This window comes from Scatophagus argus, chromosome 2 (assembly GCF_020382885.2).
Source record: "Scatophagus argus isolate fScaArg1 chromosome 2, fScaArg1.pri, whole genome shotgun sequence".
Lineage (NCBI taxonomy): Eukaryota > Metazoa > Chordata > Actinopteri > Scatophagidae > Scatophagus > Scatophagus argus.
This window is the reverse complement of record NC_058494.1, coordinates 2,997,448-3,259,210: the sequence shown is the minus strand read 5'-3', so window position 1 is coordinate 3,259,210 and position 261,763 is coordinate 2,997,448. Positions and strand designations below refer to the sequence as shown.

The 261,763-nt window shown below is 39.5% G+C and overlaps 1 protein-coding gene, 1 long non-coding RNA gene and 1 other non-coding gene across 8 annotated transcripts; 1 reads left to right on the top strand and 2 right to left on the bottom strand.

Annotated features, from left to right (window-relative positions):
* Positions 1-37,436: 37,436 nt before the first annotated feature.
* On the bottom strand, positions 37,437-189,060 carry LOC124065741 (VPS10 domain-containing receptor SorCS1). Of its 6 annotated transcripts, XM_046401449.1 has the most exons (28): positions 187,983-189,059; positions 124,257-124,324; positions 115,691-115,790; positions 99,332-99,490; positions 90,217-90,290; positions 78,784-78,848; positions 77,613-77,731; positions 77,314-77,403; positions 75,624-75,803; positions 74,424-74,570; positions 73,462-73,564; positions 70,107-70,183; positions 68,631-68,722; positions 68,143-68,250; positions 66,430-66,547; positions 63,922-64,055; positions 62,244-62,357; positions 59,629-59,800; positions 57,675-57,861; positions 56,867-57,000; positions 55,055-55,181; positions 52,724-52,836; positions 50,324-50,458; positions 45,474-45,573; positions 44,901-45,006; positions 43,445-43,602; positions 43,272-43,319; positions 37,437-41,387 (listed from the first exon to the last, which is right to left on the bottom strand). In XM_046401449.1, exons 1-27 carry the CDS (start codon positions 188,694-188,696, stop codon positions 43,282-43,284), a joined length of 3,732 nt encoding a protein of 1,243 aa, XP_046257405.1. In that variant the 5' UTR covers positions 188,697-189,059; the 3' UTR covers positions 37,437-41,387; positions 43,272-43,281. The 6 variants fall into 6 exon arrangements, 4 of the variants coding, with proteins under 4 accessions (XP_046257405.1, XP_046257396.1, XP_046257388.1 ...); XR_006844490.1 differs by lacking the exon at positions 43,272-43,319 and having other exon boundaries at positions 43,445-43,598; positions 187,983-189,058; XM_046401440.1 differs by lacking the exon at positions 43,272-43,319 and having other exon boundaries at positions 55,055-55,178; positions 187,983-189,060.
* trnay-gua lies at positions 176,697-176,784 on the top strand. Its single transcript is given in 2 exon segments — positions 176,697-176,733; positions 176,749-176,784. It is a non-coding gene; the product is annotated as a tRNA-Tyr (tRNA).
* A 715-nt stretch (positions 189,061-189,775) lies between the features above and the next one.
* Positions 189,776-191,659, bottom strand: LOC124065762. Its single transcript, XR_006844492.1, has 2 exons — positions 191,388-191,659; positions 189,776-190,377 (listed from the first exon to the last, which is right to left on the bottom strand). It is a non-coding gene; the product is annotated as an uncharacterized LOC124065762 (long non-coding RNA).
* Between the last annotated feature and the right edge of the window lie 70,104 nt (positions 191,660-261,763).

The window sequence follows — 261,763 nt, the reverse complement described above, 5'->3', positions numbered from 1 at the left end:
GAGTATTGGAGTGACAATGACAGTATTCACAATGATAATTTTAATAGTAGTAGTAGTAAGAGTAATAATAATAATGCATAACATGTGGTAATAACAACTGTTGATGTCAAGCAGGACCACAGCACGAGGTCCAGACATGATCCATAGGAAAATGATAGATGAGAAAACACAAAGACTCTGGGGAAGAAGTCAAGTTAGTGACATGCATGATGGAACATGAATATGTGTGTGAGAGTTAAAGGAGGAGGAAGATACTCAGTACATCATGGGAGATCCTCAGCAGTCTAAGCCCAAAGCAGCACAACTAGGGGTCAGCCTAAGCCAGCCCTAACTATAAACTTTATCAAAAAGGAAGGTTTTAAGTCTACTCTCGAACATAGAGAGGGTGTCTGCCTTCTGGACCGAAGACAGAAGATGATTCCTAGATTACTCTAGGAAGTAACCCTGCATCATGGGAGTGTAGAGTTCTGGTTGGATAATAAGGTACTATGAGCTCTTTGACCATTTAGGACTTTGTATGTGTATTTTAAAGTCTATTCTGAATTTTACAGGCAGTCAATGTAGAGAAGCCAATGCTGGAGAAATATGATCTCTAATATGAGTTTTTGTCAGTACAGGTGCTGCAGCATTCTGGATTAGTTGAAGAGTCTTTATGGACTTATTGGGGCAGTTGTAATAGTCCAACCTGGAGGTAATAAAAGGGTGGACTATTTCTTCTGCATTTTTTTTGTGACAGAAAAGCTGAAGACAGCTGAAAAAAGGCAGTCCTTCAAATTTGAGCTATGTGTGAGTTAAAGGACATTTCCTGATCAAAAATAACTGGACGCCAAAGTTAATGCCATCGAAGGTAGCTATATCACTGAATAATTTGTTAAAGGGCCAGCACAATAACTTCAGTTTTATCTATGCAATTGTCTGCATAAACAAAGGAAGTAAAGAATGGAGGAAGAAAAAATAAAAATACATTTTTGTCACTAATGGCACTTTTATAATTTACAGTTTAGGAAAATGATCATTAATTTTTCCTTTCAAAAGCACTTAGGGCATAAGACTGTTTGACATATGACTTTTTTGCAGCAGCAGCAGGAGGATCATATTGATATTCTTGCTAATACCTGAACATAATGTAGACGTACACTACACCTGTTATTGAGCAGAAATTATAACAGAAAAAAATAAACAAACCATATAAATCTTTTACCTTCTGTGATAATCACAGTTTATCACAGTTTATGGGTGTCCACAAGTGCACTTGGCACCCGGACACCCTAGGATGCAGGTCAACAATCGACTTTGTACTCGTATCAACGGATCTGTGGCCATATGTTCTGGACACTCAGGCAAAAAGGGGAACAGAGCCGTCAACTGATCACCATCTGGGGGTGAGTTGGATCAGGGAGCAAGGGAGGAAGCTGGATAGACCTGGCAGACCTAAATGAACAGTGAGGGTCTGCTGGAAACGTCTGGCTGAGCACCCAGTCAGAATAGTCTTCAACTTCTGCCTAAGGCAGAGCTTCAACTGCATCCCGGGAGTGGTGGGGGACGTGGTGTTCCACCCTGCCATAGCAGAGGTGGCTGTTCGCAGCTGTGGTCGGACAGTCTCTGGTGCTAGTCACGGCAGCAATCCTCAGTTCTGCTGGTGGACACCAGGGGTGAAAGGTGCCATCAAGATGAATTAGTCCTATAGGGAATAGCTGGCTTGAGGGACTCCTAAGGCAGCTGACAGCTACCGGCAGGCCAAATGATGAGTGTTTACAGGCCATCCAGTCTCTCTATTGACGGAGTGAGGGCTTGGTTTGCATTACCGGCAACAAGTCAAAGTCGTTTCCATTCAGGGTTGGACTCATAATCTGTATGGACAGAATTTCTAGGCGCAGCCAAGTGGTGGAGGGTGTCGGGTTTGGTGACCTTAGGATTCCATCTTTGCTTTTTACGGATGATGTGTTCTATTGGCGTCATCGACCAGTGACCTCTCGTTCGCACTGGGAAAAGGATGGATTGCCCACTCCGGGTCAGAGGAGAGTTGCTGTGTAGGAGTTTAAGTGTCTCGGGGTCTTGTTCACAGGAGCGGGAGATTGACAGAGGAGCGTCTGCTGTGATGCAGACACTGTATCGGTCTGTCGTGGCGAAGAGAGAGTAGAGCCGAAAGGAGAACCTCTCAATTTACTGTTCAATCTATGTTCCAACCCACACCTATGGTCACGAGCTGTGGGTAGTGAACAAAAGAACAAGATCGTTGATGCAAGCAGCTGAAATTTAGTTTCCTCTGCAGGGTGGCCAGGCTCAGCCTTAGAAATGGAGTGAGAGGAGCTGGGAAATCTGGGAGGGGCTCAGAGCAGAGCGGCTGCTCCTTCACATCGAGAGTCAGTTGAGGTGGTTCAGGCACCTGGTTAGGACCCCTCATGGACCTCTCCCTGGGGAGTTGTTTTGGGCATGTCCATCTGGGAGGAGACCCCGGGCAAACCCAGAACATGATAGAGGGATTATATCTCCTGTCTGTCCTGGGAACACATTGGTATCCCCCCAGACAAGCTGGTGGAAGTGGCTGGGGAGAGGACAGTCTGGGCATCCCTGCTGAGACTGGTGCCCCTGCGACCCAGACTTGGATAAGCGGAGGAAGACAAGACGAGACGAGATGAGATGAGACAAGTATGCTAAAATGGTTAGACAGTACATACAGTATGGAAACATAACACCTGCTGAACATTAACCTGGTAACACTGTATTGAGAGCTTGTTGGCTTGCTGACTTTAGCATGCACCTTATGAGTACAGCCTCACAGAGCTGCTGGCATGGCTGTAGCTTCCTGTCTTGTTTAACCATCATTAACTCTTTTCCTGATATAGTAATTTTAGTAGTGTAGTTGTGGCAGTTATTTGGGTCATTTTGGAAAGCGCTGTCAAACAATGTTATCCAGCTAACAGGAATGTCATGTTGGAAGCTAATGAAAATCAACTTATTTAGCTTTTTAGTTACGAGGGCCTGTTTCCACGAAGGCTGGATGGATGCTTTTATCTTAAGCAGTGAGTATTCTCATTGCCTTAGTCACCTTATTGTTAAAAAACAAAAACAAACAAACAAAAAACAAACAAAGTTTACCTTGTTCTGCAGCTGGTAACTGGTAAAGCCTATCTAGACTATGATATGTGTTTCTATAGTAAATACACTACAACCTGCTTGCAAAATGTGTAATTCATTTCTTTACTGCAAAGCACCACAACATGTAACAAACACTGTAAAGATAGTATGTGAGAAATGAAATCCATGATGACACAACATCTCTGTCTAGTGAAAACTAACTTTGAGCTCCCATCCATCTCCCCAATCATGCATACGTTTAACTGCAAGCAAGATGGAATACAACTGTGCTGTAAATGTGATGGGTAATTGGTGCACCATTTTGTAACTGTATGAATTATTCATTTCTGGTTCTTGCTTCTCCAAGTTGTAGTTACCTCGTCTAAAATGGTACAAGGAGAGATTTATCACTTTGCCTACTGTCAAAAGAGAATATATTAAAGTGAGGCTTGTGGATCGCCTCTGTGATAAATGCCATATTTATAATGCCCTAGGAGAGATGATGGCAGCTGATAATTTGCCTTCTTGATATCTGCCCATATGCTGCCTTTGAGTCTGGTTTGCTCAGAGAAGAAATGTCTAAGAAAAAGGGAAAAGTCTACCAGCAGAACACGGGTGATTGTAAATGAATAATGGAGGTGAAATTCCACAAAGACAGGAGGATATATTGTTTAGGATCAGAACAGAGGAGGCAAGATGAATTTAGTGACTCAACAAAAAATCCAAAGAGAGGCACCAGACATTTATTAAGTCATTTGTACTTTCATTTGTCATTGCTGTCACACAGACATAGTCTTCTTGTTCACATAAAGGGCATGCAAGTTGAATTTGTGGTGGCTAATGAAGTTGAAGTTTGGTAGGAAATCAGAACTTGTGTTTTTTGTTGGGCTAAATTTAGTTTATTAAATTGGGAGGTGCATCTTTTTTTTCAGATGAGTGTTGCTTTTGTTTAAGCAGAGCCCTGCTGCAGTGTCTTGTAACTTCATAACCTTTAGATAGAGTTTAATAGCCGAAGTCTTTCAGATATGTCAAAGTGAATGTCACTGACCTGTTTATTTTTGACAGTGCTCTGGCCAGATGCCCTTTTATGTCCACTTATGGATAATCACAGTTCCGACTTTAAGACACACTTTTATTTTTCTGTTCATACTCTGACATTTAACCTATCACACTGACAAGCTCTCTATCTTTTTTTTCTTCACAGCAGAAAACATCCACTTTGTCAACTGAATAAAATTATTTCAAATTCAAAACTGCATTTAGCCATTTCTCCAGGTGAAACCAAGGGCAAATACATGGCTCTTGTATCTGCTAGTGCCCTTAGTGCACTGAGAGTGGTTAGGTTGCTGGGGTTTTAATTTTATATCTGGGTTCCGTTGTGCTTTCCCCTTTTTGTGTCCCCGTGTTTGGTTTTGTCTCTGTGTTTGCTGTGTGTGTGTGTGTGAGCAGAGCTGGACAGGCCTAACCAGATAAATTCATCTTCTCAATCAACTTCTCCCCATCTCTGCAGTATGTAGACTGGCTCATTCACTTCATCTCTGTAAAATCGTTGTAGTCAACTGTAAGGGACATTCTGTGCTGTTAAGAAAAGTTTCTTTCATACAAATAAGGACAATCTAGTCATAATATAAAAGCAACAGCAGAGACAGTAATAGAGGGACATGAGGAGGGGGAAAGACTGTTTAGGGACATAAGTCAGAGAAATTCTAATAGGACAAGAACTCACACTCTCAGAACCCCTGGTTATGTAAGGGATGCTCATAAAGTAATCTGAATGAATGGGGGCTTATGGAGCTGTTGCCCCAAAATGTAACTTTTATTGGGTAAAAAAATAATAATAATGACTCTACCAATTTTCATTATGTTTTTGGTATAAGTGGTAGAGACAATAGATAGGCCTTTATTTCCATTAAATTAACCCTAACCTCGCTAAAATCTACAATCTTAACTAGACTACCATTATTGGGAAGATAGTGTTGTCATGTTAAAGCTGTGACTGCTGTGACATCTTTATTTGTATGAAGTATCAAAAAAACTAAAGCTTACCAGAGCATGAGTAGTACTGCTGCATTCATCATCCACAGGAAGTGGGAAAGGGGTCCTCAAAGATATTGCTGACCATACTGTTTCCTGATTTATTTAGGATTACGAAAAAATCTGACGGTGTTGATGGAAACTGAGGACACAACTTTAATAAGCAAATTTTTATAGAAAATATTGTTTGAAGGGACAGTTACAGGCGCATGCACTTTCTAACTACAGAACATAAATTTTGTTGATTTGAAACTGTAAATATATTTGGAAATAATAACATGGGTATACTCAGTTCCTTCAGATTTTAGTTTGTATGTATATTATTGATTATAAACTTCTTGATAAAGATGATTTTTCTAAGTAGGACATGTTTTGTCCCAACTCTCAAGAATCAGTGATATATTTTCAAACAAAACATAAATTAATAAATTCAAACTCACTTCCCCATTTACCCATACTTGTTGTTTTTGGTTTTTTTTTTTTAAAAAAAAAAACCCTGATGATCTATATTGCTATTGTATGTACTATACCAGTTTCCCTTGCTTAGCACATTATTATTGACACTGCCATACAACTGCGAAGCAACTACTGGTAAAGGTAAAATATTAATGTACAATTATAGTGTACATGCATATTTGTTGAACTGGAAAGATTTTAATTTTCTGAATAATTTTGAACATGTATTCTGTTAACAGAACAGTAGTTGTCAGCAGTAGTAGATGGAAAAATATATTCAGATTGTAATCTACATACAATATATCATAGTTGTACCCACAGGCCTGTACACACATTGAACTGATTTGATGCTGAGAGGTTTGCAAACAGATAAACTTGTGGTAAGTGGGATGTGAGGATTAACATCTGTGCAGATGTGAAGAAAAAGGAAAGTACAAGACAACAGTTTTTTAAATTACAGATTAATTGTCAAATATGTAGAGAGTGTATAAATATTTATGTAATTTTGAAATAGGGTCTGCTCATCTGAATTACATGCAGGAATAATCTGATATTGTTCTAATTTACATAAATTTGTGTAAAATGTAGTTTAGAAAGTGATTAAAGTGATTCAATAATGTTTTAGTTAGTATGAGATCATGGTTCCATTTAAAAACGTACTTCTGTCGCGTTGTGTTACTATACCTTAAAACTGCACTCAGTTTGGCATGCCGACATGTGGGCAGCTGGATGTGCATTACAGTTCACCTGCTGCTGCACACGCACACTGACATGCACAGCATAGACACACAGAAACCACAATGTACGCATGCTTCTGTTGGGCTATGTTGCAACACTTTGGACTTGAAAAACATAAACTTTTTCACAATATTATTAATCTGAATAAATGCACAGCCATTTTTTGGTTGAAAACTGAAAATGAGATTTGACTGGGGCACAGCACATAAGTACTGGGGGCACAAAAGGGGTTTAGCGTTGCATATGCCTGGAACAATTGCCATCCCTTAGAGGTCTTATACAATGGAATCATTGTCCACTCTTAACTTTCCTGCTCAGCTGTGACTTATGCTAGCAAAATTCCAAGTCAGTAGTGGCAGTAGTAGTAATATAATTTGACACTATGTTTGACAACAAGACTATCTAACTATCCAGCAATGTCTTTGCCTCTAAATCAATCGCAAGGTTTTCAGCAACAAATGACAGTCCATGTGTACTGTTGTCACATCCTGAAGTAGTGAATTAAATAGTGAATGGGATGTGAGATGATCTCTTATGTGATCTGCAGAGTAAGCTCAGAGAGGCAGTGTAGTTAAAGCTTCATTTATAACACTGACATTCAAAATTTGAATCAACATTCAAATGTGGGCAACTTGTTTTTTTTCTTCTTTTTGCATGTGTATTCATTCTGTTTAAAACCTGGTATACCTGCATACCAATATTATTAGTCTTAAACAATTTGTAGAATTAAATTCGATAATTATATTCAATTCAATATCAAAACAATATGTTACGCCAAGAACTGAGTAGGATTTCAGCCTTCATATGAGTGTACACCTGACAAAAATGCAACACAACCTTGTATGACCCCACTTTCAGTCTTCTCTGCAAGTCGGTTAGCTTTGCACTTAGAATTTCATTTGCCAAGCCTGCCCTCGAAACTTTACACTCATGGAACTTTTCTTCTTCCATCTGTCATGAGCTGTTTTTTTATTGGTTGGCATTTTGAGAAGCAGACTTGTTCCTGAAGACTGCTTGTAATGCATCACTTTATGCTGGCAATCATGACATGCTTGTTTATTTGCAGGGTTTTCCTTTGGGATGATTTACAATGGCAGAGTTCAAAATGACCACTCACATAAATCATATTTTAGTGTAATGAAAACTCATTATGAAAGCCAATCACATTTAAGGCTGATAAGAGTGAAGTTTGTGGGTGAGGCTATCACATGGCAGGGGATACCTTTGCTTTGAGACACAGTATCAAATAGAGCACAGGAAGGTGTTCACTGTGTGAGAAAGAGAGCAGTGCTATGCTGGTCTGCTGGCTGTGTGTGTGATCAAGTGTTTTTGTTCATATCAGTCTGTTTCTCCATTGTTTCTCGTGTATCCTGATCTGAGTGATTCCCATTGCAAAGAGCTACATTTTTAATTCCGCAGTCCTTCTGAGGGGGATGAAGGAAAAGCAACATTGTTTCATTTTGCTGATGTGGAAGAGGCCTCGTTGGCTCACCTCCTACAACATTAATTAACACTATAGCTTCTGATGGATGACCTCAGCTTTAGCTACCTAGCTCCCATTTATCACAACACGTAGGAGGATGGAACTCCCGGTCTTTTATTTTACTTCCTTCTTTTGTACCAACAACACAAGCAAAATCATGTGTCTTTTTTGTTGTAATCGCCACACAGATGATTCACTGTCAAAATTTCAACAAAAACATTGTTGTTTAACATTTATGTGGCTTATCAGGAGACCTTTTATCCATTACTAACTATAAATCATTGTTCTTCTAAGTTAGAAATCCTGTCAAGCTAATGCATGTTCACTGTGTTCATATGTCACAGATGCATAGAAATATATGACAAGACATTACACAGAAAGGTGAGATTCATCATGACAGCACCCAACCACTGACAGTAATGGCAGAAAGTCAACTTTTGGATTTCATTTGGATACTTTTTTCTGTTGAATAACACATCAGTCCATATCTTCACATAATAATCAAACTGCAATGTTCACTTACTGGAGCAATTAACAGACTTGGAAGCATACTTTGATTATTACAGCCAGTGCAGAATGGATACAACCCCCAATACTCCACAGCGAGGCCCATCCCACCCAAACAAGCTAATAGGGTCAGTATCCTTACTTTCACCGATAATGGACTTGATTTACTGGTCACACTTTATGCTGAAATAATAGAGCTCCACTCAAGTCTGAAATTCATCCATAACTGCATAAAATTAGGAAAATGAAAATTCAGAAGAGTACAGCACCTTCAAAACTTACAACAAAACAATGTTAGGAGCCATGTTGGACATTCCTGTTGCATACAGTCTAGAACCTTGTGTGACAACTAGGCTGATAAACCCAAGACACTGGTCATACTATATAAACAAAAGTATTAGGACACCTTAACATTACACCAACAGGGATGAGTGGATGTGCCCATTCATGCAGTAGAGCAATTGTGAGGTCAGGCACTGAAGCCTAAAGTCAACTATCATTCATCTGAAAGCCTTAATTCTTTCACACCAAACCTGGAAAACAGTACAACCAGTTTTTACTGTTGCAGTGTATTGCACTCCAAGCCCATACTCTGAATTTCTTCTGGAATTTTCAGAGTTTCTATCGAGTCTAGTCCTTAAAACAAATAAAGTAATTATTATGGGTGATTTCAATATTCATGTGGACAATGATAATGATAGCCTTTGCGCAGCATTTATCTCTCTATTAGATACAATTGGTTTCTGTCAGTGTGTACATAAACCCACTCACTGTTTTAATCACACTCAGTATCTTGTGTCACTATTTTGACATATTACATTGAAACTGAACATTTAATAGTCTTTGAACAAAATCCTCTTTTATCTGACCATTGTTTAGTAACTTTTGAATTTGTATTACTTGACTACATACCACCAAGAAAAAACTATAACCTATACTACTTACTTGTCTGATAGTGCTGTGACTAAATTTAAAGAAGCGATTTTATTGTCATTTACTTCAGTATCATGTCCCGGTACCACAGAACATTACAATACTGAAGAAAAGTCTTATGTCAGTTGTAGTCCCTCTCAAATCGACCATTTTGTGGTCAGCTCAATAACGACAACAATCAACTCTATTGCCCCGCTTAAAAAGAAACACATAAAGCAAAAGAGACTACCGCCATGGTGTGATAATGAGGTTCACATATTAAAGCAAAATGCGCAAAAACTTGAAAGGAAATGGTATTCCTCCAAACTCACAGAATCTTGCTCAATCTGGTTTCTGTTCAGCACTGTAGCCAGGCTTACAGTGAGCCATAGTGCTATTGAGCCTTGTATCCCTGTAACCCTCAACAGCAATGACTTTATAACCTTTTTTAATGACAAGATTTTAATCATTAGAGGCAAAATTCAACACATACTGACCTCAGCTGCTACTGATCTACCTTCAAACACAGGAGTGTTAAAAACAGCAGTAGAAGCAAATAATTATCTTTACTACTTTCTCCATTGACCTCCATCAGCTAAATTCATTCATATTTTCATTGAAACCAACATGCATCTTAGACCTCATCCCAACTAAGTTGCTCAAAGAAGATCTGCCCTTACTTAGCAGCTGTCTATTAGACATAAGCAAGCTGTCTCTAATAACAGGCTGTGTGCCCCAGTCCTTTAAAGTAGCTGTAGTCAAACCTCTCCTTAAATAGCACACACCTGACACAGAGGTTATAAGCAACTATAGACCAATATCTAATCTTCCCATTCTCTCCAAGATCCTTGAGAGGACAGTCGCCAATCAGCTACGTGACTTTCTACATAGTAAGAGTTTATTTGAGGATTTTCAGTCTGGCTTTACAGTTCATTATAGCACAGGGACACATTGGTCAAAGTCACAAATGACCTTCTACTTACAAATGACACTATTGACCATTCTGTCTTATTACACAGATTTCAAGAGGAATTGGCATTAAAGGAACTGCATTTGTTTCAGTCCTATTTATCAGACCGATCTCAGTTTATTCATGTTAATGATGCATCGTCCATACTCACAAAAGTTAGTCATGGAGTTCCCCAAGGTTTTGGGCTGGGGCCAATACTATTCACCCTATATATGCTCTCCATCGTGATATTATTAGGAAACACTTCATACATTTTCACTGTTGGCAGATGACACACAATTGTACTTGTCAGTGAAACCAGATGAAACAAATCAGATTGCCAATGTTCAGGCACGTCTTAAAGACATAAAAACCTGGATGACAAAACTGAAGTTATTGTTCTGGATCTTAAACCCCTTAGAAACATATTATCCAATGATATAGCAACTTCAGGTGGCTTAACCTTAGCCTCAAGTTCCACTGTAATAAATCTAGGAGTTATTTTTTACCAAGACATGTCCTTTAACTCACACAAAACACATTTCAAAGACTGCATTCCTTCATCTCTGCATTATTACAAAAATTTGACACATTCAGAAAGATGCAGAAAAATTAGTCCATGCATTTATTGCTGCCAGGCTGGATTATTGTAACTCCCTTTTATCAGGTTGTCCCAATAAGTCTCTAAAGACTCTCCAGCTAATCCAGAACACTGCTGCATGGTTACTCACAAGAACCAACATTAGACATCATATTTCTCGCATACTGGCTTCCCTAAATTGGCTGCCTGTAAAATCCAGGATAGAGTTTAAAATTCTCCTCACATATAAAGCCCTGAACGGCCAGGCACCATCATACCTTAAAGAGTTGATAGTTCCCTATTATCCCACCAGAGCTTTACGTTCCCAAGATGCAGGGTTACTTGTGGTTCCTACAGTCTTCAAAAGTAGATCGGGAACCAGAGCCATTAGTTATCAAGCTCTTCTACTCTGGAACCCTGGATCTTTTTGGTCCGGAAAGCGGACACCCTCTCTACACTTAAGAGTAGACTTAAAACTTTCCTTTTTGATAAAACTTATAGTTAGTAATGCTGCTATAAGTTTAGACTTCCAGGGGATCTCCCACGATGCACTGAGCTCTCTCTTCCTCTCCCTCTCCATCTGCACACATTTATGTCCCATTAATGCATGTCACTAACTCATCTTCTTCCCTGAAGTCCTTGTGCTTTCTTGTCTCGCAGGTTCTCATGGATCGTGGTTGGACCTCCTGCTGCAGTCCTGCTTGAAACCTACTGCGATTACCACATAATTTATTTGAATTCTTTTACTACTATGTACAGCTACTACCATTTTTATTATTACTACTATTGTTTTCATAATCACCATAATAACTTCTGTATACTTCATCATTAATGTATAATGATGTATATATTATCTGTAGGGGGGCAGCCGTGGCCTAGAGGTTGGAGAAGCAACTTGTGATCGGAGGGTCACCGGTTCGATTCCCCCACCAGACGGGCAGGAAAAATTTGGGTGTGGTGGAGTGATTAATGCGAAAAATGCCCCCCCCCCTCCATTAGCCAGCTGATGTGCCCTTGAGCAAGGCACTTAAGCTCTCAATATGATCCCTGAGCGCTTGATGCAGCCCACTGCTCCTGTGTGTGTTTCACTGCATGTAATTTGCCGGGTGTTGCATGTGTGTGTTCAACTAAGGATGGGTCAAATGCAAATTATATAATATATATATAAATATAAATAAAAAAAATTGTAAAAATTATATATAAATATTGGAAGCATAGCATTGTCCAAAATGTCTTGGTATGCTGAAGCATTAAGACTTTCCTTCACTGGAAATAAGAGGCCTAGTCCAACCCCTGAAAAACAGACCCAGCCCAATACTTCTGTCTTGATGGTGTCTATGAATTGATTGATCCATTTGACATCCTGTTCAGTAAAGGTCCAAAGCTACAATTTTAATTAGCATTGTTCCAAATGCTAATGAGTTTCCATTTCAGTGATTTTTGAATAAGGTTTTCTTTCTACAGGAAGAGAACCATCCCAGCTCTCTTTAGCCACCTCCTCCTGTGCCAACTTCCCTTAACTCCCAGTTCAGATTATAAAGACTCTCACTGTGCAGTTTTTTCATAGAACAAGGAAAGCTACTCAGTGGGACATTCGTCATCATGAATAATGTGGAATAGACATTAGCTTTTAAAATATTATACCACATGAAAGCGAGGCCACTCATTTATGGAGTCTACGTGTAAGTTGTTCTCATCAAGAGAAACACACTTCCTGCAGAGCCTTGCTCTAACTAAGTGCCAGGATGTCAATCAAGAACTGAATTAACTGACATTTTGCTCAGCATGGTGTCTGTGCAAAATGTGTCTGAATTCATCACTTCGAGCTTATTTTCAGAGAATTCTGCAGATGGTGTTCAGAACTTTACAGTTAAAAATGACACAGTTGGAATGTTATGGAGTGTTCAAGTCTGCTTACCCCACATGGATCTGGAACTTGTACACAGTCTGTCCCCGCTGAAGTGTGAACGATGTAGGCTGGAGAGTGATGTGCAGGCTATATAGTTTTTTCCATCTTCTTTTTACTTCATGAGAAAATGCATAACAAGCGGGAGAATACAGTGGGTTCATACAAATAGTAAAAAATAACAGTAATAGTGCCTTAGATACATGACAGGGTGTAAGAGAAAAGTTTGTATGAACTGTCCCCTTAGTTGGAAATACTGCTTTTTCTACCTCAAAAATTCATTGTTTTCAGATTTCGTTACAGGAAAATCTATAAAAGCAATAAGAAATTAATTCAACTTTCAAATGCGTAGTGAACAGATATTATTTGAATAAACATGTCTATTACAGAACATATCAGAGATGACTGCAAATCACACATACTGTATGTTCAATAAACGGCATATTTTTAACTCTCTGAACCTGAACCTAAGACCTTTTTGTTTTTGCATGACTTTGTGTTTTGCCTTATAAAGTTGTCAGTTGTAATTTTGAATGACAATACAAGTCTATTCTATTCTGTTGTTCTATTTTTTTTAAATATCATCACATCCCAGAATCATCCCAACCGTAGTTAATTGTATATGTCACTCAGCAAAGACTTATCTATTACAAAAGGCAATATTAGCCCATAAAACAAACTAAAACTTGAATTTTTGCTTTTTTCATACAAAGCTTCTTTCTTCTTCTGTTGCTGAGAAATACAGATTCTTCTGGGCAATACCTGTGGAATTACTGTCAATGCATATCCCCAGACATTGCATTAATTCATGGTAGTTCATGTCACACACAAGTGCAACTGGCATGCCTTGCACCAAAATGGAGCATTTTACTTACAGAATATGTTCTATCTGTGTCCTACAGTCCCCTTTTTGGACTGGTTCTCTGTTTTAGTAGATGTGCAACCATACCTGTCCTCTGGTACTCTGGTTGAGCTAAAGCTTGTGATGACCCAAGTAAGGAAAGGAAGCCATCTCCCCATTGGTGTATTTATGATGATGAACATGTCTGGGTCAGTCATGGTGGAGATGTTAGTTAATGGGATTTTACTGTAAATCGATATGGATATACCCCTTTTTCTTTCATTATAGGTAGAAGAGCAAACTTGACTGAATTGTGGTGACTTACTACTGGTATATGTCTGGATTCAATTTATTTATGTGATTAAATATTTTATACCTTCTAGCTTGGGAGCCAGTCCCACATATATTACAGTTTAGGAATTTAAGTGAAGCACTGAATGAGGGTTATTGGTAATGTGCATCCTGATGTGTGTTTGACTTAAGTTGAGTTTGTGTGTGTGTGGTTTGTGAGCATGGAAGCAAGGACAAGTAATAATTACCCATGCTGTTGCTAGTTCTCACACAGCCAGTGTGTTGAGGGGGGGAATAACAAAAGCAACAACAACAATACAATAAACATGTAAATGAGCATGATGCAATAATATAATATAACAGTAACTGAATGTTAGATGTAAAGTTGTGGATGTGAGTGGTTTTCAAATTATAGTAGTTAGTTAATAGTTAAAGGAAATTGACACTGGAGGAAATGGCAACAGAGAGCTGGCATTGTTCTCTTCCTGTAGTAAGAAAACCTTATTCAAAAACTCACTGAAATGCAAACTCATTGACATGAACTTCAACAAAGGCCTTTTAGTCCAACATCAGTGCCTGACCTTACTCTATCTCTCTCTGAGAGAGAGAGCGATACTGCAAAGCCATTCTGAGTGAAAGTAGTAGTTTAGTAATCTGTGGTGTTTGGAGTGCACTGGGGATGTGTGCTTATTAAATGCATTCTGTGTTGAGCTCTGGGTGTCTTTTGAAACCAGTAAAATGAGTTTGATCCAGGTGAATTAAGATATGCATTACTTACTCAGTTTTTAATAATTTTGGTGTCTGTGTGGTTGAGTGCTGAATGGCGGTAGCTGGAGCAGAATGGGTCCCCTGTAATCTCTGAGGAGAAATGAGATGAGTGTTGATGAGGCATTTGGAGGATTTGTAGATAGGTCTTACTGAGGCAGCTCCAATGTCTGATTAAGTCAAAGGGGGCAGCTCCAAACAGATTGTTCACCTGTGATTCAAAAATAGCCACACACACTGCTGTTACTGTTGATGCAGGCTACCTTGCAAGTTTATTGATAAGTTTTTCTCAACTAGAAAGCCTCATAACACAGATTAAAATGGCCCACCCAAAACAAACAAATATTGTCCGGCTAAGAAGACTTGAGAAATGGAACATACTTTACAACTTAAAGGTATGAACTGCAACTTAAAATGAATAAAGTTATGGAGGAAAATAAAACAATAAGTGAAACTGGACTCATCTTTAAGGTGCATGCACAGTTGGACCTTGTCTATATAAAAGAAACAAATTCAGACAAGAGCTCTTTGCAACTCCTTACAATTTCCTTCTGAGTCACTCAATAATCATCAATCAAGTTTCCCCAGATGCATCACGTGGGCAGTAAAAACAATAAAGCACAGAGGCCACTAATTGCTATATTTGAATATTTCCAGCGGGAAAAACTTGTCTAAAGCAGAAGCAGGGAGCTTGTGAAGTTCACTGATGAGCAATTCTGCAGACATTTCCGTTATACCTGTTTTTCAACAAATTCTAATTAATTTGCTTTATCTTTGTCATATTATTGATGCATTTTATTTTCATATATTGACATGATTTCATTTGTGCTATTAAAATGAAAAGAGTGGTTTGATTATATTTAAGCATTAAATCCATCTATTGCAGGTTTGCTGATGTAGTAGAATTTTATCAGTTTAAGAGAGCTGGGCTGCTGCCATGGTTCGATGGTAGCTGACCCTCAGGAAAATGAAGTTCGGTCTTTTAATCAGAGCATTTGGATGACACCTTTAATGATTACCTGTTACTTCTGCCAATCTGAGATAGACTGAGCTGGCCCCAGAGATGCTGGAGGTGTGTCATTCTGATATTTGCATTTCAAGTCACAGAGTCTCGTTTATTGTCAAGAAGTTGAGACCATTCCAAAATCTTGACTGTATGCACGTAGCAGGAAGTGGTTAAGAGCCCACTGCTGCCTTCAGAATACCGACGCATTTAATGTGCTGATGCGAGAAGGCATTCTTCAGGAGTCTTACTTCTGTATGTATAAACTGTGTTGACCAATAAACTGCAGTTAATGAAGTCATAGCCATCCTGAGCACGTGATTCTTTGAATTTGAAAACCTGACTCTTAACTTCCAGCTGCTGACCAGCAAAGCTCACATTAGGAAGTGTAAATCCATTATGTTTATGTCAAATTCTGACCCAAATATTTGCATACATATTTGCACTATGGATGTCTGTTCTTCTAAAGAACTTATTTTATCCCTCCACATTGTCCACAGTGCTTATCCGAGCATTTAGCAATCCGGTGATGGGAGGTTTGTTTGTTTCTTTTCAAGTGGGGAATAGACTTGTTGTTGTACCTAGTGGTCACTGGTGAAAAAAAAAAATCCACTATGGCTGCAGCTCTCACTGACCCTGAAGTACCATTGAGCATTTTCTTCCCTCAGAGAGAACTTAATGAGTAGTGATGAGCAATTAATCAGATTTCCTTTCTGATGAGATACAGCACCTTTCTGCTCTTCTTCGGTCTGCTGCATAACCTCATCATATTCTGTTTTGTGATCAAGTCTCAAATTATCAAGTTTAAATATTGATCCTCAAAAAGAAAACAGTTAATTTCTCAACATTCTGTGGAGTAGTTTCACCAGACAAGAATGATGGAGCCAGATGATTCTGCAAATCCTAAGATTACATTCAGTGAATACTCTTTTCTACAGTATCCATAGGTAGATACACAGCCACTGTTATCCACATAAAGTGTAACAGAATGACCAACGCAAATAGAATAGAACTACTGCTAAAATCCCAGCACTTTCTTTGTTAACATTCTGCTTGTACTCATTAGGTTCTCATTACGGCTTTATGGTCCCTGTCACAAATGAAGCAGATATCTAATCATCATCAGTATTACTTCTACAGATACCACCTGCTGGGGGAAAATACAGATGATGTGTTTGCTCCAAACCAAAACTAGCCTGCTCAGTGATGTATGGTTACAGTACAAGATTCTGAATACCTACTGATTTATGCCACATATTAATCGTCAGTAATTACAAACCCACTGTACTGTAGAGTCTAGTTTCTGGTAATTTGGTGTGCTGCAGAGATAATTGGAATGTTCCATGAATGGGGGAAAAAAGTTGCTGTTGATTAGTTCAGTCAGGAACACTTGTCATGAAATTAAAATTATTACCATACAAACTATTATACAAGCCATTATTAAACAGAAGCGCACCAGAACCTACAGTTCCACAATGTTTTATCTGACTCATTGGTGAGCAGACTTAAAAGCACCCACGCACAAATATATGTACAGCATGCTGTTTCTTGATTTTTCAAGAAATACTCCACGCCAATATGTATAGTAACAACATGTACTCGTACCCTGTGTGTATAAAATTGTACCGACATGATGTGCTTTGAACTCAACAACTGGTATTAGCATCATTTTCCACAATACACACTCATTTTAACTGAAAATCAATGCCATCAAAAGTGCTATTGATCATTTTATGAGGCTGATATTTATGAGTTTAAATTCTCATGTTTAGTGGCAGTCACACCAACAGTGGCTGTTAACATGTGACAGAGCCTCTTTCTCAGCTGATGAAAGCATTTTTAACAGACAGTAGCTTGCATAACAGTTTTATACCATGAGCATTCAAAAAGATACCTGTTCTAAGATAAAGGTATCTCAAAGTTTGCCCATGAGACAGTCCATCAGACATCAGGCGAGAAATGTGTCTGTACTCTGCACAAGTAAAAACATTGCAAGCTCTGTTATTTAAGCATGGGCAGAGCCCTCAGAGCAGCTTTTTTTAAAAAAAAGAATTTAAGCAAAATGATTGTAGGCTCTCCTGATTAAGCAACTGTCCCACATACAGTTTGTTTAGCATATAGCAATAATGAGAAGCTCAAAAATTCTATACAATAATGAAAAATCAAAAAATATGATTACTGTTTCGTTGATTCAGCTGACAATCAATAAGCCTTTCTTAGTTTACAGTTTTTGTTGGCTGATTATCTGATTAATGAAAAATATTTTATGATGACGGGCGGCACGGTGGTGCAGTGGTTAGCACTGTCGCCTCATAGCAAGAGGGTTCCAGGTTCGAATCCCGGTCTGGGCCCTTCTGTGTGGAGTTTGCATGTTCTCCCTGTGTCTGCGTGGGTTTTCTCCAGGTACTCCGGCTTCCTCCCACAATACCAAAAACATGCACATTAGGTTAATTGGCTACTCTAAATTGCCCCTAGGTGTGAGTGTGAGTGTGTGTGGTTGTCTGTCTTTGTGTGTTGGCCCTGCGATTGACTGGCGACCAGTCCAGGGTGAACCCCGCCTCTCGCCCGTAGTCAGCTGGGATAGGCTCCAGCTCCCCCGCGACCCTGACGGATAAGCGGTATAGAAAATGGATGGATGGATGGATTTTATAATGACTGCAGTAATTTTAAAGATTATAACTGTATGGAATGGCCAAAGTTGTTAAAAGGAAGTTAGAAAAAAATAATAATAAAATCAGTGAAATTATTGTGAAATGTAAGTAAGTTTTATCATCCACAACTTCTTACTTTTTCTTTTTCTTTTTTAAACTATATTTGACTGAACATACATATGTTAATATACTATTTTAGTTAAGATCATTAAAAAATATATTCATAAATGGGATGCAATGTGCTACATACAATATTATTTTGTATTTAACATTTAGTATATTTATGAGTAAGCGACAATAAATATGCAAGAGACACATTTTCAAAATAAAGCTTGCTGACGAACATTTCACATACTAGAACATGTTGTGATTCTTGGACTGTTAACACCACCACCTGTTTTCAGTCCTTTGAAATGTATACTGTTTCTACAGGCGTGAGATGGGAAAGCTCATGTGTATGTGTTTGAGTGTATGCCTGTAACAGGTATAATGTTTACCATGTTCACTGTGCTGTGTTAGCATGCCAACATTTGGTAATCGGCACTAAACACGAAGCACAGGGGTGCGGTTAGTTCTGCTGATATTTGATCCTAAACAAAGTATTGAACAAATGACTTATATATATATATATAAACATATATAAACTTGTATATCTTCATTTTATATAAATTTTGATTCCTGGCACCAGTGGAAAAGTCAGAGAGTAACCAAATTTGTCAGAATTTATCCTGAGTAAAAGATAAATGTCTGAACCAGATGTCAAATCAATCTATTAATAATTAACTAATTCCTAGTATTTTTGATTTTAATTTAGGTGAGCAGTAATTAAAAGTTAGCAGTGACATCTGTGTACATTTCTAATGGTGTTACACTCACCTGGCAGTTTGAATCAAACTAAAGGAGTTAAAACTATAAATTCTAAATCTACTCTTCACTAACTGGTCTGAACATACCCAAAGGATGATGCAAATGCTGTTTGACACACATCTGATGGACTTAGTTACAGTTGTTCAAATAATACAAAACACTGTCATGTTGTAGTAATGGAGGAAGCAGAGACAGAGGCAAAGAGATCTCAGCATCTCTAGACTTGCTGGCTTCTGAATTAAATCACACATTCCCATCTCTCTCCTCACCTGTGGCTGCTTACTGTATAGCAGGAAATGGAAAACATGCCCTCCATGACTAACATTTCAACACGGTTGCAGCTCCAATCTGGAGCTCCTCATCAGACTGCTGAACAAGGATGATGAACTGGATATACATAATTTACTGACTTGTATCTTCTATCTTACAGTGTCACAGGAAACGTGGCAGACACAAGCCTGCACTTAAGATGCAGCACAAGTAGTGTCCAGTGCTCAATACCATATATCTGTCACTCTTCATTATCTTTAATTATGCTCATACTGTAGATGTAGACTGTAGATGTCATGTGACACAGATTAAAAGCGCAGTGCCATGACATCACTCCCCAAGAAATGCAAATGCTGAAAAAAAATAACAAAACCAAAGTCTGTCACCTTAATGAATGACACCTTGCTTTCTGTGGCCACCATTCCACCTTATATCTAACAGAGAATGGGAATTTTCCAGTTCTGGTGAAGCTGCTTGCTGACTGCCAGACAAGTAGAGAAAAAAACACATTGCTGTTACACAGGGAAAACCTTACAAAATGAGGTAATCACACTTATTGGACACAAGACACTGAAAGTAATAATAAAGAGAGTAAAACAATCAAATTAGTACTAATAATGGACTGCACCACTGAGGAAATAGCACAGCTGTCTGTGACACTGTGCTTTGTCAAATGGTAAATGGCAGTAGGTCTGGACATCTCGAAATGCAAGGTACGGGCATATGATTACAGGAGCAATAAGCAGGTGAAATACAACAGGGAGTTTAAGATGGTCCTGGATATTAACAAGAAAAGCGCTGGTAATTCTATGTGCCAGCTATGATCTAAACCTAGTCATTGTAGATACTGGAAAATCACTGAAGTCTGAGAACATATTATAATATTCAGCTCATCAACAGAGAATGGGAAGTTTTCAGGGAGTAACCCACAGATGATCATTAAGGCCTTTTTGTGCTACAGTGTAAGATGGAATATGGTCATGAAATTCCTCACGGAATACATACAGCATGGCCTTTCATCCCCTCAAACAGATGCCAGACATATAGCTGAAGAGACAGGGATGCCAGTGGTATTTCCCACCACACAAATCTAGAAACCAAAATGCCATTTGCAGTCCCAAAATGTAAATCCTTCCCTGGTAGATAATTACTTTCGGTTGCACAGTGGAGTAAATGTGCAGTATACTGTTAGCTCAAGTCACCGTGGCAGCTTTTTATTATGCTCACTGTCAAAGCAGCCAGGCTTCCTCGCTTTAAACGGCAAAATAGATACAGAAGATGTGCACTATTACCCACTTCTTTCCAAATTACAAGCAAAATGTCCTGCTTGTGTACTTGCAATACTTTGATGAGAAAAAAGAAACGAATGTGTTGTTTATGTTCACAAGCGTATTACAAAATTTAATTCAAGAGTGGTCACAGTGTTGGTCTAGACCTGCTCTAATCGGAAAGTGTCATGAGATAGCTTTTGTTGTGAATTATGAATGAACTGAATTGAATCAAAAATTGTTTTCCCCTCACTTTGCAGCACGAGTATAAATTGAATTCCACGTGTAAATACACCTGTATGTACATCGGTATGCATGTGTAGATTGTGAAAAAGGTTACAAACAGAGCGAGCCATGTTCCTGCCATGTCTGTGCATTTACAGGCGAAATATACAGGCGACTTGACATGCATGTCAAGTGATCTTCATAACTCTTTGGACACATTTTATGAGAAACTGATATAAACGCAACAAAACACATGCTGCATAAGAGCATATGGAAGAGCTCACATGCAAATTCCATCTTCAGAGTGGAGTTGGAAACTGCTGACAGCAACACGGAGCTAAACCCACATTTGTGTTTTTGTAAATGAATTTTAAATGAGTGTCTGAACTTCAGAATAGGCTCTGTTTGTGATGACTTAATTTAACTGCTGCTCTCCGTTGGTACTATTACATTTTTAACAACTGAAAGATAAATAAGAGAAACCAGTCAAACAAAGACATTGCATTTTCAGTATGATAGAAAGAACTTTTATATGATTTGTGATGAAGCAATCCTGATTATATTAAGACTTCCGTACTATATCTTCACCACAAAAGATGGAAAACCTCAAGTGAATATAAAGTAAATTATGTGTTTCTGAAGCATGGACACATGCGTTTACTCCGTACTTTCATTTAATATGGCTTGAAAAGAATTACAGAAAAAGGGAAAAAGAATTTTGATATGGTTCACAAAGTTGTTTGGATAGGCTTTGTTAAGCCGCCCACTCTACACACTGCGTGCACATGTGTGTGTGTGTGTGTGTGTGTGTGTGCGCGCGCGTGTGTGCTCGTGTAGAGCGGCTGCACAGACAGATGGAGCTGCTGATATGTGGATGAACCTTTATTTCCAGCATATGAAGTCTGGGGCAATACCACAGATGTATTGAACAGGAAGCCGCTACTTTATTATCCTCAGGACAAGTATTCAATGGCATCAATGAACTCACACCACCTGTTTTTCAGTCCTTTCAAATGTATACTTTTTCGACAACGTGAGATGGGAAAGCTCACTGAATGCTGAAAACGGTGTTTCCATTCTCTATCTTTATTCATGAGGGTCCTGCCGCAGGCATTGGCAGAACACAACTCAGTATATAAACGTCAGTGTCATTTTCCTGAGATCACTTCAACATCACTGTCGGACCTTGCATATTTGATTGATGATATCTCCTTCTGTGAAGTAAACTTTATTCGGTAAAACGCAACCATCAGTCACGTGCGTATCAGCTCACAACTAAGGAATGCAGATTTAAGGAATTTAAAGGGTCAGTTCACACAAATTACATAGCAACTTGTTTCACCATTTACCCTCTAGCCACTTAAGTCTGATAAGATTTTGAGATATTTGAGATTTCTGTCGGAAACCCCAAATTGGGGGAATGGAATTTTATTTGTGGCATTTCAAAAGGTGAAAATGACATTTAAAGGGGAAATCTATTGATTTTACACATTAAACTGAGATTACTTATTTTGAGAACAAAGAGAGTTTTCTTCTTATTTGTTATGTGACCCTGCATGGGTCAGTGAAGTCATCAGGGTTATTTTGGCTTTGGCTTTTATTTTCAGCAAAAAGCCTACATTACAACCTTAGAGAATGGCCTCTTGGCCTGTATCAGGCAGGGAAGGTCTAAAGGGGCAAAGTTGGATGTCTCTGGCCAGGGTCTGAACATTTCAGCCTCTGCTACTTTGTTTTGTCCCATCCTTTTTTATTATTTTTTTTTAAAACAACATCATGGAAATACAATATTTAATAGTTGGAGCACTCCAAGATTCAACAGCAGCGAGTCTTTACAGAAATAATGTTTATGTTTAATAATGATAATGTTTCAGAGTAACAACAACATTATTCCTGGTGACATTATCAACATTTTTTCTAGAATCTAGTTCTTTGACAAAAAGTACATCTGATCAAAACTGTTCATGTACTTTTTCCAGTCACCACAACTGTGAACATGTGGCAGCAGAAACATAAGGGAAAAGCTAATGAGCGACATCACAAGCACTTTCAGCACATGAGGCTTAACTTAATGTGCATTTGACTTTTGTCTACATCTGAACTTCCTATTGACTACCACTACTTCAGGGTGAACGCAGCATAAGTCTATGACTAAAACCATAACCAATCCAAAACAGATTTAAGTAACAACCTTTCTTGTCACTAAGGTGCTTACTGCACTAAGGCACGCTGGACTGCCGTTCAGGCCCACTCTTAGGGGGCAGCTCTGACTCAGGTGGTAATCAGAAGGTCAATAGTTTGATCCCCAGCTGTTGTTGGATGTTGAAGTAGTAATGTGTTATCTAAGATGAAAGGGTTTTTTTGGAGGGGGGGGGGGGGGTATGTAATTTGGTGAAACTGACCGTTGAAGGTCATGAAAGGGGTGACTGTTCAGTCTGAATGGACATGTGAGCTGCAGGCCCAGAACAAATCAGCCCTTCAGTCCTTACAGGTGTGCTGACCACATTCATCCAGCTGACATTTTATTCAACTGCTGGATTACCTGGCTAGCACAGTGTTCGAATAAGACTTGGCTTTTACAGGACATAAGTTTCCAAGTCTTGACTTTTATTGCCCGGCTGTGAGCGAACAAGGGCTAACGGCTCGGCACCTGGCCCTGGTAGGGACCCCTTGCTAATTCACTGTCAGAGTGTAGTGTCATCGTCAGTGACCTTTGCTGACTCAGCTCAGCTGCTGTGTGCATTACAGTGACTTGTCTTAAGAGACACGGGATAGGGAGTAAATTACACTGTGCAAATTTGTGCAGCCTGTTTCAGGCCTGTTGTCAGAGCAACAGAACCAGTCCAATGAGATGAAGTATAAATACAAAACACAGTGTCAATAACTGATCATAAATGATGTTTGTGCACTTTGATCCAGGCACAGTATTCAGAGTTTTCTTACTGCCATGTACACAGTGCCATCTAGTGCAAAAAAACAATAACACCATGTAGGGGAAGAAATCTGAAAAAGAGTTTATGTATGGGTGAAATACACGTTCAAGCATGCAAAAAATGCTGAAAAAGAAATAGATGGTACATACAGACACAGATACAAGCATTTCTGTTCCACGTGAATGAGAAGCAGCTCATATTGCACCTTGTAGGCGTAGATTTGGAACTGACTACGACGAAAAGAGAGATAAGATGAGAGAGTGAGACATAATAATGGGACAGAAAGACGGCATGGCATGACTGGCATATTCCCAGTCTGAACCTCTGATTGGTTGCTCTTCTGACTCACTGTTCAGAACAGACGTAAACCATGAACACATCTGAAGGGATAATCTTTTCTTTATTTCTTCTCTGTACCTTTTCCATAAAACAGTTTCATCCTAAACCACACACACACAAATATCAGAATTATATATATATATATCATACAACTGTGTAAACTGTACACAGGGAGCACAATTCTGTGCTTCTGTGTCGGGTAATGCATCTATGCCAGTGTTCCATACCTCTAATGTGGTTACCATGTTTGTCAGGCTGCTTGTGTAGATGCACAGCCAGACAATAACTTCTGGCTGAATATAGATTTTCGTGAAGAGTGTGAAGGCTGGCTTGATTTCATAATGTACAACACAGCCAAAGGCATGATGTGGAGTATAGAAATGGAATGGAGAATGCTCATGTACTTTATATATAAACTGTTATATCATAGCAACCAAAAATTCTCAATTCTGATTGGTTGGAAGTTGTGCATTAACTTTCAGTCACTTGACAGTTCAGAATGAATGTTCCACCATTAAAGTGCTGGTAAAAACAGCAAAGATGAGGTTTAGTTAAAGAGTTGGGAGCTACTGTCATTTGTGTAACCACCAGCAGCAACAACAACACTAAAAGAGTAAGTTGCAACTCACTTACACAGAGTTCTGTTAAAACATTAGTCACTATGAAGCCAGTGAAGCCAAGGACCATGGAGACCAGGCAAAGGAAATGTGACCAAAAAACTGAAAATGTGGATAATTACGTCTCAGTCATGATACACCATATTTATGATAGCAACAAACAAAAGTGTCAGTTATTTTGGCAGAAATATGAATGGTGTAAACATAATGATGGGCAGGCTCAGTTTTTGCTGCACAGCAATGCTGTCTGGCAAGTGACTCATGACTCACTACTGACCTTACACAAAGTAAACTTCTGACCACACCGATCATACTTTTAACCCGAGAAGGTAATGAGTGCAACACCTTTCACTTCTTTCAGTTACTGTTCAAGACATTTTTTGCTACCACTGCTGTTGTTCACTGGAAAGTGAAAAGCTACAAACTTTTCAGAGCTATCTTTCAAGCCAGCAGGGGATAAGATGAGGGGGTCTGATGCTTAAAGAGCTTCTAAAAAGCAGAAATGTATGCACCAATCTGGGTTGCTATAGACTGACTGCTACACTGCTACAAACTGCTACACATTCAAAGAGCATTTTTACCTCACAAAATAAATAAATGAATAAAACTGCACAGACAGCAATTCATATCAGGCCTGTATATATTTTTATTATGGGTGGGTTATTAATTTATTTATTTATTTATTTTTGCTAGCATCTGGTGTGCCAAATTGAACCTTATAGTAGGTTCTTTTTTGCTGTTTGTGCCCACTGATCAGCTAAAATGACAAAAAGACTAACAGTGACTAATAGTGTAGCCGTCAGTGTAGGTAATACATACATGAATACAAATGCATACAACTTAAGAGGTTACTTCAGGGAACACAGCAGTTTCAGTCTGAAAGGGGCAGGAGGGAAGGAGGAACAGTCCTACTGGGGCACACACTAGTAAGTCTGCGATGCAAAAATTACATTTTGATGAGATGGTGATAAAGCACTTTATGAAACAAGTTACTTAGCTGGATTTTATTAGAAATGGTAGGAGCTAAAATACTCACTGATGACCATGTGCATTCCTCTGGACGCTGTGGCTCTTCATTAAGGAGGCTAAGTATCCCTCTGTGATTTTGAAGTAGATTTGAGTTTTGTCAGGTTATCGTCCTTTTGATTAAAATGAAGACCTTTGATTATTCCTCTATGTTGGTCTCACTGAAATGTGCACTCTGTGTGAGCATTACAAACATATTTAGCTCAAGTTAATACTTGCTAACAGCTATAGTAAACAACTGCTGAACTTTGACTTGTGACCCAGCATGCCATGAAGTGTATCTTTAATAAACTGCTGACTGATGCTGGGTACCATAAACATCTCTGATATATATTAGTACAGATGTTTAGTCCTTCATGCTGCTTCACGGCAACATAAGCTTTGAAAATCCACACACATTCAGGTTTGTCCCTGTTTGGACAGCCATGATGAACTCCCTGCCAGCCCCCAGCACACCGACTGCAGGGAGTGACACATTGCTATGAAATCCTATTAAATAATATAAAAACAGCAAGTTCAAACCAGATCAGCAGCCTGCAGGCTGTGTGGCAGGACGGCAGAACTCATCATAGTCTCTATGGGAGCAGGGGCACTTCGGTAAATTGTACCTCACTGACACAGGACTGAGCTGATCGTGACAGAGTTACATCTCCCCCTGTTGAGTGAAAAGTATACTGCTTCTCAAATCTCTGCAAGTGAAGCCTCAAGCTTTGGGTGACACAAGTGAAACTGCACAACTGGTGTTTTTTTGTGTTCATAGAGACTCAAGACTGAACTATAAGTCACGTTGAAAGCATGTTTACATGGTTATTTGATGTGATGTGACATGACAGAACTCACAAAAATGACAGAGTGCTTTTGGTACGGATCCTTTCGCCCAGCGAAATCCTATTGAGTTATAAAAGGTGACAATATTCAAATCTGACTGCATAAACTCAACAATCACAGAGAAAATTTGTTGAGCTGTTAAAGTAACATTTACCTTTAAGAAAACAACTAACCAAAATGTATGATTAATGGTTGTTATTTCCAGCGAGATGACAAGTTTTTTTAATTATTTTTTTATTTTAGCATTATTTTTGAATGAATTGCTCCACAATATGAATTCTGACTGTTCAACTATGGCAATATTATACTCAATGTCAGCTTCCTGACCGCATCACTGACTTAAAGCACAGTATCTCATGCAATATTGCTTAAATAATACATAGTGAAATCATACAAATACACAAAGGAATATACATTCGTTGGTATATACTGTATGAACAGAACATATTATGAACAGTTGCAATATTAGATCAGCATCAAAATAATCTAATTCTGCAAATGCTATTAGACATCCATAACTGTGGAATCAGACCTTCGTCCTCCCAAGCTCATTCACAAAGACAGATTAGAGTCTTAGGACCTCTGATGGGGATGTTAATGAAACACTGTCTGTCTCACTAAGTATTGTTTGCATCTGCAGTCAACATCCACATGAACAACGCAAGCAGACTAAAGAGTTGGAAGACATCACGATTTCATGCATGTACATGGATGTTCATGTGTTATGACAGAATTAATGGTGGAAGCCTCAGGGGACTTAGAAGTTCATCAGCTGGTGTTCTGTGCAGCCCAGTAATCTGCCAAGTAAGTCCAGCAAGCTCAAGATTCAGCTCACTGGCCATGAGTTTTATTTGAAGAAGGCCATTAAGATAAGCCTGCTGGAATCCTGAGTACTGTATGCTAATGTTCTTGAGTGGAGGTCACAACCTAAAAGAGACGGAGGAGAGTAAGTTTGCATAATGCATGCTTGCATGCTATTGGATATAAATGTAATTTTCTTTGTTCTTGCACAGTTCAAACGTAAATTGAGTCTGTTTAATTGCATGTTACAATTACACATGCGTCACCTCATCTGTATCATAACAAACCAGGGTCACACTGTACACACACACACGTTTCTGCACAGACGCACAGATATGCAAATCAGCCTGTGGAAATACAATAGTAGTGTGTCTTCTCATTCTCAGTCAATGGTAAATTTTCCTGTAGGCTATATTTTATTGTCAGCTCCTATTTATGCTAAAGCCAAGGGACAAATACGCCCTTTGCAGTCAAAACAAAAGATCCTTTTGAGCTGCCTGATGCATACCAAAAAGAAAATATGTACAGAAAACTTCCCCTATGAATAATGGAGTGATCAGCAGAATGCAAATGCACAGCTGATACAGTGCACTGATGCTGCATTTCCATATCAAACACTGTGATCAATTCTTAGGCCTCGTGTGAATACGAAACTTGTGTGCATGCAAGCATATCTTCATAAAAAATATTCTAATGGAGGATTCAGAGGATCCAAATAATTTATTAACTATGTGTATGCTTGAGTGTTTGTGCATCTGAGTGTTATCCACATAAGTGTTGAAAGGCTCTTCCATAAATTTTTTATAGGCAGCAACTATTGTGTCACTGCTCTATGACAAAACACGTGAAAATGTGTAAACACACTCAAGAGACTGGACTGGTTTGTGTTGTTTGCATTATTGACTCAGTACCAGTTGCCTTTCTACATAACAAGGTTAGGAACAAAGGCACCACTGCCTTCTCTTCAGCTGCAGAGAGCTCCCCCGCTGGGACCCTCGTCCCCCCTTTAATCAAATCAAACATTTCCAATAGCAATTAATATTAGAGCATGCGAATTGCCCAGGAGAGCAAAATGACATTCCCTCGATGGAAACCCAGGCTCCAGCTCTATCTCTCCTACCAGTGCCCCCTTTTCCTCAGGGGACAGTGAGAGTGGAGGGCTGGCTTGTCAGTTGTGGCCATTCTCTCCAACTCTACTTCTTCCACAAATAAAGGCTGGATGGGCCCTGTTCGCCCTCGCTGCCCTGCACAGATAAAAGGACTTTACGGATTTAGATGTAACTTATTTTATTTGTAATGTATATTACCATATTATAAAGTCACAACATGCAGCTTCTGCATCTTGGAGTTTCTCAATAGTTTTCTCAATAACAAAACAAAGGATTAGAAGTGTGTGATCATGGGAATAACCATTACTGATGAAATGTTTGCTTTGCTGATCTGGCAATGTTTGCTTCTTTAACGGAAACAAACATGTTTGGTAAGGATGCCCTAAATTTCATTATCGAAAGATTTTCAGTACTACACTTCCTTTTTGGTGGACTTAGATGAGGCAGATCCACAATGTAATTGTCAGTATTAACACAAAAAAGGCTGAGACTTTCTGACTTTTGTTAACAAAGGCCACCAACACTTCCCATAATGCAGACATTTGTGCCTGCCATGTTAAATAGTGATATGACTATATTCATATAGCATCTCTGTCCAAAACAGTCAGCCTCATATTCAGCTACCCACCCATTCGCACACACACACACACACACACACATACACCAATAGAAGCTAGCTAAAATGAAAGCTACCGTGCCCATCGGGAGCAATTTGAGTTTCAGTCTCTTGCCCATGGACAGTCTCTGACATGTGGACAGGAGGACTATGGGACTGGTAATCAAACTGCCAGAGTTGCAATTAGTGGATGACCAGCTCTACCTCCTGAGCCATAGCCGCACCAGTCCATGACTTGACTGGTAAAAGCCAAACATGTGCTCTCTCCGTGGTGCAGCACTGGCAACTCTACTTTCTGCTGCTCACTAAGCTCATTGGTCTGAGCCAACACGTTCTGACTCCGAGCTTGTCAAATGCAACAGCTTGGTAAGTGGCCCAAAGCTTCAAAGTATGATGCTCTCTTCGCCCCTCTAGCATCACTCTATTAAATTAATAAATATGCAACTTCAAAATTATGCTTAAACATTTCACACATTATGGGATATTTTGAGTTTTGGACAGTTATATATGTTGTGAAATGGTCACTGTTAATCAACTTTAGAGACAAAAACTACTTGGTTAGATTCAGGGGGGGAAAAGTCATGCTTTTGACTACAATAAGGACATTAGTTTATGAACGCACATGATACATTACATCCACTATATAGACAAAAGTATTGGGACACCTGACCATTATACCATCTGGGATTTTAATGACATTGCAATCTAAATACATAGATGGCTTTGCAGACATAACAGCTGCCACTCTTCTGGGAAGGCTTTCCACAAGATTTCGAAGTGTTTCCATGGGAATTTTTGTCCATTCATGAGTGGATGTGCTCATTTATGCAATCAAGCAGTAGTTAGGTCAGGTACTGATGTTGGACAAAAATGCAGGGCTCACACTCTCAATTCCAGTTCATCCCAAAGATCCATCCATTTTCTATACCGCTTATCCGTCAGGGTCGCGGGGGAGCTGGAGCCTATCCCAGCTGACTACGGGCGAGAGGCGGGGTTCACCCTGGACTGGTCGCCAGTCAATCGCAGGGCCAACACACAAAGACAAACAACCACACACTCTCACACTCACACCTAGGGGCAATTTAGAGTAGCCAATTAACCTAATGTGCATGTTTTTGGTATTGTGGGAGGAAGCCGGAGTACCCGGAGAAAACCCACGCAGGCACAGGGAGAACATGCAAACTCCACATAGAAGGGCCCAGACCGGGATTCGAACCTGGAACCCTCTTGCTATGAGGTGACAGTGCTAACCACTGCACCACCGTGCCGCCCCATCCCAAAGATGTTCGAAGTAATTGAGGTCAAGACTCTGCGCAGACCAGTCAGTCAACCATGTCTTTATGGACTTTGCTTTGTGCATATATATATATGTATATATATATATATATATATAAGGGTAATACCATCTGTTGGGGAAAACAGTACAGTTTTATCCTAATTTATTCAAACTTCGAAAAAGGTATCTAAATGTATAGAAGAACTTATACAAATTGAATGTGGCATGACTGTAATACATTAATTTCACCTTGTAATATTACTATGGTAAACATGGTGGCAAAATTTGGCTCATTTCAACTTCCATCCAGCAAATATACACCAACCTTAGTTAGGATACAAGGAGTTTTCATTTGTCATTACAACCATGTATGTGTTGTACAGCAATGAAACAGCTTTCCTCCAGGATGCTACATGGTGCTACATATAAATAAATAAAATAACAAGCATACAGGAGTAAACATATTGAATAGAAAAGATAAAAATAAAATATAAAAAAAGCAAAAATACACCCATGAGATACAGTGCAAATGCAAAATACAACAGTGCAGTACCAGTATAGACAAGACAATAAACACAGTATGATACAATATGTACAGAATATGGACTACAGACAGTGCAGAGTGAACCGTATGACGTTAAAGTGACATGATGGTTGGTAAAGTGATGGTATTAATAATAAAGTGACAGTATAGATATTAAAGTGACAGTATGGGAGTTAAAGTGAGTGGTGTGCTTTTTTTTACTGTGTGCGTGTGAGTGTGCAGAATGTATGTGTGTATTTGTGTCAGTCGTGTTCCTGGGAGTTGAGGAGTCTGATGGCTTAGGGAAAGAAATTGTTGCACAGTCTGGGTGTGAGGGTCTGAATGCTCCAGTACATCGTACCAGACGGCAGGAGGTTAAAGAGTGTGTGTGCTGGGTGTGTGGTGTCATCCACAATTCTGCTGGCTTTGCAGATGCACCGCGTGGTGTATCTGTGGGTTCATGTGGAATTGAATTTTTATTCACCTGATAAATATATGTCCACTGTTCACTCTGTTTTAGCTCTGCTTTGCTTTCCACAAACTCCTTGGTTGCTTGGTTCATTTTGTAAAGACACTGATGAGAGCAGCGGGAGTGAACCGAAACCAAATAGCTGTAAGCTAAAAATAAAAACAGTGAAATGAAAGATGCTAAAATGCCACTTACAAGCAGAACTACATAATTAGCTGGTATTCTCTATGCATTTGCCACTACCAGCAACTGCCCTCATGTCCTTCCCTCTCAGAGTTTTCAGTCTTTGAGCAATTAGATCTGCTTTGACACTGCTCAGGTCCTTGTCATTAAGCTCGGCTTTAAAACATCACAACAAAACAGCAAGCTGAAATGTCAGAGATACAGTGCTTAGGTCATAGATGGTTTATGCAGTTGTTTGGAAATGAAACAAACTCAGTCTTCATTATAAGCTGAAGCCAACTAACATATCCAACATCCAGGTTAAAGCTTGCAGCTGGTCAGTTGAGCAGCTCTCGTTGTGGCTTAAGAGCAAGGCTTTTGATTTGTGCATTCGGTAATGTTCTGTTATTTCATAGCAGTCAGTTTACTTTATCCTGGCGTTTCATCTAATATCATTAGAACTGAAAGGAGAAATACATAACAACTTCGCAGTGCATTTTAAAACAAATGAAAAGATTTGCATGACCCTGGTGGGACGCTAAATTACATAAAAGCTGGCACACGTCCTGGAAAGACGAAGTGCTCAGACAGACTGAATATTTTCCACTTTTAACCATTAAATAACTTTTTACACAATTTTGAACTCAAACACTTCTGTGAGACCGGCGGCTCAGGTGCACAGACACATGCAGGAGGGAACAGTTATATAATGTACAGTAGTTTGAGGTCAAAAGGATAGTTTTCATTTTTGGCAGTTGTACTATTTTTTATCCCTGTTATCCAGACTGAAATAAATTCACAGATGCCTTTTGTTACTCTGTCCCTCTGCAGGGTCATCTGTGTTGAGCTTTTCAGGTCAGGTGCTAGTGAAAGCAATCATCTTTATTTTCTTTATATATATATATATATATATATATAACAAAGAGAGTAAAACAATAGTCCAAAACTGCAAAATTATAGCATTTTACAATAAAGGGTAAATATGTACAGTTTACTAAAGCATGGGCTCTTTTTAATGTAACTTTTATTTGTTAATTATGAGACTGTTTTTTTGTAATTATGAAACACAAATTACATATATATACATATAAATTACTATACGTAACTTTTAAAACATATTTAAGGCAGCAATTTCACTTATATTTTTAAGTTAAACAAGCCCAAAATGATTTGCAGTCCAGAACCTGCATTTATCGTCTGCTGGGTGTCAAGACAATTCATCATAAGTTAACATTTTCATTGTTCTTTCTATCATTCATGTTGCAGGTACTCAGCACCACCCAGCTCCACCTGCAAACAGAGACTCCCAGCTGCTTCAGGTTCAGACGTTCAGAAGACTTGCACCATACATGCAGAGCAGTCTGAGTCTGCGCCAGACCTTTTCTCAGTGCATTATGTGGCGTCCACCCATGGGTGGAAAAGTCACTTCTAATTAAAGCTAGAATCCCTGAATTTCTTCCCATCTTGCTGTTTATGCTTTAAAAATCTGCTGTAATGACCTACAAGCACCAAAAGATAAATCTTTTAATTAATTATTTATTTATTTTTATTTCAGTTATAATTCATTTACTCGTTAGTGATGGTTTCATCAGGATGAACGTTTAAGGAGTAAATGAAGGGACAATGAGATGAATCAGAATTCTGAGATATTTGTAATGGACTGACTAATGAGTTCAAACTTATTAAAAATAAGAATAAAGTAAGATGTAAACTGTCCTTTTAATCTACATCTTTATTTATTTATTTATTTATTGTGGAACAAATTCAACCATCAATGTTTTTTTGGTATTTATTTTTTTCATCTTCTTTAAAAATCTCTTCAACTGTGCAGAATATTCATTTAAAGCCCCTTAATATGCCATATTCACTCATTCATCCAGTTCTTTAGCCCAAATTTGTAGTGAACAAGTTGAGACTTGTAGTATTATTACATGTTAAAAGGGAAGTTAAGTTTAGTCACCAGACAGTCATCAGTGAGAGTGTACAGGCTTTTCACGGGTGGGCACTCGTCTTACATGAACAAGATTGTTAATTATTTTATTTTATTTATTTATGTTTTTACACTAATATATCACATTACCAGTGAACAAAATTATGCACAGCTTGCTGACTGCAATCAAATGGACTATCAAGCTGTGCTGACAGTCTAAAGTGGATTGAAGAGTGAGCTGTTCTGGTAAGAGTTTGACTTCTGAGCTGCTTCTTGTTCATGACCTTTTTTTTTCCTGCACTGCAGTGTCTTTTTGAAGGCTTTGTAATATAAATACATAATGATCCAACACTGGGTGTCTTCTGTGATTACATCATGACTAGCTGCTAACAAAGGAACAATTTTTTCCCATTACGAAGCTTGGATACTTCCCTCTTCACCTGATGTGGTTTTTCACTACCCCCATCCTCCACCTTCTCTGTGTGTGAAGGCTTATGTCTTATTGCAGATGGGGATTTGAGTCATTTCCTTATGTCTATTTTGTTAAACTTCATAAGCTATTTTTTAAAAGTGGAAGCACGCATCATAGTCCACAGTCAGTGAGGATAATGCTGCGTTTTGCACAGCCAGTCAGGCAGCAGCACCTCCAAAAGGACGGCATTAGATGCCAGACTGGCCGTAATTCACTGATGAATGTTGTACATATTTTTGACTTCATTTTCAGTTTATTCAAGTGGGTGCTAATTATTTATTCATAGAGGTTTATAATAATATAATGAATGTATCATGAACTTTTTTGGAGGGATGGCACAAAATCTAATTTGGACAAATTATCTGTCACATGATAAATATGTGTGATACAGTTTCAGAAGCAAATTCATTTTCTTTTACATTTTCTGTCAGTATGAATTGACAGTTCAGCCTTGATGAGGTTGCAGACTGCTTTCTTGTTCATTTTATCTCTTATTCAGTTTGACCTCCTTGCTTCTTGAGCCCTAAGAAGATTTAATGCAACGTGACCATACCTGATATCTCAATTGTTCTCGTTTCTTTTCCACTATGGCTCTTACTGGTGCAATTATAACCACAGAAGGAGTCCCGCCCTTGTTAACACTGGAGCGTTTTATGTAATCCTCCTGCTATTTACTTTCACCAAAAGCTTCCTCTCCGCGCCTCTCTCAGAGTCTCCTTCACACTAAATTCTCAGTAATACCAGCCTGTATTGGCAGTCGCTCCCATGGGGCCACTGCAGTTCACTACCTTGAGATGTCAGCAGAGCCAGCCCTGTTTTGGAATTGATCTCTTGGTAATCTTCTCTCTCCCCAAGGCGCCCGAGCATCTTCTGGCTAAAAACGATTAAAGAGTCCGTCAAACACCACCACCACCTCCCCTCGCTGCGATCCATTTCCGACCACTCTGTCTGAGCCCCTTCAACTCTCGTCAGTAGCAACATCATCAGTACACATCAGTAATGACACTGCCCCGTGGCCTGTCTCTCCTGTCTTTAGTTAAGGACAATGGATGCCTTTGGATATGAGCATCATGTGAACTAAGATGACTCGTTCCCTTGAGTAACATTCGCCATCACTGTTGGTCAGATCATATATGTTCTCTGAAGGCCTCAGCTGAGATTTGCACAGTACACTGGCAGCATTCATATGAATCAGTCAAAACGTCTGCATCAGTTTTGCCGTCGCTGTGGCCATCAACATCATTACCACCACTGCTGCGTCATCCACAGCTATTTTAGGAACCACATAAATAAGTGTAAAAGAGCCAGCTGTAATTACTTCTATCTTTTATGCACAATCACTCACTTCAGCATCATTATATTCTGCACTGAAATTGTTAAGGTTATATCCATGCCGAAATGAACATCTTCATCTTTAATGACTCCATCTCAGTTACTCATCCCTATTTATGAGAGTGTCCTTTCTGCTCGACAAACTGGTCTAAACTGCCCTCAGCAGAGGAGGGAAAGAAAGCGCAGTCAGACTACTGTTAGGTTGCTGAAGTTTCTCCCAAGTAAGTTGTCCATGAATAATTTAGGAGGAAATGCAAAAGTAGCTAATTTAAAGTGCTACTTTGAGAAAATTGAAACTTCCTAAGTTCCAGTCCTGTGACCTGAAAGTTATTAGGTCTAATTGCAACGATACAATTCAATGAATAAATTTGTTTGTGTGAGTGGGAGATAAACATTTAAGCACACAAAGGCCGTGGGGTTGTTGAAACATATGATGATGAAATCTTAAGTAAGTAAATCTTTATTTATATGACACTTTTTAAAACACAGAGTTACAAAGTGCCTCACACAAGAAAAACACAGAGAAAAGAACAAAGCACAAAAGAGTTAGGACGCTGTGTCAAATGGAAATAAAAATAGAACGCAGTGATTTTCAAATCTCATAATCTCATCCTTTATTCACAGTAGAAGGTAAAAGAAAAACATATCAAATGTTGAGAGTGAGACATTTTAATATTTCATGAAAAAAGAAAATCTGATTGCAGCAATGCGTCTCTAAAAAGTTGGGACATGGCCATGTCTGCCATGGTGTAGCATCCCCTTTTCTTTTACCAACAGTCCATAAACTTCTGGGAACTTCTGAGGAGGCCAGCTGATGGAGTTTTGGGAGATGAGCTTTTCATCTGGTGAAATATCTGTACTGCAGACAGGCCAGCTCAGCACTCAGACTCTTCTACTACGAAGTCATGCCGCTGATGTGGATGCAGTGTGCAGTTTAGCATTGTCCTGCTGAGATATGCAAGGCCTTCTCTGAAAAAGACATTATTTGGACGGGAGCATATGCTCCTCTAAAACCTGTACATATCTTTGAGCATTGAAATAGTTACATGGTTGTCATTAATTCTTAGGAGCATATTTAAAAGCTGACATTTTTCTGTCATATGTGGGTTGGTGGGTTGTTGTAGCTTGCATGTCAAAAAAGGTTGGCAAGATTTCAAATGCTCAGTCGAAACAGCAAGAGAAAACTGAGAGAGCAGAATCTGAGCATGTGCATCATATCTTCAAATCTGATTCAGCTCTTGTCTGTGCACTCAAAATGCTGACTTGCAGATGGGATGGCAAATCAGGGGGGCATATGTGCTCAGCAACATAAATATGCAATCTAATCATGGGACATGGACGTTCTTTCAGCAAATCTGATCTCCTGAAAGCACATCTCAGTCTTTTCATTAGATTTTGCTTTGTGTGTGTGTGCAAGTGGAAAGTTTGGACTGATGATGGTGTAAGAGGAAAGGTCATATGGTCAACAATAACACAAATATTCATTCCTGAATATCCACCATGAATGCCATGATCCTGTCATTAGTACCTATTTGTGCAGTACGGTGACAAATTAAAGACAAAAGATCGACATAATGTGTTTTAGGATTTTCACCTGTTTGTTGTTTTGATGATGGTTTTAGCGTGCACTGTCTAAGCAGTCTCCACAAGTACGTGGAATGAGAACCGTGACAGCCTCTTTCATGCACAGTGATCTTAAATGACCTGTATGTCTATACAAGGTTTCAGGGAAATCTTTGCAAAGTTACCTCTCCACAAAAGGGGTAGTTCTAACCCCTGAAAATGTTAACCTGAATCTAACCTGCCTTTCAAGTTACTTCCAGGCAGGTTGGGTACAAACTAAAAAGGTAACATGGTACAGTACTGACAGTTTGGAAGAACTGCAGAAATGTTGAACTTCATTGGCCAATGTAAGCCTTTACTTTAACATCATCTAATGGATTAGCCAGCTGAGGAGGATATTAATATATGATTAAAACACAAAAAAGGAGTGTAAATTTAGGATTATATTATTTTGTTACACATGTAACAAAATATGCAAAATACATATAAATTGATATATACTGTATGTGTGTTGAAGAAAATGCCAACACATGCTTGTTTTGTTTTCTTTATAGGTTGAATATTACTTCAGCAAATACATAGTATTTCTTTACAAATATTATAAGAAAAAGAGAACACAGTTAACAGACTTCTTTCCATTTAATAAATATGATTAGAAATGCATAAAACAATTACACACAGCACAGTTGAGGTCAAACAAAAACACTGTAACACCTTACCATCTGTTCTTATACAAAAGCTGTACAGTAATAAAACTCTTTTTTTGTTATTATTCATTTTTCTCTACAAAAATAATAATTTTGCTAATTCTGCGAGGAGGTGAAGAGAGAGAGGGAGAGAGAGGGAGAAAGTGTAGCTCTAGGCTTATGTACAACTTGATGCTGTTTCCCACTCTCTTGGGTGCTGTCACATCATAGTTTGACCCAGCTGGGAGGCCGGAGATCCCTCGTGTTAGGAGGACTTCCTATCTGTTGGAGCAGTCCTCCTCCGAGTGAAACTCAAAGGCAGAAGGTGCTTCTATAATGACAGATCTCCACCAGTCATTTCCTGATACCTAGTGTTAAAGTTAGGTCACTGTATTTAACCATATACTGTATGTATCCCTTGAGGTGTTAAAATCAGAGCCTGAACACCCTTTCTGAATCTGAAGTTGTGAGCTAATCTTCCAAGTATGCAAATTTAAATCCTTACTTTGCAAAACCTGAAAAAAAATCCTTAAATTTTTATAAGCATAGAAAATCCAATTATTATTGTATTGCTACATTCCTAGACACTTCATTGATGTTGCTGATTTACAAAAATCCAACCACCACTGTGTAAAATTACCCTCATACCATGCAATTAAACAAGGTAAATCACCTCCTAGCTGAGTACACATCCTGTCCTGCCGCCTCAGATGGAACACACACAGCTAGAACAGAAGTGAAGATGGACCCAGGATTGTTACCAAAATCATCTTCGCATGCAGCTTTGAAATATAAACAATTTATTCTAAACATATTTATCACACCTCATCTAAAAGAATGTTAACCACTGTAATTAAAGGCAATGCACACCGGTGGCATCTTGACACATCACACATATAGTCTAAAACACTGGAAACTCAACATGATGCCGGTCATTGTGAACTCATTCTCAAAAAGAAGGTGGCGTTCATAGGGGTGATCAGGGTATGGAAAACAGTGAGGTTGTCCACCACTACTTGAAGACTGTGGTTGAGAAAGGTTCAAATTAGGGGTGGGGACTTTAACGATTTGCGATTAATTAATTACAAAAATCAAAAAAATTAACGCATTTAATCGCAGTTTGCATTCCAAACAATGCAGAACACGATTTCCTGGTACAGTGATTACACTGATGCACACATCACGGCACGGCCAACGCCTACTAAAATGGAGAAATCAGATGAAAGCATGTTGCTGGGACTGATGGAAGGCAAATTTCATTTAAAAAAACTACCTGATGGAAGCCTCCATAAAAGCGTGGTTTCGTGCAAATTGTGCAAAAAAGAGTTTGCATACCACCGAAGCACCTCAACTCTATGGTACCATCTAAATGCAAAGCATGTTGCAGCGAGCACAGAAACCGCTGGAGCTGTTAGTGATAGCAGTCTCGGTCCGAGAACGAACAAGAGGTGTAAGAGGTAAAAAGAAAAATGTTGCTTTTGGGGCAAATATTGTTATGGGATTAAGAGGCGATTAATTGAGATTAACAAATTACAAAGCTTCTAGTTAATTAGATTATTTTTTTTAATCAAGCCCCACCCCTGGTTCAAATTAATGCAAGTACCCTTGGGACCGACAACCGAATATGCTTGTTTAGATCTCCTTGTTTCACAGAAGAACAAAGTTGGTTTTCACTCCACTTAACATAAAAAGACCAAAACGGAAGAAAGGCCTTGGATTTACCCACGTCACCTTCTAACACTGCTCTTTCTGTCTGTACAGCATGTGCCATGTGTGTTACAGTGGAAAGCCAAAACAAAACAAAACAAAAAAAAAAAACAATGCCTGTGCAACTGTTTGCTAGTCACTGTGAGAACTTGCTGTCCTAAACAGCTTGTTTGTTAAATAAATAAGAAACCAAAGATGGAATGCACTCCATCTTTGGGAGCCCTCAGATGCACTCGAGGGCTCATGGGAAAAAAAAAAGTTGTAGGCCCCTTTTGACGCACCCATTTCCCCAAAACTCTGTGCATTGTGCATGTATTTGTAACTAATTATTTGGTGGTAACTTGAAAATGTATCATGTAGTATATGTTCTGAAATCAAGGCGGACCAGATGTTACATTAGGCCTCCTCTAAAAGATGGGGCCTTACAGTTACGTAAAGACACAAATAGGTCCCATCATTTTGATTTATAATGCATTTAAAGCCCCCCCCCCCCCCAACACACACACAAATGCACACACACACTGTTGGATCCCATTTGCAATAAGAACATAGCCTTCAGTGGGTCTTCACTGTTAGGGTGGTCAAATGAGCTGGTGTTTGTCATAAGTATGTATCTAATCGTCAGTCTTCTATATGGTTCACGGTTATATTTTCCACTGATTGTGTTGCAGGTGCATCTACTGTGGCGATTTCTGTACAGCTATGGCTGAACAATTGTAGAAAAAAAAAAACCCATCCATATCTGACAAAACCAAACTTCCTCTGCATTTCTACATCTCCTCAAATCCAGAAGAGTTTCCTCCAAAGATTTGAAAGGCATCAATCAACCATTTATATCTGTCAGATTTCACACACAAATTACCACAGGGCTTGACAGTCCTCTGAACAAGCAGACTGTGTAGCCTGGTAGCATGCGTGCTCCGGTTCCCTCGCTCCTACAGCAGAATATAATGAGCTGGGATGAAGACGGGTGCTATTCAAGAGTGGGTCAGGATATTAGCCTAAATGTGTCACCAACCTTAGCCAGCCTTGAGCTTGACTGCCTACATTAAGTATTCAACAAGTCAGCCTCCTCTTATTCTATCCAACAGACTCTAAATGCACCGCAACCCCAAAAAGCACTCTTCCGTCTCTCTCTTTCTCACTGCCATGCTCTTTGGATTCACCCACAAAGTAGTTCCATTCCAGCTGCCACCTTAAATCTGAGCCTTGATAAATCGTTCTTGAGTAGGGATGTTGGCCGTGATCAGGGTATGACTGAGGGGAACTTTGGAACACTTTTCTCTGTGGGATTGTTCTCCCATTTTTTCGTCAACTCCAAAACGGTGTAGAGGTGATATTTGAGTATCACTTACAGTCAGAGGTACACTGTAGCACCTTAGCCATCGAGTGGTCTTATTATGAAGCATAAAACATCTTACAAACTGGTATGTATCATAAATAGGACCAGAAGCGTTAGATTAAGAGCGTTAGATTTAATCCATAAATCCAAACCCTGTATTTCTGTTAATAAATAAAAATCAGGGAAAAAAAGGAATATTTCAGTACAAAATGTGTATTGTGCCATAAATCAGCTTTCCAAGAGACAATGGACCAAAAGCTTTGAAGTACCCTATTCATATTTTATGACAGCCTTCCTGTTTAGTATGACATTTGTTATTAAAATACACAAATTTAGAACATAGACATTCATGATTTACAAAGTAAATGTGTAATTCACTTCAATAACATACTTCATAAAAGTATATTCTTATGAATAAATAACACTGTACTGCTGTTAGCATCATAGAACAGCAAATCCTTCTCAGATATGTAAGCAAAACCAAAACATTGTTGCTTATTTCATTTTTTTTTACACTGTTCTACTTCATGCTGGCGTTCCCTCTGAATAATGTATCTGACTTGTATAAATAAATCGAATTTTTAAAATGTGTAATTCATCAGACATATGTTGAAAGAAAATCGAAAACCTGTACACAGTTTCTTCTGGTTTGAACAGAGCACAGTATGTGTCAGCAGGGTCCAACATGCACAGGTATAAAGCTCAAAACCATTGTGTCCCAAATGGTAAAAAAATATCCATGACAGAGCTGGAGTGGGAATCCAGTCAAGAGATTAGACGATGTACGTGGGGAGTTCTGTGGAGAATTTCACATGTACATGAGGTTTCATACATCCTGCAAGTAAACAGTACAGGGAAAGTGTCAGTGGACATTTTGTACTAGAAGGTGAGAACATTTTCAACATTTAGCTGGTGGCATTATAGCAGGTGATACTTTAAGACGGCATTCATATTTTGTATTTGCATTTTATTTACTTATTTATGGCTGTATAACCTGAAAACACAACATCTGACGTCTTGCATGTTAGTAAACAGCTACCTATAGACACATCTAGTTAGAGCCAACCAATAAATAATCAATACTCAATACTCAGCTCTATTTTGGTTTTAATCGATTCCTAAGAGCATTATCTGGCTCCTCAGCTGCTTTAAGGAACTATTTTCTTTCCATATCACAGCAAAGAAGGACCACGCTTCTACTCATGGACAAGAGGCTAGCTATCTAAGCTATTTAAACTAGCTAGTGTTACAACTCAGCAGAGGCGGACGACATTGATGTTTACTTCCCACGCTGCCACAAGCCTCTGGCCCAAGAGGACCAGAAAAGGAATAATAATATGGATCAGATTTTAAAACTAGATGAGAACAGGAAAGCAGCTCTTAAAGTGAAACCATGTAAGTTTAAACAGTGAGCACTGGTGCCATAAAGGACAAGTAAGAACTGAAGTAAAAGTATCACAAGAAGAAGAAGGAGATCATCAAGTTAGTGAACTCACTGAGTAATGTCTCTCATACAGCAGCATTTATTACCACGACTTCAAGCTTGAACTGAGGAAGTTTTACTTGTAAGAGGAAGAATGTGTTATTTCTGCTACCAAAACTTGCATAGTCTCACTTTAAAGGAAACTGAAACACAACACGAAATGTGAATAACTGCTAATAAAAACTGCAGTGTTAATCATTAAAACTTCACAGTCATAGAGCCACAGAAATCTGGCAGAAATTCTACCCATGAAAAAAACATCTTCATTAAAGAGCTGGGTAAACAACAGACATTATGTTAGCACATCACAATTCAGTATCATAGTAGAGTCTACAGATGGGTGACAAATTACCCAAAAAACCTAAAAGGAAAAGTTGAGACACAAAGGAAAATGCAGATGCTTCCACACAGGGCATGAAGGTTTATTAAATGGTTTGATTAAATTAAAAATGATATGAATGAAATATCCTTCACAGCACAATATCTCAACCAAACAGAACACGAGTGGGAGATTTTTTAGGATTTTTTAGGTTCCACAGACTTGGATAATCTAAGGGCCCTGACAGACCAGGCTGATGGTTGGTGAGTGTCTGTCAGGGCCCTGGTGGTGTGTCCCACACCATTGGCACTATTCAGCCACTGTCAGCAGCTTTTCCTCTGACTGAACATGTTCAATCAGTGATTGGCTGTTCAACTAAATGGGTCAGAGCATGACACAGAAGGTTCTTCTCATTTTTCATCAGTCATTCAGATAAAAGAATATTTTTAGAATGACACGTTGATGAAGCAACTGAGGATCACCTGAAAGCATCTAAGTGGTGGGCGAGAGTGCTGTGAAGGGGAACATAACAGCAGTTTGCTTTCTTTTTGAGAGACAAATACAGACTACCGTCCATGGAGATGGTATGGAGAGTCATTTAATCTCACACAGATGCAGAATGTACATGCTAGTTTGTTGGCGACTGCAGCCTTTGCAGTGTGTTCAAGACACAGGAAACGTGAGGCAACACAGAAGTTGTTTTTTTTGTTTTTTTGATGCCAGTTTGGTGTGTCTGAGGCTTAAGACAAGGAACACTGAAGCTGTATCCAGAGGCTTGTGGCAGGACAACACCTTGCTAAGAGTTTTCTGTCATTTGTCACCCATCTGTGTTCTCAGGTGATTACAGGGCGGCAATACTGAGGAGAACGATGTGTTACTGCATTAGTGAGAAGCAGTTGCATTTTTTTTTTCCATACTCATTTTTGTTTAGCCCTCGTTCAACCCATGACTGGACCATCTCACTTCTGAGAAACAAACAACAAAAAGCACAGGATGAGTCTCATGAAGCAACACAAAATGGTATGAAAAATGCAATGGAGAAAACACATTTTCAGCCACACGTAAGACTCGAGCAAGAGGGGATATTCACCGATGGGCCGTGAGTTAAACTCTGTGTCCAGAGTCTCCAAAGAATGCACCAAGTCCTGCTGTGAGCTGGGCGTGGCCTCTGTTGGATTAGCTGGACTCATCATTTCTTGTTCTTTTTCATTCTGCATCTGCGCATAGACGTTGAGGCCTGGGATCTTCCTTGAGAAAAGATTTACAGTGAGATAACAGTCCAACGGAAACAAAAGGAGCAAGGGCACAGCCAGGGGACGAGCAGGTGATTTGCTGATGAAGAATATTGGACTATACATAGTCCAATATAAGTCCAGAATATATCGGATTCATCAGAGAAAAAAATTAAAATTCAAACAGGACCAAATTGATAACATTGTGATATCTACCTTGTGTTATGATTCAGTGCCAGCCAAAATGGTTTTTCAGTGCCCTCATTTTGGATTTGAGTGGGTACGTTTGCTCTAAAGATGCTCTGTGCTTTGTCTACTAGCACTGCTTCGTATTGCTGCTTTCAATAATTGCCACGGTATGAGACATCCTGCTTTTGAACTGCCTGTGGCAAGAACGAGCCAAGAATGATCATACTTGATTAAAAGCTTTGTTTTTGCTGTCTACTTTTCTCTTTTTAGAACACGACTTATGGAATTACTTTTCTCTGACTCAATTATTTTCCCAATTGTTGCGTTCTTATCTCATTTCTTCCTTGAGTGTGTGGGTATCTATTTCACTCACTCATTCAAGACACAGAATACACAAATTTGATGGGCTCAGCAGCACCACATTAGAAGACGACCAATGCATGCAATTGGTATGAGAGTTTCCTGGATGGGCAGCTAGTGCTGTGAGCTCTCGAAAACTGATGATTAAACTAGACTTGCTCCACCAAATTTAAGTAGCGGAGACAGATGACAGGTTAGCAAGGTGGATGCACTTTGGTCATGTCGTCATCCCCTCCTCTCAAATCCCCTGCTGTGTATAACCATATGCAGCTAGACAACATCACTTGTTCACTCAACTTCTGAAGATAAAGCACATGCATTTACACAAACACTAGAAGCGCTAGGGTCTGTAAAACTCAAGTTTTATTCCATCTCTGCCTGTCTGCAATCTTCACGACCCTTCATTCCTTTTTCCCTTGAAACTGCACCTTGGTGAGGAGACACAATTTAACATTTCAGAAAGGTCAACTGCCTACATTTAAAGGGCTTAATATTGATAGTGACTGACGTCTGACTGGCATTTCTTTTGCAAAGAATGACCTGACAAAAGAATTTCCACAGGTTCCCTTCAGATGTGTGAGGGAAAAGCCAATTCTCCACGAGGACCACTGGGAAGACGTTTGACAGGCAGCTATCCGCCTTCTCTGTAGCCTCGCAGGCAGCTTTTGTTTTCCGAGCCGTCAGAATTCCAGGACACCTTTCAGCACCTCTCTGTCATGTACAGTGTGACGACTATATAGACATGACATTTCATGAACACTTTACCTCTTGAATTTGTAGATAACAAATACAGCTAATCCCACAACCACCACTGATAGCAGCATTAGCATGGCAGAGCCACTGTGGTTCTCGCTGGTGTCCACTAGGGGCGCTGCAGAGACAGGGAAAAAAGAGCCAAAAGTATAAGAAGCTAACAGCTAAGAAAATTTGTATTTCCATCCAGCTCAATCATGCAATGAGCACTCGACAGGAACACTGACACCTATAAATCATGGATGAATCATTTTAATGTACAGTAGTATGGACTTCTCTTACTCTTTATCTTATAAGCCCCTTTAGGACAGTAGCAGCATCCCCAATAGGAAGAGGCACACACACTTGTAACGATGCTCACTCTCTGAATGTCTCTGTGTAGCTACATTGTGGGAGCCAATCAGACACAGAGTTTTGGTTATTAGTTGATGGGGCCGGGAAAAATGACGAAAATATACCTCACTGCTCACTGTATGTAGGTCTCCTGATACTCTAACATGCCCTATGTTCTGTCCCACTTTCTAAAGAAGTACAAATGCCCCCCTGGGCAGCTCTAAACACACACAGGAAGCTGTGTTTGATTACCTGCTGATAGGTGTGCTGCGTACACAGTGACTTGGACCCCTGGCCGCAACGTGAACTGGACAAGGTTTTGATTTAATGCGTTGAGCAAAACCTCTGAGAGCTGTTGGGAAACAAAGAGACAAATAGTTTGAATATCAGTTTTATTTTGTACACAAAGACAAAACGTAACTATTGAGAAAGGTCACTGCCAAGATCATCAAACCTCATCCATCATTTCACACATCACTTATGAACCCTCTTCTGACATTTCAGAGCAAATTTGTTTGTTGTCCTGATCAATCTTTTCACTGACTCATCCAATTTTTTAATGTCAGACTGAAAAATAATTGAGTTCAAATATCACTTGCCCTTGACAATACTTCCAAAGGTGTTCTGGTTTAAATGTCTGCCCAGTCAGTTTTTGAATGATTGCCAAATACAGACGGTGAACAAAATAACAGAAGCATGAAAAAAGCTGAACTTAAGATAGCAGAATAAGATATCTCCACCAAGGAACTGAAAAATAAATCTGAGGGATTTATTTGTTTATTTATTCATTTTTTTTTGACTTTGATATTGGTTTAGTTAAATAAGGAATTAAAAATTGCAAGTAAAGGTTGGGAACCAGTGAGATGCAGTCGATCCAGATTAAGGCTTTTTTGCCACTTGGAGGCAGAAAAACATTTAAGCACGAAACTGATATGCAGTAGTTTGATCAGTAATTGCATGATTCATTATTTACTACAAAATTATTCACAGAACATCCTCAGAACTGAGCTATAGACAAATGTCTTTGATCACAACAGTAACAGAACTACAGTATATAGACAAAAGTATTGGGGCACCTGATAATTACCGTATTTTCTGGACTATAGAACGAGTATAAGCCGAACCTACCAAATTTAAAATTATATATATATATATTTGTATATATATATAGGCTGCACTTGACTATAAGCCGCAGGTGTCCATGTTGTAACATGACATACGTTTTCAAGTCTGGGCCATCTGTTTTCATTACCTCTGAAAGCTTTTGTCGTCTTTTTGCATTGCGTCAGTTCTTCACGCTGCCGTCTCCAACGTCTCACCATTGATTCATTTACGCCAAGCTTACGTGCAGCAGCTCTATTTCCTTCTTGAACAGACAGTTCGATTGCTTTTAACCTAAAAGCTGCCTCATATGCATTTCTTCGAGTGTTTTCCATGATGACCGTATGTGCATGACATGCAAAATGACTGTTAAAAGTTACACTTTAAACTAGCGTCTTCCTCTTCGCATCACCGGGCAGGTAGCCCGTTAAAATCTATAGATTAGCCGCATATTTGTTTAGGCCGCAGAGTTGAAGGCGTGGGAAAAAAGTAGCAGCTTATAGTCCGGAAAATACGGTACAACAACAGAGACTTTAATGGCATCTCATTCTAAATACACAGACAGCTTTGCAGCTATAACAGCCTCCACTCTTCTAGGAAGGCTTTTCACTAGATCTCGAAGTGTTTCTGTGGGAATTGTTGTCCATTCATGCAGCACAGCATTTGTGAGGTCAGCCACTGATGTTGGAAGAAAAAGTCTGGCTCGCAACCTCTGTTCCAGTTCATCCCAAAGGCGTTCAGTGGAGTTAAAGTTAAGGTTCTGTGTGGGCCAGTCAAGTTCTTCCACACCAAACTCCATCCAACCAAGTCAGGAAACGAATGTAAGTCCATGTGATATCCCTAACGTGACGGGAACAAGATCGTGTTTGTGTGTGCGTGTGTGTGTGATAGATAAAGATAGCATACAGAATAAAACAGTCCAATGGTGTGCAAACAATTACTTTGTGATAAAGTGATAAAGTGACAATTATTGAGTGATAAAATGATAAGTGACTGAGGAAATGTGCAATGCGAAATCCTTCAATGACACAGTCTAATTGTGTCCTCTCAGGGAGGAGCTGAGGAGCTGTATGGCCTGAGGGACAAATGACCTCCTCAACCTGTCTGTGGAGCAGGACAGAGACAGCAGCCTGTTGTTGAATGTGCTCCTCTGCCTATTTATGGTACTATGCAGAGGGTGCTGGACATTGTTCATTTTGGATCAGAGTTTGTTAAGTGTCCTCTCCTCTGCTGCAGTTGTTAGGGACTGCAGCTCTGCCCCCACCACAGAGCCAGCCTTCCTCACCAGCTTATCCAGCTGCGAGGCGTCCTTCCTCTTAGTGCTGCATCCCCAGTACATCACAGCATAGAAAGGATGCTGGCTACGACAGTCTGGTACATCATCTGCAGCAGCTTCCGGCAGGAAGCCAGAGAAGGCTGAGGTCCTGCCTGTAGCAGAAATAGAGCTGGCTCTGTCCTTTCTTATAGAGTGCATGAGTGTTAGCTCACCAGTCCAGTTTGTTATCTAATTGTATTCCCACGTATTTGTAGGCTTGGACAAACTCCCTGTCTATGGCTATTGGCTGAAGTTCACCAAAATCTCCTTGGTTTCAGTGGTGTTGATGTGTAGGTGGTTAGACCTGCACCACACCCCAAAGTCCTTCACCAAGGTCCTGCACTCCTCCTCCTACTCCTCCTGCCCATCCCTGATTCACCCCACAATTGCAATGTCATCTGAAAACCTCTGCATGTGACATGACTCCATATTTGAAGTCCAAAGTGGACAGGGCGAACAGGACAGGAGAGAACACGGTCCCCTGTGGAGCTCCATGACAGGAGGTGTGAGTCCACTCCCATCTCTGTCAGCTTGTCTCTCAGCAGCAGGGGCTGAATGGGGTTGAAGGCACTGGAGAAATCCAAAAACACGATCCTCACTGTGGTGCTCCTCCTGACCAAGTGAGAAAGAGACTGGGAGAGCAGCTCGAGGATGGCATCCATCCCACTTTCTCCTGGTATGCAAACTACAGCGGGTCGAGTACATGGGGGACCTGGTGTCTGAGTTGGTGTAGCAGCAGCCCCTCCATGGTCTTCATGACTTTAGATGTCAGGGCGACTGGCCTGAGGTTGTTCAGCTCCTTGAGAAAAGTAGGAACTGAAGTGCATCTGAGCTGATGTAGAGCTTATTTTAAAATGATTTTTGTTTATTAGTTTACTTTGTTATTTCCTTCATTGTGCTTTTGACTCGTATTTGATAACATTCACTCATTCATGAATTAATTCAGTCTGTCAGCAATAACTTGTTAACTAATTTAACTAATCAGTCATGCATTTTTTTACCAGTTCGTTTTAGTTATATAGCTATAGCTATCTGTCTATCTATGTGTATATATATATATATATATATATATATATATATATATATATACATTTGAAAACTACTAACATTACTGCCACACACAGACAGAATGAAGTGAAAGGAGGTCAGAGGGTTGCACAGTACATGTACAGAAGACACAAGACCACATTAACCAGTGGACAAGTAAATCACGCTATAAAAAAGACGACAGAATTAGACTGACTCCACTCTGATGCACTTTCAACACTGAACATTATTTGTAAGCACCTGTGACCCAAAGAAACCTCACTGTCTCCACCAACAACCCCATCTGAGCTTTCCTGTTTATGTAAGAGTTTTTGTCTGCGGGACCCCTCCACTGTGATGCATAATGCATAGGATGCAGCTTCACTTGATCTCTGCTTTCCAGACTGGCAAGTAACCTTCTGCACTGAGAACATCTAACTTTGATATAAATCAGGCAGAATACCCTGACCTGAAGGTAAGCTATAGAAAGAGTCCAATCTCATTCGCTCCCAATCTATTTCTCCACATAGATCCTTTCATTCATGCAATTATAAATTTCTATCCCCAGGCTCTAATCCTTATACACAATCTGAAAATGAAATGTGGCTTTTTTAAAACGATATCCCAATACCACAAAACATTTTTTCCCTCTATATAATCTGCACTTGTGAAACAAGCATATATGGAGATACAGAAAGGAAGCACAAAGCTAAACAAAATCCTCAGCTTTTTCTCTGCTGATCCCATTTTTTCCTTTGCAGAGCCCTAATTTTTCTTATCTGCCTCATTTGCCAAATTAATTGTGATATGAGTAATTTCTGTAGTGCTTCATCCTGCCCTTTATATTTCTTAGCGGTTTAAATTTAGACTACGCTGTGACTAATTCCTTTTTCCCACTATATACCAGGGTCAGTAAATCTATTATACATCCTAATAAGCAGAGCACGCTCTACACTTTTAAGATGCCAACCTTGAATGAAGATTTATTGCCGGCTTGTCGGGGGGAGGATCTTTCCAGGTGTGGGCGAAGATGGAAGAGGAAAATCAAATTGATTTCCTTCCCAGTTTCCCTCTCAGTGGGGGCCTGTGCATTTCTTCCCACGGCTCTAACATTATTATCAGTCATTATCTATTATGTGAGGCTCAGAGTTAATTTGGTCCATCTTGATATGTTGGTGATTTAGTGAACTGATCAACCATGACAATTTCTGTGTCTGGCTTTTTTGGCTCTTTCGACACTCCAAACTCAACATGCCACAGGATGTGACTTGAGGGAGTTTAAAAGTCATTCCCCTGATAACTTGTTAATACTTGTCAGGCTTATTGATGAGTCTACTGCAGAGATTCCTCAGGCGTGCTCTGGAATTAGACTCCTGGAAAGAGCTGGCCATGCTTTAGTAGATCAATAGTGACATCTGCTGGAAGAAGCAGGAACTTAAATTTGAGATGATTTTTCAGGGAGCAATTACAGGATAAGCTGCTGCTAGAAGAAAGATCAACCATGACTCACAAACAGAAAGAACTGTTTCAAAGTAGCACATGGGGTTATGGGAGAATTAAAATGTGGATAACAAGGTGATATTCATCCACCTACACAAACTCTGAGCTGGAAAATGGAATGACTCAGTTGTAGACATGGGGGCAGGTAGACTTGTCTCACCTGATCTAAATGAGCAGAGCTCTTCTCTGGTTTCCCTTCAGTTAGCTGTTTGTCAGGGAGGAGGAAAAACTCTGCTGTGGTGGGTAAACCTGGGAGGACGGTGACTAGAAGCTGCTCCTCTCTCACACCTGTGGCCTGATGGGAAGCAAGAAGGAAAAGAGTAAAAATGTTAGACAAGAAGTCAGGTACTTTGGAGCAGATTGATATCAAACCTGCCTGTAATGTGCTTATAGCACTGATTACTGGCTAAGTAACTAAAGCTGTCATCAAATGCTTGTTAAATTCATCCTTGCCCATACCTATTCTATGATCAGACAGTTGAACATTTTGCAAGTTCCTTTATACTGTTTTTGTTCAGACAACTTTAAAATTTGGGGTATCAAAATGAATGTTTCTGAGTGTTTATTAAGCATCATTATGTAATTTTTAATGCCGAGATGTCTTTGTAGACAACTTGACATTAACCAGGACAACATCCATCCACCCATTTTCTATACCGCTTATTCGTCAGGGTCGCGGGGGAGCTGGATCACAGGGCTGAGACACAAAGACAAACAACCACACACTCTCACACTCACACCTAGGGGCAATGTAGAGTAGCCAATTAACCTAATGTGCATGTTTTTGGTATTGTGGGAGGAAGCCGGAGAACCCGGAGAAAACCAGAACATGCAAACTCCACATAGAAGGGCCCAGACCGGGATTCGAACCTGGAACCCTCTTGTTATGAGGCGACAGTGCTAACCACTGCACCACCAGGACAACATCACCTACCAAAACATGTCATAGCAAGGTTTTTGGTAAGGTTTTAACATTGGCTGTCATGAAAACATTATAAGTGTGTCATCAATTTTGTGTGACCCCAACCAAAGTGGCACAGTTTTATTTCCGTTGGAGATGGCAGGCCCACCATATTTATAGTTTCAGTTTTGATTTTAACAGTAAAATACTTGACTACCAATGAAACCACCAGAGGAGAGAAGGTCTGAGTTGATCAAAATGTTGATTTTCTCATTTGAGTCGCCTTCAGTTAAACTCAAAAAAGCTTTTTGTGCCCCAGGTTTCACCCCTCTGGCATCATACAGACTGCCCTGTTTTAGGTTCATGAGGCTGTATGCAGCCTGAGAGGAGGACCTCAAAAAGGTACGCAGTATGAGTGCTTTTTGTGAAAAGATGCTAGAAATGAATATGAATCAGAGTTAAGAGCTCTCTTCATAAGAGACATGGAAACACTGTATCATAAAGTGTGAGGTCTCTATGGCAGAAATGAAAGATGATTACAGGGCATTAGTGCATCATCAATGCAGGAATTAACTGCTGCACACTGCTCTGCAACTACATAGCATTTGTAATTTGATTGCATGACAAATTCTATCATAATTTGTAATCTGCTAAATTAATATATCGATATAAATGTGTATAAATGCAGGCATGTAAATGCATAGCTTTCACGCATGGATTATCATGGAATAAATAAAAACCATGCACTAAGAAGACACCATTACATTTTAAACCTTACCCAGGTCTATTCAGACACATCATTAGGAGTATCGTGTAGCTGAATTTGGATTCATATATGTTTCTGTTCTACCGCTAGGAAGGTACAACAAACAGAGCGCATGTAATTCACTGAATGTTTTCACTGAGTCCTGCACAAGCCTCTGTTCTGGTTCCAGCTCTTGCATGGATTTGCTGCAGTGAATCTTGTGAATGTGAATGTTTTAAGCTATCGTGTCATATTTTCATCTGAAAGTTGTTTTTTTTTTTTTTTTCGTGTTCTGCCTTCCAGGCTGGGGTTGTCATGAAAGAATGATGTCAGTAACAAATAACAAAACAGACATGTTCACTGAAGACTGAAAAGCCGAGGATATTTTTGGCATCAATTTTGATTCCGCAGGATCAAAAAGTGTGAAAATATGATGCAAGGCCCAGATTGCTTCTTCCTAGGAATCAAAAAAGTATCTACTTTCCGAGGATGCTGTTTAAAAAACAAAGTTAATGAGGAGCGATCCGTACCTGACATGTCATGTGTGGGTTTGAATCATGTCTTATTGTTGACAGGTCGCAAAGCATTGACACTAAGCATCATTTCAGGTCAGTGCAGAACACATATTAGGCACATACTGACATTTATTCCTCTGCACGTTTCATTCCAAACCTTGTTACTGTATGGCCCTGAACTCCCAGCATGTGCACTGCAATCAGCATGCTCTTGAACTGTATTTCTACCCCTCTCCTCCCTCTTGCCTTGTCATTTATCATCATAAAAGTCAGATTCATGTCTGAAAGCCTCCGGGAGGTCACGCCGCACTTACAGACCGTCTGAGGTCCAGTCAAAAGCTGACAGTATTTACCAGAGTAAAGCAATGGTTTCCATGAAAAGACCCGAGAGAGCTTCACCTGGATCAGAGAGTTCTTGATAACTCGGCTCACATCCAGCCTCCATTCTGCAACATCAGGGTTGTGGTCGTCCAGGTTTGATGAAAAGGCAAGCAGATGAGATCGGAAATATTCTGCAGGGAAAATAAAAAGGGAGAATGTGTGATGCATGTGCAATGCTTTTACTTTTCATCTGTGATTAGATGCAGAGTTCGGTGTTTAAATTCAGCTCATGTGGACCAAAATCTATCACCTTCTTTAGAGGATAATTCCAGTTTATTACAACCTACATCTTATTGTCATAGTTCATCATTTCAAATATCATTAAAGAACAAGATGCAAGCTACCAGTTTCATACTATGCTAATCTACAGCTGACGGTGGAAGCATTAAAAGAAACAAAGCAATGTACAAAAGGAGGCATGGAGGAGGAAGACTGTTACATTGCTACGTTGTTTCCTTTTGATAATACATGATCAATCAATCAATCAAATTTACAATCGTCTTTGGAAATGTTCTGTGAAAAAGAAAATGCATTTGAGACCTTTGTTAGGCCACAAGGACATACGCACCATGTATTTTGGTTCTTAAGAGAGTCCCAATCAAACGCCTGGTATATAATGATAAATTAGGCAACATTATGTACCAGGACTCCTGTGGCACTAAAAATGGAGTTGGGTCACCAGACACTGCATTGGTTATATCTGTTTGACAGTCACCCTGCTTACTACAGTGAGTACTTGTGCCACTGCCAATCCAATCCATATGTAAATAATAGAAACAAAATACAAAATGAATAAACACTAAGGTCGAGGCCAGACAGGTGGTTACTGAGCTGCTTCATTTATGTAGCAGTTCTTGTAGACATTTAGTAGACCTTTTCACTTCTCATCCAAAAGGCTTCTCCTCCATCAGTTTTTAGAACTGAAGAGGTCTTTCAGACGAGAGGTTAAACATCTTCAGCTACCTCAAAGAAATCCAGTTGCCTCACTTCTAGCACTTTAACAAACAATCTCAATGTTCTATTGAAGCTTTACGCATCGTCTAAGTGGGATGACAGCCTAGGACAGGAGGAATGTTTTCAACAATATCTAAAATCTCAAATTATTGAATGCGCCATTAAGACGAACCTGGGGAACTTTGTAATTGTTGCTGTACAATGCAGAGAAGATAGTCAGAATAGTCAGCCCAATGTGGACGTGTCCGGAGGTTGTGTAACCTGTTGCTGCAGCAGGCACACTTCAGCAGCACTGGATTCAGTGACACAGGACTGCTTCCTCTTGGGAAATGTTGCCAGAGTTGCTGAGGGAGCTTGTTTTAGAGTCTCTTCAGGTACAGTCAGGGAGAGAAGATAATTCCCTGTCCAACAGATATACCAGCAGCGAAAAGGAATCTGACAGCGAAAGGGAATCCTTGTGGCCCATTGGGTCCAAGATGGTAGCCCAACAGGGCTCACTAACAGTACGTCTACTTTCATCCAGGAAAGGACCAGCAGGAAACAGATGAAAATGCTGCCAGGCACGAATGCAGCAAGCTGAAAGCTGAGTTGAGCTCGCCAAGTTCATTGACCAGACATGGTGAATAGTTCTTAGCTCTGATTTAACACCACACAAAACATCAGAGGTAACCATCCTGGCCAGTCGTAGTGACTAGTGAAGTCCGGGTTTGGCTTTCTGTTTAATAAAGCTGGCTATAGTATTTTGCCAAAACATCAACAGATGCAGGCATAACTGCAATCAAAGAGCTGGCAGACAAGGGCATAAAGCAAGGAACAATAGGATAAAAATCAGCTAATGGAATTAATTTAATAAATGTAGACTTGCAGATTCTGTCAGTCGTTTGGCAGCATGTAAACTAGTGGGTATTGATGTCTGCAGGAGCCACAGATCTTAAGCCCAAAAAAGAGTGATTTCCAAAGTTCCAAAGGAACAACCAACAAACACTGATCGGAGGACCTGCTGGTGACATTGATGCCTCTCTAATGTAAGCAGGTGCTATGCAGCGTAGACCTCTAACATGGATGTCAATAAGTGTCTTGAATAATGTTTTATTGCAGTAATTTTCAAACTTTTTCATGTCAAGGACTAACCTGACAACACTTCCTTTAAGTAGTTTACCAATGGAAGCATCACTTCCATTAGTTTAGAAGTTGTAACTAATCACAGCGTCTGTCTATGAGGATGACAACCAAAACAATTACAATAAGACCCAAGCTGTAATTAGCGGAATTATCCTTTAAATGACTGTAATCACATCTATCTGTATCTTATTACATAGGCTGTAGTGGGACACCTTAGGCGTGTTTACACAGTTACAGAATCCCTTTGGAGATGGAGTCACAGAGTGGGCTCACCATGGACAGCAATGGTTTTTCTGTCCTGTAGAATAGTATTCCCTGCAGACACCTGCACAGTGACTGTACTGATGCCTTCCTGGGAGAATGTGCATGCCACACTTCCCTCAAGGGTGATTACTGGCTGCTGGGGGGAAAAAAGAGAGCAAGACAGAGAAGGTAGGGGGGAGAGAGACAGAAAGAGTGAGAGTCTGGGGGATCCAGTGAGAGACCCTCAACAGTGGCTGTTATTTACACTACAGAGTGCCTGTATTTTTGAATACAGAATGTACCTGTTGGCACATTCGAAATTCACACATGCAAGAGCATGCACCGAGAGCTGCAACAACCTGTGCTGTGCTGCATACAGTGTCGGGGCCCACAGAGAGTTCTCTGTGACACCAGCAGCTCCTTCCTGTTATTGCTCACATCTCCATTTGTTCTTCAAATAGCTATAAGACGCTAATACTGCTGTGCTTCATCACCAACTGACATAACTGGCTGCCCTTGTCGAAAGCCCCTGTTGGAACCAAATAAACATGTTTACACAACTACAGTTATGAAGACAGATAGTGAGCATGGAGCATTATTACATATGAGGCTTCCAGCATTCATTGCATCTGGTCACCCAAAGAGATGGAGGCTGATCATTTTAGTATCTCAAAATCATCTTGGAGACTCTTCTGGTTATAAAACAACATCTTACTAAGATTCAGCTAACATTTTGGAAACAAGCTTGCTTTTAGTAGGTAACCACTTTAAGGGTTTGTTCACACAAATTCAAAAAGAAAATTCTTACATATGCTGAGCGGTGTTCCGAAGTAGTACATTTGTCATTATTGTAATGTTATTTTCAGTCACATTACAACCTGTGGTTCACTATTTATATTACTTATTCTAGTAAGGCACAGACACCAGGAATTGGATAAGGTTATGGATAAAGGATATAGAGCTACAGGTGGAAAGAGAAGACTCTGCCCTTTGAGAGAGCTCTCAAAGAAACAGAGCAGACACAATGATGGAGAACTCATTAACACACATGCATTAACATTACATATAAGTTTAAAGTTTAAACGCAAAGTATGTAATTTGTGTCACTTGGGGTCTCTCAGTCAAAACAATGAAAAGGTGTGTACAGACAGAAAGGGAAGAGGATTTCAGATGTTGCACAACAGCAGACAAAGTCAAAGGCGAGAGTAGGCAAGAACAGATGTGCAAGCTGACCACACGAGTTAAGAACATTTCAACTAAACTCGATTAGAACATTGAAAAATTTGCAAATTCACATCTCCGTAAATGAACAGAGGCGAGAGGAAGAAATAGAGACTTAAGGGAAATAACATAAGCTGACTGGAGCTCTGAGATCAGTCAGAAGTTGACAGACAGAGGAACCTTCCACAGACACCAATCACTGCATTAGTTCCTAGTGAGCTTACAGCACAAGCTGAAAATTTGCTGCACTTTCTGTCTGACCGAGACAACACACTATATACACTATATAATTGTGTGGAGTAGCGTATTACTTCTACTGTTGTGTAATCAGTGAGGTAACGTAATTATTTTTTCATTGAGTGAGAATGACTAATTGATAACCTAACACTGATAACCATAATAACACTGACTCTAAGTAACTGGTAGTTTTTTAAAGTATATAAGCTGATTAACAAGGCCACAATTTTTGAAACCTAGATGCACAAAAAGAGCTTAACAAAATAATGATTCTCACATTTTCGAGAAGAGTAGAAGAGTCAGCAACCTACTTAAATGAAAATGGGCAAAGGCATAACAGGAATAAAAGCTGAGAGGGAAGCAGAAAAGTCTTGAGTGCAGTACCTCAGTGTTATTTCCGATCCACCAGATATAGGTGACCGTTCCCACTTGGCTGGGCCACAGAACAGCAGTCAAGTTGACTTCCTTATTCCTCACGGCCACAAAGGGAGCTGAGAGATGGATATACTCCAGCTGACCTACTCAGGCACACATATACATCACAGAGTGAACTCCATGTACTGTACAGCAATGTGCAAAAACAGGAGCAAATAACAACTTCACAGTTTCAAATGAAGAAAAAAGAGGTGCACTGGATTTATAGGTGGGTGGGGGGTGTGAGCTTGTTCAAAATTCTCTCCTGTGCAGGGACCGATGGATACCATCTGTGTGTTATTTTTCATCCGTGGCACTCCTGAGCCTGCGGTGGCTCTATTTGTTCGGTTGGCACATAGGATTGACAGATTGGTGGGGGCATCGGCGCTCCCTGATCAATAAGTCAGCTCCGTTACATCTGTCACCCCTCGAATACACCAGGGGTGGTCAGCCCTGTTACATATGAGGCTGCAGTGCTGCTTCTGTGGGTTGAGCGTCTGTGAAGCGTAAGCTGACTTGAGTGGAAGTGTAGTGGGATTTGCACTATCTCACTTGTTTTTTTTTGGTTATAGAAGGAGAGCATGTTCTGTGAAGAGATAAAGCACACAACGTTCTATACTGTGTCCAAGCTGACAGCTGCAATTCCACTGAATACGCTAAAAAGTAGAAAGCCGTAAGAGCCAAAAGTGTGAGCGTAAAAGTGGTACGATCCCTGACCTAAATAAATACACGTGCATGCTCATATACACAAATCTTACAAAACTCCTCAGTAGCTCACATGTCACGTGCAGGTAGAGCATGGCAGTCTCTGAGCCGAGGCTGTTCTCCCCTGTGGCAGTCACCCGGTAGATCCCCACAGCCTTGTAGATGTGCTTGATCCCGTCCTCAATGGAGCTCACGTTGGAGTATGTCAGAGCGTGGCCGTCTCCGAAGTCCAGCGTGATGCTTGTCCTCGCCCCATCGCCCTGCGCAGGACAAACAGCCATCACTTTTGGGGAATCTGCAGGTCCTTTAATCAGCCACAGATTGACTCAGGTTTCAAGTAACTTGCTTCTTTGAGAGTTTAATGAAGCTGTACTAATCAAAGTGTATGCGGCTTTTGATAGATGGGTCCACCAACTGGAGTATAGTCTTAAAGGCAAAATTCTTGCTGTAGGTTGGATTTTTACCAGCCATTTGTGAATTAATTTGTGTGTAAAGTACCTCGACTTCTTAGTAATGTTAGCAACTTTGAAACCAGTGGTTTACTACATTTTTTGCAAGAAATAAAAAAAATGTCTTGGCTAATAATACCTTTAGCAATATGAAAGTCAATTGCTCAGACTAGGATACTACAGGGACATCACAAGTTAACACAACCTTTTCATTCTTCCTTTTTTAAATGGTTTTATGGTTTAGTTAATTCATCTGTGCTCTTTACCCGTTGTCACCAGTCTCATTGTTTGTTTCGGAGAGTTCCACATAGAAAGCCAATGTGCAACTCCTTTCAGTGCCGACAAGTGGAGGTCTGGAGTTATATGTGAGGATGTGTTATGGAAACTGGAATCTAAAATGACATCCACTTAAATGAAGACTGCTCACCCAGCGCAAAAGCCAAAACAATTACCTAGCTTCCAGGTTGTCCTGCACACTGCGCATGCATGGCCCATAGACTTTAGAGTGAGAGGATGTCACACATTTTAAAATGCTTTTTGGTCCAGAAGGGATGTTTTTCATTGCAATATTGTGAGTGGAGTGGTTCCACGGTTCTGTGACAGCATTGCTGTGTCTTTATAAGCACTTTAGGTTGGGAAGAGAAGCAAAGATAAGTGAAGAGCTGAAAGTGAAGATTTTACACTCTTAAACTGTGTCCTAAATCTCTGTAAGAACAGTGTTACGAAGCCACTGTTACTAGCTATCCAATTTTTTAAAGTAATAAATACCTATATTAATTACTTCATTCAAATAATACAGCTTATTACATTTGACTACCTTTTACTGGTCAATAGAGCATAATAAAACACAAAAATCTAGCCCACTGAATGAGAAGCCACAAAACGTAGAGCTAAACTACATCTTAAACATTCATAAATTCAATCAAATCCATTGATTGGTGATTGATTGGTAGATTTAATTAAGACTACCAATCACAAACAAGGTTCAAGGTTGAATGGTGGAGGTAGGCAATCCTGTGCGGGGAAAAGATGAATGCAAGAACATGAATGTTGTAGTTTAATTTTAATTAACTTCTGTAATTTAATAACATGTGTCTAGTTAGTCCATAACACTGTATATTAGATACTAACATAAAACATTTTAGTTAGTTTTTGTTAGTTTGCAAATAAAGTGAGTGAATGCTATGATTAGAAACATGGTTTGAACTGAATGTTTTAGGCCTCCATAGAAACAATCCAGCCAGGGGACATTTTTTTTAAAATGTGATGGAGCAGGAGGCACAGCACACAACATCAGTTCCATGCTCCATGTTTTTAACAACTGAACTAGAACTCAGTTTTTAACTGAGCCGGAGAGCCAAACAGGAACGTGACAGAGTGCTTCTGTTGTCAGAGTGTGTGATTTGACACACGTGACAGCCTGAGCAGAGGGAATACTCTGCATTCAGTATGTAATGTGGAGTTATGTAGAAAATAGTCATAATTCAGACTTCATGCTTGTCTACCTTCTGAATATAATGACATGTGCTTGGGACGACAGTTCATGAGGCTTTTTGAGAAGTACTGAAAACAGCTTACCTCCTCCAGAAAAACAAGGAAGGTGACATTGGTGCCCAGCGTGGCTGTCAGAGTGCCCTCGCTTGTGACCAGGTGGAGACCTTTAGGTGCTTGGATGGGACAGTGCTGCCTCTTGGCTGTGTACTCTGTGCTGACTCCAGCTGTACAGTTATTAGAGACCACTTTTCTATAGCTGGGGTGGAAAAAACACAAAAAGCATCTGTGACTGATTGCAACATTTCTGAATGTTATTTATAAAAGCTGTGTGTATCTTTTCTAGCTGGGCATTAGAAATGGGATCAGATTGGAGGCGGATTGCTCAAAAGCTGGACACCTAAAACCAAAACAATCTGCATGGCTAGAAAACACTGGAGGTTAATGAGAAAATGAACAGGTGAAGCAACTCTTTCACAAAAGTCACACTTGTGATGATAAGTACATGTTTACTGTCTGCCATGCTCTATATTGTATTTTCATCAAATAAAAGCCAGGTCTCTTGAACCAATAAAGGACTCCCCCAAATACAGGCTGGGTGAATAACCAAGGACGTATAAAGTTCTGTTAATATAAGTGTTAATAAAGCAGTAATGTCCCAGCCTAAGTGGGGGTAATTCTCATTAATAACTGCCTTATTAATACCATGTTCAATCTCCTGACACACGGGCAGGATCTAACGTAAATTAATTATCTGCGCTCTTCTATACACCTAAAAGGTCACACACTAGTAATGATGCTTGCACTGTGCTGTGCATCGCTTTAGTCCAGGTGGAAGCACAATGCAGTAACAAAACTTTAACAGGGAAAATGGAGAACAGGAAATATATAAATAAAATAATAATAAATAAAATACGAACAACTATACTATACAGAGAGAATGTCTCTAATATAAGCCTGCTTCCTCTGCAGTTGAGGTAAATATAAGCATTGGGGGTGCATTTCTAAAACCACAAAATGCTACCAAAAGCTCTACAAAAAAAACCTGTTAGATTTATAAAACTGCGTATGCACAACGGCAGCCAGTTTTCCCTTTATATCTCTCATCCATGTGCACACATGGATGAGCCTCATACCCCACATTTGTCTGAGGAATTAAGGAATTTTTCTGACCCAGAAATGGAGGTGTTTGTTGGTGGGGTGGTGGTTAGCTTCTAGCAGTGGAGAACGGTGCAAGCCCACCCACAGATTTGCTTGTTTGCAACAATCAGACTGAACGCCACAGAAAATAAAGCAACACTGAGGTATCCCTGATCCTGGAATATCATTTGAAAATGGAAGTTTGGTAAGAAAACACAATTTATCTATTTATTTCAATTTTGTTTGTGAGCTTTGCCCGCATTAAGATTAGGACTCATAATGAACATGTGGAGAGCTGTCATTGGCTTTATTTCCACACATTACTTAATGCCATATGTGCAGGTGGAGCATTTGTGCCAGGTGAGGTGACTGTAGAGGGCAGAGTGTGGAGGTCTCGTGTCTCCAGTGTTCTCTGTGTGCTTCACAATGCATTCACCTTTACTGCAGTGACTTACAAAACAAAAACTAAATGAAATCTAAATAGTACTTGGTGATATATGCACTGTTGATATATATATAAAGATATTAGTCACTGCTGATGCTCTGTTCTCCAATTCTTGAATGCTATTTGATCTTCCTATAACAGCTGATGATAATTTCATCAGTTACCGTACAGTTAGGCCCTCTACTCTGTACTCCGGGGGATGGAGAATGTAGTGGTGAGGCATGGCTGATGAAATGTTGAGCGGACTTTGATTTAAGATTGGAGTTGTCGTATATCTTATCGAATTGAAAGTTGCTTATGGAATAGTTGTGGCTCATTTCAAGCACAACCGCTGACTTGAATGTTTATGATAACGTGCATCTCTGATTAATGTTTACGCAATGGTTATAAATGAGATCCTTGGTCATAATTAGAGGAAATGTAGTATGTGTGACAGTCTGTATAGTTTCTTCATGTAGTTTACAGGAAACACTTGAAGACATTTACTGCTTTTACTTGCGATACCTGAGGTGTTGTTTATAGGGCAAATGGGTTTAAACAGCAGTATGAACAGGGTGCAGAAATCTAACCTTGGAGAGAGAATGCACCATGTTTTCGACATTTTATTTGAATATCCAGATCTGAGTGTGTACTTTTTACACTAAAATTCCCTCAAAAATTCCACAACTCCAAGAAAAAAAAGCAGTGTCCATTGTTAGCAGAGAGAAGTCATATGATATTGTTTTCTGTATTCATGAACACTTCAAGGACTTTTTGCCCATGTTGACTTAAAAGTTGATATGATGGAGAGCTCAAGAATACCCACTGCATGGACCTTGAGATGAGGTTTCTCTGTCAATATATGCTGGAAATGTCATAGTGCCTTAAGCACTCTTGAAATGAAAAGGATATTGAGTCTTTCATTCAAATTTTTGACATTGCTGCAAACACTATTTCTTCTACAGTAGATAACATCATTTCAAGTGGTTTATACTTGCAAGTTTATTATTGTTGTAACTGAAAATTCAATTATTCACTTTGTCCTTGTTGACACTCAGAATCTAATTAATGCACCCTGAACTAATCAACTCAATCGCACTGGTGCACCATTTCCACTCTGCTCTTGGCCTGTGCTTACCCAGTGCTGTTAAGGAAAGTCATCCCCGTGGTGCAACTCCTGGACACGGATGATGGATGGAACCAAAAGGCAGGGGTACACTTGCCGTTGGTCCGTCTCTCAAAGCCGTAATCACTGTAATGAGCCGACACAACAGACAAACAGTTCAGGAGCCACAAAGAAAACAGTGGAGAGACAAATAAACCTGAGGCCCTGAAAATTCAATTCTAAAATGAAACACAGACTAATTCAAGTGTAGCACACATTCATAAAACAATCGAGATTGCTCACAGACAAATAAATGGAAAAAAAAAAATAAAAAATTCCAAGATGAAAACAATCAACTGCTCTGCGTTTCAAACATACTGAATATTGAAAATCCTGAAACAGAATAGTGGTAAACTGCATGTAAACTTAATGTCATTTTAGTATCGACTTCACAATAACAACTGTTCTGTGCCTCTTCGCTGCTTTTCAAACACAGCTCACGAGTTGTTTGTCCTACAAATTAAAAGGCAGAGCAGAGCTATGTCCCCAAAATGATAGGGACAAATTGCCCCAATTAGTGCGACATGCACACAGATGCAAAAGTGTTGTGATTGTTAATGAAAGCTATTAGGCTTTGTGATTTATGGTTTTGATGGTGCTTAAGAGCTGCCTCACTCAGGAGACCTGCAGATATGGGACCAAAGCGAGAAAGAAAATAGCTACATTAATACTGCTGATAATTCAAAGAAAGTCAGTTTTGAGGATATGGAAACATATTCTCTGTTACTGCAGCTGTAATATGAAGTCACACATACACACACACACACACACATGCTTAAGCAGTTGACTGGTTTCCATTTAGCAGTGGCAGCCTCCATGAGAATCTGCCAGAGCTGCTCTACAATTATAATGTGGAAGTTATCCACGACGGTGATCTCTTATCTTTTAATCCGTCACTTCAACCCGGTTTCCTTAAATCCGGGGACGTATGGAAAATATATTTCCACTATTCATAAGGCTCAGTGCCATGTACATTTGTGTTTGTGATTGGCTGTTCTCACTTTTGTTATGTCCTCCAAATGATGGTTTACAACTTGTTATACAAGTATTCTGCAATTTGCAAATACAAAGATTAAACTATTATACCTCTTCGCCAGGTCTTTCTTATTTTGTGCGCTTTTTGTTTTTTTGAAATAACGTTTTTTCAGGCAAACTTGGGATTTACACCCACAGTCTTTTCATGCAGTGTTAATGCATGTTGATCATTTAAAGGGCACTTTAATATTGCTTTCTAAAGTTAAAAATTCCCTCACCACATGTATTTAGGCATACAAAAAATTCAGCCTCATAGTGTCACACTCTACACCTACATAATTCTACACAGTGAGGCTCAAACGTTCAACTGTATGAACAAGAAGAAAAACACAGTTTTGACTGGTGGAGGACATGAAAGTCACTTAGGTTTGGATTACAAATTCCAAGATAATACTAATCTAAAACTGATAAACTCATTAAGTTTACATTCTCAAACTTTAAACACAGCTTGCTTGAGCAACAGAATACATTATGTTTTTACAGGTTAAGCCTTCATGACAAGTGACCTGACTTTGTAAAATGTGCTGAAATTCCCCTTTAAAAACTATGCAGAGGGAATAACATGGAACTGAATGTGGGATGGTTAAGAAAAAGTAAAGAAGAAACATACACTCACCATTCAAAGTCAGCCTCCGTACAGTCACAGGGGCCTGACGTCATGGATACCGAATATGTCTTTCCCATAACGCACCTGGATGTGGGCTTCAGCTTCCGGTAGATTCTTTTCACTCCCATGAGGCAAGGCTCGCCCTGTGGGCCCCATTCCAAGTCACAACCAAGAGTCACACAGAGAGACTTAAAAAAAAATGAGCAGCTCTTGTTACTTGCCACCATAAATAATTTACAGGATGCAACCAACCATGTGTGCATCACACTGTGTGTGAAACGCACTGCTGCCTTACTTAAGCTTGTTGTGCATTTCTGTTCAGTGAATATTTACAGGCTTGTGCTGTGTGGTGTGCTAAACTCAACAACTGTTTCACCATTGCAAGTGTCACACTGGCGAATGTGCTGCTTGACTTCTTTTTAGAGATTTGTGTGTGTGTGTGTGTGTGTGATATTGAGGTGAACGAATAAGAAGGAGCTTAAAAGCCGCCAGCACCCAATCCATTTTTAGCCACATATCTACATGTGGGAAGAGAATATAAAATCAGTTGGAACCCAAAAAAGATGAGAAGATCACACCAGCCTGTTTCCCTGCATCGTTCACTACACTGCTGCTCTGTTTCTATTACCAGACCGTTCTGTCGTTGTGCATTAGGTGTCAGTAGTGAGATGCTTAAAAAATCTGGCTGTATTCACAAACAGACTCCTGAACATGTCCTTAACTTTCCCAAGCACAAACACTGTCCTCTGTTTTGGGGCAGTGTTCAGTTTATTTTAGCAGCACACTAGGACCTACTGTATCTTATTTAAGCATGTTAGGCCTGTAATTGGCTCGGACTCTTGTCGTCCTCCGTGCTGTATGTTTTGATCATCAGCCTGCTCTGAGCATATGGATATCTAAACCAATTACAGAACTGGGAAATGAATAAAGGCCCCGCTCTGAGTCTCTGGCTCAGCTTCAGGCCTGGCCAGGTTGAGGGGCTTACAGGCAGGTTTAATTTATGCAGCGAGGTAGGGTTGTTCACTCAGAAGCATCAGCAGGAATCTGTATAAGTGCTCTGGGACCTGAATGATGTCCAGCTTTAGTCTGCTCAGAGATGGTCAGCCAGTGATCACACATTACTTTGAGTATTGACGTCTGGCGTTTGATCAAGGCGCCTGCTTAAACCAAGCAAACTTTAACAGGCACTGCTACAAAAAAACAGACAGACTTTACATGATTTCATTGATGTCTTATTTAGGAATATTAGCTCATTAAGCCAAAACATTTATCCTCTTCAGGAATTTTGTTGATGCTGCAGCAATGCAGTTGCATCCATAAGCCAAGAGTGCTGACATTAGATACGTAGGCTGTTTCTGAAATCACTGCTGCAGTGGTATTCGAGGGTCTGAATTCTCTGTGCATGATATCATAACCTCAAACATCTACGCAATGGAAAGAAAAATTAGCTTTTTGCAATAGTTTGATGATTACAGATGTGTATATTAAGGTCTATCTGAAATCTGAGACGGTAAGTCATAAGCGTTCATTATTGCTTACTATAGAGTAAACTACTGAGTATCTGTTCTGTTGGGAGAAGTGAATGAGTGAACAAGGAAGTGATTCCAGCTCTAAGTGCAAACCCAGGGGCCCAAAGCGTGACGGGGCCTCTAAGCCAGAGCCTCTGTTTGGATGGTTATTGGCATTTCATGTTGGAATGTCAAAAAAGTCAAAATTAGACCCAATTTGGTCACATTTTTTTACTTCCTCTGACCTCATACTCTGAATTTTTTGATACCAAATTTAAAGTTTGATCTGACTATTTACTTTCATTATACTCTTATTTATTTTAAGGAAATTTAAGCGCATAGTGACCTATGGTATGTCGTGTGATATTTAAAGGAAGATGAGTCAGTGTGGCTCTGCTGTGGACAAAAGTCAGAGAGCCTCCCTTCATCTGCAGTATGAACAAAATACTTTAGATCAAGGGCAGTTTTCAAGCAACAGCAGCACTTATTTTCTTTTTACTAGTTTGAATTTGACTTATTATATTGTCTGAAGTATTTCACGATTACAATTACAAGCATTTCTCTGCACACTTCTCTTCTCAATCCGTCAAGCATCAGAGAAATGCTTGTAACTGAAATATCATGACTCAAAGCAGCTGTGTTCTGCATATAAGAAAACAGGATAACCTGTCGATGATGCTGCAAACTGATAATGATTTCTAAGTATGCTATTACTACTCATGACTGTACTCAGTTTTCATCACGTAGGAAATGATCGGTCCAATGATTTTGGACAAATTTTCAGCAATTTTTTAATAACACATCATTATAATAATGATGATTCAGGTAGCTGCAATGAAAATTTGCTCAAAATCATATTACATCAAAAGGCATATTGACTGTTTTGACAGTAAAATAAAGCAAGCGACTCTAGTTTAAGATTTTCTTGCATGTGAGTTTTATATTTCCCACTGTTAGGATGTGTGATAAACAAGTCCAGTATTTATTTCTGTGCTGGCATGGATCATACCTGGTTGTGTAGGTGCCACGTCTGATAATCCGCCTCTGTACACCTCCTGTTGAAGATGGACCTGAAGTCTATTTTAACCAGCTGCCACTCCGAGCGATGACTGACGTGTCCAAATATCCTGGAAAATAGCAATGCATGCTGCTGGTCATTGCACACAAACAAGCTGCTTATATGAGCGTGGATCTGGTGTTAGGGAAGCATTAGGCTGGTGGTATTCTGTGTTTTCCTTATTGTCAACAAATTCCATGAGAAGAGCAAAACAACCTTGATCAAAGCCAGTGATCCCACTTTTAAAATACATCTTATTCCTCTGTGCCATACACCTTAATTGTTGTTAAACTATGATGACAGTTCCCACATAGTTGATCCCACACCGTTTACATAACACCACACCAAATGTGTATCGATCTGCAGCTGAAAATACTCCCCAACAAGCACATTATTGGAGGTATGTCTGTTGTAGATACTTGAAATTGCGTGACGCAGCCCTTCAAATTCTAGCTTCACAAATGTCTGTGTGTGTGTGTGTGTGTGTGTGTGTGTGTGTGTGTGTGTGTGAGAGAGGGAGAGAGTTCAAAGCAGTTGCAACAAAACATTAAGGTCTTCTGAAAGCTTAATCATAATGGATATCCATATATTTTCAATGGTCAAAAACAAAACAGAATTCAAGGTTATGAGACTAACCAGATAAATATTCCATCTCCAGCTAAATTGAGTGGGTGTGTTTCTCTGCAGTGCCCTCCCCCCTCAACATTCATACCACAACATATTTATCACAATCAATCTGTCAATTAGCTTTCGGTGCACCCGACCATGACAGGCACTTACTGTAAAAATGAGTACAAATTGATAAGAAAACAGCGCATGATGGTCTTATGAAAACTAATGGTGTGTCTGCCAGCCTGAGAGGCTCCTCAAGAACTTATTCTCAGTGAAAACCTGCCAGCATTGTCTTTACGCTGCCCGCCCACCCCACGACTCTCTTTTCTTCCTGTTGAGACTATTGCTGTGCATTTTCCTCTCCTCTCTCTCCCTCTCTGTCTCTCCAGCTGGGCCTTATCACTCTCCTGTAGAGCTGACTACAGAGCCTACTGTCAGTCTGTCATTTATGGTAGGTGTCATGAAACATTGATGTAATGGCTGTGGGAACCCTTTGGTAACACATCCCAAAGTCCTAAATCTCTGCTGCAATGAGAGAGTAGTGCTGTGTCATACCATATGCACGCATTCCAGCTCTGGTCTATTCTAATAATAAATGTGAAAGAACACAAAAGAAATCTTCATAAATCTGCTTTCTGAGGACCCGCCAAATCACACTCACTGCTCTTCCCAATTTTTAATGCTGTTAAAACTTTTTTAAGCCAAAGTTTCTTTTCTGTTTTCTCAGGAATTTTTTTTTTCTTCATTTTGATCATTTTCCTTCATGTTCTTCAAATGGGCAGTCACGCTGTCGCCGGCTGCTAAAGCATTGATCTCCTGTGATCATAATCTGGAGACAGCCAGTTTGATGTTGGGTAGACCTTGAGAGAAATCTTTCTTATTCATAAAAAGGAAAACAGGCAGTCAGGAAGGCTGAATTGAGCAGGCTTGGATATAGATACAAGCAGCACTGGTTGGGGTTACAGCATTAGACAGCACGCACACACCATGTCTACACACACATTTTTCAGTGTGATTGATAGATTTCCACATTGACCAATCTTTGTCACTCACGTCATGATGAGGGTCTCCTCCCCAGGCTCTCCCAGCACCCCGTCCACAAACAGAGGCGTGTTGGTGAAGCTGTACTTGTTCCACTGCCGTCCTTCATCAAAGCTCAACCTGTGGACACAAACAGCCGTCGCACAAGGCACCGATACCTTCCGCCCCTCCACCGCCCGACTGTGTGCACATGCTAATGACCCTGAGAGTTGTCTAACAACTTTATTTCATATTCTGAGCAGGGCTGAGGCGCTCTGCTCTGTGAACACTGATCAGCAGAAGCTAGACTCATTACAGCTTCAAACACAGAAATGTGAATGTGAATGACAAATGTAAAAGAACAATTCTCCATGGCTGATGGCTTTACTACTCAGAATAATATCTTTACCTGGTTCAAAGGCAAACTCATTTGCTTTTGTTAGACTAACTTAAGGCTTGGGGCTTCCTCCGAGGGAATTAGTCATACTGTGACAAATGGCATCTTTGTCATGATGGCTCACCACAGGTGTCGGATGGGAAGCGGAGTGTGCCTTATTGCGACTAAGGCTCCTCCTTGGTCGAGATACAGCACGGCATACTCCTCGTCAAAGATCTACAGGGACAAAAAAAAAGAGAAAGTGTCTGCTATACAGTGGCTTGCTACCGTGTGCATGTCCAACACGTCTGCTCACACCCACGCTGTATACTTCAAGTAAGCGAAGTAACAATACACCATGCACAAACAGCATGAAACTTGCTAAATCAGGTTCCAAGCAATCATTTTTCTTTGCAATGTTTAATTAAAAACAAGCCCCATAATTTGAAGATGCCAGGATCGAGTGCAGTAAGAGCCACCCACTGGCACAAAGATTACATTTGATTATGGAAAACACTATTGGATGCGGATTAAAAACCCGTATAATAAAATCAGGGGGAGGGAGTGAGGTAGGATATTTTCAGTGAGAGGATAACAGGTCAGTCAGTTTATAGTGCTCCATATGGCAAGTGGCTGTGATTCAATTGGGTATATCACTGGAAAAATTAATTTCCAGGTGCGAGTCTGTAAGATTAGTAACATATTTGGTGGAGTGTACATGTTTGAATATTTACAAGGAGCCAACACAGAACGTTAGTCAGACTGTAACTGACAGTAGGAGTGAAAGCCAAACTGAAACAGGACTAAATGAACAAGTTAACATCTAAACCATGCAGGGGGGTTTCAATAATTATGATGTCGCCTGTCTTGCTGTTGGACCTTCATATATTTGCCATAACCATATGTGGAGTCACCTCCAATATTCCCATGTTTTAACCAGTGTGTTAATTACATGTGTCATTGCCATCAATGAGACGTGATTAACACACTAACTAACACATTAAATGTATTTATTATTTAAAGGCAAAATGGGAACAAACAAAACAATGTACAGTATATCAGTGATTCCCAAACGCTGTGCCGGCACGGGGGAGGGGGGGTCAATCCGGCTCCACCCGATTGGCACTCTCGGTGGGCGGATTCATACATTTTTGCCTGGCAGCACGCCGCACAATCTTTCTAATATAAAATATGTGCCACGGCTCAAAGATGTTTGGGAAACACTGCACTATATAGACAAAAGTACTGGCACACCTGACCATTTCAACAGTGGAGACTTTGGTTGGCATTGTAGAACTCTTTCTCTAGAATCACTTAATTGTGTGTTTACAATAGTGACCAATAATTGCTGCTTATTATGCCTTTAAAGTACAGCATAAATCATTATTCAAATTATTACAGCCTACAGTTCAACGACGCATTTTAAAATGTATTGCTGATGCTGTGGCAGGGTGTAAAACTGACCCCTGTGGGGTAGTGGAATGTTGGTGATTCTCGTGTAATGCAGACTGTATCATCATCAAAACATAACATTAAAGTTTATACTTTTACAAAAAAAGCGAACTCAAATTTAAGTTTAACTTTATCAGTAGGACATTATTACAATGAAAAGTCCCCTTACCTGTCTCCACGTGTTTCCTGCATCAGAGGTGATAAACACACTGACGTTGCTGGTGGTCAGCTCTGAGCCAATGGAGCCTTTTGCAGAACAGACAACAGAAGACAAAAATACAGTAAGTGTTTGAGGTCTGAACCTGCATAATTTAGACACAGGAAATGAAGTCTATTTGAGATTAAACAAATTCCAAATTTTACAAAGAGCCTTTAGAGCGGCAGTGGTTATGCAGCGGGGGGGCTGGAGCCTGCAGCTGCAGACTGGGGCTGTAATTACAATGCTCCAGAAGATCTGTTGTTACTGTGCAGAGCAGCATTTGCCCATACTCCTAAATTAACCAATAAATCCAGATTACTGTATTCATCTTTCAGCAGTTCTGATGATATTAAGACAAGCTTTGCTAATGCTGTGCAGACTGCTGTAATTGCTTTAATTTAGTCTGTAATTGGTGCCAGGCAGATAAACATTAGGCTGGAAAGAACTGTAAGTGTTGCAGAGGCATGGTTGCTCCCTTGTCTGAGGATTCGTTGAGAAACGACTTGCTTTACAAAACCTGTTTTAGGAGTGTAACAGAACAACAGCTTGAAATCTTCTTAAAACCTTTGCTGGCCTCCAATGGTTGATATGCTCTCCTTGCTACAGTGATGTAGAGGTGTGGTATGTGTGTGTGTGTGTGTGTGTGTGTGTGCAACACAGCACACACACAGTTAGCAGTTACGCTCAGTGTGGTGACAGCCCAACAAATATTTAAGCAGATGAGGACAGTAAAACAATGTCTTCCAGGTGGGTGTTAGGTCTTATATAGAGAAACCTCCAAATAATGACCTTCACAAAATTATAATGTAGTATCTCAAAATAATGACTAAGTTTTCCATTATGATTTATATGATCTTCTTCATTACTACACCGGCAGTAATGGGCTTCCATAGTCAAGCTACTGAATAAAAAAAGACTTAGTGTCTTAGCCTGAATGCAGCCCTTTCATATTTAAAAAAGACACACAGCTCTGTCTGACTGTTGCTCCAGCATCCTTGTCCCCAAACCTTTGTCCCTTACTGGTTATAGTAGGCAAAGAGAACATGTCTTGTTGCCTACCACATTTTGTTGAGTAATACTTTCATATGAAGACTTATACTAGTTTGCACTTTATGGTTCTGTGTAGTTTTTTACCAACTGACACAGAAAACACTGAGTGTCTCTAGGGAATTTGTCAAAGACAAAAAAGCTGTGGTTTTGCTTTTGTATTGGCTGAGATGGTGTTATTTTGATTATTCAAGTAAATGACTTTTCTGGAAAAAAAAATAAAATAAAATAAAAAAAATAAAAAAATGCTGGCCATCATTCCTGGTTATCATAACATCTTTCCAAGTTAAAAGTTGCTAAGTCCATCTCATTCTTCCATTATGCATACCTGCTTATTCTGTGCAGAGCTGTGGGTTGGTTGCAACTGTCAGCTGCAATCACTGAGTACATAGAAAAATTGGAATGTATCCCAGATCACACTAGGCAAGAAGTGTAGTCTATCACAGGGCTGACACACATAGACACACATTAACACCCAAAACGACAGCGAGCCTTCAATTCACCAAACTTGCTTATGTTAGGAGTGGAGAAAGAAAACTAGAAACCATGCAAGCAACAGGAAGCTGACCTTCAGAACTGAACCCATTTTATAATTATTTTTTTTGTAGTGTGTGTGTGGTTGAAACAAAAGTGAATACAATCAAAACATTAGTTACAGTCACTCATTTCATAGAGAAGTGTGTGTGCAACTACAGCAAACCTGAACCCAGAAGTACATCTTCATAACTATTAGAAATTTAAAATGAATAGACTGCATTAGATCTGTCTTTGATGGTGGTCCTTGCAGCTGTGTAATGTTACTGTATCCCCCACATGTCACCATCAAAGTTGGAGAATAAAATCTTCTGATGTGATGAGAACAATGGCTTGAATGCCCAGAAAGGACTGCATTTTCCCTTGAGGGCAGACATTCATTTTAAAGTGAGGTAAAGCCACTATTAGACAGAGAAATGTTGGTTATTTTACAAACTAAAGACAAAACAATGCCAGATTCCCCAGTCCATTCATTCTTGCCATCTTGCTATTGAATAATGACAGATCTCAAACATCAGTTGATTGTTCTATTCCCACATCCCTGAAACCTGTTTAATTCACAGTGTTTCACAGAGGTCCAGACACCAATACTTTTATCGCGAACTTGGCCTTCTCCAGACACCTGAGGCGTGTGCCGATGTGTTATTGACAGTGCCGGTCCATGCGGGAGTAAATATCACTGAGGTGTGAATTCACCTGGGGGGCTGCTGATCTCATATTCCTCCATTTCTTTTGTTTTCTCCCCACTGAGTCAATGAGAGTCTCTGCTTTCTCTCCTGCGGGAACAACGGTGCTCTAAAGGCTAAACCATGAGGATTATTCTCTCTTGTCATTTGGCCCCATTCAAAGGTGAGATGACTCATGCGTGTTGTGCTTATGTTGAACAGGTACAAACAAATGAAAACAGATGTAAAGAGCAAAAACCTGCGAATAACGAATTACATACAAAAGCACAGTGCTGAGAGCTGGATTTCCATATTGGAAACATCACTGAACTGAAAAGCAGAATGCCAAGATTTTCAACTAACTGAAAGAGGCAGATTTCCTTTGGCTTTGTCTGTCTAAGTGACTTTCTAGGTCTTTGTCTCTTCGAGTTAGCATAACACTCTCCACGGATGGAGAAAAGAAAGGCCAAAAAAGGAGACGCGCTGCTCAATTGTGAATGGCAATATAACTCTGAGAAAACCAGATGAGTCTTTTCGTTTCTGCATTGTCGTCTCGTTGCTGAATGAAATCTAAGCAAACCGTACAATACAGAATTCATTTCGCCATCTCAATCGGATTAACATTCTTTTTGAGTTTGACCAGCTTTCTGCGTTCTGCAATTTTCTGCATTTTTAAATCATACAGTGTAACTTTGGTTTGAATCCAGTGGCTTTAAAAAGTGTAAAAAAACAACAACTGTGAGGAGCAGGTGGAGGTGTCATTCTTCTTGTCAAGAACTACAAAGAATTGTTTTTTTTAATTACTGTGTTATAAATAAAACACAAAAGATATCAAGAGTATCAACGGGCGCTCTGTTTTTAAAGCAAACAGCTCACATCTCCAAGGAGAAAAAAGGAATAAAAAAACATCTGAGTGCAGGTAGAGGTTTCACTCTGTCAGCCAAAAAATACAAAAAGTTTATTTATTAATTGCCACAAAAAGGTCAGAGAGTTTCAACAGGGGCTTTTAAAGAAAACCCCTCAGAGTCCCACAAAGAAAGACCCAACATGTCACTCAGAACAGATTCCCTCTCACCCACCTGATGCGACGATGATCCCCGGCGCTGACTCCCTGCTGGCTATGTTTCCAGATGTGTAAGGATTTGCAGACACGTGAAGATGGAGATGTAACGAACAGTATGGCTGCGGAAAAAAGAAATCACAAAGTCAATTACCTTAACTATCAAGCCGAGCCAACGATATCGCCACAAAACCTTCAAAAGAGGCTCCCGAATGCCGTCTCACACACTCAGATGATGAGCGTCCAAAGTCAGAACTTTTATTACTAACGCCATTTCCTCATTGGCTGGTCTCACCATTAATTTTGATTGGGTTAACCTTTACCGACACAATTCTCATTATGACCCAGCAAAATGCCAGTGGTGGAGGCCATGTTGTGACAGGCTGTTTAGAGGTTTATTAAAACTCTGACATTTCCTGACAAATGACTGTATAATATGGGTAGAAGGCGAGCCATGCCACAGAATTGCTAATTGGTTTATCAAAAAAGGGTGATTATTTTTTATTTTTCCCTCACCCTATGCAGCATTGACACAAACCATCAAATCTACACTGTCATCTTACTCTGGCGACTTGTAAGAGTGTGGCTGAAGTGGGTGTGCTCCATCGGGGAACACCACAATGCTAGATTCTTTACTTCAAGTTTCCAAACTTGGATTCTGAGCAAAAAATCTCGACTGGACTACGAGAAGCAGCCAACTATCAGAGGCTCTGAGTAAGAAAGACAGATAAAGAAGAAGCGTCTGCTTTTCTGTCTGACACCTCTTTCTTTCTGTGTTGCTTAAATGGGAGGTCAGCTTATTGGACTGAATCAAAATGGCTGACCTTTCAGCTCAGCAGCCTCAGAGCTCTCAGCTTTGACGGGCGCCGCTCTTTCTGAGCTCGGTCTCTCATTGCTGCAAGGATCAGTCAACTCCTGTCAAGGCCTCTCTTTGATGGAAGCGCACACATATAAAAACATGTATGATATGAAGACACTGACCAGCACGCAGTGAATGCCGTTGCCCCTCAGGTCTTTGCTTGGGGCTTGCAGTAACCTCCAGTCTCTTCCTCTGTTGTAAGTGATGTGCGTCTTTACTTGGTTATCCGTCTTTTTGTTGGCCAGGAACATCCCCTTTATTCCTGCTACCTGGGAAATTAGAAAGAGAGAATCTCCCAGCTCCAATTGAAAACAGTGGCACACTTCATATGTCCTGAAGAGTCACGTTACAGCAAATGAATGCAATGCGCTGCAAATCACATGCAGCCACGCACACTCACCTCTTCTGTATTCCAAACAAAAGGAAATACAGCCACAAACATTGAGTGGGAAATGATCGACTGTCTGGGGACTTTTGAGCAATCAATGGGCACCTTAAATGATTCAGACTCCTCGCTGGAGGGCCTTAGGAATAGCTCAGGGATACTGAATTGAGTCAGTGACAGTCGCATCAAGCAATGAAACTCCACTTTGGTAATTGACAGATACTTCAATCTCCCTTGGAGGAGAGATTTAGCATATCCTGCGTTTCGGGTGGCGACCCCAATCAAGACAGTGGATTTGATTCTATCACCGAAGCCACAGCAAGACATGAGCAGCATCATCAACAGCCTAATTATTAGATTCGGAGATATGGTTTTATCCTACGTTTGGCGCCTATGTTTTCCAGAGCCTCAACATTAGCCTTTAATTCACTTTTTTCCTCTTTGGATTAGGTGAATTTTGTGAAGTAATATCTGCAGTTATTCGTCAAAGAAAGAAATAATCTCAGCCTCCTAAAAATCTATATCCCTGGCACAATCCCCTCCATGCCTTTGTTGATGTCAGCACTTTGAAGCTGCTTCGTATTCACACAATGTACTCTGAAGGCTGTAGGCCTACAGCAGCAGGGTTTCTTTCCAAAATGACAAAGTGAGTACATTTCATCATCTCTGCTTCATAACTCTAAAATATCGATCAGTGTTCACAATAAACTTGTGGCCTGGGTGCTCATCTAGGAGGCCTTGATTTGATACTGTTAGTTTAAAAGAAGAAACCGGTCAAAATGAATACTGCAGATTTGAGGGACTGGAGACCTTGGGGTTGAGGGGGTGTAGGCTCCTAGCGTAGCATACAAATCCAAAAATAAAGCGGGGTTATTCCAGCACTAGAAAAAGAAGCAGAGATTTGATATAATTTGTGACCAGATCATTGTTTGCTTACCTCATAGAGGTCGACCATGACGTTGCCCTCAGGGCCCATGCTGCTGACCACATTCTCCAAAGCCAGGGTGTAGTAGACCCCCGACGTGTCTGACACATACAGGTTGTAAGTTTCATTCTGGTTCCACTCCTGCACGGCTGCTACCACACGGTTTTCGTCCGTACTGATCACATGCAAGTCCTGGCAGAACACAATATTAACACTTATTAACACTATAGTATAATTTAAGTCTGTAACAAAATTTTTTCTTAATATTTTCTTTTGGGGCGGCACGGTGGTGCAGTGGTTAGCACTGTCGCCTCATAGCAAGAGGGTTCCTGGTTCGAATCCCGGTCTGGGCCCTTCTGTGTGGAGTTTGCATGTTATCCCTGTGTCTGCGTGGGTTTTCTCCGGGTACTCCGGCTTCCTCCCACAATACCAAAAACATGCACATTAAGTTAACTGGCTACTCTAAATTGCCCCTAGGTGTGAGTGTGAGAGTGTGTGGTTGTCTGTCTTTGTGTGTTTGGCCCTGCGATTGACTGGCGACCAGTCCAGGGTGTACCCCGCCACTCGCCTGTAGTCAGCTGGGATAGGCTCCAGCTCCCCCGTGACCCTGATGGATGGATGAATATTTTCTTTTATCCTCTTGCTGTTTTTAGGTGCACACTGTGTAACTATGTACCATACCTTTGTACCGTAATGCAGTAAGAAGTGTTTCTCGTTTCTTTGTTTGTATATGACCAGTAATATAAAGCTACTGAGTGAATGAATTCATGAAATTGCAAATGTGGCAGCAATACATTGACATAGATGAGGTGTTTAATGCTCTTGTGATTTGTATTATTCCCTATAGTATTCATTGTTATTCTGAATAAAATAAAATAAAAAAACAACTAGTTTTTCTTTGAATACACATTAACAGTCACACTGATTTATTACAAAATTAATGGAATAAATAAGCACCAAACCTGAATGAATGCACTCCAATCTGTATTTGACATTTGTGAAAGATTTAATTGACAGCCAAAAATATACCTCGTGTCTCCATGAGAATAACAGAAACTTTGAGATTGTATACTGCTCTCACACTCCTACTGGGTTTAATCATATTCAATAATCAGAGTTGTTTCAATCATTTGTATTCACATATTTGAACTAAGAGGATACTAAAATCATTAACACTTTGTCAAGCTTATTGGGCAGAGATTATGCAGCTGAGGCCATGCTGTTTGGTTGTGTGCTTCATCTACCTCTGACTGTGCCAATAACACCTTGCAGTGAGCCGACAGCAACCGGGGCGCCTAGGGCTTGATTGAATAAAACATGTTTAATTGTCAATGGGGACGTGACAAGCGAGGCCATGCGCACACACAGCAGCATAGAATAACAATTCAGGAAACACTGTGAGAGTTACTTTTGGCCTTGATTTGCCCATAAATAACAAAGAGAGTGTCATGCAGAGCCAGCCATGAACTGGCACTTTACTGCGACTTCAGCTTACATACCAAACAGCGCTGGAAGCAAATTATGTACCTCGGAATGCAAAACAATTTGACGAACTTCAGTACTAACAACTAAGCTGAAATCTTCCTCATATATTGTTGTTGACCCATAAGACATGGACTCCGGCTGAGGATGAATTAATTATTCATTAATCACCAAGTTCTCATGAGTATAGTGTATTATACTCAGACAGTGTACTTGATACCTTGGGCAGGGTGTACTTGGGTAACTTCATGGGAGTGAAGACATCTCTTTTAGCAGACACATAGTAGATTGGCCTCCCTGCGGTCGACACCTTGAGGTGATGAAACCGATAAGTGAAAACATTTTGGAAACACATAAAAAAACAGATAAAGCATTTTTCATCTCCACAGGGACACACAAAACTGCACTTATAGCACCCTTCTAACAATGACCTTGAAAAATGTCTTACAAAATCTGTGCACTTTCTGCCTCATACACTACTCCAATGCTTTTCACTGAGCAAACTGGACAATTACCTACCTGGACAAACACATACTCATCTTGCACCACCAGAGAATTGGGGTCAATGTAGCCGGGGAATGGTTTGCCCTTGTTGGCATCTGTGCAGTTCTGCAGCTTGCAGGTGACATACAGCGCCTCTGCTCTCACACACACACACACAAACGCACGTCAAGCCATGGCATCAGCGATGGTATTAACCAATGAAGAAAGGCAGCCTTCACCCAGAGACAACTGGCCTCTTTTGGCTTCATACATTACTCGTGTCAATAAAGTGGTCCCAGTAAAGGGGGAGCTGGGCGGAAGGGAAGACAGATGACCAGAGAGGCCAATTGCTTTCTTTGCCTTTAATCGCAGTGCAGGGAGAGAGCCTGTCCCCACATGTTAGCCTCTGCTAACTATGTGTCCACTTCCTCCATGCACACATGATCAACAGTGATAGTCCCTGGGCATACGGCTGTAACATCTGACACAACTGATGTTTTTCTGTGTGTTTGTATGATTGCCTTTTCCCTGTTGTATTGGCCTTGTGTTCTGACAGAAAGGTGGCACTTTGAAAGCTTTCTGAAAACTGAGAAGAGAGGAATACAGTATTTAGTTAACTATTAAAGAGGTATTCCCAGCAATGTTTTGTTGCACTATATTTAGTAGGTTGACAACATTAAAACATGAAATTCCATTCTGAAAATGCATATGAAATATCCTGATTTTTAGTTCCTTTTATGGTTCAAAATGCAACTCAAGCTGCATTTCCCATAATGCACAATAGAATATTTTTTTAAAAACTCTCAGATAAGTTTACAATATCAATTGTACATTATTTGTTATAATAAATTGAAGAAAATTAGTGTTTTTAAAGATTCTGACATCAGACTCAGTAAATAAATTTTGTCCACCCACAATATCCCAGTGTCCATTGTCATTCAGGAGGATGAGTGATATTTTTCCAAACCTACAAGAGCACCACTGAGCTAAATCACTTGCTTTTAAAAGCATTCTAATATATGCATTACTTTTCTCTCCATTGTCATTGTGTGTGTCCCCAGACTCGGCCATTTCCACTGTCTCTATGCATTACCCTTCAGCAGAATTGTCCACACAACTCCCAATTCCTCTCTACTTTAACACAATGCTCATGATACAGTACAAAGACCTGAGAAAATGGGGCTGAACTCAGAATTCAATTACTCACGTCCTTCAGAGATGCTGGTTTCCAGGTGAATTAAGCCTGGCTCTTTGTCCAAACCCATTTTCGACCTGAAAGGCAGACAAATGTGTTTCAGGTACATCACCAGTGGTCTTTCGCCTCCGGGCAGATGCCACCTACTATAGCTGCTGTCTGACCAGGGAGATTGCACTCTGCAAATTTATAACTACAGAGATGTTAAGTCAAGTGCTACGACAGTTGTGGTAAAGATCAGCAGGAACAGGCAACAGGAATTACTGCGTCTTTGTTTCTCTTCACTGTGGATGGCAGCTTAAAGTGTTAGGAAAAAGGACTTCAGGTTTACTGTGTGATCTAAACGTTTAGCGCGTCCAGAAGGTCTTTTCCCCCCAAAGGGGGGATGGAGAAAGACGTTTCCTGACATCATTAGGAGAGGAAAAGCCATTGATTTTCTCACTACAGTAGGGATGTCCACACATGGAATAGCATATAATCATTACAGCATTAAATATGTATTAAAAAGACTGGGGAATCAGATGAGAGGCAAAGGCAGTACACACATGGAGGGAGAGAGAACAGAGAGGTGAAAAGAGATGGGGAAGAGAAAGAGAAAGAGAACGTGTTACCCACACATAAATAGATAAGGATATAAAGGGGTCTGTGTGGAGGAAATGAGAAGCAGACACAGTGAGCGACAGTCACAGACCACCATAGCTTCTAATCATTGTACGTATTAGTGGTATTGCTGATTTTCCACATGAAACACAACGGTGAAAAGCATGGCCTACTTATCCAAACCGTATTTCCATTTTCACTGAATAATCCATTCAGGTGCCCAAGAACAGCGTAAGACAGACGAAGAATAGCTCTTAGTTATATGGTTTATTTAAACTTAGAAATTTTCACCGCTTGGTGATGGGAAAAGCTCAGCTTCTATGTTGCCGGTATATAGTCACGTGTATGATTTTGGTGTGGACAGCTGTGTGATCTGTGACGACTCAGAATCAGGTGGACAACTTCAGAGCTCTTCAATTTTTTTGCAAAAAATGACACAGAATAAACAAAGTTACAGATGACTTTGACTGATGTTCTATTTTTCAAATTTTCTATAGACTTTACAATAATATTGTTGTGGATTCTTTTGGCCACACTGATTGTGCAGTAAAATCTGATATCTTCACAGCTGTAGGTGGAACAGGTGGAAAAAAGGAACTTACACCCTGTTTACACCTGCACAGCTCATTTTCCAGTGTTAAGCAAAAGTGTTAAAATAAAATGCTGAAATGACACTGTTAAAAGTTGATTTAACTGTAAAGGAGTCAATTGTGCAAGAGTGTTGGTGTCGTAGGATGGTGTCTGGGGCTCATCTCCTATAGAGTTATGAAACACGCCTCTCCTAATGCATCCTCATGGGGTCCTAGCCCTAGTGTTTATTTTAAAGTCTGGATAGAGTTATTTTAACACTGGATCTGAGTTGCATTATTAGCACTTTCAGAAATGTTACATTTAATTCTGCAAAGAATGGGACAAAATAAACACCAGCACAGTATTAGAACTGACTCTCTCAGAGTTGATTCATCACTATAAAATTTGCTGTGTGGCATGAACATAATGACATGATCTGGTCCCAAGTGGACAGCACTAAGGGAAGGTGCGAGCAAACATTGAGATCTATTAATTTGGTAACCACAGACTCAATTGTAAATCAGGCAGTTTTGACAGCTCATTTGCAAGCATTGCAAGCACACTGTTGAAAATGATTTTACTATTTACAATAAATTCACAAAAAAGACAGCAAACACATCACATTTTACAAACACCAACTAAGGCTTAAACTAACTAACTCTACTTTGTGTCCTGCAGTCCACAGTTGTCCTCAAAAACTGTGCAATGTGGTGATTTATTTAGTCCAGAGAAACTTTATAAACTTTCTGAAATGTTTTCTATGACAAATTCACATCATAGAAAACATCAAACATTCAAACATTTGCCAAAGGATTACAAAGAGGCAGTTCCAGATATTTTTGTAGAGATGTGTAATGACCTATGCAACATATTTCATGGCTCCACAGAAATTGATTATAGCTAAATGCAGAGAATTTTAGAATGCTGTGTGCTCAAGTTAGAGCCTTACACAACTTACACAACCGGCCTGTGCACATGCTCAGGTTGACCAAATCACAAATGAGCTTACGATTCATCTTTTCTTCTTTACATGTTTGGTGGCCACATGTACGGCAGACATAAGCTCCCTCTGCAGCCTCATTACCAGGGCTACCACTACAGCTACTGCACAGTGCGTGTCCCAAAATAGAACTCTGACAGCTTCCGCAGCCTCAGCCCTCCGGCTTCCCTTCACTCCTGACTGCCCAGCTTGTTACTTCCCTGACAGTTCCGCCGCAGTTTGTTGAGGTGAAAGCTTTTTGTTTCGTGTTAGTTACTGTATAGAGGCCAGACATGGTAGATACCCCTGAATTGGATAGCACTTCTGTCATGGTGGTGAGATAGTTGAGTAGAGAAAAAGATGGGACCATCGGGGTCAGGGATGAACAATGTTATATATATAACAATTAAAGTCTGGCTAAATCTTCATCTGACAGAAGTGAAACAGCACTTTTCCGATAGATGCCTAATAGCAAAATTTGGCTTTAAAAACCTTGCTGGGGGAACTATTAAATTATTTCAGTCTATTATTTCAGTTTATTTCACCTAATAATGAAACAATTGCTCATAAATAATGAGTAATAATGCTCAGATTGCAGGCAAAAATGATCTGAAGTCTCTCTCCACAGCTGAACACTGTCAGTCACATAATGTAACTGCCACAGAGGAAGATCAGGCATGTCAGACACATGAATAATGAAAATCTTAAAAACCTCTCTGGCTCATCTGCTCCGCACTTTGTGGAGAAACAATGACTCAGACTGTCCAGGACACTTACAATGTCAAAACCAGCTTTAGTTTTAACAGTAGTTTCACTGAAATGAAATTACTGTTTTGTGCAACAGCATGGCTAGAAGTGCACAAAATATATATGAAAAATAGGCTGACAATTGTTTACATTTTAGATATTTTGTACATTACATTTTTTTTAGCTTGTGGTCAGGAAGAACATTTCTGAAGTTTTCCACAGTATTTGAACTAACAGATCCTATACATATGACAATGTCTAAACCTGAAAACATGAAAGAATCAGAAACCGGGTTGAATTATTAACCAATTTAATATGAAAATTTTCATTTTAAAAAGTAATTTTCATTATTCATTTTCATTAACAAGTTGTGAGAGATAAAATGTCTATGAAACTTGACTTTGCCAGTTGATGTGATAATGTTGCCTGCATGTTTAGTCAGCTACAGATAAGCAGCATTGCTGTGGGGTGGAAAATTTAAAATTCAGTTCAGTCACAGATGGGTTCTTTAAAAAGAAACATTACTATATCATTTTCACATTTGGAAAGGTAGAGAATCACAATCAGAAAAACTTAACTTTAGACTGTTTTCAATTAAGTATGGCCTATATTTAAAAGGATCTGTTTTACAGACCATCAAATAAATCTGTGTGTAAAATATAAGAAATATTATTTCACATGTACAGTATAAATGCAGTATTAGTGAGAGTGTAACATAGCATTGTACACTTGAATTACTGAACAAAATGATTGTATTGTTAAGTCAGTATTACACAGCTGAAAATAGAAGTGAAAAATAAATTGTGGGGCTGGTAGAGGCAATTTAAGTACTGGTCTATTGACTCAGAGTGTATTGACGGAGGGGTTGAAAAACTTCGATGGCCACAAGAAGGAATGACTTCCTGTGGTGCATCTTTGTGGAGTAAGTCTTGCACTGAATGCCCTCTGTGCTTGACCAGCACATCATAGATCTGGTGGGAGACATGTCCAAGAACACATGTAATTTGTGTCTCTTTAATACCACCCCTTTCTACAATGTTATTCGCCTTAAAGATGAATCTGTTGCCGATGCCCTCTACAGCCCAGAGACCCTTTGCAGGCTCATTTTGAAGACACAGTGAAGCACGCCACGCAACTCGTAACTGCGGGGCACTGGCTTTGAGCACAGTGGGGCTGGCACCATCAGCCTTGCTTGAGTGGAGACTCGTGAGCTTTCTTCTTACATGGTCAGCTTCAAGCACTCTGTAGTGGCTATACAACTATAGGTAGGGGAAAGGGATGAGTGGGTGGGGAGGGCAGTCACTTTACATTCCATTTACTTCAGGAGTCAGAAGTCGGAGCTGGAAATGAAGTCATACTCATATACATATACATATACATATACATATACATATACATATACATATGAAGCCATGTCCCAGTAAAGCACATACTGCACTCCTGGAACTCTCTCTAACTCTTGGCTACCATTGCTAGTAAACGTATTTTGCTTTGTTCTCAGCAACACAGTAAGCGTCCTACCTCACTTCCTGTTGTTCTCTGTGTGGTACTGGTAGCATAGTTTGATCTTTCCACAATTAAATGTCGCACATTCTTATTCTGCACTGTAACAAACACTTCACCTTGTACTTTTGAATCTACATCTGCTCACCTCATGCACTTATAGTTGCCATTTTTCTCACTTATCTTTTAGTGTTGGTTAATTCTGCTAGCTGATCTGCTTTTTGATCAGCAATGGCTTCTCTGTCTCCCTCTCCGGCACTCTCTTGTTCGGTGTGTCACATGTTTAGCTATTTCTGCCTCATTTAGTGAGACTGATACATGTAATAAATGTGCTTATTTGCAGCACTGGAGGCAAGGCTCTGTAACATGGAAACTAAATCATTAACTACAGTAATTAGCCAACCCTCAGTTGCCAGGGCGGACCAACCCAGTGTAGCTCCTGCTAGCTGACTGGGTAACTGTGTGAAGGAAGCATAGTCCTAAGCAGAAGCCCACAGTTCACCCCCAACCTCTTCACGTTTCAAACAGATTTTCCCCACTCAGCGACACCCCCGCTGAGAAACCAACTCTTGTAATTGGCAGCTCTGGTGAGAAACGTGAAGTTAGCAACACCAGCGACCATAATCAAATGCATTCCTGAGGCCGGAGTGGGCAACATGGAATCCTATTTAAAGAATAAGGATAAGCGTAAATACAGTAAGATAGTAATACATGTCGACGGCAATTACACCTGATTGAGCCAGTTGGAGGTCACTAAAATTAATGTTAAAATTTACTAATTTTCTCTGGACCCTTACCCAGTCTGACCAGTGATGACATGTATAGCCACATGTCATTATTCAACCACTGGCTGTTGAGGTGGTGTCCAGCAAATGATGTGGGTTTTGCAGACAACTGGCAGAGTTTCTGGGGAAAACCTGGTCTGATTAGGAGAGACAGCATTCATCCTATTTGGATGGAGCAGCTCTCATTTCTAGGAATCTGACTGAGTTTCTTAACAAACTACAACCATGACAACCCAGAGCTGAGACCAGGAGGCAGAGTCGCAGTCCTACACGCCTCTCTGCGCTTCCACTGCAACAGTTATCCACGCTAAAAACCACCTAAATTAATTACATCAAATACAAAAAGAGGAATTCTACATAAAAAACAAATTAAAATTAACACCAACAACACCACAGTTCAAACAAACAGGAGAATTAAATGTCTGTGATCTAAAGCTGTTTTAGTAAATGACTGAATATCAGCTCATGATTTAGATTTATTTAGTCTAACTAAAACCTGGCTCCATTCTAAAGAATAGTTTAAATGAATCCACTCCACTCAGTCATACATATACTGACATTCCTCAAGACACTAGCTGAGGAGGTGGAGTTGCAGTCATTTTTGACTCAAGCCTAGCAATTGGTCCAAAGCCTGAACTCAGTCATAAATTTTCATTTGAATTCTCAGAGTTTCTATCAAGTTTAGTCCTTAAAACAAATAAAGTAATTTTTGTGGGTAATTTTAATACCCACGTGGACAATTATAACAATAGCCTTTTGCTTCTGTCAGTGTGTGCATAAACTGACTCATTGTTTTAATCACGCTCTCAACCCTGTTCCAACATATGGCATTGAAATTGAAAATTCCTACACTAGATGTCTATCAGATAGTGCTGTGGCAAAATTTAAGGAAGGGATACCATCTGTATTTACAGTGCATCTGGAAAGTATTCACACCGCTTTGCTTTTTGCACATTTTGTTTTGTTACAATCTCATTCCAAAATGGATTAAATTCATTTTTCCCTCAAAATTATACATAAAATACCCCATAATGACAAAGTGAAACAAGTTTGCTTAAATTTATTTGCAAATTTACTAAAAATAAAAAAACAAAAATATAACATGTACTGTACATAAGTATTAACACCCTGTGATCAACACTTTGTTCAAGCCTCTTTGGCAGCAATTACAGCCTCAAGTCTTTTTGAGTATGATGCTATAAGCTTGGCACACTTATTTTTGGGCAGTTTCTCCCACTCTTCAATGCAGAACCTCTCAAGCTCCATCAGGTTGGATGGGAGCGTTGGTGCATAGCCATTTTCAGATCTCTCCAGAGATGCTCAATAGGGTTCAAGTCTGGGCTCTGACTGGGCCACTCAAGGACATTCACAGAGTTGACCCGAAGCCACTCCTTTGTGATGTTGGCTGTATGCTTAGGGTCGTTGTCCTGTTGGAAGATAAACCTTCGCCCCAGCCTGAGGTCCAGTGCACTCTGGAGCAGGTTGTCAGCAGGGATGTCTCTGTACATTGCTGCAGTCATCTTTCCCTTGACCCTTACTAGTCTCCCAGTTCCTGCTGCCGCAAAACATCCCCACAGCATGATGCTACCACCACCATGCTTCACAGTAGGAATGGTATTGGCCAGGTGATGAGCAGTGTCTGGTTTCCTCCAGACATGACGCTTGTCATTCATGCCATAGAGTTCAATCTGTATTTCATCAGACCAGAGAATTTTGCTTCTTGTGGGCTGAGAGTCCTTCAGGTGCCTTTTGGCAAACTCCAAACGGGCATTCATAGGCATTTTACTGAGGAATAGCCTCCATCTGGCCACTCTACCATACTGATTGGTGGAGTGCTGCAGAAATGGTTGTCCTTCTTGAAGGTTCTCCTCTCTCCACAGAGCAACGCTGAGAGCCTTATTCTTAGCCTTTCACACCCCACCTGGAAAATAGTGCAGCCAATTGTAATTGTCACAGTATACCATATATACTGTATATATACTGAATTTTCATCTGAATTCTCATAGTTTCTATCAAGTCTAGTCTGAGTGACCATTGGGTTCTTGATCACCTCCTTGACTAATGCCCTTCCACCCCGATCACTCAGTTTAGTTGGGCGGCCAGCTCTAGGAAGAGTCCTGGTGATTCTAAACTTCTTCCACTTATGGATTATGGACGCCACTGTGCTCTTTGGGACCTTTAATGCAGCAGAAATCTGAAGATCCCAGATCAACACAATCCTGTCTTGGAGGTCTACAGATAATTTCCTTTGACTTCATGGCCTGGTTCGTGCTCTGACATGCACTGTCAACTGTGAGGGCTTACATAGACAGGTGTGTGCCTTTCCAAATCATGCTCAATCAATGAATTTACCACAGGTGGACTCAACTCAACTCAAGTTGTAGAAACCTCAGTGATGATCAAGATGATCAGTGGAAACAGGATGCACCTGAGCTCAATATTGAGTGTCACGGCAATGGGTGTGAATACTTATGTACATGTTACGTTTTTTGTTTTTTCATTTTGAATAAATTAGCAAAAAATTCAAGCAAACTTGTTTCACTTTGTCATTATGTGGTATTTTGTGTAGAATTTCGAGGAAGAACTTTAATTTAATCCATTTTGGAATGAGACTGTAACATAACAAAATATGGAAAAAGCAAAACGGTGTGGATACTTTCCAGATGCAGTGTACTTCAGTACCACATGTCAGTATAACTGAAAACTCTAATGCTAACTATAGCCCCTCTAATTGATCTTTTTGACACTACACAAACTCACTGAGAAAAACACTCAACTCCCCCCAAAAAAGAAAACAATTAATCAATCACAATGCATCAGATGAGGTCTTATCTTCGTACTCATATTGTTAGATCTCATTTCTGCATTTGATACTGTTGACCATTATATATTATTAGACAGATTGGAACACTTAATTTGCATTAAATGGACTGCATTAAGCTGGTTTCAGTGTTACTTATCAGATCAGAATCAGTTTGTCCATGTCAATGAAGAATCCTCCTTATACACAAAAGTTAGTCACGGAGCCCCCCAGGGTTCTGTGCTCAGACCAGTATTATTCACCCTATATATGCTCCCCATTGCTGACATTATTAGAAAACACTCAATACATTTTCACTGCTATGCAGATGACGCACAATTACATTTATCAATGAAACCAAATGAAGCAATCAACTAACCAAACTACAGGCATGCCTGAAAAACATATATACCTGTATGATTTTCAGTTTTCTACTTCTAAACTCAGACAAAATGGAAGTTATTGTAATGGGCCCTAAACATCTTAGAAATACATTATTTGGTGGCATAGCTGCCTTGGATTGCATTACCTTACCATCCAGCCCCACTGTATTTTATTTATTTTTGATCAGGATATGTCCTTTAACTTATGCTCAACTTTCAAGGACTGCCTTTTTTCACCTTCGCAACACTGCAAAAAATTAGGCACAATCTGTCACAAAAAGATGCAGAAAAACTAGTCCATGCATTTATTACCTCCAGGCTGGACTACTGAAGCTCCTTGTTATCAGGCTGCCCCAGTAAGTCCATAAAAACTCTCTAACTATCCCAGAATGCTGCAGCACGTGTACTGACAAAAACTGATTTTAGAGAGCATATTTTGCCTCTATTGGCCTCTCTACAAAAATTCAGAACAGACTTAAAATACTCCTCCTCACATACAAAATCCTAAATGGTCAAGCACCATCTTATCTCAAAGAGCTCATAGAACGTTATTATCCAACCACAACTCTACGCTCCCAGGATGCAGGGTTACTTGTGGTTCCTGGAGTCGGCAAAGGTAGAACAGGAACCGGAGCCTTTAGTAAAAGTAGAACAGGAACCGGAGCCTTTAGTTATCAAGCTACCTTCCTGTGGAATCATCTTCCAGCTTTGGTCCGGGAGGCAGACACCCTCTCTAGGTTCAAGAGAAAACTTAAAACCTTCCTATTTGATAATGCTTATAGTTAGGACTTGATTAGGCTGACCCCTAGTTATGCTACTATGTGCTTAGAGTGCTGGGGATCTCCCATGATGTACTGAGCTTCTCCCTCCTCTAATTCTAACATACATATTAATGTCCCATCAATGCATGTCACTAACTTGACTTCTTCCCCGAAGTCTTTGTGCTTTCTTGTCTCTCAGGCTCCTATGGATTGTGTGCAGACCTCCTGCTGTGGTCCTGCTTGACACATACGACTGTTATTACAATGTGTTATATTTTTGCATTGTTATTTTTATTACAACTATTATTACTACTACTACTTTCAAAATCATTATTGTTAATATTGTCATTGTCATTCCAATACTCTGTTGTTATGCATCTCTGTCTATGTACCCCTCTACTCTCACAACCCAACCGATCAAGGCAGATGACCGGCCACACCGAGCCAGGGTCTGCTCCGAGGTTTCTGCTTTCTAAAAGGAAATTTTTCCTTGGCACTGTCGCAAAGTGCTTGCTCATGGGGGTTTTGTTGGGTTTTGCTAAAAATCAAGTTAAAGAGTTCGGTCTAGACCTGCTCTAATTGGAAAACGTTATGAGACAACTGCAGTGGTTAGCATCGTCACCCCAGAGCAAGAGGGTTCCAGGTTCGAATCCCAGTCTGGGCCCTTCTGTGTAGAGTTTGCATGTTCTCCCTGTGACTGTGTGGGTTTTCTCCGGGTACCACAATCCCAAAAAACGTGCATATTGGGTCAATTGGCAACTCTACATTGCCCTTAAGTGTGAGTGCGGGCATATGTGGTTGTCTGTCTCTGTGTGTCAGCCCTATGACTCACTGGTGACCGGTCCAGGGTGTACCCCGCCTCTCACCTGTAGTCAGCTGGGATAGGTACCAAGACCCCCATGACCCTGATGGATAGGCAGTATTGAAAATGGATGGATGGATGGATGGAGTCAATTGTGTAGGAGAGTTGGTGTCATAGGGTGGTGTTTGGGCTTCACCTCCTACAGAGCTATGAAACCACGCCTCTCCTAATACATCATGATGGGTTTCTATCTTTAGTGTTACGCAGAGTTTATTTTAAACTCTGGATAAAATTATTTTAACACTGGATCTGAGTTGTATTACTAACATTTTTGAAAGTGTTAAATTAACGCTGCACGTATTGGGACAAAATAAACATCACAGTATCAGCATTGATTTAACACTATAAAATTTGCTGTGCAGTTAGCTCATAGGTGGTTAAGGGTGAACTGAAAGCTGCTTATCTGTTTTTGTAATTTCCCTGATTATCGTTTTAGCTCATCATATAACTGTTTACAGCTTATCACCTTCATTGCTTTGAAAGCAGATCTGTTCTATCTGAACCGGTGAAACACCTCATGATGTTCGTCTGTCATTTAATGTTAAGCAGCAGATTCATCACTAACATATATGGGCATCTGTGTAGCTTAGGGGAGAACAAGGTAAGTTGTGTCAGTGGGTAAAATGAGCCACCCCCTGTACCTATGTAACCATAGAAAACGGTTTAAAGTTTAAATACGCTACATATGCACAGAGAAACCTGTTTTTTTAATTTTTTTTATGATATTCTACAGATAAGATCAAGATGGCAAGGCAGTACAACAGAATGATAAAAAGAGGCTCTAAAGAGAACAGCAAGAAAAGACTCAGAGTCCATTCAGTATTGTGAGCTGCATCAAGAACTGGCAGAACAGTTTCACGGATGGACAGGATGATTCCATTGGGCACGGCTGTGTTCTTCTTTTTTCAGCCCCCACCCGGCTTCATACCTAAGCCGAAGTGTTCCCTGTCCATTTTTGCTGACTTGCTCGGACAGTCGATTTGCTTTTACAATGGATATGAAGGCTATGTAATTAAAGGGTTTCTTTTTTGCCTGTTTTGACATGATATATAATCAGTCTACAGTGGGTATTTTATTTTGAAGTCAGACCAGATTCTTTATACCAATTCTCTATACCAATTCCTACCCTGTTCAATCTGTGTAGCTTGGGCAGTGTCCATCAAATACAGACTAGGCACATATTTTAAGTGGTGCAGCTTCTGAAATGTTGCAAACCACATAGAAACAGCATTATGTTTGGGCTTCACCATGTTTACAATACAGGTCACAAACATAGGGTTAGAGTTGAATGCATTCAAAGGAATGTAGAAAATTGTATTTACATTTTATTTTTTTTATTCAGGCACGACCTGAAAGGAAGAAAAAACAATCCTATATCATGGATGATTTTACAGCTGGTTAATAAATTCTTATTACCTACAACAAATAGAAAAATGGCCATATGTATTTACTTACCAGTAGAAACGATTGGGAGCCACTCTCTCATGCACCAGTTGCCACCTCCGCCCAAACTCCACTGAGCTGTATAGCTGTACCAAGACAAACAGTCACCAATTAAGTATTTATTCATGGCAGATAAATTCACCATCTTGTGCGATACTAGCCGTCCCTCTATCAAATGCTGTCTGCCCTCCAAATAATGAGCATTTGCAAAGAATTGTTCTCTGGGTTTGTTTTCACACATTGATTTACTTAGTACCTCACTGATCCCTTTAACAGCAGCAGTGTAATGACAAACAGGAGAGGGGGACGCTCACACTCAATTAGATTAGAAATTACTTACTGTAAGATTTCAACATTGCAGAAGAATAACATGGCTTGAGGACATTTGGGGATGGAAGTACTGTCTGCATTGCCACATAACTAGTCATTATTGCAGAAACCACAAACACACACACACACACAGCCACACACACAGCCACACACACACACACACAGTGAACACCAAGTCAAGAATGGAACCATAAAGGAATGTATGCAGGGCATGGGTTTTCCTGTACTATCAAAATGCACCTTGCTGTAACAAACGTGTGAAGGGGATGGGGAGATGAAGAGGGGAGCCCAAGCATGACGGGTGGTGTCAGTACAGACACTGTCCACTTGTCAGCAAATCACTGGATTGCTGAGATTTTCCCAAGCTACACAGAAAGGGTGGACGATGCATTGTGAAATCTCTCTGTAATGGAAGTAACTGTATATTTATTAATTTGTTCCCATGATTGTTCCACTGAAATTTCAGAAGTTCCTAGTTCAGCTGATTTATTCAGATTTATGCTTTAATTCTTTAACTAAATTAAATAATGAATTTGATCTTAGAGGTTTGATCATCCAAATGACGATAATCTCTCACCAGAGGTTTCTAGATATACGTCTAGCCTTGGATTTATTTCTCCAGCTGAGGTATTTGTAATTTCTACCACACCTGAAATGTATTTCAGGTGAATGGAGTTTCATTTGTGGTGCTAACTGCACTGAAAATTATATTTAAAAAATTTAACAGCAAAGAGTCTTTTCAATTTTGCAGTTTTTTATCATACCTACTTTCTACTAAAGAAATTGCCCCCATGAACACCTATCTGGGGTGTGTTTCTGAAAAGATTTTACTGCTGAGATTTTTTTTAACAATGCACTCATCATTGTTTTCATAAAAAGAATGGATTCCATGACTATGGGCAATATGAAAAGGGTCAAAGAATTATCACAATTTCCCCTCTGTAATGCAGAGCTTTTGAGCCACTTTTAGCTTTGGTTTTCTGACCAGACAGTTTTCTGTTTCTGTTCACTTTCACCTCATCATTTCCTCAATTGTGTTTGCAGATGCAGCAGACAATTATTTTTTGGAATAAAGCTTTCATAAATTTAGTATATGCTACCTGCTCAACAAAATTGTGAAGCATTTAGTTAATGACTTTTTTTTAGCTTGTTAGTAAGTTGTCCAAAAACCAACAAACCAAACAAACAAAAACCAATGCCCCTTTAAATGTAATTTTACAGTGTTATTCGTCATATTCTCATGGCAGCCTTTTTCCTCTCACGTCATACTCTTGGTCGGAGGCTCAAATGCTATTGTCTTGCTGTGTTCAAGGTTCCAAATCATATAAACATAGGTAATCTGACAAACAGTTATTTCAGGGATTCCTCAGCTACTGAAAAGACAATGAATAGTGAAAAGCTGAAGGGGCATTGGGCCATATTTCAAAGTAAAACAAAAAACAAAAAAAAATGTTTGATAACCCATTAGCTATCTGCTATCAGTTATATTGAACACATCTAAGCTTGGAAGTAATTATGCAATGCAACATAAAAATTTAGCAGGCATGTGTTGCCAGCCTCTTCATAGTACACGAAACACTCATTGCTTACATGCTTGGAGCACATTTTAATGTTGGATATAATCTGTCCGAACATTACACAGAGATGTTTTCCAGTGAGCATAACGGCACATAATGCTGAATTAACAGGAACACTTTCAAGATTAGACTAAGAGACTGGAAGATAGTTAACTTTAAAGTGTCTACCTACACATGGGAAAATAAAACAAAAACTATATGGATGGATTCTATATACCACTTGTGACTGCAGATAATTTGGTAGTTTAAATGAAGGCGGCTCTTATAACCCCCTGACACACACACACAGACACACAAACAGTTATGTGTGTTCCATCACTTTTGGGAACATAGACATACATTAATATCCTGGTGGCTTCATCACCACCTAACCATAGCAATAAACATTACCTGAGTAATCCTAACCCTTACAGTAATCTAACCCTGACCCTAGCCTAAGTTTAAAGCAAGTCTTCACCCTCATATTTAATCACTGACATTGTGGGGACTTACATTTTGTCCCCATATGTACAGGAGGAGTAAGGCGGGTCCTCACAATGTGACTGTGTAAACAGATTTTTGTCCCCACAACTATATATATATGCGTACACACACACACACACTCACAAACGCACACATGTGCACACAATATGGACATTTTAAAAAGTGCTCTTATTTATGCAATCATTATCATAATTAAACTGAACAAAATGCCAGTATTATTACTAGTGGTTACTAAAGTTCTGTGTGTGGTTTGTACAAGTGGTGTTGTCATTCTCTAACAAAAACTGCTATTCAACTGTTGTGGGTCAATCAATGTCAAACACTGTACAGTCTTTCCGTTTCATTACTTTTAAATATATTAAACAGTGAAGAACTAGAACGTAATAGGAGTGTTGTGCAGGCTGTATCACTGTCAGCTGCAATAGCATTTGTCAAGAAAGTAAATGAAAATGAAAAGTCTTGGCTGAAAGAAGAGAAATGAAAAGGAATGAGCTAAGCCAGAGAGACATGACATGCGACAAAGGTCCCTGATCAGACAGCAGCTGGGGTCGTTGTGGTCGTGACTGGTGTCTTAACCCCCAGTGCCTCAAAGAAATAATTCACAATAAATAAGTTTTCATTCTGCCTTCATATTCTGTTGGTTGCTCTGTAAATCAACAGTCTCACTGTCATAAACTCGCTAAAGTCCTTTTGTCCCTAAACTCCCCTGCATTCTCTGACAAAGCACAATGACAAATCCGTTTACTCTATAGCTTACAGCTGGAATTTAATGAGGCATAGAACTTATTTCAGTGTTTGAAGCTGGACTTTTTCCATTTTAAGCATGAGCAACCACGCATAATGTGTAAACAATCATTTATTAGCGGATAACAAAAATGTGACTCTGTTTGTTTATATTAATTTATTTTCTAATTATATTTATTTACTCTATCCCGAAGGGTGAAGTGTAGGCCTGCATTTAAAATGCATCCATGGGGAAAGGGTGTCTCCAAATGTTATCCCATATAGATCATCACTGCTCTAATAATTCTCTTATATTTTATATTCTGCATTTCATTACATTTACCGCTGCAAGAGTTACTGCTAACTTTACTCTAACACACTCCTGACATTATGCAAAGGGTATACAGTATATTTGCTACCACTGTGTCCGCTTCATTGTATGGCTCCACAAAGGGCAAATGCAAACTCTATATTTACTGTGCGTGTATGAGATGTGATGAGATTTCCAAGACTTCCATGCCAAGCTGTGCTAAGCAGATGCAAGGGGATGAGGCTATGGGAGGTTGGGGGGTGGGGATGTGGGAAATCACTTTGACTAATTATCCTCCCACAGCAAGTTAGTATGTAGCCAAGCAAGTGACAGCGAAGAGGCAGAGCACATTAGACGGGGGGAAGTGAGGGAGGGAGGGATTGATGCAGCCTTTACAACCTCCAAAGGTCTCTCAATCAACAAATGCAGCAGCACTGCCAAAAGGAGGTGAGGAAATTGAAAGAGAAGCAGTATTGGGGTGGAGATGATGTGTGTGAGTTAGGGCATGGGTGAGAAAGCAGGTGGGTGAGCAAGTCGACATCTGACACACAGGGAGAGATGATACACAGCATGTTTCAGTAAAACTTTAACAATAGCCCCAAAATATCTCTGGAAATATGTCAAATTCTCTCCTATAGCTAGACTCAGCTAGGTTTACAAAATAAACACAGTACTATTGATAGATTTAATTTATGGACAAAACTTTATCTTAAGAGTTAACCTCTTCCTGTAAGGCTATGGGGCTCGGCGTTGCAACTTATATTTGAAGTCATGACATGATTAACTGGATGGGAATTATTATCCAGATTAACTGGATCACAACCCCCCTCCTGGACCCCCTGCAGTTTGCCTACAGAGCCAACAGGTCTGTAGACGATGCAGTCAACCTGACTCTACACTTCATCCTGCGGCATCTGGACTCCCCGGGAACCTATGTTAGGATCTTGTTTGTGGACTTCAGCTCTGCCTTCAATACGATCCGCCCAGCTCTCCTCCAAGACAAGCTGTCCCTGCTGAACTTGCCTGATCCCATCTGCCGGTGGATCACTGACTTCCTGACAGACAGGAAACAGCATGTGAGGCTGGGGAAGAATGTCTCGGACACCCGGACCATCAGCACCGGTACCCCCCAGGGCTGTGTACTTTCCCCTTTGCTCTTCTCCATCTACACCAACTGCTGCACCTCCGGCCACCAGTCTGTCAAGCTGATTTAGTTTGCAGATGACACCACCCTCATCGGTCTCATCTCGGACGGGGATGAGTCCGCCTACAGGAGGGAGGTGGACCGTCTGGTGTCCTGGTGTGGTAACAACAACCACCTGGAGCTGAACACCCAGAAGACAGTGGAGATGATCATTGACTTTCGGAAAGTGCCAGCTCCATCGCTCCCCCTCACCCTGACAGACACCCCCATCTCCATGGTGGACTCCTTCTGCTTCCTGGGTACCACCATCACCCGGGACCTCAAGTGGGAGCTGACCATCAGCTCCCTCATCAAAAGGTCCCAGCAGAGGATGTTCTTCCTGCGGCAGCTGAGGAAACTCAAGGTGCCAGTCAAGATGATGGTTCAGTTCTACACGGCCATCATTGAGTCCATCCTCACCTCCTCCATCACCGTGTGGTACACTGGGGCCACTGCCAGGGACAAGCACAGACTGCAGCGTGCTGTGCGCTCTGCTGAGAAGGTGATCGGCTGCAGCCTTCCATCTCTACAAGACCTGTACATCTCCAGGACTCTGAGGCGTGCAGGTCGGATCACAGCTGACCCTTCTCACCCTGGACATGGACTCTTTGTGAAACTCCCTTCAGGCAGGAGGTTACAGTCCATTCGGACCAAAACCTCACGCCACAAGAACAGTTTCTTCCCCTGTGCTGTTAGACTGTTGAACACAACTGACTAACATGCTGCCCTGCACCTTAGTAATTGATTTTGCTCATTCACTGTCCACCTGCAGTTCATTTGCACTGTCTACCTCACCCACTTGCACTATACTCCACCCTGCACTACCTCACTTTTGGACTACCTCCAGAAAAATATTTATTTCACTTATTTTATTTTGTGTTACCTTATTCTATTTTAATTTTATTTTTATTTTATTCTTCAAATTATATGTTACTTGTTACGTTCTATGTATGCACCAATCACCAAGACAAATTCCTAGTAATGTGAAACCTCTTCACTTACATGGCAATAAAGTCTTTTCTGATTCTGATTCTGAAAAGCAGACCTATTTCTGCTAATCAAAATTATATTTATTTTTCAGACTTGCTCTTTTTGTTGGTGAATTACTATTCTACCTCTTCAACTCTTTGACATTATTATTACAGAGAAGGACAAAAAATAGTTTTTGTTGGGCCGAGTTATAACAGGTAACTATACGCAGCTACCTACAACAGAAATATTCTTTTTAAGGCGTCACTGAGAGAAAAAAGCTCAGGAACCAGTGAAGTGGAGTTTAGTTATTGCACAATAATACTTGAACTGCAGGTAGTAAATGTAAATATGTTATTGCATTATACACACTGATAACTAAACTATATATGCTAATGACAGTACATTCTATACAACATTAATATGTGTGGAATATGTGAATATACTAGTATAATTATTCATACAATAAAAAGTAATACAAGTCTGGAATTTTTGGGAATTCTGGAAAAGGGCCACCATGAATTTAGCCTACCCACAAGCTATGTAAGCCTGTGAATATTCTCATTCATCCAGGTCATGGTTATCTCAAGGAAATTCAATCGAAAGCAACTGGACTTAGATATTTGTCAAGCAGGAACTGATGAAGCCTCTTGGATGAGAGGTGAAACGTCTTCAAAGACAAATATCTAAGTCCAGTTGCTTCCGATTGAATTTCCTTGAGATACACAAGCTATGTACAAACTCCAGAAGTGTAAGGCTGATGTGTAGGTGGTTAAGGTCATCATAAGGCTCTCGTTGCTGGTTAGAGTCAAAATCCTTGCCAGATCCTTGAATGTAGTCTGTAAGGAACAGCCTGAGATACTGAACCCAAGGCATTATCTACCTTGATGAGGAAACAACTGCAACAACTCACATCTCGCAATATTTCAGAGTGAGACCTCTCCCTGAGCGAGGCTTGTGTTTCTGGGATTTCTGTGTGGATCCTTTCTGCAATATTATGAGACGCTTAGAGTAACAATCTCAACATGAGCGAGGCAAAAACAGCTCTTTTGATGGCAGTAACTTTGACAGTCAGAGCTGTCCCAAATGATTAGGTTCCAGCCATTGCAGCTGTTTGGTGGAAGCCAGCTGAGGTGATCTACTGGACCAATTCCAACACTTTTGGTAAGTCTGAATCATTTACACACCAAGATATGTTAATAAAGGGCAAAAGTTTAAAAAGACCAGACTTTCTCTTTAGTACACTCACATATAATAAACATTGCACAAAGCATTCCAACGTGTGAACAGGAAAAGATCATAGCACTATTTTTTTAATTAGCAAAAAATAAAATAAAAAAAAAAAAAAATACAAAATTGGACAAATCAAACTCGATTTGGTCAAAAAGCATATATCCTTCACACTGACCCCCAAAAAGGCTTTTGAACAAGGACACTTTAACTGTTAGGTTTACATAATACTATTCATATGTGAGACATCAAATGGTTCAGCATCAGCTTCTTCCATCTCTGTCTGCAGCTTATTCAATACTGAATACATTTTTATGTGAATAATATTGAAATGTTCATAGTAATCAAACATTATTATTTTACAACGCTCCCTTACAAGGTCTGTGAAGAGTTTTCTACTTGATTTACAATAACGCTGGTCAAGGAGCTGAACTGTGTACCAAATAGAAAGTCCTTTAAAGCAACACACGAAAAGTGTTTCACTTTACCAACTGTGATAATTGGGTTGATGCTGCATATAGTTTAGTAAATAAACAAAAATCAAAAATGCAAAATAGAGATTAACATTAGCAGGCCCTATTAGTTGACTATCTAACTATCAGCCAAGCAGCAGCAAGCCAACGTTTGCAGGTTCAACTTGAACTCCCATGAATTATACATCACTTTAATGAGTGAAAATGCTGTAGAAAATATGTGATATCTTCTGATGCCTTAAACTCATAAACACCATTAGATCAGTAGTTTATGATTATCATTTAAGAGTGGTTTGAGAGTTCAGACCCTTATTTACATTTTTTTAATGCACTGCATTCAGTCAGAGTTATTTATAGCCATTAAGTTAGAGTTTCACAGCTGAAACCATCTAAAACAGGTAAACAGAAATGAAAAATGTATGAAAGCACTGCTTGAAAATTAATTTAAAATGCGCTGGTGTTCCTGGAATTTTAGAAATCTGAGCATCATCACGCAGCAAATTGCAGGACTATGTGTTAAAGGGTGTTTGTGTGTGCACGAGGGATTACATACTCTGATACATACATACATACAATGAAAGAGTGATGTTCTTTCCAGGGGCAACTTGGAGACAGAGGCACACACACACACACACACACACACACACACACACACGCTCTGTACATTAACACATCCAAAAGTCTCCTCAGCAAAGAAAAATGCCTTCATTATTCATCACAACGGAAACATTAAACCCAAATGGGCTAAGCTAAGCTGCAAGAAAAGCATTTTATTAATGCAAACGGTTATTTTAGAATGTCTATAAATGACCTCTCTCCTCCCTCGCTTTATCTCTCGCTCCATCTGTCTCTCTCTTTCTGTCTGTTTGTCTCCCACAAGTTCAAACATGTGTTTATTACATTATTACAGATCATTACAGTAGCAGATTAAGGCTGCCTGAAGGACGCAGGCCAAAAAAGAAAAAAAAAAAGGTGCCAGCAGTATGACAGCGCACAGAAAGTCATGATGCATTTATGGTGAAACAGTTAAATACTTTGGGGAAGATTAAAATAGTTTGGTTATGTGACTCTGATTTAAAGTTTTAACTGATGTATCTAATAAAAACACACAGAGAACATGGAGGCAGACTAATTTTCCAGCATGTTGGGAAGCCTTGATGGGCAACATGGAGGGCACTTCATTCCACATCACACCCCACATTTTTTTGAGCTACACTAATTTAGCTTTTTTTCATGTTTAGATTTTTTAACATTTTGACTTGAAAAGTTATGAGACATCAAGTCAAAAATCATTTTAAAATCACGGTATGTTCTGTTTTAATGTTTATGTTAATATTCTATACAAAGATCATCCCAAGTCAAATTAGAAAATAGCATTTTGAATTCATCATTTTGACTTGCTTGAAATTAGAATTGGAATAACTTTATATTAAGGATCTCCACTTTAACTTAATAAGTCGTTTTGACGTGAGAAGTGTCTTAGAATTTGTAGATGTAGAAAGTCAAACTTTGGATTTAGAAAGTACAGTGTTTACTGAGAAACTCCAAACTTCTCATCCTTTTCTTTAGCTCATGGAAATGGGCACCTGTATCAGTGAATTTGGAACTACCTGAACCTATGCTTATCCTCTCTCCCAGTTGAACCTGATGAATTGCTTTGTGTGTGTGTGTGTGTGTGTCTGCCTTGAGGACTGCCTGCTTTGAGCCAAACTCTTGTGTAACAGGATCTCACATTCATACTCTGAGGCACAGCAACTCTAGACTGTTGTTCCTTATCTGGCTTAACACTCAGCTTCTTTTGATACCTTTGAACAAGCGACTGCTAAACTAGCCTTGCCCGTTCTCTGACCTTTTGGTCGTGGCTGTATGCCAGAATCCAGTCCTCCTGCTCGGGGTGGAAGAGAAGGCTGAGGATGTAGAAGTTCAGCCGATACTTCTGGTAGGTAGCTCCTTCATCAGAGCTGATGAGTAGACTGCTCTCCACTTCTGGATCTGTTAGCAGCATGATCTGGAGGTGACAGACGTGTGAGAGATTAGGGACAGTGTTGGCAGGTCGGCAATTTTAAATACTTAACAGAACAGTAAAAAACCACATTCTTTACAAATCATTTGAGAAAAAGTGGTTAATGTACTTAATAAAAGTATGCAGCAGTGTGTGACATTTGACTGTGCTGAATTTTTCTTCATTTGTCTGCCTTTCACCCACTAGTTTGAATGTCTGCAGTACTGAAAAGACAGACCACAGAGAGACAGTCAATTAAGACTGATTACCATATCTGAGATATAAAGTATATTATTACAAGCGTACATGCAGATTAGCATGTTAAGAATTTGTCATCCAGTTTTCCATTGATGATGCCGTATCTCAAACAATAATCTGCATCTGTTAGACTTGATGATATAATCAGTATGATACATCTTGCAGCAAATGTGTGTGTTTTTTTCTCTGTTTAAGTGGAGGGTCTGCTGTCTGCTTTCTTTATTCTCATCGCGGATGCTCAGTCAGGTCTTGAAATCATTAATTTCCCATGAGCTTCTTTCTTTTCTTAGAGGTCCAACATTTTTTTTTTGCTAAATTCTGGCACAGTCCCCAGAAAAATCACAAAAAAATCCCCCAGATAATATCAGATGCAAATATAATCAGAATCAGTGGACCTCAAGACACACAAGCGCTCTCATCATTAGGAGTATGTACAGTAGCAGAGAGTCTGGAGAGGCGCACTTGTGGTTGTGTGCATGGAAATCGATGTATTTTTGCAAGTCTGTGGATGATACTGTAGTACTGGCACTGGCAGATACTCGCATGTGGTGTAACCCTTGTTGAATATGATGCATGTACAACATCTTCAGGTTTAGCAGTCAGCTAATAGCAGACATAATTTTGAGATTTAGAGCAGGTTCATGAAAGATTTCAGAAACAAATGGAAGTTGAAATAACGTAATATAAAACATGTAGTTCATATTGCTATGTAGCTCAGTTGTTTTTGGCAAGACAATACACGTATAATGTTTAGTCTACCACTTACATTGCATATATGTCCCTCGTTTGCCACATTATGGTGTGGAATATCAAATTAGATTAAATGGGTGCGTTTGTATAGGCTACTATGGACCCAACACTATGAGTAAAAGTGGCCATATTCTCACATCAAGTTCATGTCATTTTGCTTGATGGAGTTCCAGTTACAGACCACTACATGTGCCAGAGCCCTGTTGAAGTTCTTGCTATGCGTCTGTCGCTGACAGGTCAATAAAAGTCGTTATGTAAGTGCAGTTAAAGTACTGTCCCTGTGTCACACACAGTAGCTTACAATATATTTAGAGGTGGCCTGTGCCAGTGATGTCATCAGACAGCCGTGATAAAGAAAACACACACTGCTCTCACAGTCAATATCATTCACAGTATGGAACTGTATAGCAAAGTGTTTCTGGTCTCTCTCTCCAGCGAGTCATTTGTCAGCACTCGCTTGGGTAACAGCAGCTATGGTGGGCAGACCCACTAACACCAGTTCATCAATCACAGAAGGCAGATATAATGCCACATACGTGAGCCTCATGCTGACCAATCCAATCAAATGCACTCAAACACTGTCTGAACCACAAATCCCAATTAACTTTTTGCTTACTCCCTGGAACTGAAAGTCAGCTGGAATAATAGACAACTTTACTATTGGCTCATGTATTCCTGGTAAATGGTTTACAGGAACATTACATGATCCAGTATGCTTAAAGAATTGTGTATTGCATCAGAATATGGAGATCAATACACCCTGATGAGATACAATAGACTATAAAAATGACTACAGATCTGAGTCAAGGTTTGTTTTGGGTTTATTAATCTTTTTCAATCTTTCAACCATAGAAGAGAAAATGCTGGGGTACAATTGTCACAATACAGAAAGGATTCCTGTACTATTCAGTTGCAGGAAACAATGGTGCACATAATGGTGTAATAACAATACAGAAGCTTTTGTTTGTCCTTTTCTACCTTCACTTGCTCTGCATGTAGCTTTCCTGCAAAACAACACTTTTGCATGTTGATGTTTCCTTGAGATTCCATAAGTTAATTGTGTGTGGCCTTTTCGCAGTCCACACAGCACACTAATACAGCAACTTTACTAATGCGCTTCACTCACTGCTTACCTGTTGTAACCCCTGTTATTTCTGTTGGTTGCGACAACAGGACTATTAGAAGAAGTGAATTTTGCACTTTCAAAGCTGAGGTGGCCAGACATGACATGAAATAAATGTTAATGTTGCTCTCTGTCTGCTTTTTTTAAGGCTTGCTGGACTTTCTCTTGTTTTCTCTCTGCCCCTAAACAGCAAAGATTACTCAGCTTTTACAGCTTTTTAAAGCTTTTTAAAGAAAACAACAATTATCTTAGTATTGGGCTTTAAGGTAGATTTCCGAACTTGTAAACAGTAATTTGACAAAACAATGTCAATTTAGGGTCCAGTTTACTATCAGCAGCATCTCCTAGTTTGATAAAGATCTCTTAGCTGAACACAGTGAGATGACATTAAAATGTCTAGCACAAAGCTAGTAAGTGGAACCTGATTTTTTGACATCTGAGATGTTTTCAAGTGGCATTAAATTGCTTCTTTCAGGGCTTCACATCAAGATTTTTTGTGAAATTTTAAATGAGACAGTCAGAGGTACCCCTCCATATAGTGTCACAGCTTTAAAAATCCCAATGAAACTCATATACAACTATAGTTTATTAATTGTAAATTCAACTTGAAATGATCTATTTTCAATTTTCACTTTCATATATATTTCAGGGGTGGTACGGTGGTGCAGTGGTTAGCACTGTCACCCCACAGCAAGAGGGTTCCAAGTTAGAATCCCGGTCTGGGCCCTTCTATGTGGAGTTTGCATGTTCTCCCTGTGCCTGCGTGGGTTTTCCCCGGGTACTCCGGCTTCCTCCCACAATACCAAAAACATGCACATTAGGTTAATTAGCTACTCTAAATTGCCCCTAGGTGTGAGTGTGAGAGTGTGTGGTTGTCTGTCTTTGTGTGTTGGCCCTGCGACTGACTGGCGACCAGTCCAGGTTGAACCCCGCCTCTCACCTTTAGTCAGCTGGGATAGGCTCCAGCTCCCCCGCGACCCTGACGGATAAGCGGTATAGAAAATGGATGGATGGATAGATATATATTTCAATATTTTAGGTCTATTTTATTTGAAGTTATTTTTTTCAGTTGCAGATTTCATGTTTTCAGATTCACCTTCTTTTTTTACAGTTTCAAATACTGTTTTTTCGTATTTCTGGGCTGCTATAGAAACATGAAACATGATGGACTCTGCAGAAGAGGACGTGCTCCTTCTATATACAGAAAGCTTGTTTTAAGGTGATGATAACACAGCAATTCTTAGTTTTAAGTGATTTACATAAACAAAAACAGAAATATGAATAAAATATGAATACCCTAAATAGATCTTTAAGTGCTCCATAGAGATGTGGTGGTCATAGCAACATATGCACACACACACACACACACAAAGGTCAAAAAGTACGAGTTAACTTTTCTTATCATTATTGGATAAGTAAAGAATACACATTTGACACACATATAAACCGTAACATTTCACTTTGTGGAGCAGACTGTGGGTATGTGTGTGCGAGTGCATGCACGTCTGTGCAAGAGAGACTGTAAATTACGAGGCCAAAAAGGTTGAAAATGACAAAGGTTAATGAAGCGTGTGCCGGCTGTAAGACATTTAAGATATGTGTAAGGAATACTTGAGTTAATTCCACCACCGCAGTACCGTAAATACTAGATAGAATATTAATGAAATTAGCTTCATATTTTCCAGTTCACACAGTCACCCAGTAATTGGATTGTGACTCCTCTCTATAAATCTATGCCTAATTCCTCACAATGCCCTGCAATAAAAAGAGTTTTTTGTTGCTGTCAGAGTTAAGTGGGTTTGGATTGGAAAAGCATTCAAAAAGGGGAGCAAAAAAAAGTGCATGAGATTTACTCTCTCTGTGGCAAGTGAATTTACAGTGACAGCAAGTTGGTTGGAAGTGATTTAATACAAGTTAATGAACTTTCACTCAGTTTCACCCACTTTCTGTTTCTCTGGATTTAAAAGCAAACAACTTGAAAACAAAGAATGATTCACTTGTAGACCGATGAGGGATCAAGTTCATATTATATAAGAAGTGCTTTCGTTATATTCGTCAGCTTTTGAGCTACTGTTTTTCTGCAAAGTCCAGTTGAAGCACACTGTGCCCTGACAACACCTTTTACCAACTAAGAGTGCTTTCACCTGTCTTTTTCTAGCCATTCAAAATGTAGATGTTTCTCAAAGAAAAAGAAACACAGAAAGAGAAGCTAAATTAAAGTCGGATCACTTCACAAAAGCACTTCTTATTAATGAATTCTTTTGGATGTGTTTGAATCATTGTGTATCTTCCATAAAAGGGATAGGATTTTCTGGTTGTATTGATGGCCCTCCAAGCAAAAGAAGCAACAGTGGATTATTTCACATCCACATCAGTGCAGTCTGAGAGATAACGAAACGTTAGCCGTGGCTTGTGCTTAGGCAAGAGGTACTGAGTCTCATAATTGAAGCTAAAGGGCAGCGAAAGGGGAGCAGGTCTAGCCAGGAGAGAGTAAAGCATTCACAAGAGGTTGAGAAATGTCAGCTGTAAAGATGTGCTGCAGCGGCTAAAGGTCTCAGCATCTCCTTTCGTCCCCGCCAACCCTTCCAGCCAAAAACCCAGAGAAAATTTAAGGGATTGGTTCTTTTACCAAATTTTTTTTTTTTCCACTTACACTTTATGGTTTTTAGCCATGCAAATAGTTTCATTTTTATGTGCTGAGATTTTGGTAATCTTTTTTTTTTTTTCATTCACCACAAGGAGGATTCACCTTATGGTAATACTATCCTCATAAACTTCACATTTTTATTCTTTAATTGACTGCAGGAGGAAGCATCAGTTGCAATGAACACGTTTGCTGTGGCTTTAGTTGCTACAGTCAAGAAGAAAAGTTGTTTAAAGTTTTCATTATCCTCAGTTTCAAGTGACATCTAAAACTTGTAGGAGGAAACAAGAACAGCCCATGCTGACCAGTCAGTCCTTGCAGCCTTCGTTTGGTATCTCCATGACCACAGTAACGTGGATGCATGTATTTGCATTTGTATTTGCGGGCATGTCAGCCATGTGTGTAGGCTCTCAAACTACAATGAAACCCCTTCACACAAAGCTGTAACTCAGAAAGTACTATAATGAATCTCTTTGTTACTGCGATTTGTAACAGTTTTTGGTACACTATGTCCTTCAACTGACGGGAGCATGAGATCAGAAGATGCTTATATGGGTCAGATGACTTAACGTCTGTAGACTTATTTATCACATCTAATGCTTCATGTCACACAATATTGTTAACATGGATTGCAAATCTTTTATTTGTGTGCTTTTACATTCTGTGCTACATCAATGCTATATTCAAATACCTACATCTTCTATTTTACATTGAATACCCTATTGACATCTTAATGACATCGTTGCCTCTCTTACATTCTCTTAAAGGGGTTAATTGCAGTATTTATTGATTCAAACCCTTATAATGAATGTCAGTGGAGGTTCATGGCAGGTCATACTGGACATTCTCTTAGAAATGCAATGTGTGCAGCCTGGCTAACTAAGGCATCAACAACTTTATTTGAACTTTAGAAAAATAAAGCTGCACTTTCCGGTAATACTCGGTGGAAGTCAGTAAGAGTAAATGGCTGAGTGAAGCATGCAGTACAGTATTTGTACTAATTGGCTTTTAGTGCTTCTATCATGTACCTGTTTTTTATTATGTGAAACCAATGAGAAAATTATTTGGATGTTAACCTCTTAATAGACTCTACACAGTATGTGTAACGGTTACTGCACCATTGTGAACGATGTATACTCTCGTCTCTGCGTTGTGTAATTTTTATGAAAAGACGACTTGTGCTTCCTTGGCTCAACTCACCATTTATTGTCAATGTCGTGGGAAAACAGGAGTACAACGTCTCACAGGCAGGAATGCAATAAGCTCCGCAACGAACACACACTAAAATACGCAAACCAAGATTAGCCGCTATCGTAGCTTATAGGCTAGTGACTTTCCCACAATGAGCCGCATTCGAACACATGAAAGTAAAATGAAACTTTTACAGGCTAATCGACGTTGCCTTTAAAAACATCAAGCCACCACATGTGAATATTAAGATTTAAAGTGTAAAACAATAAAATTGCGTTGTTATAGCAGAGCTTATTTTAGTGGACAGCATGGCAACAGGAGTGGGGTGCCCCTTGTCAAGTCTGCAGGGGCTCCAAGATGGCGCCAGTTCACATTGTCCATGGGGAACGAAACAACTGGTACAAATAGTCACAATAACACTAAGGGAAGTTATCACTTCATCACATATGTGCTACATGGTGTTCATCAGTGCTCACATGTACATACACCTGAACATAACTATGCACTTGAACAGCTGCCTCTAAATAAAATTATTCACAATCACAAAGCTGATGCCAGTAGACTTACAGCAAGGAAAGACTGGCAGCACTAATGTGTTAAGTGTACCCTTCAAGTACAAGACAGGCCTCTGTGTATCCCTGTGGAACCATGTTAACTTTGCAAACTGTCTGTATTGACAGCACGTTGCGACTCAGAACACTCTTGCTACATTTTTTTCATGAATATTCGCAACAGACAGCAGATGTCAAACTGCATCAAGCTACGTGGCGGCAAGTGCCGGACATGAAATTCATAATTATTACTTCTCTTTTCCCCACTTCCTCATCCACAGCATCGACCAGGTGCTTTCAACGGTTTGATCCGTCTTATTAAGTGCAACTCCTGTCTCTTGATCTGAGGCATTTAAGCCCGGTCTAATTGAACACTGCCTGACATTTTAGCTCACCCAGACCCCTGCCAGATCTGACAAACAGTAACATGTCAGCTTCCGCCTTTCAGTATAATTGGATTTCCATTTCTGCTAGCGAGCTAGCTGCCCCTTATGGTTGAACATAAGTTGTAGGCTGTGTGCGAAAACACAGAGCTACAGATTCATTATGTATAAATGAACAAAGACAAGACAAACAAGATAAGTTTAGATAATTAACCAGTAGCATCTCCACTGTAGACATCTTGATCTGTCTTGAGCTACTGACATGATGAATTCTTCACAGTGATCATTAATAAATAACACAATAGCATATGCCATTTGGTGCACATTTACCAAGATTTAATTTGTTTGTAGGGGAATTCAGGTCCCTTAATCTGGCAGCGTCAGCTGCATTAAAATGTAAAGGTTTCACTCCCCTGCTGTGGAAATGGCCAATGTCCCTTAAAAGCAAGTAAAACAATATTGATGGAATACCAGAGCTCACCTAGATTTACCCATCCCATCTTTACAACTCCACTTCTCTCTCCTTCTTCTATCTCTGTGTCTCACACTCTGTCAACCTGTCTCCATCTTGCTCCATCTCTCCATCCATCTGTGTTTGTTTTCAGCCTGTCTCCCCTCCTCTGCCACTGTGTCTTCTCACAGGCTCAGGGGCACTCGCCTCTCCACTCGTCGCAGCCATTTGGAGATTGTGCCTTAGGGCTGACAGATGTTGTGTCCCCCTCCCAGCACCACCAATCCCCCCACCACCTCAAACGAAACCATCATCCGTTAGCTTGCCCTCGATTGCGTTGCCACTACTGTGTGCACCACGTTCCAGCTGACAAAGCATGGCTGATTTGCAGTAATTCAATTGGCAAGCATTGTGTCCTTAAAAAGCCAGTGGCCAAAAAAAAAAGAAGAAAGAAAGAAAAAAATGCTCACCTTCTTCTTTCCTGCTTCATCCCAATGTGCACTTAAAGGATGTGTTGATATAAGAGTGCTGTTCTTGTACCAGGTGGTATAGCTCCGGGTTTCTCTGGTGTGTCTTAATGACATTTGACCTGTTTCATCAGGAACAGCTCCATAATTTCACTGTAGCATTAATTTTAGTGCTAAGTTTATTTCATATTTAATGTAGAAAGTAAGTATTTTCTATTGCTTTCCATCCTTTTAAATATTTATTCTCTATAAACAAGCTGCAACTCTTACTTTGTTGTCTTCAGTAGGAGAAATCTTCTAAGTTATTTTTCTCATGGTTTAGAAATGCTGTTGTGAAGCCTGAAATGTGACATTCATTTTCCTTTCATTGCCATATAATTATTCTTCAGAACAAAGAATCTGGACTGGACTAAACTGATTATAAAATCTAAGAAATTTGAAAATTCTCTGCTGCAACAAAGAAGGTCTCTCTGTTCCCCTTCAGCACTCACAGAAAGTCAAATCTACGGGTGTTGCCAAATCAACCAGGAGGGAAATTTTAAAGATTACTACTCAAAGTACAACAAAAGTCTCTTCTGCACACCCGGTTCAATACAGGAATGTTACCCAATTGTTCTTGCGAAAAACAAAAAACATACAAACACAGAATGCAGGGGCATTCTTGTTTAATCCGGCACTGTAACAAGTAACAGAGCTTAATCGATGTCTTTGTAAAGACAGTGTTTCAGTTAGACATCAGTGTGAAAAAGCAAAGCGGGAGTAATGACCGATTCTCTTCATAGCAGTATTGCACATAGACTTCAACTCTTAACTAGAAAATGCTCACAGAGCTTCACCAAGGAGACAGTCAACGCTCAATCTAAAACTGAATGAATAATCTAATGAATGAGTACTTATCTCAACAAAAAACTCCACCTCAGAATCTCAGGAAGCTAACAAAAGCACTAGTTTGAGATTCAATACAACAGTAAGCACACAAAAATAAACCCAAGTGACGTCTCTTGTATCTAGTAGACAAGCTAAGTGATTCTTCAACAACTTTGCAGTTGTAGTCCGGACAGTGTTCTGCTGTCAGCTCCATGAAATGGTCAGACTGGGAGCTAAGTGGGTTGCTGATGGGTCCATGGAGTAGAGAAGAGGGAGTTTGAAAATAATCTCATTCCGTAGAGCTGTTGAACTATGAATTATACAATTACTGGCTCACTGCCAGGGGGTTGGCAAGCTAACTGATGATTACTGATGAGGAGGAACTGGGCTTCTTAGTAACATCAAAAGTGCACATTTTCTGGATTTGTTAATATTCTGAGGGCCGAAGTGGCAGGCCAGATGTAGCTGAACTAAACATCACTAAATGAAACTATTTCCAGCTTGTCTATGACTAAGGTGGCTAATTGCCATCTTGTCCTAAACTGTTAGACTTTTTGGCCCTGAGTATCTGTAATTTAATTATCAAGTTGACATTATTTTGTGCATTTGTATAAATGCTGTAATAAAAGAATATGTCAAAGCAAAGGGAAATGTTTTAAATCTGACAGAATTTCAATTAAAGAAGCATGAAGTGAGAAGAGAGTTGTTTTGGTGATACCATCATCAGGTTGTGCGGCTGCACTCTCACTTCATGAATATATAGGGAGCCTAACATTCCCTTAAGGTGACACTCATAACTACTTCAGAAAAAGGCATCAATATTACATAATGTTGAGTATTTATGTATGACATTCCAAGTCTTTGCATCATACTGTTAGTCTGTGGACAATTTCCATTTTCTCTGATAGCTTGTGGATTCTGTTTGTCTTTCTGCTTTTTTGTCATTGCCATTTTGAGGACAGTTTCAGGATATGAAATATTAAAGTTTGCTTTTAAGTCTGAGCTTGTATCCAAAAGTGAGACAATAAACAAAAGTCTTTGAGGCTCCACAGTGGGAGAGGTCTCATCTGAGGTGAATTCATATTCCACCCATCTGCCTGTCTGAACCACACAAGGCTGTAATTGTTTTTGAACGCTATGCATGCAAACGCATGCATCCACACACATCAACAAGCAGGCAGGCTGACACACACACACACACACACAAATACACACAAACACAACTGAGGCCTTTACCATAAAAACAGTTGAGCCTAGCGATTGTTGTTTTAGTCAATACATGCATTCATGAGAAAAAAGCAGTTATGTATTCTTTAAAGACAGCTCAGGTAAAGTGGCAGAGACTGAACCCAACTGTCACTCATATGCTTCCTCTGAGAAAATTCCTCTTTGTTTTGAAACCATTAGAGGCATTACCCATTTGTATGAGACTGCAATCTGTGAGGGTTCTTTTATTTTTTTTAACCAGCACTCACCATCCCGAGCCATTTACTGTAATAATGTGCTCTCACACAAAATCTCAGGCTAAAACCCAAAATCATTTCCCCTAATGTGTGCCTGAGATGTGCTCTCTCATGTATGGGCTCAGTATGAAGCCACAATATGAAAATTGATGTAATTGCTGTGTTGTCAGTCTGAATTCTCCATGGGTGACCCCTGGGCCATCCTATTTTTTTACTTAGTCATTCGTTTTTTTTCTTTTCCTCCCCTCTCCACTCTTCCACACTCACATGTTCTCTGCCAGTATATTTGCTGTCACTCCCCCTCATGTCTCTTGCTCACTTTCTCTCTTTTTCTTTCTGAGCAGTTGTCCCCCCCCCACCTCTGCATCCTCCAGTGCTTTACTCTATCCCCTGCAGCCACAGAGGCCTGATTTACTTCCACTACTGGGTGAAGAGAGGAGCTTTTGTCTGCCACCAGCAGCGGTCACATGGCACCATGCCAGGGGTGACAGCCAGACTGAAGACAAACCTGCGCTCTCTGCTACCCTCCCTCACTGGCATGCATGTGTATGTGCTTGGATTTAAATAATAGTGGGTGTGGGTATTTGAGAGTGAGAAAGTTCCTCCATCCATGTTTACACCCTAGACAATTTTAGCCACAGTAGCACCGCGGGTGACAATATTATAATATCCATCTATCTGTCTGTCAGTCTAAAGCTACGATTCAGGGCCCACATTGCTGTCCACGTGAGCTAAATGCTTTTGTCAGTTCCACTGGCAGTGCCCTGCCACTACTGGGCAGGTCAGACCACAACCTAGTCCTGCTCTCACCATTATACAAGCCTGTGGTTCAGCAGCAACTAGTCACAGTGAGGACAGTAAGGAAACATTGATGGTCTGACTGACAGTGTCTTTGAGTACACTGGGTTCTGCATTGACAACACCATCCCCACTAAAGAGGTCCGCTGCTACCCAAACAACAAACCATGGGTAACAAGCGACCTGAAGGCCCTCCTCAAGGAGAAGAAGAAGGACTTTAGATCAGGGGACCGAACAGAACTCAAGAGGGTACAAAGGGAACACCATTCAGCCCAGACTGCCGAAGGCCAAACTGGAGAACATGCAGGTCAGTGCTCCCCTCATCACTTGGGTCGATGACTATCTGGCGGGCAGACCTCAGTTTGTGAGATTACAGAACTGTGTGTCCGATCATTGGACAAGCTAAAGAGCAGCTTCAGCAACAGACTCATTCAACCACGCTGCTCTAAGGAACGATACAGGAAATCATTCCTGCCTACTGCAATCAGACTTTACAACTCATCTACCTCTGTCAGAGCCACGACTACACACCTGGACTAAATCTACCTGTCACCTTTTGCACTCTGAATCCCATCACACATGCATCCCATGCATTTGTCACACATGTTTAGTCTTAATTTATTATGGATATATTATACCTATACTATACTATATATTCTTATATATATATATATATTATATACATATATATATATAATATCATATCTTGTGTGTACATATACATGTATCTATTCATGTGTACATATTACATATTGCAGTTATGTATGTTTGCACACCTTGCACAGACTAAATATATATATATATATATATATATATATATACATATATGTAATATTTCTATGTGTACATATATTATTAGTATTATTATTATCTATCTATCTATGTATCTTTAGTCGACAGGGCTGTGTTTTGGCAAGAATCAGACAACTCAATTTGTATCATAATACACAGGTTACAATTCAGTATATTGTGATATATTGCAATACTGTGCCACATATTGTTTCTTAGAGATGTCTTCTTTGTATTTATACTAGATATATGTGTTTACTTCTTCCTGCCCTGGTGACATTGTTGAGTTAGGGTGGAAAAGTCGAAAGGCTGAAGGCTATCGGTAATTCAAACACCGCACAAAATGAACCAATCTTTGCAAGTAAATTATTAATTAAAACTTTTGTCAATACAATATTAAAAATATAATACTCAAGTACCTCTATATTTTCTTACAGTCCTACCTGTCAGCCTTATCTCTTTTTCTCTACTCTTTGCCACTCAATACAATACATTAACAGTATGCTAATATACAGAATGTCACAGTAACATAGGCCTGCTGTTTTAGGGGGTACCTTAATATATTGTCTAAATTAGAAGGTAGCTCCAAAAATATAGGGTTCTGCATATCACCAGAGTAACTGCTGCTCACTACAACTGTTTGCCTGGAGCACCACCTTGGATCACAGTTCACCACAGTCAGGAGGCTCATCTTAATTGGTCTCTGCAGCCTGTTCACAACTGGACACCTGACAAAGACTGGAAACAGACTCTGGGACCAGTGGCAGCCAGCTGGACAACAGGGATAAAGAGTATGCAGTCTTGGTAAAAATTACATTCCTGTCATCAGCAAGCATTTTAGTTGTTAAAACTGTGCTGATGTCATATTGGATACATTCAGAGGTGGTGAAAGATTCTCTTCTTTAGGACTTGTGAGCATTCATGAGTGACTGCAGAGGTGGTTATGTGAGGGTTTAAAAAAATATTTTCCATTGACATTTAACGCAGTTTGGGTTCACTCAACTTCAACAATGAAGTCTGACTTACTGGAGGAATCTTCGAGTACTTCTGCATGATGTGTTATATTGAGCTTTCAGATACACTTTCAAAGTCATAGTTACAAACTGTTGATGAAACATCTTTTTACAAGCTGGAAACTGGTGATTAAGATCATGTTCTCATGTTCTCTCATTGCACTACTGTCTTTTGCACTACCCTGTCAGTCATTTGCACTACTTATACTGTTTACACTGATGTTTACATCACCTACTGTATTTTTTTATATTCTACTGTTTTTATATTACATAGCATTGTTTATATTTATATTTATTTGTTAGGCAATTAGGGCTTATACTGGGACCGGGGAAACTAATTTCGTTCCACTCATGTTCTACGTGTGTGAAATGACAATAAAGCTCCTTGAATCCTTGAAGATGAATTTGACTTTAACTGAAGACTATGTAAGGTGGTTATATTCAGTCAAAATCCAATAAAGCAATGCCAGAAACTTTAAACCTTTCCTTTTCTGGCACTCTGATGCCACTGATTTTTCACCAGATCTGTGATAAGGACCTGAGAAAAGTAAAGCTGTGTCTCTATTTTATCCATCCAATAAATCTTTCACTGACATGGAATTATTATACCTCATGGGATAGTGTAGCTATAGACTTTTAGTCTTGTTTATATTTTCTAGGGCATTACAAAGGTCATGCTTCGGCAACATGGGGATACTGTGAGAGAAATAAGACTCGGAGATGTTATGTGAACATGTGTGAGATAATTAGAATACGTCCCTGTGTGTGAATGTAAGTGAGGGTGACAGGATAGCAGACAAACAGACACTGCATGTATGCGTGTCATATCTGAGAGTCTGATGGTGTGCATTTGTGCATGTGAGAAAGTGTGTCTCTGCATCCCTGTGTGTGTGAAAAGATATTAACAACCTGTCAAGTCATTTGCAGTTCTATGTCTGCTCACTGTTCTTTGTGTTCAAACTGAGGCCCAGTTTTGTTGAGCTAGCTGCTTTCCTGCACTCAAACACTATTGTGCTTTTCCATTGTCTCCTCTGCAGTGCTGCCTCATTAGAAAAGTCTCAAAATCTTTTCAGTGGCTTTGCCATGGTCCAACAGAACATGCACTGTTAATCCAAGTGGCAACAAAAGGTAGTGAAAAAGGAAATTTTTACCTTAGTCTGCTTCTCTCTGACTTCAGTTCAGTGCGTGCTATTCGATGGCATGTTAGATGTTAGATCATAAAGAACCCTCCAGAGGTTTAGTGAGTTTAACTAATGGACGGATACAAGAACAAGGAAAGCTGTAAACAATGCACACTGAACCTTCATAAATGTCAAATAATATCAATGTAAAAGCTACAAAGGAGTTAAAATAAGTGAGGTTTTGGTGCAGCCCCTGATGATCAAGAGGCAAGGGCTTCTTACTAGATCTTTCTGGACTGGACTTTTTACTGAAACATTAAAGAATAACTACTGTCACTACCCTCTGCAGCTGCAATAAAACCCAGATGAATGCAACAAAGCAAAAAAGAGGTTCTTTTGGGTCTTGAAAAGATTGTGACCATTTTACATGAGCCCAAAGTGGACAGGGACAAAAGACTATTAAAAAAAGTACAAATGTCCAAATCCCTAATGGGCTACAGCTGTAATGGGACCAAAATGTATGTTTATCCAAATGGGCCTGAGCACAGAAAAGTCAGTTGACACCATTTGATGATATGCTACCTCTAATTTCTTTAAGCCTGCATGGAGACCTTGCATTTGTATCCTCATCCAACTCCAAAAATGGACTCTTAAACACTATATTTAAACCATCACTTCCCAGGTTCATTTGAATTTTGACAAGGAGATCTATTTATAGTTGATTCTTAGGACACTAATATTTTTTCTTCTTTGACAATAACATGTAGGACATGCAGATTTGTATGTTTAAAAATCTCATAGTGAAACACACAAGTATTGGTTAAGACTGTAAAAGTATTATATATTATGATACATCTACAAGCCAATTGATCTTAACTGAAATTGGACCTTCTGGATAAAATTTCATTGTCCTATTTCTAGTCTCATTGTCTCAGTCTCATTGTTTCAATCACTATGAGAAATGAGAAGTGATGAGTATATTATGGTCTATGATGATGACATTCTACCTCAACTTGCAGTGTAAAGGGCAACAAACAGACTGTGTGGACTGCATCATGCCATTTGACTCCTGCTGTCTGATGCCTGTTGCACACGCCAGACACATGGAAGAAAGTAATCTATCCATCCATCTATTTTCTATACCGCTTATCTGTCAGGGTCGCGGGGGGTGGAGCCTATCCCAGCTGACTACAGGCGAGAGGCGGTGTTCACCCTGGACTGGTCGCCAGTCAGTTGCAGGGCTGACACACAAAGACAGACAACCACTTATGCACAAACTCACACCTGGGGGCAATCTAGAATAGCCAATTAACCTAATGTGCATGTTTTTGGTATTGTGGGAGGAAGCCGGAGAACCCGGAGAAAACCCACGCAGGCACAGGGAGAACATGCAAACTCCACATAGAAGGGCCCAGACCGGACTGAACCTGGAACCCTCTTGCTATGAGGTGACAGTGCTAACCACTGCACCACTGTGCCACCCAAGAAAGTGATGAAGATCCTATAACATACTACTGGGGGTTTGACATATTACATTGAGAAATAGGACAGCAGTAAAGCCTTGTAGGTGTGTTTTTCTCTCTAGCCATTTATAGGTGGCTGTGTCATATTGTAAAATACATATTTATCTGTACAGTCCTGCCCTCTCTCTGTTTATGTGCTGTCTATCTTATTGGCTGACTCAATGCCTTCAGCTGACCTCAGGGACGTCCCATTCACTGACACACCATCTAACTGGATCAGGGGTAGCTGAGTTTCTGAACTGAGGTGTGGCTGAATTTCATCTTTATTATTAGACATCAATTATCTTAGCAAAAAACAGTCCTTCCTGATTAGAGCTGTGTAAAGGGAGAAAGGTGAAACTGTGAAGCGAACAGAGACAGATGGGTCTAATTATAAATTGACCTAAATCCAGTAAAATGAAGGGGCACCACCTGAAGGAACGGCTACAAATATGAGCCGATCCTTTTCTTTTACCCCTTTCATCTAGCTTATAATTGATTTAGTTCTGGAAAGACAAAAAGGAAAAACTAAACTATAGTCAAGAACTTCATCTTAAAAATTTAAGAGAATTTTTCGTTGCTGCCGGCTAACTGCCTATATGGATTCCACATGTTGATAAATTAACTATCTTACTGACATCTTACTGATGTTGTAGAAAGTGACAGAGAGAGAGAGAGACATCAAACAGTGAGTGATGAGTCAGACTTCAGTATGTCTGCTTGTATTTGACTTTGCACAGTGTGTATCAGACCGACAACGGAGAAGAAACACAAGCATTTCACACAATCAAGACAATCATCGAGTTCAAAGGAAGTAACAGAAGAATAACAATACCTTTCTCTTGTTGTTAGGGCTCACGTACAAATAACTCAGTATTGTCTTTGCTCCTACTTTGTCATTCAGCTTCTGGTACGTTGCTCCGTAGTCAGTTGACCTGAAATTTAATCAGAAAGGTTTGATGAACACTTGATGAATTACTTGTTGCAATTAAAAGCCCCCTCGTTAATTCAGTGTGAGAGGGGAAAGCGCGCTGACATAATTAAGTCCCTTTTGCATCATGAACCCCAGAGGGAGAACAAGGGCCACTTCATTATGGTCACTGTGTGCTGACCTGAGCTGTTGTATTTATAATGGGCCCAAACAACAAATCCTGAAACCTGAGCTATCACAGAACATTAAATATTTACCTGTTAGTACCAAGTGAAAAAGATTAAAAATGAGAACAGGTTAAAGAAAGTTGCTTTCTGTCAAATGTCTATTATCAGTGGGGTACAATACAAACAGAAGCTTTAAATTCTTTAATTTACTTGCAACATCGCAAACCTTTACCCTATCACATAAATAACACTAAAATCTAAATACTTTCATATAAGTCTAACAAAATGCTTTCAGAATATGAACGTGCTTCAATTTTCAATTTTTGTTGTGAAGTTATTCAGCAACACTGTACAAAATATATACCACCAGAATTAAATTCCAATCCCTGCCAGATACAATAAATAGGCTGTACAGGCAGTTCTGTGCCATTCATACAGATATGTAAACAATTTAAAAACAACAGTGCATCCTACAGGGATCTGCAATTCTAAAGCTTTAAGTACATTGGAGAACTACATGAACAAGAAGGCAATAAGGGCAGAAAAATTAAAATATCATTAAACTGACCAGTTTCATCAGCCTAGAGTTGATGGTCCAATGGGTATAGTTTAATGCAGTACAAAAGTATTTGAATCTAATGTAAAAAATGTGTTTCTACATTTAGGTTACATGAAATAGCATACTTTTGTTCCAAAGCACTATGAAATGATTTGATAACAGTCTACTCAATAATCTCATTAATATCTCTCTCTCTCTCTCTCTCTCTCTCTATATATATATATATATATATATATATATATATATATATATATATACATATATAAACACATAAGAATTTCATGTTTGAAATATATGATAACATTTGAGACTCTTTCTTTTTTTGAACATAAGTACAAACTTTCCAGCTTTCATCTATGTTAACACAACTACTGCCCACAATTCTATATTCTTTTGTGTTATACAAGAAGCAGCAGTCACCTTGGGGCAGGAATATTCAGTTCTGTCCAACATATTTTGTCCAGTTTCTCAGTAGTTTTTTCTTATCCCCCTTTATTACTTTTGTTTTCCCCTTGAAGGAATAGCAAATCATAGATGGATAAAAGTAAATGAATGACGTAATATAAAAATAAATTTAAAATGTTCGGAACTGAATGTACTGAAAAAATAAAAGTAATTTATATGCAAAAATAAAATTCTTATGGTCTTTTTATTACACTCTTCTGATTCCATAAATTCATAATTTCTTAAACTTCATTTTCATAGAAAAGAGTGATAGGCTAGCTTTAAACAGGTAAATAAAGAGAAACTTTGAATGAGGGTCGAAATATTTTAAGTGTTCGTCAAAACACGAATGCAAAATTTGAGTTAAAATTTTGCATCTCAGACTGTCTCAAAAAGTTTGAATGACTTATCTGAGCTGTCGGCTCTAATAAATTTTGACCAGTCTGAGGCTCAGTCAAGGAGCTGCTCTAATTTCACACGAAAAGAGAGAAAAAGCATGCTAATCTGAAAAATGCAGCAAAGACACCGCAGAATACCTTGTCTGACTTCAAATTAGGCAATCACTCAAATCGACTGATGTTCTTTTTCGGCACCTTCTTTGTGTGCAGCTTTTGAACTCAGATTGAAGTTGTTGCTTAAAGTGGTCTAAATTTTCTGAGAGATTCACACTTTATATTTACAAACAGCCATGAAAATACAGAAATATTCATGGAATATTGGCAATTTTCTCTCATTTGTTAGCCTTTAGAGACTTAATATGGGGTGGGCAAATCCATTGCCAGCAGGCAAACTCTCCTGGCTGAGTCCGGCATCATTCATCAGAAACCATCAACACCCAGGTCCATGGGACAATGACATCATCAGGCTATTGATCGGCTCCTCAGAAGTCCCTGTCACAGAACCCCTTGATTTAGGGGCCAATGACTTACTTTAATGTCACTGCAACTTTCAACATGAATCAATAAAACGGCCCAACCCCAGCAGATCCCAGGAAGATGAAAAGTTATGGTAAATGAAAAATGATTTGCTCAAGGACGATGACTCTGAGTGAAACTTCTTCGCTTTGTTAGTAGCTTTTGAAAGGCTCTTCAGCAGTTATGTGTGGGTGGAAAACACAGGTCTGTGTGATCCATTGTGAGAATGTTGTGGCTCCACAGGGGTGGCAGGTGAGCAGTGCTTCAGACTGTCCACAAGTTGAATTTAACAAGGAGGGGAGTGAGTGAAACATTGTACGAGGACACAAGAATGACCATTCTCATTACAGTCATATGGCTCACTGAGGAAAATGGATTCTGGATATGTTAGGAGGATGACTGAGCTATTCCCTATTACATCTTCAAACAGTTTTTCACGCACATACACACATTCAAAAGCCTAAAACCTCCTTGATTCAACTCCACTTTTTATTTTCTCTGAAACAGATTAGAATTACGTCTATGAACACTTACCAAAAAGAGACTTTCCGTGATAATTTCCAGAGTCTGCTGTACATTGATATTCAGCTAATACACGGCTTTTACATTTTCCGTAGGGGGTTCGATTAATCATGGTTTGGAGGATGAGAGCGGCATGCATCTCGGGATAGTTAACATGAGGTCACTCACTGCATTAGAGCGCTAAAAACACCAACGGCTTGACACACTGGACAAACGGCAGCTGTTCCAGGATGAATTTATGAAACCCTCAGAACACTCAGACAGTATATCTTCTGAGTAACAAACTAAATCATAGCCTTCCCTCTCCCTCTCTCCATATCCGCACTTGCTTTCCATCATATTCCTGCCCTTCAGCTTTGGTGGCAAACTTCCCACTCTTAAAGCTACACTGCACTTGAGTGTACTTAAAAACACAGGAGTGAAGACTGCGGCAGAAAAGTGCGTCCCAATGTCCACGACAAGCTACACACTAATTCTGCTCACTGTCACGAATCCATTCAGTCGGAAGAGACATTTGTTAAACACATCAGCCTCTCCATTCAGGATAAGCATCCATAAATCATTTATTCTTTTAGGATAACCATCAAATTAACCCACAAGTTTCTTTATTATCAAAAGTTATTTAGTGCATTGTTTGGTGGTTACAGAATGATTTCGTGCTAACTCTTCACCAAATTGTAATTATTAAATTGATAGTGCTTGCAGTGCTTTGGTAGCCAGCATGTCACATCAAATTAGATGTGAGAGACAGATTTTTCTCAGGATTGCACATTTTTAACTTGGGTGACAGTTTATTAATAAAGCGGCATTAGACAGATTAATAAAGCATTAGGTAATGCCCTGTAATTACTAAAATATCAACCAGGTAATATTCTGTTTTTTAACAATACCAACAAAAGAGAGATGGATAATATTAGACTGAAATTTATGTAGCAATGCAATATAAAAATAAAAAAAAAGTGTAATAATAAGGAAACACAGACACAATGACTTCAATCGTATAGCAGTGCTAGTAATAACAATGGGGTGATGAAGTATAGGCTACTGTCAGTGTGATACCTTCAAGTCCTGACAGCTCAAAGTCAACATTGGTACATACCATATTATAATGCTGACAGCTGTCCTCAAATATGTTCCAAATGTTGCCTTTTGGTTCAAAGTAATACTGTGCAAATTATTAGTTTAATTAAGTGACCTGTTACCTGGAAACATTCAGATCATACAGTGTAAATCTGACACAGAAGTTCAAACTGGCCTGCATAAAAAGCAATTAGTTTAACACTTCACAAGGAACATTTCTGAACAGATTAATTACTGAAATTACAGCTGTGCAATAGATATGCTTGACATTAGTCTAGAGTTGATTGTTGACTTTATGAAAGATCTGACAAAGACCCTGCATCAGTGGAGCTGAGGTGAAGCAGGTGAACAGGTTTAGGTTTCTGGGAATCAGCATCACGGAGAACCTGTCATGTCAACATCTCCACCCTGGTAAAGAAAGCTAAGAAATGACTGTACTTCTTAAAATAATCGGAAGGATAGATTTGTTCATAGCCCAGGACAGGAAGGCTCTATGTGGGTGATTAAAACCAACCAGAACTTTATCAGTACCTATTGGAGCTACAAATAATAAATGTTTTTATTACTGATTCATCTACTTGCACTATGAATCAATTAAAATGTTGAAATGTGGAAAAAATTTGTGAAAAATTCTCATCAGTTTCCCATTGTCCAGTGACTTCTTCAGATTGATTCCTTTCTCCTACCAATGGTTCAAAACCCAAAGACTCTTAATTTACTCTCATAAATGACAAAGAAAAGGAACAAATCCTTACATTTTCAAAGCTTGAAACAGCAATATATATACAATTAATAATAAATGTAAATTACATTGTGGACTGTAATCCTGTAAATAAAACGAGTTGTACCAAAGTGTGTGATGCTTTGCTGTGGCACAAAGCAATGACAGGCAGGTTGACAGACTTGTGCGTGCACACATTATGCCACGTGGTTTCTAGGTATAAAAGTGTCAAACTATTACCTCATGCTGCTATTTGGGGCCACAACAGGCACTGATGCCTCGTTTAGCTTGGAAATTCTCCCTGAGGAGTGCTGGATTTCTGGCAGACCATTTGGCTATCTTAAATGCAGTTATCTGTTGCTTTGCTGCTCTGTCTTCCTGGCTGTAAATTGCCCACTAATGTTCTGCACTGTCATTATCCTCTTCACTCTCTCTGATTGTATATCTTCTGTTCATTCATCTGTATTTCTGCCAATCTGTCTACTTTTTCCACATGCACCTTTAATTATCCTTTCATTACAAGAATCTCTGATTTTGTAAGTATGGATACACTATTACAAGGTTAATGTGGTACCATCATCAGAGACACAGAGCAACAGCCTCACATAGGCATCTATGAGGAAAGAGCAGACATATAACGGTACATTTACCATATCTCTGGGTGAGAGCTTAAGCCTTTAGGCAGCCTCTGAGGAAAACTGCATTTTTTGCTCTGAGAATCAGATGCCTTTTTTCTTCAAGACAGAAGAATATGGAATCTGCAAACAATAAATATTCAAGTTAATCTGTCAGGACCATATGAAAATACACAACAGAAGTTCCCTAAAAGGTTCTTCAAGTCTGGTTTAAGACAGAGTGACTAAGATTATATGAATGTGTTCCAAAATCTAAGAGTGGATAGACTGAGTGTTATAATACAGTCTTGACAAACATTTTAATGATGCTGATGATGAAGTCCAGGTTTTGCTAAAGGTTCTGTTTTTATAGTAACCAAGATGAATGAAGTTGGTATATTGGATATGACGGGTAAGGCAGCTGGTAGCAGCAAGTCCAAATACATTTTTACTACTCTCCCTTATTTTGTCCCAGTACCAAAACCCTGTCCCAGAGAGACGTCAAATAAACCAGTATCCCCAAAATTTACCATTTATATTTTAAAAACTCATATATGAACTTTGTCAAGCTTCAAAACAGCTACAGTGAAAATATTTGGTCAGTTGAGAAAGGCAAAGAAACGTTTTCTTCTACACCTCATAGGACTGATATTTTAATTCAGTGTTAGATTTTATTTAATTTGCACTTTTAAATTTCTCTCGCTACGTTTTTTTTTTTTTTATTCTATTTCAATAAATTCTATTTTGAACTAAGTTCCAATCATATTAGCCTAATTAGTCTAAAGGATTTCAAAGGTGTCAAAAAAAAGGTTTCTTCTTAAAGAAATAGTTTGACATACACTGAAATACACTGAGTTTGATATCACCCTCACATGTTTGGTACAGATGTGAAGGTGTGCGATCTAGCTTAAACACAGGAAGGTACCCACGCAGGCACAGGGAGAACTTGCAAACTCCACATAGAAGGGCCCAGACCGGGATTCAAACCTGGAACCCTCTTGCTATGAGGCGACAGTGCTAACCACTGCACCACCGTGCCGCCCATATTAAAGCACACTAATTAATAAGTTTTATCTTGCTGGCTTTGAGGGTGTGGGTTTGAAGGGAGTTTCATACTATAACACTGAGAATTCTGTCCCTCATCTTACAGCAAGATGGGGCTACAGTTAGTTGTACGAGCTATACAAGATGACAGGACAACCAAAATAATGAAATAACACAAAGCAACTCATCAACTGTCAGCTCTGAGAACTTTTCTTGGGCCCTTAGGTAATTGTTTTGCTGTCAAGGAACAAAAATATACTGTTTGATTTGCTCTCATCATTGTCATCTCTGTCACTATGAGGAACACACTTACTGCTAACTGTTCAGTACTAAAGGTTAAAGCAAATGGTGGCACATTTAGCAGCTAAACAGAAAAAAGATCAAGGAAGAGCTAAAGAAGGGTGAGTATTATGCTTGTATCCATCAGTTGATCGCAAAGACAACTCCAGTAAATTCTAATGTTGTCATGTTGTTGTCAATGTTGCAAAATCTCTATTTTGCTAACCCTCATTTTACTCTTTTCCTTTCAGCATTAGGTGCAAAATATAAAATATGTCAAAACCTGTCAGGGTAAAGCACATACACCTGATTTTCATTCTTTTTCTGTCTTACAGCTTAAACAGTAACCTTGGAAGCAGGGAATTAAATGTTCAAACTAGCAAAGTAATCCACAGGCCCAAATTTTCATGTAGAAAATTAAGCTGACAAGTATTAAAGTATAAACCTCAGTGCACAGGTGCAACTATTTGACAGTTTTTACATTTTATATTCCTATAACTATTTTATCCATCTATACAACAGTAACAATAAAGAGGTTGGTGAAAGCCAGATTCACTAGAAAGTAGTGAGTGGAAAGTAAAGTGAGCGCCCCATGTTTCTTTGGCTCTACTGTCAATGAGACATGTATTGAACTGGGTATTCAGACTGTTTGTTTCCACATTTAGACAAAATATGATTAGCCAGGGTAACCCACGGTGTCCACTGGTATTATCCTCTACCAGTCTTGAGTTTATCTCTGTATTATTCTATTTAAAAGAAATTAAGAAAAAAAAATGAAAAAGTCTTCCACACTCAGGACCACATATGCAGCACAACTATTAGCTTCTTTCAAACACTTCAATGAAGCTACACGATGCTTATACTAATTGAAACACCCAAAGCCAAGACTCCATGTGTTCGTGACTGTGCCATTACATAAACTTGAAATCATCTAGAGGTCCTGTGCATTGTTTTGCAGTGTGTCCCCCCTTCCCCCATAGTTCTGTATGACTTGCTGGTATTATTTCCAACTTTGGGCTCTCCACAAGAATTTAAAACCAATTCTGCTGGTTTGACTAATACTTGCAAAACTGATCAGCATTGAATACAACACAACAAAAATGAGGCCATCATGGGTCTTGAAATGTTTGAGCTATAAATGAGGATGAAATTGTGTTTCAAGGGATGATTGTTTGTACAACACAGGGTTGCTTGATTATTTTTGCATGTATTTACTTCTGCTTTTAGACATATTTTTATTGATTGTGTTTTCATTGGTTGCATTTTCTGTAACACATTCAGCACATTTGTGCTTTTTCAATGTACATCCTAGATGCTGTGCACATGTTGTCAAATTGATGTTTTCTTGAATTCCTTGTGTTTATTGCATTTGCATGTGTTTTCTTCACTTGCAGTGTTCTGAGCTCTGAGGGCCACAATGCATTTAAGTATTGTTTCAGTTTAAAATATAGAAATATAATGAGATTAAACACCATAAGGATGATCAGTCTTTTTTTTTGTTCGTGTAATAAGCATTCATTGATCCTTGTTCCTCTCAGAGTCAAGTTTATTTTCCTTGTAAGAGAATATGTATACGGCATTTTGCAGGCAGTAATAATGATGTAAATGTAAATGATGATTACTTTTGCAGATCTTCTTGGTTATGATTTTCTTTCTTTAAGAAACTACTGCAACCACACACTTTCCTAAATGGTATCTACCAAAGTAACATCAAAATTAATTCAGATATAAGGCTGACCCTCCGAGCTAGGCTACGCTGTGTTCAAGGCTGGGCAACGTAATTTGTTGGATAAAGCTGCCGGTTTCTGTGGCACTGATTAGTGACTTTCATGTGAGGGTTTTCTAGTGCTGCTATTCAGGCTTGTCATTTGAGAGATTTTATATATATATGTACTTTTTTTCAAGCTTTGAATGTTTCATTAATTCACATTATAAGATCCTTGTGAATATTGGTATTCTTTATTTCTAAGAGCAGTGCTGGGAGCGATTCAAGCCACAAGATTAAAAAGATCTGAAATATATAGAACTAAGCTCAACAGTCCCTTCTGGCCAATTTATTGTGTCAGACTGATTGCTCGAGGCTTTGCTAGAAATGTCATGAGCTCGTGTAGTGTGTTAAAGCTTACCTCCATAATGAACTCTCAGTCACACTGTTGAGATTGAAGTCAAATAGTTTGGTCAGCATCAAAATCACCTGCAGAACAAGACAAGCATTGTAATCAATACACAGACCCATTGATCAAATATCTGTTCAACAATTTAAGCCATATCCCAGAGTCAAGTACAACAAATAGAAATTCTTGAATGGCCCTTGTATCCATTACGGCTGAAGCAATGTTTGGTCTTTGAAAAAAAAAAAATCCTCCATGTTGTCTATATCACTGTTAGACAAAATGGGAAATTGCTTTATACATTTTTACATTTATGTTTGCAGGATGTAACTGGAACCTGATCTGGCAGTGGGAGCCAGAACCGAATATAGTGTGTTAGTTTGAAGAAAGTTGCAAAACTGAAAATATTTAATTAATTAAAAAAAAATGTAATACTTGGTTGGAAAGGCAGACGATGTGTGTATTAATCCAAGTGGACTCACTATTATCTTTGATCTTACGCTATGTAACCACCCACCATGCATTTGTGTGACACAGAGAGAGTCAACTGTTAATTATAAGCAAAATGGCATGCATTTTTTTACTTGGTGCCAGTGTTAGTGTTCCTCTTCTATTTGCCCTCTTTAGGGTGGGTGCATTTTGGAGCATGCTTAATTATCCTCAGGTTTATGTGGACCTGGTCATTTTGACTTTTAAACTTGAAAAAAAAAAATCAGTACCTGTAATGTCCCTGTAAAACATTAAATGCATTTACAAAAATGTAGACAACCTATACTGTAATTTAGTATGGCCAGCTTACCCCTCCCATCATATAAAATTGCACCTGACTTTGTTACAATGCAATAGCAAACTATATCACATTTATCTGTCACTACACTGTGTATTAGGTACGTGATTAGTTTTAATTTTGTCACATGAATTGCTGTATAATGTGAGGCATTAGTGTTTTGAAATATCATGCCAGCAACAGAGATCTACATCCACGCATACTACAAATCACTTAACATGATCCCCTCTAATTGTTTCAAACTCGTTACTTAATCATATCAGATTGATCCTTAACTCCCCACTGTAAATATTCCTAATTCTGTTACCACCCCCAAGGTGCATTGGATGAGGGAAAGTGGGTCAGCCAAAGTCTTCAGGGAAAAACAGAGGCAGAAACATCACATTTCGCTCTAAGCACAAAAGACGTAAAGCAGCACGGAAACTCACAATCTATTTACTTTGTGACTGGAGGTGTATTTGCAATGGATAAAGAAGAAAAAGAAGCAGAAGAGGCAAAAAAATCTTCACAGAAATGCTGCAGTTCCAGTTTGATATAGTCCTATTTAACAGTTGTGCAGTGTTCTTGTTTCTCTTGCGCATGAGTTATGTTTCATGTTGATAACACTGAAAGTCCTCAGGGATATTTTGTGGTGATTTTGACAGTTTTGTGATGACACTTAAACTTTGTGGGTAAACCGCAGCACAGTGGTCAGGTGATATGTCGTGGGTGAAGAAAAGATGCTGCAAATGGAGAAACATCTATTCACACAATGTATTGCTTGTTATGGTACAAGCAATACATTATCTCCAACTTTGCTATCATGGGAAATGGCTGTATGTACATGGCAGGCGATGAAGAAATGTCCTGTTGCATAGAGTAAAATAACTCTGTACAATTCATATTTGTTGCCTGTAAGTCATGTGCCACACTGTGCAAGGCCAATATCCAACGGTTTCCCCTTGGCCTTTTGATACCTCCACTGCCTGGTATTGAGGCAGCAGCCGAGTCACTGTATGACTTGTGTGACTTTGTGAAACAGTTCCACCAGCATGGGGTTCCTGTGAGTACAAGCAGAACAGATGCACCTTGGGTAGTGGAATTACATTGCGAGGTTGGGGCTCCTGTGATCAAGCTCATTAAGTATGCACCAACATCTGCAGCCCCCAAAACACTCAAAACGTGTGGTGCACTCCGGCTGGCAGGGTTTTGGAGTGCTGTTGTGGAAAATAACCACCAGGACAATAACAAGTAGTAAAAAGGCATTGATTAAAAGCCATTCAGGAAGTAGGTGGGTGTTTTCAGCATGGGGAGGATTAGCCTGGGGAATGAATAACCTTAAATGTCCGGACTAGACCTTTGCATGCTAATGACTGACCAAGTCCATTTAGCAACCCAGCTGGAGGCTGAATTCACACTCGCACCACGAAGCTTCTCTCTTTCTCTGTATTCCCTCGCTTTCTTTTTGACCCACTCCCCCTCCCTATTTCTCTTTCCTCTCACATCTCAACACCATTTTCTGCTGTGAGTTTGTGTGTGTGTGTGTGTGTGTGTGTTTGTGTGTGTGTGAGAGAGAGAAAGAGGGGTGAAGGTGAGGGTAATGGTACAATTATGTTTTTAGCATCTCTGAGTCACTCTGCTCTGTTTGTGTGTCTGTGTGTGTGGGTCAGTGTACCCATCTAGATGTAGGTGAAGGTGAGGGAGTAGTTATGTTTTCACAATTCCAAGTTGCTCCTTACAGTTTTTGTATATGTTTGCGTGTGTTTATTTGTGTGTGTGCAAGCTGCGAGAGATGGTGCTCCAGCTCCAGATTCGGGATTATGTCCTCTAAAAGGCTGAGGTGTAGCCTGAGGAGTGACTTGGCTTCATTAGTTGAAGGGCAGCGTGCGTACAGGCCCTTCTGTCTGCCACATATGGAGACTATGTAGGCAGTCTTCAGTGAGTAGTCCCGTCAGATGGGCTCCCACTGGAAAGCGCATATGCTCCATCACTGACCATGCCAATTAGGCCTATGGACTTCTCCTTCTGTAAATACTATGATGAGGGAAGGCTAGCAGAGATGGTCTCTGGACACACGCACACACACTACTGACAGTTTAGAGATGTGCTGAAAAGCATGAAGGGATCAGATTGAGATGGAGCATAGCTGGTATAATAGTGTCAGAACAGAGATGCAGCAATTAACAGACGTTTTACAAGCACCATGCGATCAGAACGCAGTCTGTCTTTTGCAGAAGAATTTATTGCTACCTGTGAGTTAGCGTGAGTCAATATGGGGACTGCACTGACTGAAGGAGAGAAGTTGATATTATCGATGTATATGCCCCAAACAACAACCAGAGTGAAATCCACTAATGAAACAGCAGCTGCCATTGTGTCAAAGACATCTAACTTGGCGCGGTAGCTTCAGGATCACCAGTCACCCCTGTCTGTTGCAGTCAAGATAACAAAGGAGACAAACAAGAAGAACATTGCTGTCTTAGTGGCAAGTTGCTTCATAAAAAGTTAAAACACAATCCGTGACTTTGCACATTCAGACTACAGTAAAAATGACAGAGTAGCTAGTGGTGCAATTGTCCAGGCCTATTAAAATATAGGGGCTCTCACTGGGGTCTTGTGTCTTGAAATTCTGGGGGGTCCTAAAGTAATTACAGGTACTGATTTTTTCTGCACTGTAAAATTAATTTAAAAGTTTAAATGAAAGGTCAGGTGACAAATCAACCTATACTCAGCACCAAATAGCAGACAGCCAAAGTTATCAACTCATTGGTGAACATAGTGAAGCAGATGAATATCGAGATACTGGACTTTATTCATCTGCCAGAAACACATCTTCACATCAATGCTGTTCTGTGCCTGCTAAATATGTAAATAGCCAATTTCTTGCCAACCGATCACAGTACAATAAAGATGGGCAATATGACAACTCCTTAAAAGTGAAGCCTAAACAACCTGGTTGACCCCTATGTCACACTTCAGTAAAGATCATAAACCCCTCCCCCTCCATGTTAACAGAGGGAACTTTGACCAAATTAAAAAGTAAAAATACACATCAAATAATTTTTTCCCAAACATGGTTTCTGTCATTATCGGTAGCTGTTATCGTGCTGATGTATGTACAAGTGTTTCAAGTTTGGTTTTAATGAGTTAAGTGATGCTACACAAAGGGGGTGAAACTATGGCTCCAAATGACGTCACCAGCACAAGATGGTAGTGCTTGTGTCCGGGATATTTCGGCTTCACTTTTGTACAGTGGAAGGAAGTGGCGACTGTTCATGTTGCCATCACGTGCTACAATGAGGATTATCAATACAAAGGAGGTGACTTTAGCAATAACATGAGAATGGATCCACCCAGGGCTGAGACTGAACAGTACTAGGTGAACATATGGGAGAAGGAAGCATCACATAACATCAGTGCTCAATGGCTCAGTGGATCTAAGAGCAGACCATGACAATCTCTCAGAATGAGACTCAGTAACCATCAGAATAACAGACATCCAACAAAGAGCATCAGGCATGAAGAGCTGGAAAGCACCAGGCCCTGACATGATCCACGTCTACTCACTAAAGAAGCTAACTGCACTCCATGAGTTCCTAGCAGCACAAATGAACCAGCTGCTGATGAATGGGACTCATGTAGAGTGGCTAACCCAAGAAGGAACAGTCCTCATCGTGAGGGAGCTTCAAAATGATGTCATTCGCAATGTCATTCGGACTCGATAAGTGTGGTCAGATGGTAACAAAGAGAGGGAAGATAATCAGAATGGAGGGGGTTGAACTACGAGAAGGCAATGTTACAGATGTTCAGGACAGTTACAAATACACTGGGATCCCGCAGGCAAATGGAAACAAAGAAGTGAGCTGCAGTCAAATACCTACACGGAGTGAGGCAGGTCCTGAGAAGTTGAATGGTAAGAACATGGTCCAGGCCATTAACACATACGCCCTGCCAGTCATCAGATACCCCACTGACATAATAAGTTGGCCAAAGGAGGAGACATATTGATATCAATACAAAGAAGCTCTTCACAATGCACGGAAGGTTTCACCCCAATCCCAGCACCCTGAGATTGTATACCAAGCGGAATGAGGGAGGCCAAGGACTAGTGAGTGTCCGAGCCACTGTCCAGGATGAAACAACAAAGATCAAGGAATACATCAGGAAGATGGCCCCAGAGATGAACTGCTAAGTGAATACCTCATGCAGCAGAAACCTGGCAATGATGAGGAAGAAGACGATCACTCATCATGGAGGAAAAGCCCTTGCACAGCTTCTACCACTGACAGACAGAAGAAGTGATGATATCAAGAAATCCCACCAGCGGCTGCAGAACAGAAGCACTAATCATGGCAGCACAAGAACAGACACCCAGCACAAGATCAATAGAGGCTGGGGTCTACCACACCAGACAGGACCCCAGGTGCAGACTGTGCAAAGATGCCCCTGAGACAATTCAGCACATAACAGCAGGGTATTAAGATGCAGGCAGGAACAGCATACATGGAACAGCATAACCAAGTGGCTGGCATAGTATACTGGAACATCTGTGCTGAGTATGGGCTGAAGTCCTGAGGTCAGAATGGAAGACGACTCCCGTGGTGATTGAGAATGACCAAGCTAAGAGGGGAGTTTTAGCACACTCGTGCTAAAACTCTCTCTGTCTTCATTTATCATGGCTGCATTCATCAAAAACACAAAAAAAGAAACAAATACCAACTCAGTCTGACAAGTCACCATGATTATTATATCAGTAACATGACCAAGTGATCCCAGAGCTGTGTGGAAGAACTGATCTAGTTAAAGCCTGTATGTAAGTGGATCTTTGCTCCAGAAGAAAATCACAAACTTTGATCAAGCTCTGCCACATTGTACATTTATTATAAAATATTGAGATGTTTACACCACGCGACCTCCTGTGCACCATTTCCATGTTCCCCTGCCCTTTGGGTTCCACAGCAAGTGATTAAGGTTGTTTTAAAGTCAGTCCAATGACGAATACAAAAAAGTCCTGACCTTATTTATTGCATATAAATCTCCTCCAAAACAGTGCACAGATTGTTGTAGTTGTTGTGTTGTTGTAATATGTTCTAACTATTAAATGAGCGATAATTGTTTTGTATGTATTTAATAACATTTTTTTATTTTTTTTCAGGGCATATGATATTTTTTTTCATGACATATGATATTTGTTTGTGTGGTGTTTTTCACAACTAACTGAATGGCTAAAATGCTTTTTGTTGGTATGGGAGCTTACAACTGTCATAAGGTATTTAGCACCATGTAGACAACTGATGCACTGCCTCATTGTCAACCTACATGTGCAACCTGACAAACCATATCAATGTGTCTCATATAGCAAACCCCTTTTCCCCAGACACTGTCACACGGATGAATATAGCAACAACAAACTGATTTAGAAATGTAGTTTCTGCTTAAAGAGAAAAAAGAGGATCAAGACAGTTACAATTAGCAATTTATCCTAAATGTTACAGCAAGAACCTATATTTCTTTTTCAGATCATAATCATATCATCAAAATCTAATTCCTCTCTTGCTGAAAACTCCCAATATTGATCAGGTGAGGAGCTTCTATTCCGGATGTGATGTTGAAGGAGACAGAGCACAGTTCAAAGGGCAAAATAACTTGGATCTCAGAAGGTTGTTTTAGAATGTTTCCAAATGTGTAAAGAAAAAGTGCAGTGAAATTAGTCATGCAGAGGGAATCCTCAGCTCTGGGTGGGGATCAGTAACAACTGTGTCTCTGCAAAGCTTTAGGTGTTTAAAATATCTCCCCATTATTTCTTTTTAATCAAAAGTATGCCTTTGCTGCTAGCAAACACTGTTATCTCCTATACTGTTTGGTAATTGTCCTTGGATGGAGGAGAGAAAATATCATCATGGATCAAAATACCCAAACATGCGTATACAAACAACAATTACCATTTCCTGGGGCACAAGAAAGGCAGAATAAACAAATATGAAATGCAGAGTATTAGCACACATTTCAAAGCTCCCAAAACAGTGAAATGTGCTGGCTTCATGTTCTGCAGGGCATTATGAACTATTTGTTTTTCCTCACATCTCATTTTTGTAATCACGTGAGACCAGATTTCTCTAAGGGACAGATCTTTTTGCACAGTTTCATTACACAGAAAAAAAGAGAGAAGAAAATGATGTGAGGACAGAAGTTGATGCATATTGAGAGGAACAAAAATAAAGTTTCATGCCTCACAGATAATTAAACTGAAAACTGTTTTGCAGTTTCTTTCATAAATTCATTCGGTTGTGAATAGTCAGAGAGGGAAACATTGCAATACACACACAATGATGTAAACAAGTTTTACCTGCCAACATTTCCAAATACCTCAAACTGTCAGGCTCATGGGGGATCATTGAGCCAGGAACGCTTCTCTCTGTGGATTAGCCTGTCACATCTTCCTTTGGAAGATTCACCACTTGTGCCTATTGCTAATCTAAAAGTGAAATATACCTGGGAAACAGGGTTTCAGGTGCTTGTCACATATCTAAAAATAATATGTCTTCATTGGCATCAAAACTGATCAAGAACTGTCAGAGATGCGTGTCCCAGAGAGGTTAGAGCACATGCCGTAGCACACTAATGTTCTGCAGTCTGCACTGTTTACTAATCAACAATGATCAGCCTTCTGTGGCCTCATTTAGCCTGATTTCTTTAGGCTGTAGGAAAGCATATTTTAAACATGCACCATAATGTGGCGTATGTTATGGCATCAAATGATTAAACACTTCAATTTTTTTTTCAAGATAACAAAAAACACATGCATTTTCTATTTTCAATTCCATTAGAGTAGATTATTTTTGTGATGTTTGAAGAGACGCTGAGGAAGACTTGAGCTTTTGTCACAACGTGCAGCTTTGTGTGCTGCTTGTTTGATCCACACAGACATGTCACCTTTGTATTGTTTTTTCTTTGTTGTTTGTTTGTTTGTTTGTTTTGTGTGGTTCTTGATGACAATGTGGTTTTAAGGTTCCAAGCAAACTTAGTGTCCTTGATCTTAAGCTATTTGCTGCTCTTAACTGGTTGTTAACCCACTTTGAAAATAGCAGTTTTCGTCTGATGTATCTTGGAGGGATTCGCTGAATGGAAATTATTGCAATTAAGTCTCAGATCGTTCATATGTGGAGCTGTGAATCCTTTTCCAGACATGAAAGAAGACATTAAAGCATTTAAATAAATAAGCATCAGACTTGTGCAGAGAAATGACTCGGTGTACATGATATCATTAATTTTTGTGATGTGACACATTATGAAAGAGTTACAATTCCTCCTCTTCATTTCAAATGTTGTTATTAATTATGTAGCTTTGAAAAAAAAAACATTTTGTAAACATACATGGAAATATAGTATATGCAGCATCAGTCCATGTGAACTGTATATGTGTTAAAGGAACCACACAAGTCATTGTGTGTCTCCCACATTAATACGTTCTACTCTCACATGCACAGACACATATTTTCACTCTCACATCCCCATATTTTCACATCTACATGTATATTTTCTTTTCATATACACATGTACTATTTTTCACATTACTGTGTGTGTGTGTTAAAAGCTTCACCCACATATTTCTACAAATATTTTTGCCACTTACATAACTACTTAATCTGCAATCCTGTTAAATATATTAAGATTTACTGAAGACTAAAGAGATAAGGAACTATAGGATTTAGGTCCTTCTATAGATGTCTTCATTTTTTGCTGACTCCTTATGAAAGCAAACAGTAATGCCTGAGAGCAGTTAGATCCTGTTGTCTCCATTTGTCAGTAACTGACACAGTATTTCATAATCCTATAAAAAAAAAAATTCAGTTCTTCACTTGCTTGCTGTAGTACTTTCTTCCATACTAAGCAGTAACTGGATGAGATGCTGGTCCAGTTTCTTAGCCATTTTGTGTTTCCATCACCCTCTCATATATAGTTACACTTCCATATGTATTTATACATGCATAATTGGGTACTTATATATTATATATTCTTTATGTTGTTATTATTGTGTCATCATTATTGTATTTGACAGTAAGGCCATAGCCATGGAGATACATATATCTATCTATATATATATTTATAATGTGTGAAAAATGTGAAAACTAAAATATGTGCCAGCATAGCCTCTCATATTTATATTTAAACTTTTTGGTGAAAACTTTCAGAGCTTCTGAGAGTGATGTGCATGGAAAGAATGTCTGTTTAGGTTATAAATCATTGTTTAGCCCTTTGTCATGAGGGGGAGATAACACTTGACTCAATCATTGAAAAGAAATTCATGGACACGTCCCGCTGATAGCAGACATATCATCACTCCCAGTGTGTTATGTGCTTCTGCACTGAGTAAAAAGCTAAACAACAAACTTCAAAACTGGGTTACTCACCAAGTGTAAGCAAATCATGTCTGAGAAATATCCCTCTCCCTATTCTGATCATTTCAACAAGAAGACTGAATATATGAATTTTAATCGTATGTATCAATTTTGCTGGTACCCAAGAATGATTTTCATATGCTGTGATAAATAGAAAGCATGTATCCAGTGCCACTTGCTAGACAATCCACTTCTGTGAAGTTTGTGAGAACTGCTGAGGGCAATGCCTCGCCCCAGAGATAAATGTATTTGTCTCCAAGCGGTGTTATAAAGTAGAAACAGGAGTTTCAATGTAATGAAGAGAGAGCACATGCTGTGAAGAGGCTGTTGGGAGCAGGAAAATAAATTTTTAAAAAATCAGGTAGATCTTTCTCACTTTGACATCTGTTATCATATAGGTACAGTAGGTGGACTGTGATGAATCAAACTAGAGGAATCTCACTGCCAGTGTAGATTAATTATTCAAATTGGCATTGTCAGATGTGCCGCTGCTTGGTTAATTGTTAAATAGGCCTATAAAGGAATTTACATCATCCCCTGCCAAAGCACTGTGGTAACAGAGGAAAAGTAGAATTTGTCAACTTTCTCAAAGAGAATTAAGCCTCATTGATTTTCTTTAATTTCATCCAGTTCGGACGCTTTAGGGCTGGGTAGTTGTTGCCCAAGGCAATGCTAGATTAAAAAAAGTCCCCTTAGGATCTGCCTGGAGAGCAAACCGATGGTGGTAACTAACAAGCTCTTATGTTTCCTTCCATCTCTCCCTTTGTTCCCATTTTTCTGAATTAAAGATTCCCTGTTCTCATCATTTGCATTTGATTAAAGGCGATTAGACGGGCTCAAAAAGAAGCACGTCTTCAGAGCATCTCTCCTTACCTCTGCTACAGCTTAATCAACACAGACAGCAATGCACAGCTGACATTGACCCTCTTTTCTTATTTGCCGACTTCTCCCTCTATACAATCAAAACAGTGTGTAAATTACTCTGTCAAATGCCAGAATTAATGTGTACATGTAATTCATTCAAGTTGGATATGGAGTTAAGAATACTTACAGTGTTTGAAATGAAGATAGAAAATTAAACTGATTACACAAAAGTCGAATACAACAGGGAGGAACGTTGATGCATCTGTGAAGACGAAGGCATTGTACAAGAAGCTAAGCTGTGATCGCAGTGGTTGTGACCTTGTCTCAACGCCACAGTAATGAGATAATCAAGGACCGTTTGTAGGGAGCCTGGAAACTGCCTTTTCTCCACATGTACCTAGACAGCTGCACTAAGGCAAAAGCCGTTGTTAGAGTGAATCGAATCGGATGACATGTGCTGCACATGAAGAAATACAGCTAAGATACATCTTTCAGTAAGGAAGGTCAAAACCAAAGTGTCAGACTTCAGTTACCACTGGTTTTTGATCCATCTCCTCATGATGCCAGTCCTGACCAAGACTTCAACCCAGCCCACACAGGAAGTCATTCAAGGCCAGGCTGTCGAGCCAGCCATGGCCTTGGCTGCAGTGTGCATGTACAAGCTGAGACAGAAGGCATGCTGGCTCCCCTATTAAAGGAGTAAATCCAAGGACAAATGAGCAAGCTTGGCAGGACTGAAAGTGGAAGGAAAACAGGCAAATTAGAAGAATTGAGCCATTTCTCTCTTTAAGTATCATCTGAACAAGCTCAGTGGCTTCTAACCACAGAATCCATTCACAGACGGAATCGGAAACACTAAACTCAATGGGTGTCATTACCTGCAGGTTAATGCACATGACATGAGTAAACATGATCAGTGTAAATGGCATAAATGACCAGGGGCATTCAACATGAACCTTGGTTCAATACAACTGCTGGCTTTCTAGCACTGCTGTGATTATATGGAATGATATTCTCCCAAGGTGGCCTTCAAAGTTATCATGCTTATTATATAGATAGATAGATGGATACTTTATTGAGCCCGAGGAAATTCAAGATATATGAAATATATCATCATATCAAAATTAAGTCCTTATCACATTACCAGCTAATAAATTAATAATCAAATCTTTACATTTTTTAGACTTTTTATGGACAGCAATTTTTAGCAATAGTAGTTCACCATGCACTATTTCTTTATGTATCTGAATCTGAACCTCTCTTTACAGTATGGTGCATAAGAAATGATGTATACACATGCTGGGCATGATATGAAAGACAGAAGCCAGCACATATTTCAAGTAAAGTAGAAGATCCAGCCATCCATCCATTTTCTATACCGCTTATCCGTCAGGGTCGCGGGGGAGCTGGAGCCTATCCCAGCTGACTACGGGCGAGAGGCGGGGTTCACCCTGGACTGGTCGCCAGTCAATCGAAGGGCCGACACGCAAAGACAGACAACCACACACTCTCACACTCATACCTAGGGGCAATGTAGAGTAGCCAATTAACCTAATGTGCATGTTTTTGGTATTGTGGGAGGAAGCCTGGAGTACCTGGAGAAAACCCACGCAGGCACAGGGAGAACATGCAAACTCCACATAGAAGGGCCCAGACCGGGATTTGAACCTGGAACCCTCTTGCTATGAGGCGACAGTGCTAACCACTGCACCACCGTGCCGCCCAAAGTAGAAGATAATTTTCAAAATATGAATGACATGATGTGATGAAGACATTAAAAAAACATGACAAACATGTGACAAAGACCCAACAGAGACATGACATATAAGTTGAATGGGTAAAGACGTCACGACTGAGGACAGATGGTGATTGATTGTTGACCTGTTTCTGCCAGACACTTCGTGGTTTTTAATGGTATTCCGAACACCACCCAATTACTTACTGTGGTATCATTTGAGCTTGCAGGGACGAAGGCATGCCATTGGAAATTTCAAACTGGACCTGTTCCAAGTTAATGCATAAATTAATAAGAGCCTGACTGGGCTGGAATTGTGAAGTCTATTGCAGAGCGTAGGGCGCAGGTGCAAACTCTAAATACAGCTTGGCCATAGAAAGCAATAAACCACAGAGTTACTGGGGGACCATAACTTTCCACTCTGTTATCTGCAAGTATATTTATTACTTACTGCTGCTTCCTATAGCGACACAACAAAGGCACAGCTTGCCTCTGCTCACTAGGAAAGAGAGGGGTGACCCAGGAGGATTGTGGTTAGCTGAAACCAGTAGAAAGGAAGAGTCCTTTGAGAGGCTTCATGCAGATTTTGGTGTTGTTTGTTTGTTTGTTTTAACCCAATGATGCCTTACTGACCAAGAGTAAGATCCATAATAAACCTTGAAAGCTGACCTAACAAAGTGGAGAGATGAAAAGGTGAGTGTACACAATAATCTGCTGGAGACTCATTAATAGAAAGAGTAGTAGCTCTGAATAAGACCGTGTGCCTTTGTCTGAGTAATGTACTGGATTTGTAGCAGTAGAGTTGTCAGTTTCAATACAGACTTGATGAAATGAAACTTATCCATGGTATGATCGAATCAGAAAGTGAATGTATGAAAGGTCAGTGCCTAATTTGTCAAATAGCTATGAGCAGATTGATTTGTGAGCTTTGACAATCCCCAGTAAATCTGCCCATTTCTGAAATGTAAATGACATTTTCAAATGTTCTCTGTGGTTGGACAAAAATTAATGGAAGGGCTTTATTGTACTTCAGCTTCAGTGTACTCAGTGAAATGTAATTACTGTTGTGTATCCAGGAGATATTATGATTAGCAAAGGACATATGAGTGCCTAAAGGAGCAGGAGCCCGGCTCAGCGTTACGATTCTTTTCCTTCTCTCACCAGATTTGCTTATCAGCACTCACGTGTAATTTTCCTGATCAATTTCACTGTGTTCTTTAATTAAAAATCACCTTAAAACTGAAGGAAGTAATTGTTACTCAGACTACACAGCAAACAAGGACTTCGTTGTAAGTTTTCAAATTTCAGAATTCATTATCTGATGCCTTCAGAACATCATTGAGAATGTCTGCAGGAATGTCCTAAGAAATGACACTTAAGTGCAAAATTGTCAGAAACCTGACAAGATACACATACAATGTCCCACAGCAAACATAATGTCCTACACAGAAATGTCAGAGAGGAGCCTGGAATTATTTCACCTCAAAGTACACTGTTCCTGGACAACATATCAATTCTACAGTAAATCCTGCACTTGCCTCATCTCTCAGGCATGGTTTGAGACATTTGTCTTGCCAACATCTCACAGTTTTTTCAGTGATGTGCTCATAGTTGTTCTCACTGATGGCTGAAAAAACGGCAAAGCAAATAAAGCATTTGTTGGCAGGATTAAAAGAAAAGTTCACTTAAAAATTAAAAATTGAGTCATTATCTACTCATCCCCATGTTAATCTGCTAAGCTATAAACAGTCATGTGAAATCAACAACAATTCATGATCTCTGTATGCATCAGTCTTTTCCCGCTACCCTGAAATTTTCATCACACACAACAGAAAAGACAAGCTGTTCTGCAAAGAGCTATGCCTATATTCATAGAATGTTGGGTTACAATAGTAACCGGTGTTTTGCTCTAGTGGATTATGTAGCACATTTGAACTTGTGCAACCACTTCAAATGTGATGCAGCTACAGTGAAGATATTGACTAAAAAAGAGAGTAAATAATGTCTTTTCAAATCAGTTTGGGATCTTGGGGCCTTCAGACACTGGACAAGCGATGTAAAGCCATTTCATATATATAATTTCAGTTGTTTTGTACATTTTTAAAACAAGTCCCATGCAGCTTTCATCTGTTGCTAATGAGAATGCTGTAATACTGTGCGTTTGCTGTGAAGCTCCAGAAACGTTGTGTGGACTAAGAAACTTTCCTTGGCTTTTCTTCGGCATGGAGTAGAGTATAGATAATATTTAGGTTTTCATTTTTTGGTGAACTGTTTCTTTGAGAATGGGTACATCCTCACTCTCATCCTGCGCCAAATTCCAAGAGATGCACACAAAAACGAATGAACAAGTGCTAGCCTACTACTCCCAGCAACCACTATTACATTTTCAGTGTAGATTTAAACTGAAGCTAACACTATTCCTACATATGTGGCTCTTGATTGTTTAAAACAACAACACTGAGAGAAACTGACTACCAAGAGCACAATGTCAGACGGACTGACCAGTTCAAAGTAATTCATGCTCAGTTTGGCTATTATGCTTTCAAATAATATTTACAGTGGAATTCACTCTTTCAAATATACAACCTAAAATGTCCATACATAGATAGATAGATAGATAGATACTTTATTGATCCCGAGGGAAATTCAAGATAGCTAAATATACTGAGGTAATATGTGATGTTGACTCACTTAGCATAGATGGAGAGTTTAGTCTGTTTGAACGCCATGAAATAAATGCAATAAAGTATTAAGAGTTGCTAGATAGTGCAGACCCAGATATTGTGTCTGGCCACCTCATAAATGCAATTCTAATATTCACTCTTTTTCTAGCTCTGTGTGGTCTTTGCCAAATAATAGAAATTAGATGCTAAATTCTTCACTATATTCACCAGCTAGTTGCTAACTTGGTGCTGGGCAGTTTGCACATAGTGTTTTTATGATTTATTGTGATCAGTTTTTTGTATAAACATATTTATTAATGCAGTTTTAAATTAACATTTATGTCAAATTTACTGTGACAGTGCGCCAAAAAACATCTGGGCATTGGAGATTGTCTTTTCAGAATAAAGTTGGTCAAACACAGCAGAAGTGATGGCTGGATTGATTAGTATCAATACAACAACAGCTATGCGGGAGGATCAATACTGTACTAGATTAACATGCATGACAGCCTCCAACTGTCAAAAAGTGAATTTGTTCTCTCCTGGTTATAGATAGTGTTATTCTCTTTTAACAAGTGTCCTTCTAATTATGATCATGTATTTTAAGGTTTGCTCGTTGAGTAGATTAGCTTCATTTAGTCTGAGGGTTGAACGTGTCAATGCTTCCTGCATAGTGAGCCGTAGCTTGGGAGCTTGTGGCGTATAGGTAGTGAAAGATGGAGAAATCTGTCGTTTTTCTTTTCTTTCTTTGTGCTCTCTATCTGCCATGTCTGTTGTATGCTCTGCAATCTACAGTCAATGTGTTGCGTTCTCCCTCCAACCAGTTTCATTTAAGGCAGTACCTCTCCGAGTTGTTTGAGCAGGTTTCTTTCCACTGTCTCCTGCCTTTCCATCCAATCATACCCATCTCTTTGAGCAGGGATTCAGCAGCAGGACAGGCCCTTTTTTTTTTTTTTACACTGATGCTTGGAATTAGGCAGACTTCTGTGGTGAGCTGGAGGCAAGAGCTAACTGGAGCAAGCAGAGCATGGACCATCAACACAGAGCAGTATGATTGTTCTAAGGACCTCTAGCACTAGTCTCTATGGTGGCTACATGTGACGAGGCCAAATGAGACGCCTCAAGATATCCATGTGTCTTGTAATGCTTGTTCTTTCAAACAGTGGCTTGGGGTTATTTAGACATTGTTTTGTCTTTTAGTTAAGTCTGTCCTTTCTTTAGTATGTAAGGCTTTACTCCCACATGTATTCTCTTTGATATGTTACTTTGAATAAAAATCTCTGTCTTTAAAGCTGCAATAATCAATATTTTATATAAAAATTATTCAAGTCAGCCTGCCCTCTAACGCTTGGATTTTTAGTTGCTTGCCTTGGTGGCTAAGGATAGCAAACTTGGCTGCGTGTTTGGCATTAAATTGACACCATAAATTGCTTTCCTTTAGCGCTGTTACCGCTTTACAAACAAGACATACAAGCTTGTCTCAAACATGTATTCGCTCTCCCATCTTTCATTAAACTGCTTTTGCTCTGTCACCTTTCCTTCTTTTGGACACTTTGCTAGGCTGCTAGTATTTTTGCTATGAGATACAACCAGTTGTCAGGACTGCCACTTCTGAAAACAGCTATATGATACTGAGATGCTATCAAGGCTATACCGACATCCATCAGCTAGAAAACTTCAGTGCACAGCAAAATAGTTAATGACAAATACATATACACACATTGTATTTCTGACCAAAACACAATGTCCATATCATTGAGATGTAACTGAATGGATTTCATTTCTTAGAAATCATTTGCAAAGCCCACAATTCTAAGATTGCTAAATAGCTAATAGCTTGAGCATCTAGATAAGAAGTACAAGGGTACAATGTTGAAATGTGATAAGCTGGAATGAAAACATGCTGCTTGCACTTTGGCTTACACTTACTGCCACAAAATATAATAACAGAATAGTGTTATGTTGAACGCTGGAGTATGATTGCATGCATTTGCTACCTGTGGCTAGAACCTACACAGGGGACCTTTAACTTGTGAAATAATGGCTATTGATGAGAAGAGAGACTAACCATGCTAAAATAAAATAAATAAATAAATGAGGTCAAAATAAGAGGAATTTATTGACCTCAGAGTCTCTATCTGAAAAAATATATAAATTAGTATCTACAAAAATTAAACTTCTAACGTAATATTAACACTAACACAACATAATAAAGGCTTTCTAGTCTCTGGCTGTACTAAATTAGTATCATGTGATCATGTCTTCGGTGTCCTTACTGAAGACACAAACTTTATTTATTTCTCATTTATTTATGACTTAAGTTCAACACTTATTTTGAACTTATATGCTTAGATGTTACATTATTGTGGGAAAACTGAACGATAAATACTCTCATTTTATTGCAGTTACTTTGCAACTGCCTAAGAGTTATAAAAACCTTTCAGAAATTAGAAACTGAATGGAAAACATGTGCCGTCCAGCCACAAACAATCTGTGAAAAGATGATAATGAACAAAATTAGTCCAATTAGCCTAATTATTCATACTAATTATCCAAATTAAATGAAGTCACTCAAAAGGTTTCTCTCAACTGCAGTAAATGAGTAATTCTACATCTCAAGCTGTTGGACCCTCTTGCAACTTTTTCTGAACACAATCTAATCATTCCAGTGATAGAAGCAGAATTAATGAGAGGATTTTCAGCGCTGTCTGGCTGACAAAGACTCTTTTTAATTTGGGATAATTTCCAGCCAAAATAATACATAAGGAGCACTTAAGCAAGTGATTACAAGAGGAAGGACTGATGTTCCACTGGAGGTTTATCGTCCATTGCGTCTCCATTACTGCTAAGCTGCTCTCAGTGTCCGTGAAAAGAGACAGATAATATTAGAAAGTGGAGGAAAGAGGAGTTTTACCTTCACAGGAAACCTTCAGTTAGCTTATTTATTGCAAACAACACAACCTGCAGTGAATAAATATTTCAGCCTTGCAGGTGTTTGAAATGATTACTAAGAATACAATGATACTTCCTTCTGTGAAAAAAAGATGACAGCATACACAGAGATTCAGAAGCAATGTCCAGCACTCAGCTCATCTTAAACAGAAGCAAAAAAAAAGAAACCTCATTTCAGAGTTTCTTTCTTTTTTTTCAGGCAGCTGTTTCCTGTACCACAAGGTCAGCGGATAACATATTCAACATAAAACACCATGAAAGCCCTTCAGCACATTATACCTTCATGCAAGCTCTATTTATTGCAACACAATGCCATTCCTCTTCCCATTCTTCCTCCTTAACCCCTGATGTTTTTCACTGCTGCTACAGCACATTTCTAAATATGTGTTAAATCCATTGGCTGTGCTCCGTGTAGTGGCAGACGCTTTCCTCCCAGTACGTTGAAGTCTGGCCGTCTGAGTAGAATTGTTTCACTGCATAGATCTCATTACTTAAAATCCTCAGCTTTGAAACAGAAGGTCAGGGATCAGCAAATCCTCACTTCTGGCCAGGCTTATGATTCCATTCTGATGCAATTTTCCGACTCCAATTCCCTGATTATCACACTCCTGCCCGCCAATTTGATATCTCATCTGTCTAACTTCAGACACATTCACTCTACTCCAATTTTCACCAAGCTCTGGCACTGACAAAGCATCCCACGAGCTGCTTCTCCAAAACAATTTATAGCTTGCTTCTCTCTTGTCACTGGCATGCTCTCACAGACAGAATCTGAACAAGGATTGTACATTTGGAAAGCTGACCCATTAAGCTTTTCTTTCTTTGTTTCATGAACAAAAAGCTGTTACCACCAACATCTTGGCCAAAAACATTTCCAAAGCTTAACTTTGCAAGATTACTGTATTCTCTGTTCCCGACTGTTATGTGGTTAACTGTTCACCATTCAAAATATATTTCAATCTTCCAAAAAAATGACCTTTGATAAAAGCAATAAAAATAAACAGATAAATGCAATATACACTTGAGCTTGTGGTTACAGTTTAACTTGATGTTTGTAGTGTTGTGTCAGCAGTCATACTTTAAATAAATACAATATTTTCATAGTGAAGTTTCTAGTAATTTTTGGGGAAACTTTATAAAAGAAATATTGAATTAGTGGTGCACTTTAATGGTCCCACCTAGTAAAACATCCACATAACTTTGTTCAGTAAGCCCTCTGAAGCTTAACTAAATCCATCAACACCAAGAGTCTACAGCCACACTATAGGCTCTGTGAGACTGTACTTAACATTATAGGTATAATGTTTACCCTGTTACAAGGCAGTATTATGATATATTGGGGGAACACATCCATTCCAATATTCAAATATCCTTAAAATACCCCCCCGAATCTATTGTCCAAAAAGTGCTGTTGCTGTACCACAACAGAAACTATTGCTCAACTGCTGGGGGAGCAATGGATGATCAATGACAAACATTGCATTTGTATTTCAAAGCTTCTGTTATCCAATGCATTAAAATGTGGAAACCTTGACAGTATCTGTCAATTGTAGCAGTTTTGTAAAGTGTTATGATAATGATAATTTTATGAATGGTTAGAAGAAGGGCTGACTCGGTGGTCCGGTGGTTAGCAGTCGTGGATCAGCGGTTAGGGTGTCGGACCCGTTACCGGTGGATCGCTGGTTCGATTCCCCTTACCGGTGTCCATGGCTGAGGTACCCTTGAGCAAGGTACCTAACCCCCACTGCTCCCCGGACGCTGCACGCAGTTGCCCACTGCCCCGGGTTTGCTGTGTGTGTGTGCACGTCACTTGGGTGGGTTAAATGCAGAGCACAAATTTTGTTGGAGTGAGTTCCTTCCAATGACAAAATATGTCACTTTCATCTTTCATCTTTCACTGCCACCTCACAGCAACAGGGATCCAGGTTTGAAGGGGGGCCCTTCTGTGTGGAGTTTGCATGTTTGCATGGGTTTTCTCCAGGTACTCCGGCTTCCTCCCACAATACCAAAAAAAATGCACATTAGGTTCACTACTCTAGATTGCCCCAAGGTATGAGTGTGTAATTGTCTGTCTTTGTGTGTCAGCCTTGCAACTGACTGGTGACCAATCCAGGGTGTACCCCGCCTCCCACTGTCAGCTGGGATGGCAATAGAGAGGAGAAGACAGGAGAGGAGAAAATAGGTCCAACAATTTGCTAAACCTTGACCATAATATCTAGACTTTTTTTAATATTCATATAATTATACATAGTTCTGTTCATAGTTATGGTTGTACTCAATTCATCTATAATGTCTGCCATTACATACAATGAAACAAGAAAGGGTGAAAAATTAATAAATACACACCTTATACTATTATTATACTAAACTATACTATTAGACAATATTTAAAAATATAAATAATAACTATTCCATGTGTTAGTGAAATTTTCAATATTTTTAAAATGGCTGGAAATGAGTTCAAATTTGGTAAGCCACCCAGTAGTTGAGGTATTTCAGTCTGGACTGAAGTGGTGGACCAACTGACAAATGTTGTCACGGACAGCAGCACGCTGCTAGTATGATCAAAATTATGACTACCTGTGAGAACTCCATCAAACCTTTAACACAGTGCTAAAGATGACCTAATCGGGTCATTGAGGACAAATCATGTGTCATGTTTCAACATCAAATATACTCTGTCAGACATGGGGAAGATAATTACAGGGTTAAAAAGGTCCAGTGGAAGTTTCCACCTACACAAAGCAATATAGCTATCAATTTTATCCACGTGAATTAGTCTCTGTACACACAGGGAAACGATTAACAAGCACACATGGTATCACCATCGAAATCTAATGTAAATCCTGGAAGCATTTCCAACAATTCCATAATGTTGTCACAAAAATAACATGAGATGATGCATAATGAGGTATTGGGGAGGTGAAAAATGCCCCAGCAGCCAGACAAACAGGTGGCAAATCTGATCACAGCGGTGTCAAGGTGGAGGGAATCAGCATCAGCTTTGAGCCATTCTCAAGGCACTGCAGATGTGATTTATAGTAGACAACATAAGGAGTGTTCACATGATACAAATGAATCCATGCCTCCAGGGAAGTACCAGGACAGAATGTAATTTTGGGGGTAAGTGAACGTCCACAATTCTAAAAAATATATTTGGTCACTCTTTGCAGTTCCCGCCTCCATTCCCTCTGAGTCAGAGGAAAGCAGCAAAGAAATGAAATGATAATAAAAAGCAGCAAAAAACAGAGTGAAGAAATACCTTAACACATAAATTTAGTGTTTGCATCTCCCAAACATGAACGGGTTTAAGCTGCAGCGTATCATCAATGCACACTAAGAATTGCAGCATGCATAAATGCAATTTTAATGTTCCCTATTATTCCCCTACCTGATTCGCTTTGATGCAGCCTTTCTCAGGGACCTTTAAAGGAAGCTGCTTAGTGAGAACCATAAAGATTCTGGGGTGAGTAATGTCCCAACTTTTCTTATCAGGGTCTGACATACTGGCTGACAAAGTATTACCATAACAAGCTGCAGTGCATTTTCATCACGAGCAGAATTGTTGGTGTCAGCAAAACAAAATATGGCTATAACAACATGCACAACCCTGATCTCAAGCTATTAAAGGTAAAAAAGAAAAGAGACGACTTTGACAGAAGAGAAGCAGGCTTTGAAAATCCATTTATTATGTATTTGATGCTATATTGCTAACTCCTCAACAATAAAGGCATGCAAAAACATGCTCCAGGATCCAAATGTAGAGCAAAAACACATTTTCTAACCACATTGGATGCTTCCATTATTGTATCAGACAAACAATCTCTAATTGCTGTCACGAGCTGGCATCTGGGGGGAAATGCAGGGCATTAACAGATGCACCTCTTCTCCATTTTTGGGGCTTCCAAAAATGAAAAAGGAAGCCTTTTTCCCTGTGTGTGTGTGCCAGTGAGACATGACTAGGAGTTGTGCCAAGCACTTGCAAATGTGGTCTGAGCCCCTCAATAGCAATCCTTTAAGCTGCTATCAGCACAAATAGAACAGAAAGCCACTGCTTTACATTTTCATTGATTGAGGATTAACTTTTTCTTGTGATTAAAAGAAAAAAATGCTCCTCTGTGCGTCCATTAGGCCGTATCTTCCCTTCCGCCCTCCACCCCCCCCCCCTACCCCCACCCACCTCCACCAGCCACTACCACTCACAGGCCACATTACTGTCAGCAAATGTATGAAATCCACAAGCAGTGTTTCACGCCAGAATTCTGTTTCTACTGACAGCCCCGAGTGGACAGACACTGCCAACACCATGGCTGATGCTTCCAAGTCTTTCAAGGATACTCTGTTGTATTCTAAAGGCTGTTACACATTAGCAGCGTAAACCTTTTTAAATACAGAGATTATTCATCTTATTTTCTGTTGCTTCCAATTAGCAGGAGTTGGACTGAGTTTATTAGATCCCAGAGTGGACAAACAGCTCACAGCGAGCAGCAGTGTGTTTGCTTTTGCATAACAGAATGCTAACAGAAGGAGATCATTTCCAGAGAAAAGATGAAGTGTTTAATATACATGTAATAAATGCATCCCATTTTATAGTAAGCTAATGATTTTAGGTGATAGCTTGGACCACAACTTGCGAGTACAAGCAGAATATGCTCAAAATGATCATGGCCACACCGGTCTTTACCGCAATGCTAATCAGCCAAAATCATCCTGCATGTTTTTCCCCCCCAATAATTTTACAAACTGAAAGAAAAATAAAGGTAAAGAGGCTCAAAGTAATGAAACAAATACATTTTAAATTCATGATATGCAAGAATCTCTCTCACACACACACATACACTCAAACACAGGTCACACTTTCTAAAATCTTTTTAAAACATGAAAATAATCAGCAAGAAATCTCTGAAGCAAGTAAAATAATGTTAAAAGTCAGGCAGGATTATGTTGCAGAAGTTTCTCTCATAAACAGATTTATTACCTGCATATTGTTGCTCATGAATTAAACATTGAGCTACATTTGGAAGCAATTTTGTCAATTTAGAGATTATGGCTTAGTTAAAATTCTCAAACTGATGCCATAAAACAGCCACTTTAGAGCCATTGTACAGGTAAAGGAGAAACTATAGATGCAGCCTGTCTGTCACTTTAAAATAAAGGTATAATAAAGATTAATGGCTTGCACAAAAGAAAAGCATGGGAGTTAAACTGCAGTTTTAGAACAGCAGGATAACATAATGAGCCAAGCGTTTCAACAGTCAAGACCTGAGACTGCACTGCAGCACTGCTCAGTAATGCCACAACATGGCTCCCCAACAATCCAAAAACAGGAATCAAAGCAGTGATTACTGAGGAATAAGGAATAATCACTTGTGCGTTGTGTAATCCTTTAGTGTTTAGTCCCATATCCTCTAAATGCTGGAATTACAGTAATTATCAAACAACAAGGGACTTGTGAGTAAATGAAAAAGGAATAGTAAAGCAAAGGTACTGAGCATTATACCGCCTAACTTAATCCCTTGCTTATGTAATCAGTTTAAGGAGGAACATCTCATTATGGCCCAGCAACTCAGCCACTGATCTCCATACAACAGCTGGCAAAGGCATTATAAAGGGGCCACCATGAATGATGCTCCTCACATTAACTTTCAACTTCTGAATAGTGTGGCTCTTCTCCAGCTATATCTTCAGCCCAAGCGTTATGACTGCCAAGGTCATATCTGATGAAAACGTGATGAAGCAGCATTTTATCTTTCCAACTTGTTTCCTCTTTCCTTGTCTCTCTCTCTTTTCCTATCTACCACTCTCTCAATCTCCCTCCCCACCTTCATGTCTTTCCCTCCCTCTCCCGGCACAGAGTTATTTAACAGTGGGGGACTGCTGAGTTTTAATTACAAGAGGAACTGTGGAGTTAATTGAACATAGTGCGGGTCCTAATTTCACTTTACGCAAATCAAGATGTTAGTTATGTAAATTCTGTCCCGTCCCACTGGGGGATCGGGGACTTCTGCCAGACACCAAAGTCATTCTCTCCCCACTGGCACCGAGCTGCTGTCTCTGCAACTTACCTGAAGGACTTTTTTCATTAAAATACTCCCTTCAAGATACTTCATACACTCATGATGTCCACCCGGGCAGCACAGATCTACACTTTGACTAAAATGTGAAAGCACTCAGATATAGCATGGCTCCACCATCCTGCACAATCCTCTAAATCTGTTATTCTAGTAATAGGATAGGAGAAAAAAAAAGCTTTAATATGTATCTACATTTGGATCCGTATCAAAATGCATAAACTAGATAGATAATCGGGTTTTTACCTTACAGGTAAAAGGGTAGCAAATATTGCAGGGATTGGCAGTATTTCAAGGTAATTCAATTACTTAAGTAAATTACCTTTGAGTATTTTGTAATTTTATTTTCTGCCTGCCTAAAAAATAAGATGTAATTTGTTTCAAAATAGCTTGTATTTGCATATTTGAAATATATTTAAAATGATTATTTCACATCATTTTCTTCTAAAATCAGACACAGTTAGCCTCATTACACTCTTTGGATCAGACTCTGGATCAGGATACTCTGTTATAACAGTACTGTTTTGAATCTTTAGCACCGGTTGCTTCTAAAGCTGGGGATCTGACAAATGTACACTATATAGATAAAAGTACTGGGACACCTTACCATTACACCCATTGTGACATTCTAAGTGCACAGACATTGATTTTGAGGAATTGCTCAGAAGTTGTCTGGTTGCAATTACATGATGCATCAAAGACTAAGAGCAATTTATAAATATTAAATCTTTTTATTTTTTATTGGGCTCACCCAAAATTCTAATCTGAAACTGTTTTTGAAAACAATTAAACCAGGTGGGTTATTTTTTTACCTTCCAACTAGCAACGTGGTCGCTGTTGTCATTAGTCTGGATTCATGTTGAATCTGACAGATGAAGTGGCGAAAATTGGATAATTATTTTACCGCAGCAGCAGCAGCAGCAGCAGCAGCAGCCTGACAATGACCTCTGGATAACTTGTATTCACAGGGCATAATTAAATAGAAAATTAACCAGTGTTCGATACTAGTTCAGTTGTCTGACAACAGAAAGAGAAAAAATGAGGACAAATATATTGTGAATTGAGCTATATTAAAACACAGTATAGGTGGCAACAGATAGCAGGAGGAGGTATATCAGGCTCTATGCATACTGGCAGGCTGTCACCGGCAGAAGAAATAACAGATTTTGTCAGAATTGAATGCATCCTCTTTCTGTTCCAGTGAGATTTAACCGTTCACTCAAAATCTGGCACACGCATGCAGTAACTACATTTTGAGGACTGACAGCTGTAGAGAGCCTGAGCACGACTGCAATGCTATGGCACATTTTAATGAGATCAGATAGATTAGAAGGAATCCTTTACTGCTGACAAGGTGTTAACTGTAGCCTGTGTCTTAAGGCCCTTTCCAATATGCTAAGGACGTCTAGGAACACAGTGAAAGACTAAAAATCTCTTATCCAATTTGGAAACAATGTGGTGTCATTAAATTCATCAGAACGTAAACCTGAACATAACAAGGGATTATGTTTGTCAGTTTGATTTGATTTTAAAGCAATGATGATCTCTAAAGGGGAAAGATGTGTGGATGGAAAACCCCCATTATGAATGCAACCCTATTGAGCTGTAAAAGAGGAAGAAACTCAGCATGTATTGATTGAACTGAGCTCTCTGTGGGGATGATTGGCTCAGGACATCCAGACGTCCAGATTTTTGTTTGAAGTCCCATCATTCAGGGCTACTGGGCTACTGTTTTTGCAGAAGGAAGCTTCGTTCACTCAGTTAACCATAGGGTTTGTTTGCAAGCCGGGCCTCATGGGAAATACAGTACAGCCGCATGTATGATTGATAACAAAAGAAAATGTTCTGTTGATCCCTCTCCATATCCACCTGGGCCTTATCTTAAATACCTTGAAGTGGATGGAGGCCCTGGCTTGCTGGAAGCTCTCAGTAGTACTCCAATGAGAGGGGCCTCTCAGGGGTTGATAGCGCTGTGGTTAGTGCCATACTCTACACAACACAAGGCTGTATTACACAGTTGGAGCTTGTACATTTTTCATATGCTGCAGTGAAACTGCCTTAAAAAAGACCAGTGCTCAAATATGGAGATACACCTAAAGTATGGAGACTGAAAAAGTAATGCCCATTGTTCTTTCTGCTGTACTGCAAGACCTCGTGAAGATTCAAGTGAAACAATGATTCTAACAGTTAACAAACTTCTCATTTGAGGTGCAATAGAACATTTCAATTTGGTTCAATCCTGCGTGACCTGACCATGAATCAGCTCTCAACTCGACGGGGTCTTTCTAAAAGCCCAGAGAACTCAATGAGACAGCATGAGTCCTTGTGATTTACCACGAGAAGCGCCTTTACAAATGCTTCGAACAGACATGATGACCTCTCTTCCATAGTGGGCCAGACTCCAGGCTATTTTGCCACGGTTGTCTCGGCAGAGGTGAAGGATACATAGTGTTTCTCTGCGGGATGCACTGTCAAAGCTCCCATGAGGAAGACTGCTTGCTTCAGTTTCCAAGATAAGATAGTGAGAGACTTTAGGGAAGGGTAAAGTCAAAGGTGAAAGCACGGCACTTACTTAAATGTCATACTGTCTATTTCATTTGCATGGGGAAAGCATCAGGACCAGAGACTGCCAAGTTGCAGACAGCAACGTTCTCCATTCTGGCTTGAGTGTGATGGGGGGAGAATAGGAAGACAGCAAGTTGAATGAGCTATTCAATGTTAACATCAACATTTACCTCCAGAAAGTTGAGTCTGTAATATTTATCATTAAAAGCATACTTTGCAATTCTGGGATCCCAAAAGTCAAGCGTGGAGATGATTTCTTTGCAGGTGTTTCATGCAGCTGAGCATTTTTCTTCTACTTTCCCTAGTCTTCAATTTTAAGCAGTAAGTAGTATCTTGCAGAGCATTTAATACAGTATTTAAGAGGGGGGTTGCTTTTTATCACATCTGCCATTTGTGTGTCAGTCAAATCAGATGGCCCAGAAAAGAACTCCCCTGCCTCCATACTAAATTCTGTGGTTGTTGTAATAATTACAAGTGCTAAAATCAGAGCAAACACAGCCAAGTATCACAGGTAGGAGAAACAAAGTGATGTCTGTGTTCTCTGGGAATGAAGAAAAAAGACTTGGCACAAAACAGGTCCAATGATGACAGAAAAAAAATCTTTGCCTCGCTCTTCATTCCAGTCCTCTGGCTGGTTTACATTTGTCTTTTTCCCCTTTCAGCCCTACAGAGACTAATTATTTTACCAGTTCCTAGTCCTTTATATTTATCGAAATAGAACAGCAAAAACTGAGTGGGTGAAAACAGATGCCATGTTTTTTTTCGCTTGACTTTGTCTTCTCAATCAGGTCTTACTTTTTTTTTTGGATGCTGCCTCAGGTTTATTTAGGTTGCTTTCTGCTGTCATGCTGTCATCTGTTTTAAGGAGGAAGACGGAGAGAGTTTGAATGCACGGAAGCTTTTACATGAGTAGGAACATTACTGTAGAGGATCAAAGGATCATGCGTTTTATGTGTCGGTCCTTTACATCATACAATCACATCCATGCAGGCTAACCACAGTGAATGAGTACTGTGGAAATTACAGCCAATGATGATGAACTGTGCCCCCATCAGTGATAAAGGAAAGTGGTTTTTTTTGGGTTTTTTTCAATCAAGCTGTCAACTTTTCCCAGAAACATGATAAGCACTGAGCCTCAAGCACAGTACACGTTTTATTTGGCTTATTCAAATTTCTAGACTTGCAGATGCAAGACGTGTGTTTTCCTCTTTATGAGAAACACATCTTTGGCTAAAATGGGAGACTAATTTGCACACAGGCTCAAACACAGTTTCGTGATAATGATTGATAATGTTTTATTAATGCAAAATATTCTCTGCCAAGGATCTAAACAAATTGTGGCAATTTAGTCCTTCCATTGTGTGGTATTAATCATTTCCACCAAGGCAAGATCATGCATCAATGCTTTTTTTCTTTTAAAAGAGGTTCACAGGTCTGCAGGAAGCAGATGCACAGTTTAGTCAGGAGAAAATCAAAAATTCTTTTTCTTCCTTAGCCTGACAACACTTTCTGAACTGTTTATGCGCTAAATGATCCACCTGGAGGCTAAGGCTTTGATTTTAACACTTGTTATGTATGTGATAAACAACTTCTGAACACAGAATTTTACATGGAGAATAAACTAAACATTGGTGTGAATGTTTTCTACAGGTCTTAAAAGTAGCCAGCCACAGACATGCAGCAAAGGAAGCCCCAGACGCTGCATTTGTGGTTTTTTTCTCTTGATAAAAAAGGCTTAGATCATGTCTTTTGACATGAGCACCATTTAATTAGGACGTCTCTGTTAGGCTAAGGTGTGGGTTTTTTAACCCCTCCTTCTCCCTATCTACATCTTGTTAAATGAAAGTACAGTTAAATAGTTTAGTAGTGTAAGTTTGAGTTTTTGCACTGATTAGTTTTGCCCGACTGGATGAGATGCATCGATTGCAGACAAGCATACAATTAAACGTGCTTACAGAAAACAGGAAGGCTACCAAGCATGGTGCATGCTACAGCTTTTTCTTTTCCCTTTTCTTAATCTTCAATCACGCCAGGAAGAGGAATAGCTAAATTCATCTGCACTTATTTGTAAAAAAAAAAAAAGTGCTTCTAGAAGTTGTCTGATGTAGTGACAAGTTGGCTCTTCATTGTGGAGTTAACCGGTAATATGTTTGCCATACAGCAGCACTTATAGGTCCCCAAGTTTCTTTTTGTTTTCTTTGTACTGTGCTGTTACTCCTAATCATTAGCATTTGTTAGCAAACTCACTAGCTCAGTTAGCTAACAGGTTTATATTATAATATCACACAAATTATTCAAGAAAATCAGAAGAAAAGTTTTCCATTCCAACTATGATTAAATAAAAGTTACTGGTGCTTCACAGCTAATAAACTACAATAACTTCCTCCATTTTGGATCAACCATTCCCTCAATAATGTTTTTTAAACTGTTTTTAACATAGCTCACTATTGATGCTATTGGTCACAAGGTTTGACATCACATCAATCCCCCTGACATATATAAAGATGGATGACGACGGACTCTGCTTCCTCTCACCGTATGAAAGTGATGCCAAATATCTAATATAATATGAGTGCTACCATCTTGCGCTGATAACATGGAGTGGAGTAACAGGAGTGACTGGAGCTGTGGTACCGAGTACCTGCTCATACACGAACATGAACCCAACTGCAAGCAACAACTGTCAAAAATAACCTTTCATCCTTTAGATAGCATGAATTAACTCATTAAAACCTTAAAAGAAAAATGAACAATGAAAATCAGCACAATAAGGACTACTTAACGTGATGCTATGTGATGTGTACTTTGAGGTTTTAGTTTAGTCATTGTCCACTCTGCTACCATGAATGGGGAGTGCAGTCGACCACTGAGGGCCTATTGTCTTAGCTTCACCTTTGGCTTAATAATTGTTATCCATCTTTACATACAGTCAATGGTGAATTCACTAACTAAAGCAAATCATTTCCTTTTTAAATGCTGGTGTGACCGGACCTTCACACTAACCCACACACCAAAGGAAAATGTAGCATGATTGTAAGATGGGTGAATCTTTTCAGTCACCTGATGCTACACGTTCTGTCTATGTGTCAGTAAAAGCTAAGAAAATGTTACTGATGTTTGTATAGAATTAATCCTGGCAGTCACTTGTGAATGATGTCTGCCAGTGTGACCTTCACAGTTCTCCCTGCACATTCAGCTGGAGGAGGAGGAAGAAATGGAAATATGTCGTCCAGCCTGCCAGTTCAGGGAGATCAATCACTTTAGACAGGCCATTGTTCTCCTCAGTGGTTAAAAGGACATAGGTCTATCCCTGAAGTAAGGAAGGTGTTTCAGGCAGGAGCCTTGGCTGTCAGCCGGAGCACTAGTGCCCCTGGATTAATCATGAAGGTGCACTGCAGGGACACTAGGATGCACCTTGAACTATTTGTTGGTAAAATAAAATTTTACACATTTTAAATTTTTAAACACAGCACTGATATATAGTGATATAGTTTCTGCATTTGTGCACCACCTGACTTGGAGAATCCATTTTACATTTCTTTGTATACCGTGTTATATTCAGATTCATTTGTCACAGCAGGACAGGAATTTATATCAATCTAGTCAGGTGTCATGGTTACATTTTTCTATTGCCCCGGTTGTTTCCTGAACATATCACCCAAGTACTTAAAGAAAAAGACCATGTACCTTCTGAGTCCTTTCTTCCCTCTTTCATCCAGCAGTACTGCGATCATATTAAAACAGTCTGTGGCCCATTTGGCTTGACATCAGTGACTGAATGTGTAAATTGGATCCCAAACAATACATCAACCTAGCTGATAGCACTGGCCAGCTTCAGCTTATATATATCATCTTATGTGTGACAAGAAATTGTAGTTCTGTTTATTGTAGTTCCACATGTGCAGTGTGCTATCTTGTGTGTGTTTTATTTATTAGCAGCATGATTCTGCTCAGTTCTGATGCTCCTCCATCACTCTGTATTTGATGTGGTTGTATGTCCCATTGAAAGCGACACAATGAGATCACTTTGAGATCCGACTGAAGCGTCCAGCATGCCCAGACTGAGATTGTGAAATCTGATTTTTAAACACACTTAATGGTTTGGATCTAAATTCATGTGGCTTATTGTTGATGCCTGAGGTATTCACTTGGCAGTGTGTGTGTGTGTGTGTGTGTGTGTGTGTGTGTATGAGTCAGTCCACCCCTGATGCAAGTCCAAATTATGCTATACTTATGTTAGGATCGTCATATTCAACAGTTTTAGGCTACACTGCATGGATCAAGGTAATGAAGTTTCAAAGCATACAGCAGCAGTTCACTTGCTTTAAAGGTGGAATGAGATGACAAGATTTAATATGATGTGACACAAGACTTAATATGATGTGACAGTAAACATATAATTGTTTTAAAATATATATATTAAAGTGGGTTGTTGTTTATCCATCTCTATACTTGTCTCGACATCATCCTTGCAGACACACATATAATTCACTACGATGCCCGGCAGGCAAGTAAAATAGATAGGGCTGAATGTAAATAACATTACAAAATACCAAAGTTGTGTCTATATTTATGACAGGCAAAAGATGCGACAAGCGAACCGGGAGAAGAGGGGAAGACAAGGAAGAGAGAAACTTTCATCTCTGAGAATAAAGGGGGAGATGGAGAAAGTTACAGCAGTTGCTTGCTTGTGATGGAGAAGGGGAGAAAACTATTTGTGAGTCTTGACTGTTTTTGTCATTGATCTATTCTGGCTTGTCATGGGTGGGCCTGAAAAAGTTTTATCTCACACACTGTGCTCAGACAGTTACTGGATTGTTATAGCATTGCAGGTGTCACACACAAGAAAGTGGACACCAATCTGGTGAAAATAAACCTGGTGAAAATATACCTGAATGGAAGAAAAAAATCACTGAACATAGAGATCAAACACTATTGACTGAAAGATCAACAAAGAAACCAGCAAGCATAGAGGTAGAAGGCAAGCAGATGATGAAAACTCATACAATTAACAGAGGATCAGGGCTAAATCTTGTGTCACAAGTTTAACTAACACAGTGTAAAACCCAGGAGACAAGCAAACGCTTTGCATCAATACTCACCATGCAGTAATTGCAGCAGTGACACAAATAATAACCATGTGCAGTGAAATATCAAACAGCATTGACCACTAATGGTAAGAGGGAGGTGTAGAAGGTCCTGCATTTCAAAAATAATTACTATGTAAGCATTTTACAGAGTCAAAAGGAAGTTTTCAAAAATATGATATTTGGCCTGCCCTCAAGTGGTCATGTGAGATCAATATGGCCTGAATTAATGAGCAACTTAACAAGGCACTTAAAACCCTCTTAACGGGACAGATAAAAATCCAGTGAACTTTGAAAGGTAATGAACATTCTTTATCCCCATGAAGCTGCTGCCTTTATTAGCTGAAACAAATGAAGCAAGCACTTAAATCAGACACTAAAATTGACTTTTAAATAAATTAAGGTGGCCAGAAACAGAGGTCTTTTTAGTCGGCTCTGCAGCAAATCGTGAGCTGCAGGCAGGAAGTACAGGAGTGATATTTGTGTCCTTCATCTTCTTCCCACAGGACCTCCACTGACACCGTCAGCAGCTTCATCATGTTTTGTTTTGATGATAGCTGTTATGTTGCTGTACATCAAACTGTTCTGATCAGGGCAATCAAAAAGCTATCATATCTGTTTGATTCAAACCATTCTGCAGGTTTGAGAATTAAAAGTTTGTTTTACTAATTTTCCAGCTTTTGATGTGTGCTGAATAGCATCCTCACTGTGATACATTAACTTTTTTCTTCCTAGCTCCTAATAAATTCACCTGAATGGCTTACCTAAAATTAACTGTCACTCCAAAAGACCCATTGCTCCATATGAACAATAGGTCAAATGACTACTATATGTGTATTAAGAAACTTGTCAACAGTGAGGAACCCACAAACAATAGTCATTACCTATCAGGTTAAGGTTTGCTTGTATTTAGGCAGTTAAAATTACGTTAATTAATTGTGCTTATGGTTACCCCCCACCCCACCGGACAGTGCAGCCTGGTGTAAAATATTACCTTTGTGCAATAACTTGGCTCATTGAATTTTTTTTACCGCTGTCTTCCTTTGTTTCATTTATAGTACAAAAATGCTAAACGTGTTTGTTTGATGGACAGTGCGTTCAAGGGCCTGCCTTAAAAACAATGTGAACCCCTGTGACATAGCCTTTGGCTGCACTGTAAACTCAGTTCTTTTGCAACAACTTAGCACTTGACAATATTGTAACTGTTACTAAATGTACTTTTTGCATCTGAGGAACAATGGTCATTGAAAGCTTGTCAGGACCATGTAAACATAGGCTGTTTTATGCAGTTAAATAAAATAACTCTGATGTGTTGCCACTCCTTTGCTCCTAAGGGGTCCTTCCCGACAGCACATGACTGATGATAACATGATATAAAAAATGAATTCATACTCATTACAACCCTAAAAACCTGGTGATTTCTTGAATACCTGTCCAGAATGCAAACAGTACAAGAGAAATATGCTAATGTCATTCAGAGGAACTTCCAGAAATGAACTACCATATTGGCCTTTAATGAGAAACAAGCCAGTCTCATTTCTCAGCAAGCCAATCCAATTTTGAAGAACAGATTAATAGCTAACTGCATTAATTGTCTCACATGGAGAGTGCCAAGGAGGACCCTATGAAAACATCATCTCCATGATATTCATTCGAGATACAACTACACATGTGAGTTCACCGTGTGACACAAACCTCTGCTCTGCCACTCTGGATTGCTGATTTTTGACAGGAGCGACAAACTTTGTTTGGTAAATTATTGGATGCTGTGATGGGAGCTGCACTCCCCCAAGCAGATGGCTCCTTTGCTATAATCAGTGTGCTAAACACTGGATAATACAAACTTTAATGAGTTCAATGTAAACTTTCTCTTACTCACTCACAGCTGCTTTGCCTCTGAGTCACAAATCAATCCATTATTACAGGTAAAACAACAGCAGAGCACAGAGGGAGGGAACTGTGGTCATTAGTGCTGACAAATGAAAGGCCTGGGGATCCAGGGTAATTCATCTGCAGCTGAATATTCTACTTCCTGAGCCAATAAGCAGAAGAGCTTTTGGACCAATTTTAAAGGCCATGCATTTGGATTCTATACCCATTCATAATTATAATTAGACCAAATACAACAAATGTATAGTTTATATAATATTTCAGATAAACTATATCATCTCCCATTTAAGATAAAATAGATGGTAATATAACGCATTAGTCATGATTTCAGTGACTCCTTCATGTTTGCAAAATTAATGCATGGCATTATTAATAGCTTTACCAGTCGTTTCTATCTATAACATTGCATTCTTCAGTCATTTCTGATGACATGGGAATTGCTAAACAAAACTCTGCCTGTAAACAAATAGCTTAGATATATTATCTTGACCCCTTCTGAAGTTGAAAGTGACACCACGTAAAATGTTGGTAATAAACAACCATTGTCCAGAAAAACTGTGCACTGACATATGCAGTACAGGAATCTCACAAAAAGTGCTTCCACTTCAGACTTAAGTTCTGGTTCAGTTCTAAGTTCTGAAAAGTGTTTGACTGTCTGATTGCTGGACTTTTTGCTCCATTGGACTTTTCAGTGATGTCATCATGTTCACAAACTCAATTACCTTGCTGAAAAAAGGGGTACTCTGATAGGAGCAATGGCCAAAGCTAAGAAAAAAAGACAGAAGATGTTACAGAAAACCTAAATTCCCTAAAAAACCTAAATTTTGTTCAAAAGTGACAAACAAACAGCCAACAGATATATTCTGGAGTCATGATAGCATTTTAGTTTATATGATGTAACCTTTGAAGTAATCATAAAATAAGTCATTTTAGACTGCAATCTTTAGATGTTTGTTTAGATGTTTTAACTGCTTACGTCTTCATATAATTTGATTATGTTAAGACTACACAAACTGAAAATGTTTTTGTCAAGCAGCTTTTCACTGTTAGCAGTGGGGTTACAGCACACACTTTCAGCCAAAATCGGTTTGGGTATTGTATATTTTTAACATTAGATGGGTTGTTTGCCACTGTCAATCAAACCACACCCAGACACACTCCTGCTGCAGAAAATTAACTTAATTAATTTATTTATTAATTTTTATTAATGACATTAAATAAATGTTTGGTATTGAATGTCATATTCTCAAGAAGCAATAAAAAAAGAAAGTTTCATTCCAAACATTAATTGTCCATGAATATTGCTATAAAGGAATAAAATCAGAATAAAATTAAATAGTATGAAGATCTGAAACATTTCAGCGTTAAAGCCCCTTAAACGTTTCAAATCATGTCAGATGGAATCATTTGTGACAATAATTCACTTCTTGCATACATTTTTTGTGTAGCTACATTTGAATGTAATGATAACCAAATTCTAACTCAGCTCGAGATCCACCTATTGCTTTGTTTGGGAATTTTTGGCCATGTTACAAAGTCTTCATTATCAGATAAAGTTTGTTATGGAACTGCTGACATTGTTTCGTTTTCAAGGTCAAGAACAAAGTGTCAGCCTATATTTTAACAGTTTCACTTGTGCACTAAAAAAATTCTACGACAGTTCTTTCCACCCCATGGACAGAGTGTTCTCACATTTCTCAAGTGAACAGGGATTTTCACGCAAAAAAATCCACATAAATCATATGTGGTAGCCTGATGTGCAACGCCCACAAGCCCCTGGTTGAGTTGCTCTCTGCTCCCCCTTGTCCCACAGACAGCAAATTTAGCTGAGGCTATATACTGGATCTCTTGGGCACTGAGTGACAGATTTACCAATGGCAGCTAAAGCTACTGTTATTTAGGGCTTCATTTAGCTCGATCCATGCTCGTTGGGAATATGTAAGGGAACCAGAAGCTATTATTCAAAGGCCTCCAGACTGTGTGGTCCTGCCAATCGAAGCAAATCATATACATGTGATATTGTTTCTTTCTATTTCTGTATTTATTCTCTCCAGGATACTATATCTGTGTATCTGTGGCTGAACACTGAGAAAGCAGAGCAGTTAAAAACGAAGTGCATGGCTCTGTACAAGGCAGTCCAGAAGATTTAGCCTCTAGCACTTGACTTAATGCAGCTCATACTTAGGACCATAAATAATGAATCGTTTCTTTAAATACAATCACTTTATGAATATATTAGCATGATGTGGAGAACGTGTTGGCAGAAATCCATACATGCAACTTCCACAATCATATTTAATGAATGTGATCTACAAAAAAAGACATACTATTTCCCAGCACCTGAATAATGGTGGGGAGAAGAAAGCATCTAAGAATATTTTTAATCAGAAAACCCTGATGTTTCAGTAAAATGACAAGTACTTTACAGGGTATAATGTACTTAAGCACTAAGATTATGCAGAGGAAGAACAAAATCACATTCCCTTTGTGGGAACACAACTGAAACCCTCACAAATTACTTGACAGACTTTGTTGCTCCTCTGAAAAGAAACTTGATATTATTACAAATGACGTAACATTGGAGAGACCAAACATTTGTCTGATGAGCTTTTTAGCACAGGATGACAAATGATGCTGCATAATGTGTTGTAATTATGCAGAGTAATGCAATTCTCCATAAAGCTCTATTCTCTGCAGCCTTTTGATAGGGAAAACAAACCCGAAGCAGAATCAGCTTCAGTTCAGCACAGAGCTGTCTGGGCCAGCTGTTTAACAAGGATAACAAAGGGCCTCCATTCAAACTCACACTGAACACTGCAAGTCTTTTTATTTGCTCTGACTGTAAAGTGCTTCCAAAGTGCTAAATGGGAAAAAAAGTACTTTGTACTTTGATGCTGTGAGCCCCTTCAAAAGTCCTCATATAATGCTATCTATCTCCAAGTTTTCATTTCATTCCATACCAGCTCTCATGGAAAAAAGCATTCAGATACTTTTACTTACAAGTAAAGGATAAACATAAAGAATGACAATACCAACAGGTGAATATAATCAATTAATAATGATTAATAAAGCACAATTAACAATTACAATTTGCAGTCTTACATTCAGAATTTTGCTTAAAACTGCATCAGGCCTATCTTCTAAATACCTCACAAACTAGTCACTCGTTAACTTTGTCTTGTTTGGTGCTGAGCAGGTAGCGCACAGTGGGCTTATCAGAGATGTTTTCACTGAAAACAGTTGCCTGCTTTATCTAAAGCAAGGTTGATAATAATAATGAACAGTACATTTGTGGATATAAAACAATGAGTGACAATACTGTGTAGCTGAGAAGAACTGCACAGTCAGGTGAATTTGTCATTCCACATAATCATTTCATCCATACATTATTTAAACACATTCATCAGTACAGCTTGAAGTTAAGAGTACCAAAGTATTATCAGCTAAATGTACACCTGCAATTTTGCTTATTTAGTGGGTATAAAAAATACAAATGTCCTTCTTTTAAACTGAAGGTTATGTGCCAACATTGCTTTCATTCTATTACTCTTGCTTTTTTAATAGAGGATTTGCTGATGTAACCTGAATGGTAAATGGACTAAATTTATACAGTACATCTCTTGTCTACTGACCACTTAAAGCACTTTCTCACACACACACACACACACACACACAAACTCACACACACCATTCATACACTGATGGAAGAGCAGAAGGTTCCCACCTGCTCATCAGGACCCATACAGGACTCTTTATTCAAAGGACAGAAATATATATGAAATATATATCAATAATCACCAACAGGTGAGCAGTGAAATTGAACATGACCTTCTGATTAGTGGATGATCCTCTCAATCTCCTGAGTCACAGTCATCCCACAACATCTTCCGTGTGATTTTTAGGAATCATGCTATATGTAGTAATGAGGTATTAACTGTGCGAAAGGAGAAACTGCAGATGCTGTGAGGTTCTCTCGAAAAAATCACACTGCCTCAGTTTATCTCTTCTATAACTCATATTCTGCTATTTCACACTATTTCCTCAAAAGCTTAAAGGCAGTGAATAACTTAAACAGTTTTAATTTTATCAAGTCCTTTAATAAAACAATAATTCAGTTAATATTTTACAACCAGATACCTCTTGGGGATGCAGTATATTAGAACATGACTTAGTAAATGTGCCATGTGCTGATTTAATTCAAGTTTTCTTAATTCTAATGAAGATGCCCATCATTCTGCAATGTGAATGATTTCCAAACAGAGCTATGGTGCAGCATTAATCTTCCCCGATGCAACTAGGAGGTGTGAAAAAGAATTACAAATAATATGGTGCACATCAGAGAGCTTTAACTCCTACCTGTTTGATGTCATGACTACACACAATGACTGATGGATACAAACAACCTGTCCTCTCTTCTGGGCACAGACGGGCAGGAGTCTGAATAAAAAATGCCACTGACATTATAAAGAGAGTTATGGTCCTCTAGGGGGAAGATCAGAGAGGAGCATCCCACAGTTGCACACTGCAGGATCTGCACTAACATTCAAATGACAGCACAGAGCTGGATTATTACCCCCACGCAGGGAATGGGAGAAAAAACAGCAATACGCCAAAATAAAGGAAAAGAAACAGATGTCTGTCCAATTTGCATCTAAATGGAGTTAGATTGCAAATTGTTCATTTTACGTTTCATCCAATTTCTTGATTTGTCACATACAATGTATGATTGTGAATCAAAATAGTGCACTGATCACACTTGTGTGTGAGAGTTATGGCTCTGCAGAGAGGAATGATGGATCACAACAGCTGCTTTTTCCTAATTTAAAAATTAAGAAGTAAAAACTATCATCAAAAACATTAGCTCACAGATCCCCTATATCAGACTACACCATCGAAATGTTATAATGATATTCACTGCATTTGCCACACTGTAATTACAGCAAAACAATGTCGACTAAGTGGAAGAGTTGAGTTAGGGGGCCTTAATGCATAATTCACATCTCATCTTTCTGTAACGGCTGACTTCCATTTTCCATAAGTATGCCAATGCATACTTAATTGTATGTGCGATACACTGTTAAAAAATGCTAAAAGATTGTCCCTAAATTCATTTTGCACTTTAAAGATGCCCTCTCAGTTCAGCTCATTATTTTGGACCTCGGAGATGGTCCCTAACTTCAGCTTGCTATTGTACTGTCTGTATCTATTCTGGTAACAAGTATCACGCCATTTACTGATGTCCACAACCTCTTTGTTTTCTTACGTCGTACTTAAGGAACACCGTGAAAACTGGAACAAGAACATATTTTCACATACATCATTCTCAGATATTATTTTCTTCCACACAAGTACACGGGTTTCCGTATTCAGAATAATTACCGTGTACGCCTGTTTAGCCAATAATAGACAGTCATCTCTCACATCTTTTCCTCTCTCCCTCAATTCCCGCTCACAATTTCCAGTTCACGTTACTCAGGAAGTGACCTTTAACAATAATGTAACTGAAACATTTCAGTAGGATTTTACAACATAATCATGGATTACAATGCAGGATGTTTCATCACAAATTCATGTAAACAGAAAAAAAACAATCAGAACTCAAAAATGATGGTCGCACCCTAACTTCTGGCATTGCCATGGTAACACATAGCTGTATTGCGAGCGTCGGCTACACTGTCTGCTGTCTATTTGTGCAAGTTGTGCATCAATATTTTATCATCAGTTTAAACAAAACGTTGAACATGCATTCAGAGTCCTTCAATATGAAGCTAAAACTATTTTCAACTGTGTGTGTGTGTGTGTGTGCGCACTTGTGTTTTCAGTTGATATCTTTTTACATTTTGCATCATCGGAGTATATTCTGCATTACTGACAAGCAGTTCTTTCTTGCATTCAAACTACAGACAACAATTAACTGTATTATCACCGATGCATTTAAATCTTATGACACTGAATATCAATAAGGAGTGCTTTCCTATGATTTATGTTGTTTTTTTTTTTTCACCATCACTGGAAAGAGTAAATCCCAAAGTATGAAAAAGGTGTTTTATATCAGGCAGGTGATAAGTCAACTTGGAGAAAAACAAAACAAAACAAAACAAAAAAACACAAATATTACCAAACAAATTAAATGCACACTATTTGATCACATGCAAACATTGTATTCAGTTACATCCCCTTTTACTCCCTAATACAGTCCAAGGATAGCTTGCAACATCTTGAATAACATCCAACCACTTGCAACCATCACTCGTCCCAAGTAACTGTTTAAACAAACATTTCATTTCTAGACATCATCAAGTCTTAAATCATTCCCTTTTAATGATGACTCCTAATTAAGCATTCACATTCATTTCAGCAAAATTAATTTATATGAAAAAACTCTTTAATTTCTCCTTGCTGTGACATTGCTTTGGCTGAAATCATCCCTATGAGCTAAATACGTGTATAAAGACAGGCAGAAATAGCAAAGGACACTGAAGCTAACATTAATCACTGAAATTAACAATTTCATGATTGATGGCAATAAAAAAATTGCCTCAACTCTCCTCCCCTGTGAATTCAATTAGCCGAGTTCAACACTCTCATGCATGCTGGATATATCTCTTTTATCTGTAGAATTAGCACCATCACTACTCATGCAGAAGTTTGAGTTTATGTTGGTTTGGGTTATACCCCTAGTTATGTAAACAGCAAACTGTCAGACAAAGGAAAAATGTCCCCAAATGTATTAAGCTGTACCTGCTGTCTGTGTTCTACATGACACTGCCAGAAGCCAAATAAAATGTACCGTGTGCAATAAAACCTGAAGCAAAACAACTGAAATCTTGGGATGAACAAGTTTTTAAAAAAGTACCTTTTTGATATCATCAACACAGCAAGACACTAACATCTGCCAGTGAAAGGTATACTAATTAAAACTGCTCTAATTATCTTTTCCATATTGATTCTGGTTGACAAGACAGAAATTCCATTCAATGACACAATATCTTCGTCATTCTAAATGAGGCTCGTTTCTCCAGCAATTAAAACCCACAAAGCGCTGGTAAACACAGTGTAAGATTCGATAAGCTTTTCCTGATGCCTCTATCTGTCATCATCTGAGAGTGAGGAGCTTATGTTTTTACTCAGATCAACTCATCAGTGCAGTGCTGAGGGATCAAACAGGCTGGAGTTTGCTTGAGGTGTGAATCTGAAGTCCTGCGATTGAGGAATACGGTAATAAGACCTCCACTTGAACTAAGCAAGGCTCTTGAAGCCCCCAGGCAAAGGAAAAAAAGCAAAAGGAAACCTCATTAGGCACAGTACGTTTTCTACATGGCTGCCCCATCACAATGTCGAGCTTAAGGAATCTCAGCAGTCAAGTTTAAGGACAGCGATAAAAAAAGCAGAAACCTGAAGAAACAAAGACATCCCGCTTGTCTCGATGTGCCTTAGTGGCACTGAAACAGATGCTTCAAAAAAAAGAAAAAAAAAAGCTGCCAAGCTGCAAATTTCCCACCGTGAGATGAAGTAAAAGTGCTTGAACCAGCAATATTTTATATTCCCAAAGTGGTGGAACGGAAGCTCTTGCATACGAAGCACATATAAACAGAAAAAAAGTTTCCCAGAGATAACAGGGAAAAAAGTCTCCCACAAGATAAAAATAGACAACTTCAAACAAGTCTAGACTTTGTTCGGTTGCTTTGTGATGGAAGAAACCTTTCTATGAGTCAATGCTGCTGCTAAAGAGATGCTGGTGGAACTGTCTTCAAGGCCAACTTTGACTTTATAAGCCAAAGAAAAATGCACTCATATACTATAATTTTGTTTTTCAAATTTTCAATGAGGAACTTCCTAGTGTTCAATGAATGACGCACTTTAATCTGCTATAAAAATATTTCTAAAAGCTGCAGGAGCAAGATGAAACTCACCTCTGTTGGGAGTCATTGAGTCATTGGATTTATGAGGGAGTTTTATGTATGACTAAGCTGATTAAATTGATATAGCGAAAAACTGATTATTTCTGTGCTCATGGTTGACCTTGGAAGGCTTAGAGGTATGAATGCTCAGTGGTCAGAGGCGAAGTCAAGTCTTTTTTTATTTTTCATGAAAACTTACTTATTTAGTTGACATTAAAGTTGACAGCAAAAGCTTATCAATTCATGCATCAAAAAGATTAAAGATGCATACATTTCTAAGGTCTTGTGTCAGCAATGTAAAAAGCTGAAAACGTTATCATGTTACGAAGTTTTTATGGTGGAAAATTTCTTATTTATAAATCCAAGCACATCAGCAACATTTGTATTCATTTGGAGTCATGTTTATGTCCACCTGATGAATGTCAAGTCTTATGTTCATTCTACTTTTAGCTCTATTTGGTTTCCACCATTTACATATATAAAGATGGACGACATGGCACCACTTCCTCCCAGTGTACATAAAATAAGCTAGACTATTCCAGATATCAGTGCTGGCATCGTGCACTGATGATGACATTTGGAGTCTGTGCAGTACTGGACCCAGGATCAAGTTCCCAGACATACACCTATCTGTCCCAATCACAAGCAGCACTCAGCTGTCAATAATCACTATTCACCCCATTTTATAGCATCAAATAACTCATTAAAAGTAAACTTATGAGAAATATGAGCACTTGAACACACTTGGAGTTTTTGGTTTGGTCTATGCCCCCTCTGCTTACAAGAAGGGGAAAGCTCTAGCACTACCGGCAGTGCCAAAAAAGACATTTACGGCCTGAATACACATAAAAAAATCTTAATGTTCAAGTTGACTTGCCTGATAGGCGCCATACTGTTGACTCACTTAAAAACGACCTCGGTTTTGCGGTAACTGTTTTACTTTCAGGTATGTGCCAAACCTGATCTGGGCTCATAATGAGTTTGGACCAGGTAGTTGGTTCACACCTTGACCAAAAGAGCCATTAACTCTATGATAACAGGGTGGCTACATATTAAAATGAATCTGTTAAAAGTGTGTGTGCAGATTGCAGTTGTCCTTTTCTAATAAATACATGCATAATTATAGTGACAACACACAATACAGTCAGTACTCACCTGACAGCGAAAAAACTCAGTCCAGGTTCTTTCTATGTATTGTTTCTCAGATGGTGAAGTAAGTTTTACTCAAAGACCTACGGCATCGGTGAGCCTATTTGTTTGTCATGCTCCTTATTACCAATCTCTGACCCTAATCAAGATAAAAATAGATGAACACACAGCTGACCCTGGTTGTTGAATTAGTATGAAAGCTCACATCAGAAGAAAACAGATTACTGCTAATTCCTCTGCTAATATTTAACACTAACATGCACTGCGTTTTTACTCACATCATTCGCATTGCACTACACATAATTATCATATTATTCTGGGAAGTGGTAAAATATGATCCGAGTGTAGGGTGCGTACACTGCTGAAAACAAGGAGAGAAATGTGCCGTGGGTGAAACTACAGGCTCTGGCAATGGTGACAACAAGCAGAGAGAATGAGATCTTTGATGTCAATACCTGCGTTCATTGTGTCAGACATTTGAATACCAAATCAGTAAATGTCACTGTCACATCAAGTGAAATCTGTAGAGCATTCTGTCACCTCACCACTATCTGCAAAATGCTTTATTATATCTTGTCTGTGTTGTGCCTCTAATCAGAAAACAGTTGTTTTTCAATAACCTTAGATTGTTGGAGATCACAAATCACTCAGACTTACATCCATATTTCAGTAGTCATTGCATGTAAGTTTTTAATCCATGCTCAAATCTGTTTCCTTATCCAATTATTCCTGCACACCTGCATCACACATTCACAAGTCTCTCTGTTTTCACAGGTTACATAAGCTCAAGCTTTCCTGGTGAAGAAAACTACTATACGTGCATCTCGATATCCAAACAGGGTAGATGCATTGTCATTTTCATCAGTGATGCCTCTGTTTCTGCGCCTCCCATCCCTAACCCGATTCAGTCAACATCTGACAGCAGAGTGAGATGGAAGGAGAAGCAGTAGAAGGAGGGAGAGAGGGAGAAGTACCTCCTCACAAAGCAAATACCGTTCCTGGCTTTTTCTCTGCCTCTCAGAGATGTGAGAGGTGCCATGTTGTGGGTTGTGACTTAAAAACTTCAGACATTAGAAAATAAATTGAATTATCTTTTAACAACTCTGACTGCATCATAATTCAGCTAAATTTATAAGGTCAAAATAAGCCGGATATTTTGATTGCATTACGTTCTGAGACTTTTAACAGGCTTTATCACTTTAAGAAATCATATATATTTGAGATAAAACCATTTAAATCACTATCTGAGCCTACAGTCTCTATCTGCATAGAGATAACATTGTATCAACGTCTCAGCCATGCACAGCCCTGGGGGATGTTTCTCATGAGCCACTGACTGAACCACTTTTTACAAATATGAAGTGAATAGATATACTTATACAGTTTCTTCTGCCAGTAACCTTGGCCTTGCACGTGCCTGTAGGGGAAGTGCGTGTTGTGTGGAAAGAGCAGTCGGTTCACTTTGAGTTCCAACTTCCCCCAGCATGCCATGCTGCAGTGCAGTCTGTCATTTGACCATTGATTGTTCCTTTCTTAATTTACAGCAATCAAGCTGGAAGTGTTGAGAAAGGTCTACAAGGCCAATAGCTCAGTAGAGTGCACTGGACTTTGAATTCAAATCTGACCTGATTGGCCATACAGTGGGAAGAATTGCTGTCATTTTCTTTAAAACCTGGACATACCATAACATGCTGTAAGACACACTGAGAAACATATAGTATCTAATCTAAATTTTGTATAGTAAGAGACATACACAACATTAAAGCCACAAACAGGTGAAGTGAATAACATTAATCATCTGGCTACAATACAGTTTTCAGCCCTGGACACCTTGGGTTTTGGCAATCACGTGGATGCTCTTTGACATGCACCACCATTGAAACACTGCAGACTATTGCACAGGACCCAAAGGATACAACATTGCCATGCCGGTGATCACAAAATATGCCCAGAGGTCCTGTGTTCCTTCCCCTTACAGGTTAGTGCTGTTTTGGTATCATCATGAGGACTTACATAATATTAAGCAGATGGTTTGAATGCTGCAGCTGATCGGTGTACAGTACAATTGCAGTGGCTTCTGCTACAGTATACTTGCTTGTGATTATTTTTTTATCTCAGTGCTCTTTGTAGTCACACATTTTCTTTCTTTCCGTTCTTCCATTTCTATATTTTCATAGCCAGTGGTCTCCAGAAGGGCTCAGGGAGAGTGCTGAGTGATGTAGCCCCATGGAAGGGCCATCTGGCCTGAGGAGGGATACCTGAGTCCGGCCCCTACACTGGGGCCACATGCACCTGGTAAAGCTGGCAAGGCACGGCTTGGCGCCTTGCCAGATGTGAAAAGATACCACTTCGATTTGGATGGGCCAACACAGCATGGAGGTCCTCTGACTGGAAGGTTACCAAATAGAGCAAAGGAAGTTCAAAGGGCAATTCTGCTGGAGCTTCATGCAGCTCTCACTCACAAAAAAGATCTAACCAAAAAAAGGGAGGTTTTTCAGAAATTAAGCTGCATTGAAACTAGGGACTTCATTTTTAATTATTCTTCTGATTGTTTTCATGATTAACTGATTTACAGTTTAGGCTGTAACATTACGAAAAATGCTCATTACAACTTCAGAGCCCAAAATGACTTCTTCAGATTGCTTCTTTTGTCAATCAACAGTCCAAAATCCAAACACTGTTCATTTACTCTCATGAATTAAGAAAAGAAAAACAGTACATTTTTACATTTAAGAACCTGGAACCAGACATTTTTGATTGAAATTGCTTGCTCTTGACTAGTTATTATTAATTATATTATACACACAGCGTTTAAATATAGCTGGGGTTAAGAAATGAACAGCCACTTCATTAATGGTTAAAACTATAAAGAGTGGATAAAGTGTGAGCATCTCAGCCCGTCACGTCACTTCACATGCTTTCACAACCTATTCAGGACAGATCATTAAAGAACATGTGAGCCAGTGTAAGTGTGGCTTATGGATGTGTTTTTATTTTATTCATTTTTTTAAAAAATGTTTTCAGTTAATAGTGGATCTCCACTGCACAGAGGAATAAGCTAAATCAGGTTGTGGTTTCAGATGCTCAGGTCCAGGCCAGAGTATAAGTCTGAGAACCTTCTCTTAAACACTTAACCCTCGTGACGGTGAAAAGTTATTGGAGTCCTAAAAGATGAAGTAGTAGGAGTCAAAAAACTGCTGTGGAGACAGTTAGAGGTTGAAGCAAAAGTTTTCTTGTCAAAACACTGAGCAAATCCCAAGCCTGCTACTGGAGAGACACTGAGGACAGATCAGCTGTGTATTCCATTTTATACCAAACTGCTGTAGTTGAGAAACTACTGACTTGCAACTTTTCCATACCCATATAACTCATGGCACATACCTGATGCCCATGTATGGAGTTGGCATGTGCCAGCAGTATGCAATAGCATCAGATTGGGTGTGTTTATACCTAATACAGATTTTGAATATAGCTCGAGTGTGTACAATTTGAGTCGTATACTGACGTCGCTTGGTGGGCTGGCTGTAGCGTGGTCAACTCTTGGTCATATCTTAGTCAAAGCTATCATGCACATGCCCACTTAAGTTACAAGCTTCTCTAAGAGGCTGTAGTTACAGTTCTTCAGCATACTTTATTGCTTTCCTTTTATACATTTCCGTTTATATAAATATAAACGTATTCAATACATGTTGGAATATACTTTAGCATAAAGTATATTTTCTAATTACATAAATTGGTATATTCTGGAACATAGAGTTAAATGCTGAATACATTCTGGGTTTAGTAATATTGCAAATACTACTGAACACATTCCAATATATGTTATTTTATAGTAATATAGGGTTATATTTTACATAGTAATCATATACTAATAATAAAAGAATGTGGTATGTTTCTTAAAATCTCCCAGAAATTTGACAACATTGTGAACAGAATCAGTTCATAACCAAACTCATTTAGAAAAATTCAATCTCTCTCTCTGTCCAAAATTATAGATTTCTTTGGGGTTTTTTTTAAACTGAAATGGCAAACATACTCCTGTACATTTTTAGAATATTCAAGGTAGCATCCTGAATTCACTTAACTACTCCTCTCATTTGCTTCCCACTATCATACACCTCCACACCACACTACTCGGCAAGTAGTGAGTCAAAGATGTGAAGTGGTGCACAAAAATCATAGTATCACCTTATCTCACATAGTTGAACTTCAGCTTTCTTTTGATTCTCTGCGCATCACCTCAACAGCAGAGAGAAGTATGAAAGGTATGATGCATGAAAGGAAATTAAAAAATTAGATTGTTTATTATGGATTTTTTTTTTATCTTACTGGAGAGGGCTGATTTCTTTCCTGGTATGATAAAGTCTCGCTTTATAAGTTCTTCACTGCCCCGTGGCCTGGATGAATTACTTTGACCCCTGTATTCCTGGTGTCCAAAAGGAAGACGTGAAATACTAATGAGCTTGATGGAGTCACACACACTTATCCAATCTATCATTCCACTGTCTGCACTGCACTGCTTTACATCAAAAATAAAATTTTTGATGTAAAACTCATTTAATATACTTAAGGGATTATTATGGTCTAACTTAATTCCTATCACATTGTTGCTATAGGGCTTTTATCTACCCTATTATCTGAAGAATTACATTCATGTTTCTTTCTTTTCATCTTTATTTCAAATGTCATTTTCTGCTCAAATTTAATTTTAGCATATATTGTCAAGTGTAATTGTTAATTACACTTGACAATATATGCTAAGTGTAATTGTTAATTGCTTTCATTCTCTGTTTGTGCTCTTTGCTATTTGTGCTAACTTCTCTCATATATGTTGGTATAATACATTCAGCATCAATTCCATTACCATCAGCAGAATCATGTCATACTCGTCACTTTCTATTAAATTTTCCATGACAATAGTTACAATACAATCACGCAATGTTGTCATCTGGCCTATATTGTTTGTACCAGACACCCTGCATACTATCAATATTTGAGAATTTACAGTATGCATTAATTTGCCAATATGTAACTTTCTCTCTGCATGTTTCTAGGCTGTTAAAGATGGTGATGATCCAGTGCTGCAGCTGTTGCTGCAGTGTCAACAGCCTTACTTTGCTGCTGTCTAATCAGCTCTGATGGCTGGGTATGGGCTTCAAGAGCTGTGACAAGGGGAGCTCAAAGCATCAAAGCATCATCTGAGGGATACATGGTAATTCACATGCTAATGGCAGGGTTGAGCTAAATGTGTTTAGACATTAGCAGATGTGGCAGGTACTGTAACTCCAGATGTCTTCATCTGTCCCTAGTGTGTCTTTTCAAGGATGACTCTGTACACAGATGGGCCCTGCCAAAAGGTAGGAAGTGATTTATTTTTCTAGGCAAGTATTCTTGGTTCATAAAACACATGGACACCTCTTGGCAGGAAAAAAAAACACTAGGCTGTTCATGCAGCACCAGTGCCAAAAGTCAGCAAGAACGTGGGCCAATCTGATTTGCCCACATCTTTTGCACTGAACATGTAATCTGTGAATTCACACCTGTTGATGAGATGCTTGTGCCACTAGTAAAATGGCCTCCAGTCAGTCACTACTTCTTTGGACATTACAGAGGGCTTCTCAGCACTCATCAGCCTAGAAGCTATAATTAAACTAAACAGTCTGAGTGACAAAACAGGTCAAAGAATTATTATTCTTTGAATATGCAATCTCATTTTTATATGAAGCCCGGGAAGGGATGTGGGGTGAAAAAAAACATTTTGGTCAATGTACTTCTGAGCCAGTTCAGAAATGTGGAAAGATGGAAACAAGTATAACAATAGAGCACACATATCCATGGGAGAGGTTTATTGAATAGAAAGACATTAAATTAGTGCTTAGCAGTACACATGGTTTTCAGATAAGGGAGAGACATCAGAGGAAAATATTCAGCACAATGGTCAACACAACACAAGGGTCACCGGTTTGATTCCCCTACCGGACGGGCAGGAAAATTTGGGTGTGGTGGAGTGATTAATGTGAAAAATGCTCCCCCCCCTCCATTAGCCAGCTGATGTGCCCTTGAGCAAGGCACTTAACCCCCAATATGCTCCCCGAGCGCTTGATGCTGCCCACTGCTCCTGTGTGTGTTTCACTGCATGTAATTTGCCAGGTGTTGCATGTGTGTGTTCAACTAAGGATGGGTCAAATGCAGAAGACTAATTCAGTGTGTGTATGTAAAAATATATATACTGTCAATAAAGTGATTCTTTTCTCTTATTCTTATGTAAGGTACTCTGACTGGGCTGTCATGGCTGAATCCATTAGCAACAAACTGCAATACTTAGGCAAGCTTCACGGGTACCAGTGGACATGCTCGTGATATATGGTAGAGTGGAACGGGTCATAACTATCTTTCTGATTAATAGCGAATGGGATGCGGGTGGGTGAAATAATCTTTATTTGGTGAATTGTTTAATGAGGAAAATATTAATTACATTATCAGCAGCAACCTCCAGCAGGAAGAAAACAGCCGTCCTCCTGATAAATCCCGAGCTTCATCACAGCTGTCCAAAACATTTATTTCTAAAACTAAAAGTTTCATTTGGTTTCCTCTGTCCTGCTGCTTAAATGTGACATTCCTATGGTGCGGATATCATTTTGAAAAGAGCGAGGAAAAAAAAAAAGATAAATTGACGCTTGAAGCCTGTGAGGTTTGTGCAAGTCACATGAGCTATTTTACCATGTGGTTTAATACTTTTTGGTGATATTTTGGCATGTGATGACCGTAAGCCCCACAGAGACAGAGACACCTCCCTCTGTTGATTTTCAGTGATTACTGTGTCTGTATTTTTGACCTTCTAGTTGACCAATGAAGCTCATACATTCTTACTGTATATACTTACATATTTTGAAAGGCAACTGCTGATGAACTTTGTAAGATTTTTAGGAGCTGTTTCACCACCATGAACACTTAATGCTCCTCCATGTTCTTTGTGCATCGCACTGGCAGTGAATAGCGTGCAAACTCAAAATCAACCCAGTTTTCTATGAATAATTTTAAGACTTTTCTTGTATGAACCATACTTCATGTTTTCATCACTCAAAGCATGATGAAAAATGTGACATAAAATAAAATTAAAAAGCCATTAAAAAAGCCTTGGAATGGCCCATCAACATGGCTTTTACCTGTGGAACAATGACACACTCTCTCGCTCTCCTCTATCAATTCAGGTGCACATATTTGATGGGTGTTGAAATCAATGAAAACATGAAAACAATTTCAATTTGGAGATTTGCACACTCCTTGTAGTAATTGTTTCACATAGAACATACAGAATACAAATAAAATGGTGATCAGTGGCATTTTCTTTCCAGCCTCATGCAAACTACATATATAGCTGAGACATAAACTTATTGTAAAAGCAAGCAAAAACAGCCTAACATTAATTCTCGTTTTCTATCCATCCAACAGCATTAGCTTACAGAATTCATTCATTCGTTACCTTCAGCAAGACGGTAAAGCTTGAAGCTGATTCTGTCCCAGCAGTCAAGTGTATTCTGACATTAACCTGTACCGAAGCTCTGCAATCTCCAAGGAAAATCTATTCCAGCTGAGACTGATCAGCCTTTCTACAGACTGTCTGTCTCTGTATTATCTTTCCATCAACAAACATCATAATTACAGGATCAGATTTAAGTGTCTATTTCTGGATGATGTACTCTGACTTTCACATAACCAATTAAAATTCATTTTGTTGATTTGCAGTGCTAATGTGGCATTATGCACTTCCACTAAACAGAGGTGTTAACTCAGCTATTAGTCACATCTTGAAATAAACATTTTAAAAGCCACATGTTTGATGAATATACAATCGTGATTCATAGATCTTAATTATTAGTAAATACAAAGACTTTACAGCAGACAATTATTTGTAACTTTTCTAATGATGCTAATTGATAACAAATTACAAATATTCAGAACAGGTTCTTTAGTGTTTGGCTGATCACAGTTAGTAATGTACTACAGCACAGCACACACACACATACACACACACACACACACCCACAATGGATGCTCTACACGAAAACTGAAGAACCTTGGCTGCTTACAGAGAAAAAAAAACATTATGTGAACTTCACCACCCAGCAAGATAAGAGAAAAATGAGAAATAACAAATTTCATCATAAGTTCAAAATAACGTTGTTTGTATTGCACTTTTTTGAGCCGCAGCATTTGCAAAAGGAAGCAGAAGAATGCCTTGAACATAATGAATAGCACTGTGATATGTACTCATTAAAAGGTTTGTGATTTCACTACAGTGGGTCATCTGCATCTGCAGAGCCAGTAAGTGTGTGGGTTGTTATAAAGGCAGTGCAAAACAAAAAAAAAAAAGACTCAGTTGTTTTTACTTTTGAACATTAAGTATTTGGTATGCACTATGTCAATGTCAAGTGCATGAGTGGGCAACACAAGGTCCCTTCTTGAGTTTTTTTTTGTTACACTTGCAAACAGAGCACGAAAGACCAGATGTTTTTCAGAAACAACAATAAGCATGTGGTGAAAAGCAGAGATTTATCCATCATCTATACTTCTCTGTGTTGTTCAGGGTCTTTCTGGGCTATTTCTATCACTCTGTGTCTCCATGTTGTATCAGACATGGTCAATTAACTCGACTGACCATCTCATCTGTTTCTCTCAGTCAATGTGCTCTTGAAAAACACCTTTTTCATCTGCAGTTGCACACATTCCTGCGGTTTACAGATTGCCAGGGATTCAATTTGTGCCACCGAAATGTCCTGTACAATTCTGAACCTGATCAGTGGGTGAGATGGGACTCTCTGCCTCCCGAAAGAAGACCTCTGACTGCCTTGCAATAGCTGCAAGAATCATCCTTGTCAATCTGAATTCCTAAGAGGGGGAAGAGCTTTCAGTGGAAGCCGATAATATATAAACACCATGACCAGCAATTGAATCCTTGTGCCTTAGACTGAAAATCTGCAGCCATATGGTATCAGCTATATCTCCATGAACTCCATCCAGCAAATCTGACTTTTTCAGATATCCCAAAGTAAATTTAACTCCTTCCTCTGACTTAATACTCTCTGTGTAGTGTATAAATCACATTTGCTCCCCTAACTGTCACAAATGTCCAGGCGAAATCTGATCTGTGAGTGTACTCCACCTTGCAGCTCAGCCTCTAAGCTGCGCTTCAGTACCCTCCTAATAGTGTGCAGCGCTCCTATCTCCCACAAACCCATCACCTCAATCACCAAGATTCACATCAAAGTGTCAATCACGTCACAGAACAGTGGGGCAGCAGCAGTAATGTCGCCAAACAGTGCACTGATGTTTGTGAAGAGATTATGGCAAATAAAGTACATGTGTTGTATCTATTTTACGCAAAGCTACAGTCATATGCAGTGTACAAGTTGGGGCTAAACCTTATTGTTTTGGCTCTGATAGCTGGTCTAAATTTTAAAAACATATCAGTCTTCACTTTGCTGCAAAGCTAACAAATTTCTTTCTGCTAATTCCTGCAAGGCTTCTTGCGTTGTGCTAACAATTACTTTTGCCGAAATGACAGCACAGTATTTTAACTTTACTTCCTTAATGAACTTATTAACTAGGTGGGTGGGAAATGGGTGTGCTGTACACCTATGTATTCACAGACCTTCAACTGACTTTTAGAAATGCAAATTATGTCATCCTTGACGAAACAAAACTAGAGCTAATCAAGAGCAGGGGTTAGGTCCTAGGTATTGTGTTTTGGCCATGAGTTTTTATTTGCCAAAATATTTAATATCAATAGTAATTATGAGTTCATACAACCACTGAATTCTTTGTTTCAAATGTAGCTATCCTTGCCCCCTCTGTGGCTCCTTGTGTTGCCCTTTAGCAACCTTCTTAAAAGCAACTAGTGATAAATCTCAGAGTTTTTCAGACCACCATGGCAAATAAAATATATATGCAAATCTATTAGGCTACAGTATACTGTAATTTAATATCTCTCTCACACGCTCTCATCACTCTGTGTGCACACTGGCAGGATTGAGACTGAGTTAACTCTGTTGCCCTGTGTTCTCACCTTCCTCTCATACCTACAACACAGAGGCTATGGCTGTTAGTCTTTATGTCTACGGTAAATGTCAGTGTGATTTGTATTCACATTACATTTAAGTAAGGGATAATCTTGATTCACAGTCTCACTGGATGAAAAGAGAATCTAGGGCTGGTATGAAAACTGTGAAGGAAATTGTCGGGAAACGAGGGTGGAGTGGGGTGCTTTGTATTGTTTTTGGCTGTTAAGTTATAAGAGGCTCATTTCAAAGGATAGAAGGATATAACCGTATACACTACAAAGTTATGTAGATGAGTTCTAGATTTATAACACAAACTGAGTTTAGAAAATGAGTAAACTATCAGCTTCACATCCCTTCGGTAGCTCAGTTGGTAGAGCGGAGGACTGTAGGTGCATAAAGCAGTGATCCTTAGGTCGCTGGTTCGAATCCGGCTCGAAGGACATAAGTTTTTGGGGGCATCCGTGTCCTAGGTTGGAGGTTGGAGAAGCGGCTTGTGATCAGAACGTCGCTGGTTTAATTCCCCCACTGGACAGGCAGGAAAAATTTGAGTGTGGTGGAGATATTAATGTGAAAAATGCTCCTCCATTCCATTAGCTGGCTGATGTGCCCTTGAGCTTGATGCAGCCCACTGCTCCTGTGTGTGTTTCACTGCATGTAATTTGCCAGGGGTTGCATGTGTGTGTTCAACTAAGGATGGGTCAAATGCAGAAGACTAATTCAGTGTGTGTATGTAAAAATATATATACTGCCAATAAAGCTGATTCTTCTTCTTCTTCTTAGCTTTATTTCATAGATTGAAATTACATAGAACTAAACTGGTAACATAAATTCAACTTCTTTCACACTAACTTCACACTAATTAATTTTGAAGCACACTGATCCTAGGTGTGATGAGCATGTGAAAAAAAACCAAAAAAAATATGATTTTAAACTTTATCAAGTTCATTGTTCAAAATTAGGACCTCTAGTAGAAAGTGGCTCATAAAAATTGGGAGTTGATTTATATTGAATTTTGCATTGAACTTATATGCTGTGCTAACTGCTAATCTTAGCTGAAGCCAAAGAAGTTGAACCTTCCATGAATGACAAAACTTGATGTGATGCATTGACATCTTCGTGTAATTAATTACCTATTTGGATAAGTTGTTGTGAGAGACCATTGTCTTGGTTGTTGTTAGATTAGCCTTTTTACTAGTAACCCTAGTATGCAACCAATAGTACATGAATTAAATACGGGTTGAGGATAAATTTTACAGTATGCAAGCCCTGCAGTAGTGACAACAATAACATAAATCCCCCAGACACACCAAACTGCTACCACAGAACTAGTGATAACTAAGGCTGACTCTTGCACTTGACCGCAGCCAACCACTAACGAGCTGAGAGTAAACAGCTGTTCTAAAGACCTCCTGGTCTTTCAGTCTCTTCTCGCTTCTTTTAATACTTTTAACTTCTTATCTGCAACTAAAAGCTCTTTCTTTCATTCCAGAATTCACTCACCAACCCCATAGATCTCTTTGCTGTGTCCTTGACCCTCCTTGATCCCACCATTCTCACCTCCATCTTCCCTTCTACAGGACAAGTTGTTGACTACTATGTAAAAGAGACAGATGACAGTTCACTCTCCTTATTTCCCCACCCAACTGCTGACAGCACCTGCAAGGAACCTTGGCTGTGAACCCAACCTGTCCTCTGCTGTCAACATTGCTGTAACAACCTGCTCCTGCAGATTCATCCTCCACAACATCAGGAAAAAATGACTGATCCCCACCCGGGATTAGTCTACCGTAACTCTCTCCAAGTTGCCGTGGCTGCGTGTGCCATGTGATCTCTGCGGCTCATCCAGAATGCAGAAGCACTGATAGTTTTCTACCTACCCAAGTTTTCCCACACTGCAACCTGTCCACTCTATTCTGCTGCCAATAGACTACTGCGATGATGGAGGACCTAAATACTCCTCACCAAAATCATGACAGAAGAAACTCTACACATGAAATTTAGTCTGCTCAGGCTGCACTTTGCCCCCCTCTAAAGAATTCTTTTTCTGTCTCTCATTGATTGCAGGCATAGCATTTGAATCAGCTCAGAATATTTGATTAAGCTGATGCACTTGCATGATTCCTGCAATTTTGGGTTTGTATCCAAGTGGTAGAATGCACTTATTGTAAGCTGCTTTGGATTACAGCCTCAGCTATATAAATGTAATGTAATGAGTTAGACAAAAACACAAGGCTTTTTACTGCTTATATGGATGCACAATTTGCAGATATCTTTAAAAAAAGGGAAACCAAAGAACACTGGCTTCCATTAACCACCAGCCTCCTTCATTAGGTTCTCTATGATCCACAATGGTAGTGACTGAATTTTTGTGTGTACAGTACAAGACAATTTCTTCTCACTTACTGTAAATTGAAGGGGCCATAAATTTAGTGGGCTGTGAAAAATAAGAAATATTTTTTATTGCATGACTGAAAAAGAAGACTGAGAGAGAACTACCAAGATGGAAGCATTAGCAACATTACTCACAGGAACATCTAAAAGCATTTACTGAAATAAAGTGTGAGTTCCTGAGGCCTCAATGGCTTAACAGAGAGAACCAGTTAGATCACCCACAAAGTGTATATTTTTTGTTGAGAGCCTGCCTCCAGGAAGAGACAAAGTTTTACAGCAAATAACTTCAGACTAAAGGAAATAATGACTTATTTGTGAGCTTTTCACATGGGGTTTTTGCTTCTCGAAAGAGAGAGAGACTGGTAACCTAGTTTGTTTATGGGCATATGCAGCCTGATGGCAAGTAAATGCTGCTCACTGGAGCGTGACACCGTCCGCCTGCCTGATCACTCCCAGGCACATACCCGAAGGATCGCTTAGCCCACACAGTGGCTCTGGTTATGCTTGTTGCTTCAATGTCTTTTTTCTGTCTTTTTTTAAAATTTTTTCCTCTCAGCAGGATGTTTTAAGTAACAGATCTGAAAGCGCACAGATTAGACCGCAGTTGCATTGCAACTGGATGCTCACAACCTGATTTGGAAGCTCACACTGTGATTTGCAGTGTTATGTGGTATGATATGGTAGGGTATGATGCAAGGTGCATGTGAGTAAAATGGAGTTAAAGTGTGAGGGGGAAGAGGCTGAAAAAAAAAAACAAGGCACAGATTTAAGAAAATAAAAGTACAAGAGATGGTGAACATAAAGTCTTTTATAAATGTGACCAAATCAACTTTTAAAGATCGGTATGACATCCCCTCCACCACAAGACCCACATGGCCACACCTTTAACTCAAGTAAGTAGAACGATGCAAACCATTATCAATGATGAATAGCTTAAGGAACTAACATTCATAAATTCAGAGTTTCTGATTGTACCTAATTTTTTTAAAAAAGAGTAGATGAGTTGAAGTGGGTAACCCCCTTGTTTATAAACCTGGGAAATTGAGTGTTTGCTGTAAACACACTGTGGTTTACAGGAGACAGGGACATTGGACATTAGGGAGCTTAGAAAAGTAGTAGCTGTTCAAGAAAAATATCAGAAATGAAACACCTTCACAATAAGGACTACGAATTTGCTGATTAAACATGTTTGAAAACATGTATACATGAGATGATGTTGGTAAAAAACATTCCACTAAAATATTTGCAGATTCAGGGATTTGTGACTTGTGAGTGGAAGTTCAATGCTCAGCATAATCTCAAAACAGTGCAACATAGAGGTTAGTTTCAGGTTCTATTTTGGATCTTCTCTGGGGCTTCTTAGCAGATGCTTTGAACTTTTGAGCTAAATGCTAACATTGGCAGCCAACATGCTCACAATGACAATGCTAACTTGCTGATGAACTTTGCTAATTGGAACAAAGCACAAAACACATTTGAGGCTGATGGGAATGTCTTTTGTTTGGCAGGTATTTGGTGGTAAGGTCTTGGACAAACAGAGTTTTTTAAGAGTATTTCTTCATCATTTCTGTTTATTTTGGATACTGACGGCTGACGAGTTTTATATGTGTTGAAATATAACTGATACTGCCATCTGACCCGCCATGTCACTAGTAGGGATAAAAATCTACATATAGTTGTAGGGCAGTTGTATTCTAAACTTTCATGATTCAAAAATCATGTTCTTTATTTAACATAACCTTCACTGTGCTGTGCTGTCCTTTTTTAAAAATATATCAACTATGCTACAAACAACGTCAGATAATACTGCACTGTATATCAAAGGGTGAGCTGTGTTGTGCTTTAACCTAACCCAACCTAACTCTTTCTCTTGCTGCACAAATCTTGTCAGTTTAGGATATGTTTGTCCTAAACTGCACATTTGATTTCTGCCATCTTGGTTGAGCAGATTGTAAATGTGTTCAATTTATAGCTCATCCCATGAGTCCATGTGGTGTTGACAGTCTTCAAATGTCTGAAAATGAGCAAATTATGAAGGCTTGATGGTGTAGAGAGAATACCACTGCACAGCACAGACGTGACTTTGGTCTAACAAATCTGCTGTTGGCAGTAAATTCCCCGTTGCCATGGCTAGGAGAAAGCACACAAATCTATATATTCCCTGAACACCTCAAGAGGTAGTGCGAGACTGTCAACTGAGACAGCATATGTGAGTGAGTTTCTCACAACGCTTCAGTGTCATGTGATAATTTCCTCATTGCTTTATGACAATTTTTGGATATAATTACTCATGTGTTTGCAAGAGGCACTAGTGTTCTCTCTGTAGAATTTTATTTTATAATTTCCATGCTTCTGTTTGCTTTTATTGGACATCTTTCAGCAGGACATGTCCTGCGTCTGTGGAAGCATTCAAGAGCAAACATCTTAGACTGATGGATAATATGTCATGCTGAATCCCTCGCAGTAAAAGAGCAAAGTACTCAGTGCCTGACATTTCATAATGTAAATAATACTGTCCCGGTGTATGCTGTACATCCATCTGAGCAACATGCCACCAGCAGCACTGTGAGACTGCTCTTTGCCTGTAACCTTTTTCTCAGAATTTTGACGCAGCTCTGCTAATGCCAAGATCTCAGCAGGTATTTGTTTGATCAGTTTTACCCCCCCACCCCCACCCCCTCATTCTGTGCTTCTATAAATTCAGATGAGAGCACTGATGTGTCTTTATTTTCTGTACCAGTATGGTGACTGAATTAATGAAGTCAGCAACTTATTCACAAACAAAATAATATCTTGGCAAAGGATGAATTTGCAATTTGAGTAATGCTGGCAGGTGTTAATTAAAGCCACATTTAAATTTTCAGCTTTGGCACTGCTCAGTGATAGCATCAAAAATCAATCAATACACACCGATACTCCCCATGGATCTCGCCAAGAGACCATGAGAATAAAAGGCCCAAACCAATCCTGGTTTAGAAAGTTTAATTTGAATAATAATAAATTTCTATTATTTTAGGCCTATTGGACTACCATTAGAACCTTGCAGTGAGTAAAGCTCAAAATCTGCATGTTTTAGTTCAAAGTTTACCACATACAAAAGTTTGTAAAAGCTTAGCACATGCTAAATCTTATCAAATGGAGTCTGGGCTCCAATTAGTGGCAGTTAAGGGGTCTTAAATTGATTACATTTTGAGAACCACCGCTCTAACCTGCGCTGTGTCAACAAAAGGGGCCAAGCAATGTCCTTGCTTTCAAAATTGCCTTGGTATCATTTTATGTTTCACACACTTGCTCCATCTCCAACCTATTCAAAAGGAAAAAGTCTGCACTGACATCCTTGACATCTCCCTTCCTGTCAGCAGTCACTATGGACAATAAGAGATTAATTTACAAGGCTGAGAAGTGGCACATCTTATACAATCCACAACATCTTTCTCTAAAGATATCCTCAAAAAGTATGAGTTTTGAAAATCAAGGAGTCATTGACAATTGAAGTAAGTAAACTGTCCTCCAAATATAAACAAGTTGACAAAGGTAACTTACCTTAGCAGCTGTTAGCTCACTCTTCTCCAGAGGGAGAAATCACAACTGGTACAAAGGAAAAAAATCATCCTCATCCTCATGCTGCAACATCACTCGCAGAGTATCTGGACAATTTTTCATGCTCTATCCCGTTCACTCACTACGAGTATGTTGGGAACTGGCATTACAGATGGGATGCCCTACCTGTGTGAGCAGCCCCTCTGCACTGTGAAACCTCTTGATTTAATGTCCTGCCTAACGTTCCTGCATCATGCATGCAGTTTTAAGCAAACAGACAACTGAAGTACACCTTAAATAAATAAAAATACATTTTTCCCGTGGATGGTCTCTGTCATTTTAGGTAGTTGTTGTCACACTAATGTATGTTTATTTTTTGTGATAAGTTTATTAAGTTTGATTTTAATTAGTTATTTGATGCTATAGAGACAGGATGAAATGTCACGATTAACAGCTGAGTCAGGGGGGTGTATGGGCAGGAACTCGATCCGTGACCCCGCAGCTTCAATACTGCACAGACTCTGGCTACAAATGATATATTATCAGCACAATATGGCAGCGCTCGTGTCCGGGACATTTTGGCTTCAATTCTGAATAGCGGGAGGAAGAAGACACATGTTGTCGATCTTTAGAAACGTCAATGGTGTGAACATGTGCATGTGAAAGCAGCAGAATTTCAGAAACACATGCTGATGATGCAGGTTGTGTGTACCAGGCAAAAATATTAGGATGGAGCTGTTTTTTCAGTGGTTAGACTTGACCCTTTACTTCCAGTGAAGGGAAATCTTAATGCTTCAGTGTATCAAAATATTTTGGACAATGCTATGCTTCCAATGTTGTGGCAGCAGTTTGGGTAAGGACCTTTTCTATTCCAGCATGACTGTGTCCCAGTGCACGAAGTAAAGTCAATAAAGACATGGTTGGATGAGTTTGGTGTGGAAGAACCTGACTGGCCCACACAGAGCCCTGACCTCAACCCCATCCAACACCTTTGGGATGAACTGGAATGGAGACTGCAAGCCAGGCCTTTTGGTTCAAAATCAGTGCCTGCCCTCACTAATGCTCTACTGCATGAATGGGCACAAATTCCCACAGAAACACTCCAAGATCTTGTGGAAAGCCTTCACAGAAGAGCGGAGGCTGTTATAGCTGCAAAGCTCTCTATGTATTAAGAATGCTGTATCATTAAATTCCCTGTTGGTGTAATGGCTTGTTGATATATTGGATATTAAATCAATGAGCTATCAGATAACATTACACTTTAAGTAGGACAATAATGTCACTAATAATCCCACTGTGGATATTTCCTTTCTTTCATTAGTATTCTGTGGCAAATGTGGTTGGTCAAACATGAAGTTGATCTGTAATATGTGATAAACATTTACAGTGCACCATCTGACTAACAATTTGTTTTATCTTCAAAATAAATTTGGTGTGTGTGTGTTTTATTGTACTGTTGTATCTTTCTTTAATTATACCCAGCCTCCGTTTAGTCATTTGGTATTTGATATCTTAGTTGTGAATGAATACTGAGCAAAAATGCATGTACTAACATTTCAATTCATAATTAAAGATCTTGAAATATATATTTTATTATATATTATATTAAGTTTATATTGTTTAAAAATGGTGTGACAGTCCTGGGTTTGAATGACATAAATCTCAAACCCAGAAGGATTCCTTCCTTAGATCTTTCCTTACCCTCATTACAGTGCTGTCTACCTACACTGCTGAATGCAACAAGTTCACACCGGTCCTCTCAGTTTCTTCCTCAAGAGTGCATGGAAGATGGATTACTGAAGCAGACAGACACAAAGGAAAGGTTGAGAGAAGGCACATACAGAAAACAAGAAGTACAACCAAATTACAAGGAAAATCCTGAAATGAAGACAGTCTCTTCAAATCAGAGTCAGTCTAGGAGAAGGTTAAGCTTTGGGTCATTACCGAATGTGATACAAAACTTGGGTCCTGATCACATTGTGGACATTTAGGAAAAATGAAGTCTGAAGTCAAAATGTTAAACTGGTACTGAAACACCTTTTTCACTGTGCTGTTCATATTTCAACACAAATATACAAGCATACATTTCAAAACCTCTCACATCTTATGCCTCATCAACGACAAACTCCACTCTGTCTCCACTCTCCACGCACATCACAGCCTCACACTCATTTCCGACAGCAACCTCTCCTTCACACACCATGACAATCAAATCAGCAGAACTGCCTTTTCACACCTAAAAAAGATAGATAGCTCTCCCCTTCTCTGCTACAACTTTGATCACATGCCTTCACCGCATCCAGAAATGACTACTGCAACAGCCTTCTTTACGGCACATCATCCAAAGTCATGCAAACTGGCATACAACAGAACTCTGCTGCCCGCCTGTTCACCCACGCCCGTTCCAGTGACCACTTCACCCCTGTCCTCCACTGGCTCCCTGTCCCACAATGGATCCAATTCAAAGCACTCCATAATAAGGCCCCGTCCTACCTCGCTGACCTGCTCCACCACTCCTTGGGGCAGTCTCCGCTCCTCTGATGCCAACCTCCTGACTCAACCAATCAGGACCAAGTAGCATATCCAAATCTGAGAACACTATAAATAAATTAACTATAACTATATTAACTATAAATTATTATTAGAATAATAATAATATTAACAGTAGTCATAAGGGGTATAAGGCACTGACTAGTCTGAATTGCGGTCTATAATGGCATGGCTGCTGTGCAAGTGTATTTTTACTCATAATACATGTTTCCCTGTATTTGCTGTATGAGGCTTATATGACTCCTCTGGCCAATGTTTCATGAGTCATAATTATAACCTCCAATCCAATCTGACATACAGGCTTCCAGTAATGTGGGATGGTTAAAAGACAAGCTTTGTAAATGCCTTAAAGGTTAAATATTAAGAGCAGCAAGCAGCCCTTATCTGTATCCTCTTGACTTCAGCTCCATGGCATGCTGTTGACTCATCTATTTATGCAGCGGCTCAGACTGTAAAGACCGAGGACGTCTGTTCCTGCTTATAGCAACAACTCTACATATTTAATGCAAGATCGTCTATTCTTGCACAATCTCGAGTAAGTTGTTTGCGTCAACAAATCGTTTCAGAGTTTCAGAAGTAGCATCGATTCACAAAATCAAACAGGCCTGCTAAATAGTAATGGCTGTTTTGTTTGGAGGGTAAACACAAATTGGAAAAGTGGAAAATAAGCATAAAAATGGAAAGAATTTTGTTTCTGACATTTTCAGGATTTTTTTTATTTTTTTAGCTTCCACTTTAAGGTCACTTTCTGTCCTGAGCTACAGTAGTTTGTCAAGCCCACAGAAACACCTGAGGCACAGGATGAATTTGAGTCAGAAGTGAAGTGGAGGGCATGGGAGCTGGTGATACGTGTTTGACTGTAATTGGTTTTGTTACAGATAGGGCTAAGTGATGCGGGTGTAACACTGAGCTGTGCTGCTGTGGAGCAGTCAGGACACTTACTGGTGGAAAGCCCAGTCTGAGGACAGCAGATTTTGAGGGAAAAAAAAAAAAAAAAAGACAGCTTTACACATTTTATTGCATTCGATTCTCAGTCCATGCTAATCATATTTTAACTCTGAAGTAGAAGAAGCAGCCTTGTTGAGATATCAGACCTTGCAGGAAATGAATATATTTGAACTGTGCCCCAGCGCTTTTTTTTGGTGAAGACTTTCTTCTTCCTGTGTTAATTAAAGTTTAAAGCAATAATCTATAATTGCATTTAGGCTCACATTATCACTTGGGATACAGCATAAATCATGTTTGTAAAGGTTCTGATTCATGCTCAGATTCAACACAAGCTTTTTTTCTGTCTCTGTCTCTATCTCTCTCTCTCTCTGTTTTGGTACATCCACCAATAATATGCTGCATAAAAAGCTGCTGGTAAAGAAGTGGCACATCCACCGCATGAATGATGAAAAATTAAAGAGTTTACAAATGATTACAGCATTCTTTGACCTCACTGAACTCTACAATGATGTGTTTTTATTTACACAGCAGAGGAGCATAATTTAAACAAATAATAATAAGAAGAATAGGTTGTAATCCTGCAGAACACGTGCGAAGGACATGTTTGAAAGCGCTGTCACCTTGACAATGACATCCAGCAATAACATGGATTCACACAATTAGGAAATGCTAACTTTCTGTCTTGTTGAGACTCAATAATAAGAGAGACTTGTGTTCATTTGCAGCCAAGTTCGGCATCATTTGAAATGTGCTGATATGATACACAAGTATTTTGTACAGATAACAACACTTGAGAGCTCAAACAATTACTCACTTTATTAACTAGTTAATCTGTGTTAGTCTCAATGATCGATGAATGGTTTCAGGCAATTTTCAAGCAAAAATGCATAATATTCTCTGGTTTTACAAACTCTTATTGAGAGAATTCCATTGTAAACTGAATGTCTTTGGATTTTAGACCCCTGGCTGGACAAAAAAATAAAAAAATAAACAAATAAAAAAGCTAAATTTTGAATCTCATTAAGCTCTGAGAAATCAAACATTTTATGCATTCTTGACATTTCATAGACAAAATAATATACTGATCAACTGAAAAAACAAACAGTGGAATTCTGACTGAAAATAACATACATTAAGGATTTGTAGCACACAATATTTTTGTCCTTTCTTTGAACTTTTTACACATAAGGTTTTTTTGCTGTTACAGTGTTGTGTACACAGGTGGGTAAAAAAAAGTCATGAGGTCTGACACCTAAGCCTGAGTGCAGCTGCTGCTGTTCAGCTGATTTGGATATGTGCTCAAACGTTGCTGAACTCAGATCCAGATATAATGTTTTTGGTCTGAAGCAGCTGTCGTCCTTGCGAGGAACTCCTTCACTGACCTTATCCTCTCATTCCTGCCATTACATGAAAGGATCTACTACTGACAAGCAAAGAGGCTCAGAACAGAGGCTGCTCTGCAGCTCCAAAGTTTGCAGGCACTTCAGGCCTGTGGCTCAGGAAACCTGGCTTCAACAAAGGAAGGAGGAGGGCTGAAATTGCTTAGCCTCTCCCTAAACCTGCAGCGCTATTCGAAAATCCTGCCCTCTGGTCAGAGATGCTCCCTGCTCAACATGAACAGCTTTAACCCAACATCAGTTCAGCTGCTCAGACTGAAGAAGCTCCTCAGATAATTCCCCGACTCTCTCTCTCACACACACTCCTACTGGAGGTCACTGTCTCCCTCCTCAGCTTAGGTAAGATTCCCCACCAAAGCAAACTGTATGCATTTTAAGCCTGGTTTTAATTTGAATATTGTGAAATAAACTCAGTTCAGTAGAATTAGAATAATGAAGTGAAATAAATTTGTTGCCATGTGATTATGTTAATGCTAGTCTATACTAAAATTCATCATTATGCTAAAACACAAGTAAGTATTCACTCGTTGCTGCTGAACACAGAGATGTGAGAAAATGTTCAGTGTAAGACAGATGTCTGGCAGCAGTTTCATCGCACAACTTGGAGGTGACAATTTAATTAAAGTCTCTTTCTCTCTCTCTCTCTCACACACACACACACACCCACCATCTTAAACCGCGCATCAGACAGATCTGCCTTCTCTCTCGTGAGGGTGGTGGGTGCGCACCTGACGGCCAACATAAGCGCACATCTCCCTCGCGCGTATTCGCGCATATGCTTATGCTTAAAGTGGACTTAATATATCACTTACACTGCTGTTCTGGCCGGACCAGTGCACCATAGCCTGGTTGTGAGATGAATCCCCGGTTAAGGCGAATGTTGAACTATTAAGTTTTAGCTCCTCCTGCCTTGGACCAGCGGCTCTCCGCTCCTCTCCGCTCCAGCGCAACTCAGAGCGTGTCACTCTGCGTCCAGCCGCCGAGCCCATGCCCTCTCCCGGGTCTTGACTCTGGGAGTCTGGCAGTCTGTCTTTATCAGCATCACTGTTCCTTCTGGCGCGCTTTCTGTACTTAGCGGCAGAGGTAAAACCTGCAGCATCTCCGCTCTTCTGCTGACCACTCATTTTGACATGAGAAACTTTAACCTTTGCAAACTCTCTCACACCAGTTTCGCCTTTTGCGTGCAGATCGCCTGTATTCCGTTTCAGCCTTGGCTCCGTGTGTTGCGCCCGTTCTGGTGCGCATTCAGCGGACCCTGCCGCGCAACGGAGCCGACGACTTTCGGCACTTGCAGCGCCGGATCTCCCTGCCCCGTCTCCCTGTCCAAAAACTTCTTCCTTCAATCCCGTTGCGGATTCACTTGTGTCGAATTTCAGCAGTAATTCCTGTGCACGCCACTTACTTCCAAGCTGGCACGATCTGCAAGTTATCTCGGCTTCAGCGGCATGAGAGAAACAAAGGATCATCAATAGCAAAAACCAAAGAGCACCGTGCCACTTTGGACAAAATTTGACTTGCCTCTCCATTGCCGGCGGCAGAGAAGGATGCTGGGATGCAAGAAGTCCTTTTCCGCTCTCTTCTCTTTGCCTTTTGGAGGACTAAATTGCCGCTCGGCGGTGGAAGGGGAACTGCTGCGCAAGTTGTGGCGCTGCCCAAATGCAGTGTTGTCAAAAGTGCGACTGAGTCTAAGTGGTCCAAGTTGAAGGATTTGATGAAATGAAGCCCCGCATGCATGGGGGAGGAGCTGACGATCCAGACTGAGAGATGGAGTATGATGTTGGACTGTCTTTCTCCATATTCGTTATTTTCCACCATATGGCCGTCTATACTTTAAGCAGCCAGTAATACAGTCATTTTGTCCTCTTTCATTTCTCCTCACAGAAACATTTTCTGAGAAGCTTTTCTCTCCCGATGCAGTTTTTATCTCCAGCTGCCCTTCAGGGCAATTCATTTAGCAAATGAAACTGAATTATTTTGCCTGTGATAAACCTGTTTGGATGCAGTCCTTTTAGGTCTCAACAGGGGTTTCCGGTAATTGGAACATATTAATATGTTTCCAATTAAGTGCAGTGTCAGGGATGGCAGCTACAATGATTTATTAAACAGTAATAAAGTATTCAACAGCCCACATGTGAAAATTAGATTTTTGCACAACATGTCTTTAACTGCATGTATTTTGCTACTGATCTCACATCCCTCTAGGATATGATGGCATTTATTCTGTATATGCACCAGAGCAGAGGAGGGCAAGCCGCACAATCACCTCTGAGGTGAAACATGCAGTCTGGATGGAACCATGAATATTTAAATGCTTTGCAAAAAAAGAGAGAGAGACATCATGTTGAACTGTATAAATTTGTCCCAACAAGCAGCCAGAGTCTCTCAGGTGACAGGAAAGTGACTGGTCTAAACAACAAGGCTCCAAGTTCTCTTTGATATTGGCCCTGCAGCTCTGTGTGTGTAATGACTGGGAGTTATTATGGTGATTGCTGATGAGCACTTAGTAGCACAAAGGGATATACAAATGGCTGCAGACTACCAAAACAGCTGGCTGCTTTCTAGTTCACAGCAGAGGGTGCTGCCATGAGGGAATAGAATGTGCAGATTGTGCCTCAAGAGCTGATTTATTTCACCACAAGGAAAAATATCTATAGGCTACAACAAAGAGTAAAGGATTAGAGAATTAGAGTGTCACACATACTGCTAAAGCCTGTTCAGACAAATGATTCCTCCGAACACATGATGCAACATGTGTTCGGAACAAGTGTGCTGAATATAAACACATCAGTTTTAAGACAGTCATATGCTGATAATGACCCATCTGTGGTGATTACAGCTCACATTCTGCCTCATTCATTCTCCCTCTGTTGTTAGAGAATGTGACTATTTCCTGAGGATAAATCTACCCAATCCTCCTCCTTATCAATTATAAGGTAATTTAATTGCACACATGTTTTTAGTTGTAACACATCCAACGGGTGGAGACTATTATGAGGTTATTAATGTAATTTTTTTTTATTGTAAGAATTAAGTCAGTAGAAACAGCTTCAGTTCTGTGTTTAAAGGGTAAGCTCATTCAAATGAAACTCAAAGTGAACACCACCGATGAAATGAAATTAATTTTCTTGGAATCATGTTGGCAGCAGGAATGTCTTGGCGCGTCCTGGAGTCCTGGTTCCTTTTTAATGGTTATCCTTGGTGCCTCACCTGTCCACATCAGAGCAGAAGATTACTGCCAGCAAGAGGTTTCCGCTAATGACTAACCATGTCTAATTATGACTTCAACTGTTTCCGGGGTCCAGTATTGTTAAGAATTCCATCCACATTAGATGATTCCATAGCTCACAGTTTATGTCCAGTGACAATGCAGGAAGCAGGGTGCATTTTTGCAGTGAGGTGGAAAGTAAAGATGGCAGGCATGTTTGTGTAGCAGGTCTGATCGACTGACTGCGCTTCACCTTTTATCAATTGTAACAGGAATCTTCACCTAACCTGCAATAACATTTTAGCCACTCGGGGGCATCAGAAGTTGTGACTATGCAACTGGCATATTATCACAGTTAAAATCATGAACCTACACATCCAGCAGATACAGAGAAACATTATCATGTATTTGGAGTTATGTTTGTGTCCATTGTCAAACATTCCAATATTAACTCTCTTTTAGCTCTATTTTTGGTCTCTACCCACTCTAGAGGGAAATATCTGAAATTAAAAATTAAAAAACTGTGTTTTTCAGTGGAAAACACCACCATGTGAGCGGTAAGTGAACCAACACTGTAAATGTGAAATGGGACAAATCAAAACTAATACCCCCAATTTGACTGGGTTGGGCTGGGCTTTAGTCCCTTGCCTTTAAATGCTCTTTTAGAGCCACATACAGTGACCTAAAAGTATCTGCATGGCTAGATACCACTAGAGGTAACAGAGAAAATATGTTTTTTCATAATGTGAGTGAAACGACCCTTTAAATTACACTCTTAAAGTGAAGTCTGATCACACCCTCCCTTTTTTGGGGAGAGCAATCCTCCCCAGTCATGTCTGACCAGAGACGTTAAAGATGATAAGTGTTGCCTCTCCTCATGGCACACAGCATTAAGCAGACATATTGTATTGGATTAATGGTGCTGCAATGGATGGAGCCCATATGGCTCACAGACACTTATCAACCAGTTCTGTGGTGTGTGTGTGTGTGTGTGTGTCTTGCTGCAACACACCGCGTCATCTCTTGTCCCCGCCTGGACTCCCCATCCATTCAAAGGGAATCAATGTCCTGCCAATAGCAAAAATGGATTTTTGAGGATGTTGCAGAAGGCAATATGCAGGCCTGAGTTGTCTGATTTGTATGTACCCTTTTTGATGATGGATCCACAGCAAAGTGGTTTCAGAGTCTCAGAAAACTGAGGGAAATGTTCACATATGTTAAAGTGAGGGCAGAGATTAGGCCCTCTGGCTTCACTGAAAAATAACATAGTAAAATTAGCATGATTGAAAGCCTTTCCAGAGATTTGTGGAGCCTCACAGTTGTTCTTTCTGTTACATACATATATACATACACTTCCATGCTTCCATGCCATTTTCTATACCGCTTATCCGTCAGGGTCGCGGGGGAGCTGGAGCCTATCCCAGCTGACTACGGGCGAGAGGCGGGGTTCACCCTGGACTGGTCACCCAGCAGGGCCAACACACAAAGACAGACAACCACAAACACTCACACTCACACCTAGGGGCAATTTTAGAGTAGCCAATTAACCTAATGTGTATGTTTTTGGTATTGTGGGAGGAAGTCGGAGTACCCGGAGAAAACCAGACCGGGATTTGAACCTGGGACCCTCTTGCTATGAGGCGACAGTGCTAACCACTGCACCACCGTGCGTAAACACTGCATGTAAAAAATATGCTGTGAACTCACAGTCCGTGTGGAACTTACTTTTGCCACAGCTTCAGTTGTGCAGCATCAAACCATGACACTGACTCATAAAGTCTCTTTTCACAACATTGTTGCCCCTGCCTTGCTTGGCTCCCAGGGCTACCCTCAGCCCAGTAAAAGCTTTAGAGCATTAACACAAACAAGAGCTGGACTCCTTGTAACAAACAGCGATGTACTTTTTTGTCCTGAGCCAAAACATTCCCCTTTCTAACAAGAGAGCTGGACACAAAATAAAAAGCCCAATAAATGCAGAAGCAAGAGCTTGTGTTTTAAGGGATCTAGGTGAACAAGTAAGAGTTGAAAAGAGGACGGAAGTCAAAAACAGAAGTTGAAGCAGGAAAGAAGAGGAGGGGAGAAGCGGATTAAGTAAATGGCTCTTTTATATTCCCTGCTTTTGACTCAAATGGAAAGTTACTCCAGATAAATACGTTTCCCAGTAACATATACTCTATTGGTATTCACTCACAGCAGAGAGCAGACATGGGGTCAGGAGCAATCAGTTTGCAGTGGGCTCATAGAGAGGGGTTCAACATTTGAGTTCAGCATCTTTCAATTCCCTACAATTTTTGGCATGTTTGTGTCTCAGCCTGCCATTAATTGCAAAACCGTCCACCCATAACAATAAGAGTTTGTGAGATATAGACTGCAGCCAAAATCAAAGCCAATCATTCACAAGACCAAAAAGCCTACAGAAATAGACCAGTGGTTAGTTAGGATTCCATTTCCAATTCATGAATTGAATTTCAAGTGGTGTCCCAAATTGGCTGAGTTGGACTGCAGCTCTGCTCTGAATTGTCATGGCATTTGAAAAGCAGTAATTGGATAATCCATTAAAATGGTGATGAAACCCCAAACTTATGGCAGTGAGGGATCTCCCAAATGACTAAGCAATACTGCCATCTCATGCAGGAGCCTCCATGACATACAGTAAGCTTGACAGTCTAGGTGTGCAGTGTGCGAATATCATGTGAGCCGTTCTTCCTGTCCAGCACTTCCACACAGAGATTTCAAGCTCACTTCTTCTCTATACACATTACTTGTTAGCAAAGAGTGGCTCTTTTTTATTTCCCCACACACTGGAATTTATGCAGAGTTTCCAAAGGTACTTTTGGGGTCAAGGCTCAGCCCTTATTGTGCTCTCCTTAATTCACATAATGCAAATATATTAGCCTCAAATTGATGTTTTCTTGCATTACATCAAATAGGCCAGTGAAGCAGCTATCGTGGCTTGTTGAAATCGTAATTGTCAGTGAACAAGGGAGAGAGAAGGAGGGATTTCTCTGTCTATTGAAGGAGGCATTTCACTGCACAGTGACTTCATTCATACTGTTTAGGAAATGTGCATATTTTACACACAAAGCCAGCTCTCACCAGCAGCATTCAGCTTCTTCTGAGATGTGTTCTGCCTTTCCAGAAATTTCCCCTTTTCAACATCCTGCTCGGGTGAAATAGCTCTCCCATAAAGTACTGGTGATTGGACACATAATCAGCTGTGCTTCTAATATTTAGAGCCGAAACTGAATCCAGCAGCTGTTTATTCACTAGGCTTTATTCAACCACAGATAAGCCATTAGCTTCTATTCATCACATTGGCTTTTCTATTCATTTGCTCAAGAAGGCTACAGGCAGAGTGGTGGGAGCACAACTTCTGGGGCTGTCACTGCTGTTTGCTGCTAACATCTTGAGATCAGACTTTTCAAAAGCCAGGTAAAGAGAGAGAGCAAGATCTGTCTGAAAGACCAAATGAGTGACTGCTAAGAAAGCTTTCCTACCGGGGCTGAAATATTAACATTTGCTGCTCAGGAACATTACCAGTATCCTCAGAGTGAAGCAATGATAATTATTAATGAATCTCATTTTCAGACCACTGTGCTCGATGTTCAAAGCGTCTGTGACCTTCAGAGGGAAAGCAAAGCACAGCGTCGTTTTCTATTGGGAGTCAGCAAACTAGAAATGAACAATCTGTTACAATTCTCTCATTGCAGTTTGAGCTCATCTTGTGGATTTGTTTACCTCAGTGGTTGTGCTCTAGATGACTTATTCATGAACATGTGGAAAACTGCGTCTCCCCAGAAGATGCTACACTTTTATGTGAATAGACTGATCAGGACAGTTTTTACTCAATGATGCTTCAGGCAATGGCATCTTTTGAAGCAGTCAAAGTCACTTGTCTGTCAGAGAGAGAGAGACTGCATCAGAACACATAGGAATTGGTTTTCCGCTTAAACTTTAGGGTCGTGTGCACTAAAAATCTATCACAGGGACAATAGTTCCTTGTGATAGAAGAGTGAGATTATGTAACTTTTACTTCACAGCAGCAACCGTGGCAAAAAAATGACAATTTGAGGATAATGACAGACTGAATTTCCTATAATGTTCCAAGATTCTCTGGAGCCAGTTGCTTTAACTGAAAAAGTTTATATTAACAATATATCAAATGACTGTGGAACATGCAGGAGAGTAAGGAAGACAAGAGTAATGTACTCAAGTAAAAGCAAAAGATCACCTTTAGGCTACAAAAGAAATTGCATTGTTTAAAAATACATTAATGGAACAACATCGCGCTATAAAGCCCAGCCTATGCATACAACTGAATATCAGTTTAAATGTAAAACTACCTCCTCACTGTTGCCTCAACAGAATCAGAAAAGAGCACAAAACTCAAGACTGTTAAATTAAAATGACTGATAATAAATAAAAGTCGATGGACGTCATGAAGGAGGCAACAGACATGATTAACCCTCATCAGATAAACAGCATGACAATCATGCATCACCAAAGAGGTGGATAGTTTTTACACACGTTATATAGGTTACACATACAATTCTAAATAGCTAAGCGATACAGTGGTTGCTGATGATCTCACCTGTAAAGTGAGTTAAAATAAAAAAATGAGTTTGATGTTGTTCTATCTTGTTCTGTCTGGTCAAGGTTCAGCTTCTCTGCTCATATATTTTCAGCCTCTTTGTCACACTGTTACAATCCACTTAGAATCTCTGTTCACTCAGCATCTCTGTCCCAAGTCAACTAATCCACTCTCTCCCACTGTGCTCCTCAAGGTTCTCAAAAATCTTTGAGCAGAATGAGGCTCAGCCCTCACAGGGGTGACAGTGATTATTGTCTAAAACAGCAGAAAGTCTGCACATAATAACTGGAGGTTGCTCACTAATCACAAATCACCTGAAGGTTCCATCATGACCATTTTAAAATTTAGCCAGATCCAGTGTGCACCTGTTGCTCAGACAGCATTACTCATCTCTCAAGATTTTCCAATTTCCCTGCTTTGTCTTTAACACTGAGCCCCAAATCCACTTGTTACAACGAGAACAGAGCAGGTGGACTCAAATGCAAGTGGATCCTCTGACTCAAATGCTAGTGGGCCCTCAAGGGCTGGATGGGGCTGGTACTGGACAACAGTACAGGGAGATGGCCTGGGGGCAGGAAGTAGGGACAAGGATGGAGCAGGACTGGAGAGTGACAAGCCACCAGGACAGATGGCTGAAGTTACTCTAGAGGCTGGCAACATAAGACAGTTTTGGAGGATGTGCGTTGGCAAAGATGGTTGAGTGATGGTCTAGGAGGTTTTGCAGGGACTGTTTACTGAAGGTCTGGTTGTGGGTCAGCTAAGCCACCAACTGGCAACCAGAAGCAGGTGTTAGCTGGGCCACCAACTGGGAATAACCAGGCTGGTGAGCTGAGACCTGACAGGGCTGGTGGCAACACTGTGGCACTGGACAGCAGTGCGGATGAGAAACTGGGCAGCTGGGAGGCACAATGTGGGAGGGAGCCATGCTTTCCTGTGGAGGGCCTCTCAGAAGGTGGCTCCAGGGCAGGATCAGGCAGGGAACTGGCTGACTGATCAGCTAGCTGACTGGGCTAGCAGTTTGAGGACTGTCTGCCATACAGTAAGGTGTAGCATAAAAAAACCTGAGATGTGGATGACAGAGAACCTTGATGTAATCTGAGCAAATAATTCAACAATTCAAAAGACTGAATTCAAAACTGGATTAAAACACAAAACCGCACTAACAAGGGAAAGAGGTGCAGGTGGAGAGATGGGCAGAGAGAGGTGAAGTAAAGGGGGGAACTATAGCTGATAGGCCTGGGAAAACACTGATAATGGGGTTGGGCTAGCAAGGCAAGGCAGGTGCACAATAAGAGGAGAACCGAGACCCAGGAGAGTGAAGAAGGGACGCCACACCCACACAAACAAACAGGAGAGAGAACCCTGGGAGACACAGGGGGAAAGAGAAACACAGCAGTGACTATGGCATCCTGAAACTCTTTACAGTCCACATATTCGTTTACTTCTTGTCTTATTTTTCTGATAAAAAACCATTAACTTGTTTCTTGTCACGTGCTATACATTGTGTTACATTGGAAAAAATGACGAGTTGTGAACGATGAAGAGTTGTGAAGTCAGTGATCTAAGTTAAGAAAACCACAGGGTGCATATTCTTGCGTCTAACTCAACTTTCATTTATTACAGGAAGGACTTAACTTCTTTCAAAACTGTGCAATAAATACAGTTATTTTGTAAAAACACATCGTTTCTAGTACACTTGGCATATAACTGATTTATTTTTTTTCCTGAGGTTAAAATTGCACACCACCTGCTAACATGCACCTCCATGCAACTATTTCTAATTGACCTCACATCTGAGCAGAGCCACCAGCCTAAGAGGATAATTATGAGAGGAGCTGTGCTAATGATGTCTTTAAGTTTCAGTGTTCTTCGCCACCCAGTCAACTTTGACCTGAGGAATAGTTTGCAATGGTACGATTGTGAAAAGTTCAATTAAGCTGTAATTTGAGACAGAGACCGCAGAATAATTGCAAGACAGTGGGTGGTCTTTCAGTTTAGTTTGAGCATGCCTAATAAGCAGTCTGTCTCACTTCTCACCTGCTATTAGCTTCTGTTCCCTGATGTGAGATGTCGCTGAATAATGACAAGAAGAGGCAACAGAATCTTACTGTGTTTATGATTTATGTCTGGTGTCTTCATGGAGGAACATGTTGTTTACCTGTTTTTAATTGGTTAGCAACGCCAACCACCTATTTAAAATATACAGAAACTATATATTGTATGACCAAAAGGGGATTGCTGGATATTTACTGAGATTTACATAACATAGTTGCTAAACAGCTCAAACACAATTTCTTGACTCTTTTTGGTCATCAGAGACATATTTTTCAAAAATCCTCAATATCTTCCATCATTGCTGCATCTGATATATTGGTCATAATTACTGGAAGTATGCTGGACTGGGTATTAGGACACATCTGTTCTATCAAGAGCCATGTGCTCCTGGGAATTTTTAGACCAATGCTTTCCTTAATGGACTTGCTTAGAGAAGGATGGAAAAAAAAAATCAAGATAAAAATAAGAAATGCATGTATAGCAGGAAAGTGCATGCTGTTGCCATATTGTCCTATGAAGTAGAATCAATTGTTTTCAATCACCAAATGGCACAAGCCATTACCACCTCGAAACCACATGAAAATAAATCACTCCAAAACTGGTGACAATTACCCTTGAACCCCGGATTTCTAAGTCAAATAAATAACGTGCTTGTTTCTGAAAGGGGTTTATAGTAAACTATGGACTACTGTGTGTGCACTGAGTAATTGTGTGCACCATGCATATTTATGCATATTTATGACTAAATAGACACCCTGTCTGCCCCTGGATTTATAGGGGGGAGTTGTGGTTTTGGCTGGGGCTCAGCTCTCTAATCTATGGCTTTATAAAAGCCTTTAGCGAGTGCAACAGTCAATCTGTCATTCCTATTAGAATGGAATATATCAGCAAACTGGCTGCACGGACAACCGATCATTTTCATGGGGGCAAAAGCTCTAAACAGTCCATTGAAAAGAGGTGATCAGCCAAACACCACAGAGGAGATCAGAGCTGAGTACATGAATGACAGGGTGGACATTCATTAAATGCATCAAAATACATAAATCAAATTTGCTTTATTCATGTGCTTAAATTACACTGATTTAAAATCATGCCCAGACTAAAACTTGGTGTCCTGGATGCACCACCCACTGAAATGTTGGACCCCTGGCTGGGCAGGGTATGAAGGAATGACGCTGACCAGTGTGGTGTAGTACCACACCGATTTTCCCTGCATGTGTGTTTTTGCTGTTGATTTATTGAGCAGTTTGGATCCTACAAATAGCAGATGTCTAACAAATTTACAAATTTAAGATCACTATTTCAATGTACGTCAATGTTATGCATGTTTTAGTTAAAGTTGCATTCAGTTTTTGTGTGTGTTTGGCCTCTTAGAGTGTGCAATTCTACATTAATATGCAATATTAATCATATAAATTTATCATGGTTTTAGCATTCATTTGGATTTGTTTTATGGAATAAGTGTGTATGCAGTTAGAGGCTGGGCATGTAGCTGGTTTCTCAGAGAACCCACTTTTTCACTGAATAAAGCAGCAGTGCTCTGGAAAAAACTGGAACTGGTGAAAGCTGCACCAGCAGACCAGAAAACCAGGCACTCCAAGCAACACCATTCACACTATACATAGCCATTTGATTGATTGGTACAAAAATAATATTGATTGGTAAAGCTTTAAATTTATATTTAAGTAAGGTTTAACTCATGTAATTAAGTTTCAATCAACCCTATGGTATGTCAAAGCAGCACACATCCACAAACATCAAATATTTTAATTTAGTTTACTATTCTAATTTACTTTTTTTAATCCATCTTTGCTTTATTTATTCTTTCATCTTTAGATTTTATTCCTTGAATCATTGCACTGAACATAGTACTTGAAATGTTTCTTTTTATGTGATGACGAGACTGGGTTGGACAATGAATATGTTTACACTAGAGGGCAAATGGGAAAGAAAGATTAAATGAGATTTGTTTTTTAAACCTCAGGGGAAATAATGACAATGATTAAAAAAAAAAGAATTGGACAAAGATAAACAACAGAATATTTTTCTTAGACTCTATTTGCATTTCCATAAAAAGAAGACTGTTGGCAGACCTTTCATATTGATGTTCTGTAAATATAACATGGATGTTGGTATTTTGAAGGTTAAGTATTGCATAAAAGCAACTTTATGCAATACTAATTTACACACATTACTCTTTTATTTGAGGTTCACAGCATTGTATGCTTCTGGATGATTCTCAGGTGAAAAATGATAATGACACGAATACTGTATACACACCACATCATATATCACAAGAAATGGTGCACTGATAAAAACCTTTAAATGAGACATAAATCACATTAGAGCCACTGTTTAAACAGGATGTGTCACACACAATATCTCAGGTGTCTTGTGGTCATAAAAGCCAAATTAATCAAAGCATGGAGATGTGATGTGCCACTGGACTGAGTGAAAAAAAAAACCTCTTTGAAACAGGTTTGCTCTGGCAGTGAATTGATACAGAGAACTCATTCTTTGAGTCCATTACAGCAAAGTAATTAAAATGATACCAGCTATCAGGCTATTAAACTGAATGAATATGACACCAGGGCAGTTGGGACCACACAACAGCAGTGATGTGACCCAACAGTGTTTAGCAAACATGCTGCATAGAGATGCAGGGGACTGTTTATACCCTGGAGGCATTGTTAATGTGATGGCATTTACAACTCCTGGCTCAGTGTCTTGATCAGAGCGAGAAGTGCAGTGTCTGCTAAGTTTTCCCTCTAAACCTCTCAATGACGCAGCGATGTGAAAAACACAACATAGCGAGACACATTAAAAGGTCATCGTCTAATTAGATAACTTGGAATTGATATTAACCACTTGTTATGCTGATTAAACTGGTGTAGATATAATGACGTGCCATACAGCTGTCCCTGTGGGTTTAAAGGCTGTTCAGGTGTGTTTCTTAAACTCTGCAAAGGGCTTTGCTCGCTGTTTTTGTAAGCAATGTTGTGCCTCGCAGTCAGTTTGGCATAGTTGCACACTTGCAGACCTGCCTGCCAGGTGTCAGGTTTCTCTGACTACTGACCACTGAGCAGCTCCAATGGAGCAATAAGTTTGTTGTGAGACTGAGGAGCTGCTTTAATTAATTTTCCAGCTGGGATTTCAACCAGTGCTTATCAACTGGGAATATGAGGGTGGATTGTGATGCCAACTATACTTAGAATTAAGCATATTTCTAAATATTTTAAATGAAATATTTCACAATTCAAATATTTAGAAATATGCTTATAATTCAGCATATTTCTAAATATTTAAATTGTGAAATATTTCATTTCCATCAGTGTTATGTGAGCAAAGCACAGTCTATTAACTTTGGCGGTTTAAAAAACTTTAAGAGGAATCAAAAGGAAAGAGAGAAACTCATGGACGAGACAATGTTAGTCATGGTCTTTAAAGTGCCTTACAGGAAGCAAATAATAAGAGCACATTATTTAAAAGAATGAAAAGGAGCAATTTATGTATACATATAAACATGCATGCAAATAAAAAGGCAAGCCTGATTTAAAGAAGTAAATTATCACTATATAAAATCTGAAGTAAAACAAAAAACTGCATTGTGGAGAGTCAAATTAATACCAGCACCTCAGAAACCCTGAAGCTCTCTTCTAGAAGTTTTTCAACAAACAATATTAACAATATATACCAATATCATGTAATATTTCTGTTTTAGTCAGTCCTCACAACTAACACTACATCTCATATGAACTAGCAGTCGACGGGCGCAGTCCAGACACATGACTAGCTAAAAAGTTAAAAAGACGACATAAGCAGAGAGTAAGGGTGTAACTAATGATTATTTTCCTCATCAATCAATCTCCTACTTATTTTCTCAATTATTCAAATTAGACTATTAGAGGGCAATGGGGCAGAGGCGAAGTCCGAACATCATCCCCAGACTTTTCAATGTTCCACTAGCTTATGCGACTCAACTGAAGAATCAGACTTGAGTATTAAACTTTTTCCCAATGTTCATCTGGACTGTTGAGTCCTAGGTTATACATATTTAGGGTTGGAGAAACAATATTTTCAGAGATTTAAAATAAAACAAGAATATTAGCATTATTTTCAAGCTTAAAGTTGGTCATAATTGGGCTGTACAGTATATGTTTTTTGTGTTTTTTTTATAGGGGGCTGGTCTGGAGCAGACCTCGATGAGTTGAAACTTCATGATTGTTTGTTGTACTTTGAGTCATTTTTGCATTTAATTTCTGGTGCACAACATGTGCTTAAAAATATGGGAGATTAAAATGGATAATGCTATATAGGTACAGTACTCCCCTTTGTTGCTAAACAGTAGGTCGGTCCTCATCTCAATTTAAGCATGCCCTCAAGTAACAATAAAAAAATATTGGAGACAGAGGAATATGTAATGTGAACACTATAAATGAGCTACAAAGAAAAGTGTTTCACCCAGATTTCTTTTTATCTACTTCACCATCTTCCTCCCTGTGTCTGGACCACCATCGTTATGACACCGTGCAACACATACTTTTTAACGCAGCCACTCTAAATTATTCACCACCTTTGCAATTTTCATGAGCTAGGTGATTACATAGTGAAATGGTACTGCAGGCAAAACAGGAAAGTATTTCTTCACAGCATTAGCAGCACTGTGGCAAAGGCAGCAGAGGACTTCCCAACACACTAAAGGACAGCATTTTCAAAGATATTCTAATTCAGTTCATCTAAAAATGTCTTCCCTGCTAACCTTCTGTTGCAACTTCTAATGAGGGCCATGACCTCTGGCTGGGCCCATGCAGAAGGAAAAGGGTTTTGTATACAGGGAGTGCAGCAGCAATGCATGAATAATGGAGATTTGCAGTTGAAGTCATTTTAAACAGTGCACAGAGGGTCTTCATTTTGATGGTGTAGCCAATAGTTATAGTTGTACCAGCTGAACCTTTTCTAAAAAAGGCTGATGTGGATGAAGTCCACGGGTACTGTGTGAGCGGGACAAAACAACAACTGGCATAGAAACAGCATTGTTGATGGTTCTTATTATGGACATCAAACACTGACACTGCTGTGTGAGAAGATTATTTTATATCACTCTCCTCGTATGACTCTCAGCAAGAAGGTGAATATATATATAATTTCAATGAAAATACTACATATCAAACCAACTGACATACAATGAATATGGTGCCTTCAGGGCCACTGTGGTCATGGGCGGTTCGCCACTTTGCCACCCTATTATGGACCAGCGCTGCTTAACACAGTAAGTCCTAAATGTAAAGATGTAACTAAAATACTGTCAATAAAATTTCAATTTGTGTTTTGGATAAAAATAGTGGCAAGAATTTCCAAATTCGTAACCCTTGCAGCAAATTTGTATATCTAGTCATGTGAGTCCACAGGTTGTAAAAATGTGCACTTGAGACAAAGCAGTGCTTAGATTTGAACAGAATTAAGGACTGTCAGCCATGCTGTGTTGGGCTCAGGAAGTCCTTAAATCTTGCTGGTGAGGTGATCCATCTTTGTCCACAGTCTCACCAAGAGAAAGACAGATGCATTCAATAATTGTGGTCTAGAGAAATCTGCAGGAAATGATTAAGAGTGATAAATGGGGACACTGGATTTTTGCAGGACCAAGTTTCATGTGACATCCATTATATCATCAATGGTAAAGTGGGCTTTTCGAAGCACACGTTGGCATCAGCTTAAGCAATCTGTGTAAACTCTTGCCACATTTCTTCTTGTGTCTTTGAAGCAGACACAAAGGATATTGTCTTTGAAGCCATTATCTTTGAAAACCTGCGCTGACAATAATAAGAGCTTTATGATGAATGTTTCATTGGGTGAAAAAATCTCTTCGCTAATTAGCCAACAATTTGTCACAGTCTTAAAAGCATGAAAACTCTAAGCAAAACTGTTTTTACCTAGATAGACCCTGACAATCAGCAAGTTAGTTCTCTAAGAACTTTAAAGCAAAACACATGGGGCATTTGACAGCTTGAGTACCTGTTAGGCTGTCTTCTTTAGCTCTGCTGGCATCTCTTTTTGCACATAATCAGGTGCGAAGAAACGAGGGCTAACTCTAAATGCAGCGACGCATGAAGGGAAACAGACAGAGTATTCCCTTCTATTGCTCAAATGGAGTCTTTGTTACTGAGGAGGGATTCCTATAGGGGCCCTGTTTGTCACATTGTCAGTGTGTTCTCTTAAAAGAGATCAGACTAACTCTGAAGAGGTGTGGAGGGACCAAACCAAGCTGTCGAATCTCTAGAGAAAGCACAGTACCTGCAGTGGTGAAAGAGTATCAAAGCAAGTGCTCCGCTTCCAAGGATACAGGTTGGTTTTTAATGTACTTTCCAGCTAAAGCATTGCCTTTTCCATATTTTATCATATAAAGTTCTTCTGGTTGCTGTGGTATTAAAGCCTTTGTGATCGTCACTCTCTTATCAGATGTTGTTTTACATACATTGATCTTTGTAGCACGACATGATAGTGATTTACCTACGTAAATGTAGTCTTTTCCGGTGTTTGACAGTGTTAAACTTGTTGAGAGGTTTCAGAAAACATATGCCCTCCTTCAGCCTTCAGGGGAAAGGCAATACTTTCTGGGGACATATTAATTCTCCAGCCAGATAGCTGGCCTTGATTGATTCAAAGTCTATTCTTAGTTGGCATTTAGCTTAGTGCTAAATGATTTTCAGCTCGAACTGTCTTTCTGGCTCTGCCGGCCTCTTGCCTCCTCTACTTCCTCTTTTTTGTATTTCTGTCTTTGTCCCTTAGTGCCCCCCCCCCCATCTTTCCCATCTTCTCCCACCTGATCTCCTCTGTCTTGCTCCCTAATTACATCTCTTTCCCTATTCCTTCTCTCCACTCTCCTCCCTCCATCACTCCTAATTCCTTGGTGTAAAAAGCTAAGGTCCGCATTCTGACCAGCTGACATCAGCTGCCTCTCCAGTTGCTCTGACATGGACAGAACTTGTTATGGAGCTGAATGAACTATTTCTTGGCCAGGCCACCATGAGCATATTAGTCTTTCACTCCTTCCTTTAATTTGGAAACTGTTCTCCTGAACAGCTTCACTTGTTGGCTCAATTTAAAAGACAAAGAGAGGATACAAAGTGGCATTCTCTGTGGAGAGAAACCTTTACACGTTTGCGAAAGGTTTATGTATTGAAAAGAGTCACATCTCTTTCTGGCACATCCATAACGTTTTTCTTCTGCCTCTCTGGGAAATGAGCTGTAGTGCTACAAATGAATGCTGTCATAAGACACATTAGCCACTATGGGAGATACTCACAATGAGGCAGTAGCCCTGAAAATTTTAAACCAAAGTATACTGACAGTCATGGGGGTTGTGAATAGCAACTGGTACAATGTCATGCAGTCCAGTGTAGTGTCCATCTTTTTAAAATGTAGATTTAATCTTCCAGAGTCACTGTATCATCATCTTCAGTCTTTGCTTCTCTTCTTGTTTCTCTCTGACCAAGCTGACTCACTGACATTAAAGGTCTTTGGTTATGGAAGACAACTGCAGTGATTACGGTTCTCATTATTGTTAGAGTTTTATTATTACCTGAATAACTGCATTAGACATGGGTCAGGTTTGTTTGCTCACATTTTATGCAAGATTTGTTTCATTGTGGTTGATTATTACTAATTAATGTGAACCTCTGAGGAAAAATGATATTATGCTACAAATTCATGTACACAAACTGTACTCTCCATGTTTAACATTAATAAATGCCTGGGAGTTACTCACTCATACTGATGTTCCTGATCCACTGACAGAAGGCAGGTGTGCTTTATTTGGACAGCTAGTCGTTAACATAGCAATCAAGAGGTGCTTGGTTTGCTTAATTTTATTACCTGATATTGTCCTAAGACTTGCTATTAGTAGCACTTTAATGCCTTCACAACAGCAGTGAATATTTTGTTGACAAAAATCTTTTAATGACAAGTAGCCACACTGTACTTGGCTTTCTTTAAGTTTAAAAAGTAATGAACTTTGATTATCTGTTGAATGAAGGATGGTGAGAAAACCCTGGAGTTTGCTTTGAATGAGAGAGTGACAGGAATGTGGAAAATGAAAGTAAACTCAGTAAATAATTATGTTATGCAAGAGTTAGAAAAGTTCTAAAAACTGAAAATAGCAAGCGTCTTGTAGCCTGTGCAGTCACTTGGGGCAGCAGTTGTGCAGTTATGCATATTACGGGTCAACTCCCTGTTGGGAGGAGGCTGCAGGGTGTATTGCAGATGATCATGACTCGGTACGCCTTGGCTATGCACGCCACAGCTTGGCTGAATCATGCCATTCCAAGTTTGTGAAATTGAGGCTTAAAAGTATCTTGTTATGACCATGAAGGATACATGATGATAACTGCCTGGAGGTTATATGCATTATTTGCAGACAGCAGCACAGCTCTGAAGTAGCGGCTTTATTACTGTTTATATTTGTAGCTCAAAGGGAAATGGTTTCAGCCAGCTGTTCTTACTTGTTGCAGGAAGACAGTTATTTAAAGGCTAACAAAAACACTGCAGTGCCAATGTACCACTTACATTTACAATTCAGCAGTCTTTGTAGAGTACCAGCATACAGGAACTGAAAATTGTGCAAATCTCACATGATGTTCAACCAGTTTTCTTGGGCAACAATGGTATGGTCAGATTTAGCCAACTACAACAGCTGATTAAAGTTAGCATGACATCATTGGGGTGGTTGATAACTGTGCTGATGTTATTTGCAGGTCTATGAAGGGAGGCCACCTTTTTCAAAGGGTTCTTTGTATGCATACACATTATATTGAACAAGAAGATAAATGGCCCGCTTATCATTTAGTTGGAGTTGGAGATATCAGGAATTTCTGACAGCTAAAATGAAAAAGCACAGACATCACTAGGGCTGGGTATTTAAGAACTTCTAATACCAGTGCCAAAACCATCCATCCATCCTTTTTCTATACTGCTTATCTTTAACCCCTGACTGCTTACCTTTCTGTGTGTTTTTTTGGACTGATACTCTTGATATTTGTGGACATCTGTTTTTGATGGATTCTGTGATAAAACTGTTTAACCTTTTTCTGAGTCTGTGTGTGGTTTTCAGCACCGGAGATCCTCTATTGGATTGTGTAAACGTAACATACCCAGCCCTAGATATCACCAAAATGGTGAAATTGATGCAAAATCCAAATTGCTGGCAGTTTGCTGCCACCTCAGACTATTGCATGAATGCTCCAAAGTCAGAATGAGCTGGAGGTTTTCTTATTCTTCCCTTTGTGGTGTGAGCGCTGCATAAGTGGTGACTTGAGGCAGTCTTGGCAGAGATATACAGTATGAAGGCAGTGTGTACACTTAAGCAATTTATCATCAACCTCTTGTTTCTTGTGGAAATGTGTTAGGCTTTGAAAGGTCATTTTCCTGTTAGATTTAGGGGGTTGGTGCTAATATCACTCTTGATGTTATATGGCAACAGGTTCCAAAATGGAATGGACTCAGCTGAAGTTCAGCTCAGATGCAGAGTCATTATCAATTCAAGGTCATGCTCAAACACCCCCACACACACATGCACACACACACATTGATCTAAGCAGAACAAACTACAGTGTACAGTGTGGATATGATTCAAGATTATGATTTACTGTCTGATCAACCTTGCATGATATAATTTCAGTGAAAACAACAGGTGATAATAGGAGATGGAGCTCTTCACACAAAGAACTGATAGCCTCTGAGGTCTGTGTTACTGTATTATAAAAATGCATCAGTGAAACTATAAATCATTTGTGAATTACATCCCTGTGCAGTAAAACCCCATGCATTTTACCAGGATGTTTAATACGTGTGCTTAAGATGTTCGAGAGCTTCATGATCATTACAATAACAGTAATACTTCCTACAGCATCCATTTGTAATTTATGCCGCCTGTCAGTGATGTTCACTTTTATATAGGTCATTCTAGTGTCTGATTTATGAAAGATCCAAGCGAAACTTCTTATCTGTCCAGTTTTATACCTCCATTAGGCCTTCTTTGGGTATTATTGATGGGTCTGCAGAGATACATCATTTATGTCACTGCTTCTGACATGACTCCTGCAGATCAAAATCTGGAGCCAAGGCGTTGTGTCTCCACTTCCTCCAGCAGCTTCTGATTGTCTGCCTTGCTCCTCCTCACTTTCTACCTATCGATCTACTCCCCCCACACACACTTTTTTTTTCCTCACCACCAATTCTAAAGATGCATGGACATAACAAATTTAATGTTCAAATATAATGTGCATTGCTGATATGCTTGCCAACATGGAGACAGCTGGTGGACAAACTTCAATTCCCAAATGTGTACTACAACATTTGGCACATGTTGGTTGGGTGACAAACCATTTCCATGATTAACGGCGAGGATTGCTTTAATTACACCCTTTCATTGGAATGAATGACAAAATCTTATTGAGTATGAGGATTTTAATAGTGTTTGCTTTTTTTTTTCCTGCAGCTCAATATTTGTTGCTGTTGGTCACTTTGCAACCTGATTTCCAAAAAAAAGTTTGGACTCTGTTCAAATATAACAAAACAAAATGTGATTTTTATGTATTAGCTTATCCTTTTTAACATATACTCAACTGAAAACAAGACAATATGTGTAATTTTTGACCTCATCTCTCGACTGATTTTTGTGAATATGTGGTTATTCCTAACTTGATGCCAGCAAAGTATTTCAAACAAGTTGGGACAGGGACCGGGAAAGTTGTGTACTGCTCAAAAATATGTGTCTGGAACTTTTCACAGGTCAACAGGTTCGTTAGTAACAGTAACATCCTGGAGAAACTCAGCTGTTCATGAGCACGGATGGAGCGAGGTACACCACTTTGTCAAGCACTTGGTTGTATGTTGTTGGTAAACACAATGCAAATGATTGCATTCTGTTTTTATTTATGTTTTACACATCATATTAACTTTTTAAATAAATTGATGATTAATGCTGTCTAAATGCTCTAGCAGTTATACTGTATTTGATGAGCATCTTCTTATAGGTGCTCACAGGATGAATTATAGTTGGCAATGACATTAATAAATACTTGTATCTGCTTACAACTATATTAGAGTGCATTATGAAAACTGCATTACAGCTTCCATCCCCAGGACACTGCCTGCAGCTTGATAAGAGAATGAACGAAAAATTCATGTCCCTATATGCAGTCGTAAGACCTAAGCATGGATGCAGAAATGCATGGCTGTGCTTGGTAATCAAATTCAGTAAACATTAGTTACCTTTGATTTTTTTCAGAAATTCAAACATCTAATATGTGAGTCAGCAACTTAACATTTTCTCATGGATTTTTCATTGCATTCATGGGCACATACATCATTTTGGAAGTCATTTTTGTTGATAAATTTGACAGGAAATCTTGCTGGTGGATTTATGTACCGATATTGTATTTTTAAACAGGAAAATTATACTCAAGTAAAAGTACTGTTCATTTAAAGAAACATTATCCAAGTAAAAGTAAAAGCACTGGTGTAAAAATATACTTATAAATAAATGCAAAAAAGTAGACCAATTAACTACAAAATAAATTGCTTTAAAAAAAAACAATAAATGAATGATTTCTGTAAATGGCTTTTTGCAGTCTGTGAACTGAACTGTGAACTGATTATCAATTACAGATGCACAACCATCCCATAACAATGGTCTGTCATGGGTAAGGGTCAAGGGTTAGGACACTGTGGTGGTTGAAATAGGTGTTACTAAGGCATATTAATGGCTATTCTTATGGAATCAATAGCGGAATAAGACATCAACAAAACAAGACAACTTTATTTGTATAGCCCATTTTTAAAAACAGCTTGTCTCAAAGGGCTTTACATAACATCATAGCAACATCCTCTGGCCTTAGACCCTCACATCGACAAAGGAAAAACTCCCAGACAATACTAAGCAGACAATATAAACTTGTATGCACAATAAAACCTTCACAGTCATACACATAATGGAGATGCACTGTGTAGCAAACACACACAAATCTGTGTTGCTCCCCAATACAGTGGTTGTTGACACTCTCATCTAGAAAGAGAGTTACAACAGTAAGTGAGTTTCTTGTTGTTCGCACCTGTCAGAGCTACATTCGGCAAGCAGCTCTATGTTCAACTTCTCTGTTCCTTCTCTGTGCAGAATAAAAGCATTTCCCTCGTGTTGTCCCACTGTAACCAGTTCACACATCCTCTCCGTTCCACCACAACCAGACCCCTCAGTTTCTCTGTCCACTGTAACCAGTCCAATAAGCATCTCTGTCCTATTGTAACCAGTCTGCTCAGCCCCTCTGTCCCACTGTAACCAGATCATGGTCACTGAATATCTACAATGAGCATTGTAGCATCTTAGCATTTAGCTAGACCGAACATGCACTTGTTGCCCACTCATGCGAGTAGTAGATAGTAGGTAGTAGGTAGTAGATGGAACCTTTCTTTAACTAATGCTGAGGTACAATATCATGTTATCCTTAACTCATATCGACATCATCCTCAGTTTTATTGCATGGTTGTGCAATTTTGTACTGTTCTTTTCTGCTAACCCTTGGCATAGGGTCACCAACACCCCCGTTACCGACGCTCAGCCAGTGAACGTAGAGCATATATGTTTATTAGAGTGTCGGTCGAGTACAGATTGTCTACTCTCTGGAGCTCTGCTCTCCTGCGGCTGCAGACATAACAGAAGCTTCTGTTTACCCATTCTTACAAATACTCAAGTTCAAGTACTCAAAAAAAAAACCAAAACCCAAAACATCATAAATCATTGTGTTAGAACACAGATTGTGCCATAGCCAATATGAATTGCAGTTTTTGTTTGGCTGAAATGTGTTGACTTACTATTCATAACTAGACATCTAGGATACATGGAGCTAAGATTACCTGTTTAACAACCAACTAGAACTAAATGGACTGGTTATATAACACACATTTTCACATGTTATAGAAGGAACCTCACAGTGTATTAATGATTATTGCATTCAATCTCTTTTACAGGGACTAAATGGAACTGAGCTATCACTGGTGATTTTGAATCCACCTGTGTTTTTCCTGCTTTGCCAAGTCAAAATGGGAGTTTTTCACTCACCAACTGTTGTTTCCCCTCACCCTCTTTTTTATCACACAATATAAGCAACATACGTACTGGCAAGGCTATGTGTTGTTCTACATAACAATACCTGAAGGCTTTGAAGTTGTCCTTAAATAAGAGTTTTTGTGGAAATCTTGTAGCAGTCAGCTTGACAAGTGATACAGTGGTGCAGCATGTTATCAATAATTGCTGTGGTTATGGAACCAATCCATACGGTTATGGATTATTTTATCCAGCAAATTTGGCTCCTCCACCCTCACATCTGTCACATCCTCGCTGGGAGGAGCTAAGACGTGAGGAAGAGAAGTGAGTGAGCAAAACGAGGAGACTGTGCAGCATAATGAAATGCACCTAATGCTGCGTGACCAGTCTATGGTCAGAGGAAAGAGGAAATGTGAAGCCCAAGACAAATATTTCATGATATTCAAAACTGAAGGCTTAGCTCAAAGTTGTTTTGTTTACTGACAATGTTAAGGTTATTTTTAATGCAGTTTAACATGTGGCATGTTAGCAAAGTGCCCATGGTACAAATGATGTGACACCATCCAAATTTGCTTTGTGTCAGGTGGCTTTTAGCACAAGGGTCTGTCATCCATCACAATTATGGAAGATCTGAGGTCAGGATCCAGACACAAACCAGTCAGCTATAGGGGTGAGCTACAGCCGAAGATATCCACAGCTAACAGTATAGTGAGCAGCAGTTGGCGGTTGCTCTGGTGAGATGTTGCCTCCTATATTTCTGGAGTTACCTTCAAAATCTTGACTTAATTTGTTCTTAAGTTGTTCATTTCGAATGTACAAGAAAATATGCAACCATTTTAAAAGGGAACTGAGATGTTGCATGTAATCAATGTTAGCCAGTTTTCTAACGTCAGTACAACGTCACAATTTTTTTTTGTGGCCTTTGAAATCATACCTGGAGGACTCACTATTATGGTTGGTAAGAGGTAACTGATTTCATTATACTCATACTATACATAATGTAATACTGACTTTACACTTTTCAATGACTAGCTCATCTCTCTTTTCTACACGATATGTATGAATTTTTCATTTAGCACAATACTGCAAGAACTTGCTGGGAAGAGCAGTTTCAATTATTTCTTTTATTCACAGTGTCAGAAACAGTGTTTCTCTGAAGAGAACAAGCATCCAGACACTCAGGAAACACACTCAGCTATTAGACGTCTACCTATGATGAATTTCTCCTCTAAAGAACATTCTTCTGGCTTCGAATGAACACATACAGTCACTCTGCCAGATAATTGAATATCTTGCCAGCAGTCCATTGCAAGTCAGACTGCTAGAATTATACAAACACTGGTTTTCACTACAGTGACTCCACATCAGCAGAAGATGCATCTGACAATATTCTCAATGGTAAGGGACAAAAGAATAAAGTCATATTAACACATTCTAACTACCGAAACTACTGGCGATGCAGAAAGCTTCTCTACGTAACAGAGTGGGCGATGTGTACAGCACATAAGTGTTTAGAGCCCAACAATTTACTCATAGAGCCAAATTAGAAGACATTTGAAAAACAAGTTGTTACGTAAAACCACAGGGGTAACATGATAATTGTGCGTGTGCCATCTCCATCAAGCCCTCTCCAGAGCCTTTTTAGGATCTCCACCCTCTTACTCAGCTGCTGAAGGAAATATTAACTCACCAACACTGCAGCATACTTACTAAAACAGCAAATTGCTAATTGTCAGATTTGCTCACATGTCAGCGTATTCTAAATAGGGATCATGAAGGGGAAAATGCTGCAAGCACGGCCAAGAGTGGTAGCGCAGGTGGGGCTGCAGTGGGCATGGGACTGCTGCTAGCTGCAATCTTAGTGGGGGCGGCAAATCTTGTGGAGTCCTCTTCATTGTCAGCATGGCTCTGAACAATGCAGGGAAGTCAAGAAAATCACTGAGCAGTCAAAAGAAGTAAGAGCACTGCTTTTTTTCCTTTTTTTAAACGTATCTTTGTTTCCTCCCTTGGGGGATTAAGTCCTTGAGAATCGAATGGCACAGACTTGTTAAACCAACGCGCTTTACTGAACCAGAAGAGGCTGCAGAGAGGAGCTGTGAATCTATCAACCCTATCTTTGTCCAGGGGCATCACAAAACACTACTGCATTAAGAGCATTCAAGGCAGAGTATGAATGAAAGGAACAGTTTGGTTAAAAAGAGGAGGGTCTTGCAGATATGAACAAGAAGTAAAAAGGCGGTAGTTTTGCATTTCTAGTTTAAAACAAAAGACTCGAATCTCTTGCCATATATACCTGCCAAAGTTTGTTAAAAACAGAACAATTACGCTAAAGATGAAAATTTGTTTATAGTTTTACCCTATAATTGCATAAAAGTATGTTCCACTGTCAGTCTCTGAATATTTTAAACCTGAGTTATGTTACAGCTACTACAAGTTTTATTTACAAGATTTAATTACCTTCCTTTGCTTGAGAACAAAAATCCTGTGATCAGTAATGCTGTTAGCTGACTCTGTGTGTGGTCCTGTTTTCACAAGATTCTAATAAAGGCCAAGACCTGGCTTAGGGGATCCATCCCAGTGCTTTCCCCTTTAATAAGACAAGAAGGATGCCAATTATGGGTCCTTTGCTGCAGACTCAACTCCCAGACCTCCCCTTTAAATTGGACGCTTGAACTGTCAATGTGTACGGAATGCTTACCCCGTCCTGCACGGAGGGGAGGGGAGGAGGGGCGAGACAAGAAACGGTTCTTACAACAAGCTGCTTGTATTTGGAAGGTTACAGTGAAATGTGTCGTTGATTCATCATCAGTCATCAGTGTCAGGGGCCTTGAGAGGAATGTGGGATGTTGTGGGAGAAGAGAGGAGAGGAGGTAATGGATCCTTATAAACAGGATTAGGAGGACACAGACAAAGTGGTGAAGCAGAGAGGGGGTGTGGGTCATCATCTATCACAGTGGAAGTGATTTATTGATGATATATGGATGGATTTTTGAATTTGCCTGATGGGCTGTGTGCATAAAATGAGGCTCTACAATACTTAAAGGCTCTATATATGAAATTTTGTTCAATATTATAGCAGAAAATAACTATTCGCTATATGTAAAGATACACTTTAGTAATTCCTGGGCAGAGAATGACACCACACCCCCTCTGTGTATGTTATAATGCAAGCTTCTGTCTTCTCTTCTTTTTCTTCATTTAAATTATTCACTCTGGCCACCACTTTGCTAATGTCACCATAAGAACAGCCAGCACAGACTCTGACCTGGTTGCTGCTTTAGTTTGTGAAGGAGAAATGTGCTAGTTGACATAAAATGCTTTTTAATAACATTCTGCATGCCATTTAACTATGTTACATGCAGATTTAGATGAAAAGGAGAAATTAACAAAAAGTCAACTGTCTTTCACTATTTGACCTTTGTTGTCTTGGTCGCATGACCTACGCTTGCAGTTTGGTTAGGTTTAGGAGTACCTACGTATGTGACATAAGTTAAAAACGTGACAAAAATTAACTTACTTGTGGTTTCATATGGGATGGGATGAGATGGGTCTTCTGGGTCAGGGTTTGTTTGACCCATTCACCACTCCAACCTGCTCCATGTCAGACTTTCTTGCTCTTACATACTACGTCACCTAGTATTTTTTTCCTCTGTGACATTCACACCTGAAATGACACAAACAAAGTGACATTAACTGACATGCAAAAAAAACTGATAATGCGCAAAATAACTATAATACCAGTCTGCTAAAACATTGTCTACGCAAGACCAAGCACTTTAAGTCATGTAAGATCTAATACGTAAGTCCAAGCTGCAGTCTGAGCATTGCAGCCTGTAGACACTATAGCATAACTCAACAAGAAAACTGATCCCTCCTGTAATTTGAAATTTTTTTCTTCTTTTTATTTCCTGACAAAGTCATCTAAAGGGTGTTGGGGTAGTCCATTCAAGAATTTAGTCAGCAAACTGTTACAATACACAGCTGAGACAGAAGCAGTTGAACCAACAGCAGAGACCAAAGCATTGGTTGCAAATCCTTAATATAAGAGTGCAGCATGAACTCACAAGGCTATTAAAAACAAGACAGAACAAAAAGACACAAAACACACAACTGACCATTTTGTGTGTGTACCACATCGATCTGTCCTATAGTCCTTCCACATACTCCTTGGAGCTGATCCAAACACCAACATGTTTTTAGCTTGTACACAGTGTTACCAAGACAGATTAAAAGACAGCTAGGATACACTTTGCCCAAAGCCCCAGTCTAGAATACAGGGAGAAACGCTTATCGGAAAAGATCATCTATCTACAGGGCCCTATACAGACTGCAAAATTATACATTTGTTATGCTCTGTGTATTTACACAGAGTCAGCACAGTTTTATATACGTAAATCCAAGTGAAAGTGTTGTTGTTGGACTTTTGCCTTTTGGTGGTGTGAACGGTAACACAATCACAGAGGTAAATAAAAGTCAGAAAACAGAGTGGATACTTTGAAAAAATAAAGAGGTAAATAGCTGCTCGCTCTTCTTACATTATCTCTTATATTACAGGCGGTGTTTCAAGAGAAGGTGAACTGTTATAGAACAGTTATAGAGTCCTGGAGCCTCATTTACAAAACAGATTGATTCTCAGTTTTGATCTTAATTAAAACCTAACTACAAAACCATGCATAAGCAGTTATTCAAAAAACTTACTTTGACACGAAAATGATTTTATCTCTAAGCAATGTCTAGAATTGACTAGACATTGTAGTAGTGATTTTCCTGCTGGTTATATTGGGGTATTACAGTTTGGGAAGCATACGCGTGTCAAAGCCTGTGTTGAACTCTGCATGTGTTTTATACAGAACAGTGAAATTTGAAATTATCACTTATAGGCACGGTGAACCAATTGCCAGACGACAGGCTTCAAAAACCAGACACAGTGCTGACTTTCTGCCACACCTTGTTCACTGCAGCCGAAACACACTTCCAACCTGCCTGTTTGGCTTTGTTTGTCCACCAAATAATACATGTTTCCTGGTTTTAATCTCCTCTGCCATTACTGTGATCTTGTCTAACAAAATATTTGGTTTTCTACTATGTTTCATGGCGATTCCTAACTAAAACCTAATTTGTGCTGGTATTCTCTAAGGGGAAACTGAAGGCAGGTATTGTGAGACTTAAAATGTGTAAATTAGAAGGACTTAAGTAAGTTCCTATAATTCACTTATGTCAGCAGCTTGTATGAACTGAAGTTAAGTACACTGTTGGAAATGATCTTAAGACTAAGTTCAAGTATAAGAACATTTTTATTTTTATTTTTACACAAGTAGTTTTAATCAGGGTTAACAAATTTTCATCCATTTCTTGTTCAAGTTTACACATTTGAAACTGATGCCGATGATACATTGGATAAACATGATTAAACAGAATGTATATGTTTTATCCATTAATAATACTATTTGTTACAACCTGTAAAGCCTTTATGAAGTCAGCCTTATTAAGAAGTGGAGCTGAAAGGAACAACGTGTAAAATGTGGCTCATGTTCCAGCAGTTATCACCATCATAGCATGCTAACCATCAGCAGTTTGCAAAATCTGAAAAAGAAAGCAGTACTCATAATTCTATGTTGAAATTACACTAGTGTTAAGTTCTCCACCGCCTCAGCCTTGCACACTTTGCCTCTGTGCTTCCAAAACTCAATTTCACAAGAGTATGAGATATTGATTCCATACAGATGCAGTCATGTTTGAGCTGTTATATTAGGACTTGGTTAATCTCAGGTCTAGAGAGAGGACTGAATGTGGTGGGCACAAGCCATAAATCTACACCTCCGCAACACCTGCAAATATCCTCCCACTGTAGCACCACACTGCTGATGTATTAAAAGCAACCAGGCGTAAACATCTCTTGATAGACTTGAGGGAGTGCGAATCAAACTTCCTTCTTGTTCACTATGTAAAATCACAAACCTGCTGCTGCTTGTGACATATGCCAGACTACTCTGTCACTGAACAGAAACAGCAGAAACACTTACATTCTGTACACCTTTATGACCTCTAAAGTTCACCCTGCCGTCACAACACAAAAGACAGTCTATTATGTGTGCTCTGACTCCTGCATCAGTTTAAGTTTAAAGAATATTTTGCCAGTCTTTTAAAACAACAGAGGTGGAGCTGGTAGCAGTAGCTGCTCAGAAAAAAACAAAAACAAGAAAAGAAAAAAAACATAAAAAACAAATAACAAATCCAACTGTATCCTCCCCCACATAACCAACATAAGCCAGTGGATAAATTATGAGTGATTAGGCAACGGTTTGTTCACATTTGGCTAGCGTAGCTAACCTTGTCATTATCTATCGCATTTTGCTTCTTTGCTTCTGCCACAAGCTTCTATTAGTATGAGTAGCTTATATATTTTTTGTGATAAAGAACAACTGACAGATGGCAAATGACCAGTGACAGTTGACAACTAGAGAATGTTCTGCAATTCCCATTCCCTATTGGGCCACTTTGAGGAAGGAAACCATGACGAAATTTGTTTCACCTGTGCTTCTCCTGCTATTACAAGTCAGAATGTTTGCTGTGAAAAGAAAAAAAAAAGAGTTCTGCATTTAAATGTGTCAAAGTTGTCAACAAGTAAAATTGGAAATGAGAGCATAGTGTGGAGCATACAAAGTGCTACGCTTTCAGCTTATTCTTTTCAGGTGTTTATAGCAGGACTGTGTGTTAAGGTAGTTTTTTAAATTCACATTCTAGATTAACATCCAACAACACCATCACCAAACAATGATCTCAAAAGTGTTATCACCCAAGAAAGTCAATGTGGTTCTGTGTAGCTGTGTGGGAAACGGTGTTCAGCATAAGCCCATGTTATGTCAGGTAATAAATTTAATAGGACAATGATGGCATAGAGAGTGTATGATGAACAGTTAATAAAATAACAAGCTTGTCCTGTTGATCCTGATGCATAATAATAGACCTAGATGTTCCACATTCAGTAAGCAGCAATAATTGCATTACCAATCTGCTCATTAGTCAACTCACACTACACTTGGTCTCACTTTTTAAGTGTAAAAATGTATTCAAATTATAGCTTCTGCTTCAGACAGTAAGAAGCCTTTATCTAATACTGTGGCATCCCTACCATGCTGTGCGCCTGGCTTTCAAGGGGAAGATGATAGAACCTATAATCTATCACAGAGAATACTAACCACTTTCCCCCAGCAGAGTTGAGGAGGTGAACTATTTCCACCCAAAGGGATCTTTTCAGGAGGCTTTAATATGGATGAAAACATTCATCTTTTTTTTTGTTGCATGAGGATATCGAGGATATCGATTTGGCAGAATGGAATGGACAGTCATACTGAGGATGTCCTCTAAAGCTGCAGACATTTTCTGTCGGTTTGGGCTGCAGCGTTAACAGGGAGGATTCCACAGAATACTGAACATGTCCATTTCACAACAAAGCAGGGTTAATTAAAGCCCCATATTGATGACTGGTTTTTATTAATGAGATAGATAAGTGAGACCCCCTCAGCATTCTATAATTTGGAAAATGTGGAGGTGTTGGGCGGTAAGGAATGACTTACAGTGTCTCTGTATTCATTCCCAAAGTCAAAAACCCTGATTAGCACTCCCACTTTTAATTACTGGGTTTTCTTTTGTGTTTTTAGCATTTGAGATGGCTGCTAAATGGCTCTGAGTTGTGGCAGCTTTGAACTGTTTTGTGTGTGCATGTGTGACAAGTGCAGGAGAGAAGCAGCAAGAAAAGAGAAAGTGAGGAAGTGCAAGCTAAGCCCTACATGGCATAGACTAGAGTCACATGGAATCCATGCAGCTCATTACTTGTATTTCTGTTTCTGAACAAAAGCAGGGGCTAAAAAATATTCTAATTGATTTCTATGCTGGCTCACCCAGCCTTCTTTTAATGAATAATTACTTCAAATGAGCACAGAGCAAAGAACTGAGGCAGGGTGGCTATTTTTATATGTAGCTTTCATTTATTTAATTCATTATTTATGTTGCTTTTTTATTCGTTTGTCCGCTGACAACGCAGCTAAACAAGTGACGCAGATCCATCTATCACTGCAGCTCTGATAAACGAAGCAGAGAGGACGTGCTGCAGCTAAATGTCACAGGAAGACATCAAAAAATACAAGGCAATTAGTGACTCTCCATTGATCTGCCTGTGTTCAGAGATGGACAAAGGCTTGGACACTTGTTTGTGGCACTACATTTCTGTTTTTCAGAATGAAGTTTGCAACAAAATTCCTTTGCCTTGAAATTATTTTGCCAAGTGTCAAAACCACACAGCTCAGAGGCTTTTTGAGATCAACCTTCTGAAAGTAAGCATAACATGCAGAGGTCCCATTTTTTATATTGCAGCAGGCCCACTGCTGGGTGGTTTTTCATCAGCCCTACAAAAGTGGCTACATAAGGGACCATGGTGTCAGATTTTAGAGTTAGAATTCAATTTTTTTTTAAATAATTACACCTTATTGTTGTTTTAAAGGAGATCTCATTACTGATTATGACTGTTGCTGTTTACTTTAGGCCAAAAGGGAGCTTGAGGTTAAATGTTGCTTTTGTGTGTTTTTTTTTTTTTAAATACTTTTTACTGCCTGATTCCACCTGAGCTATTGCGTACCTACTTGTAAGTATGCACAGCCTATATCATCACTGTCACAGTTATGCCTGCTGAGCCTCATTCAGCTCAAAATTTTTTTGAAACCTCTGAGGAGCACAACGGGACATAAAGGCTCAGAGGACTGGTTACAGTTGGACAGAGAGCTTGAGTGTGCTGGATATAGTTGGACAGTGATGCTAAGCGGACTGCACTAAGAATGAATGAAAAGAGAAGTTGAACTTGGAGCAGATCGCTGAATGCTTTCAGACAGGTGAGAACAACAAACTCACTTGACTGACCGCTTCACTTATCAACTGGACTTATCAACTGGCTGCTATGTTTCACCACTGCTTGTGTTCAGCTATTGCTGAGCAACGTTTGGCATTTAGTAGATTTATAATCAACCACAGACAGTTTCTTGGGTTGTATTAGGAGCAGTAATAACATGAGTATTTTTAAAGTCAAATAGAAAAGCACAATGAAGACTGATAGAGATGCAACAAGGTCCTTACACCCTTAGTTTCAGTACTACAAATTCAAATTAATTAGCAGGGGGGGGGGGGGGGGGAATGATTAATTGATAAAAATCAACCATTTTTTTCCCCTGGTCATTACGAATGAACAAAAACTATTGATATTGACCAAATATTTTATTGTGAGAAATTTGTCAACTATATCAGCCAACCCTAGTGTGTGCTACACAGTCACAAAACTGTGCAGCTCTCTTTTCTTTAATATACGTGTTTGTGGCTGCAGCTGCAGTGGAGTTTATTCATCTCTGTTGTCTGCTTTGATGATGTTTTGTTCTACTGTTGATTCTATAAAAAGTGTCAGCCTACGTGGCTTAATAATGCCTGTCTGAACTGCTACAGTCTACAAGCACTTTTTATTGATTGTCTTTTTGATTTAATAGTGTGAATTTTGTGTTCTTTCCTAGTAAGGCTAAATTGGGTAGGTGCTGGACATTTGTAGAAAAAAAAAAATAATTGTTGGTTTGGACGTCAGGGCTCGGTGGTGTGATGCTGTGTCTACTAGTGTATATGCTGACATTTAATGCAATTTTTTGCAGCTCAAAGGTGTTTTTTTAATGGAATAGCAGTATTACATATGGTCATTTAACAACTTTCTTTGTATGCAACAACAATAATCAGTCTAATATTAACTCTTCTGATAGGTCTGTTTCCACCAACCTCATTATCAAAGAGTTCTTTTGTCAAAACATCCGCATTCTGCATCAGCAAATGGCACTGATGACAGCGGTATGAGTGAACTAAAACAATGAGCTAAAAGATGTTGAACAAGATTTATGAACAGTTTTGAAGGTGGATTTTGAGCTACATTATTTAGACAAAAGCATTGGGACACCTGACCATTACACCAACAGTGACTTCACACTCTAAATAAATCGACATTAATATGGCGTTGGTTCCCCCTTTGCAGCAATATCAGCTCCCCCTCTTCTGGGAAGGCTTTCCACAAGATTTTGGAACATTTCTATGGGGATTTTTGTACATTCACGCAGTGGAGCTTTTGTGAGCTCAGGCACTGATGATGGATTAAAAAGGCGTCGCTTACAATTTTCCTTCCAGTTCATCCTAAAGGTGTTCAATAGAGTCGAGGTCAGTGCTCTGCACAGGCCAGTCAGTTTCTTCCAGACCAAACTCATCCAACCATGTCTTCATGGGTCTTGCTTTGTGCACTGGGGAAAAGTCAGGCTGGAATAGAAAAGGTCCTTCCCCAAACTGTTGCCACAAAGCTGGAAGCATAGCATTGTCCAAAATGTCTTGGTATGCTGAAGTATTAAGATTTCCCTTCACTGAAAGTAAGGGGCTAAGCCCAACCTCTGAAAATCAGCCCCACACCACACCTGAGTTGTTAAATCAATCATTAACTATGCTTACATGCAACAGTAGCTACCTATGTTGAATGCATACACTTGCTGTTTTTACAGTGAAGAAAGACACATCCTGCTTTACAGGAGTGTTGTTGTGTTGTGAATTCTGGTATTGTTAAACATGGGTACAATCATCCAAATCCAACAGAAACAAAGCTCACCAAAACCACTTTCTTTCCACTGTTCAAACATTCATTAACACACAGGAAAGCCTTAACTCAGGTAGGTGTGAAAACACTGGGAGAGGAGTGAGAGGGAGAAGCATCAGGGGAGAACAGTGGGTAGAGTCAGATTATTTTCACATCTAATGCAGTTAACTAAGGGTCCATTTTCTCTAGACCAGAGTTGATGGTTATTTGAAAGATCAACATATTTCCTTAAATTTCATTGTCTTGTGTCTCCATCACTAGACAATGAGGTGATTCACTTTTACACTGTGATATGTGGGCTTTAACGTCAGTTTTTATCTTTTAACATGTTTTAGCTGACCCCTCTGCTCCTCTCAAATTCCTTGTGAACTCCATGCTAGCTCCGACGGCTTGGCAGAGTAGCAGTGGCTAATAATGAAGCGGCCAGGCTTAGTGAAGGGTTACTTAGTGTTTTATTCTGTCCCTGCAACAGTTATTCAGCTACATTTACAAGAACTGGAGCAGCACAGGTTTTTAGCAATCCACATGTCAAAACTTTTAACAAAAGAAGGATGTCTTAGAACACTTAAACTTTAAACTCTTTCACCTCCAAACTGGTGGCCCTGAATGTATTAAATATTCGTTACTCTGGACTTGAAATATTGTGAATTTGCCTCCTTTCAAAGCGCAGTATGTGTAAACATGTTTTTCTGATGTTTAGAAATCTCTTAATAGGAGAAGAGCTCTTCCTGAAACTCTTAACATTATCGTCTATCTCCACTCAACTCTGCCTCCTTGGAGAGTAGGGCTCAGTACCACCAAGATTAAAGCCCTGGAAATTTTCCTGAGTGGCACTCAATATAACCCTACTAGACATTTCTTAAATTCAATCAAGATGGACTGAATGATTCATGACCTCCTTACATGACTGATAATGTGACAGCCAAGTAGCTCAACAGCCCCACACTGACAAAAGCTCTCAAATGTTCCTGGTGGCTGAAAAGCAACATGGTACCTTACAAAGCCTTCTCAAGAAAAAAATACGCATATGTATCATTCTAAAACAATCAATAAACTAATCTGAGACCTTTAAGAACTCCTGAGTTTCCCTGACTCACAATAAAAGGGCATTTTGAAGGTATTAATTGCCTCATTGTGTTTCACTGAACCCAGAATGGATGGTCATATTTGGAGTGTTGTGACTCAGGGCTGTGATCCAAATTGTAATCCTGTGATCAAATTTATCAAGGCTGTTGCTGCTCAGCAGTATATCAGCAAGCAATAGTTAGGTCAGGTTATCCCACTGAGTTTCTTAACTATAGTAATCATTTAATCATTTTATAAGCTTTACAAAATTACATTTTCTCAAAAAGAGAAATATATTTGCAAATTTGTCATAATCATTTTCTGTTACTTAACCCATGTGCCACAAAGTAACATTTGAGCATTTGAGAAGCTGACCATTAAACAAAGTACGCATAACTGTGCTTTACTGGTACTGGTAGGTGAGTATTTTATTTTAGCCTTTGCACAGAGACAGACTAGGTGGCCCCCCTCCCCCTTTCAGTGTTTATGCTACACTGACATGAAAATGGTACTTATAGACAAGAGAGTGAATAAGCCCATTTCCAAAAACAATGAACAATTCCATTAAAGACACAATATTGGATTGTGAAAAACTATGATTTTTGAGATATTTTATAGACTAAACAACAAAGACTGGACCAAGTCTTTGTTTCGCAAGTCACAATTAACTCTCAAGTCTCAACTCACCCAAGTCTCAGATGAAGACAGTTAAGTCTCAAGTGAAGTCCAAAGTCCTCTGATTTTCAAGTCCTAAACAAATCATAATGCACTCTTCACCAAATGTAATGCCCTTTTAACAACTTTCTTACCATTCTTTCTGAAATCAGCTGCTGAAAGAAGTTGATGTTGGGTAGAGTCTGACGCAAATTCAAGTTATGTCACTTGAGTCAATGCTTCTGCTAAACAATGAACTGAATTTATAAAACCAATAAAGTTTAATAGTTTAATCAATAGTGAAGAGTATTAGTTTCAGCCCTATACTGATTGGCAGCTGTGCTATATTTTATAGCCTGTTCTTTCTTCTGATGCTTTCCATGAAGTGCTCCTCGGCCTATTTTTATTCCTATGAAGATGCTCTGCTGTTTGACCTTGAGACCCATATGAAAGTGTGCATAGCCTAGCCTGATTAGCAGCTTCTTACTCAGTAAACTCTCCATCCTGAGGAATCTGTGGAGGCCATGCAGTCCCGCTCTGCATGCAGAGCACTGGAGGAGGACTGGTAATCGTGTTGCAGAACTGACAGTGGGTCGGTGGCAATCAAATGTAATGGAACAAGTCTGAGGATCAATACAAGTCAGTGATCGCAGATAGACAAAGGTTGTTTAGTATAAGGTAGCACTAATTGAAATCAATGTCTAATCTGATGACAGTTCTTAACCTTTATACCTCTGAGGATTCATAAAGGGGTGAGAATCATGGTGGAGCAGCAGGCAGGCTGCTGTCTCTTTACAATTACTTTCCCTCACAACATCTTTGTTATTCTGCTGATTCACACGTTTGAAGATGCCTAACTAAGCCATTCAATGAGGTTACATTGCCCAGAATCAATACACTACAGTACTAACACTTTGTTTTAATGGTGATTCTGCTGTATGTGGTCTATCATCAATAAAACCATACAGGTAAGTAAAATATGCATGTGGACATCCAATTGAGAAGTCCATCCTGCATGTGGAAGGTCACTCAGGTGGTAATTGATCCATTCACTGTGGAAACAGAAGTGTCAAATAAAGCCATAGAATTTAAATTTAACTCATATAGATTTGCATGGGTCAGATGAATGAGGTGTCCATCAAATAGAATTGAACCAAATTTACATGCAATTACGTGTGTAACGCCCTTAACAACGGAGTTTAATTGATGGAGAAACCGTAGTCCGTTTTGTATGGAGGACAGAGCCACCAGTCAGGCTTCAACCAGCTTGATAGACTGAGAGAGAAAGATGAGACTTGGACCGGACGTTTTAATCACCAGATGTCAATAACCAATCAGGCAGCAGGCTGCTAAAATAGATATCATAGTGGACTGTCACAAACAAATTGTCAAAAAGAATCATCAGAAAACATCTGAAGTTGATTGCTCGCTGAACGCAATGTCGCTTTCGATTGAGGGATCATTTTCTGAGCAGTACCTCATGTCTTGGGCTCTAAGGACTTTGAGGCAGAGCAGCACTTAAGAGTGAAATTATATACTTTTATGACTGCCACACCAATTAGCAGCCCACAGTTATATTTCATTATTCAGTCCAAGTTCATGCAAGAGCTCCTCTCAGCTTGAATTGTAGGTGAGTAGGAGTACACCACAGAGGCATCAAGTGTGTTGTTGTGAGATAATTGTCACAGGGGATTTTAATAGATGATAGGTAATGTAACTCTGTGGAGAAACAGCACACATAACCAAAATGACTTTCTGTACTTCAATAATAACACATACTTTGGCAGATGATAAAGGTATAATTGACCTGTATTTAACTGTGCTTTGTTTAAATACAGGTGCAGTATCTCACTGTGTGGGAATAAGAGCGTGCTTGACATGTGTGAGATGGTTTAAACACAGCCACAGCATGATGTGCATAATGAAACCGCACTGATCGCCCAGTGGGAACTGAAGTATACAGACCAGTGCTGTGTTTTACCTTTTGGTGTCAGACTTGTCTGAATCAAAAGCAATCTTTCATTTGGGTGAAGCAGAATCTTTTTTCCTTATCATCTGTGAAGTTATATTTTCAAACAAGACAAGATACTCCATTTGCACCAGCTGTTGCTTGGTGACGGTTAGCTTCCCACAAGGTCCTTGGACAACGACAAAAGAGGCGTGTGTACTCTACTATCAAAGTAGTTGCTGCTTTCTTGCCTCATTTGAAATCAGAACAGTGCATGTGTATTTGAACAAGGCTTTGATTCATGCACAGACACACTCCATGATCCCACCGCTTAATCCCTCCATTGGGTGGGACAAGGACACGATGACAGTTTAAGACCTCTTCCCTCAAACTCTCTAAAACAGTCCTGTTGACCGATCACAACATAGTCTCCAGGATTTAGAAACAGCCGCTTTTAATTAATCAGCTTCTAACACACAACCCGGCAGGTAAATATATTATCAACAAGCTGACATTTCCCCAGAATAGCTAACCGATCTGGCAGGTGATATCCTGAAAAGTTTCAGCCACACTAAAGTTTGTTTAACTATGTTTGCACTGCATGAGTGTTTAATTGCTCAAAGTGGAATGTGGTGATTATTGTCCCCTGCAAACTTACACTGAAAAGACTATAATTTGGTACTAATTCTAGGAAAGATAGAGTCTGTTAACATTAATAACATTGTATGCTATCTTACCTTAAGAATGTATTGTGTGCTTTCCTGTATATAAATTTCCCACATTATAGGCTGGCCTTCTTGGTTGTGCCAGCAATTCATTTCAATTAATTAACTGGAAGTGTATGAACAACTCAATTTTTCCTGTCATTTGAACCAAATTACATGGTTCACTCCAGGAAATTTGTTAGAAATTGCATTACCTTAAAAATAAAATGTTACTGAAAAATGTATGTAGTGATAAACCCACTCGTCTAGTCACGAGACCTTAATCAGTATGTGGTTTTCAAATAAAGCTAGTCAGACCTGCCAACACACCCTCCTGTTTTGTTTTTCCCCATGGATACTGCTGTAATTTTCATGGCTTTTTTATTTTCACTAATCATCACATGGATCAACTTTTGCATGTTTGTCTGATATCATTCAAGTTGCCAGATTGTCTAAGAAACATAATCAGTTTGTAGTGTAATCAGACATGGTATTTATGTGATTATAGGCTATACTGCAACATCTCTTCCAGTGTCAGTATCAATGTCTTTATGTGTTTGGTATGTGTAAAATCCTTGTTTAAATTTGGAAACTAGACTAGTTCGTAGAATTAGTAGACTGCAGCATTTCCCCCCATTTTACTCTGTGTCCTAGATTTACATCTAGATCTAGCCCTTTATTTGAGTCAGAATACCTTTAAAGCAGACATTTTTGGTGCATGATACCTTTCTGACATTGTGTTCCACCTAAATGATCTAAATACTGTCAGCCATCCCCTGCCCACCACTTCCCAACTGGGTATGATGTCAGATCGCCTCATTTTTGGAACAGTACCATTTCATAAAGCAACTACAGATGGTATAAAAATAATACGATTGCTACTGAAAGCCTAATATCTCTAATAGTAATAAGACTTAAAGCTTTCAACAAAATTAAATGATTGTATGCTCCCCCATCAATTGTAATCTACTGGACCATGAAAATATCTTCATCATCATCCAGCTAAAATCTAACTTTTTTTTATTAATTTACAAAACAAAACAAAGGGTCCACCAAAAGCAATTTTCTCTCCATATTTATTTATAAATATTAAACTGGTATTAGATTGACATTAAATGGGGATCTGTTGTTCCCTTGTAAAGTCACTAAATCCATGCCGTAGCTAAACCTCTAACTCGCAACAAACTGAAACAACACACCATCCAAACTCCCCCTCTCTTTGGTGTACAGTGGCCTGAAATTACAGACAATTCTAGGTGCTACAATCTAATGACAGACAAACTGCTTAAAAAATGTTTACTTATGCTGGCCCCATAACTGGGCAGATTTGGAGCGAGCAACAGCCAATGAGAGGGCACAGACCGGGAAGCATCACCAACAATAAATTATTTTGGACTCACCTCCAGCTCACACTGCAATCCATGCTGATTCTGTCTTGTCAGCAATGACCTCATCTCAATTTATTTGTTTTTATGGGTTTTCTGACACAGCACACCCACCACATTTTTTTGGGGGGGTGGGCTCGCCACCATCATTTAGCATAAAGTGTGTGGATCTGCGTATTGACTCAAGCATCTGTTGTGTGCATTCTCTTTTTTAAAATATTAAAAATCAGTAAATCTCTCGTTATGTTTGTGGTCCTCCATGTTTATGAATGAAATTAAAATTCTCTAGTATGCAGCAAGCATAAAAACATAATAAAGTTAACTGTATAGCACATATCAAAACCAAACATTACAAAATGCTTTACAACAGATAATAATAACATTAAAAGCATAAAATGTATCAATTAAACAGGAATAATTCATAAGGAAGTAAAAACTTTATGTATTAGATTATTAAAACCATGAATAAAAGATTAAAATAAAAGAAAAAAAAATATAAAAACAATGGGTCTAGGTGCAAGACTAGTGCAACATCCAGATAAAGTGCAGTGTGGTCTATAATCGAATAAAAAATGCAAAACATAAGTAAAAGTAAGATATTGACAATGGTATGTCATACAAATATTAGCTGACCACCTTTATTTTGTGGGTTTAGAATAAGGCTTATTACATGGTGCTGCTGTAATGTCTAACCTGACACTGCTAGCAGCACACTGCACTGATGAGCAATTGAAAACGCCAGAGTGAATGTGAGTTAAAACAGCTCAGAAGCACAAAAGTAAGCTTTGAAGGCCCTTGATCTCTGCACTTGAAAAAGTAATTGTTGAGTCACTGGTTTTAATCAGAAAATGTGATCAACCTCCTACAGATGTAGTACAGCCATGTGTGCTGTGAGGCACTTGTTTCTGCTTTAACCTTATCTTATTGAGAGAAAGTCCACTGCTGTTTTCTGGATAGGCACAGCATCACATTTACACACTGCCATTACACCTTGTGCTTCCCAATGCAATCACAGTCTTTGAGCTATGCTGTTGAGATTTGACGCCTTGCTTAAGCCACATTTTTAGCTACTGATTTGAACTTGTCCCTTCTCAGTGCTCTAATAGAATTAGTTTTTCTTCTGACTGACAATCAAAACCAGCAAAGCAACATCCGTTTTAACAGTGTTGGAATGAGCATTGATATGTGCTCATTAAACCTTGAGAGATAAAAACTTCATTTATTTTGAAGGCTTATGTCAAACTGGTCCACAGGAGGGCCGGTGTGGCTGCAGGTTTTTGTGCCAACCAACCAAGAGCACACCGTTTGACCAATCAGCTGTCTGAAGACGGAGATCAGTTGATTAAATGAGTCAAGTCTGGTGTGCTGCTACTTGGTTGGAAAGAAAACCTGCAGCCACACCGGCCCTCCTGTGGACCAGTTTGACATGCCTGAAGGTTTTTACAGCAGATAACGTGCATTTTTCTCAGTTGCATATGGAAGCTCATCTGTGCCAAAACATGTCTTTGGAATGAAAAAAATTTGTATGACAAGTACTGAGTCAGAATTTTATACCAGAATGTTAAGATACAAAGTAAAAAAATTGAACACTTCTAAATTTGACTTGAAGTTTGTCTTCTATATTATAGTAAAAGACTACCTCAAATTATAAAGAGAATATGTTCCTTTTTATGTTGCTATTTTACTCCACTTTTTCTCCCGCTCCAAAAACAATTGCTAATTATAATCAAATTAATTACTAATTGCAACCTACTACGTTTATGGCATAGTCTAATACTACTTATCTAGAGCTTTGACTGCCTGCCAAGTAATATCCTCAACATGATGAAACTATGCACGCACATCATAAGTGTGACAGAAGTAACAAATATGCTGCACCTCTGCAGGGAAGACTTTAAAAAAATCACTGCTTACAGTCAGAAAATAGATATGCGTCGAACCATGCATTTAACCATGCTGAAAAATTCTCCTCCCACCACCCCGCCTCGTTTACTTATGCTAAGCTTACCAGCAAGCTGGTTGTACCTTCATATTTGATGGTACACCTCCGAGAGTGCTATTGAACTTCTCATCTCGTAGTGAATAAGCATATTTCCCAAACTAACTATTACTGTAATGAAAAATGGTTGGGTAAAAAAGTTCTTTCACTGTATCTGACCTCAGAAAATATTTCATACACATCCAGTTCTCCCCTTAAGAGGTAATAGTTTTGAGTAGTACTGCTACTTCATAGTCACATTCAACAGGTTGCAAATCTTTCCTATGATTAAGTAATTGTGTGATGTGACTTCTTAAGTCAATACAGAAATCAGGATCAGTTAAAGATCATTACTGAAGTAGTGCTACAGGTGCTTACAGTTCTATGTCTCTCTTGCCACCAGATCAGTGCTGCACTTCATGGTTTTCAATCCTCAGCATTCCTTGTGCATATTATGTATCTATGGTTAGCACGGTGGAGCATGTGTAGGTCCTCCTCATTGCTCTCGTCTGTGCCGATTGATTATTTGTTCATATTTGAGTGCCTGGACACAAGGCCAGTGTTCACTGTGCTATTTATTTTTGTATTTTGTAACTGCTGGCATATAGTGATACTGCACATGGTGATACTGTTTATTACTGAGCATCTACCATCATGCTTTTGTGTCCACCTCCCTTGAAATCAAATGCCCTCTTTTTTCATTTACCAGGGTCGCAGGGAAGCAGGCTTCCATTTTGCATTCAGCAGCAGGAGATATGCTCAGTTTCTTGTCGGGGAGATACGAGGAACTGTCACAGTATATGTTAGCTGGCCCACAGGCCCATTTGAATAACAAGCAGCTCTTGTATTTTAGCAGACAAACAAGTTGAGATAATGATGACTTCTCCCATTGGGGAGGGATAAAGGGTACACAGGGATACGGTCTTTTGAAAAAGAACACAGAGTGAAGCACCAGAAGTCATCAACTGGAATTACTCTTGTATTTCTCACTTCTTTTAGGTTGTGCAAGGCAATCACCAACAGAGGAGACCAAGCACACTCCCAGAACAGACCTGTACTTCTTTACAATCAAGCTTTGAGCTCTTCAACTCTCCAACAGTGTCAAGCTAGGTAGCTAAGAAACTGGGCACAAAACAATAAAGAGTTGAAATTGGGTGGCAGTGGCTGTGCCCTCAAGGTATAAATCTGTTGCAAATTGTCTCTTCTGCTGCATTTCATTACTGGTGGGAGATGATGTTCACAAAAGAAGACAGAGAAATAGGTCACGGTAAGACATTGTGATCACTTGAGACACACTCCAAACAGTTACTGCAGGGGAGATATGATTTGTCCTTCCAGACAATTAGTGAACTATAATGAGTGCAGCTAGATGAATATATCAGTCATGTTTTCCCTCAAAGACATGCCATAATAAGATCATCAGTAACCTTTATACTCTTATAGTTGGTAAATTTTTCCATTTGTGAGCGCATGTGTTTTGGGCATGTGCAAGAAGAATGCTTGCGGGCATGAAGGTCTGTGTGGGTGGTTGTTTGTTGTGAGTGTTTGAGCGACTGTCTCGGTGTCTGTCACTGTCTCAGTGTGAGATGTAGACATCCATCTGGTTTACAGAGAATTGGAGCACATCGCAACCTTTTTTTAAACCAGATGGATTCATCAGGTTCAAGAGTTGTTTCCTGAGAGGGTGTGGTGTGATGAGCCTCACAAGGCTGAGATGTACTGCACAGAGCACTCGCTGCGAATTTAAAAAGAAAAAAAAGAGAGGCTATGAGAGCAGATATCTCACTCTTATTTAAGAAAGAGGAATGTTTTGTTGTTTTTTATTGTTTGACTGTGAAAAAAAAAACAGATTGTCGTAATTTAAAATGAGTGATATTTAAAGTTGTTCCTTTTGTTCCTTTTCAGGCAAAGGTATCTTATTCTTACATCACTGAACAAAGTAAAACAATTTTTATCCATCCTGATGACCACCCGCAATTTTATTCTCATCTAATTGAAGATAATAGAGTGTGTAATTCATGTCCAAGTGTGCTGTTGAATTTGCATTGTCCCGTGTCAGTCCAGGTGGATAAGCAGTGGCACACTGCAGTGGAATCTGATAGTGAGTGCTTTTGCTTTAAAATGGCAGCTCTGTGAGAAGAGAAGCGAACTACCCATGGGGCAATGAGACTTTTGTGTGAAGTAAGCAATCTGTCGACTCCTCCGCTCTAAAAATAAACACTAAAGAAAGGGACAACATCTCATTTACCTCTGTGTGTGTGAGTGCATAATCCCTCTGTTTCTGCTTGTTTCTGTCTACAGAACTATGGGATGAGGGAGTTATGACAAGGGCATCATAACCTGCTGAACAGGGCACTGATTCAGTGAAATATTTCATTACCCAACCTGAGTGAGCCCAGTATCTGAGTGCATCACATTCAAAGAGGGGCTGAATATTTGACGGACTCTCATATCACTTCCCTCAAATTCACAGGACGGAGAGAATTTCAGATTACCATGACTGAAGCAAGCCACCCAACGTTTTGGGCAGCGTCTTTGTGATGCTTGATGTCATGACTGATTGCTAATATCGCTGTGTGTCAGCCATCAGGGAAGAGCTGGAACTCACATCATGTTACATATCTGTTTACATATACCAGCTGTCTTCTTTATGTTTGATCACGCTGCGTGTTTGAGCATGTTGTTCTGTTCAACCAACAAGCCAAACTGTTGATTACACTGACAGCACTTATTTTTAACGCCCCCTCTTGAAGGGTGATAAACAATATATAGAAAATTAATAAACAGTGTGAAACATGTCCTATGAAGCATCCTTACCGAGTATAAAAACAGAAATATTATCATCATTCTTGTACATTTTAAATCTAGTTTAAATTAACCTTTTTAAATTGGGCTGGAGAATTAATCTGAATTAGCAGATACCTTAGTAGAAGTTGGTGCCTCAAGCGTTTAAAGATATAAGACTAGGACTTTAAAGGGTGGACATCCATTGTTTAATACTCAACTATGTAAGGCTTTCTGTGAAATAGAAAAAAAACTTTTTTATGTATATTTTGACTGACACTACATGCACAATGCTTCATAACATGTCAACATGTCAACTCCAGTAACACAGAGATAACATTGCTCACTTGAGTACTACTATATGTACCAATGTGTCTTATTTCAAACAGTTACATATATGTATTAATAAATGCTTTGTAACACATATTTTTTGTTGGATGTGTAATAAATGTATTACTGCACATGATAGCTATGTTTTACTGTGTTATGAAGTACTTACTAGCTGTTAGAGGACGCAGTTATCAGCAAGAAATTTTAATGGTTTACAGTGTGTTTATTTAGAGTTTATATGCTTATAAATGCTTTAGGGACATTAAATAAACGGTTACTGCTAAGCCAATGGCATGTTTAAACAAACTGTCTTCTTTGTAGCTCTCCAAGAATTTTCCCAAAAGGCCTAAAGGTATCTTACAGTGTGAGCTCATTAGCCCTTGGGTTTTCCCTCATGACACTTCAAGCGGTTCCAAAACTGGCTCTCCAATCTGTACTACAAGGTCACTCAAGTTGTCTTTGTGGCTGTGTTGTATTCTCTGAGGAAGCTTTTCTTTTAGTGTAGCCTTTCTTAATACAGAAATCATAAGCAGTTAAGATTAAAAAAAAGATAAGATGAAACTTGGGTCTGTAAATCCTAGTCACTGTGATTGGGTTTCTCTGATGAGCCCATGGAAAAAAGGTTCAAACTCATTCTCGTGCCAAAAACACAAATAAAAGTAATTAAACACAGCAGCATCATCAATCTCCCCAACAGCACGCCTGCCAGGCTGGTCTCTGCACTGAATTAACACCGGGTGGGCTTCTGCCGGCTGGAGTGGCGGCTGTCTGGCAAGCTGGGCTTACTATCTTACCTGGCGCTGAGCCAGAGTAAGATGCTTTGATTGGGATTGCGAGATAGAAGTACATCGTTCACTTCAGGGGACGAGCAGCTGAGGCTGTTTATGATGAGATTATTTTGCAACCAGTTGATTAAGTGGACGCACACATATCTGTCTTGGGAGTGAAGGGATTACACTGAGTCGACTTGGAAGCACAATAAATTGTATGCATAACATTGATGTGAAAATACATCAAGAAAATTTTCTTACTATAATCCTATTGATTAACCATTTGCTTGTGCTCTGGTGAAATATATCACAGGTGCAAATATTTTATGAACGAGACTCTAACTTTCACATCTGAGTTGACTGTGTAAACACTGATATCTCATGATGACCGTGCAATCTTTATGATATCAACGTGCCACAGCAATCAGCTAATCCATGCATGAAATCCTGCAAGTCATATGAAAGACTTCCCTGAAGCTTGTTTCATGTATTAATAAAGTGTTTTGAAGGAAAAGGTAACATTAGCTTACATTTAGACATACAGCAGGAGATAAGTGGCCGTCTCCCCTCATCCTACCAGTCTTTTTTAAACAACACTTGGGCGAATAGTGAATGTCTACATGATAAATGTGATCATTTGATGTCACTCAGGTTAATTAAAAGGCTGTCGCACCTGACTGGTGATGGAGAGGATGTGATGAAATAGGCCTGAATAACCAATTCCTTCCTCTTGCGTGAAAATGAGCAGATTTGAGTGCTGATGTAAAGGCCATTATTTTTGTTCTGTCCTTCACTATGCAGCGTCTCAAGAGCCTTAGAAAAAACACCACTATGAGCAGAATTTTTATGTGATTTCAATGGTTTTGGTGGCGCAAACTGCAGAAAATGAGACAATATCCGTCACAATTGTTGTCTTGTATGTGTTACTTTGTAATAACATTTGGAGTATGTGTTGTTGTCTACCACATCTTCTGAAATTCTGCATTTGTGTTCAAAGGCAGATCTGCAGGATGCCAAGGATGATAGCTGGGGCCACTATCAACGGAAGCCTGGCTGCCCTACTGGCCACCCCAGTTGTAAATGAATTCTGGGGCATTTTTCATGTCATGAGTTCAAATTACTGTTAAGTGCATCTGTTGATCATGAACTGTTCAGGCAGTAATATTACAGGCCAAAAAAAGTATATAAAAATGATTTGGTAACCAAGGTAATGCATATAAGCACAAGTAGTTTTCCTGATTAAAGTAAAACAGCTATGCTTGTAACCTCCTCCATGAATTTGTAAGTTCATTTATTCGTTTATTAAAAAGTGTGTGACAGCAATCCCACAGCACGTCTTGAATCATTACTGTACAAGACACCTCAGTAGTTTCCTGTCTCCACCAATCTAATAACACTAATTGTGCTCATAATCAATTTCTGTGACCAATTGGTGTCACCAAAGAGCACAAACATATACATTAGAAGCATTTAAGTGCTGCACTAACTTCTGGATATATTCATCTGCTGCAAGACTGAACTTAAAAAAGCAAGATGGCGGCACGTGTGCATGCGGCGGCTTCAAGCTCTCCCTTCTCGTGCACCTTTTTATTGTTTTTTGTGTGTATTTTTGCGTGTTGTTCGTCTAACCCGGACTACAGGACTTGCTACAATCGTATGGACCTACTAGACATCGGTCTCCGGCAGGAACTGACCATTTCTAGTGACTTTCACCGCACTCACAACATTCCGGATGAGATAGCGAGACCAGCGGGGTCGCCCTGGATTGTTATCGGGCCTAGCAAGCGTAGGAGGCGGCGACGCGAGAGGAAGCAGAAGAGAGGCTGCAGAGCTGGCCTGCTAACGAGGCTACGTAAACAGCCACAAAAACCTCCGCTACCAAGCCTCTATCTCTCTAACGCCAGATCCCTGGTAAACAAAACGGACGACCTGGAACTGCAGCTGGCAGGGAATCGCTACGTTCGAGAATGCAGCACAATAATCATCACGGAGACCTGGCTACATCAACAAATCCCCGACGCTTCGGTGCAGCTAACAGACCGCACACTACACAGATCGGACAGAACTAGCGACTCGGGGAAAACGAGAGGCGGCGGACTCTGCATTTACGTGAATGAAGGTTGGTGTAACAACAGCACTGTACTGGACAGACATTGTTCACCGGACTTAGAGTTCATTCATCGTAGCTGTGTACATCCCACCAGACGCCAATGCTAAAACGGCTCTCTCTCTACTGCATGATGTCATAAACAAACATCAGAGCGCCTACCCAGACGGCGCGCACATCATCGCAGGAGATTTCAACCAAGCAAATCTCAAATCTGTATTACCAAAATTCCACCAGCATGTAAAATGCAATACCAGAGGTGGAAATACCCTAGACCATGTTTATTCAAACATCAAATGCGCATACAGAGCTATCCCCCTCCCCCCCCTGGGCCAGTCTGACCATCTCTCACTGTTCATGGCCCCAGCTTACACCCCCCTGTACCAACAAACAAAGCCCACAAGACGGACCATTACCACCTGGCCCGACGACGCCCTCCCCCAACTGCAGGACTGCTTTGAACAAACACAGTGGGACATTTTCAAACATGAAGATCTGACCACATTCACAGAGACAGTACTATCATACATCAAGTACTGCATGGACATGGTTACTGTGGAGAAAACCATTCAGGTCTTCCCGAATCAGAAGCCGTGGATGACCAGCCAGGTCCGCTCACTCCTCCGGGCCCGCGATGCAGCCTTCAGATCCGGCGACAGGGCACTCTACAGCACAGCCCGCGCAGACCTGAGGAGAGGCATCAAAGCTGCCAAAGCAGACCACAAAAGGAAAATAGAGGAGCAACTCAGCAACCCGAGACAGGTATGGCAGAGCATACAGGCGCTGACCAACTACAAGGGCTCTGCTGTAACACCAGGGGACTCAGATGTAGCACTGGCAGAGGAGCTTAACAGCTTCTTTGCCCGCTTTGAGTCACAAGCGCAGCACTCAGCCACCTCACCACAACCCCCGCTACAACCCATACCAACCCCTGACACCCCCCTCACTCCACTCACTGTAAACGAGGATGAAGTGAAAAGGGTGCTTAGGGCCATCAACCCAAAGAAGGCCACAGGCCCGGATGGAGTACCAGGGAAGGTGCTCAAGGCATGCGCTGAACAACTGACACCAGTATTCACAGACATCTTCAACCTGTCACTGGAGCAAGCCTGCATCCCAGCCTGCCTGAAATCGGCCACCATTATCCCGGTCCCCAAAAAGTCACCTACCACCGACCTCAATGACTTCCGCCCAGTAGCACTCACCCCAGTCATCACAAAGTGCTTCGAAAAACTAGTGCTGAGACACATCAAAGACTGTCTCCCCCCCACCCTCGACCCACACCAATTTGCATACCGGGCCAACAGATCAATAGAAGACGCCATAGCCACTGCCCTCCACTCCGCACTGAGCCATCTGGAGAAAAGGGGGGCCTATGTCAGGATGCTGTTCATTGACTACAGCTCAGCGTTCAATACAATCATACCGGACATTCTCATACCCAAGCTGGCCAACCTGGGTCTCCCACTCCCCACCTGCTCATGGATCAAGGACTTTTTAATCAACCGGCCCCAGCACGTGAAGCTGGGGCCCCACACCTCAACCACCCGCACGCTTAGCACCGGCTCCCCCCAAGGCTGCGTGCTGAGCCCACTACTCTACTCGCTCTACACATATGACTGCAGACCCACCCACCCCGAGAACATCATTGTGAAATTTGCGGACGACACAACAGTGGTGGGGATGATCACAGAGGGAAACGAGGCAACCTACAGAGACGAGGTCCTTAGACTCAGTGAGTGGTGTGCCCTTAACAACCTGGCACTGAACATCTCAAAGACTAAGGAACTCATCCTAGACTTCCGTCGGAACACAGCTGCCCACGCCCCCCTGTACATCAACGGTGAAAGTGTAGAGCAAGTGGAGACATTCAAATTCCTTGGAGTCCACATCTCTGCCGACCTCTCCTGGTCAGCCAACACCACAGCACTGGTCAAGAAGGCCCAGCAGCGGCTCCACTTCCTGAGAGTGCTTAGGAGGGGGCAACTTGACACCAGCCTGCTGGTGACCTTCTACCGATCTGCCATAGAGAGCCTGCTGACCTATGCTGTGTCAGTGTGGCACTCCAGCTGCACAGAGGCTGACAGAAAGAGACTGCAGAGGGTGACCAACATCGCACAGAAGATCATTGGCCGCCCTCTTCCTCCCCTAACCTCCATATACGACTCCCGCTGCCTCAACAGAGCCAGGATCATCGTAAAAGACTGTACACACCCTGGCTTCCACCACTTCAACCTGTTGCCCTCTGGCAGGCGCTACAGGGCCATCAAAACAAAAACAAATAGACTGAGGAACAGCTTCTTTCCTAAAGCTGTCACTAGACTCAACACAAGTCTAGCACAAAAGAACTGACAGGCTTTGCACATTACTGGCAATGCCACCTACACCATAATGCTGCAAAATCCAGGAACTCCCGGAACTCTTGTCACCTGCACTATCGCTGCTCTGCTGTATGTTGAGGTTGTTGTATACTGACACATACTGCCACATATATTTATTTTTATACTTTTTTTTTTTTTTTTTTTTTTTTTTTTTGTACTTTATTGTTTACATTTCTGTACTTTATCGTTTACTTTATTGCTGTGTGCACTTTATGGGAAAGCGGAAATCTCGTTGTACCTGTACAATGACAATAAAAGCTTTCTATTCTATTATTTCTGCAGTAACTTGATAAGATTAACTCAAATAAGTAAGATCTAGCTTGTTTTTGACACAGAAAGTCATGGCTTTATAAGCTAAGCAGGGAATTTAATAACCATTTATTTAGTTAACTTTGCCAGGACTCGATATAATGACAGTAAGGCTGATATACTCAGAATTTAGCAGAAATAAAAGTTAAAAAAGCTCTCACAACAGCAGTAGTAGTAAATTGCCTTCCTCCACTACTGTGTTTCAACACAAATCTACCTACCATCAGTTTAATAATGATTTGGTTAAATTATATAAAAGTAGATAATTTTGAAATTATGCTTCATGATGTGTAGCGGGCAGGAAAGCTGTTTTCATGCAGCATCATGTAGCCCACAGCAGCAACATACATCTAGTCTACAACTTTATATGCCAGTATAGAAGAGCCTTCATGAGTCGCTGGGGAGTGGTATGTGGCTGTGGAAGAGGAGTGACGTTCCATTTTAATGGGCCACATGCTGCTCAAACAGCAGCAGCATACCACTAGTCAAAGCGGCATACAGCTTACAAACATATGGTATTGAAACAAGAGTGGCAAGGCAACAGTACGCCACTAACCTGGTAGTAAGTCACACCAAAGCAGTAGCTGTGGGGTCAGCATTGGGGGGCGGGGGGGGGCCAAATCTGCAAACACACAGGATGAAATTTTTATTCAGATTTTATTTTTTCTGTATCAAGAAGCATATTGAATTACATTGCTCTGTTTCTTTTTTCCTGTCTTTACCTTTTATCGTTTCATAGTATGTAATGGCAGAGATGAGAGATTAATAAAGTACAGATCTATCCATCATCATGTAAACAGAAATCTATACATTGTTTGTTTGCACTGAAGTGAATTGTTTTATTGTTGAGTCCCAAAAACACGCATATAGAATCCACACATCCATGTAGAATCAACTTATCATGCTTAGCAAATAACAAGTAGCAGCAAATAACAAGAATTTAAAACAATCTGAATATATCATTAAGAAGTGGTATCAACATGAGTGACACACCATTTACTAAGTTGGCAGAACAGCATACTAAATATATGATATTTAGTATATATATGATATGGTAGTCAGAGTTCACATGCACCACTAAGAGTGACATAGCAACAAAAGACATTTTTTAATCCCTAACCAGCAACTTAAAAATCAGATTGTTGGTATGCCTAAAAAGTGTCTTTCTTGTAGAACACCATTACGATAAAGACAGCATACCCTGGAGTGCAAAGTATGTCATTACTTTTGTAGTTTAACAGCCCAGTTTCCACGATAGAATTTGGATTCTGTACATTTTGTAGGTATAGTTTTGTATGTTTCATATGTTTCACATCAACATTTCTACCACATCACATCACAATCTGAATGAGACTAGGATCTTTTCTTAACCCTAGCCAAGTGTTTTAAGTGCCTAAACCTAATTTTGCGTTCATAAAGAACACAATGAAGAAATTTATATTGTATAGAAATGTAAAGTCTCAATATATCAAATGAAAACTTTCAACAAGAACAGGAACATACAGCGCCAACGTTTATTCTAGCGATTGGTTTGAGTTAAAGGTTCCATATTTTTAAAAGAACCTACCATATAATAAAAAACCTTACATTGGGTTTGACTTTTCCTGAATAGCCACGGCACATAGTTTGCCTTCAGCTTTGTTCTGGGGAATGCAGTTAATCAAACTCAAAGCTGCAGATGACATTTAGCTTTCCACAACAGCTCTCTTTGGGGTGACACAGTAATCATAAATTTCCTTGTCTCCCTGATTTTATCTCATACATTTTAACTCTCTTCCTGTGTGCCGCTCCTGTCGTCAGACAACCCCAGGGTGTTGGTTTGTGCCAAAACTCCCCTCCTTTCGTCTGTCGGTCTCCACCCTATTTTTCCTGAGTGTGAGGTAATTACCTCGCTATGAATTCACTGACAACTAGATCTGTGGCAGATATGATAAAAATAGCTGACAGGGATTTTGACATAATAGTCACATTGTCTCATAGAGAAAGGGGCTTCTAATGAATTCCGATGAGGCCTACCTCGATAATTATCTCCATGTCATTCAGATGAGGCCAGGATAAGACATTTTGTTTGCTAAGGCTGGCAGTGATTGTCAAGCAAAAGTGACTTGCAGCTGACTTTAGGACAACCTTGGTTTGGAGTTTATGATGACTTTGTCTAGACTGAAAATGCTGTTCTGCAAGATATCCTTGAATGATAATCGAGTGTCTGGTCCAGTGGGCTGTCTGTTGTCTTTGTCGTTGTGTGTGGACATCTTTATTTGCAGCATGAAAGCAGCTGTTAGTTCAATCAAATTCCCAGTAGTGAGACTTTTAAAGTTTATAAGTGAGGAGAAAAATCTAAGATTTGTGAATAAAATACTCTCCTAATTCTCTGAAGCATTTCTGAGGGTGGGAAGAGTTGGGAATACCACTGCAGAGAGAACCAACACCTTTCAATAGTTATTTAGCAAAAATGTTTTCCAGCCAACAGATTAACAGTCCCCCAGAGTGTATTAAGAGGGAGAACAACATTGAATTTCATCACAGTTGAGAACATTCATGTTTCTTTTCCAGCCAAGGTCACATGGGCTTTGAATCACTCCAACAGCTGCTACATTAATACATTAATTGCTTTCAAATACTAAACTGAGCTGACCTGTAAAAACCAAAACCATGCAAAAAAAAAAAAAAAAAAAAAAAAAAAAAAAAAAAAAGCTTGCCTGGTATTGTGCAGTCCAGGTGAAAATTTAAAAAAGAAGCCATCGCGTACAGAGCTGTTTACAATTAAGTCAACACAAGGGTTTGTCCTCTACATGCTGTGTGAATCTTATCAGAGAGGCTACAGGGATCGCACAGAGATCTGCTATGTCAGCCTTTTCTCATTCTCCGGTGAGAGAGTAGGCTGTCCTCTGAGAATTTAATTTAGAGAACAAACCTGTAATTATATACTCAGGTTGTAATGACAAAGAGGGGCTATATTTTGGTGACTCACTTGGCAGAGCAATAATTGCAGAAGAGAAAAAGAGCATGTATTAAGATGTTTTTCATCTAACCAAATCTTGGTTTTACATGGAGGGATGAGAGGCTAGGTCTTTATTTTAAAGACTCAACATCACTCCATCCAGTTTCTTTGAAATTAATATATTTGTATAGCCGGTGGTAGAATGCACCCATTAGAATTGCTAATTCTTACTGTAATTTCAAGTGACTGAAAATGACAACCAGATGCTCTCATCACATTTCCTTCTACGAGAAAAAAAAGACTTCTCCAAGTAATAAGTGCTTTCTGTCCATATAAGGTCTGAAAGACTCTATGCTGTACGCCACACTCAAAGTTTTAAAAATTATGTCACACTCTCACACATTAGATATTTGCTTTGAAGCATTTTCAGGAGAAAAATGAGTTCTATACAAAAAGCAAAAAAAGAAAGGTTTTAGTTGTAATGTCTAAAGTACATTCTGCTTGATCATTGCTCCAGCTGGTATCTGAAGGCAAGTTATAGCACATGTTTCAACATCATATAAAATCCTGATGATGTTCAGGAGATGGAGACTCAATGCAGCAGCTAGTGTATTTTCTTCTGCCTTACTCATTCTCCTCACACAGGCTCTTTTCTAGATAACAAAACCAAGTCTTAACTACTTACAGATTCTCTTTCATTAGCAAGTACTTTAGATGTGACTTAGATAGCCATTTCACTTCCTTTTTTTTTCACTCTGACACTGAAAATGAAGGGGGGGGGGGTCTTATATCTCTGTATTCAAAGTTAAAATCAGATAAATCAAACAGTGTACAAGAGCTTAAGTTAGGGCAACTGGACTTCAGTTTAAACTTAAACTTGAAGTCCAGTTGCTCCAACTTAAGCTCTTCTACACAAGATGATCTGGGTGACTGAGAACCTACACAGACATATCAAAGTCACACATGTTTTTAAAGGGTGTGGGGCTCTGCCAAGGTTGGCCCTTGTCTCCAGTCTTGTTTGCATTACGTTGAGGTCAGTGTCTGGTTTGGGAATCTCTGAAATGCGTTTTGCAGACAGCGTGGCTATGTTGGCAGCATCACCTTCAGCATGCACTGTGGCGCTTTGTGATTTCCAAGGGTGAAGTAACCAAAGAAGAGTCAGCACCTCCAAGTCTGAGGCCATGATTCTCTTAACTAAAATCATGGTTGCTCCCTTTGGGTCGGAAGTGAGGTGCTACCCAGGGCAAAGGACTTTAAGCATCTTGGAGTCTTTCTCACAAGTGATGGGAAAATGGAATGTGAGATGAACAAACAGAGTGGTGCGACGTGAGTAGCAATGCAAAAGTTGTGCTGGACAAGAAGTCTAAGTGATTTACCAGTCAATCTATATTCTAACCCTATGGTCCGAGCTCAGTGTAGTGACAGACAGAATGACACTGCAGATGCAAGTGGCTGAAATGAGTTTGCTCTATGGGGTGTTTGGGTTCAGCCCTAGACACAGGGCAAGAAGCTTAGACATCTGAAGAGAGCATGGAGTAGAGCCACACTGCTCCTTTGCTGGGAAAGGAGCCAGCTCAGGTGGCTAGGATATCTGATTAGGATGCCACCTGGGCACCTATCTTTTAAGGTGCCCAGGTGGTTTCTGGCACATCAAGAAATCTCTGAAGAGACTACAGATTTCATCTAGCCAAGGGGACATTTCAGGAACCCCCAGAAGGAACCAGAAAATGTTGCTGGGAAAGGGGATGTTTGGAATATTCTGCAGACCACGCTGCCACCATGAAGGATCCCGAATAAGCAAAAGAAAATGGATGGATGGATGGATGTATGGATGGGTCCACCTCTCTGCTCTCCGTCCCTGGTTTGAATGCCTTCTTCTGACCAGACTGAATAAACTCCATGCACATGCTATGCCTATGGGTAGATGGTGCAATTCAATAAGCCATATTATCTATATCCCGAGTGGGTGCAATTTTTGAATGCCTCTGACTGCAATGATTTGCAGACACAGGTAAGATTACCGTCTTAATCAAGCCAGCGCCCTTTTATTTCTGGTAATAACAAAAACATGTTCCTTTATTTCTCAGCTCTCAATACTACTCACTAAACAGTAGTAAAAGATTTCATTTTCAATACTGGTCTATAAACTCCATTGTATGCATAAATGTTCATGTAAAAATAAATTATGTGCAAAATAAAATATAAACAATTGTAAAATAAGTCTGAATGAAAGATTAATAATTAGAAACATTAATTAAACTTGTTAAACTACTGAAACATAAATAATGAGAACCAAAATACCAAATTTACAATAAACCCAAACTACTTATGACTGCATCACGACTATTCAGCGTCAACATTCACATATACTCTATTGGCAGAACGCACAACATGGCGGCAGCCAACAACAACAAACAGTAGAAACGCGACTCTCAACAAGGGAGTTTATGGTTAACTCATTTCTGAAAACACTGACAAATCAATAACACATTTTAGCAACATGAAGACACATCTGTATCACTATGAGATCTACAGTACTACATTTACAACCTTGTTTTCCCGCACGGGGCATGCGGACTAGCATGTTGGTTGTGTTTATAATGCTCACCAGATACACACAATTAACTACAGACCAAAACACTATAACACCGAAAGTAGTTTCTTAATCATTCACCTTTGTGTGAGCACAAACGAGTGAGTTTAGAAGGTGTTTTTACAGTACCTGTGGATCAGTGAGGAGACACAGGTAGGATTACCTTCTTAATCAATCCAGCGCCATTTTTTTTCTGATTCACGCTAGGAAAGGCTTGGGAAGAGTTTACCGAGCCTGATCCACAGTAGCGCACAAGCGCCATCTGCTGACTTTTTGGAATAAATCCACGATGCGTTCCAGTCAACTGTTAGAGTAGTTCTTTACAGTGTTATCTAAAATAAAATAACGGGGTGTTTTGTTTCATAGTAAAAACTATACATATAGCGTTTTCAACCCGTTACATAATGATTTTAGGGTTTAGCTATTGAAACAACAAGAAAGTAATGACAGATGTAGGACTTTGTGTTTCAACAACAGACAATAAAAAAGACAAACTCTGAAACAACCAGAAGAGGACCGAAGCAGGGTAAATGACACTAAAACACTGCAGAAACTCTCAGAATAGTTTTGGACTATTTTGGTAAAACATTAACCCATCAGCGGGGCAGGTTGAGATTCACTTTGTAATTTCAGACCATGCTGGTACATAATCAAAGTGAGCTGATGCCACATCACACTCGATGTTTTCCTTGTGCTATGGGGATGGGAGTTACACATCCATGAGCTGCGGTTGTCTGGATCTTACCCAGTTTAATCCCTGGTTACCACATAAATTAGCCTAATTCACTGGCATTATCACAAGACAATGACAGACAGGATGAGCACGAGTCTTGGACCACCAGCCGACTATCCCAGGATTATCCTTAGATCTAAACATGTAAAATATATTAATATAATTATTTAAAAACAAAGGCATTCAGGAGTTTGTCACCTTCTGCATAAAGAGAAAAATAGTATATTCTCAAAAAAACAAACTTTAACTGACATAGTTCTATATTAGAGTACAACTTTCTGCACCATAGGCTTCCATAAAACAGACATCAGTTATGTGACCTCCCACACTCTTAAGGGCTTTGTTTCTGCAAAGTGGAGAGATGAAGTAAAGACAGCCTGAGGGTAGTAATCCAGTTATGTGTCTCTCAGGTGAAGAGGAATTCTGGATCTCAAGGCCTTGGGAAATAGTGAAAGGTATGATGTGACACATGCGGCCCTGGGGGTCACTTGCTGTACAGTATAATTAATCTAACATGTCACGTTCAGCTTGTTAACGCTGGCGTTCAAAGTAAAACAAACGAGCACCGCCACACAGCGTCCGGTTCTGCATTGTCAACATGAATGCACTCAAGGATTCCTTTGAGATGTAGCAGATAGAAAGGGGCAGGAATAATGAATAATTTATCACAGTGTATTAATTTCATGGTCCACTAGTATCCTGGACAATGGCACAATGTGTGACATCCTAGCGAAGGGATTATGCAATTCCCCTCTCAGAACAAGATTTAACATTTCAACAGTAAGTTAAATAAAGAGCTACTGAAAAGTATGTTGGCATTTTTTCTTTGGCATGTTTCAAGTGTGGATATAAAATGATGTTAAAATGACATTAATCTTTAAGGACTCTGTATTTAGTGCTCTTAATCAAACCCTGATCACGTTAGTCTAATCAGAACACATAAATGCTATAATGTTAAAAGCAGAAGCACGATAATGATAATGCACATTTTTTAGGACATACATGTGGATTTATTTGTGATATATGGCTATGCCGCTGTCATATGTGACACATTTGTGTCAAACATTTCAGCTGAAGAAATGTTAAATTCATGAAATGTCCCTGAATGAAATGAAAGGTAGTATTAGCTTTTAAAACCAGTTTGCAGCATTGTGGAGCGGCAGTGTTGGAAAGCAACACTACGCTGACTCAAGTACAGTGCTTGACTATTTCCTTTTGATGACACTTTATAGTTATTCTCTGCTGGATTAAAATGCTAATTCCGCCACACACCGAGGCATTGGTGACAATAATGCAATGACAGCATAACACCTAAAGGACCATTGTTTTCTGCACCTTTGCCTGGATTCTTTCTTATAACAAAGTATTTTTATATTGGGGCTATATGCTAATTTTCCTCATGTAAAGGATCTGAATACTTCCTAGCAGTCATCTCACCATGTCATCAAATTCATTGGCTCTTTTCCCTACCTATACAGGTAAGACATTCATTACAGCTTGCGTTTTTAATATTTAACAATCCAACTCCATCTATTTAGTAAAGCAGTAAGAAATGGAACTGAAGCAGCACAGGCTGAGATATCCTGACGTTCACCCTTGAAATGGGTCAAGTTACGAAAACACTGTATACTTTCCCATATTACTACCAAAATCATTTCTTCTTGTTGGCTCTTCATTACATGGGGAGAAGTTGCAATACCCCATACAACCATTACACCAAAATTGCTTCACTTCCCATCTTTGTAATCTCACCAGGATCTTCTTGAGTCACTTCCTCAAGCGCATCGTCAGGTAACATCAGTGAAACTGAGCGAAAAGAGATCGCAAGCGAGAAACGACAAACATGGTGATGTACTTCCTGTTTTACCTTTCTGAAAAAAAAAAACCCAGAATGGTAATGTGAAATGCTGAAAGGTAGAATCACAAACCAGTTAACTTTTTCAGGAAAATTCAAGTGAGGCTGTGACAAAAATGACAAGGTCTAACTTTAAAAGGTCTTCCAGCTTTAGATAGATATAAATATATATATTTAACAAACAGTCTTTGTTAATTTATTTGCCTAATACAGTATGCTAAACAGCCAGGAATCCTAATACAACTAATATAGTAGTTAATATGGACAGATGTGGTGCTTGCCTTATTGTGAACAATGAGACAGGTCTCTCTGTGATGGTGGAGTTGGTGCACACTGACTCCAACATGACCTTTAGGAATTAGATGATGTAGCAACTTTACATGCTGTTTACATCCTGAGGCCTCCAGTCCTGTTTGCTGCACTCTCTGTCTCCCTCTCCACCATGTTCGTCGTTTGTCCCAAGTCCTCCCTGAAACCACTCTCAAACATGCGCACACACACACACACACACAAACATAATTGAATTCTGTGCAGGAAGTCTGTGTTCCATGAGTCTTCTCCTTTATCTGCCCACTGACTGAGACAGATCTAAATCTTTTTACTGTTATCTTTGATTGCACCAGTCTAATGTTTATCTTATGGATGAATAATGTCCAACAATTATAATCTATAGGAGGAAATGGATGTAGATTTCAATGCAGTGCAGTCTTGATAGCACTAACACTGAAGAATTAGAGACTAAGCCATGATGCATTAGCCTCATATAAACAGTACAAGTATATATGCATGCCTTCTAATGTTTTGTGGAGGGAGATATACAACAGTACACAAATAGGGAAACTGTAAGCATCCTTACAATAGCAGCATCTTTTTCTGGTGTTTTCTTAACTTGGAAACAATTCGCTCGAACCGCGCACAGATGCTTTGACCCCTGGTGCACGGTCATTAATATAACCCATGATTAATTTCTTGCAGTCATGGAGATGTGCCTTATGGAAATGCATTTAATTATAATAATACAATGCCGGTCTGGTTTACAGTTCTCAACTGCCCCTAGCTAGTTCATTTAGCATGTCCACAACTTAATGAAAGACAAATGCTAATATTGAATTCATGCCATTTAGGGTTCATTATACTAATAAATCTTGTAAGCTATTAAATGCTAAAACTGTTGGTCCCGTTTCCACAGCAACCCTTTTTATTATTATAACCATGACACAGGTGACATAACATATTCTGGATTCATAAAAGGAAACTCATGAAAGGCTGGGGTGATATTCGCAGGGTTGGTCCGGAGCTTTTGCATACTTTATATGGGAAATCGATGTTTTGGACTTCGTGACCTTTCTGCTGATCTGACCATTGCTGTGAATGACAAGTGCATTGATTCCTGTAGCACGCACCTTGTTCCTACATTAAAGGTGAAGATTCTGCTGTGATAGGAAACAGGAGTATGACCACAGAGATCAACAAATGTCATAACATCCACGCAAGCCACAGATTCACTTTCCCATTTATACTTTGAAAATATCTTTCAATATAAGATAATTATCATGGAAGACACTTTTAAACAAGCAACTTTGGAAAAAATCCTTTGAATGGCAAATTTAAGATGAGAATTAATCATCCTTATCTCAGAAAACAAATGCCTGTCATGCCACACCTATCGCATGCAGTCCTTGCTACAGGGATTCAAATATCATTGGCCAGAGGATCTTATTGCGCTGGTGAAGAGGAAACATGGGACATAAATAACCTTGAGCTCTCATTGACAGCTTGTTACTCAGTCTTTATTAGCAAAAGGGGCCTATAAATCATGGCTTTGGAAATGATTAGCTCAACATATGAGCTATGGTGTGTGTCAGCAAATAAGTCCGTGGAAATGAGGGAGAGACTCAGGGATCTTGAGGGATATGGAGCCGAACACCTGTTAAACTGTGCATTTAATTCATTTGATCCAAGACTGCTATGGTCCTACATAAACTAATCTGGATTTTAGTTTGGTTATTTTCTCCATGACAAAGCTCCTGCTCTAAACCCAGCAGAATCTGTTTTGCTATAAAAATGTACTAAAGCCAGTGCTGCCTTGATGTATTCATGTCACACTTGTTGCTCCACATAATGAATGCCCTGTGCTCCACCCTGCCTCACTCTACCAGATGATTTTAAGGGACCTTGAAAGCAGTTCCTCTGCAATTTCCGACCTTTCCAAATGCTTCCTACCTCTGTCTGGCTCCCCTGGGGTTCCTGACAGCGCTGCAGCCCTGAGCATCATCAAAGCCCTTCTGTGAAATCTCTGACATCGAAGGAACCTCATGCCATATTCTGTAGGCTATGCACCTCGGCAATGATCGCTCTGGAAATGTCTGCCAGTTTAGCACTGCAGGTAGTAATGGGAGTTCCATTTCACTTCCCAAATGACTTGCCTTTAGTCTAAAGCTTTTTTCCTGTATGTCATTCTCTTGGTTCCTGTCAGAGGTAAGCTGACAGTAATGCGGCTAACTAACAGTACCCCATGAGGATCATGGGACTGGAATTATACTCAGGACTGGACACAGTCTGGCAGTAACTCCTATTTTCACTAAAAACTCAGCAGAAGGAACCTTTCATATCACCTGTTTGGAATTTTTCTGCTGTTTCTTTTACTTGTATGTGAGACCTTGGTGACCTTTCTTATCATCTTTAATATCATGTTTTTTGTTTGTTGTGTTTGTACTGCACAAAGATAGAACCACAATTGCTTTAACTGTCAATACATTGAAGTTCTGGGGGTTACAGGGGAATAATTGAGATGTCAGTAAACAGTATAACTGCTACAGCAATATTGATACACCATTATTAACCAAAAAAGACAAAGCATGCAAAATCTATAATAGCATGTCCAACATGAACATAAATAATTTCATATTAAAAAAGTGCCAAGCCAGATGGTTGCCCTGCAGCTGCTGATGTACTTGAGCATCACAATATTTTCACTCAGAAAATGTTATAAAATCATAAAATAAATCTAAATAAGATCAGATGATGCTGTTGTCTGATATGAGATCAGATGTCTGAGTATCTATCATAATCAAATCTCTTACGTGATGCAGGCTTTTCCTCTAAACAGCTAAGCCACAGAGGGTATTACTGACAATCAAAACACATGTTAAATACTGATGGTAAATGCTGATGTGTGTGTGTGTGTGTGTGTGTGTGTGTGTGGTCAAATTTACCGAGGAACATGTGAGCACATCAATAAACTCATATTACAACACATTTAACATTTTTTTCCTGATCAGTAAGAAGGGAACGACTGTTGGTAGACATCATTTCTCGACACTAATAGAGATCTACCAAAAAGGTCAACAAGAAAACAACATAATTCTTAGTTCCTCATCGTCCGAATAATTTTCATCCATTCTTTTATTCTCTTTTAGCTCCTTGCTCTGGTTTCACGGACTAGAACGTCCACTCTCATTAGCAGACTTCTCAGCTGCAGCTGACAAATTCTTTCAGTGTAAAGGCTCCAGTAAACCCACTGTGTGCAACATCAAATGACAAAAAACCCTAGTAACAAAGTAGCTTGTAAAAACTGTGGAATAGGTGTTGAAAGACCATAATGAAAAAAAGAAGAGTGACCACTGGAATGAAATTTCTCCAAAGAACTGTCATTTTGCTCCACGTCTGCTAAATGTGTAGGCAACTGTATGCTAAGAAAGTGGTCATAACAACTTCCTCCTGCCCTCAAACATCACTGCATGTAGCTTTTAATTGCTACATTGCCAAAGTCACAAACAATACGAAGAAGACCATTCAGACATTATATGACAAAAATGCCCTTTGTCCCTGGGCTATTACTGCCGATTAGAGAAGTGCTAAACAAAGTAGATGAGCCAAATAAGATCCACTTTCAGTCTTTTTTTTTTTTGGTAACACATATTCATTAGACAGAGCCCATATAGTGTAGTGTAGAGATCGTGCAGAGCATTCACACTGAAACTTGGATAACTGTGCTGATATGCAGGTCGGCCTCCCATATGCTCTCACTAATGAGGTCAGCCCAAGTCTCACACTTTTGCGAGTGGTCCAGCTGCCTTATAATAAGGCTCCATGTTTGCGTATGCTAATGATCTCGCTGCTAATAATCTCATTTAGAAACCTGCCAACATTTTACCCTCTCAGATAGTTGATTCTTCGCGTAATGCTGTCTCTTTCTATATGAATGCGCATTTTAAATATGACATATGACCTGTGAAACACAAGGGGTAGGGCGGAACAAATGTCAAGATGTGCTAGCTGAGCATCAGCAAAATCTGAGTTACATTATAGTTAGAGTGCAGACTCTAACAAGGGAAGTTGAGGAGGTTGTTAAGGAGACAACAGCTGCATGATACACTGTGTAAGGAATGATTGTGAAAAACATTGCATGTGGAAACAAGTCATTTTAATGCTTTCTTCTCATTCCTGCAGTCCTCAGATCTCAGTGTCAGATACAAAACACTCATGCAGAATATAAAGGCTCTCAAGATGTGAATAAAAGCTGTCTTAGCTGTCCAGAAGCTGTCCCTACCTTCACGCTTTTAGCTGATACACGGAATATTCTTATAGTTAACAAACGAAAACCATTGACAGAATCTACTGATTTACTTGAACTCATTTTGAAAAAAATCCATATTCTGTCAACAATTGGTCTCTCTCTTCTTTTCAGTACTAATCCAACAAAGGAATGCAAGTCAACAACTTTTTTTGGACAGTAATCTGAACCTAAATCACTTCAGCTGCTTAGCAACAATCAATACACTGCTGAAAAACAGTCATTTTGAATGTGAAATGATATGATGTGGTACATGGATGAATCAGTCATACATCCCATTCAGACTGATTTATTGGACCTGACTGTAGTCTTTAGATTATAGAAGCTGTTTGTCTTGTTCCATCATTGCCATCAGACAGTTTAATTTGACTGTAGGATGTCCCCAAGACATGGCTGTCATTTTCAGCACATAATGGCAAACTGCTGATCCTGAAAGGACAGCACTAATTTTAAAATTATATTGATTAAATTCTATTCTATCTATAATTTCCATTAATAATTCATCAAATACGAGCAAGTATCTTTACGTTTAAAGAGATTTACGGCAAATATAGCAGGCAGTAATTTGTAAAATTACCATTATTGCTTTGACCTTGACTTGGCACTGGCCTAACATGATGAATAAAGAGGAAATGACCTTAAGTTCACCTCCTGAACATCCATCACTAAGCAGCAGCAGAAATGGCAACAAAATTTTTTCAAAACACAACATCACCTTAGCCCCCAGTGTTAGTTTGTTCTCACTTGTTTCCATGCCAAAAAGCATGTAACAACATTAACTTTGACAACAATTGTATTGGCATTTCTCAAAGTGGTGTACGATAAAGTAATTTAAAAGCGGTACCGTAAGCATGTTTCGCTCTTTTGTTGAAAAAAAAAAAAAAGGCAGATACAGCAGGTCATTGAGCTGTTGAAACCAAAACGCTGATTCAGTAAAAAAACATACTAAGGTACAAATAAATAAATAGATAAATAAATACAAATTCTTGCTTTTTAAGGGAGAAGCTGGAAATCCGTGGCCTTTGGGCTCATACAGGCTTTAACTGATTTGCTGTCTCTGATCACACTGGCAGATGTAATGGACTAGAGCATCTCCTAAACTTTCTCTAAAGGCATCATGTTGTGTTCAGTCTTTGCATTTTCTCCCTGCTCTTCTGTCCTGTATTTGCACACAGTAACTTATAGATAATACAGCACACTGCGCAAGTTTTAAATCTCCCCTAAATCGCCTGCTTTGCTCTAAATGGAGACAAAACAGCCTTTCTGCAGGGATATTATGATGCCAATGATTAGTTATTTTCCATTTCATGTGCCCTGAACCATTGCAGATATTCAGCTCCTCATTGCGCCGCTTCATTTTACTGTCCTTCCTCAACCCTTCCTCTGATCACCTCATGTTTCACTGTATATCATGTAAGTCGCTCCTGGCTGTTATTCACAGCCTTTTCACAGCCTGCGGAGGATTTTGCCACATTGTGTGATAAGGTCTGAAATCTTGACACGAGGGGTTAGAAGCTTCCTCTGCAGGAGAACTAGACTGGTGTGTTCGCATGTGGGTGGAGATGATATGTGTTTGTTTTGTTAACTGCATATTGAAGGCAGCCTTTTGTGATGTCCGTGCGTATGAGTAGAAAGTTTACAGCGCAAAGGGTGAATCACTAACAGCCTCCTCACTGTCAGTTTCATTCATCCTGCACACATTTGCAGCTTCATTAGTAATGTAATGAAAACTGTATCTGCTACATGGCTATTTACATCTGCCTTTGTACGTAGTGTAATGCCGACTACAGCAGTTGTGGCTCAGACAAACACACGGGGCTGTAAGGTTCTGAATTATACATGATTTAATTAAATAGATTCAGTAGCTGATTCAGAGAGCACGAAGGAAATGAGATTACTAACACGAGATGGCCTGCTGCGTTTTTTTTTTTTCCACTGGAAGATTAGCATTGTATTGCCACTTTCTTTTGTCACTGCCTGCTATCTGAATGGAACAATAATAGCTACAATTTCGCTGTTATTAAATAATGAGTGGTGAGCAGGGAAATGTGCTGAATTCAAACTTTCAGTGGAGATAGACTGGCTCCTAAAAAGCAGATGTGGAGAAAAAAAAAATTATATTTCCTTCTAATTTCCTTGCAGTAATCACTTTCTGGTAAAAATTCACAATCATTCTCATCAAGTATCTAGAACTGATAGTATACTTGGCTTCCCAAATGAAAGCTGCTTGACATCAGTGATAGGATTCACACAAATAAACAGAACCAGTTATTGTTGATTATGAGTGGTAATTATGGTAAAAATAGTAAATAATCACTGAGTGGTACACACTAGCACTCACACAAGTGATAATTGATGTTCTCCGTACCTTGCTCTGCCTGTGTCCCAAATTAATTCACCTACTGATTGGCTGGTTGCAGCTCAGCTGATGAGTTGGAATCATGATCTGACCTTTGCCTCATCTGAGTAGATGAATCAGAGACTGGGGGAGTCTCTGTGACCCTCATTTCCCCTGGCAGGGTCTCAAACAGCACAGCTGATGCTCAGGTATCTGCAGGATAATGTGATTCCAGTTCATCGCAGACACGATTGCCATGCAGACAATGGCGCAGGAAAATGAGGCCGTTTTCAAAATTGCCATGTGGGATGCCGGAGCTGTCCTCCTCTAGTCAGCAGCATTTGTCAAATTCAGATTGAATCAGTGGTGTTGTGCTCACACAGGCGATTAGGGTAAATGGGCTGCTGTTCAACATCTCACTGCGGAGGCAGTCTATACAGCCTTCTCATATTTCACTCATAAGCCTTAAAGGTTATGTGACTCTTAAAATTAATGGCAAATCTGTTATAAAGTATAGCAACTAGTGCTACTGTCTTCATAAGAGTTAAACCATTTCATTTCATATGATATTTCCAGCTGCTTGATATATTGTAAAACAGCAGCAAGAGAACCCCTACAAAACTTAATCCCTGGAACTGAAACTCCTGCTGCTATTGTTCCAGCTGCTACTGCTGCCATGTTAGTATATGCTTTCTCCCACCATCCAAAATAATGAGAAGTCCCCTGCATAATGTACATTTGGAGCTCTTTTTACATTGAGTGCCAGGAATTTCATTTTTTCACGTTGGATCGTGATGATGTTGGATCGAGCCACTGCCATGGTCTAAATTTGGAGTCCTTCTATGTTTTGTAGAACTATGCTAATATGGCCCCCAGTCATCCAATGGTTAGCCTGGCCCATTAGTGATAATTACACTGTTTGTGCAACTAGTGACAAAAACTTGGAACCTGCCTGTGAAAACGGTTATTTCCCCATTAACCATTCCAGCACTTATCAACCCAAAGCTGGCTGTGCTCCGAAACCACACCATAGAACATCTGCAGAAGAAACAATACAATTATACAAGCCATCTGGAACAATAATGCAGGGGAACAGATATGATTAACACTAACACAAACAGATGGCAAAGTGTTAGATTGCTGTTCGACAAGCACATAATAGGAGGGGACCTTAAGTCCAATTATCAGTGGCAGCAGTCTGCTGCCGTTAAGGAGGAAGCTGAGTCTTTGCTGCGAGGCAAGACTGCTGGAGTCCTCGAAGTGCCGTGACTCACTTGTTTCATGTAGGCTTGACTGGGGCATTTAATGGCACACTAAAGGGAAGACAAGTGGCATCCAGGAAGACATGAAGTTCATGAAGTGGTTTGGCTTAGGGTGGGCGATTGAAATGAGCAGTGTTGGGTACTGTAATCACTTTACTTTTATCAGTAACACAGTAGTGTAACGCGTTACTGTTGTGACTTATTTAATTACATTACAGTTACTAAGCCAAAAATCATGTTGTCTCTTTCGTTACTGAAAATTTAATCCAGCGTCCCCTTTCATGCGTGTTGATGCAGTGTGCTCATTTTACCTTATCCATGTGACCTCACGTAACTCTGGCGCCACGAGAGTTCATGGAGAATGAGATAGAGCAGAAATGGGAACGCCGCTTAAGAAGTCTTTTGATGGGTGGAAATAAGCACACAACTTCAAGTTTGTTGAGCGGAAGGACAAAAACATGAAGGTGAAGTGTAAACTAAGCACAGGCCAGAAACTTCTCTCCATTGCCACAAACAGCACATCAAATCTCTGTAAGCATCTGCAAAGGCAACTTGCTGCTAACACAAAGCTAGTGGCTAAACGACCATAAACCCTGGAAATGTTCTTGCAAAGTGATTTCTTGTGACAATTTCTTGTATTAAAATGTAAAAAAGATAGATGTGTTATGTGTTTGTCCTTTTCATCAGAATACAGATTGTGCTGATCTGGGGAGATATATGGTTTCACTATATGTTAATTGTTGGTTGACTTATGGTGCATCTTAGTTAAGGTAATTTTTTTTAGGGTAATCCAAAAGTAATGTAACTAATAATGTAACTAATTACTTCCAGCAGTGGGTAATTGAGTAAAGTAAGGGATTACTACTCCAACACTGGAAATGAGCTGTCAGTGTGGTGAGCTGTTGTGGCACCAGCAGCATGTGTTCAATAATAGTGCCTGGAGTTGGATGTTGGAGACTCATCCTTTGTTACATCCCATCTAATGACCACACAATCAATTATCACTTAGAAAGTGTGCCTTCATTTGAATCCACTCCATTAGCAAAAGCGACATTAGCCATTAGTAATCCTCATGATCTTTGTAACACTAGAGAGATTTCTGGGGTTTACTTCTTTACTTTTTCATATCTTCACTTATTTATTTATATGTATTTATTTGAGCATTTAATGGAGGGTTTTAGAAAAACAATATTTGATGTTTCTTTGCAGCTCTGCATCAACTGTTGGCTATGACTGACCCTCCAAGAAAGGATATGAGGGGGAGAAGGTTTTCTCATACACCCTCCTCTGCATCATGAACAAATCGTCTCCCTGAAAACCTAATTGGGGGAATGTTGACATGAAATAGCAACCAGCATCTGTGTACCACTTTGGTATGGTATGTACAAAACAAGAAACACTCCCCCACCACTCCAACACCATCACCACCACAACCTTCCCTCAAGCAGCATCCAGAGGCCTTCAGATCTGCCAACAATGAGGCTTCTACAGGAATGCATCCAGGCAAAAATACCCATATTTGTGTGGGATTATACAAACTGTATTTGGCATGAACTCCTACTGAAAATAAGGCTTACCAATGCCCTCTTTTTCTGTAAGTCACAATAGAGCATATGTAACAAATCAGAACTATTCATTACCAAAAATAATGTCTGGTATGAAATAGTGTATGTAAAGTGGGGCTGCTCCATTTGAATAAACAGCAGGTTTCAGCAGGCCATTTTCTTACATATTGATAGCCAGTTGTGGAATGCAACAAATCACATTTAGTAAAGTACTGTATTTAAGCAAAAATTCAAGGTACAAGGTATTTACATTTTATGCTGTTTTATCCTTCTACTCCAGTATATCTCTCAGGCTTATATTGCAATTTTACTTACACAGTTTTTAGAGATATGTTCTCACGGGAGAGCCCCAGTTCCCCCCCTTGCTGTGTTTTAACAAAATATTTTTCTGAATTCTAACCATCATTGTTGCTGGCTGGGTGCTTAAACTGTATCGCTCTGTTCTTGTAAAACTTAACTTTGTTAATATCACAAAAGTTTCAATTTAAAAACAAAGTGCCATGGTTGCCAATTTGTCTTGAAATACAGCACCTGCCCTGATCAGTATAAAGGTCATCTGTGCAAGCAGCTTATTGTTAAATCTACTGGCTGTAGTCATTATGTCTGGAGCAAAGGTGTCAGTTGACGCTGTATAAGAGCAACAAACACATACAGAGGAGGTTGGAGGGGATGCATGCATCAAACACACCCACACTGACACTCAGTAGATGGCTTTATGTGTCCTGTGTGAAACCAAAAGTCAACACTGACTTCACTGATTTTAATTTAACTTAAGTTTTGTAACTAAAGTGCTTATTTGAACTCAGATGTCCCATCGCTGGCATTGTATTGACAGTATTTGTAAATATGCCAGTTTGGGAACAGTCATACATGTAGTTTTATTAAGTGACAACCAACCTGTTCATTTGTTTAGGTATGAGGACTTGCTGAATGTGGATAGCACGAATGATTGCATTTAGTTATGGAAGATATTTGAACTCTCACTGAGCTTTGGCATCTGATTGCCTTTTTAATTTGCGCACAATTGGCATGTTTGAGTGTGAAAGGTTATTCTTGACAAAATAATTGTAATATACTGTGTTATAATGAATATTTTTATGTTAGTATCAATATGTGAAGGGTGTGACTCACAGTGACTAAACCTGAACATAATCATCACTCAGTTCTGCAGTTTCCCTCAGGTCTACAGAGCAATTTAGCGTATTTCACCTTACTGTTTTGGTGTTACAGCAGCCAGCTTAACTGTTCATGGTTCAGTCTCACTGCTCTCATTAGCAACATTTTCATATGAGCAGGTAGACATTTAGCAAGAAAAAAGCTCAGATAAGCCTGTACACTAACCGCTCAGCAGCACTCAATACACAGAGAAAGTTAATGATTAGCTGTTGAACATAGAGGAGCATTTAGAAGTTAAATAGACTATAGATTTCTCCCACTGGTGGAGACCAAAAACAAAGCCAAAAGCACACTGAATATTTACCTTGAATAATTCTGGTGACTGGAGAGTAGCTCCAAATGAATGTTAATTTTGCTCTGTTCAATTTATTTGAACAAGACGATCCTTCCCAGTGCTTTTGTATCTGTTTGTCAAAATTTAGCATAAAGCTTATCTGCACAGCTTTCTTGGGCATGTGGTTTGTTGATTTCCTCATCCAACACTGGAGTGAGGTTCTTAAACCTCCAAGTCCATGATTTGTTAATGAATGTGAAAATATGCCTTTGTTGTATTGGTCTTTGCACGCCACTCTCATGCAGCTTTGTAGAGTGAAACGAATGAACATGCCAGACATTAACCTCCTGCCCACACTGCTGTCATTTGTATAATTCTGTGAAGACAAGGATTACAGCTGCTGGTAGGTATGATATCGCTGATGCACACATTCTGTTGATGAGCTTGACATTTTAACCAGACGTGCACTTCATTGAAGCTGACATCTGCGGTAAATTATCAAATTAATTTATTTTGTTGAGATGGAGCATACCAATGCCACGTTTGATATGTTTTCTGAATTCTTTAAGACTTTTGTTTTACGCAAAAAAAGAAAAAAAATTAGATACACCGAATTTCTAACTTTTCCCTCATTGTCAACTTATGATTAACACACTACTGATAGAACAGGAGACAAGCAAGCAACAAAACAATAAAACAATAAAAAATGATAAAATACAAGCAAAGGCAAATTATCTTATCAGCTTACAAAGCTGGGAATGTTTGTTTGGAACAACTGCTCAATTCATCACCAGATTTCATCAATATAAAAAAGTACTTAAGGTTTATTTAGAATTCATTCTCCCTTCAAGAGAAAACATTGCTTCAGAGCTGTGTTAATTATTTATTGAAAGAAATGAGGAAAAAAACGGTGTGCAGTGTGTTAACTCTTTTGGAGTTCAGTCATAGAAAAATAATGTCTTGTTTCTTTTCATTTGTTTCAGTGTATAAAGAATGATGGGGTATGTTGCTTTTCCAGGAATACTGGGACTGAGTTTTTCATCTTCCTTTCCGTCAGCACATGCTGGTTCACGCACACACACACACACACACACACACACACACACACACACACAATCCTGTCTCCATCACTTCTGGGGACATTACATAGACTTTCGTTTATTTCCTGAAGGCTTAACCACCACCTAACCATAACAGTAAACATTACTTGCCTAATCCTAACCCTGACCTCAGCTTAACCGTAAAGCAGGCCTTCACCCTAATATTTAATGAGTTATGTTGTAGGGACTTGCATTTTGTCCCCATAAGTAGGACAGGAATAAGGCGGGTCCTCACAATGTGACTGTGTAAACACTTTTTTTGTCCCCACAACTACAGGAATGCACGTCCACACACACATTTGTACACAGTGTGAGGAAGGAGGGATCAAAACCTCCTAACTGCACCCTTGACATGTATTATTAATCACTGTGTAAACCGCAATGTCTGACAGCAAAAGTACCAGTGTTGCACACATCAAAATGAGGTTCTTTTCATCTGCAGACATAAAATGTAACAGGCATCAAGGGTGAGCAGCAAGACTTTACAAACAACCTGCCCAACTATAGGTGATGGTTTATCTCACAAATATAAAAGCCGCCATTACCACTGCAATAGAATAGAATCTGAAAGCTTTTTGTGGTTCTGATCTGCTCGTCATTAATTTAAAACACTGTCGATGATTAGTAGAAGTGTAGGTCTTAATTTTGGTGTATGATTGGGCACCTTATTCACCTCAACATGAGCATTTCCAAATCTCATAAAACACATTTGCAAGTAGACTCAAGCCTATGCAGTAGCCGCATTTGCTTAAGACTGATCATCATCATGGTGGCCTGTGTTGGCCTCTGAGGCAATATGTTCTGTTGAGTCCAAAAGTAACTGACTGAGCTCTCACAGACTGCCCGAGGATGGTTTATTCTGTGAGATTCACTCAAGTGCTAAGCATGAATATGTAGGTTTGCAGGGGCACGGCATAAGAAGGTATCTGTCCCTTGAGAACATTTTCTTATCATTTCAGTGCAGTCAACTGTAAGAAGTATGGCTGGTTCTGAAATTTGTATTTCAGGGTTCAGCATTTGTATGTTTACTGACGACTGTGGACAAGCATGTTTTTGATGAGTACACTAATCTGCGAAGCTGTGATCGAGTTCACCACATCTAGGAAAGGCCTGCTTTGACCCATGCCTTTTCCTGACAGCTGAGCCAACAGCTTCATTTGTGAATGAAAATCATGAGATGTGGTAGAAAAATATATTGTGTTGTTCAGTAGTCTTAGTAGTTTTTTTTTTTTTTTTTAACTTTTATTGTTATTATAATAAGTGCCACAAATCCCTGGTATTCCATCATATGAAATTCAACCAGTGGAAATTCTCACCTGCTGGTGGAACTAGATGAAATGTCACGGGGTTAATCAAAGTCATTAGGATTCCTCAGGGGAACATAATTGTCTGTCCCACCTTTCTTGGTAGTCCTTTGAGATATTTCTGTCAGACCAACCAGAGCCAGATTAACCCACAATGGGGCCAAAATTCAGTTGAGATGCAGCCTGTTCAGTTCCTTTCAATCCTTATCTTCAAGTTAGTTTGTGATAATTTTATTACATGTAACTCTGTTTAGGAATATGTACCCTGTATGCAATGTATCAAATGAAATGTTAGAGCTATTAAAGCTATAGATTTTGACGAAGGGCCCCTACCTAAAATAGGGCCACATTAAGACCCATACCAATCAGTCCGTCTGTCAGTCATGCGTATTACCAAACAAACTTTTCTGCCTGCTTTTCCCAGTTGGTTGCCTAGCCATGACACTAAGAGACCATCCAGCATTTCTAGGCCCTCAGGCCGTACGATCAGCCCTACAGAAAATTAAATTGCAGATCACACTGCACTAAAGTCATCTGATCTGTTTAACGTGCTAAAGGAAGGACAAAATTTCATTTGAGACACTTCAGCTGCTGTGGGGCTGTTTGTGTGTGTGTGCCTATACGGATGTATCTATGTGCAGCTTTGTAAGAGCATCAGAAAGCAAAATAGAGACAAGTAACTTTAACAGTTACAATTTCACAAAGATATGTATAACTGAATGTCTCACCTTGCAAGAACTGTTAGGCAGCCTTACTCTCTCCTATGTAGACAAATATTAAACATCTTTTTAATAAATGTTTCCAATTTTGTGTTATCTTTATTGAAAAAATGAATATCCTGAGAGGGTAGGCCTTTTTAGATGAACTTTGCTCACCTTCAGACATATAAGGTCTAAGTTGCCGAGGAATACAGGCCTATTTCAACTTGGATTTACACCCTGCATTAAGAAGGTTCTTAATTCAGGTACTGGGGAACCTGATTTTACATCATATGTCATATGCTGGGGTTTGGAAAATTCCTATGATATGATAAACTCATATTATAAATTTCAACAAAAGGTGTTTGGATTTTTCAAGCTATTAAATTATTTACAATGACTTGAACTCATTCTGCTTTTAATTTTTGTCTTTGTAGACTTTGATAATACATTTTCATGGAAAGAAATACATATGAGAAAGTATTGATTACTACTAGCATCAGTAATATTGGTAATATTAGTAGTAGGATGAATTTGATTGCTATGCATCTCCCTGTGTGTGTGTGTGTAGTTTTGTTCGCTCTCTCTCTCTAAATTGCATGTGAACCATTTATAGGGACAGTTCATAAGAAAATCAATTTGTCCTTTTGCATTTCACATCAGAACAATCTACATGAATAGCAATACAAGTAAGAGGAAAAATATGTATTTTTCATTTTGGGTGAACATTTAACCAAAAAAAAAAAGGTTGGTTCGTGGTCACTCGCTAGGTGACATCATGCATGCAAATCCATCCAGGGGCAACACTTGGTACTGACTGGAGATGGTAATTATTGATGTGGAGCACAGCATTCTATCATTTTTCAGACTTCTAGTTTCATGCTGTGTAGCCATGCTCATGTGCAGTGACAGACTGGCACGAATAAAGGACCCATAGAGGTTTGTGAATTGATGTAAGGAGGTTGAGTGTGATTTATTTTCCTCTCAAGACAGATTAGTATGCAGCAAATTTAAATTATGATGTTCAAATTGCACTGGAATATTGAGCAGTTTATGAATTTCATAGATGGTTGGAATGAGCTGCAAATGAAGGGAGGTTACTCCGAGAAGTATTTGAAGGATGAGTGTCTAACGACCAGCAAAATTCACTGTGACTTTACTGATAATTTTCCACATTAAATGAAAAAGAAAAACTCTAGTACAGTTGGGATTATCACGACACTCATGATATCTGCAGCCTATAGCAAAGAGGAACATTTTACTTCACTTTGTTCTCTCTGCTCTCTATAAATTATTGCTTTTTTTCCATTTCTTTACATCCTAGTTTTCATAGTCCTCATTTGTCTTCTCTGCCATATTCATTCCATCTCCACCTTCTGTTTCTACATCTGAATGTCAGGAAGACCAATAAAGGGCATCTTTCAATCGGCAAAGATTGACCGGGCTTGTTGTTGACAACCACCCCAGGTTCTAAATTGCCTGTTCTTCTTCTAAAGAGGACGGACATGACCTGGTTATGTTGCTGCACAATGAAACGAGGGCCCACCACACTTGCCTCTGTGGCTATTTTAGGGAGAGCTTGGTGGGAAAGCCGAGTTGGCAGATATTTCCAGACATCATAAATGAGCTATGCAGAAGGCCGCAGGAGACAAAAGGGCATAAGATAGTCTCCGTGAGTTGGACGCTAAGGGAGGTAGAGGAAAGGGGAAAGAAGAAGAGCTGTGATCAAGAAAGTTAGTGGTTAGGTTTAATAATAAGCAATACACAGCCCAAAGTAGCCCTATTTCATTTCAGCAGGTCCAGTCCTGATGCTACGATGATCATTTAGGTGTATGTAAATTTAGGGTCTGTTCTGAGTTTTATGCCTTCTAAATTGTGGGTTGTCATTTGCCGATATATAAATAAATTAAATGAAATAATTCTCTGTAACCTCAGCATTTGGAAGGTAAGTTGTTGGCTGCCTTACCAGATGTTGGTCATCTTTTTTACTGATGGTAATCCAGAAGAGGGAGCTTATCTATCCACTATCCATCACATATTAGCACAAACTCTGAGCAAACCCACAGAAAGGTTAGTGTTCACGTTGGTGACCAACAGTATAAATAAATAAACAGTATGCTAAACAACAAGACTATCCCATCGTGTCCTTGTCCCTAAAT

Coding starts and splice junctions, on each gene's coding strand:
- LOC124065741 (XM_046401432.1), bottom strand. CDS start 188,696: ATGGAGAGGCAAGTCAAATTTTGTCCAAAGTGGCACGGTGCTCTTTGG. Junction 90,291..99,331: donor CATACAGCCACGACCAAAAG/GTCAGAGAACGG, acceptor GTCTTGGTACAG/CTATACAGCTCAGTGGAGTT. Junction 73,565..74,423: donor ACGGCATTCACTGCGTGCTG/GTCAGTGTCTTC, acceptor TTTTTTCCGCAG/CCATACTGTTCGTTACATCT.